The sequence below is a fragment of the Phaenicophaeus curvirostris genome, chromosome 28, assembly GCF_032191515.1.
Source record: "Phaenicophaeus curvirostris isolate KB17595 chromosome 28, BPBGC_Pcur_1.0, whole genome shotgun sequence".
Lineage (NCBI taxonomy): Eukaryota > Metazoa > Chordata > Aves > Cuculiformes > Cuculidae > Phaenicophaeus > Phaenicophaeus curvirostris.
This window is the reverse complement of record NC_091419.1, coordinates 5,266,971-5,540,612: the sequence shown is the minus strand read 5'-3', so window position 1 is coordinate 5,540,612 and position 273,642 is coordinate 5,266,971. Positions and strand designations below refer to the sequence as shown.

Below are 273,642 nucleotides of genomic sequence, written 5' to 3'. Positions count from 1 at the left end.
CAGCAAGTGTCACATCCAGCTCCAGGCACCAGATAAACCTTTCCAGGTGTGTTGGCTTCATTCTGGTGGGTCTCTTCCAACCTGGTTATTCTATGATTCTATCATGGCAACAACTGCATTTCCTGACTTAAAGTGCTTTGTTCTATTTAAGTATCTCTAGCCTTTTCTGTCTCTAGGATCCTGGATTGTTGTTGTTTGGGGAAAATGACTGGATTTAGTTCAAGCCAACAAATCCTGAAAGATTGGAAGTGAAGTTTGTAGGAGTTGCTGAACCGCTAAAGACCCAAATTAGGGCTATGTAGTCTCACTAGAACTCTCAGTTTAAATCTCAGCTGGATCTGTTTAGTCCTCAGTTACCAAGTGATGAAGGTAGTTGCCTTGTTTTCTTTTGTAGTTTTTGTAGGAGCCTCTCTGAAAATGTGGTCTCTCCAGGTAAAAATTGTCATGATCTCTCTCCTAGCAGAAATAGCTGATGTAACAGTGATTTCTGTTGTATATTGTTTTACTGAGAGTAGTTCAGGACCCAAGAAGATGCTGTGAGGGTCTGCGTATTGCTTTGTGGAAAAAAAAAAATGTGGGTTTTGGCATTATACACACTTAGATTTCTGTTATCAGCAGATGCATCAGGTTGGGTTCGGACTCTGTGTCCCAATAAGGGCATTTTTTCTTGTCATTGCATTTCATGGTAGTTTAATGGCTAATTAATCTTTTACAAGTTTCCTGAGGTATGGAAAGGGGATTATACCCTGCTAATCTGAACACATTGTTCTTATTATAACCTGATTAGAACTAATTCTTCTGTGGGAAAGCTAGGAGCTGGATGACCAGCTGATGTGGGAACTGTTTCCCTGCTTTGCCAGCTCTTACTGGGTGTTCCAATTAGCTACAATTCATTTTTTTAATGAATTGTTTCATCATTTGCACTGGGGAATTCTTAATACTTCAAATATTTAATGTCACGAGGCATTTCTTGGACTCTCTGGCATTCTCGCTGTGTTTAACCATTAGCAGCTCCTTGTGTTCAAGTCCTTGCCACATTGGTTTGTGTCATACATACGTTCTGGTGAGGTAACCCTGTTAGTGCTGGAGAAAGGGAGTTTCCACAATATTTCATTTCATCGTATTCGGTCTGATGGCTCGGAAGCCAATTGCAGGCCTCGGATGAGCTTACCCAGAAAAAAGCAGCTCCCTCCTCGTTTGTTTGTATGTTTGACAACTCCTTGAGTGCCAGACTTGCAAATGAATATCAAGACTTGTGTAATTTGAAATCATTTCCCCTCAGATCTGTTCCCAGTAATTGCATGCCACAGTGGTTACGTTTGAATTAGTTTTGGCCACATGAAAATAATCGCCATGTAGAATCTCAAACTCAAAGATGATCAGACACCCATCTCTTTCTTTTTTGGGCTGGGCTGATGAAGGGGTGTCTAAAATACGACCAATTCTGGCAGCTGCTCTGTGCCAAAAGGCTTAACTTTCAGAATTCCAGAGATTCCTTTATTGTTTTCATTAATGCATCCAAACCCCCAGCCCGTTCTCCTCTTGGACACGCAGGGAGTGAAGAGCTGAGCACAGACCCTTTTTAATGTGTGAAAAGTCCATGAGAACAGTGCACATGTAATGTACTTTTTGGTGCCTGTGTTTCTTAGGAGTCCCCTCTCTTGTGGACTGAAACCCAGGTAGATTCGTATGCTCTGCAAATAACGAGCCTGTTTGTACCAGACCATGACCACATCTTCTGCATTTCTGTCTCTGGGTGCAGGTAGGAGAGGAGGCTTGGATTGCAGTTAAGTCCACGTGTCCTTGCAACTTCACTCTACATTATGAAGTGGCATCGCGAGGCAACATTGTCCTTTCAGGACTGCAGCCCAGGAACATCACCCAGCAGAGGAGCAAAAGAGCTGCCTTTCCCTTTGAGAAGAACGTTGATATCACACGCTTCCCCGGGACAGGTAGGAGCATCAGAAATACTAACTTGCCCCTATTTTCAGGGAAAACCACCTTTCTGCAAACCTAAATATCCTCTTTTTTTGAATTTGATGCTACTTAAAGGGCACAGAATAATTTTGTGCAAGAAAAACGGTGATAGCCATTGCACACAATCATACAGAAAAAAAGCCTGATTTTTCCAAGAGGGGTAGCACTTGGAGTTCTCTTAACAGAGGGAGACTAGTGAAAAATCCATTCTGTCTCAACGTGCTTGGCTTGGTATTGACTGAGTAGTAGGGAAGCATATGATGAGTCTGGAGAAGTTTAAGCTGGTTGAGCTTAAATGAGGAAGAGGATGTTAGATGGGCTGATAGCCTGGGTCAGGCTCAGGGAGAAGATCATGCAGTTAGCATCGGGAAGGGAAACGAAGTGTGGAATCCTGGTTTGTGCAAGGAATAACCAGAAGATGCCAGTCTGGTGGATAGGTACCTGCTTGTTTATTGTAAATGGCTTCGTAACTTAATTGTCTGTTTCCTTGATTTTATGTCAGGAAGAGCTCTGGCCAGTCACACTCTATCCACCCTCTCCCTACTGCTCATTACACTATGGGTGCTAATTGCCTATCAGCTTATACAGGGAAAAGTAAAAAGAAGGGAAATACCTTGAGTTCAAGAAGGATGCGTTGAACAGGAGCAATGGAAGGATGCAAGTCCTGGGCGGAGAATTCTGTGCCTCACAGCATTTAGATGGGTCAGGAAGAAAGTGCTTTTGATAACTAATGCTGCCCTTCTCACAATTTGTTTTAGCACCTACCGGTGTCCCTGCAGCAGAGGCTGAAGTGTGCATGACGTTCCTCCGGTTCTCGGTTGTTCACAGCATGGCTCCCTTGGGCCGTCTCCTTGTGTATTACGTGCGGGAGAACGGAGAAGGCGTTACTGACAGCCTGCAGTTCACCGTCAAGTCCTCCTTTGAAAATCAGGTATGGCAATGCAGCGAGTGCAGAAGAAAGGTGGTATCTTGTTACTCTGTAGTTTTGTCTGCTGATTCTCAGTCAAGATGATGGGGTTTACTGGTCAATTCCTAGGTTGCAGTGACGCTCTCGGCAAATGAGACCAGACCTGGTGATGTTGTGAACATCAAGGTCAGAGCTGCAAAGTCAAGCTGTGTCTGCGTTGCCACTGTGGATAAGAGTGTCTACTTGCTGAGGACAGGTTTCCAGCTGACAGCCAGTCAGGTAAAAATAAGCTGAAGGCACTGATGTCTCTTTATTAATACCGCTCTCTGCGCTTGACCTTTCGTAAGCAGCCTTTATTCCTAAGAACAGCAGCCTCTTCCCTTTCCTGGCAGGTTTTTAAAGAGCTTTCAGAGTATGATGTATCTGATGCTTTTGGAGCTCCGAAGGAAGAAGGGCACTTCTGGTGGCCAGGCATGTCCTCACGTAGACGCCGTAGATCTTCTGTCTTTCCGTGGCACTGGGACATCACCAAGGATGCTCGCTTCGCGTTTACAGTAGGAAGAATCAGCCTCACTTCTCTGTGGAGCGTTTTTTACTTTCTTGTTTGCAGGATCATTTTCGGCTCTGTAGGCTGTTGGTTTTTTTCACATCAGAGCTGTTTCTCCAGGGGGGTAGGCTGAAGAGTAACTTGTGAGAACAGAGTATGTTGTTCCAGCAAAGATAATGGAGAAACAAGCTTTAGTTTTGGCTTGTCTCCTTGCCTCCCTCACCGGTGCAGCATGCAATCTCTGTTCCCTGATTGCCTGAAGCTGTAAGGACATTCCATGGGAAAGGCCACGCTCTACATGTTGTTTCTTATATTCCTTACATAGGTTTCTCCTCCTTGTTGCCCTTTAAGATAGACTGGCCTGGTCTGGTGCATATGACTGGTACATATGCAGTGATGTGTACCTGACTGGTAATAACTGGATGTGTGTGCAAAGAGAACAAAGCTTGCACTCCCTTCGGCGTTTGGGAGCTTCTCTCTCTTATGCATAAGGATATTTAGGGGACAGGGCTGGCAGATGGCTTTCTTCTGAGTTCTGTATTTTCCCTGTAAAGCTCTGTGGACCGTTTCCATTTTGCTTGGCATTCCTGGTAGCGCTGGGCGGTGATGTCTGATGTCAGAGCTGCCTGCTAACTGCAGCAGAACACATTGGAAACTTCTAGGAAGGGTAAAAAGCTGTAATGTAACATTCTAGGGGAAAAATATGTGTAATAATTTTTCACCTGTAGGTGCCTGGCAGTCACACACACCCAGTAATGTCAGATACTGGTTGAAAGGCATTTTCCGAGCAAACGAGCTTTCTCGTAAAGCCTCTGCCTGTGAAGTGCCTGCATATTTTCACATGAACATTATTTTTATATAAAGCTTTAAAAAATCCTCAAGTTTTAATTGAAAATTACCCTATTAGGCGTTGGGTGGGGGTTGAGACATTCTATTCTGGAAAGTTTTTATTGGTACATGTTTAATTCTTGCTTTTATTTTTCTCTTGCTGGTTTTTGTTTTGTGGTCTTCGTTTTTATTGTCCAGGAAACGGGCCTGGTTGTAATGACCGATATCGTCAGCTTGAACCACAGGCAGAATGGAGGGATGTACACAGACGAGGCTGTCCCAGCTTTTCAGCCGCACACTGGGACGCTGGTGGCTACGATGCATTCTAAAATAGCACCGAGGTACCGTTTCTGTTGTAATGTGTGATTGGTTATGGTGCTCCGAGCTATATTTTTCTATGTTCTCGTCTGTTTTCTGCTTCCACGCCCCCAGGGAATTGCTTGGTTTAGACAAGGTGGTGTTGAGGAAACTCTTCCATTATCTTGATAAGCCTGACAAAAATTATAACTGGCACTACTTTGTGTTTAATTCTAGAGAAATGCAAAGTAATGATCTTCAATGATCATGTGAAACTCTGCATATCTCGATTTTCTGTGAATTAGTTGCTGCTTCTCACTATTCGCCGAAGAAGGGCTGGCCTGCAGAACTGCTCCGTGCAATTTCAAAAGAAGGAATGGAGGGGAATATCAAGTAGTGACTGTAGTAACTGCTATTAGTGAGGCCATACCCTGATATCGTGGGAAGTCTCATGCCCTGTGTGCTCCCTTTGATTTTGGTCAGCAAAAGAATTTTGGATCATAAAACGTTTGTTTTTTTAGATTATATAATTTGTGCTAATTTTTTAAACGCTGATTTATCAATTACTGTTAAAACTGTCTTATTAAAGAGTCAATTACCAAGGAATTGTTTCTTGTTCTAGCAGAGCAGAGAAGAGAAAAAGAACCTTCTTTCCTGAAACCTGGATTTGGCACTGCCTCAATGTCAGGTATTGACAGGGAATTCCCTTGGGCTGTAGTCTCAACTGCAGAAAACAGAGCTCTGTAATGGAGTTCCATTAGCATTCTCTGATATGTGTTGTTGCTTTCCTTCATTACCGCTTTAATTCTCTTTATTGTAACATTTCATCTGGTCCTGAAGCACGTTCACAGCTTCAGGTCGAACTTGTCAGTTGTGGTTGCTTTGCAACCTATGTATAATTCGCTTTGGTGTCACAGTTAGAGGAACATCTTCAGGGAAGCAAAGGATTAATGGCTTTGTTCAGTACGTTTCTGGTTTTTATTCGCTTATGGGAAGGGTGTAGCAACAAGTTACTGAAGAGTGAGTGAAGATAACAGGTTTGCAGTGACTGGCTGGTGCGAGGAGCTGCCTGTTGTGTAATCTTGCCTCACATTAAATGTAAGTCAGATCGCTGTTGCAGTAAAAAAAGGACTGTAAGGTATAAGTTGATGATGCGCTTCTAGCTCTCTGTTAAAATCCTCCTGTGAGCTGGAGTTCTGTGTAGAGATGGAGGCAGAGCAGCTGCTTCTCTAAGTGCTGGTACATTTATTGATATCCTGTATATTGTTTGCTTTTTAAAGTGCACAGAGCCCTTCTTTCTCTTTCCTGTGATGCAAGAACATCTCCCCCAAACCTTAATTTACTGCCCAAAAAGTGGTTTCAGGCTGGCACAACTGGAACTGAAAAAGAAAGAATAAACAGATGAGTAAGCTCCCAGAACAGCCCATCTAGGAGAATGTGAAGCAATTATTAAAAGGCTTCTCCAGGTTTACAAGTAAATTTCATTCTCCCTAAATGATTATAAATTAAATTTGACAGGAACTTGCAGCAAGTGTATTCAAATCTGTTCAATTGAGCATGAAATATGCTTTGTAGAAATACACAAAGAGCTCCAGAAGTGCCCGTTTGGGCCTCTGCAAGCTGGGGCAGTTAATTATAAGTGGGAGAGTGTGGAATAAAAAGTTGCAGATTGTATTTTCTCCCCTTCATTTCATTAGAGACCACTGAAGCAAGCGTTCCTTGATTTCCACTCTCTTGAACAGGAAGTTTTTTTCTTCTTCTACCGTTTGTAATTACAATATCCAATCCTCAAAAAAAGAAACAAAAGCCTAATGTCAACTTCCCAAACCAATTCTAAACATTCCGAGAGCCTGGCTGGAGGGTCTAATGGCTGGAAATGTGTGTGTACTTTGGCCCCCCGCCCAGAAGAGTAAGGGCCCTCATGTGTGAAAATAATGTTAATGCTGGTTATGGGCTGAAATCCCAGTGGAAAGAACTTCAGCTGCAACAAATTGTCCGGTTAAGCAGGCTGGAATACTGCCAGTTCTGGAGCTACGACATCCTCCCGCGTACTCTTCGGGGCTGAAGTTTACTGCAGGTACCAGCTCCCTAATTCCAGTTGGGATGAAGACTTAAATATGAAGAAACTAATGTGCTTAAAAGAAGTTAAAATAACCTGGTGCTGTTGAGGGAAGTGCATTCTCCAGGTCCTGCACTCTGTAGTTTGAGCTAGGGAGCCACATTTGTTGGCCAGGGTGCCTGGAGACTGAGTGGACCCAGTGTACTGCTTCAAAGGTGTAGTCAGCTCTAGGATTTTATCAAGCTCTTTGTTTTAATCCTTTCCTACTGTACCGTGAACACCAAGACTGGTACATAACACGCTGCCCGGCTCATCCCAGTACCACAGCTTAAGCTCATTGGAGGCTGCAGACAGTTGATTTAAACAATGCAAGTAAAGATGCTTCTTTGGTGCCCAAAACGTAACTGATGGTTGGTGGAGAAGCTGCGAAAGAGCAGTTCTCCACTTTGTCCTGGATGTGAACTGGGAGGTGCCACAGCGTTAGGAGGGAGCTATGCTGCAGACTTGCAGAGCTGCAAGATCTGAAGATCTTGTTTTCTCGTTTTCCACGCCAGCTAAGATGCACGTTGCTCTCAGAAGATTACAGAGCTGGCAGCATGGGTATAGAGCTTGGGGAATAAATAAGAGCTTCAGAGAAAACAACCTTAGGGTGTACTCATAACTGCACCAATCATCCTGCCAGCTGAGCCATGAAATAGCTTTTGTTCTGGCTTTAGAGGAGATGTTTTCTGTTCCAGGCAAGGCCAAAGCTTCTTTGCAGGAGGGAAATAGCGAAGGCTGCCGAGCAAAGTTGAATTTCTATTACTCTGAAGCATGGAAGAGGATATCAGGTTTGTGATACCCTGCTGCGGTACACACAGTGAAGTGAAACACTCAGAATAGAAATTGGGTTTGTAATAATTTGTTTCAATCCTCATTGGAAGAAAGTTGATGTTTTTGGAAATTTTTTGATCAGGCATTCCAAAGTCAACTAACTACAGTGTTTCTGAACCAAGATGTGCTCTCCTGGACAAGCACTCACGAAGCTCGGTGTCTGGCAAACTTATTGTTTGCACTTCTGCAATGTGGTGATGTATGGATGGGCACAGGGGTCCCACCCAAATGACTTCTGTTTCACTAGCTCTGAAATAAATTATTAGAATCATAGAATAACCAGGTTGGAAGAGACCCACCGGATCATCGAGTCCAACCATTCCTATTAACCTTATCCTATTATATCCTATATAGTCCAACCATATCGTATTGCTGGACTATTCTTACCCAGGACGTCAGCCCAGGGTTCTTATTCTTTCCTCTAAGAAAAGTCACTCTGTAACGAGGCTGCAAATGCCTGTAAAGCTTTTAATCTAGTAAGGGTTTGTCTGTCAGGCTGTTTTGCAGGAGCAGCTTCTCACTGTTCTGCTCCTTATGAGTGTGCATGGGTCTCAAAAGACTTGATGGAGAGCATGCAGCCTTTTATAAGCTATTGTTCAAAGCAGACCCTGTTGTAGTGTTTTAAGTTTGGATCTGAAGGGAATTCCCCGAAGTGTTTGACTCTGTGCTTTAGCTTCACTCCAAAGCATCTCATAAATCTGATCAGCTGATGTTGTTCCTTGTTCTTCTTGGCAGCAATGTATCAGGGGAAGCACAGCTGCACGTGGAAGTGCCCGACTCCATCACTACGTGGATAACGGAAGCTGTGGCCCTGTCTGAGGAGAAGGGCTTGGGCATCGCCAATCAAACAGAGCTGAAGACATTTAAACCTTTCTTCATTGACTTCACTCTGCCCTACCACGTCATCCGGGGAGAGCAGACCAAAATCCCACTGACTGTCTACAATTACCTTGCTGTCTGCGTAGAGGTAACTGCCCTCATTCCTCTTGCTAAATCACTGAATTCTGTTTTCTCATCGTTTCCTGTGATCTACAAGCTACGGTAGATCAGGTGTAGGGATAATGTAGTGATGAGCTCAGCATAAATGCTTTGAACGAGATAAAAAGATTGCTTTGTCTTGGCCAATTGCCCAGAGCAGGGGTGGCTGCCCTAGCCCTGGAGATGTTCAAGGCCAGGTTGGATGGAGCTTGGAGCCCCTGATCCAGTGGGAGGGTGGTGGAACTGGAAGGGCTGTGAGGTCCCTTCCAACCCAAACCATTCTGTGATTCTATGTAGGGAAACTTATACTGAACCACTGAGAAGGATTTCCCTCATAATAAGAAAGCTGCTATAATTAGGTTATTTTGAAAGAGTTTTTTTTAGTAGAAATCCTCTTTGTCTCGATGTTTTCCCAAACCCATTGCCTGTCCAACTCCAGCAGTATCATCCTGAGCTTCTTGTAGGATTGCTGAGCTGAAAGCTATGTTGACAGTCAAATACAGTCCTAGAAGGTTTGAAGAATGAATGATCTGTGCATGCTCTAATTATATTAAGCGTTTTGTAGCTTTCAGATTTTTTACAGGTCTGTTGGGTTTGCAGCTGAAACAATGCAATAAATGGCATTCAAACGTTTTCACAGGTCTATGTGAAGATTTCTGTTCCCAAAGGCATAAAGTTTGTTGGGCATCCTGGGAAACACCATCTGACAAGGAAGAAGTGCGTTGCCCCTGGGGAAGCGAAACCCACCTCTATCGTTTTGTCCTTCAGTGAGCTGGGACTGAGCAACATCACTGGTAGTACAGACCTAAGAACAGCTTGTGCTTGAGGGAGTTTTACAAGTGTTTCTTTTTGTTCCTTTTTCAGAAGAAAATCCTTATTTCCTAGTACCCCGAGGTGGGATCATTCTTTCAACTTTCTGCCCATGTAGCTTTTCAACCTCATTTTTTTCTTAGAAGTGTCTTCTGTGGCTGTAACTCGCTGAGGAATCTGTGTGAACCGACTTGGAGGTTCACCAGGCATCAGCTTTCCTGTTGTGCTGTGGGCACGTCAGGTGTGGACCTGTTGCATTTCCCTGAGATCAGTGGCAGTTTTAAAGGAAGTGAATAACAACAAGTTCTGTACATCTTTCAAGCAAATAATCACAGGAAAAACATGCAACACTGGGAACTAGGAGAAGGTTTCTTTGTTGCGCTGTCACTGTCCAAGTATTGTCCCGTTGTCGATGTGACTGTTCAAATTAAGATAATGTGAGCGCTGTAATTACAAAACGCTTGATGTATTGTTTATCAACTGTAACAAATTAGTTTAGATCTTTACTTGAACTCCTGAGGATCTTCCTATCACAAAATCTGTTTCTTTTCCCTTCTTTTTCGTAGCAAAAGCTTTTGCTTATAGTGGAACCAATTGCTGTCAGGATGGGATGCCGACCTTAAAGAACGGCAGGCACTCAGAGGACAGTTATGTGGACAAAAAGACCCTGGTGGGAGTGGATTATGTGCGCAGTAGTGTTGTTATTGAGGTAAGAAAATATGACTTTGTAATCATTCACGAAAAATATAAATGCTTGGGCAAATCATGACTGATATTAGATGGTTAATGAAAGAAGTAGCTTTATAAGGATCTTGAAGTTCATTCATTGTATGTTTACATAACTGGAAACAATCCATTTTTGTGGTGTGTGTACAGAAAGGGCCCCGTTTGTTCTGAGTTTGTGCTGGTGAATCTTCAGTTCTGTTCAGAAGAAAAAGCAATAGGAATATTTTTATTGCCTAAAATATGTTGTGCTGTGGGAGTCACTGGTAATGGTTGTGTATCTCTAGCTCCCAGCATCCAGTGTCATAACTTGTGTACTAGGGATATAAAACTGCACAGCAGCAGACTATTATTTCTGTGTTTTGTAAGTAAAGCTGAAGAGCTGTTCCTGCTGACCCAAGCACTGTGTAACATGTGTGGATTTCTGTCTTTGTGCAGCCAGAGGGACTGTCCAGAGAATACACCTATAGTGTGTTCTTCTGCCCAAACGGTAAGCTCACGATTCAAGTGAGATGCTCAGCTTGTTTGATTTAGTTATAAATAGAAACATGGGGCTTCAGCTTATGGAAAAAAAAATTAAAATATCTTTGTTTCCCTTCCTCTGTGATTGATGAGCTCTGGTGAGCAGGAGGAACTGTGGAATAAAGAGCCTTTTTTACCTGGCTGGCTAATTATGAATTTGCTCTAACTGCCCAAGTGATTTCTGGAAATGGCAATTGAATTCCTTTACTTTCAGAACAGTTCAGGTACTCAGCCCTGTGGGCAGTAGCTGGGACAGTGCTGTGGTGTCAGTTATGTTTTAAAATTCAGTTGTGGAATCAGAATGTCCTTCCTGCCCGAGAACTGGATTGCTCAGAGCTCCAGGAGCTAAACAGAGATGCTTTTGACCACTAGACTGAAACTGAAAAACCATATGCAGGCTTTGTAAGAAATCCACCTGAGCAGTTTGAGTTGAGGGATCTTCTGTATTGGAAAGGGGTATAAACAGAAGATGGGAAGATGGATCCATGTATGCATCCACAGTTTGTGTAAGAGAAGCTGGAGTAAAGAATATGTGCTTGGGCAAGGTCTGTTTGTTTGAAGATAGCTGTTAGCAATGGGTTATTATTGAAGCACATGAGCTCCAATTCTTACAACGCTCCATTATTTTTCTGACCAGAGAAAATACAGATTTCTACACCTAATAAATATGAGTACCAATACGTCCAGAAGCCTGCCCAGATGACACACTTTGACATTGCTGTGAAAGCACACAACGATGCTCACCTGGCCCTGTCCTCTGCTCCCCATGACATGGCAGAGATGACAGAGATTGTCATTGGTGGACATCAAAACACAAAAACATGGATTTCTGTAAGCAAAATGGGTGAGCCAGTGGTCAGCAGGGACACAGCTGGTATCCTTTCCTGGGACGAATTCCGCAGCTTCTGGATCAGCTGGAAAAATGGAATTATCCAGGTAGTGAATTTGTATGTAATGGTCTGAAAGTCTCTTGCTTTCTTAATATCATTTAGGTGCACGTAAGGCAGATTTTCCTTAGTCCTGTTAAAGGAGAAAGCTTTGTTCCTGTTGCTTTGTCTATATCAAATCTTGATTGGGCTGCTTTAGTCAGAACAAATCTGCCTGCCACGTTGTGTCCAGGACCTCAGTTTTTGATGTTTTTAGTGCTGAGTGTACCAAAAGCCTTGAAGGCCAAGCCTATGGAATTCTTATTAAACTTGCTTGGGTTATTTTTGGGGTGGGAAGGAGAAAGGTACCAGTCTGTCTGCAGTTTGATGCACACGGCGGTTACTGGGTTCAAGGACACGTGGCAGACTGCGTATGCGTGGGTTCTTGGAACTGCATGGTGTTCTGTTCCTTTCAGGTTGGCCATGGTACTCGGGTGCTAAACGAATCTATAATTGTGGAGTGGACAGTCCCCAAACAGCTTGAGGTGAAGTACATTGGCTTTTCCACAGGCTGGGGGTCAATGGGAGAGTTTAAAATTTGGAGAAAAGAAGAGACTGATGAAAATCACAATGAAGCATTTACTCTTGGAGTTCCCCACAACATAATTCCAGGATCAGAAAGAGCTACGGCTTCAATAATAGGTATCGATTATGAGGAGGTATCACTAGGTACCAGTTATCAAATATGAAGAGATGCTCCAGCTGTTACTTGCTTCTGACCAGGGTTTGAGTACAGAGCAGCTAGGACAGCCCCAGGCGGTTCCAGAGGTGTCTGCTGCTTAAGTCTGGGACAAGGCATTAATTTTTTGTCACTTGTTTTGAACCCTGTTTGAGCTCACAGTGACTGAAACGATTCTGTGATTCTATGAAAGCTGGAACCATGTGAGGGCTCTGCAGAGACGCTGTCTGTTAGTTTGTCATGTTCACTTTGTAGCCATCATAGTCACAGCTTTTGCTAACTGTGTTCTAAACTAGTAGCTTAATTGGGAACTCATGGATAATCAGACACTGAAATGTGAAATTTTTTCATTCCAACAAGAGCTTGAAGGGCTAAGACTTAACATTTGAAGGAATTCCGACTCATGATATAGTTTATTTGAACTGATTCTGTGTAGCCAGTAGGAATTAATGCAGTCGGGGGGAGGGAAGGGGGATAATCATAAGACATCAAAAGGAAGCAAAGCGCAATTCCTCGATGCTAAATTTATCTCTTTCTTTTCAAACAGGAGATGTGATGGGTCCCACATTGAACAACTTGGACAATCTCCTGCGATTGCCATTTGGATGTGGGGAGCAGAACATGATCCATTTCGCTCCTAATGTCTTTGTCCTGAAATATCTGCAGAAAACCAAACAACTTGGCCATGAGGTGGAGAGTGAAGCTACTGATTACCTGGTTCAAGGTAACTTGTTACACTTGCAATTTATTGAAGGAGAAAAGACATGTAAGTGAGAAGAGTTTTACTGGTGTCACGTTGTCCTTTCTAACCGAGATTATCTCAGGCGATGAGGATTTGCTATTCCTTGTAGGACAATCACACACATTGAAAATACCACTTATAGAAGGTAGTCAGCAGAAACCCAGTGCTGCTCCATTTGCCTGGCTGCAGTTGTTTCACTTGTAATTGCTGATAGCAGTAAGAGAAAGGGAATTTCTTAGTAGTCTGTGACGGTTTTTCCTTTGCAATATCATTTGCTTTTATTTCTTTTTACGAATCTGCAAGCCTTCCAGGTTTTTGGCTCCAACCTCTGCCTGCTAATTAACCCTTACAGAAGGAATCCTCAAGAGCTTTCAACTTTTCTGTGTTTGTTGGAGCCCCGCCAAGTACAAGGTTTAGATGAGGAAGTCTGTTTGCTCCCTCCTGAAGGTTTTTGTGAATCACTAAGCCAGGAAACTTGTTCATCACTGAGTCATCCATCACAGAAAGTGCTGATACCAAGCAATTCCTCTGTATTCCCTCATCTCTGGAAGTGGCCTGAACTAAACTAGGCAGTGATTTTTAGTGCTATAGAATCAGGTGAACAGGTGAAGTCTAGAAAGTTTTCAGTGAGCACCTGGTATTATCTCTGCTCCCTGTGAGCATCAGAAAGCTCTGAGCAAGAGGAAAGGTGTAGGAGTCATGGGCAGCCCTTTCTTGGGGATTGTGGAGCTGCCAGTGTCTGGAGGGGTCAACAAAGAAACTTCACCTCTGAAAATGAAAAAGTAATCCGTTCCTATTAAAATGTCACTCAGTGTGGAATAAAACATCTACTTGTGTACTGGAGTGCTAAGCCAGCACTAAATGTCTTTGACGTGATTGTCCTGATGGTTTGACCTGTCTCTGTATCAGAAATTCTCATTCTGAGGGGTCTGATCCCAGTGGGCGTTGCAGAGCTTTATCCAAGTGTGTGTCTGTGTTCCTCAGTAGAGAGGCTGAGGAGCTTTATTAGGACAGGTGATTCACGGTTATAAGACAAACAGGCTTGAGTTTTTCCAAATAGGAAGAGCATTTTGATTATCTTTATTTTCAATCTCAAAAGACGTTCCAGCAGGCAGTTCTTACCTTCAGCGTTCAACTTGTTAATCACTGTTGTCTAAACCAAGTCTCACAAGACAGCACAAACAGCTCGGAAGTGTTCCTGTGTGTTAAAATCACAGCTGGTGTTGCCATGTTACAGTAACTTGTCCCAAGCAACAGCTTTGGAGACAAGTCTGCACCCTGTTGTATCGTTAAAGGAAAGGAAAATTCATCTCCATGCTGCTTTCAGAAAAAGGGAAGGAGAATTGGCTGTATGCTGAAGTATAAATCTTTCTTTTAATGCTGCATCTTTTCAAGGAGGTGTCAAATTCTTAACATTTCTGCTGGCTGAACTGCAGGAGCTGTAGCCTCACAGACCTTGGCTTGAGTGGATTTCTGAATAAGCTACAGCATACACGGAACTGGTTGGAACACTCACAGCAAACTAAAAGGTTGCCTCGGGCAGTAGAATCCCTTACACTAGCGCCAGATGGTCTGAGTCTTCATTCACTTTATGTACTTGTTTTTCTCTGTGTGAGGATTTTGGACTCCCTCAATTCTTTTGTGACTTCCAGGCTACCAGCGCCAGCTGACCTACAAGAGACAAGATGGTTCATACAGTGCTTTTGGCGAGAGGGATTCCTCAGGGAGTATGTGGTGAGTTGCTCTTTAAAACAGAGTTAGAAAATTCAGTGTTTGCTAAACGGGAGAAGTACACAATTGGCAAGGAAGGAGTGATTTTTCCAGTATCCATCACGATATTGCACACAGTGGAGAATAGAAGTAATACTCAGTGACTACAGACTTACTGTTTCGTAGAATTGTTTAGGTTGGAAAAGACCTTTAAGATCATCGAGTCCAACCCTTAACCCAGCACTTCTAACTCCATCACTGAGCCGTGTCCCTAAGCGCCACATCCACGCCGCTTTTAAATCCCTCCAGGGATGGTGACTCAGCCCCTTCCCTGAGCCTGTTCTGGTGCTTAGCAAAATGCTGCTGAGGGTTCTTACGACACCGCTAGGTTGTTACAGTTGTTTCAAGCCTCATGGTCAGTTAGGATGGTCACATCTGCTGATATGTCCAGGCTTCAGGTGTAGAAGCTGTAAGGATCGGACTTGGTCTCCTGGAATTGGAGTAGCAACGGGCTACTGATTTCTGATTAAGCACCTGATTTCTCTGGGGAGTGGAGCTTCTTCTGGAGCACATACAGAGAAACTTTCTGTCTCTAGAAGTGGCAGAGGCTGTACCAGGATCAGGAAAAAAAAAGCCCTACCAAAAATAACCCTCAAAAAACCCCAAAGAAGTCTTTCTCGCAAGTGCTTTTCTTCCCCTCATGGATGAAGTGAAATGGAATGGGGTGGATTTATGCCCTGGAAAGTGAAGTGCAGGACCTTTCAGTCAAACAATGAGAGCCAGAAACTATGAAACTGAGCAATCAGCTCATCTCTCCAGTGTCCCCATTAGGAAGCCCTTTACGTTACGTCCCATGTGTCTTGGTTGACCATAGTGTCTCAGATGTAGAAGATTCTTGTCCTCATTCATTTGCTTCTCCATCTGCTCTGTATTTTGCTTTAAACTGGTTTTCTTTATGCAGTTATCTAGGGGAAGGACCACTTGTGAGATGCTGCTGCCTCGCTGTTTCTGAGATAGTAAACTTTTATCTCAGATCCGGCATCTCCCAGTCCCTAGCTGTAAAATACAGTGACACAGAATTACTTCACACTTGAACGATCCCCAGGCCACACACTCTCTACCCTCCCATTCCTCTGGGGCTTGTAAATGGGATGATTCAACCTCCCAGAGCTGGCCAGAGTTCACACTTGTTGCATGTCAGAGGTTTAGAATTCCAAAATCACTTCTGTTGCTTTCTTAAGTCCTGAGTCTGTATAGTCTCACACAGCCACAGACTTTAGCAATGGGCTTTTTGGGGGTTGGTTTTTTTGGTTTGTTTTTTTTTTTTTTTTTGCAAAGACAGTAATAAAATTGAAAAATTTACCCCACTCTTTTCTTTACAAATAATTCCATTTTATAAAGATGATTCTTTATTTAAAAGTTTTAGTAATGCGTGGAGCAGATGAGCACCTATAAAAGGGAGCTGAATTTCATAGTGTGCCATAACCAAGATAAATATACCTTCCAGCTCTACTTATCAGTTGAATTTGTTGACCCCTAATCCTGCTCTTTTCTAGGAATTTGGACAGTGTTCAGGTGCTCTTATGCATCATAATTTTTTTTAACACTATTTAGTTTTTCCCCAACAAGATTTTTAAGATTTGTGCTTACTAAGAATGTCCTTTTCCCCTTACTGATATGTTATTCTGAGTTCTTTTCTCAGTAAAGATGATAAATTTGTATTTACAGGCTAACAGCTTTTGTCCTCAAGTCCTTTGCACAGTCACGTGGGTTTATTTTCATTGACCCGAAGGAACTAACGGCTGCCAAAGACTGGATCATCCAGCACCAGAAAGAAGATGGCTCTTTTCCTGCTATGGGCAGGATATTAAATAAGGACATTCAGGTAAAAGCTGTACAGACTCAAAATTGTGCAATAGGTGCATTTTTTAAGTTATTATCATAGCACAAAGTGCTGCAGATTCCTGGAGTTGTGTCTGGAAGTGTGAAGTTCTAGGCACTGAGTGTGTTTTCAGGCGATTGCTGGGAAAGGGAGCTACAATGGTGGGTTGGGTTCCTGAATTTCATGCTCCTTATGTGCAAAGGAAAAGAAGTTCTGTGGTGCCACAGCTTATCTTATAGTTAGAACATCATTGTCTTGCTTCAAGAGTCGGGTTATCCAGTGTCCTTTTCTCTAGTTTCCATCCAGCGGTTTGTGTTTGCTGTCCTCCAGGGTGGAATCCATGGGAAGATCTCCCTGACGGCTTATGTGGTTGCGGCTCTTCTGGAAACAGGCGTAACTTCAGAGGTAACGAAAACTGAGATGGAATAGCTCTTGCCTTCTACATATTTTAAAAACTCTGTTTTTACTTTTTCAAACGTGATTTTACTGCTGCTCACTTTCAGAGGTTCTGTGCTCCCTAGAATGAGAGCATTCAGGCACCAAAGGCTGTTGGAAAGCCTTGAGGCAATTCTAAAGTTCAGGAATCTGCTCTGAAGTTATTCAAACCAAACTCCGGTCCTTCAACCATCGGCTGGAGGCTCCTTCAACAAGAGCAGAACTCTTCCCTGCAGCCCCATCCCCCGACCTCTCCCAGAAATGTCTGCAAAAGCTGTTTTCTGCCTTGGAATTTTGAGTGTGATTGCAGCCTGTGCAGATACTGGTACCTTCCCTATATATATACTCAAACCCCCTTTAATTAGCTTTGTGCTCACAGCAGTTTAACTGGGGCTGCGTAGGCTTCAGGGATCCAGAGAGCGTGTACAGTCTGCCCTTTATTGCAGTGGCCAAACTGCTTTAGGTTGCAGGGTCTTTGGAGAGCTGCACTCCTGTAACAGGCTGAACTGAGGGCTCTGGAGAAAGCTTTTTCTCTTATTTGTAGTGAGACAGAACAGGAACCCTACAGGAAAAAAGAGGAGCTTCATGGGAACGTGCAACTCTGCTGCATGGTTTCGAAGTCAAAAACCAAAGTCACTTACAGTACAACTGGTATTTTGGAGGCTGTTTATTAAAAGCCATGGTATAAAATCAGCGCTCTTCTCCTCTGCTGGATTTTTTGTCTGCATGCAATTTCACTGGAGGTGAAATGACTGGAGATGCTCAGATAACATCTCAGTTAAACGTTCCCACTAATCATGAGTGGGGAAGTATCCACTTGCAGATGGACTGAGCGAGTCGTGAATACAAAGAACCAAGGGGAAGCAGAGCAGTGGGCAAACAGGCCTGTGCAGGTGGAACTGTGAGATCAAATCAGAGTACAGTGGCTGTTGCAGCATGTCTTGGTGATCTGTGCTTGGACAGAAGGATTGTTCTTTCAGGCAAACCCCAGCAAGTTTATGGAGACTTTGAAACAGCCCTGCAAACAGCAGCATCTCTTCAGAAAATCTGTGCTAATCTCGGCACTTCTGACCACATCCCTGCAGAGCCCGAGGAGTGACACTGTGCTGCTGCTGCAAGCGCATCCCCCCTGCCCCCCAGTCCTCGTTGAAGTGGAGGCCTTTGACCTTATGCAAAATAAAAAGAAAATACATTAGGAAACTTTCCAGTGCTCGCAGTAACTTTCTCCCAGTGTTCCCCTCTGAGAAGCGATAGAATTCTCTCTCGGGGCTGCTGTGTGTCAGGACAGCCCCAGTGGTTTATTTGCTGGAAGTGCAGTTTTTGTGGATCTAATGGTTTTCCTAGAGGAGATTTGTGAGTGTTGCTAATGATCTTAGCTAGGAAATGAGGAAGGGGAAGGTCAGTGCCACAGGGAAATGAAAGGAAACCAAATTACATCAAGTCCAATTAAATTGTTTCTATAAATTATCAGAGCCACGTTCCTATGCGGTGAGGTCATTGAGGGAGTTAATAAAACATGTTTGTTGGCTGCAGGGACCCCTGGGAACCTTGGCCTTTATTATCCTCTAGCGTCTGCTAGACGCTCCGGAGTGTCAGGAACACAATCAAACATCCAGGAGAGAGCTCTCTTCTGCTCTGTTCTTCTGCTGCCTCGCAGGGGCATGAAATCTCTTCAGCTTTAAGGGGAATAAATGTGTCTCAGTGTTAGTGCTGGTCATTCTTGCTGTGTGATTTGCTCCCTTGTTTGAAACTGTGATGCATGGCTTGTTTTAGGGAGAGGAAGGCGTTGGTGTCATTCTTCAGAGTGCAAATCACATCTTTCCTGTGGTGTTGGTTTTTAGTGGACACAAAGTCATGAGAAATAAAGCGATTCTAACTTCTGAGATGTAGAGACCGGTAATAAGTCTGGGCTCTTTCCCCTAAATATAGGAAGAAAGAACAGCTGTTGAGAAAGCCAAGCACTTCTTAGAGTCCAACTTGTATTCAGCAGAAGACCCCTACACTACTGCCTTGACTGCGTATGCGCTGACACTGCTGCACAGCCCCTCTGCTGCTGCGGCGCTGCGGAAGATGAACAGCATGGCTATCACACAAGGTACCGCGCTCCTGGCTCTCACCTGGGTAGTCCTGGAGCTGGCAGCCCTCTTATGGGAACACACAAATTGCCCTTGCAGCTCTAGCGAGGTATCTGAGTTACCCCAGAGGAGGCAGCCTGGGAGGTGAGGTCTTCTTCATGGCACAGTTTGACTTTGTAAGGCAAGAACTTTCCTGGATCTCTGGGGCTTGAGCCCCTTAGTTCCACTGATGGAGCTGATGCTGTAGGAAGGCAGGGGCACCAGGGGCTTGCAGTGACAATATAACAGTTTGTCTTGTAACATCCCATTCCCTGATGCTGTATTTGAATCCAAAATCTGAGAATTGCCCGATCTGTCGCGTTGAGCTGTCTCTGTAATTGCAAAGGAGCCTCTTGCCTGTGGGATGCTTGTCAAAATGGAGGGACAGTACAGTTCACAGCATCAATCTATTCTTTGCATCAATACAAGAGTGGACTCAACTCTTCCAGTGTACAGAGGCTCAGCTGCAGGCCTGCTCCAATATCACACGTATTCCCCTGTCCTGTTTTCCTAGACGGCTTTACGCACTGGAGCCTGACGGGAACTCTCGTTACTGATGAAGATACCTTCATGGGATTTAATGATGGTCTCTCTCAATCAGGTATCTGTACTGAAAGACAAGGATAAGGGGTTGGGCTGCAGCAGGAGGAGTGGAGACAGCATGTAATCATGTCAATTGTTTATATAATGCACTGAAAAATTCCCCTCGCTGTGTCTTTTTTTGCCTTTTCTTTCTGTTCTTTCCCTGCTCCATGCTGTCAGGGTTCCTGGGGGGCCGTGAAGTTTTGCTCCCCAAAGCAAACTTCTTCAGCCAAGGTATTATGAAAATGGGAAAAAAAAAATCCATTTAAAATGTTTTATCTTCTCTTTCTTTTTCAGTTGTTTCTGCAGAAGTGGAAATGACATCTTATGCCCTTTTGACATACACACTCCTAGGAGATGTGGCTTCTGCTCTCCCAGTAGTTAAATGGCTCTCCCAGCAGAGGAATGCACTTGGGGGGTTCTCATCCACACAGGTGAGCTGCCTCCAAAAAAGGTGGTTTCGTTGCATACGGTCAGTTGTAGAAATTGGTTGATTCAGGAATGGTCAGTGCAGAGTTTCTCTCTGGAGTCAAGACAGAAACTCTCTGTGTCCTGGTAAGAAGAACTTTCCAATGCTCCTTACGGCTTCCTTCTCAGGCTAATAATTTGAAGGTAGCCCAGACTGTGTCCTTACAGGTGCTTTTGACATTATAAAAACAATCAAAACCTGATAATTCTTTTGCTATCTAAGTTAATAAGGAAGATTCTGCTACCAGAAGCTGGTGACTTTCAGTTCAGTGCTTATTTCTAATTCTGCTGTGCTCCTGTATCTTCCCTGTTCCTATCTCTCCCTCTTCCAATCCCTAGGACACGTGTGTAGCCCTGCAGGCTCTGGCTGAATACGCTATCCTGTCCTACGTTGGAGGAGTCAACCTTACCATTTCCTTGGCTTCAACTAATCTTGACTACCAGGAGACGTTTGAGCTGAACAAGATGAATAAAAAGGTCCTCCAAACTGCAGTGGTAGGTGGTTTTGTGCTAACGTAGCCACGTTTTTTAAGCGATCCAACTGAGCTAGGTTCTGAATGACAACTTAGGTAAGCTCAGTAGTGGTAAAACCACAAGTCAAACACTGAGATCATGGGGCTTTCTGGGGTTTTGTGGCTGGGTTCTGATGTGAAGGAGGCAGCACTCAAAGGCATTTTTCACCATAACTAAATGCCTGCTTCTTATTTAGTGTGCTGCTTGTTCCTATCATTAAATACAGGTGCCTGGAAAGAGTATATGATGCTCACTTCACTTCTGCAGTCTCCTTTATAGCCAGAAAGATATTTTGTACAGAACAAAGTTAGAATTGATATTTATTTCTATTCTGAGTGTCGTGTCTTGTCTATGTCTTAACTGTGCAATCTCCCCAGATCCCCAGCATCCCAACGGGGCTGTTTGTGAGCGCCAAGGGCGAAGGCTGCTGTCTGATGCAGGTAAAGTTGCCATGGGGCTGGAGAAAGCATGTGAGCAGAGGGTCTCTAAACTTGGTCTATTTGCCACTTTTTTAACCCCGATTTGCTCTGAGAGAGCAGTTTTACTTTGCATTTTTCTCAAAGTAATTATACAACAATTGCTTTTATACAGTAGTTGCTTTAATTCATAGAAGGAAAAGTGATTGTACTGGGGTGAATCTGATTTGGTGTAGCTTTACCTATTTATAACTGTGATGCAAAACCTCTGTCACCTCTGAAAAGATCTGGTGTTTATGTGGGTCTTCAGGGAATGTTTGTAGACGCTATGAAATGTTGGGGTCTAGTAAACTCCCCCGATTTGTTTTTTCTCATTCTTCCCCCCTCTTTCTGCTGTAGATTGACGTCACTTACAACGTACCTGATCCCATTGCCAAACCAGCTTTCCAGCTCCTGGTTAACCTGAAGGAGCCCAAGTCAGAGCAGCATCTCCAAGCTCCAAATCTCCTGCGATCTGTCTCTCCAGATGAGAATCGCTCTGAAGCCTTGCACAGAGAGAGGGCACTGGTGGATGATGACGATCCAGCTTCAGATCAAGACCATCGGGAATACAAAGTCATCCTGGAGACGTGCACCAGGTAGAGGAAGTGCCAAACAGCTCAGATGTCATTTGTGGAAGGGAAGAACTCTTACTCCCCTGTCAGCTTCTTCCATATTCCTTCCTGTAGAGGCAAAGCCATAGTGACTACAGTCCTGAATGCAGTTGCCATGGCTCCAGGCAAAAATGAGATGTTATCTCTGTCCGTGTGCTTGCCCTGCCTCTCCTGGCTGTGCTGCTGGCAGATGTGTTGCCTCTGAATGCCACAAGCCTGTGAAATCCTGGACCCAGCATTTTTTGGCCTGGTTGAATTCTTCCTCCCTCTAGTAACAGCCAGGGATGGGTGACTCAAACCCAGCATCCAAAAGTGTGCTTGGGCTGTGTATAACACAGAATCACTTTCTCAACATCCTCTCCTCCTGCCTAAGCACTGCGGCTTGTACTGGGGAGGGAGGCTTGTAAAGTCTTGACAGTCCCTTGAAGATGTCTGTAACTAGGGAGGCTGCCCTGCGTCAACACAACCTTTCTGTTATTTCTGAAACTCCTGCCCTGGGAATTACTGGAGCAAAGACAGAAATTTGAGGGGAAGCTCAGTCTGAGAAGATTGATTGCCTGGAAAGAAAACAAAAGCAAATGAAATCTTCCCTTTCCTCCCCTTCTTGCTGTGATGATGCTCATTTAACTCCTTCATCATCTCATTTAGGCACTGCAAAGAGGGGAGCGCAGCTAAAGATGACAACTGAAATATTTTGAGTTGAAGGTTTTCTTCAGAATGCGATTGTTTTAAGTGTTGTGCTCAGTGAAGTTCTTGGGGTACCTCTGAGGAGCTGGGGAGAAAAGAGTGTGAGAAATGGAGGGCTGTGATGTGTAATGGAGACTGGGAAAAATGCAGGTAAGGGGATCCTGTGGGATTTTTAGGGAGTATGGTGCATGGAGTTAGATCAGAATTAACAAGGTTTAGTGTCTTGGGGGACTGTCAGCCCTGAATTGCCATACACAGAGCCAGCGGGGTCTGCCCACAGCCCAGCTCCTGCTTCTGGGGGCGTACGAGCATGTCTGGGGCGTTACAGCCAGGCTGGCTCCGTGCGGTGCCTTGGCAAACTTGCCCGAGCTGGAGGGCTCCAAGGAGAAGCCTCCAAAGAGCCCTGCAGGAGCCAGTTTGGATCTGGCATGTTCAGCCCTGGACGCTGCCTGCTGTATTTTCAGTGCTGGGCAGGAGCTCAGGAGCCTTCTTGGGTCCAAGCTTCTTATATTTGCAACTAAAGAGCGAACAGGTAAGCTGCCAAGGACTGGTTAGAGCTGAGTGTGAATGCAGAGCAAAGAGAGCATTGTTCTGGGATTAGCCAGGGCTTCTCTCTTACAGTGTCAGCTCTTCTGCCCTGCTGCAAGGCATCAAAATCTTTTGCCCAAATAAACTTTCTCTCCACCCCTTCATGAGTTTTTTTTCTTATGTACACGTCAGCAGTACCAGCTCTCAATTTCAGTGGGTTTTGGGGTCTCCATTGATGTTATAGAGGATGATGTCGTTATGATTCTTTAACTCCAGTGACTAGAGAGTGAGGTTGAAAACTCGTTAGCAAAGATGGATTTCTCAGCATCAGTGAGATGCTGGAGGGAACTGGCTGCAGTACTCTAGGGCTGAATGACTGCCTGTGATTGGGAGGTCGCATTCCTCCTGCACCACAATCCACTTACAGCCCTCCACTTAGGAAAGAACAGAAGTTTTTTCTATTCCAGGGGTTTATTCCCTTTTACCAAGTGCATTTTCTCAGTGATTAATTGAAAAAGTTGGCAAGCAGCACCACATGAGATGACAGCCTTCCCTCAGCTTTTCTGCCTCCATGTGCCTGGACATCTCCTGCATCTCTGCCCGCTGTGAATAGCATTTTATTTTTGTTGAACAGAGGCAGAAAAGAGGGTTTTGTAAAGCCTACTTGAATGCGGCTTTCAACAAGTCCTTCAAAGAGTAGATAGTTTTTCTTCTTCTCCTCTGAGGTTGATTTCAGTTGCTCTCCACCCTGAGTTGTCCACGTACCATTTGTTATCTTGGATCCTGAGTTTGTTTTCCTTCTTTCTTGTTGTTCTCCTGGGCAGATGGCTGCACTCTGGATCTTCTAACATGGCTGTCTTGGAGGTGCCATTGTTCTCAGGGTTTCGTGCTGACATTGAGAGCCTGGAGCAGGTAAGCTGGTCTAATAGGTGCGTGAGGTATCATCTTGGGCCAGGACCTGGCCCAGTCCCCTTGGCAGGGGTAGGAAGCAAACGCCAATGCATGTTAGAGCACTGTCCACAAAGACACGATTGAAACTGGAGGGCAGAAGGCAGGAGGTTCCACTTGTCAAAAAATATTTCTCCGAAACAAGTAAACAGATGTTCTGGGCAAGATTAACAAATCTACTGACTCTGGCCAAATGAAGGTTTATTGCTGAGCACACTGCTCCGTAATTACACGAGACCCGTTTGGAAATGCTGAAGTGCAAATGTGCTCTAACGGGAGCTGTTTATGGCTTCTTAGCAGGCTGTGTTATCTCCAACATCTGGATCCCATTGCTTTGGAGGCTCTGTGTCTTGGAATTTTTTTGCCTTTTTTTCCCCCCTTCTGGGAGAACATTGTGTTTATTGCAAGGCAAACTGAGGTGGATGGAACGTGCCTCTCACCCAGCCACCCTCTAGGGGAGATGGACCATCCTCATCAGCTTTGCTTTGTTTTGTGGAAGTGTTGCAGTGCGTTCACCGGTGGGGTTTGTGCTGCAAATAGATTTTAAGGACTATTGACTAAAGAGGTGTCAAATCCTTGAGAACTGGTAAAGAGCTAAAATATTTTATTTCCTAAACATCTTTTCCATTAATAACTTTATCTTCATTACACTGGGAGGGATTTGGGGAAAGAATTTTCAAATAGAATCTTAATGAGGAGCAGGTGCAACACTGCGTATGGCTGTTCAGATAAGGCAGGACCAGCAGCCACATGTTTCCAATGTCCCTGCAGTGAGGGAAATGAGGAAGGATAGGAAGGGAGCCTGTAGTGGTTTGGTTACCATCTCGTCTCCTCCTGCTCAGGGTCAAATCCACAGTAATTTACTTAAGAAATGGCAGGAAAACTATGGATGGGAACCAGGCTTAGGAGCAGAGAACTCAAAATGGGACTGGAGGAGGACAACAGGATATCTTCATGGCATTAAACCCATGGAATATTTGATCAGCGGAGGAAAAGGAGGAGTAAAGGGAGGGAAAGAGTTGAAACAAAGAGTGCAAAGAGGGTTTCATTAGGGAAGAACAGAAGAATTATTAGGTGAAGTAACGAATCCCTGTACTCCTTTTTTCCTGAGATGGTCTAAGAAGATACAACTCCTATAGTTTATTCTTGGCTATCTCGTTGTACCCAAATCACGCTAACAATGGAATTCTTCCACTGAAGCCCAGTACTTGTTTCGCCATGTGTTTTGGCTCAGCAGAGCCCTCTTCTTCCTACCACTGCATTTTGTTGTTGCCTCAGCCGTTGCCCTCTGCTCCTGGTGACGAGGAGCAGGGCTGTATATCACGTTTCCTTGTTCCTTGTTTGTTCTCACAAGGGAGCAGTGTGCGCCGCGCGGTCCCACCTGCAGCGCCGGGGCAGCGATGGTTAATGAATGCTCTGGTGAGGGCAGCCCCCCTGGCTGTGCAGCCACAAATCCTTCTAATAATGCTGGGTGTCGACAAGGTCAGGAGGTTGCCACAGGCTGGTGTGTATCAGCTGCACCAGAAAAATGCAACTTTAGCTGAGCCGAGCGTTTCCCGGTGGCGCCAGCCTCTCGGAGCCCTCATAAAAGGCCTGTCTGCAGCCATCCACTGCTGAGTAATAACAGCCGCCACCAGGCCCCTAAAATTATAAGGACAAATTAAATTGGCCCTTTCCATATCGTGTGGGACTTAAACACATGTTCTTTTGCTTGTTACAGTAATAGCAGGAAGCCCTGCGCAGGGTTTTACAGCTCGGAGCACCGGGCTAAGAAATTCACGGTGAAGCCCTTGGCAGCAAGGTTGGGCAAACTTGAGCAGGAATGCTTGTCCGTTCATGCCATCATTTCTAATGCATAACAAGAATGATGCTTTGTTCTCCTTTCTACAGTTTTCCTTCTAAGATCTCAAAATAACTTAGGAATATGGAAAAAGAAAAGCCAAGGGGTTGCCTGGCCAAGAGGCCACTTTGGAGAGCAGAATGAAAGTCTCTGCTCCAGCCCAGACTTTGCTCCCCAAACTGGGATTAAACCACAAGAGTCCTATTCCACAGCCCATCATCCTCCCCAGCTTCTGGATTAATCTATGCCCCATCCCTGGAGGTGTTCCCAGGTTGGATGAGGCCTTGGGCAGCCTGATCTAGTGGGACGTGTCCCAGCCCATGGCAAAGGGGTTGGAACTGGATGATCTTTGAGGTCCCTTCCAACCCAGACTATTCTACGATTCTGTGGTTGGACTTGATTATCTTAGAGGTCTTTTCCAACCTTAATGATTCTGTGATTAAATGTTTTTGACGTGGTAGATGTGTTCTGAATACAATTTATCAAACCGGTGAGGATTGATCAACGGATGGTGTACAGCTCTTTCATTGGGAGTTTTAAAATAAGACCTTGTAGGATTAGACCAGATGGCAGCATTTCCGTTTTGGTGGTAATCCATGAGCTTTCTGTGTCAGGGCAACGGTCGCTGGACTCTGAAGTGGTGCAGTAACTCTGAAACCAAGGGCTCTGGTGCTTTCCTCCGCAGACAGTGATCACGGGTACAGACAAGACTGGCTGTCGGCACAAGGGGAGATGGGCTGGAGCATTTGTACAAGTAGCTGGGGTGCCCCAGCTGTGGGAAGCACTCTTAGATTGTGTCCTGATACTCCTCAGACTGTCCCAATAAATACAAAGCTTAAGGGGAGAGGTCGGCTGTGGGTCAGACTGATGCGACACAAATCGCAGCTCCCTGGTCCTCAGAGGGAGAGGAGATGGGAGCAGAGGCCTGGCCTCACCCCGTTCATCGAACCGAGGATGCCTGGGGCTCTCTCAAATGGCTGCTCTTTTCAAATGTGAGGATTAATTTTCCTGGCAGAAGAATGTTTTGGATGTTTCAGCTGGTGGGAGAAGGGAACCTTTAACACTGGGTGTGATCCAGCAGGGTCTCTTAGGTCTTGCCTGGGCTTTGGTAGTGAAAACAATCAGAGAGCTTTTCTGTTGGATTAAGGATGATATGTCAGGCATCAGGGAGAATACTCAGCACTGTGCACCTTGCAAGTGTTCCTCATCAGGGCACGGAAGGAACAGGGGTGTTTTTTTCTTCAGCTGTATGGCAACAACTGCAGTCCTCTCTGCATTCCCCTCACCTGCTGAAACATCCTTTTCCAGCAGAAGAAACCCCTGGGTTTTAGTGGCTGGTCAGTTTGTCTGAAGTATTTCTTCTTCTCTAATTCCAAACTGCTTTCTATAAAATGAGGTGAAACTAAACTTATTGATTCATTCCCCAGTTATTGATGAACAAGCAGATTGGATTGAAAAGATATGAAGTGGATGGAAGAAAAGTCCTTTTTTATTTTGATGAGGTAATGACTTTGTTTCTTATAATTGTGTTGCATTTCAATGAAAGGCAAATGCCCCATGGATCAGGCACAGGCATGGGGTGGTGGTGATCCCTTACGGGCGAGGGTTTTCTTGCAGCTTTAACTGACTTGTGCTTGAGCCCCTTTTGAGACTGGTGGGTGTTGTGGGCTAGGTTGGAAACTGAAGCGCAATCGAAGCAGGTGGTGAGATTCAGCCCATATAGAATTTCTGGGAAGATAACATTAGGCTTTGCCTCAAAATAATCTCACCTGCAGGTACAGTTACCATTGCTGAGAATGGAGTGAAAATGCAGTTGATTCCGATCTCGAGCACACACCTGAGTGTGGAAGAGCAGCTCTCCTGGCTTGGCCCTTGGCCCTGGATTGTTGCCCAACTGCATTAGCGAGCTGATCGATGACAGTGGGGGTGTGGGGTCAGCCAGGGAACACGGCCTGAGCTTCACGTTTGCCATTGTTGTATGGCAAGTTTGCACTATAAAGGCTGCCAAAGTATCATGCCATAATTAATCTTGTTTGGCTTTTGTTTGTTAACTTTGTCTCTGTACCTGCTCTTGGAGGTTTCTTCGTTCTCTCTGGTGTATAGAACAGCGTGTTATATTAGGCCAAATGCAAGGTCCAATACTTGGGTTGGGGCAATCCCTGGTTTCAATAGAGAATGGGGGATGATGTGATGGAGAGCAGCCCTGAGGAGAAGGACTTGGGGAGCTGGTTGATGAGAAGCTTGACATGAGCCGGCAATGTGTGCTCACAGCCCAGAAGGCCAAGCGTGTCCTGGGCTGCGTCAAAAGCAGCGTGGCCAGCAGGAGAGGGAGGGGACTCTGCCCCTCTCTTCCTCTAGATGATTAGTTCCAACCCAATCTATTCTATGATTAGCAGTACAAACTATATATATTTGTCTCTCTTCACCTAAAGTGCAGCTTTTGTTAAAACAATGTTTTTATATAACTTCATACAGATTCCCAGCCAGTGTATGACTTGTGTGAAGTTTCAAGCTTTCCGAGAGCACATTGTTGGGAAAACAGCTCCTGTTCCTATCAAAGTGTATGATTACTACGAGCCAGGTAGGTGGTGTTTTTCCTGTTTTTTTTTGCTAGCAGTAGAGCTCTGGACATAAGGCTCAGTTGTGATTTCTCATTCTTGCTGGCCTGCAGCTTTTGAGGCAACTCGTTTCTACAACGTGAGTGAAAACAGTCCCTTGGCACGGGAGCTCTGCGATGGACCAACGTGCAATGAGGTGGAAAGCTCTGCCAGCCAGTGGGTTGGTAAGTGGCACCAAAGTCAAACTTTTTGGAAAACAGAGCCCACAGGCAGACTTGCTAGGAGTTCAGAACTCAAAATTATGCTTAGGAAAAAGCTCTATTTCGCTATCTGTGTTAGTAGGAGTTTCTTGAAGGTTTGTGGGGTAGCAGCATTAAACTTCTGACAGCTCAACAGACCCATGTAGTTGGTTCTTCAGACCCAAAGGGACTGTTATTTGCTACAGAGGCAAGACACAATGTATAAATAGAGCAGAACCTGCTCAAGGTGAGGTCTGTTAATAAACATAAAGGCAATTTGGTTTTCTTTCTCTGAAGTATCTTGCTGTGGTATTCCACAGCGGAGTGTTGGAGGATTGGACTGTCATGCATCAGTGGAGGGAATAATTTTCCCCAGAAACTGTATGTTCCTTTCTCTCCTCTGTTGTACCCAATAATTTTGTTGTCCTACATCCGGAATCTGCTGCCTTGTGGTTCTTTCAGGAAGACAGCTTGATTCTCAGAATGTTTTATTCTACTGTGTTTATAAATCCCTAAGGGAAGTCTTAGGGAATTCAACATGAAAACTGACATCAGAGAAATAGGAGAAGGTTGCCACCCCTTCTTCCCTTCCCTACGTTATGCAGAAATAGTGCTCTGGATGTTTTTGTTTGCTTTCCAGGCTTTGTTCACTCTGGACCGTGCAATAATGTTTTTGGCTGCTTGGAGGATGAGTATTTTGAGCAGTGCATGTGTTCGCGGGACTGCGGCTATGACGGGGAGCCTGTCTGTGGGTCGGACGGACAGATTTACCCGAACCATTGCCAGATGGAAGTAGCATCGTGTAGGAATAATACAAGGATAGAACAGATGCCCATGGCCCAGTGTTCTGTCTGTAGGTTTCATTCAATTCACTTTTCCTGTTTCAATCTGTGTGCAGAACGCTACAAATCCTCATCTGAATGAGTGATAATTGCATGTGTGTGGTAGGGAGGGGAGGAGAATTCAAATGCCCCTGTGTATTGTGTTGCTACTCACACTACAGGGGGTTAAATTATATGAGCAGCTGCCCTCCTGCTTAGCTCAGAATAACCGGCTTTCTGTTTTCATGAGTATCTTTCACAATCAGAGTGAACTTTAGAGAAAATTTGTGCTACTCTCTTATCTGAAGTGAATAATCCTGGATAAAAATGACATTCATGAGATACAGCATTCTTTGGAGACTCTGCATGGGCTTTTGGGGTGTGCAGTGTAGGAGCTCTGTGATCGCAGGGTGTGCCACCTCTGGAGTTGCAAACGTTTTCTAGAGATTCATTAGTGATTCCTGAAAGGAGTTAGGAGCAAGGTGGGTCCTGGTCCCTCCTCCCAAGTATCGAGCGATAGGACAACAGGAAATGGCCTCAAGTTGCTCCAGGGGGAGATTTAGACTGGATATTAGGAAAAATTTCTTCACTGAAAAGGTTGTCGTGCACTGGCAGAGGCTGCCCAGGGAAGGGGCTGAGTCACCATCCCTGGAGAGATGTAAAAGCTGTGTGGATGTGGTGCTGAGGGACGGGATTTAGTGGTGGGTTTGGCAGTGCTGGCTTAAGGGTTGGAACTGTTGATCTTAAAGGTCTTTTCCAACCTAAGCAATTCTATGATTAACAAGTTTTATAAACAAAGGATTTACTTTTCTTTTTATTTACAGCCAAAAGTTTGCCAGAAGAAAGGGAGACGCACTCCCACACAGCTGAGCAGCCCAGCATTCAACAGACGCCAGCAGGTAGTGTCACACCTCTGCATTTATCCAGGGCTTTTCCTTTAGCAAGGGTAAAGTTATCTTGTCGCTGTATGTAAGTATGTCTGGCTCAAGCACACGTAAGTAAAGATGCTGAATTACAGGAAATCGTGTACGATACGTGCTGTGGTCAGAGCACGTGCAGGATTTAGCTAATTGTCCATAGGACTGAGCGAGTGACCCTCCTATTTTCTCAGCCTTGGTATGTTTGAATAACACACTGTGAGCTTTCCTTCAATATTAAGCTGGAAAGATCCCACTTTAAACCAGGCTGATGTAATGGGTTCCAACGAACAACTAAACAATAGACCAAAGTACTGCGAGAACTCGAATCCAGGTGGATTAACTTTGTCTCTAGCAGTTCTGTGCAAGAATCGAGCTGGCAGTCTTGATTCTCTCAGCGCTGCTGTTTGGAACAAAGGGCCTTAGTGAGCAAAAATGTTAAGGTCAGTAGATGGAGTAGCCAGGAATTTGGCTGCTCATTTTATTTGATGCTTACATTCATACACTTTTTTTCCAAGACTCATGTCAAACTTGCTCCTGGCTCACAATAAATCTCACCAAGAAGCAGTGGAGGGTCAATAGAATAGTTTGTTTCATGCTGTTTCTAGTAAATAAACTGGACTAGATTTTTCCTGGCTGCTTTCCACTTGTTAATTTTCTTTTCCCCTGTTCTCTAACTCGCCTAACAAATTGGTAAAACCAGTTAATTCTTCAGGAGAAGGTGCTGTGCCTTCTCATGTCTTTCTGGTGCACCAGAGACACTATCCTGCTCTTTGCCCTTCCTCTGCTCTGCAGAACCCATCAGTGGTTTTCTGGTTAAGGTGCAAAAGCCTTCCATTCTTACTATTTCTACAAGTCATTCCATCTTAAGGTGTTCAATGTCTGTCCTGTTTGCCCTCCCTTTGTTTCTGCACTTGCTGTGAATGAAAAGATTGATGCCATTAGAATAACTGCAAGGAAGAACGCTTGCTGCCTTTTATTCTGTTCAGCATGGAAACTCTGCAGTCTGAACCTATTAAAGCAGTGTTCCCAAACTGGGGCACTGCTGGTACGAAAGGCCACCTGAAGTGTTGTGTTGCTGGCTTGCAAAATGGACTTGCAATTACATTCTTTTCAAATAAAAATTCGTTAGTGAAAATATGGTTACCTGGGAAAAACCTTGTGGAACCTGATGGTGGTCCAGAATCCAGAACTCTTCCAAACTCTATGTGAAATAATCTCCTTTGAAGTATCTGTCTGAGAAAAATAACCCTCTGGCTTCTGTTGTGAGTAGACAAGAGCAGTGTTGGCTCTCTAGGCTGTCAGTAAGAGCAAAAGTGGAAATTCTGATGTGTGTGTGTGACATTTTATAGACATGTCAGATTAACAAACCTGCGTGGCATAAGGATGTGTTTGTCAGAGCACAAGCGTTTAGAGCTGGCTTTGTTCTAGGATCTGAGGGTTCACGTTGAGGCTCTCCTGGAAGGCAGACTCCTCTGAGCCGAGCAGCCGTGGCATTCCAAAGTAAAACGGACTAAATCCTGCATCAGGAAAAGCACCCAGCATGTGATTTTCATTAATCCTCTGGGCTCCTCTCAGGTCAACCACACGCTACATGAATCAGTTTAACAAATGAATGAATCCTTGCTCGTACGTGGGTCGCGTTTGGACTCGCTGGTCTGGTGGCATTGAAGCATGTGATTGGTTTAAGTTGGCTCAGGTGCTCTGCGCTTCCAGTGAAAGATCCAATGAGCCATGTCTAAACCTGCCATTTCCTAAAGGATGCAAAACTCCAGGAGCCAAATCAAGCTTAGGGCAAGTTGGTGGAAGCGGCTCAGTGTGTTAATCTTCAGGAAATACCATTTTCTTGGAGAACCTCGTGGTGTTTACATTGTCTGAAATCCTCCCGTGTCTGCTGTGTGACCTGGGCTGGCTGCGCTTAGTTCGATCGATGCTCTCGTTGTGAGCTCCTGTGTTACCCCAGCAATGGGAACAATGAGCACCAGCTTCCTTCCAGCAGACAGTGGGGAACTTCATAACGTATTCAGGCTCAGTGTGGCACACGCAGGCTCGCGGTGTGATCCATGCACAGCCCTGAGTTTGCTGGGGTAGAGCCAGCTGTTGAGTGATGCTATTCAAGGTAAGCAGCTGTGTATAGATAGTTCTGAAAAATCAGGATGCAGTGCTTCTTACGTTACGCAGCTGTGGTCAAAGCGTTCTACAATGCCTCTCAGGAGTCTGCAGCAGACCTTGCAGCAAGGGAGGCTGAGATTTCATCTTAAAACTGTAGCTTTTTTTTTTGTACAAATGGGCAGAGCCTCTTTGCATCTTTAGAAAGGTTCTCGTGATCGAGAGGGAGGTGTGCAGCGTGACAGGACTTGGTTGAAACAACTCATTTTTGAGGCTCCTTAGCTGCTGTTTCTCACAGTTGAATTCCTGAGACTCAGGGACGGAACAGGTTTTGGATAAGTAGCATAGACTCACCTCTGTCCCAGCACTGAAGCTCTGCTGTTATATTCTCACAGCCTCTTCCAGTCATATTTGTTTGGACTGAAGGCTCCGGGAGCAGGATTTTGGTTGCTGGCTGGAGTACAGGGATCTCAAGCGACTCTCTGCCTGTAGCGTTCCTAACGTTAATTGTCAGACTAGGCTACGAAATTAGGGATGGATTTCAGAGCCTCAGGGATCCTCAGTAGCTCTGATACCATTTTGCTGGTGAATCATAGATTAGTTTGGCTTGGAAGAGACCTTAAAGCCCATCCAGTTCCAACCCCTCTGCCACGGGCAGGGACACCTCCCACTGGATCAGGGGCTCCAAGCCCCATCCAACCTGGCCTTGAACCCCTCCAGGGATGGGGCAGCCACAGCTTCCCTGGCCAACCTGTTCCAGGGTCTCACCACTCTCACAGGGAAGAAATTCCTCCTTACGTCTAGTCTAAATCTGCCCCTCTCCAGTTTATCCCCATTGCCCTTCATCCTGTCAGTATAAGCCTTTGTAAACAGTCCCTCCCCAGCTTTCTTGTAGCCCCTTCAGGTACTGGAAGGTCGCTCTAAGGTCTCCTCAGAGCCTTCTCTTCTCCAGGCTGAACAACCCCATGAAATGATGCGTTGATTGCTTCCATAGGTCATTAATGCTCTTCTGAAATGCCAAAATTACTGAGTCTGTGGCTGCTGCCGCTGGAAGACAGCATGTTGCTATTGCGATGATGTTGCAGTTCTACAAGTATTGATGGAAATGCAGTTCCAGCGTGCGAAGCAGCACTTCTCAGCGAGCCCGATGTGCTCAGTGCTGCTCTGTGCAGCTTTGAGCTGCCTGACCCCAGCCTTCTCCCTGCAGCTGGGCTGTGTTGCACAGCTCTGCTCTCGCCTTAGAAGGGCCGGTAGCTGGAAGAACATTCTGGGTGGGATTATCATACTTTGATTTAGTAGGAGTGGTGCTGTTTTTTAAGAAATTAAATGCCATCACCAGCTCTGAGCAGGAACATCTGAGCGAGCTCTGCTCCCAGGTGGAGTCATCTCGCAGCGCTCCCTGGCAGGCGCATTATTCGCGGCCCTGCTGTTCCTCTAGGATGGGTTGAACTGGCGAGGGGCCATTTTTCCCTTCACCCCGTCGGTGTTCAGCAAACATTGGCTTGGGCACAAACATTTGGAGCTGGGGGAGTGGTTTGCATGCAACAGGAAATGTCAGCCTTTCATCTTTGCTTTGACTCCAGTGCTGCATTCCTGGGAACAGTGAGGTCTGTGATGTTAATTCAGTCCCTGGTGGACAGCAATCATCCATTCATAGAGCAAGCTCATGATCTGGCAGGTTCGCGCATGGAGAAGGCCAAGAAGAAGCGAACACGGAGACTGACTCTGCTCTCAGGCGAGCGTTGCTCTGCCTGGGGCCGAGCGCGTTGCTAGGAGGATGTGGGAGGCAACAGGGAAGAGCCTTCAGATATTTTATTTCTGGAGAACAAAGAATTTCAAAGACCTTGATGAGCGTTCTCAGTAAATAAAGCCAACTTTGCAGGGGGGAGGGGGAGACTTTTCCTCTTTGCAACAAGTACATCGCAGTGATTGCTTTGGTTTGGGTTAGAACAGCAGATATAGAATGCAAATAGGAAAGGTGGACTGAGCTGCCTCAAGGAATGGTTTAGAAAACAGGGAGCTCGTGGTAGTTGTAGAGGTTTAATCTTGCAGTCTTACTCCCTGGACAGGGAGCAGTCACCCACCACAGGGAGATGCAGCCTGCTTTGGGCAGGGACCTCAGACAGCCTGATCTAGTGGGAGGTGCCCCTGCCCATGGCAGAGGGTTGGGTCTGGATGGGCTTCAGGGTCCCTTCCAACCCGAACTATTCCATGATTCTATGATTCTCTGTACTGTGTGAGGGACCTGCCAGTGTCCTGGAGGGAAAACAAGGAGAAGAGAAGTACCTGTCTCTGCCTGCAATGTGTCTGCTCCTGTCTTAAATGCTGGAGGTTCCTCAGTGGGCTGTGACCGTGCTGAAGCCGATGGCTCTTGGCTACTTCTAGCTAGGGCTGAGGGAGAAGAGAACGGCTTTGATGTTGGCTCCTGGCCTGCTGTGCCAAAATCTGCATTCCTGTTGCGTTGAAAAGAAATCTAGCTGCTTACACTGATCTGTGTCGTGACATGCACGGAGGAAACCGCTCTGATACAGGCTGCCCTCTAGCTTTAACTTGCATTTGTAGAACGGCGCTCAAAGAGTGCGTGCGTTGCGCATCCTCATGAGGATTAGCAGCCCCTCCGCCGAGGCACCTGGCTGGGACTCAGGGAAAGAGAGAGGGGTGTTCTCAGGATGCAGAGAGACTGAGACACCTGGTGTTCCTATTACTATATACTGGCCTCGGGGTGAACAGGTTCTTAATTATGCATCTCATTAATTAAATATTTTAAATGAGACTTTGAGGTTTGGTTGGTTTTTCTTTCAAATTACGTAGCCCTTTTTTTTTTTTTTCTCTGATTCCTCCCATTTTCCCCACTGCCCAGGTCTCAGACTGGGAAATAGAAAAATCAGGTTTATAGCAGCCAGCGGAGCTTTAGGCTGGACATTAGGAAAAAATTTTTCACAGAAAGGGTCATTGGGCACTGGCAGAGGCTGCCCAGGGAGGGGGTTGAGTCCCCTTCCCTGGAGGGGTTTAAGGGACGGGTGGACGAGGTGCTGAGGGACATGGGTTAGTGATTGATGGGAATGGTTGGACTCGATGATCCAGTGAGTCTCTTCTAACCTGGTTATTCTATGATTCTATGATTCTCCTTGCGTGTAGGTCTAAGCTTGCATGTGTGTTGACCTGTGCAGCCTCCTTTACACCTGTCAGGCACTTGTTTGGCCCCTGGTTTGCCTCTGAAATAACATTCCTTTCCTTCAATATCATCCCCTGCTCTATGATGCAATCTGTGATGCAGTTTCTTAGGCTAAAGCCCAACCTGAGATGCTGTGGTTTCCTTTCCAGCAGAGGAAGGCCCTCCGCTGCAGACAGATCTCTCCTACTACTCGTATGAATATGACCCAGACCCCTACGCGTCAGAGGCTGACGTCTTTGAGGTTGTGACAGAACTGACAACAGCCAGCACGTTAAAAGAAGGGGACAAGTTTCCAGAAGCGGTGACCACAGTATAATGGTGAGCGGGGTTTGAGAGACCTGGTTTGAGAGTCAACATGGAATGTCCTGCTGTAATACGTAATGGGGAAGTGGCTTTTCTCTATCATGTTCTCTCCTCCACAGAAATACATAATTTAAATCAAGAGAAGAGGCCCAGAGTCACCTCCTGTATGAGTTTGTTCCTACAGACGACCTGCTGCAGAACAGAAACCGAATGATGACTACTTCCCGATGCACTCAGAACTGTAGGCTTTGCTACCCCCGGGGGGCTGGAGCGCTGACGGGGACACTCAGCCTTATTTTTCTGTTATTTTTCCTGCCTTTTGTACATCCCCTTTGGAGCGTTTCCAGGGATGGGAGACCAATGTGCTGTGCCCTATAGGTGAGAAAAACAGGGGCTGGAATTCAAACGTATAGACCATTTCCAAGTGTTTTCTCTGCTATCAGGATACTGCAAATGCCGTTTCCTAGCTACGTTTAGAAGCCAAGTCCAGGCCTTGTGCTTAGCAGAACTGCTGTTTGAGGAAAGATGGCTGAGAAATTTTCTCTCAAGTTATAATAATAAATGTCAGTGTGTTTTGCTAATTACGACAGAGCAAGAGGCTAATCATCTTCCCGGCCCCTAAGCGTGTGCACCCACAACCCTGTCCCACAAGAGGAAAACTTCTCTGGAGGCTCCGTGTTTGGGACAGTTTTTGGGAGGTTCGTTTTACAAGAGAAAACTGTGATTCCCTGCAAGGGCTGAAAAGCTGGGCTGTTGCCCACGCAGCTGTGGGCTCTAGGTGGGGAGGAGGGTGCCACTGCGACAGGGATGGGGTGGGAGAGCCCTCTTTGTGTTGCACTGTGCTTGCAGCCCCAGCAGCCCCTTTCCTCTTGTAACCTTGGCATGAGAATAAAGCTGGCCCGAGGCGCATTCCTGTTAAATGCTGGCTTCACCAAACACCTTTATTTGCTCCCGCTGGGCTCCCCACACCAGGGCTGTTCTGGATGTACCAATCTGTGCAAGGCCCTGGTCTGCTGGCCGGTACAATCGCTGCTCTCACAGCCTGGACTCCCTCAGACCGACCTGCCCCAGGCAGCGCGGTAAAACACAAACCAAGAGCTTTGTGTTTCCAGAAGTGCCAGAGCCAAGATGTTTTGGTTTCCCTTCCTGCCTGGAGCAGCATTGTTCTCCTCTGAGGAGTTGCATGTTAATTGCTTGTTGTGAAATAGTGTTAATATTTTATCTCTCCACTTCTATTGTTACCAAGACCCCAAGTGGAGTGGGAATCCTTTTGAGGGTGTTTAATGGTGAATGGAAAGAGGAAAAAGTCCATTCATTTTGAGAGGACACATGACAAGAACATATCCAGCATAGACATTCCATACCAGAATAAAGGCAGTTTTATTCCAGAAGAATGTTCGCATGGGGGCAAACCAGGAGGTATCCCAGGATTTGGGCATGTGTGGTTTCCAGTCCTTTTTTGTCAGGGGTCAGATATTTGCAGAATGTTGTTGCCATGATGAAGGTCTGAGTCTTAAGTTCCCAGAAATTTTGGAACTGCTTTGCTGGCACGTTCCCAGCCCTTCTTCCTCACAGGATTTAGCTGTGGCTGCTGCCCGTACGTACCCGCTGCTGCGCAGCAGAGGGGTTTGCCACGTCTCTGCCGTGTGCGTGAAGAGACCGTGTCCTCGCTGAGTCCGCACGGCACAGCGGCAGCGCTGGCAATTCTGTTCCTGTCTGGCAGGTAAATAAATGTCCTTAAACTCAATTCCATCTCCTGTAAGGAGCTGGACGCTGGCTATTGTGTACACACACAGGACTGAGTCAATATTTATCCCCTGGGTAAATAACAGACCTGGTGTGAGCGGCAACAAGAGTGTTTTGGTTTTTTTCTTTTCTAAATAGCAAAGCTGCACAAAACAAACCCTGCTGTTCCCTGGTTCCAGCCTCAGCTGCTGAGGGCTTTGAGTCTGGGACAACAAGACGTTCAGTCACCCTGATAATGGCTGCGTGACCAGCTTCCCAAAAGAAGATGGGACCTGAGTTCTGTACCCCTCATCCTCCTGTCCTCTGTCCCTTTCTGACTTCAGATTTCTCGTCTCCTCTGTTGTATGCTTTTGGATGGATTTTTGAAGTCATTTTATATTGCTTAGTTCTCTCCTAGATCCTTGGGCAGTCAGAGCATCACCAGTGGCAACAAGGAGATGCGGGTAGGGAGTTTCAACCAAGCGTTAAACCTGACTGACTTCATTTTCCTCAGGCTCTGTCCATGCTGTGCACTAATTCAAGCTGCAGACACCTCCCCATTGCTGCCAGCTAAACGATTCCTCCAGGTTCTGAGGGGTCTGTGTGCCAGTGCACTTCCCCTGTTTGGGGCAGAGGGGCTTTGCTTCTGTTCTACAATAAGAACAAAAGCCCGAGGGACTGGGACCCTCCCCAGGCAAAGGCAGAGCCACCTTCACGTCCTCTCGCAGAGGCAGGACAGTGCACGTGAGGGGTTGTGGGGGCGGTTCTGGATCCCAGAACCTGCCCTCGCCCTGAGTGCAGCTCTGCTCCTTGCAGGGGAACCACCGCTCGCTCTGCTCGTGGCAGCTTCCACCTCGCCCCAGCCTCGTCACACTGAACTCGAGCCTTTCTGGAGTTCAAAAGAAGTACTAGAAGTACCCTTAAAGTATTTCTGTTCCTGACAAAGTGGCCGTAGCCCTGGCTGTGTCAGCTCTCCTCTGCCCTGTACCCGGGGCAGAGAGGCTCTGCTTTCTTACCGTATTTCACCCCTGCACCGACCTGTACCAGCAAAAGCTCTAGGACCATTTCTGTTTTGTTCACAGAAATCTTAGCAACTCTGACTCCAGAAAAGGATTTGGTTTAGATTCTGATAAATATTTTATTAAAAACTGATTTTCAGACCATCTTGCCTGCCTCTTATTCGCACTGTAGGCTGTTTGTTTGATCATAGCTTATGGTGAGGACAGAAGTCATGTCTGTCCCAGCAAAACTAAAGAATACAGGAGCTCTAAAGAGTTTTATTTTCTACCTTGCTGCTTTCTGGGATCTGCCCTGGTGCTGATGGAGAGATGAGCCAGCTGCAGTCTGTCCAATTTGCAACAGGTTCCAGTAACCAGCAAGCTCGCTTGCCTGCTTCCTAAGAGACAGCTCTTGGTTGTGTGGGACACGACACAAAGGAAGAATGGACTTTCTCAAATCCTTCTTTAATATTTCCCTTCAAAAGACACAAGTTTTTAAAAAATCCATTAATACAACCTTTGCCCGGAGCACTGATGGATGTCCAGGGTCGCTGGCAAAAGCAGGGCTGAATGAATGGGATTTTCACACGTGGCACCAGCGAGGGGCTGACATTACACTGGTGTTGCTGCCTTACCCAGCCTGGGATGTATCGCCTAGAAAAGCCAGGGCTCTGTATTCTCCTGACAGAATATTTTAGCTTGGGAGAGCACCTTTCCCATAGGCACCTCTAGAACTTTTGAAATGTTTAGAAATTCAGTTTTGCGAGTGCCTGTTCTTTTTCAGTTGTAGGTGGAGGGAATACGTGTTCAAGGACAGCAAGCAAGGCTGTAGCAGAGAAAGACAGAACACACGGAGAGCAATCAGGCTGCAAGGAGCGTTAGGAAGCCAGATGTAGGTGTGCTGGGAAGAGCATCCGTAGCAGTAAGTGACCGGCTGAGAAGTAGAGTCCCAGTAACAGATCGATATGTGTTCAGCACTCCACGTCTTGTCTGGACTCCACACCTCGCCAGGAATCTCGTGGCCCAGGTCTGTTCAGTTTTAGCTATGCAGACAGGAGAAAGGACTTATTTTCTGGGAAATGCAGCTCCCTGCTCTGGATAAAACTTGTAAGACCCAGTGCTGTCTTTCATCCCCACTGTGTGCTGCGAGTGCCCTGGGAGCAGGGAGTGGGAATGGAGGCTTACACCAGCGACTCCTTGGAGCTTTTTGGAGGGAGGGTTTCCTTGGAGGTTTTTAGGGATGTGGCAGTTTGTTTTCTGTGGTTGAAGAATCTCCTCCTCACCTTATCCCGGAAATCTTCTGAAACGTAGTAGTAGATGAAGGGATCGGCGCAGCTGTTGAAGGTGCTGATGGCCAAGCTCAGCATGTAGCTGACGTAGAGGCTGCCGGACAGCTTGGAGTTGTAGCTGGAGTAATGGACAAGGAGGAGAACGTTGCTGGGTGTGTAGAAGGCCACAAGCGTGAACAGCACGAGAGCTGTCAGCTTCACAGAGTAGGAATACCGCTTCCCGCTGTCCAGGAGGGTGTGCAACACCGAGCAGTAGCTGAAGAGCATCGCCGCGAGAGGAACGAGGAAAGCACAGGCGATCAGGCAGATGAAGTAGTAGAAGTAATACCCGTCATCCTCGTGCCTGGGGAGAACGTCGTGGCAGAGAGTGACGTTTGCTCTGTACAGGGGATACGACTGCTGCTGCAGGGTCAGGGGCAGGGTGAGGACGGCAGCGCAGAGCCAGATGGCACTGCAGGTGCAGGCAGCGAAGCCAGGAGTGCGGAACGAGCGGGAAAAGAAAGGGTGCACCACAGCCAGGTAGCGGTCGACGCTGATGCACGTGAGCAGCAGCACCGAGCAGTACATGTTCCCGTAGAAAAAAGCCGTGGTGAGCCGGCACAGGCCTTCCCCGAAGAGCCAGTTGTTCCCCAAGAAGTAGTAGAAAATCTTGAAGGGCAGCACCAGGGTGAGCAGCAGGTCTGCTGCGGCCAGGTTCATCAGGAAGACCGTGGAGGTCAGCTTCTCAGCCCTGGTGGCCAGGACCCACAGGGCCAGCCCGTTGGAAGGGAGCCCCACCAGGAAGACAAGGGTGTAGAGGCAGGGGATGAGCCGCACGGTGACCACGCTGCCCAGCTGAGAGCGAGTGGCCTTGTGTATCAGCAGGTACGTGACGTTGTTTATGGTCACCTTTTCCCCAGGGATGGCTCGGGGACACGGTGTGATCTCTGGGGTTGTCGCCTGCTCGTAGGTGCCGTTCTGGGAGTAATCTGTGGGTGCAAGAGCAGCCTGTCACTCGCCATCCGTGCAGTGACCCTCGTGCACCGCACAGCAGGGGACACGGGTACCACCCCCACCGCCGAGGGGGGCTTTTTATGCTGGGGTCCCTAGAAGTGAGAGCATTCAGTAAAATGCTGCTGTGCGATGGGTGGGAAAAGCTGGCTGACAGGATTAGGGACGCAGCGGTGACCATCGGTGGTCGTACTGAAAATGTACACAATTCCTGCCCTGTGGTTTCCCGTGGGTGACAGATATTTGCTCAGTTGTACAGGGATCGGTGGGCCTGGGGACCGAGTGAGTGGTTCCTCTGCCCGACTTTCAAAGAATCCTGAGATCTGGCCTCTTCTGCCAAGTGACAGGGGACAGGACGAGAGGGAATGGCCTCAATCTCTGCCAGGGGAGGTTTAGGCTGAACATTAGGAAAAAATTTTTCACGGAAAGGGTGATTGGTCCCTGTCCGAGGCTGCCCAGGGAGGGGGTTGAGTCCCCTTCCCTGGAGGGGTTTAAGGGACGGGTGGACGAGGCGCTGAGGGACATGGGTTAGTGTTTGATGGGAATGGTTGGACTCGATGATCCGATGGGTCTCTTCCAACCTGGTGATTCTATGATTCTATGATTCTGGGGCCACTGCAGGGTAAAACCATGGCTGTGGCCACTTTCAGCTAAAGGTTCTGGTTTCAAGTGCCCACTGTTTTACCTCTCCTCTATTTCTTTCTTTCTCTTTCTAGTTCTTTCCACCTCTGCTTCTCTCTCTTGTGTCACCTTCTGTCACTTCAACCAGAGTAGATGTGCATCTCAATTACAGCGTGCTCCCCTGTGATAGCTTTAAAAAATGAGTTTTCAGCCATCTTAACAAAGTACCCGGCACTTCAAGAAGCAGCAGTTTTTCACCCAAGGGTAGACACTTACCATCGTAGTCTGGAGAGCCCAGGCAGAGTCCCCAGAAGGCACAGCCCAGCACAAGCCTGCACGGCAGCCGCTGCATCCCGAGGGTCCCCATCGCGGTGCAGGATCTGGCGCTGCTCTGCTCTGCTGGGAGCTGTGTGAGAAAGGCACTGTTAGTGTCCAAGCCTACGCATTTCCTTCTGCTAGCCCTTAACTCTCGGAAGCACTCATCCCGTGGAGGATGAGGCGTTCGAGGGGCTGTCACGACACGCACGAGAATGCGTTGCCCAAGCAGAGCCTCGGCTCCGGCTCCAGCACCAGCCACAGGACTGGGAGGGACGTGTGGATCCTGATCTACAATAAATATGGGCCATACTTCGTCATCAGAGCTAGACCGTGGCTCGAGTGACTCATTTCGGTCTCCTTCCTGCTCCAGAATATTCCTGGAAATAACAAATATGGTCGGATTTGATGCAGTTCGAATTCGGTTCAGAACGTAAACTGAACTCCTGACCTCCCGTGTCAGACATCCTTCCACTCAAGAGACCCAAATGGCTCTGCGTGAGATCCAAGGTCTTTTCCCACCGCCTGGTTCCAGGTACTTTCTGGCAGCGCAGGGTGAGATGATATCGTCCCCTTGCAGAAACAGGAATGAGGGGCAGGAGACCTGCAGATCCAGTGAAACCTCCCCGCTCCCAGGGACTACGCAGGGCTCTTGCAGCCTTGTCTGCTGGCAGTTTATGGGTTTTAGCATCTGCCTGGCAGCCCCCAGGTTAGGCTGGGCATTTCAGAGTTCCCTCATGTCTTTATTTCTGTTCTCTCACTAAAGAAGGGACAAAGCTCCCACACTTCCCTGCAGCAGTTGATCGAAACTCCTGTGGGTCAGAGCTGATCACATTTGAAAGCACCAGCACCAGCCTGTAGAGCCACAGCGTGCAACGATAAGCGGCACGGCTGACAGAGACACTCTGCTTCCGCTGATAAATCCCCAGGAACAGGGGCAGCCGCTCCGTGCAGCAGGAAAGGGGCCTGGCGAGGGCGCACAGGAAGGCTCTGCGGGTGGGTAGATAGTGGTGGATTCCAGCTGCTCTTCACTAGCAGAGCTGGTTTTCCAGAGATGTGCAGTCTCCACTTGGTAAAGCCCTAGGAGGGTTGAGTGCTGTGTTAGCTTCCACGTTGGAGCATTAACAGGCTGCCCAGGGAGGGGGTTGAGTCCCCTTCCCTGGAGGGGTTGAAGGGACGGGTGGACGAGGTGCTGAGGGACATGGGTTAGTGATTGATGGGAATGGTTGGACTCCATGATCCGGTGGGTCTCTTCCAACCTGGTGATTCTATGATTCTATGATCTGTGTTCCTCACATGGAGGAAACTACTTATAATGGTGTAAGAGGGATTGGCAGGCATTGCCTGATCCTTTAGGATCCTTTGCTGCTTGCTCTCCCTGCTTCTCTCACTCCTTGAGTGTGTGAGTCCCTTCCATGCTCTGCCTTGCACAGCACTGTCCTCCCTCCAGTATGAGAACAAGCTGAGAAAGCTGAGGTTGTTCAGCCTGGAGAAGAGAAGTCTGCAGGGAGACTTTAGAGCAGCTTCCAGTATGGAAAAGGGCTCCAGGAAAGCTGCAGAGTGGTTCTTCATCAGGGAGTGCAGGAGGAGGATGAGGGGAACAGTTTTCAGATGAAAATGGGGAGACTGAGATGAGATCTTAGGCAGAAATGTTTTGCTGTGAGGGTGGGGAGGCCCTGGCCCAGGTTGCCCAGAGCAGGGGTGGCTGCCCCATCCCTGGAGGGGTTCAAGGCCAGGTTGGATGGGGCTTGGAGCCCCTGATCCAGCGGGAGGTGTCCCTGCCCATGGCAGGGGTGGGACTGGGTGGGCTTTGAGGTCCCATCCAACCCAAACCGTTCTGTGTTTCTGTGATTGGTGGGGAAATCCCGAATCCTCTCCCATTGCCTGTGCGAGAGCCCCAGCTCTTGCCCAGTGGTCATCAAGCCCATGGCCTGGGAGGCTGCAGGGCTTTAGGACTTTGCTCTCCGGTTCCTGCCTGGCTCCGCAAGGGAGTAAAGCCAGAAGCTGAGTCCGGGCAGTAGGAGCTGTGAATTTGGTTTGGCAACCCCAGAAGCCGTTCAGTTCTTTCTCCTCAGCTTATGAATGGCCTCTTCTGTGAAGGCTGCAAATCCGAGCCTGGCTGCTGTTTGATGGGATTCTTCTATTCCAAGGAGAAAATGATCCTATTTCCTTTGCTTTCCCCATATTCCCACATCTTTGTGCCAAGCGTGTCGAGAGGTGGGGTTCCGCTGGCAGGGACAGGGAAGATGAAATGCTGGATGTTTTGCTTTTGTGATTCTCCCAGGATTTATGAACCATTACAGAATGACTCATGCAGCCGCATATTTTCCGCGCCTCAACCAGGATCCTTTCCATGCTCTGTATGCAAAAAATTAGACCTAATCAGGTTCAGATAGTGTGCAAATCGCAGTCCTGCTTCCTACGGCCAGGTCTCTGGAGTGCAGCAGAGCGAGGTTACTCATTGCCGTGTTCCTCAAATCTCCTATGCTCTGTGATCTTTAGTGACTGCTTCACACGCAGAACAGCTTGCCTGAAAAATCCCAACGCCAAAGGTTTGTCACGGCTTGTTAACATCTTTTCAAGTCGTGTGATCCCTGCTCTGTGGGGTAACAGTGTGGGTTTAAAGTAACTCCTTGTGCAACAAGAGCATCTCCAGCGAGAAGGTGCTTCTTTATTCCATGGCTCTGAACCCAGAAGATGTAATGCTGGAACACAGGCTGGGGATTTTAGGGCTCAACGGGAGGGTGCAAACACCACCTGGCCTGTCCCAGCACCTTGAAGGCTTGGAAGAGCAAATGTTGGTAGGTGATGAATGGGGATGGCTGTTTCTGCTCTGTTCCAGCATCTCTGGAGTTCTTCAGCTGCAGATTCACAGGTGTGAAGATCGAAATCTTAGTGCAGCCAATCCCCACCCCAGGCTGAGCTCGTGTTCGTGGCACAGACATGAGGGGCAGCGGCTCTGCCACAGCACCAGCAGAACCTCATATTTTCTGTGAATTCAACGCTCGCCCTGCCTTGCCCAGCATCCAAACCTCCTCAGAACCATGGGGACAGAAAACCTCCACCACTGAAACAGAAGCGATGTCCTTGATCCAGGATCCCCCACCCCAGCGTGGTCTCTGTGGGCTCTGGAACCTGCCGGAGGGCTCCATGCCTCGGGCACTCTCCCTGGCTTCGCCTTTGTACCAGCTCCCCTTTCTCTGGCAGGTCTGGGACCATTGCCTGACTCTCCACAGCTCCAGGGACTCCCCAGGCCTCTTTTCCTTTCTGCTTGTTCCCCACCGGTCCCGCTCCGCTGGGATCCCACCCAGTCCTTTCCCTTGGTTCTGCCGCCCATAGTGCTCGGATCCTGCTCACCGCTTGCCTTCCTCACGCTGCTCTAACATTCTGGGGGAGCTGTTTCTTTTTCAGAACTCCTCTGCTCACCTACAGTTTTTTCCTGTCAGTGTAGGAAACCCCCATGAAGCCAACTTTCATGAACATTGGAAGTGGTTTAGCATGGCTACAGCTCACAAGATGTTCTGGAATAGCTTCTTTCAGTCCTTTCTCAGCCAGGTAACGATGCTGGGGCAGCGGCTCCCTTAACGAAGAGACAGTGCTGGCTCTTGGATGGTTCTGTCTGTTTGGATCCCTCCCTCGGCACAGGTATGAATTACAGTTGCTAGAGTTTGAGTTGCTAATTTTGATGAGTGGAAGGCAGAACGTACCTCTGGTTTCCCTCAGGTTCTGTTACTTAATTCTGATCCAGAGGAAGGACTGAAGCACAAACTGAAAGTCAACTTGCTCCCGGTCTGCAGCCCCGACTCTGGGCATCTCAGCGACACAGACACAGGGTAAAAAATAACCCTGAAAGATTAAATTCGAAATTCAGGTTCTCCCTTTAGTGATTCTTCATTTCGTTTAGAAAACCGTGACTTCTTATTCCATCCCACAAACCTGAAGGATATTTTTAAGCTGTCTTTGCCGTTGCCAAAGCTGTCAGCTCCCCGCGATCCCCAGCTGCTCTCGGGTGATGTCAGAGCTGGCTCTGCCTCCACAGCACATGGAACGTCCTCTTTGAGAGGCATCCAAGGTGTCCACGAGAAGACTTGTGTGAAGCAGGCCGTGTCCTCGGGGACACCACTACTAGCATTGTAATCAAATTATTCCATGCAATTTATGCATCAGAGGATTATTAGAAAAACGTTTCGCTTCCCTGCGAGCAAGCGCTGGGCTGCCCAGAAGGCGGAGTTGCCTTTTGTTATGGCAACGGGAGTGTTGGGAGTGATGTAAAGGAAACTCCTGTGGGGTGTGGGTCCCATCATCGCAGCTTCATTTGCAAGATCTACACATTTTTTGCTGGGCAGAGCTCAGGGGGAGTGCAGCAAAACGTTTTATTACCCAGGAATGCGGGGAGGCTGCGGGGAAGGCGGGCGGAGGGCCAGTTCTGTGGCTGCACTTAGAATCATAGAATCACCAGGTTGGCAGAGACCCACTGGATCATCGAGTCCAGCCGTTCCCATCAATCACTAACCCATGTCCCTCAACACCTCGTCCACCCGTCCCTTAAACCCCTCCAGGGAAGGGGACTCAACCCCCTCCCTGGGCAGCCTCGGACAGGGACCAATCACCCTTTCCATGAAAAATTTTTTCCTAATGTTCAGCCTAAACCTCCCCTGGTGGAGCTTGAGGCCATTCCCTCTCGTCCTGTCCCCTGTCCCCTGGGAGAAGAGCCCAGCTCCCTCCTCTCCACAACCTCCTTTCAGGGAGTTGGAGAGAGCAATGAGGTCTCCCCTCAGCCTCCTCTTCTCCAGGCTAAACACCCCCAGCTCTCTCAGCCGTTCCTCACAAGGCCTGTTCTCCAGCCCCTTCACCACCTTTGTTGCTCTTCTCGGGGTTGTCCTAACCTGGAGCAGATGTGCTTGGAGGTTTGGGAACTGGGAGCAGTCCCTTTCCTGAATGTCCATTTTATTTAGCATGTGAGTGCTCGGGGGCTGGACCTGGGACGAGTTTCTGTACCACACCTCTCAGCCCAGAGGTGCTGCTAGAAATAAACCAAGCTGGGATCCCACACGCTGCGCTGGCACCGCAGGCCTGAGCTCCCAGTGCCGCGTGGAGCCACCAGCCCAGCCCTCCTGCGTGAAATCCTGTGCACGCTGCTTGCGGGAACGCGTTTCCCTGTTCCACTGGAGGGTCCAAGGCTTCTGCCTGCCAGAAGAGAGCTGCCACGCGTCTAAATCACAGATCCCGCAGCCTCTCCTTCATCCGACTTCTCAATTGCGTTTTTCTGCCATTTAAAAGTTAGTTTCAGGCACAAACCAATCAGTTTGTAGGCTGTCAGGAGGTTTAAATGAATTCCAAAGCAATTTAAAACACTGAGAGCTGCAGACTTTTAAAATCAATATTTTATTTTACTTGAATGTGCAAATAAATATAAAAAAAACCTACATTCAAAGAGCTGGCAAAGCAATTACAAGCCCCAAAGCAAAGATCCTTCAAAAACATGGAAGAACAAACCCTCGATCAAGATCGTGCAAGCAGACAAGACGGCAGTCAAGCCCGAACTCTCAGCCCTCCGCAAACCCCTCTCAACCTGCTCTGCCTGCTGATTCTGTTCACGTCGTTTGCTGCCATCGCTCTGGAGACAACAGCGCTGCAAAGGGCAAAGTCCTTCTGAATGGGTGCAGGTTATAAATTAAGGTTTACAAAATAAGGATGCTTAAAAATACCTGAAGTACACTTAAAAATGGGGAGATGGAAGGGGACGGTGCCTGGGGCCGCTGCCCTCCGACACCTCGGACACTTGGAATCAAATGCGTTTTAAGCCACAAGTTGCAACCTATTTTCTAGTAAACATTTGTATCATAAAACCGTAAAATTTGGCACGTTTGTTGCCCCCACTGAAGACAGCAGAGAGGAACAGGACTGAGGCGTCCCCGACCTCATCAGCTGCTGTTACCACTGACTGAGACCAGAGCAGAGGCAGAACCTTCAGCTCATTTCAGCAAACAAAACTTAAGGAGCCCCAGGAACACAAACAGGAGCTCGCGATGAAGTCTCTGCCGGCAGCGGCTGTGCCAGCAGCCCCAAGCACCAGACCGGCTCCCTTTTTCCCTCCTACAGATGATTTTGTGAAGAAGGCAAAGAGACAGCACAGTTTGCCCTCAAACGTACCCCAAAGGCTGTTTTTTCTGCTGTCGAGTGAGACAATCGCAAACCCAAATGCTGTACAGTGGCAAGAGCCCAGGAAAGATCCGAGAGGCCACTACGTGGGTCTGGCAGAGATCAGAACAAAAAATCAAAGCCACATCAATATCTGGGAGGGGTGCTCCCCCAAAAGCCAGGGAAAAGTTGGAAGCAGAGCTGGAAGGAGGCTGGCCCTGCCTCGAGACACGATCTTCACGACACACTCCATGGACAGCGCACGCGTCCTTGGCCCCGGGAAAACGAGAGCGAAGTCGCGAGGCTGCAGGACAGACACAACTTGATCTTGTAGATTGTTCAATAGATGAAGTCAGACAATCGGTGTAGGGTTCTGCACGGTTTGGAGCGGGGTCTTGTTAGGTTTCATTTGGAAAAAGCTTATGTAGAAGTACAGAGGGTTCAGTGGAAAAGCTCGTCTGCGCTGGCTGCGGCTGGATCTGCCCGTGACAGATCTCGTGTGTCACTGCAAAGACCCTGTGGGAACGGCGAAGCATCCAGTGCACACACCACGCTCCACGAGCTCCATCTACCGCTGTCAGTGAAGTGGCACAACCCAGCAGAGCCACGGAGTCCGGGCACGCTGAAGGGAAGCGAAGCGCCTGGGAATGCCGACTCCAGAGGCTGCCAATCAACATGTGAAATACAATTCAAAAAACCCCAACAGGCCAGACCTCACAATGGACTTTCCTCCCCATGGATATTCCTCCCCATGCACATGCTCCAACGGCTCCAGATCCAAGAAGGCTGAGTGTGCAGCACGTCCCAAGTTCACGGAGCAACAACACGGGATCCTGTGCCCATCAAGCAGGGGAAGGCCCCGGGCCCAGACTGCCTCGAGCCTCTTCCCTTAGTTCACGCTTCACAACACTTGGTTGATGAGCGAGAGCTGGAGTGTTGCGTACGCTGCTCACCCTTCTCTCGGTTTTGGCATTTTCCTCACCAGAGCACCAGTAAACACTGCGTTCATCGCCTTATTAGTGCACGCGGATAACGAAGAGCCCGCAGCAGGGCCAGCGATCTGTGCCGGGTGCTCTCAGCACCTCCCGGCACACGGAGGTTACACTGAAGAGTTCCACAGGCTCCAAGACGGCATAAATTCAGGAAGATAGGGAACATTAAACCCTTCGGAGTGGAACCAGCTGCCTGCATCTGCTCAGACACCAGCCCAGCCCTCCAGCACTGGAGCGAGGGAATGTCTGAACGGTGAGCGGCAGCGCCCAGAGCCCTGTTCCCATAAAGCTTTTAGAAGTCTCTTCATGATGGCTGGGGGATCACACTGCAAGGAGACAAGTCTATGCCATATGGAAAATACATCGTAATCCAACGTAAAATGCTGTTTGGATAAATATGATTAATACATACATTGCATTCCCACCACTATTCTCAGAGTAAATGTGTTTCATCAGCGATGCTCCTAATTGTCTCGGTCCCAGAACAAGTCTCTGCTCAGGGAGAAGCTGGACGGCGACTGTACTGAACTCTGTATCTGTTCACAGGGACCCCGTGGACGTTCACTGTCTCACAGGTGGTTTTACAGGGCACCATCTCCTCGTCTTCATCTCCCATTAACCAGTCTTGAACTACATCAATGGCCTCCATGGTCACGTTCTCTTCAAGCCACCTGTTGTGCCACTCCTCAAACTGCTGGTGGTGCTTCAGCAGCACCATTGGCTGCACCTGAAACAGGACAGGAAAGATCACTGAGTGGTTTCTGGGGAGAAGCCAAACCTTCAACTCTTTGTACGTCCAGGATGCACGTGCTTTACAATCCAACACAACCAGCAAACACGGAACTGCATACCTGCATTTAAAGATCCCTATTTCTTAAAGTTTGCCACTCCCCCTTAAAATTGGCCTGGCAAAGAAAAGGCTGCTAAACTAAACCAAAGTACAGAGCATTTACCAGCTCTCCTCCATGTTTCATCCAACACAGAGAAGTAACTTCTGGGTGCAGAGTGCAGGAATTCAGCCACAAGACTTCTTATGGGTACCTGTCTTTTGGCTCACATCCTCAACCTCTGCCACCGCCCGAGCTGCAGAGAGAGCAATAGGAGATGCACCTGCTTGGCTCGGCAGAGCGCTCCCCGCCGGTACATGTAATCCTCTGAGTTCATGATGAACATCATCTTGTGGGTGTTGAGCTTGAACCGGCAGTCCACGTTGCAGGCACTTTCCACCCCGATGAGCCTCTTCCAGGAGCTCTTCACTTCGCTGCGCAGAGCCCTCACTTGCTTACACTGCCACTTGCGAAACTTTTTTAGGTTTCTAGAACAAAAGAAGGATTAGGAAGCACTTGTCATGCTTGGTTGTCCATTCCCTTAAGCTAGCAGCACTGGTGGGACTGCTCCTCGAATACTGTGTTCAGTTCTGGGCCCCTCACCACAAGAAGGATGTTGAGGCTCTGGAGCGAGTCCAGAGAAGAGCAATGGTGATGGGGCTGGAGAACAAGAGGAGTGGCTGAGAGAGCTGGGGGTGTTTAGCCTGGAGAAGAGGAGGCTGAGGGGAGACCTCATTGCTCTCTGCAACTCCCTGAGAGGAGGTTGTGGAGAGGAGGGAGCTGGGCTCTTCTCCCAAGGGACAGGGGACAGGACGAGAGGGAATGGCCTCAAGCTCCACCAGGGGAGGGTCAGGCTGAACATAAGGAAAAAATTTTTCACAGAAAGGGTGATTGGTCCCTGTCCGAGGCTGCCCAGGGAGGGGGTTGAGTCCCCTTCCCTGGAGGGGTTTAAGGGACGGGTGGACGAGGTGCTGAGGGACATGGGTTAGTGATTGATGGGAATGGTTGGACTTGATGATCCAGTGGGTCTCTTCCAACCTGGTTTTTCTATGATTCTATGAGCAGAGCCGACAGCACGTGTATTACATTTGTATTTCCAAGTTTAGTTTTCAGACTCTCCAGGATCATCCTCCACACAGTGACAAATATGTAGTGAAAAAGGAACAAATCAGATCTCGAATTCCTCCCAGACGGGCCTGCTCAGACACTCTCGCTCCACCCTAAACACAGTTTCATCAACAAACATGCGCAGCACACTTGGGATCCCGAGCTGAGCGCGCTTCCCTAGAGCTGCTGGTATGGCACATCACCCCAAACCACTGCCCCGCGCGGAGAGAGGAAGCGGTGCCTGTGGCTGCAGCTGTGACTCACGAGAGGGAGCGCTCACCTCTGCAGAAAGACCGGTTTCAGTAAGAAGCCATCATTCTGGTTGTTTGGAGCTCCCTCTACCCCAACATACTGCTCCATGTAGTTCGCCAGGTGCTATGCGACAAGAGAACGATTTCAAGTCAGGTTTTGCCCTCACCAAGACAAACACGGCTGCACAGAACTACTTTATTTCCAAGCTGCTGGGGTCTCACTTGGCCCCACGCTGATTTACGTTGAAGCTCTTTTGCCAACACACCCATTTCTGCCCATGACCACAGCCCCACAGGTAATATTCCCACACTGCAGGTAAACTTGTCCTCCTGGCCAAGTCTCATATTTGGGAACCAGGAAAGCATTCTTAGACACCTGCTTTGCCTGTGGGACAGCAGCCTCCATAATCACTGCAGTACTACCTGGACCTCCACAGGATCTTCTGTCTGGGTTTCTTCCGTGTCCAGAAGCTCAATGGTCATGATCACCTGCCCCTTCCGCTGGAGAAACATCACCTGTAACAAAGGCACAGGCTCAAGATATTGGACACAGAGGTTCACCATAAAATGCTCTATATTTACAGGTCATTTGGATGACAAATAGGAGCTAGGAGAGAAGCAAGCAGCAGGGCTTTTAGTGAGCAAGTACTCCCCTTTCCTGCTTGTGCTCCGGTTTTGGTGCCTTCTCCCCATACTGCGCCCTCTCACCATTGTGGCCTCGGAGCTTCCAAGCCCCTTTCTCCCAGGTTAAGCATCCCAGTCACTTTATGAAGGTGCCTGGCAGCGAGTTCTCACCTTGAAACAGTTCTCATCCGCCATGCACCGCTCAGCCTTCCACTGATAGCTGGTCTCCTTTGCTGCCCGGACACACCTTGAGGACAAGTTACCTCCAGCAGCACCTCGCTTCCTCTCGTTCAAGTAGAGCTCGACAACCTTCAAGCAGATGTCATCGCTCACAAGATGGTGAAGCTGCCATCAAAAAAGGGGGAATTCAGCCAGCGAGGCTGGGCCAAGAGTTAACTCTGGTGCATTGTGAGAGGAGACAGCTCCCACAGCACCGCACCTCAGAGCAGCACTGGAGGTTTGACTCCAGACTCTGCACCCTGCGCTCTCTCTTTCATTACTTTGCAATAAAAGAACAGAGAAGAGTGCAGGGCTGATGGGCATTAACTGCAACAAGATGATAATGAGAAGATAGGTTTCAGTAGAAACAATTGGACTTTTTTTTGAGGGGGAAGAGCAGAATTCTAAAAAGACTGTAACTTAAAACATGTTGGAAAAAGCCAGGAAGGGTAAATCCCCTATGGCAGTCCCTGTTCTGAAGCTGAACTATCTCACCAACCTCTGTTAGGTACACAACTTTCTTATGAATTTGCTTTAACTTTAGCAAGTCCTCCCATTGCAGAGCTCAGGGAGAAACCTGTCTGCCTAGGGAAGGGAGACGCGCAGCCACCCAGATGCAGCAGAGACGTCACATCAGTTACCTGGCGGACAATATTCTGCACCAGCTTGTCCATCGTAAAGCCGATGTAGGCGTGGATGGTGAACATCTCCCTCAGCGTGTCCTCGTACTGCGTCGGGTCGATATTCCCGTCCAGCAGGCTCCTCACCATATCCAGGAACGCGGGGTAGTATTCCTCCAGTTCCACCTCACCTGGGTGGAGGAAAAAGTACGGTCACTTAATGCACGTGAGAGGCAGAGCGAAGGCAAGAGGTACAAGGGACAGCACTGCCCAAGGACTGCAACACTCAGTACTGAGAACACCTTACATACAGACTACGGCTACTGCGAGGTGCTGATTAACTGTAACCACTTTCTCTCGTGCCTCTCCACCACTGCTTTGTGTAGGCAACTACTTCATCATGGAGCCATTTGCATTTCCAATCAAAGCTAAAAGATCCCTACCACGAAACACTGGAAAAGATCTGAAAGCAGTGGGCTTGTGTGACATCCCTCTGAACTCCGCGTGAGAGCCCTCTGAGATAAATCACAAACCGGCTATCCCATTACATCATCCACAAACAACAAACACAGTGGAGGTTTGCACCTCTGCGTTCCTGCTGGTCTCAGATACAAACGATTGAGCCCCAGCAACCCAGGTGTGAAGAACAGATTACATCCTGGCTTATTCTTACTTGGTTGCTTCAGTCTCAGTTCCATGGCTGGATCGTTGGTTCTTTCTTTTCTTCCCTCACAAAGCAGTTTCTCTCTCTCTTTTTCAGTCCGATATTCTAGAAGTTGCTTCTGAGCTTGGCGATAAATCTTTAGAAGCCTCGAGCACAGAGTCTGGTGCAGGCGGAGGAAGAAATACCAGTTATTATTGACAAAGAACAGACTGTAAACGTCATCCAGAGTGTTGTGGGGCTCAGCAGCTGTAACGTCGCAGAAGGTTGCTTTGGTCTCCAAAGGACTGCTCGGAGGCCCAGGCACGTGTTTTTTCCGTAGTTCAGGAGTATCGAGGTTCTGCCCCTGGTGGTTTTCTCTGTCCTCATCTGTCGATTCTTCAGAAATGCTGTGCTCGGGGGGCTGAGAGAAAAACAGCTCAGGGATGAAGTGATGCACGATCTGCCGAATGGTGGCTTGATCCTCCTTTTGGATTGTAGGCTGCCTTTTCACATAATAGCTGATAAGAGACGCCGCATCTTCCAAAATCTGCTTATCTTCATAGATAAAGATAAGATGAGGCTCGTTTGTGGACGAACTTCTCCCCTCTGAATGCTGCTCCTGATGCTGTAATCAAGAGACAAATAGATAAAGATCCTTCCAATCCATGCTCAAGAGCCATTCCTGCCAGAAGAAATAAGCCAGTATTAATGCTGTGATTGGGACAGTCATTTTCCACCGAGAGCTCTCCAGAGCACCACCATTTCAACAGGGTCCCAGGGGCTACGTAAACACCTCGATAATACCAGAAGGGAAGGACACGCAGGAAGGATTGTTTACGAGCATACGCACCTCATCGTAGACGCTCTCGATCTCGTTCAGCAGGCTCTTGGAGCGCAAAGCTTTGGTGTCGTTTTGTTTGAAGTTGACGGCCTGGTGGTCAAGGGACTTCAGGTAGGCTTTCTCGTACTGCTCCCGCCAGATCTTGTTGAAGCCCTGCTGGGCCTCCCGCCACTCCTCCTCTTTTGCTTTCAATCTGCATGAACGGATGATCCACTTCAGTTCAGAAAGCAACCACAGAAATACACACAGAGCATTTTAACTTTCAGAATTCCTGGAAGGAATAACTAAAGAAAGCACCACCACCAACGGCAAGTTACCCTTTGAAACAACATCTATAGAAAACAGTTTAAAAATGCTTTAAACGTTCTCTATCAGTTTTTTAAGACGCCAAGTGAAGACATGAGAATGGGAATTACCTCTTCAGAACAACAGGAACTGCAGTAACAGGGTTTTTCTTAAGACTCTCGATGATCTCAGGTGCTTTATCACCGTAGATGCGATAGATGGCCCTGCGCTGGATCACTTCTGACGTTCCTCCCAAGCAATCATCCAGCCGAAATTTCTCCTGATCCTCCTGTGTCAGTCGTGAGAGTTTTTTCTGCACGCTCTCCAGCACACGGATTGTGGCTAAATTGGTCTCCAAGACAACATCCAGCTGTGAAAACGTTCATAGAAGAGACAGTGTGAGGACAGGCACAGCACGAGACCAGCAGCGCTCAGGGTATGGCTCACATTCCAGCACCATGGGGCAGAGCCAAGAAGCACCAGCAAGGTTTCTTACTGAGAAACACACCTCCAAAGACCCCATGCCCCAAGGACAACATGCTTTTTAGATCTGGACTCAGGCCTAGGCATAAGGAACAGACTCCAAACAAGTGGAGAAAACAAACTAGCTCAAACCAATGAAGAGTAAGAGAACTTCCAGGATTTGGCTACCAATTAATTGAGTCAAAATCCTCAAAGACTGAAGTTTTGCTTCCCGAGGAGGTAGGCAGGCAGAAAAGCAGCTCAGCAGCAGAGGTACCTCAAACCGCTCATCTTCACAGCGGTGCAACTGCTCCTCGTAAGGAGTCTTCTTGGAGCTGACAAAAGTGGAGTCTTCAGACCAGGATGGAAATGAAACCCACGTATCATTTAACACCTGCAACAGCGCAAAGACACGTCCTTGAGCAAAGCCTAATGAGCCCAGAGCTGTTCCCATGGGGTCTGACACTTCTTTGGTTTATTTTTGCAAAGTCCTTCCACGAGTTCCCATTGGAAGGTCCAGACCTAGTTCATAGAATCATAGAATCACCAGGCTGGAAAAGACCCATTGGATCATTGAGTCCAACCATTCCCATCAATCACTAACCCACGTCCCTCAGCACCTCGTCCACCCGTCCCTTAAACCCCTCCAGGGAAGGGGACTCAACCCCCTCCCTGGGCAGCCTCTGCCAGGGACCAATGACCCTTTCTGTGAAAAATTTTTTCCTAATGTTCAGCCTAAACCTTCCCTGGTGGAGCTTGAGGCCATTCCCTCTCGTCCCGTCACTTGGGAGAAGAGCCCAGCTCCCTCCTCTCCACAACCTCCTTTCAGGGAGTTGGAGAGAGTAATGAGGTCTCCCCTCAGCCTCCTCTTCTCCAGGCTAAACACCCCCAGCTCTCTCAGCCGCTCCTCTTGTTCTCCAGCCCCTTCCCCAGCTTCGTTGCTTTTCTCTGGACTCGCTCCAGAGCCTCAACATCCTTCTTGTGGTGAGGGGCCCTCAAAAGTCACTGCCACGACAGCTCCTCAGAGAGGAGAGCTCTGTGTGGACTGTGCCAGGCCCCGCTCAGAACACTCGACAGCACCGTCACCAGCACCTCAGAGCTCACTCTGCCCACGTCAGCAACTTAAGGACAGGGGACTGAGTGGCCAACAGCAGAGAACAGGCTGATCCCCCAGTACCTCCTTGCAAATGGCTGTTCTTCCACTGCACTTGGGTTGCTGATAGGTTTTGGGGAGAGCCCGGTAACTCGACCCTATGCGTTTGCAGGAAGCATAATCAATCTCCCGACTCATTCCATCCCCAGATCGGTCGCTCAGTGGAGAAGCAAACGAAAGCTCCTTCACGCCAAGAAAGGACTTGAACTGTGCAAAGAGTTCTGGGAATTTCCTTCAAGACACAAGAAAGCGTAGTTCATTACTTCACTCGGACAGTTTAACGTGTGTCATAAAAGTGAGGGAGAAAATCTAAACACACTTAGCATTGCAATGAGAGTTCTGTCACGAGCAATTTACCTCTGTTACCATTCTCTCTGAATTGCTTTATGTGCTTTCTGACTTCAACAATCTCCCTTCACAACTTCACAAATGCTCTGCTTAGCCAACTGAGGAGTCCCTGGTCCTGGCCTTGTGACTCTCGCTCCTCTGTTGGAAGCCAAACTGCCTGAGAAGCTCACATCAGAGAGTTACAACTGTTTATCCTTCTCTCAGCTCCAACCTAAGATTGAATGTTTATATTTGAGAGATTTGGACAGGCAGCGCGAACAGATCACCCTCCAGAATTCACGGGATTCTCTGCCCTCAGTGACTTTGAATAACACCAGGCAGTCTGCTGCTCAGGAAGGTGTCAATGGGATACACAGAGAGGGGGAAATATCCTCCTCAAAACGCTCTTTAAGAGCTGTGTACATCAGTTAAAAGGCTCAGATTTCATTACTCCTCCTTATGGATTAGGCTTCAGTTCCTTGTATGCTACCTAGGAGATACTTCTGAAGTTACATCCAAAACTTCAGGAATAAAGTTCACAGTGTCTACCAAAAACTAAAAGAGCAAGACCTATAAAAGTCCCCCAGAGCAGAGCACACAGTCAGTAACTTACCCTAAAAACGGTGTAACGAGCTGGAGCAATTCAGAACCAGAAACCAGCTCCTGGTTGAAGAGAGCAATGCAACGCAGAAAATTTTCATAGACTTCCTGGCTCTTCAGCACCCGCCGCACCTGCAGCACAGTTTGGAGAGACACAGTCAGAGCCCCTGAACACCATTTCTATTTAGTTCATGTTCTAAGCAGCCCGAACCTTGGGTGCAGCGACAAACCTCTGTCTGCACTGCAACATAAAAAGAGAACATGGATGGAAATGCCCAGTTCAAACAACAACTTTGTGTCTACAGATGGTACCGGGAGGAAACACTGCTGAAAATGGAGAAAGACACGGCTGTATGAGACAAGCCTTCAGGAAAAGGTTCATTATCAGCTTCTATTCATCTTCCAACCCCACCTATTTTCTCTTCATCCATCTTTCTCTACTACTTCAAATGTCAATCGATCGCTAAATACTGACACACAGATCGTTTAGAAACCCAGTCATTTAATAACCACCTTAATGGCTGAAACTAAGCCCACTAACTGTGAGAACAAGCCAATCACTGACCTTGTCGAAGAAGGAAAACTCTTGTAGTGTTCCATATTTTCCCACTGTCGCTACGGACAGATCTTTGGTTCCTCGCAGTTTCATTTTCTTCTGTTAGAAGAATGAAACAGTTATCCTTAAAATGTTGTGACTTAAATGCTACCAAATTCCGCTACACTGACACATAACGGCTCCGAGAAGGCTGAAACTCAGCACGTCCCAACCAGCGCCCCAGCACCGCTGTGTCCAGTCCTCCACTGCAGCCTCTATCGAACGACAATTTCTTTGTACAAGCAATAAGTTGTCCCTTGCCAGGACAATACTTTGTACAGAAGATCTTGATATTCAGTATTCAACGTTACCTCACGTTACCTCATACTTCAACAGTTCCTGTTGTCTATAGTCAAACTTTGACATTTTCTTTCTCATACCAAGACCTACATACTTTGAAGACGCTGCTTGTTACGACTTTATCGAAGCCATTACCTAAACACAACGAGTAATATCAGGTTATTCTAAGTTTTTATTTCCTAAAAGATACCTTTGCCGGGCCAGAAACGGGGCGCAGCAGCAGTGGTCTGGATCGCTTTTTGCTGTGTTCCAGATTCTTCTCGTGCTCGGTCTTTTGGACGCTGTTCACTTCACATGGTCCATTTCCTGTGAACTGAAGTAAATAAACAGTGACATCAACGTTCTCTTCCCGACTGGTGCAAATAAAGAATCTGACACAACAGAAAAGGACAGAGAGTGTGCAGTTAAGTCACTTGTTCTGCATAATTCCAAACAGCAAAGAGGAGCAAAGTTCACCTACTGGCTGAACGTTTCTCCATGATGTTTGGCATTCCTAAAGCATCTTTATGTATTCCACAAACAGAGAGAATTCAATATTCTGCCCTGTTCTAAGCACACACGTACCAAAGACCTCTTAGCCTCTGGGAGGAACTGTCCAAACTCGGAAAGCAGATCCTCCTGTCCCCGGAACAGATTTGCCACTTCAGTGAACACCTCCTCCTCTGACATGCCTCGGAAGGGCCGGCCTTTCGTGTTCAGCTGCTCCTTCTATAAAGACACGCAGAGATGTTAAACAGAGTCCAAGCCAAACCTCGCTCTGCAAGAAAACTCCTCAACCCCATAAGAGGCAACATCCCTACGCTATACGAACTTTAAATAACTATCAGATAGGCCAGGGTTCTCACAGAGCATCCTTTCACACAAAATACCACTATCTCAACCCAAGGTTAACAAAGACAGATCTAGGTGTGACCCCTTGACCCGAGGAAGTTCTACAGTTTTCATCCTTCTGTCATTTCATGTGAGCAGCTGTGAGACGTGTAGGGGACAAAGGCTTGTGCTGGGTTGCTGCAGGAGGCTGGTCAACAGGCAGACGTTTCACCTGATGAACAACTCAAGCAGCCACAGTGCAAATCCCGCAGGTAGGCGGCTTTTTACCTGGTAAGTATGAAGGATTTCTAAAAAGGATCTGTAGATTTCTGGATGGTCAAGAAAACGTGTTTTGATCTTGTTGACGTAACTGATAGCATTGTTGAACTCTACAGAATCAGACTCCAAAGGAATTTGGGATTTATCTTCTTTGTAGGGAAGCTGCTGCCTAAACTCCTCGGAGCAGTCGCTGTGATTGTGTGAATTCTCCTGGGAGTAGTGGACCAGGAGCCCGCTGCCAGGGAGCGCGCTGGGAACCGGCTCCGAGGGCACCTGGGGACAGAGACAGGAGAAGTGACTGGCACAGAAACACAGCAGCAACTTCAACATCGACCTCACACTGGGACTCTCAAGCTGCTTAGCTAAAAAAGATCACCACGTAACAAAGAAAGAAAAAAATATCTCATTAGCTAATATGTTTCCCTTCCTAGTTTATTAACACTATCAGTTAAAACCAGCCCACAAGTTGTATCTGGCTTATGACCCGTCTGGCTCAGAATCGCTTTGCCTGCCACTGTGCTTCAGAGCGTGAACAAAACACACGCTGCGGTCTCTGTCACCACTGTCTCAGTCCAGAGGAACTGTCAGTTTTAGAAAACATTAAAACGTCAGGCTCTAAGAGATGCTACATTTCTAAGCAGCAGAGAGATCCAAGGGAACTGAGATGTAAAAGCTATTTACTGCTGCTAATTAGAGCCAAACCACAAGTTGATCAGGAGAATTCAGCAACAGCCGTTTCAGGCTCCACAACCACACAGCAACAAAGCAGAGGCAGCCAGTGGGTGTTCTAGCTGGTGTGTCATCGCAGGATGTCAGCAATCGCACGGGCCACACCTGACCTGCATTTTTTCCTATTGCCTCAACCCATCTCCCCATTCCTCAGTGAGGTCTGGAAACACCACTCTTCCAGGAACTCTTTTTTTCAGTCTGTCACTCCGTGCACCACGTACCTAGGATCTACATAAACGTGTCAAGCCAGTTGCAATTTCAATTTTCAGAAGCGCTGAAGTATGTGGAGCTGCAGTGGCGCTTCGTGCAGCAATATCACTCTTGTCAGCTAAACTAACAACTGGTTGGGGAATAAAGATTTAAATTTATACCGTACCCATTATTATAGACTTTGAAAGCCATGTGAAAACTTCAGCAACGTGGAATACGTGTGAACCTACGTGTCCTGAACCGTGCACGAGATGTGCATAGCGACAGATGTAGCAGGATTTATTGCGAGAACGTGAGCTCCTTAACCCACCTGACTATTCAAAGGTGACTGTATACTCAGCTTCCCGTTCTTTGGAATTTCTATCCTGTAGCCCAGAGGGAGGAAGGCATTGAATCCTACGATGAGGTCGGGATGCTCGTGGAAAAGCTGGGAAACACGTCGGATTACTCCTGGTGTGTCAATGCTGAAATTGAGAAGGGTTTGTTACTTGAGTCCAAACCAGAAACACAAACAAAGTGTAGCAGATTACAGAGATTTGCGAAGCTTCTGGCTTCCTAGAGAGGCAAGTTTGGGGATGTCAGACTCAGAAATCAGCCCAAGGCTGCCCGCAAAGGCAGAGGGGGTCCCTAGAGCCACCCCGGGACTTTCACCTCTGGCTCTTGAACTCCTTCATGATCTCCAGGAAACCGTTGTAGGTGGCAGGATCGCTGCCGAAGCGAATCTTCACCTGGTCCAGGTAGGAAAGTGCATCCTCCACCTGTGGGGCGAGAACTCAGGTGAGGTCCAGAAAGAGGGGATCAGGCACCCCATGACCCCAGAACGGGAACAGGGGCACCCCATGACACCGAGGAAGGTGGGAACAGACCCCAGGGACAGTTCTAGGATCCCAGAACTGGAACAGGGACACCCCACGGCATCGAGGGAGGAGGGCACAGACGCCGGGGGGAGCCCCAGGATCCCAGAACGGGGACAGGGACACCCCACGGCATCGAGGGAGGAGGGCACAGACCCCGAGGGGGGCCCCAGGATCCCAGAATGGGAACAGGGACACCCCACGGCATCGAGGGAGGAGGGCACAGACCCCGGGGGGAGCCCCAGGATCCCAGAACGGGGACAGGGGCACCCCACGGCACCGAGGGAGGAGGGCACAGACCCCGGGGGGGGCCCCAGGGCACAGAGGAGGAGGGGGCGCAGCCCTGGCGGAGGCATGCCGTGCTGGATGAAGAGGCCCCGAGGCCAGGGCAGGCCCGGGGCGGGGGGATCAGGGCTGTGGGCAGCGTGAGGCTCCTGGGGCGAGAGGAGAACGGTGGGCAGGGACCCCCGGGATGGGGACGGCGGCACCGGAGGGGAGCAGGAGAGGGGGACAGGGCCAGCAGGCCCGGGGGTGGGGGGTCACGGTACAGGGTGGGGAGAACGGGGGCGCCCCACGGGTGGCCGGGGGGAGGCCCTGGGACCGCCGGGTACCGGTACCGGGGGGAGTTGGGGGGGGGGGGGGGGTCGGGCAGGGCCGGGCCGGGCCGGGCCTAGGGGGAGGGGGCGCGGGGGGCGGCCCTTTTAGGGGCCGCGGGGAGTGAGGGCGGCCCCGTGCGGGGCAGCGACCGCACTCACATGCACCGGCAGCTTCTCCTGCGCCGCAGCCCGTCCGCCCCAGCGCGGGGCGCTGCCCCCCCGGCCGCCGCCCCCCGCCGCCATGTTGGGAGCCGCGCGCCCCCCCCACCCCCCGGCCGCGCGCGCGGGGCGGGGCGGGGCGGCAGGACCCTGCGCGGCCACCGTCGGCCGGCGCGCGCGCGCGCGTGCGGGGCGGGGCGGAGCGGGCCCTACGTAGCTCGTCGGCCGCGCGCGGAGCGGCGAGATCTGACCCTCCGCGGCCACCGTCGGGCGCCGCCCGGGGCGCCGCTGACTTCCGGTGTTTCGAGTGCGATGGCGGGAGCGGCGCCGCACGCAGGCCGAGAGCGGCCCGGCCCGGGGTCCCCTCATCCCCTCCGCTCCCTTAGGCCGCAGGGTGAGCGCCCTCGGGCCGGGGCACTGCGGGGGGCGCAGGCTGGGGTGGCCGGGGCTCAGCCCGTCACGGGTTAGCGGCGGGTTCCGCTCTGTGTAGGGGGATAAAATGCGGGCTAGGGTTGGCTTTGGAGTTGTTCTTTTCCTTATTTCTCTTCCCGATGTGGTTATCGCGGCGGTAGCGGCAGCAGCAGGGTGCCGAGGCATCGCTCCAGTACGGAAAGGGGCTCCGGGAAAGCTAGGGAGGGGCTCTTGATCAGGGAGGGCAGGGATAGGACGAGGGGGAATGATTTTCAGCTGAAAGAGGGGAGATTGAGGTGAGATCTTAGGGAGAAATGTTTTGCTGTGAGGGTGGGGAGGCCCTGGCCCAGGTTGCCCAGAGCAGGGGTGGCTGCCCCATCCCTGGAGGGGTTCAAGGCCAGGTTGGATGGGGCTTGGAGCCCCTGATCCAGTGGGAGGTGTCCCTGCCCGTGGCAGGGGTGGGACTGGATGGGCTTTGAGGTCCCTTCCAACCCAAACCATTCTGTGATCCTATGATCAGTAGTCTCTGAATGTCTACAGCGTGTGTGTGCCAGTTTTCCAGACCCCCCAAGCCTATTTCCCCCTTTCCCAGCTCCATGTCACTCTCCACAGTTTAATATTGGAATTCTGAGATGCTAAGTCAAATGGATAGAAAGAGAAACCCGCAAGCTCAGTTCTGGGTGTTTATGCTATGTTATCCTGTTTGTCTTTCATTTTTACACAGTGGAACTGATTTGAGAGAGTTGTCTGGTACGAATCAGGCTTGCAGAAGGATTTCTTTGGTCATACTTGCATGAATTTTCCCCATCTTCCTTTCTGCACTTTACTGCCCACATTGCCTTGATGTTCTGGAGTGGCTTGTGCCAACGAGGGGTGGTCTTAGGGCAGCAAAATTCCTCACCAATTGTGTGAGCAGCCTGTATTATTGCAACAAATCCACCTGTGGCTGGGGCAGCTTGGTCAGCAGCTGGGTCTGTGTACAGCCAGCAAGGCACCAAGTGGGAGATAAAGGCGTTACTGGGTAATAGCATTGAGCTTAAAATATGCCACTTTCTCTAAACGGTCCCTTGTCACCAGAGAATCTGAACTCAGTAAAACTGGGTCAGAGGAAAGGCAAGGAGGAGAGGGGGTAAAATAAGCCTTGCTGCTTGTTTCTCCTTGGAGGGTGATAGCTGCATCACTTAACAGAAACTTAGAGGCCTTTCTTGCCTTGCCCTTAAACTTGCTGCTCATATTGGAATCCAGAATATTTGTCTCTTATTACGTGCTGGACTATTCTGGCTGCTGTCTTGCAATTGCAGCTTCCAGTCACGACGCTTACACGCTGCCTCTGGATTCAGCAGTCTGGCCTCCTTTCTGATGCCTGCCCAAGCTGTTCCTGCGTGGCTTGTTTCCCTTCCACAACACAAAGGGTGCTACCAGCCTGTTCAGTGCAGGAGGGGCGTAGACCTTCATGTATTTGCTAGCATGTCCCAATTACTCGCCATTTGCAGCGTCCCAGGCTGGCGTGGACTGATGCAGTGTACGAGCGCTGATCATCCTTTGAGAAGTGAGCGCAGCAAATGCCTTTCAGGAGAGATGTGGGTGGAAAATGGATGGCAGGACAAGAGGGAATGGCCTCAAGCTCTGCCAGGGGAGCTGGTTTGGGCTGAACATTAGGAAAAAATTTTTCACGGAAAGGGTGATTGGTCCCTGGCAGAGGCTGCCCAGGGAGGGGGTTGAGTCACCTTCCCTGGAGGGGTTTAAGGGACGGGTGGACGAGGTGCTGAGGGACATGGTTTAGTGATTGATGGGAATGGTTGGACTCGATGATCCGGTGGGTCTTTTCCAACCTGGTGATTCTATGATAGTAAACCCCTTGTTCCTCTCATAGGTCAAGTCAAAAAGCTGCTCTTTTGCTCCAGAGATCAGAGCAAGTTATCTCCCAAGTTATTCTATGATTCTATGATTGTTATGCTGATAGATATAGGACATGAAACGTCTCAGAGTATTCAGCGGTTATTCAGTGCCTGAATCCTGCTGTGAGACACAAAGAGGAGAGGTATTTCTGACACCACAGCCAGACAGGGATGCTTAGAGATGGTTCACGTGCTGTGTTTCCCCAGCTGGAAGCCCCTGCACTGTCTGACCCCCGTGGTTGTGCCAAGAGCAAGCTTAGGTTCCCTCTGGTATCTAGGTCAGTGTGTGCTTTTGTTGTCCTGGCGACAAAATGACCCACTTTATCCTCATTTGTTGAGGCAATTGCAAATGGGACCAGCGCACGAGTGAGCACGAAAGGAAACGGACCTTCATCCTGCCTGGGTGTAAGCTCACAGGCAAAACTGTATTGCTACAGAAAGAGATGTTGTCTCCTTCCTGCTCTGTTTATTATATTTCTTGTCTCTGATTAGTTCTGTTCTTGGGCTGTGTCTGCTCCCAGGACTAAATCTACCTTTGAGGAATCTGGTGAGTGTTGTGTAGGGGCCCATCGAGTGACTGAAATCTGCACAGTGAAATGAGAACAGGGGAGGAGCAGACACTGCGCCAGCTCGGATGCTGCTGGCACAGCTTCCCAACTGTCTCTGGGCAAGAAGGCACGAAGAAAAGAAGCCTGGCCTGTTACACTCACTCCTAAGAGGGTAGAGACAAAAAAGCATTTTAAAACGTGACTGTAGCCGGCTTGTGATAGCTGCTGTAGTGTATTTGCATGATGTACAGTGTGTATTTGCATGATGTACAGTGAACTGAGTGGCCTTATCTGGCTCTCGAATGATACAGGGAAGGGTGTTACATGAGTAAATGTAATGGTGTGGCAGGGTTTCTCCCCTCAGGGAGGAGCAGCACTGTGTCCCCTCTCCTTAAGCTGTGAGGGAGTCCAGGTTGCCGACAGGTCCTTGCCATGGGGCAGTAGGCGCTGTGATCGTAGTAAACTGCTCTGATCAAACAAACTGCTGGCTGGCAAAGAAGAAACCTTAGCTTCCTCTAGAGGCCCCTCCAGAATGAGGCATTTATGAATCTTTCGATGGATCCCAGGTACTGGCTTCTCACACTGCGGTTTTATTTGCTAATAGGAAAACTCTGGGTCTGGAAATGTTGGATCGCTTGGTTATAGAATACAACACAGCAGCCCTGATCCAGAGAAATATCTTTCTTGCATTTTTCTGTGGCAAATCCCCCATCCTGTTTTCAGACCCCTCGGTCACGCTGTGGTAAACAGCCACAAGAAAGACAATTCTACCCACCAGGGACCTTCTCATGCACAGTCAAGGCTGTGACATTTTGAGGCCGCTTCCCCTGCTGTGCTTTTTAGAGGAGAGTTTACCACTTTAAGCGACGTATTCATTGAATTCAATCAACGAACTAGGAAATTTTAAGATAAATTGAGAAGACGCAGCAAGTAGGAGAAAAGCTAAGCACGTACATGGACACAAAGCTTGAGTGCCCCCTCCCCTGTCCATGGATACTTTTCACAACTGCAAAATTAAAAGACATGGGGAAATAGAGGACATTTTTCTCCTTCCGTCTGTTTTATCACCCGAGATTATAATTTCTGCAGAACTGGAATATTCTCTCCCCCAGATTAAGTAAACTTCTGTGGCGGTGCGTACTCAGGTGACGGAGCAGTGCAAGAGGGAGCGCTAAAATTAGGACAGGGAATGGCTGTCTCTGCAGCTTTCCTTGGGGCTGTTCTAAGTGAAAAGTGATCTCTAATGAAGTCTGTGCCAGCCTCAGATGAGAAAGGAGCTCCCTGGCGTTAGGAATTCTGTCTGTGCCGCTGCCCAACAGGGAACGAGCCCTCAGCACAACAGCCCTGGAATAATTCATTAGCTCTCCCCGAGGGTGCAGTAGGTACGGGAAATCCTGGCATTTATTTTGTGCTCCAGCCCACAGGAATGCCAAACTTTACAGTGAGAGAGTGGGTTTAGCTAATAACTTGTCTCTTGGTGAAAATCCAGTCATATATTTTATCCCCAAACTGTTCCCAAAAATACATCGGGTCTGCCACAACTCGGAGAGGCATTGCAGGTAAAACCTTCATGCTCGCTGTGTCCTTGTGTGCCCGCTCAGCTCATGCTGCCAGCACTTCTCCTGCATTCCTTCCAGAAACAGCAGCTGCGACTGTTCCTGGAAACGCTGAGCTCTGCTGGGAACGCCTCCCTGTCCAAACAGCCTCTTCATCGCAGTGCATCCTGCCGGAGGAGACGCTGCAGTAGTTTCTTTCCTTGCAAAACACTTTTTGTGGCATTGAGACCATATCTGAGCTTGTGTTTCCTTGTGTAAAAATGGAGAGAGAGTGATTTTTCGGAAGAAGGGGATTCTGAGCTTTGCAGTTCCTGAAAACCTGAGTCATTGCCACCCCCTGCCAGTTCCCACTTCAGGAGCTCAGCGTGGCAACCGTGCCCCAGTAGGCAGAGGAAGTGGGAAGTATTTGGATATTGTCCAAGAAGAGAAGTTCTTCACAAATATTCCTTGCTGTTGCACTGGTGGAATCGAAGGTTGCAGTGGCCAGTCAGGTCCTTTAAAGAACAGCACATGAACCGTAGAGCAGGCAGTTAGAATCATAGAATCACCAGGTTGGAAGAGACCCACCGGGTCATCGAGTCCAACCATTCCTATCAAACACCAAACACTACTAAGGGCCCAAATAAAGATGTGCAAGTGCATGAAGGTGCCATTTCGATGCCTCTGCGTGTCCCGTGTGCTCTTGGACTGATGCTGTCAGCGCTGACCTGGTGCTTTGCACCTTTAAAGCACCACCCAGCACTGAAAAGGGCTGCAGGAGGAAGAAGCAGGCATTTGGCAGCAAATCACCTGGCACGTATTGAAAGGAACTGCTTCGCTGTTGCTCTGGAGATGGCCGAGGTAACATCCAACTTTACCTTCTGGGTCTTTCCGCTTTGCTAGGTCATGTAATTGGTTATTCTTTGGACAAAACATGGAAGAATGTGCACGCTGCCATTAATTACAGGGTAAAGGGGAACCCTGGCTGCTGTAGCGTGGGCTCTGTTGGGTTGGCTTTGCCCTTCCTCACATCAGCTCTTCAGTGTAGGAATTCTTAAAGGCCTCCCTTTATTTCAGTTCATTTACTGTGAGGAATTTAACATTTTCTATAAAGTTACCCTATGTTGTTTTTTTTCTTGCACCCACAGTAAGGGCTGTGGAGCTCCCCTAGCCGTGAAGCTGGTCTGCAGCGATGAAGAAGCCGTCGACATTTGGCTTGGCTCGCTCTGAGCAACGGGAAAGGGAAACCTGTCGCTCAGCAAGAAGTGCTGAGGGCTGCATCTGCAACACTTTGCTTTTTCCATCAGGCAACCAGGGCCCCTTTGAGGATTAAACCTAGGGCTAAATTTAGCTCCGTCTCACTGGAGTCAGTATCAGGAGTTAGCAGATCAGAACATCTTTGGAGGCAATGACGTCTGTTCCAGGGAAGTTTAAGCCCTGGCATGCTCCTCTCCTCCGTGGTTCTGCTGCAGAGTCTGGAGCCGGGAACATTCCAGACAGCCGGGGACCCTGGAGACATCACAGGGTCTTGGAGCGCTCGGAACCCCTGCTCTCCTCAACCTCTCTTGCTTCTTGTCCCACCCAGGTCCCAAGCAAAATGTGGTGAGGTGCAGTGAAGTGAAGTGTATAGAACCTTACAGAACCTTGTGTTTGATAGGAATGGTTGGACTTGATGATCCAGTGGGTCTCTTCCAACCTGGTTATTCTATGATTTAACATCCTGTGGAATGTTTCTCCTGGATCCTGCTTGGCAGCTGTGTCTTTGCTCTCCAGTCAGAATCATTTGGCATTGGGTCAGTGAGATTTTAAGTTGATCTGGGAGTTTTGTGGCTTCTGGGACCGGCGCAAGCAAAAGAAACACGGGATTTCCTCAGGTGCTAGGGAACGAGTGGAGTCACTTCACCATTTTTATTTGTTGACAGCTTTTATGGAACAAAATCCTCTCAAATAAAAAATTTCGAGTCTTGTGTGTGCCAGGGGTACATGGGGGTTCAGTGGAGCAGCATCTCTAGAACCTGACAAATGAGATGTCAGGCAGAATTCCCATTTCCTACTGTAGGGGAGGGAAACTCAAAAGATTAAGGCACTATCAAAACCCAAGCCCCCAAATCATTCAGCCTTTTGTACTGGAGCTCATCAGGTTCTACACAACAATATTTATTTTTTTTATTTGACCATCGACTTCCATTTTTAAGACACACAAGCCCCCTGTCCCCCACTTCTTTTAACTCCTCCTGTCCCCAGGTGCAGGGTAACAACATAAATACTGCTGGGGGTGGGAACACGCTGCTTCTGTGGAAGCCTTGTGCTTCATCCCCACATGTGCACCGCAGTGATCCCAGCCCTCAGGTGATGATGCTTTTAAGAACACAATCAGTTATAAGAACAGCTTAAAACTCCTCTAAAAGCCAGCAGTCACTGAGCAGCACAAAAACAGACAGACTCCTTCCCCAAGCCATGCAAGGGATTTTGGATTCTCCACTCACTGGGTACAAGCAGCTTTTGCAGCCCTCTAGTTTGGCCAAAAGGGACCTGCCAAAGACAATTGGTATCTCCAGCTGGTGGGCTTTTACCAGTCCTTTAAGGTCATTTTAAGTGGCTGGTGTGAAATCCACTTCCTCAGCCTCTGTGTGTGAATTTAAGAATATAGGAAATGTTCCTACATCCAAGGAGAGCACTCGAGCTGTCGGTGCTCCAGAATCACTGTTTCTGGCACCATGTAGCTGTGGGCACAGAAGCATCCCCTTCTCTGTACAAAGATGCCATTGTTTTAAAAAGCCAGTTTCGGGTCCATGAATTAGGGTGCCCTGGCAATTATAAATAAATAGTAATAAATATGTATTTGCACTCACACACCCTGCTTGTATCCCACGGGATTACACACACCAGAACCATGCTGCTTCCCTAATTAAATACATTCAGGTTTGAGGTGGGACACGCTATTATTAACGACGTTTAGAATAACCCCAGTGCCAGTACCCAGCACTGGGAACATTTGCAGCTGCAGAATTCTGGCTTCACCTCCTCTGGAGTCAGAGAAGAACTGGAGGGTAACAGAGGTCACAGGTGGCTTTGAGACTCTGCTCTGGAAGAACTTCCTTGGCCTCTTTACTGGGTGGTTGCTTTTTTATTCTGCTTTTTTGGCTTTCCTTTTCCTTGTGCCTTCATTTAGCTCCTCTTTTGACTTTGCAGGAGGTGGCGGCAGATGGGAAGCCTCCGGGGAGGCCCCGTGCTGATCATGGTGGTGACTCGTGTGTCCGCTAGAGACTGAGCCAAAGAACACTGGGCAGAGGCAGCTTTCCAGCGGTGCAAAAGGTGAGGCGTGCGAGTGAGTTGCCGTCATGAAAACCTGTCACCAGCAGGGAATGCGTAAAGTTACAGGTCACAAACACTTGTGTGGAGCCCCTCTACGCGGCTCAAGGCTGAACCACAAGGATCTGCTCCCATACTGCCCGTGTGCTGGGGAATTCAACCTGTAACTTCCCGAGCAGATTCCCTGCTACAGCCCAACCCTCAGGAAGGGGAACACCCCCAGCTTCAGTCCCTGCCCTTGCTCTGGGTTTGTTTGCAGTAAACCTGTGACAAACTTACCTTGCAAACGATCATGAACATGGTGAAAAAGAAGATGAGGTTGGCTTCAGAGACAGGGAGCCAGTGGGTCTGCTGCAGGGTGAAGAGGACCGTGCCGTACAGACTGGCCTTGGTAGGGCTAGAAGATAAACAAAGACATTTTCTAGGTTTGCATCCAGCCCTGAGTGGCTCTTTAAATGTCATTCCTGGTCCGACAGAGAACTTAGAAGCTACTTACAAGGACATATGAAGAATTTCATTTGTTTCTGGCTTCCAGACCCCACGCAGCAGTTGCTCAAAGTTGGACAGCAGGGCGACCCCGGAACCTGTGAAACAAAGGGGTCAGCTAGAGCTGCCACCCCAGGGAGAGCTCTGCCATCCTCTCTAGGCCCCGTGGGATAAGGATCTCCTCAGGGGAAGAAAAGCCTTGGGGCTTTCTTCCTAAGTGCACAAGAAGTTAAACACCAGAGCAGGGCAAATGCTTCCTAGGCTTTCTCCAAAGTGTTTCCCGATGCAGGGAAAGAGCGTTTGTTTCCCTCTGTTCCATTTACTGAGGCTCAAACGCTTGCTGCAAACACGGAGCATCAAGCCATGCAGTCACCTGGAGCTTTGCTCAGGCTCTCTCGTCCCTCCCCACGGGGCCGGGGGCTGCTGCGTTAGGAGTACCCCACGTCTCACCTTTGACCCATCCCGTAGCCATCATAATGAACCACCCGTGGTGGTAAAGGTGATGAGCATGGTGGACCCCCGCTGCGATCTTGCGAACTCTGACCACCTCCTTCATCGCCACGAAGACGAGCTTCAGGGGCAGGAAGCTGACACACTTGTAGAAGAGGTTCATGGGACAGAAGAATATCAAATACCTGGAACAAAACCACAAGTTCAAGGTTCCATTTCCATGTCCTGATCTGGAATGTATGGAGAGCATTGATGTGGAGAACTGTGCTGTCAGCCTGAGGTGTGTTCAGAACCAGGTGCAAAAGCACACACCTGACAGCCACCGAGGACATTAAAGTTGAAATAATTGGTTAATTTATGCACATTCCACTAATATGATGAATAAAATGCCCCCAAACCTTCCGTGTGTGCCACTCCTCTGCTATATGTGGTATCAGCGCAGCGCGTGCTGCTCTTGCGGTTTGGCAGCTATGAATAGAAACACCCGGTGGCTGGACCAGACCCAACCCCTACAGCCCAGGCACTGGGCAACTGCTCAGAGAAACTGGAAACTAGACCTAGGAGTACAAAAGATTCAGAGCCTACCTTGCCCCACCTCTGTCCCCAGTTAATCCAAGCAGGATAATGCACGAGTCACCCAAACAGAACAGCTCCCTTCACACCGGATGGGTTTACATCCAGCCAGCGGCGTCTTGTGCTTAATAAATGAGACTCACCAGACTGCTGTGGCCAGGATGACACTGGAGTTGTTACTGAAGTAGTGGATCGGTGACTCTCCGAGTAACAGGTCAGCGAGGATGTAACTGCCAAAGCAGTGGAGCATGGCACAAAGCCAGGAGGCAAAGGGGCTCTTGCGAGACATCTCCACAGCTCCTGCCAGGCAAATTCGACACGAGAAGACAGATTCAGTGCATAAGCAGGAACTTCCAGACTCTCTAAGAAAGAGGCTTGCATTGCACGTTCCCCAGCAGAGTCAAAGAGAAGCGCGGGTAAAACAGCTACAGAAATGTGTTCTGTAAGGCCCGAACGAGTACCAGATAGTGTCAAGAAATAATATCCGCGATCATAGCTCCCAGGCCCCCCGAAAAGTTTCAAACAAACCTAGTCATGAGAAGTTTATGAACTAGTTAAGAATCTAGCTCCTCTATTTGCTGCCCCTGACTGCAATCAGAGGGAACAACTTTTCCCCCTGAAATCAGTATCTTTTTACAGTCCAAAATTAAAACCTACTAGTACTAGTCTCTCTGTTGCTTCAACCTAGGTGTCTTCTACAATTCACGAACATTCTCTTTCATTCATAAGATAACCTGTAAAAATAGAACAGTGATTCTTAACCTTTATTTGAAAGAGAGGATAGGGGGATTCTCCTGTGCTCCTGCACGAGTTTGGAAATACTCTTTGAAAATATAACCAGATATTAAGGCAGTGTTACTATTTGGTATTGTATTATAAGTTCTTCCCACACCTTCTGTTGCCTTTTTCTCACTCCTCTAGCCGTTCTCATCCACCTCTGTACTGCTCCAAAGAACTCTCTTGAGAACATCTGTTTGTACAATTGTTTCATCACTTTAAGCTGCTCCAGAGTCCTTGGTGCAGTGTTTCAAACACCAGACAGCTCAGTGAGACAGTGACAGGCAGTCAAAAGAGAGAATGCAGGAATGTTACGCCAGTGTTCCTAGCATTAACCCACCTTAAACAGCAGTAAGTGAATCAGCATGCGCTAAAACTGCGCTCTGCTCATGCTCTTCCATCCTTAAAGGCATTTGAACCAGCTGAAAACACAGTGGAAGCGAGACAGCTGCACTGGCCATTATGTGAAGCTGGTTCTATAGGAACTTCAAGTTTAGCTCAAGGGTTAAATTTAGTAACACTTGTTTTTCTTTGGCTTCAGGAGGCGACTCTGGACGTTACTGTCCCAACCCTGATCTCCAGCACAGGAGCCATGGGATGCAGCAGGGTAGGAATCCAGTGAAAAGCACACCCAGCCGAACCCACTCCAAGGGGATTACGGGGCTCACATAGCTTTAACAGCTGTTTTCACCAGGGCTGCCTGTTAACTGCTCCACTTGGGACTTAATGCTGGAAGACAGCTGTATGGGATCAGGCCCCCCAAAGTCCAGCACTTCTGTTTACCCGGAGTTTAAACAGCATGGGAGGTAGATTGTGAGGGTTTAAAAATCACACCAAGGTGGAGGGGGTTTTGCCTCCTCAGTCTTCGGGCAGTTGCACTGAAGCTGTTCAAAACAGAGCACAGAGAGTGCGCTCACTGTCACCAACAGAGAGATGGCATTTGGAAAGGAGCAACAGACAGCCAGATTGTGAGGGTGCAGAAGGGGAAAGTGGAGATGCCGATCTGTGGATCTTCACAGGATAAACTCAAGGGACCGAACCCAGCAAGTTGAGCCGGGTGCCCCAGTACAGCGCATGGCACTGCGGAAACTTGGGAGGAACCAAGGTTTTACTTCAGCCTTTTCATGTACGAACAGGGGAAGGATTGCCCCAGAAACAGAAAAAACAAGTGGCTGGACAGAAACCTAACATCGAGTCCCAGGGAGTAGCATAGCAATGACCGGGCTTAAATACTTCACTATGCTGGAACCCAACCTTAAATTAAGCACAAAGTTATTTTTCCAAACCAAAATCACCGGTGCTCAATCTTTCAGCCTCATACATGGCCAGAGCTCTGCACCCCAAACTCTGCAGCCAGGATTGGGCAGCGGGGACTCGCCGGGGATGGACTGACACCCCAATGTGATCATTCCCGTTATCCCTACTGCGATCGCTCCCGTTGCTCTCCCTGATGTGATTGTTCCCGTTCTCCACGTGATCCTTCTCGCTCTCCCTGATGCGATTACTCTTGGCCTCTCCAATGCGACCATTCCCACCCTCCCCTTTGCGTTTGTTCTCCCTCTCCCTGCTGCATTTGTTCTCACTCTCTCCGATGCGATCGCTCCCGTTATCCCCTTTGTTTACATTCTTGCTTTCCCTGTTGTGATCATAGAATCACAGAATCACCACCAGGTTGGAAAACACCCACCGGATCATCGAGTCCAACCATTCCCATCGTTCTCGTTCTCTCTGGTGCAATCGCTCCCATTATCCCCAATGCGATCGTTCTCATTCTCTCTGATGCGATCGCTCCCTCACGTTATCCTCGATACGTTTGTTCTTGCTTTCTCCGTTGCAATCGCTCCTGTTATCCCCTATGCGATCACTCCCTCCCGTTTTCCTTGAAGCAATTGCTCCCGCTATCCCCTGTGCGATCGCTCCCTCCCGTTTTCCTTTCCCGTTTCCCGTTATCCCCATTGCGATCGTTCTTGCTCTCACTGGTGCGATTGCTGCCATTATCCCCTTTGCGTTCGTTCTTGCTTTCCCATTGCGATCATTCTCATTCTCCCTGATGCGATCGTTCCCTCCCATTCTCCCTGATGCGATCACTCCCATTATTCCTGATGCGATCGCTCCCGTTCTCTTCTATGGGATCGTTCCTGTTCTCCTATGCGATCACTCCTGTTCTCCCCAATGCGATCGCTCCCATTCTCTCCTATGGGATCGTTCCCGTTCTCTCTGATGCGATCGCTTCCATTCTCCCTGGTGTGATCGCTCCCTCCCATTCTCTCCTATGGGATCGTTCCCGTTCTCTCCTATGGGACCATTGCCATTCTCCCCGGTGCGATCACTCCCATTCTCTCCTATGGGATCGTTCCCTCCCGTTATCCCCAATGTGATCGCTCCCATTCTCTCCTATGGGACCCTTCCCATTCTCCCCGATGAGATCGTTCCCATTCTTCCCAATGCGATCGTTCCTGTTATCCCCGGTGCGATTGCTCCTGTTCTGTCCTATGGGACTGTTCCCATTCTCCCCGGTGCGATCGCTTCCATTCTCTACTATGGGATAGTTCCCGTTCTCTCCTATGCGATCGCTCCCTCCCATTCTCTCCTATGGGATCATTCCCGTTCTCTCCGATGAGATCGCTCCCGTTATCTCCTATGGGATCGCTCCCTCCTGTTCTCTCCTATGGGATCGCTCCCTCCCATTATCCCCGGTGCGATCGCTCCCGTTACTCCCTATGCGATCGTTCCCGTTCTCTCCTACGGGATCGCTCCCGCTCTCCCCGGTCCGTCCCTCCCTCCCGCTCCCCCCGCCGCGCTCACCTGGCTCGTACTTGAGGTAGAGGACGGAGACGATGAAGTAGGCGGCGTCGAAGAGCGGGAACACGGGCAGCGCGGCGAAGGCGGCCGCCAGCTCGGCCACCGGCAGGGCCCCCGCCAGCTCCATGGCGGCGCCGCCGCAGCGCCCGGGCCTGGGCCCTGCCTCCCCGCTGCCTCCCCGCTGCCTCCTCCTCCTCCCCCTCCGCCTCCTCCTCGTCCTCGTCGCCGCCGCCCCGGGGCGGGGCCGGACGCGCCTTCCCCGCCTCTTCCGCCTGTGGGGCCTCGGCGCCGCCATGCTGGGGGACCTGCTGCTGTGCGGGTGCGGGGCCGGGCCGGGGGGCCAGGGGGGCGGGGGGGCCCGGCCCGAGCCCCCACCCCCTGCCTCTCTGTCTCTCCCCTAGGACGCTGCTGGTCAACGCGGGCGCCGTCCTCAACTTCAGGCTGTGAGCGGGGCGGGGGGACGGAGGGGAGGGACACGGCTGCCCCAGATCCCGAGATGATCCCCCCCAGTCTGATAGGGACCCCCCCCAGGTCTGATATGAGCCCCCCCCCCAGTCTGATAGGGACCCCCCCCAGGTCTGATACGAAGCCCTTCAGTTTGACAGGGTTCACCCCAGTCTGACAAGGACCCCCCCAAGTCTGATAAGGACCTCCCAGTCTGACTAAGACCCCCCCTCAGTCTGATAGGAAACCCCCCCAGTCTGATATGAAACTCCCCAGTCTGACAGGGACCCCCCTAATCTGACAAGACCCCCCCCGCAATCTGACAAGAACCTTCCCCAATCTAACAAGAATCCCCCCAAAATCTGACAGGGACCCCCCAATCTGACAAGAACCCCCTCCCCAATCTGACAGGGACCCCCCCACTCTGACAACCCCCCGCTCCCCTCCAGTCTGATAGGGACCTTCCCAGCTTCACAGAGACTCCCCCCAGTCTGATAGGGACCCTACCAGTTGACAGGGACCCCCCCAGTCTGACCTGCCCCCCCCTGCCATGCCCCTCTCCCACAGGAGGAAGAGAGACACGGAGGGGTTCGGCGAGGAGCCCAGGGAGCCCACGACCGGTAACGGGGCAGCGGGGCCTCACCACGGGGCCTCGCCCCGGGCTGCCGCTCCCCTGGGGGCTGGGGTGGGCCTTCTCCCTAGGGAACTCGAGAGAAGTTTCTGCAGCCTGGAGGAGGCTGTGGGGAGACTTTAGAGCAGCCTCCAGCACTGAAAGGGGCTCCAGGAAAGCTGAGGAGAGGCTCTGGATCAGGGAGTGCAGGGACAGGATTAGGGGGGGTGGTTTTCAGCTGCAAGAGGGGAGATTGAGATGAGATCTTGGGGAAAAATGTTTTGCTGTGAGGGTGGGAAGGCCCTGGCCCAGGTTGCCCAGAGCAGCCGTGGCTGCCCCATCCCTGGAGGGGTTCAAGGCCAGGCTGGGAGGTGGGAGGTGTCCCTGCCCATGGCAGGAGTTGGAATTGGATGGGGTTTGAATGTCCCTTCCAACCGAAACCATTCTGTGATTCTATGAAACCCATGGTTAAAGCATTTCCAAGGCACCAATGGCCAAGCTTAACCCCATTCTGTTGGGACATAAATTCCTCTCTGGCTGGAATTACTAAATCGCAAACTCACCTTCCCCTCTGTGGTGTTTACACGCAGACATGGCAGTCCAAACCCTTGATCCCAAATAGGTGATTTGAGCAGAAACAGTTTCAGGTTGTCTGACCTGTTTGGAGTGGGTTTTTTTCCATCAAGAGTTGCTCATGTTCTGGAGATGCTGTTGAAAACGTGACATGTTGGCGTATTCGGTATTTTCAGATCAAGGGCTTCTCTTTTAGGTGACAATATCAGAGAGTTCTTGCTGAGTCTCAGGTACTTTCGCATCTTCATCGCCCTGTGGAATATCTTCATGATGTTCTGCATGATTGTGTAAGTAACACGCTGCAGCACCTTGCCGTGTGTTTATCTGAATTCAGATACACTATTTTTTTTCTTGCAGAGATATTCCTCTTCCGATCGCTTTCTCTGTCTCTACTGTTCCCTGTTCTTTTCCATTTCACTTCTTTGTTCAGTTTTCAAAGAGGTGTTGGTTGACCTCACAGTTTTTGCTACTGCGGGTGCCTGTAGTGCATGCAACCTCAGCAAGCGTGTGGGTTGTTCGGCCTCAGAGATGGTGTTGGGTTGTGAAAACGTCCTTGGGGCCAGCATTCCCCTTTGATTTTGGGGATGCTTTAGGTTTCAAGGGGGAGAACCCCTACCAAGTAGTAGAATGGAGTCGGCCTTGAGGACAGTGTCTGGAGTAAGGGGGTTAAGTTTGGACAGGCAGGCTGCTTCCCTTTCCCATGGGGGCCATGTGAGGAGCAGAACCGCTGGCCAGATGTGTGCTGCTGGGGTGGCTTGGAAGGGCATTGGCTTTCACAGCCATACCTGATTCTCATCTTGTTTCTTTCTGTTGCGCCACTAGGTTATTTGGATCTTGAAAGTCATCCACAAACACTCCTGTTACCTTGGAAGAGACTTTTGGCTGGAAACACAACTTTTCTATAAAGCAAAAGGTTACGATGCTTTCCAAAGGCAGCCCCGGGACCGTGGCCTGTTCTCTGGTGCGAGTTCCTAACGTGCTTGAGGGACAGGACACGTTCAGCTGCTCCCGGCAGTCCTGTCTGAACACGGTGCACGTGGGTTTACTCGCTGCCAGTGGGATCGAGCCCTTAGGCCCCTGAACCAAATTCTTCACAGTGAAATCACTTCAACTTCCCTGAAATAAAGAGAAGTTTGAGTTGTTTTGCTGGGCTTGTGCCTGGGTGCAGGGAACACCTGCAGTGTGAGAGCGTGACCTCGAAACTCCGCATCGCGAATCCCACCCAGCTGCCAGGGCGCTGGGGAGGCGCATGGTGTGATTCTTGTGGTTATGAAGCTGAGCCAGTTATTGGCGTCACTTCTCACAATTCCATTTAGTTTTGTTAGAGGAAAGGAAGATTAAGAAAAATTAGCTTCTCAGCTTCTCGCTGTTTTTCCAACAAAATGGGTTTTAATTTAAAATTTCCCAGAGGTGATTTTTTTTCCCTAAGCAATATGGAAGGGCTTTGGAATCAGAAAAATAATTCTATAAGCCAATCCTAAGAAATAGTTTTGGAATAATCTTGGATTTGGTTGAATAAAATTGTTCTATTTAAGGGTAAAGTACTTATCTGATGCCGTGTTCATTCTGTTATGGGAGAAATGGACTCTCTATCAGTGTGTGGTGAGAAATGCTAACTTCTCTGGTACCTGTGTCTGGCTCCCTGTGTTATTTATGTTACACACTCTCCAACCAGCGACTTCCCCAGCACCGCCAAGGCCATTTGAGGGAGTGCAGTGCTGGCTGGCTCGTAACTCACACTGAACTACGAGCAGAGCTTTCTCAGCTGCTGTTCTCAGAGCTTCTGACTGTCAGGAAGGAGAGAGAACCTCATGGAAATTATTCTGAGGCTCAGGGTTTGGTGAACACCTTGGATTTCCCCTGGACGCTGGGCGCTCACAGTATTGAGTCGCCCTCTTCTGCGTCACCTGAAATTTCCCTGGTAATGAAGCATGAAAGGGGAGGGATCGTTGGAGGGAAGATGCCTTGCTTAATGAACACAGGAAAACGCGTGGAGGAGAGGATCCTTCACACACAGTTTGAACTGGGCAGAAAGCCTTACAATCCTTGGTTACATTTAGATTCATTCGTTGTCTTTAATTTCATTATATTTTAATCTAATTCTTTTGAATGAGACACAAGGAGCGTGAGCATCCCTGTCCTGGCATCCAAACAAAATCCAGGGCTTTATATAGTTCTTGGAAAACATTTTCTCTCTGATCTTCCTTAAAGTCTTCTCCTGGAACGCACCGGGGAGGGGTGGAAGCGGCCGCTGTCCCTGTGTAACCCACTGCGGTGCCCTGCGCTTGGCACCACTCCTCGGATCCTATGCAGAGCTGACATGCTGCTTTCTGAGCTTTGCGCACTGTGACTACAGGGAATCAAGGGTGATTAAACTCTGCTAGTCATGGAATATTGATGATTTTATCACCCTAAATAGCTGTGTGGCCTCACGGTGTGCTGTCACCTGAGCATTTCAGGGGTTCAAAAGAAACAAAGCTCTCATTCGGCTCCCAAGCAGCTGCTTTGGAAGCAACTTTGAGCGGCCCTGCAGTGCTTTGGGTGGTTCCGGTGTCGCGGGGGATGCTCCCGCCGCCTGTTTCTGCTGCGTGGCTGCTGTTGGACCGAGTCATGGTTGCATTGCAGCTACTGAAACTGGACTGCGCTGCCCCTCAGCACCCACTGCAGACAGGCCACAGCTGCCCTCTCAGCCCCGACTGCCCCTCATGCCCCACTCCAGACGGGGACAGGCTGCCTTTTCAGCCCCTACCTCCTCTGAGCCCCCTCAGCCCCCGACAGTGCCTGCTCCAGACAGGGCAAAGTCACCCCCTTAGCCCCCAATTCAGACAGGGCCAGGCCGCCCCCCTGGCCCCTCAGAACCTGCTCCAGACAGGGGGAAGCCCCCTCCTCAGCCCCCACTGCCCTCAGCACCGGCTCCAGACAGGGCTGGGACGACACCACAGCCCCCAACCCTGCCTCTCAGCACCTGCTCCAGGAGAGACGAGGCCAGGCTACCCCCTGAGCCCTCTCAATCCCCAGTCCAGACAGGGCCGGGCAGCCCTCCCTGCCCCGTGGCACCTGTTCCACACAGGGCAAAGCCCTCCTCGAGCCCCCAGCGCTCCCTCAGCCCCCACTGCTCCTCAGCCCCCGCTCCAGCAGGGCCAAGGCCAGGGCCGGGCCGCCTCCCCCGCCCCTCAGCGCCTGCTCCACACGAGACGAGGACAGGCCACCCCCGATCCCCCTCAGTCCCCACTCCAGACGGGGCCCGGCCGACCCCTCAGCCTCCCAGCACCCGCTGACCCCCCCTCCATGCCCACCCCCCGGCTCTCCGCCCCCCCCATCCCCCGACCTTCCCCCGTGCGCATGCGCGGTGCGCGCGGCGCCGCGTGCGTCGCTGCGTCAGGGGCGCGCGCCGTGCGTGCGTGCGTGCGTGCGTGCGTCGGGCGGGTCCCAGCGTGCCCTGCGCGGGGCTGCGCTCCTGCCCGCAGTTGAGTTCGGCCCCGAGCGGAGCAGGCGGGCCCGGCCCCTCAGCGCCCCCCGCCGCCCCCCCCGCCTCCGCCGCCGCTCCGGCCCCCTCCCGCGCCGCGCACCCCGCCCGGCGGGGAGCGAACATGCGACTCCGGCTCCCCGAGGAGGCCGGCGAGTGAGGAGCCGCCGCCCCGGCCCGGCCCGGCCCCCGCCGCCCGCCCGCCCCGGCCGCAGCCGCCCCGCTTCGCCCAGGCAATGACAGCGGCTCCGGCGCCCTCCCCGCAGCAGATCAGGGACCGGCTGCTGCAGGCCATCGACCCGCAGAGCAACGTGAGTACGGGCCGCGACCCCGCCGGGGCTCCCCTCGCCGCCTGAGGCTCCCCCCGGGGGTCCTTCCCGGGGCTTCTCCCTTCCCCTCGGCTCTCTCCGCTCTGGGGCTCCCCCTCCGCCGCCCCCCGGATCTCCCACCCCTCGAGGGCTCCCCCGGCACCGCTGCCCCTGGAGCCTCCCCCTTCCCTGGGCTCCCCTCGCCGCCTGGGGCTCCGCCTGGGGGTCCCTCCCGGGGCTCCCCGCCGGGCTCTCCTCGCCGCCTGAGGCTCCGCCTGGGGGTCCCTCTCGAGGCTCCCTCCGGGGCTCCCCTCGCCCCCCGGGTCTTTCGCCCCTCCGGGGCTCCCCCTCCAGCACCCCCCGGGTCTTTTCCCCCTCTGGGGCTCCCCCTCCGCCCCCTCGAGGCTCTCCCCTCCCTCAAGGGCTCCCCCGGCACCGCTGCCCCTCGAGGCTCCCTTTCCCGGGGCTCCCCCCTCGCCGCCCCCCGGGATCCCCCCGCGGGGCTCTGCCCCCTGGCCTCGCCTCTCTCTTTCCCCACCGGTTCTCCCCGTCGCTCCCCCCGCGCCGCAGCTCGAGGCTCCCCTCTCGCCGCTTCCCCCCGGGGCTCCCACCCGGCCGGGACCGCGGCTCGGGGCTGCGGGCGCTCCCGGGGCCCGCGGCCGCCGCCCGGCCATGCGGCCCCGCCGCCTCCCCACGCCAGGCCGCGGCTCGGGCTCGGCCTGCAGGGGGCTCTGGGCCCGGCGCTGCCCCGGGGGCTGCCCCGGCCGGGGGCTCCGCGGCGGCCCCAGCGCCGCCTCCTGCCCCGTTCGCCTTCCCCGCTCCCCCTGCGGCGGGGAGCACGCGCGGGAGCCGGCGGAGACCTCGCCTGGAAGCCTCTCAGTCATCCAAACTGCCTTTTACTCCTTCGGAGGGGCGTTTTGCCATGTGCCAGGGTGTGCATTGCCGCGATGCCGTAGGTTTTTGAGCCGTGGATCAGCAGCACCGGAGCAGGAGGAGGTGTTGGGTTTGGCCCCAGTGTGCGGGGCAGCTGCGTGGGGCTGAACACACGCGTGTGCGAGCTGCTCCGGGAGCCTGGCTCTGCGGAAATGGTGCCCTGGATCCATCGCACCTCCCTCTGCCCAGCTGAGGGGATTCGTGTACCAGGCCCACGCTGAAGACCTGAAGCAGGGAATGAAATTATCGCCCTTCAAAAGTGTCTGGAGGGGCCTGCGTGTGATGGGAGAGCTGCACAAAAACCACCTTGACTTTGCGGGTTCTTCAATAACCCCTGCAACGTGCGTTTATTGTGAGACGTGGTGCTCGCAGTGCTGCACCTTTGAGTGGCGAATTTCAGTGGGAATGGTGGGCTTCTAACCATTGGAATCATTTGAGTCTGCGGTGCTTTGTCGTGGGTCTTGCTGAAACACAAATCATAGAATCACCAGGTTAGAAGAGACCCACTGGATCGTCGAGTCCAACCATTCCTATCAAACACTAACCCATGTCCCTCAGCACCTCGTCCACCCGTCCCTTAAACCCCTCCAGGGAAGGTGAATCAACCACCTCACTTCGAGTTCTGTTCACTCCAGGGTCGCTTGTTGTGGCTGCAAATGTTTTGCTTTACGTTCAATTGACTGTCAACTGAAGTTTAATAAAATTCTAAGAGATCTCTGATTTCCTTTAGCACCCAGACTGCCAGCAGCACTGGTTGCCCTGCTATTACGGTCTAAAATGCTGTGGCTGTGTGGGACTAAGCAACTGGGAAGTGTATTTTGTGATGGGCACTTTTCCCTGTCTCCATACGTTAACGTTCCATCGTGCTGCAGAGGTGCACGCGGTCCGGTTGTGACAAGGGGGAGCAGAAAAAAACAGGCAGCTGCCTGCAAGGGGAGGCTGAGCATCAGCTCTGCCATAAGCCGAGGAGCAACGTATGTAAAATTATAATTCTACATACTTGATACTTATCCAGGGCAGTAATCGGTGGTGGAAAAATCAGCCCATTGTTCAGAAGTGCCTGTAGGCAGGGGCTGTCGTCCACTTTAACCTCTTCCTCGGAGGAGAGCAGAGGTGATGCTGTTGAGATTCATTGTGCAGGTTCAGAGCTTGGACTTTTTCTCCAAAGCATGTGGAACACGTGGTGACCGCTCGATGAAAACACCTGCCAGGCCGCTTCACGAAAGGAAGGAAAGAAGGATATTTTGAACATGTGTAGAAGCAGATTCAAGATTTCATCACGCTTGAACGCCAGCATGAAGGTACAAGAACTGTGGTGCTGTGTTCCCACATGGGCAAGTTTGACTGCTTCCTTCTGGCCTTTAAGATCTTCTAAAATAAGTGGTTGCATTCGGACTTCCAGCGTTCATTGTTGTGATACACCTCCTTGTTTTCCAAGAAAGTCAAGCTTTGAGGCCTGAAATTTGCTCGGGCTTTTCAATGTGACTGTAGGGGGGTGTGTGCGCCTGTTTCCGGAGAGGAGAGAGGGTGAGAACTGCCCTGGTACTGTTGGATATGCAAAAACCAGTCTGGTTCTGTGGGGTGAGGGGGATTCTGAGTCGTACTTTCTTGTGGGGAAGCTGGACTTCACGGGCACACTATAATACAGGCTTTCTCCCATGTGGATGTTCATTGCAGTGGAGCTGCAAAGGTCTCTGTGGCATGTACAGGTCCTGGGTAGCTCTGAAGTCCTGCCTTAAATGTAGAAGAAAACAAAACCAGATAAGTTTCCCGACCTGTGCTGAGTTGAACTGCTCAAAATGATCTTGTGCCACGCTTTCAGAAGCTGCTTGCTTTGTGAAATCATCTTCTGTACCCACTCTTCGCTCTTAACCACTTTATGAAGCCACGCTGGCTCCGGAGCAGCACTTCAGTTGTACACACGCATTTAGCACCGAGACCTCTCCTAGTCAGGGCTGCGGGAGCTGAGTTTTACACGCTTGGTTCAGGATTTACAGGGGTAACCTCTATTTCAAAGGAGACCTATAAGAAATAAGCTATTTTTAAAGAATTACATCATCTCGGCAGCCACCCGGGATGTCTGGTTATTGTGTCTTCATTTATTCAGCCTTTTCTCCTCGAAAAACCATATAGGCGAGCTGCTACTGCTGCGTGACTTCAGCACCGAGGATCGACATCGCTTCCCTTCCAAAGCTCTGCGCTAGTGAGGACGCAGCAAGGGGAAGGCCTGAGTGTAGTGGTATTGCCTGCAATGATGGGTGGCAGGATTTTATTGCAGGAAAAACCTTTTCCTGGAAGAACGGTGTGGAAGGAGTGACTGGGGAAGATTGTCCAAGCCTTCCTGCAGCGACTGGGTGCAGCCTTACTGGGGAGATTCTCTTGGTTCTGGAAGAAGCAGCACTTTTCACGCTGGGCTCAGTGTGTAGAGGAGCCACCTCTTCCAGCAAGAAGAGCACCTTCGCCTTGTTAAATTGTGCTCAGCGCTCCTTGGGGAATTTATTACCTGATGTCAGGAATAATGAGAACTAGTAGTGTTCACTCTGTGGGAAAGGCTGTCTTTTCCACCTAGAATTATGCTTGCAATTAAGCGGTTCCTCTTCCTGAATACGTAGCAATCTTTGACTGATTTTCACTATTAGCCAGTAATTTAATTATTTGCTGTTAACACCTCTCTGTGATGCAAACCCTGCTTTGGTTTGAGGAACAGTCCCTTCTGTGTGCACCGTGCGGTAAATCGAGGTGCCCTGCCTGCAGTATCTCTGTTGGCTTTGCTGCTCAGACCTGCAGGAGGGGCTGTGATCTGAATTATTAATGATAAATTGGTCCGTGTTGCGATATGTTCAAGAGCGTGTTGCTCCGGGCTGATCCGCCAGTTGAGCATGGGTTGATGGTTAGAGATGGTTCCATGGCTGGTTGCTGTAGTGATGGCTTGATCCAAGTCCCAGACACAAAATCCTAAATACGCTTTCTAGAACCAAGTTTAAAAAGAGGGGGAGAAGGTGCCATAAGGATACAAATGTTGGGAGTGGAGGGGGCCTTCAGGAGGGTCTCGGTGATTTCTCTGGGCACAGGGAAGTGTTACGTGTGGGCGAGTGCAGGCTGTGCGTGGCTTTTGCTTTAGCTTGATCCCTTTCTGCGGGGCCCTAATAAGCTTATGAGTTCTGAGGAGGCTGCAGCGTGCAGAGGCTGGAACCTGCTGCACCTCCTGCTCATTTTGTTTCTTCCCTTATTGCAGCTGCTCTCGTTGCAAGCAGCATTGCGGTTTGTGCTTGAGGCAGGGCTTGTGTTTCAGGAGGGGGTGACGTGTGCAGGCGGTTGGGGCGATCCCCGATGGGTCTGCGGTGTCATTCCCATCTCGGTCCTGGGTTCTGGAGAACCTAGCCAGCTGGATACACTGGAATTTACCAGTTTGCGAGTGGTGGTGTGGTCACTTTGTGGGCCTCGCTTGCAGCTTTCCTCTCAACCTCCTGCCAAAAGAGCTTTTTCTGCTTGGTGGAAGGGTATTCCAGCAGCGCCTGTGATGCTGCGTGGATACAGAGTGCAACTGGTCCAGGTTAGCACTGGTTGGGTTGGTTGCCCAGCTGGTTTGGGTTGGTGGCGATACAGCCTGTTCCGTTCTGAGAGGGTTTTTGAGGAGGTTAAAGAGTTCTCCCTTGGGCTGTGTCCCTTGCGGCGGCGAGACTGCTGTAAAGGCCGAGGCTGCCAAGATGGAATCTGAGTGAAATAGAAACAGCCGTGAGTTTGGGTTGAGGGGTGAAGGCAGGGGGAATGCCACATCGCCTCTCTATTGTCAGTACCGTGAAGCTTGGCCTGGTCACAAAGGTGATGGCCGTAGCATTGCTCATAAGCTGTAATTTGAGTGTTTGTTCCAGCATCAGGGACAATTTAAATAACACCTTCCTCTTGCTTTTGCTACCCACACCCATTTTCTGTGTGCCAGGGCAGCTATTGGCAGACTCAGTGGTGGACTGAGCTGGGGAATCAATCAGGGCTTATAAAAGCGAATGTAGGTCTTTTTTCCCAGGTAGTTTTTGATGTAGCTTAGCTAGCTGGTAAAACTTGGGGTGCGTTACTAACCATCCTGGCACAGAACTGGGTATCGAGGGTTTAAATAAGTATGGAACTGAGTATGGATTGCTGTTTGCTTCCTTGTGCTTCCCTGCTGCCGTAGCGCAGCCCGTAGGAGTGTGGTCTGGGATCTTGTGAAAGGTGATCGCACTTGTCCACGTTTTGAGATGAGAGTGAGTACCCTGTGGTCCCCTTTCCCTGGCAGAGGTTTTATTCTCACTGTCGCTGCATGTGGTTCACGGAGGTCCGGAGTCATCCCTAGCGTTCGTTGTGATGGAAGAGCTCGGCACGTGTTCCAGGGATAAATGCTGGAATTTTTCTTTCAGGATGCTCCTGAGTAGTACCTGACGAGTGAGCTCTGCAGCTCGAAAGGAAACCACCCAGTCCTCAAAGCTGTGTAGCTGATATTCCCAATAGTCATGAATTGAATGGACTTGGTTTAAACTGCTGTGCTCCCGATGGAGCCGCACCGTGTGGGAGAGCTGCTCTGATCCCCATCCATTCCGCGCCTCCGGCTGCACGTTCCTGTTCCCTCCATTGCGCTGACCCTGCTCACCTGGCCTGGTGCATCCTGCGGGGGCCTCAGCGGAGCCAGACCCCCTCGGTTTGTCCGGCTGTTCCCAGAGGGGCCCAGGCTTCCCAAACCCAGAGGGCAGAGCTCTGCAGCGAGTGGCTGTGTCTGCACCTGCTGTAGCGTGGGCCTTGGTGGGAGATGAGCGCTTGGATCGCTCAGAGGCTGGAGGGAGAGGAATAACTCGTCTAACGCATTTTTCTTGCTGTGACCGTGAAGCGGTTGACTGAATGGAAGAATCGACTGCTTGTAGGTAGGATGAACAGCAGGAGCAATCTCTGCAGTCGCCACGAACTGCGGTGTGGAAGAGACGGCTGGTGGGAGACGCGCGTCCTTCCCAGAGAGATTTGCTAAAGCGCGCTTCGCAGAGAGCAGAGAACTGGAGGCTGTGGTTTCCCCAGCTGCTCTGAGCTGGGGCAGCGGCGTTGCTGCTAGCACACTGGGAGCCAGCGTGAAGCCGTGTCGGCACACGCTGGTGTGGAGTTAACCGAAGAGTGCAGGGAGCTGAGCCCGGGGTGCTGGGCTGGGGGGTGCAGCTGGAGGGGTGCTTGCTGCCGAGGCGCTGCAGCCTGATGCTGGCACGGGCAGGAGGAAAAATATTGGCTGTGGAAAGCTCCCGAGTGGCGAGAGACACAATCTGTGTCGGAAAGCACGGAGACCTGCAGCTTAGCCTGGGGTTCAGAAACCTGGACCTAGGGTAGAGACTCCAGTTAGGGGGTCGCCCAGTGAGTCGAGGTGAGCCCAGCTCAGGAGCGTGCAAGGTGCGGGCTCTGGTTTGGTCGTGTGACACAGCAGCGCTCTCCTCCTGGCAGCTCTGGCTCCCGATCAAAGCCGTTCCGAGCAGCAGAAGCTTTTTCTCCCAGTATCCTGTGAGGGCAGAGCCTTTCCAGTTTCTCTGAGGAGCTGCTGCAGTTGACAAGTAGAGTTTTATTTTTTCAGGAACCACAAAAGTTGCAGGATGGGGAAAGAAGGAATTGATTCTGCCTGCTGGGGAGACCTGCTGTTAATTGGGAAGTGCTTCCTTTCAAGTGTTGTTACTCCAGTGTGGCAGATTTGGAGTTTAAACTAATGGCCGTAGAGTTTTTATAAATAAAAATAAATGTGTCTGTTTTGGCTGATAAGTCGTTGCTGCTATCTCGTCCCACACGCTGCTGACTCCAGATGAACTCTCTCCGGGCCGTACGGTGCGAGCTGGCCTGGCGCCACTCACACTTGGCCTTTAAAGCAATATTTAATGTAAAGGGAAGTACATCACATTCACTTTAATGTAATTGCGGGTTTGTTTATTCAGTATTCTAACAGCTAAATTGTTCTTTCTGCAGGTAATTCATGCTTTCAGTGTTTGGAACAATATTTAAGTGCCAGCAAATTGCTTTAATTTGAGGTGCAATCTGCTAAACTCAACAGCGTGTTGGTGTTTTCTGGGGCATGGCTTTCGCGGGGCAGCGGTGCGTGTTTAAGTGTGATTGTTAATATCAAACTACACAATTTTCAGCATGTCCAAACAGTTGGTGGTAGGAATTTCTATTGAGGAATCACTGGAAGTAAAAGGTAATTAGTTCTGTTTTACTGAGCAAAGTGGTTTCCTGAGCCAGTGGTGGGGAGGAGAGGCATCCTACCTGCGGCTCTGTCTGTGGGACTCGGCAGCGCGCTCAGCTGGGTGTATTTTGAAACTTTGTGTGTGCTGGGGGTGGAAACCTTGTCTGGGAGTGACAGCCCGTGTGCTGGGGGGCTGCCTTCTCCCATACTGCTTTCTCCAGCCTGCAGAGCCCCAGGGCTGCGCTGCCAGTCTAAACCGGTGATCGCTTTAAGGAGCGAGAAGTGTGGGTTCTCCTAAGGTGATGATGCATCTCCAGAACTTCTCTTCAGTGAACAAACTTCCAGCACATCTACGAGCAGCAGAGGTTTCTGTAACCTGAGCAGGGCTGGGTACCGTGGGCAGTTTGTAACGCCTCATGTGTGATGTGAATCGCTTCCATGGAAGGGAGCGTGGGATTTTTATGTCTGTATGTACGTGGTCATCCTGAAAGTCCCAGCAAAATGTCTACCTCAGTGTTATAGTTTATCCTTGGAGAAACTAGTTGATTTGAATAGAGGTGGATGTAGTGAGGCGGAAGAGAAGATGCAGGAGGTGATGTTGGGTGTCACTGTGCTGGAGTGTCTGTAGCCAGGGCTGTGCCTGCAGTGGGTCGTGCCGTGCTATTTTCTCCTCTTTGGTTGTGCAGCTCAACACTGGGCAAGTCTCCTTCTGATGAGATGCTCTACGCTGTTCTGCTGAGTGTGAAACACGCTTGTCACTGGCCCTGTGATCAGTGGTCTTTGTACCATAAGGTCGTGATGGCCAGGGCTGAGCCAAACCCAACAGTTTCCGTGCTTGCTCTTGTTTCGTGGTGCTTCGTTTTGGCAGGACCGTGCTGTTTGAGAAACGTGTGTAAGCCCTTATAATAAAAACATCTTTGTATAACTACCTGTCCGTATCTTGGAGAGGAAGGGATTCAGAATGACTGTTTGGATTCAGCTCTCTGTTTGGGCTGGGAGAAGCGAGATGGGGCGTCTCGGCCTTTCTGGTGGGTGCTGTGCAGTGTCCGTGCCCCCCAGTGCGAGTCAGGGCTGGGTGGCTGGAGGATCTCGTGAGGCTGCGTGGTCCATCGCTGCGCTGAAGCAGCATCACCTCTGTAAGCCAGCTCCGTCCAGGCTTGGCTCAGCTGTTCTTAGCCCTCTCTAGTGGCTATGGAAACTGTTTGAGAGCTTATTCGAGCGTCGTAGCTTGCTGGTTATTCCTAATACATAATCAGCATTTGTCTTGTTGCAAATTAGGCCAGCGAGCATGAAAACAGTTGATCACCATTTTCTTCGTTATGAGTAATAATGCACGGGAAGGCTCATTTCCAGCTTTGTGCGTCTCCTCCCTATTTTTTTCAGTACTGTGTGAACCGAGTACTCAAACTTTCTCTTATTAACCATGTTTTCAAACCCTCTTATCACGACTCTCCTCTGAACTCTTCTTTGTACGAGTGCTTCCTGAATTGTGGTGCCTTGAGGTGAACGTGTAGCTCCAGCTGAATTTGATTCCTCTGCCATTCCTTATCAGAATGGTGCCGAGTGAAAAACAAGACTAAAATTATCTCGCTTGCTGCGCACCGTGGTAGATACCACGAGGACTGCCCTGCTGTGACAGTGACCGCCTGGCTCCGTGGCCTGCGGTGCCCACGCCTCCTTACTCTGTTCCCTTATCTGGAACTTGTGCCCCGCGTGTCTTTCCAGTTTGATAATATTCCGCGTAACCAACCTTTGCTTCGGCTGTGTTGAAGTGCAGTGGATGTTGAAGGTGACAGACAATTGTTCCTGTGTCGAGAACGTCTTTGGGTTATTGGCTGATAAATAGGAGAGGAGAGCGGTGTTGCCAGCTGGTTTCTGTTGGCTTTAAAGCCCTCTTCCTGTAGAGGAGGCAGATTCCCTCGCTGTGCCACTGCTCTTTGTGAACTGGCCGTGTTCCACGGGCGCGTCCCCTCCCCATAACCTGTGTTTTACTGCCTCTTCTATCTCTCCTGCTGAACGACTCCACTGATGAATGCTCCGTTCACTGGTTCTTCCCCGCTGTGCCAAAGCGCAGAGCATTTTCCTGCTGCACCAAGGGCCTCTGCCAGGGCTGGATGTCTCCTTCAGAGTGAACCATGTGGGGAGGAGCTGGAGTGCACTGACCAGCTGCTCTGGGGTTGTGCTTCACGCTCTTGTCGCTGCCGGGGCAAACTGTGTCCTACTGGCCAATTCCCCCTCATCCCTTGGCTGTTCCCGTCTCTCTGCGCCTTCCTCGTGTGCGCGCGACCTGCCAAAAGGTGACAGGGCTGAACCGTTGTCTCGCCCAGGGGAAAGATTTCAGGTTGTCTGATTTCTTCGCAGTGCGGTATTTTTTTGGAATTGGACCTTACTTCTGGCTTTGGGGAGTGCACATGAGAAGGCCTCTGGGTGATGTTACTTTACCGTTGAATAAAGCCTAAGTACAAATAAAATAGAAGCAAACTGGTTTGACTCTTTACATTAGACCTGGAAGGTTGAAATCCAGCATTAAGGATAAGAGCTTGTTGTGCCTCACTGCTTTCTGACTGCTCTTGGCAGTCAAAGAGTGTCCTTCTACCTGTTATTTTGCTGCAAATTCCTGACCAGCCTGGACTCTGAAGGGATTTCTCTTACTTAGAAGAGGCTCCCAGTGGGCAGCTTTCAACCCAAACCACCAGTGCCTTCATCTTTAAAGACTGGCTTTACCAAATACGCTTAGAAATCTCACCTCTGCCTCTAAGAATCTCTCGTGTGCACTGGTGAATATTCGAACTCCGCTTGGCAAACTGACTGGACAAAGCAGCGTGGGGTCATCTCCTGGCATGTCATTTCTGTGAGCAGCACCTCGTGCCCCTTGTCTTTAGACAACATCCTGTAATGCTGCAGGCGGGGGACACCGTTAACAGATCGGCTGCGAGGGAACCGAACTAAATACCTGAATTCTGACCGCGCGTTTGGTCGCTGTCTCCCAGAAAATGGCATTCGAGTTGACTGTGATCATTATCGTTAGTGCCTGATGTCTAACGTGGCCTATGTGAGGTGCTAAATAAACACCATCCTACTGTATTTCCACATGAATAAAGCCGCCTATGAAGTGAGCAAAACTTTTCTTCTGTGTTTCAGGTTATTGTGCAGAGTGTGGCTTTTGTCCAAACACAGCACCGGGGCAGGGGCTGATCCTGACCAGAGCCCCCGGCCTAGGGTAGGGCTGGTGCGGAGGTGCAGGTGATCGCTCTGCTGCTGCTGAACCTCCCGGTGAATCAGCTCTGCCTTCCTGGCAACTTCAGCGTTATCGACCTTGAACCCAGGGCTTTCTTAAACATTATCCTGCCGTCCCTACGGATACGCGTGGCCCAGAGATACCTGACAGTTTTTATAACTGCCCGGTTGAGCGCTGCTGTCCCCGGGAGTGGCGAGAGGACAAGAAATGGTACAAATGCTCCCGTGAGCTTCTGTACAGACAGACCACGCTGCTTTTCTTATCTTAATTGCCAACAGGAGGCACCAGCCTGGCACCGGAGCTCGGAAGCTGTGGCGGTAGGAAGGACAGAGAGGTCTGTGCCATCTCCCACGGGGCAGCCACTTCTCTGCTTTTGTGAAATGGCTTTGATGTTACAGGTGGGAAAACGTTACAGAAGTTCTTTCTTTGAAACTAGAGCAGAACACTGAGTATTGATCGCGTATTCTGAGGGACGAAGGTGAAGTACGGTGACAAACCTGTCCTTGCAAAGCCAGCGCCTCCTGGCTGTGCAGTGTGTCTGAGGAGGCCTGTCCTGGAGTCAGGTTATTGATGGTTACAGCCATTTCAGGGAAATTGTAGCATTTTGAGAAAGTTTCTGTCATCGGGGACTCTGGGCTAAGTGTGAACACCCGTTAGGAGCAGCGGAAGGTGCTGCTGTGGCCCTTGTGGATGGTGCTGTGTCAGAAGATGTTGTTAGTGCTGTTGGGTGGACTTTGTGCAAGAGATTAAAAAGCCTTTCTGGACAGAACCTGGCGGTTCCACTGCAAGGGTTTATGCCTGTGCTGAGCTCTCTGGTTTTCTTGTGACAGGGACACACCTCCTCCTCCTCCCACTCGCGGCTTGTGGAACCGAGTGTCTCAGCAGCATCACGCGCGCTCCCTCGGATCTGGTTTGTCATCTGTCGTGGTCTGAGTGTGCACGCATGGATCTTTAGGAACGTCCCTGTGAAACGTTTAAAAACTCCAAACTGCTTTATCTGAAGGACTGAAGGGAGCGTTTCTGTGATGTTGGTTTCTCTGGCAGCAGAGGGGTGAGACGTGGGTTGTCCTGTGAGTCGAGGCAGCCGAGGAGGACGGGAAGGCTGGAGGTGGCCGGGAGTGGCTGAACCTGAACACGCTTTTTATCCTTTTCAATTGCTCTGTAACGCACCCTGATGTTAGTTACTGAATTGCTCTTGCTGTGTAAAAGCTAAAATAGGATTAAGATGGCAGTTTAAAAAAGGCAATTAAGCTCCTTGATCGTTTCCAGAGAACGTGGAATCCCTCACTTTTGTCTGAGGCCACAGTAAAAACATTTAGTGCTTAACTTAGGGAAAAATCTTGGGTATAGGCAGTGAGCTCCAGAGCCCGAATGACTCGGAGACGGGCCTGGAATCAGTCAGGTTTGTTTGGTGTGGCTGGCGTTCCCGTTGGCAGGAAGGGGTTATATAGGGGATTCAAAGCAGATGCTCTCCAGTGAACTTTGGAGTGACTCCATCCGTGTGTCCGTCTGTCTCACAGTACGGGAGGAGCGTGGGGTGGTTGGAAAGGCTGTAGAGAAATCTTCCTCAGCCGTTCTCTGGGGGCTCCTGGATGGGAGATCCTGGGGTTGCTCCATGGGAGTTCTCGGTTTGGGGTGATAGTAACGAGCTGCAGTGTAAGGAGACAAAGAAGAAATAGAAACTAAACAGAAATAGGAACGAAAACAATGTGTAAGTTCCTGAGATGCTGACTTATGCAATAGTGCTTTTAACCAGTGTCGGTAGAGAGTGAGGCTGCCCTGCTCCCCCATCCCACTCTGCTTTCTGTCCCTCAGCCTATCCGCAGGGTTTGTGTTAATAAATCATCATTTCTGGTGCTGCTCAGAGTAGGGTGGTGTCCTGGGGGCTTTGTCACTTCTAAGTCAGTCACAGTCTTGGGTCAGTTACGTATATATATTATATATATATATTAATTTTATTAAACCAGTACCAGGTGAAGGTAAAGATCCTGGTGTGTGGTACTGGCTGTGCTGCTGTCGAAATAGGTGCCTTCACATGGAGCAGATGACGCACGAGGCGTTTTGGGGAGTTCATCTCATTTTCATCATTGCATTTAACTCTACTGCAACAAATTTCATAGTCTATGTTATTTTTAAATAGGGGAATATTATTTTTATCGGCACGAACTCAGTAGTATGAGGGCACTTTTGCTGTCATCTCTGGCACCGTCTGAGGGAACGGAGGAGCTGTCTGTGGGTCCTGGTGCAGAGCTGAGCTCTGGCTGGTGTTTCAGCGTTCAGGGCATCCACAGATTCACGTTGGGTTTATTGAAACAGAGGCACAGCCGGCACTGGAAATTCCCTGGCCAGTCTCATCCCTCCTAGGTGTGTGTACGTGAGCGATCGCTTTCCCCACCCTGACCTTTTGATAGAGCGGTGATCCTGTTTTGCCTTCGGTTTCCCCTTTAGATCCTGAATATTTGGGGATTACCAGTAACTGCCAAAACAGTTGAGCTGGTTACTGGCGTGTGCAGCCTTTCTGCGCTCGGGTAATTCACTAAAATACGGGTTGGAAAGGAGAGTATCGTGTTTTGCAAGTCTAAAAACGTTTGTCTGGAAACACCCCAAATTGAGCATTAGTTGGTCCTGAAACTGAACTAAAATGATGTTAAATGTTACTTAAACTGTGGTGCGAAACAATGCTGATGGGGCAGGGCGGGCAGCGCAGGGTTCGGCACGTGGAGGAGAGTCGGAGCGCTGGAGGGGAGCGATGAGAACCGAGTGTGTCAAATGCTGCTGCCGCTTCCAAGCTTCAGCGGGATTCTGGCTGTCGGAGGAGACGACCCTGACAATCGGGCTCATCTTTAGGCTAAGGGAGGCTTTACAACCTGTAACTGTTATCGTTGCTCAAAGCCTACGAGGACTTTAAAGATACATTTGCCTGAATTTTAGATTTACTTTTACCAGCGTTCCGTTGCCGACTGCTTTATCCAGGTATCCCTGACACCAACCGGTCCCGCTGCGGCGGAAAAAACATTGTCTGTGCACCAGATTTCCTGCAAGGAAGAGACTTCAGCTCCTTATCCTCCTGTGGTATCTCAGTAGTGGGGCAGAACTTGGCAAAGCCAATTCTTACAGAAGTGCAGCCTCTTTAAAAGGCGGAATCTTGCAGCGGCGCGTGGCAGGGAGGGCAGGGCTGCCTGCTGATGCTCTGGGCAGCGTGGGATCCAGCTGCTCTTGCTAAGAGGTTTCTCTCTCGCATGCAGTTCACATCAGTTGAGTCACAAATGAAACGAGGCAATGAATGAGACTGGGATTCCCGTTTTCCTTTGCTTATGTTGTACATCTGTCTACAAAGGTGGATTATAAACTCCAGGGTTTGGTGCTGTTAGCATCAGGTAATGGAAATACGGATCTCTGTGTCTTGGGTTTCTTATAAAACTTACTAAAATGACACTTGTGCCGGTAGCAAAGTGGTTTTTGCGTGGAGCTTCCTCACACACGGAGGTGTCGCGGTGCAGCCTATCGAGAAATCGGATCCACGCTGCGTTAGTGGCACGTGGATCCCCACGGTTACTCCTTCCTATCTCCTGTATCGGGGAGGACACGCCTGGGGTGACGTGGAGGTTTTGGGGAGGCTGCGTCCTATGCCCGTGCGGGTGATGGGCTGGGGACGCCTGCTGGGCACCGCACCGGCTCCTGGGAGCTGTGTTGGTACCCGGGTCCTCCCTGTGTGCAGGGAGCAGCAGCGGGTTGGATGATATTAGAAAACGGTGACTCGTGGAAGCGCAAAGCAGAGCTAAAGGAGTAAATGCAGGATTTCTGATATGCTGCCTTTCCCCCTTTGGCTCTGGGGTTCCCAGCCAGGCCGTCGACGATAACTGCTGCCTGGGCTGGCGCCTCGCGCTGTGCTCGTCGCTCACAGGGGTTTATTGCTGTCTCCTTGCGTTCCGCATGCGAGCGTGTGTGTTACAGCCCTGCAGCGCCCAGCAAGGGCAGCAAAGTGTCCTTGTCCCGGTTCTTTGAGCAGTCGGCTCCCGAAGCCAGACAGTCTGATACCAATTTTGTGATTAATGCTTCCAGCAATTAGAAAGTGGAAGGTCTTAAACTATATTTGATAACGAAAACCTGTACGTGAAACATGAAGTGACTTTGTCTTCCTTGTTGCAGATCCATAACATGGTGGCAGTGCTGGAAGTGATCTCCAGCCTGGAGAAATACCCCATTACCAAAGAGGCACTTGAGGTATGTCACCCTCCGAACGTCGCTCCGGGTCTGTCTGTATAGAAGGACTTTCTCTGCCTGTCTGATTTCCATAACAGCTTTTCTCGAAACAATAGATGGATTGCAAAGGATTCACAATTAAGATATTATTTTGTCCCTCTCGTGTTGCTTCTCCCATCGCGATGCAGACACAGGGATTCTGTCAGGGCTCAGATCAGTATTCTGTGCAGCACAGTCCCGTTTGTGCAGGGCACTAATCGCCACTTGCTGCTGATTAATTCTGTTGTGTTCAGCAGCAGTCGCTCTGCCTCCTGCAGTCCTGCTCACCTTTTTGGTGGCCAAGGAACAGAATCTGAAACAGGAATGTGGCTACTGTGGGTCTGTTGAGGGGAGCGGGTTCTAGCTCCCGGTGTGGTTGGTGAGGTGAGGGGTGGGAGAGCCCAGTCTCGCTGACCGCTCACAGAGAAGCCCTAGTGGCTAAATTATAGGGTTTTTTTCCAAATTTCATTTTGAAATTATTGATGTTACTTGCATTTAACTATTGCTTGACTATAATTCCAGCTGTATTTCAACATCTGTATCACAACCCGTTGCCTGTTTCTCTCGGTCTGGTCTGTTCTCCTTGGAAGGGCCGTCCTTACGTAGCCTGACTTGTGGAATGGTTCTTTGTTTTTAACTGTGCTTTGGGAACAATCGAACACTTCCCTTCCTTCCACTTGTGAAACCGCTGGGGGACACCCTAGGAATGCTCCTTTAAATCGGGCTCTCCTACCCTCTCAAGGTCCTGGGGAGTGGAGGGAGAGGAGAGCTGGAGGAAGAAGGCTGGATGTAAGTCGTGCCCTGGCGGGGCAGGTTTGTGACACGGAGGATTTTGGTGTCCGCGCATTCCTGTAGCAGGCGGAGAGGCTGGAATTCTGCCTTTTTCTGCAGGTCTTGCACTTCCATTGTGTCAAACACGCACCCTCTCTGCCCTGGGTGCTGTTTCCCCTCGAATCTGACCTCGCACCGTTATTCCCCAGGCTCTTGCTGGGTAAAGAAACCATTTCTGATGCTTTTCCACGCTAACGGCTCTGTGCTTTGGCCGGAGAATGGAGATGCCGGGGCGTTCGTGGTAGGTGGCAGAGCACAGGTCCAGCTGCACTAATCCTTTCTGAAAAGGTTAACTCAGTGCTAAAATCCTTAGTGGTTTTAAGCCAGGTGTTTTGTAGGGTAAGTGCTTCAAAGCAGAGGTGCTGCTTAAGGATTCTGTTTGGGATTATACCTGTTCGTAAAACAACTTCTCTTTCTTTCTAGGAAACGAGGCTCGGGAGGCTTATCAATGAGGTGAGGAAGAAGACGTCCAACGAGGAGCTTGCCAAACGTGCCAAGAAATTGTTGCGGAATTGGCAAAAGCTGATCGAACCCGTAACCCAGAATGAGCCGGTGCCGAGGGGGCTGCCCAACCCAGCGGGGTCAGCGAACGGGGGTGCTCACAACTGCAAACCAGACGCGCAACTTCCTGCTGTGGCTGGGTCGAAGCCCATCAGCGAATTGAAAAGTAGGAACGATATCCAGAAACTGAATTCCCCAAAACCAGAGAAATTGGGAAATCGGAAAAGGAAAGGGGAACACAGGGATGGGCATCAGGGCCCTCCTCCCCCAAAAGTCTCCAAAGCTAGTCATGAAGTATTACAAAACTCTTCGCCCCCTCCGACAAATGGAATTGGGGGGAGTCCTGAGAATTTTCCTAGTCCTGTAGATGTAAATCTACACGGGGGGCCTGAAAGCAGCAGGACAGAGCTCAGCGAGAACGACAAACACAGTAAGATCCCGGTCAATGCTGTAAAACCTCACACCAGTTCTCCAGGACTTGTAAAACCCTCAAGCACTTCCTCGTTACTAAAGACTGCGGTGCTTCAGCAGCATGATAAATCGGAAGAAACCACAGGGCCGCACCAACCTAAGAGTCCTCGCTGCGCCTCGTTCAGCCCCAGGAACGTCAGGCACGAGGCCTTTGCTCGGCAGCACACCACGTACTCACCAAAGGATTCGATGCCGAGCCCCTCTCAAAGGTCTCAGTTCCTGGATGCTGCGCAGGTGCCGTCGCCTCCGCCGTCCCTGATGCAACCCTCCACGCCTCCCATGCCAGCGAAAAGACTGGAATTCTCTCAGCAGGCGGCAGCTGAGCTATCGCAGCACTGGCCGGAGCAGCCGGGGCCTCCCGAGAGCCAGCACAGGCACCCAGTGGGGCCGCTCCAGCAGCACCCGGCTCCCGGCTGCAAAGCCAGCGCCCCCCACCCCGGGGAGTCTCTTGCGCCGCACGTGGGCTTCTCACAGGACGCTTCCAAAATGGACAGTGACGACGCTGCTTCAGGTTCCGATAGTAAAAAGAAGAAAAGGTACCGGCCCAGAGACTATGCGGTCAACTTGGATGGGCACATGATAGAAGGGGGTGTGAAACCCGTGAGGTTAAAAGAGAGAAAGCTCACTTTTGATCCCATGACAGGACAGATAAAACCTTTAACACAGAAAGATCCTTTGCAGGTAGAAATCCCTGCGCTTGCTGAACAGCACAGGACAGAAACGGAAAAGCAGGAGCAAAAACCCAACCTGCAAAGCCCTTTTGAACAAACGAACTGGAAAGAATTGTCCAGAAATGAAATCATTCAGTCCTATTTAAACAGGCAGAGTAGCTTGCTGTCCTCGTCAGGAGTACAGACTCCAGGAGCTCACTACTTCATGTCTGAGTATTTAAAGCAGGAGGAAAGCACTAGAAAAGAGGCTAGAAAGACTCACGTTCTAGCTCCTAACAGCAAACCTACAGACTTGCCTGGGGTGACGAGGGAGGTCACGGGCGATGACCTCGCCAGGATACGGGAGCACCACTGGCCGGGCGTGAACGGTTGTTACGACACACAGGGTAACTGGTATGATTGGACACAGTGCATATCGTTAGATCCACACGGGGATGACGGTAGATTGAACATCCTGCCTTACGTCTGCTTAGACTGAGCCCAGGGTTGCTAAAAATGCTTTTTTACATCTGCAGTTAGCGAGGAAGGCAGACGCGCTGGAGAGAGCCTCCCGTCCTGGACAAAGGGGCCCCACGAGCTGAGGCGGGGAGGGAGCTGGGGACGGCCGGCTCTTCCCCTAAATTCTCCTTTTGTGAAATGCTGCTACCAGTTTACTAACAATTGCAAAGGAAGGCATACGAAGGTTGAGAAATTGAGTTCAAAACTCTATAGCGAGCGAGCTATAAAAAAGTGTTAGTCCCCAGGAAGCGAAGAGGATTTCCAGCACTTTCTGAATGCCGGAATCTTACCCACAGGCAGGTACAGAGCAAAACGTGGAAGTTACCTTAACAAAATATGCATCTATTTATTTGACTTGATTTGGGTTTTTATTTGGCAGTGAGGTATTCGAGAGACGATGTGCAAAAACTGTAGTTTTTATTTGTATCACATCTCTGAACATGATGGCGTTGTTTCATGTGGTACGGAGATTGGGTTTTAAAGGGCAGGTGTTGCACTGCAGGCTGGGCCGCCAGCTTCAGCTCAACATTCCATAGGCATCCACATACTTTAGTCTGGTTTCAGTTTAAATCCAGTCTCTGAGAAATGCTGCAAAAACTAGATGTTTAATGATATTTTTGATCCCACCACCACCAGCCAAATATTTTCCCTCCTTTTCCCTTCCTGCAAACTTCTAGGAAAAAGTAAAAAAAAAAAAAAAATTAAAAAAAAAAAAGATAAAAAGAAATCACCTTTTCTAGAGTCTAAATGTAATGAGGGTGCTACAAGTTTGTAACTGTACTGTGAGAGGGAAAAAGGAAGCCTGTTTGTATGCTGGAAATATACTTGTTACCATTCCTTTAGATATTGTTTGCCTTATGGATATCCATCATAAACGCAATTTGCAAAAACAAAGAGCCTTAGTGAATGTACAGAACCGAGACTTCTGCGTTCCTGGGATGCAGAAGGGAGCAACTTTGCTATTTTGGTCCTTTCAGCGGACACATTGTGATATAAATGTGGAAATAAAAAAAATTTGCACAAACCAGTTTGTGAATTGTCTCTACTGACCTCGTTCTATCAGAGTTTGCTCCGCTCAGCTCAGCGGAGCGATCGTCGGCCCCGAAAATCCAAGCGGAGCAGCGGCTCCCGCCCGGCGCTGTCGGAAGCGGCCGGCAGGGGTGTCTGAGGTGTCTTCCAGGTGTGTTGGGGGTGTTCAGGCGCACAGGTTGGAGTTTCTTTGGACCCGGGGTCTGCAGACTGAGAACCCCGGTGCTGTTCACGTACCTCGGAGCCTAAAGTGATCCCAGCTCCTCTTCCTTCTCAGCGATGCTGGGATATATAATTCCTGATGGTTACAACGCTTTCCAAAGCAGCCTGGCTCAGCGTAGACAGCTGGGAGTTTGCTGACTCTCGTTGCTTTAATGGTTGGGCTGAGTTGTTTTCTGCGATGCCGTGTGCTGGGGAGAAGGGGAGAGGACATGATACCAAAATCATTTCTAGGTTTAGTGACGTTAACGCTGTTATCCCGTTTGTGCTGGATCTCGCTTCCCTGGAGAAGAGCCCTGCCAGGAGCTGTCCCGCCTCCGAGCAGAGCTGAGCCCTGCCGTGGTTTTAGAAGGACGTTCCTCACCAGGCTGCTTTGTTCCAGGGGATACAGCCCATAAGACTCGATTCATTTTTGACTTGTTCTTGTTCAGACTGACTGTTTTTGTGACCTGACCGGTACTGAAACGTGTGGGTGTCTCAGAAACGGTAACCGATGTCTGCTTGCGCTTCCATTTCTGAAATCTGAGGTCTGAGAGAGAAACCACAAGCGCTTACCAAGAACTGTTCCCAAGTGTCTTTTCAGTTACTTCCATCTTGTCCTTCCGCAGTCAGAGCAGTCACGGAGCGTTCTGGAGCTGCTGCCTCGCAGTTTGGGAGGGTCCGTTTGGTGGTGAAGGGCTGCAGAGCTGGTGCTTTGGGAAATGCTTGGAGTTCTGTGTAAAAAAACACCGTGCATCTCATCCCCCTCCCTTCTCCCCCTTTCCCTGAGCTCTCTTGTTTGGGAACAGGGTCCGAGCTCTTTGGAGGCTACGGGATGCAGGGCAAAATTCAGGACATGGATGTCACCCGGGGCGGGAGGAGGCGCTGACCATCTCCCCGCGTGCCCGTATTCCCAGTTCTGCGAGCGCCGCAGACGTGACGAGGTTTACACAGTGATATTATTTTTATCGATTTTGTAAAAGAGTTCAATGAAGTTTCCCTGTGCGTACCTGCTGTCTGCTCTCCTCTGTGCCCGAGGTCGCTTTCTCTGCCTCCAGTTTCTCCTGCCTGTCCTGCCAAATTGATTCTTCTGATCCTAAAATTATAACGCGCTGCCGTCTCCTCCCAAATGGCTCCTCTGGGAATCACCTTGAGTGCCCGTGGTTTGGCTCCGGGACAGCGCAGGGACCCGCGGGGCCTGGAGCCGCTTCCAAAGGTCGGGAGCGATCGGCCCGCTGCGACCTTCGCTCCCTGCAGCCTGGGAACAGCCTGTTCCCCGCACCGGGGCGAGGGGACCGGGCAGTGCCGGGAGGGACGGGGGGTGTGAACGGGACTGGGGAGTGCGGGGCAGGAGAGAGCCGGGAGGGGAGGGGATGGGAGGGGAGGGGATGGGATGGGATGGGATGGGATGGGGTGGGACCAGATAGATGCTGTGCAGGGAATGGGATGGGGATGGGATGCATGCTGTTCAGGGGACAGGATGGAATGGATGCTGTGCTGAGGGTGGGATGGGGATGGGATGGATGCCGTGTGAGGGATGGGATGGGACGGGATGGGATGGGATGGGGTGGATGCTGTGCAAGGGATGGGACGGGATGGTATGGGTGGATGCTGTTCAGGGGATGGGATGGGATGGGATGGATGCTGTGTGAGGGATGGGATGGGGTGGGATGGGGATGGGGATGGCATGGGATGGGGATGGGATGGGGATGGGATGGGATGGGGATGGGGATGGGATGGGATGGATGCTGTGTGAGGGATGGGATGGGATGGATGTTGTGTGAGGGATGGGATGGGATGGGATGGGATGGGATGGGATGGGATGGGATGGGTGCTATGCGAGGGATGGGATGGGATGGGATTGGATGGGATGGGATGGATGTTGTGTGAGGGATGGGATGGGATGGGATGGGATGGGATGGATGTTGTGTGAGGGATGGGATGGGATGGGATGGGATGGGATGGGATGGGTGCTATGCGAGGGATGGGATGGGATTGGATGGGATGGGATGGATGTTGTGTGAGGGATGGGATGGGGTGGGATGGGATGGGTGGATGCTGTTCAGGGGATGGGATGGGGTGGATGCTCTATGAGGGATGGGATGGGATGGGATGGGATGGGATGCGATGCGATGCGATGGATGCCGTGTGAGGGGCGGGACGGGTGAGCGCGGGGAGCCCGGCGGGGGCCCGGGGAGCGCGGAGGCGGAGGCGGAGGGGCCGGGCTCGGCGGGGGCTCGCGGGGCGGGGCGGTCCCTGCCGGCCCCCGTAGCGCCGGGGCGGTGCCGTGGCTCGGGGGGCGGGGCCGGGGGCGGTGCGGGGGCCGCTCGCGGGGCGGGGCCGGGGCTCGGGGCTCCCGCAGCCATGTCGGCGGCGCCGGCGGGGCCCGCGGGCGGCTCGGGGCCGGGGTCGGGGCGGGGGCCGGCGCTGCGGGAGGGGGCGCGGGTGTCGGCGCTTTGCCTGGCGTGGTACGGGCTGAGCGCGGGGGGGAACGTGGTGAACAAGCTGCTGCTGGGCGCCTTCCCGCGGCCCGTCACCGTGTCGCTGTTCCACATCCTGGGGCTGGTCGCGCTGCTGCCGCCGCTGCTGCGGGCCTGGCGGGTGCCGCCCGCGGGGCCGGCCCAGCTGCCGCCCCGGGCCTTCCCCCGCTACATCCTGCCCCTCGCCTTCGGCAAGTACTTCGCCTCCGTCTCCGCACACGTCTCGCTCTGGAGGGTCCCCGTGTCGTACGCGCACACGGGTGAGCGCGGGGGGGGGGGGGCGCAGGGACGTGGGCCCCGGCCTGGGGGAGGGAAAGGGGGGGGGGGCCCTGCGCCTGGGAGGTGGCCTCGTACCTGGGGGAGGCCGGGGGGGGGCCCTGTGCCCGAAACGGGGGCCGGTCCCTGTCTCCAGAGGGTCCCTGTGCCTGGGGGAGGTGAGGTGAGGGTCCCTGTGCCTGAAACAGGGGCTCTCCCTGTCCCCAGGAGGTCCCTGTACCTGGGGGAGGCCGAGTAGGGGTACCTGTATCTGTAGGAGGTGAGCTGGGGGTCCCTGTGCCCAAAGCGGGGGGCTGTCCCTGTCTCCAGAGGGTCCCTGTAGGTAGGGGAGGTCAGGTGGGGGTCCGTGTATCTGTAGGAGGTGGGGTGGGGGTCCCTGTGCCCGAAGCAGGGGGCTGTCCCTGTCCCCAGAGGATCCTTGTACCTGGGGGAGGTGGGGTGAGGGTCCTTGTGCCCGAAGCGGGGGGCTCTCCCTGTCTCCAGAGGGTCCCTATACCTGGGGGAGGTCAGGTGGGGGTACCTGTATCTGTAGGAGGCAGGGTGGGGGTCCCTGTGTCCAGATCCCTCAGTACCTGGGGGAGGTGGGGTGAGGGTCCATGTGCCTGAAACAGGGGCTCTCCCTGTCCTCAGGTTGTCCCTGTACTTGGGGGAGGTGAGCTGGGGGTCCCTGTGCCCGAAGCAGGGGGCTGTCCCTGTCCCCAGAGGGTCCCTGCACCTGGAAGGTGGCCTTGTACCTGGGAGAGGTCAAGTGGGGGTCCCTGTGTCCTGATGTCTCAGTACCTGGGGGAGATGGGGGGTCCTTGTGCCCAGAGGGAGGTCCCTGCACCTGGGAGATGTCCTCGTACCTGGGGGAGGTGAGGTGGGGGTCCCTATGCTTGAAACAGGGGGCTGTCCCTGTCCCCAGGTGTTCCCTGTACCTGGGAGGTGTCCTTTTACCTGGAAGAGGTGAGGTGGAGATCCCTGTGCCTGAAACAGGGGGCTGTCTCTGTATCCAGGAGTTCCCTATACCTGGGACGGGGGCCCCTGTGCCAGGGGGGATCCCTGTACCTGGGAGAGGTGGGGTGAGGTTCTCTGTGCCCAGGGGGAGTCCCTGTACCCAAAATGGGGGGCTCCCCCTGTGCCCAGGGTGTCGTCCCCTGGCTCAGGGTATCCCTGTGCCCAGTGAGGGGTCTGTGTGCTGGAGAGAGGGGGTGGCCTGGATCCCAGGGAGGGGAGAGCCCAGCGTGCCCCTCTTTGGGTGCCCGATGTGTCACCGTGCCCCGCTGGGTGCCCAGCGCGATGTCCCAGATGCATTAAGCCCCACTCTGTGTTTGTACGTGTCCCCAGCGTGGGGACAAGGAGAGCTGAGCCCGTGTGGGCCGAGGTTCTGGCACTGATGGGATTGACCCTGTGTCCCCCCCGCATCCGCAGCGCTCACCTGCTGCTGGTGTGGGGAGGGGGCTTGGCCCAAGCTGCTCATTCCCACCAACATTTTCTTTCTGCTTTCAGTAAAAGCGACGATGCCGATATGGGTGGTGCTGCTTTCGCGGATCATAATGAAGGAAAAGCAGACGACGAAGGTGCGGGCAGGTTTGCTGAGGTTTCATCTCCGGGTGGTGTCCGTGGTGGCTCTGCCAGCTGGGGTCAGGAGAGCCCAGGCTTTGGGGAGCCGTGTGAATGCTGTGGCTGAAATTAGATTATCCAGATTTTACAAGTTCCTTTTGTTGTGAATGTAAAGAAAACGCGTGTAAACGTTGTGCAAGGTGATGCTTTCTGATACGCTGGAGTAGTCGCAGTCTGTATTGCAGTCACTTCACTTCCTCAAACTACAATAATGTAAAAGTTGGTCCCTGGTTCTGTTGCTTCATTCTTCTCCTTTCCTCCCCAAATCAGCCGTGTGTTGAAATGAAAGTTCTCAGAAGTGAGCTGCTCTTCTCTGCTCCTCCTCCAGGTTTACCTGTCTCTGATCCCCATAATAACGGGCGTCCTGTTGGCCACCGTCACGGAACTTTCCTTTGACATGTGGGGGCTCATCAGTGCGCTCGCTGCTACTCTGTGCTTTTCACTCCAGAACATCTTCTCAAAGAAGGTAACGGTTCCGCTGTTCTAACACGGGTGAGCACATCGTCCTGCAGCAGAGATTTTCCAGTACATGCATAGATGTGTATTTTCTTTTTAAGTTAACTTCGTATCAGAGGGCCCAAAGTAGCGGTTGGTGTTCATAATGCTGTTCTCTGCAGCTCCTCCTGCCCCTCAAAACTGCTGCACTGAAACTAGGCAGAACTTAGTTTATCCCAAGCCTTTTCTTTACCCCTCAGGATGGATTTTTTTTATTTCCTCAGTTGTGTAGTGCTTAAATTGAACAGCTCGTTTGATGTTGCTTTTAGTGTACTCTGCTGTATGAAATCCTTTCCCTGTAGGGAATGAGTCAGTGTCAACGCTGGGTGATCCTTGAAATCTTAGGAAAAAAGTTGTATATCTTGAATTTATGTAGTTATAAAATGATTTGGTTTGTAGACCGTTTTAGATGTGAAACTGTCTTATTAGTACTGAGAGTCACTGCTTATGAAACTACTGTTTTCAAATGGACATTGGTTTTCTTTGCTCACCCTTACAGGAAATTCATCCTGTAACAGTATTTACTTATTGCTATAATTTATGTTGTCTAAAGCAGTTCGGTTAGAGGCTCCTGAGTCCCTGCTGATAACCTGGGCAGAGGCTGAAGAGAGGCTGTTGTTTAATGATGTGTTTTGTCAGGTGTTAAGAGATTCCCGGATACACCACCTTCGCTTGCTGAACATACTCGGGTGCCACGCTGTGTTCTTCATGATCCCAACGTGGGTTCTGGTCGATCTTTCTTCCTTCTTAGTAGAGAATGACTTGGTAAGTGTTGTGTTTGGGAAACTGTTTGCTGTTTAGAAAGCAAAGAGAAGAAAAACACAGCAACAAACACCACCACCTGTACCACAAAGAGTGCTGCAGTGTCTCAGTGTAGTTCCTTCTCAGCGTGGAAGGAACTGCTGGGAAATACCTGCAAGTTATTGCACAAAACAGTATAAAAAAAGAGAAGCACAGTGTTTATTGTGAGGATCGTGTCCAGGTCTCTCACCTGTAACCTGAGATCATTTCTGTTTTCTCGTCATGTTTATCTTCCCGACAGAGCTCGATGTCTCATTGGTCCTGGACTCTGATGCTCCTGATAATCAGTGGATTCTGTAACTTTGCCCAGAACGTCATTGCCTTCAGCATTCTGAACCTGATCAGCCCGCTGAGTTACTCTGTTGCGAATGCCACAAAAAGAATTATGGTCATCACGGTCTCCCTTATAATGCTTCGCAACCCGGTGACGAGCACCAACGTCCTTGGAATGATGACGGCCATCTTAGGGGTCTTCCTGTATAACAAGGTAAGGGGTTTGTTCCGTTGGTTTGTTTATTCAGAAAACACTCCAGTTTTGAGTGAGTTTTTGTACAACAAGCTAACAGCAAGCAGAACGTAGATGTGGAATGTGTGGCATAAAGCTTCGTTGCTGAGGAGGGACGTGTGTGCTCTGAGTGCATCCTCGGGTGCTCGAGCCCAGCAGCTGTTGGGCCTTGAACAACTTAAATGTTGGTCTTAATATTTTCTTGAAAAATGAAGACTGGGAGATAACTCGCTCTGATCTCTGGAGCAAAAGAGCAGCTTTTTGACTTGACCTGTGAGAGGAACAAGATTTTTATTATCATAGAATCGTAGAATCACCAGGTTGGAAGAGACCCACTGGATCGTCGAGTCCAACCATCCCCATCAATCACTAACCCATGTCCCTCAGCACCTTGTCCACCCATCCCTTAAACCCCTCCAGGGAAGGTGACTCAACCCCCTCCCTGGGCAGCCTCTGCCAGGGACCAATGACCCTTTCCCTGAAAAATTTTTTCCTAATGTTCAGCCTAAACCTCCCCTGGTGGAGCTTGAGGCCGTTCCCTCTCATCTTGTCCCGTTAGAAGCCGCTAATGTTTTCAGACTCTGCCAGGCGTAGATAGCAGTGTAACTGTTAAACTGTGTGCTTTTTTTCTAGCTATACAAATATCTTGGGTGATAGCTAAGAAGAACTTTCTTTCCTTTTTTCTCTCCTAGACAAAATACGATGCAAACCAAGAAGCAAAGAAGCAGCAGCTGCTTCCAGTTACAACTGCAGACCTTGTGAGTTTAGACCGGCATCGAAACACTCCTGAGAAGTCTCCGAACGGACTCACGGCATTTGCCCAGCATGGAGACTATCAGTACGGTCGAACCAATATCCTAACGGACCATTTCCAGTATAACCGGCAAAACTATCCAGCCACCTACAACCTGAATCGGTTTGATATATAGAGTCCGGGAATCAGGTACAGACGGTGATATCGAGGCGTCCCCAGCATTATCAGAAACTTTTAGTACATGCGTGAATGTAAAGCCATTTTATCGTACAGGTGTGCAGAGGGAAGATGCATGTGTGGTGCGAGCGGTACCGACCCCAGCTCCAATAAGATGGGAATTGATGGGATCTGACGCTGGAACTAAATTGTCCGGAGAGCCTGGCGAAATGCATGTACAAAACTTGAGAGTGAAACATCTGCTGTTGCTGCTCCTTGGCAGACTGTCAACTCATTGTCCTTTTGGCAGCTAAAGTCTGGCCAGTATTTTGTTTCCGTGCTGGTAACGTCACCTTTAATTTGTCTCTAATATGTTTTACGGATACTTCCCTTTAATGAAACTTTCAGAAAGAAGTGAAGCTGTCGGGATTTGTCTGTTGGAGGAGGATTGGCTTTTAGGTAGAGCAGTTGCAGATAGGCAGACCAGGATTCATTTCAGGCAACTGAAGAACTGTGGCTCTTGACTGCCTTGTGCCTACGCCTTCAGTTGTTGATGACAAACCAGCAGTGTGTTTCTGAAAGCGCAGGCAGCAGGGTCTCAAGAAGCGTGCTTCAGGCGTAGAGAAACCGAGTTCTCCAAAATCTCTCCTGTGCCAGTCACTGTAGATAAAAGTTGGAGCTTCAGATCCTAATTGTTTTTTGAATAATGTAGTCCTTCAGGCGTTGCTTCTCCTTGGCCACCCAGAAAACACCCCCATAAATAAAGGGTTTGGAATAACACAATATTTCTTTTTATTTCACTTGCTTCACACCTGTTCTTACAAAACTCTTCTGCTGCTTTAGAAATCGAAAGGTTTAAGGTGTTTTCTTCTCAGTTTTACGCGTAAATTATGGTCGCTTATATGATTCATCATGAATGCATCAATTTGAATAATCATCATTCTTAATTGTTTCTTAAGCCCATCTTTTTAGATCCTACTTGGTTTTAAGTTTCTCAGTTGCTGGTGCTGGAGTTGCCATGCACATTTAGCCCGACTTCTACTCGAGTCTGTTGAAAGAAGTTACATTTCGTGCCGTGCTCTGTTCCTGCAGCTCCCTCAGCTCAAGGAGTAAATTACTAAGAAAAAATTATTGGAATTGGCAGTAAATAGCTAATTTATGGCGAAGAGCAGCTGATTCGGTATAAATGAACGTACTTAATTTAAGATGACTGTTGGGCATCAGATGGAAGAATGAAACCAGTTGAACTTGGGGTTCACTGAATCAGATTGTTATTATTTTAGCAAAAGAAGATTTTAGGGTCCTTCTTTCCTTAATAGCAAAGCTGTTGTACAATGAGATTTTTGATAGCGTAGGTATTACATTTTTACTAGAAAGGTATTAGATGCCAGTGACTAAATTCGGGTGTGGTAGAGAACACTCCCTCCCTTATTTATCGCTTTAAAATGGCCATTTCCGTGGCACGAGGTGATGATTTGGCTCCTTTCTGGATAATAAAGAATTGGTTTTGAAGTGCAAAGTCAACCTGCTCCGATTCCTTTGGCTGACTATGGAGGGAGTTACATGGACAGCCTTCCACCATGCAGCCCCAAAGAGGAAATGGTTCTGGAATGTTGAAGATGGGTTAAGTGCTGCTAAAGGTTGCGAGCAGAACTTCCTGACTCGACTGGAGTTGAATCTGTTCACACTCGCTTAGAACTTGGGCTTCTAGTTTAGAAAATCTAAATGTATTCTTTCATTAACTTTGGTTAACAAGAGCAAGATAATGAGGAAAGCTTTCTTTCAGATGAAATTGCCTGTTCCAATGTTAATTCGCGTGTAATTATTTCTTTTTAATCTGGGAGGGTGCAAAATGTGTATTTTAAGGCTTGCTTCCCGATATGTAAGTGCTTTTACACACATGTGAAAAGGATTGCGTGGACTCTGGGTTTGGATTATGTTCTGGCTCTGCCAAAGACACTTGTGAGGATGACGTGTAGGCTGGAATTCGTAAGGGGGGCAAAGGCCTCCGCGGCTTTCTGAGGGAAAAGCTGTAAATGGTTAGACTCCTCCAAACACTCAGTTGTGTCCTTTGTGCCTGGGTTTCCCGTTTGGAAAACGGAGGTGATTCTTCCCTACTTTGCAGGGGGATGAAATATCCCAAAAAAGCAGATCCCTGGGGATGTGCACACCTACTGAGTTCACCCATACAGTTTCTGGTACGCCTGTCCCTCTAACATCCTCACTCAACTGGAACTGCTACTGGGATTACAGCTCCACACACTATTCACAGCTTGGAGGCGCAATCGGATGCATTTAGATCGTCTCCTTTTAAAGAACAGAACCAGATCTTTGTTGCAGCTTTTTTCAGAGAAGGCTGGCGCTGCACGCTTACTCTTCCAGCTCAGCTTTGTCCAGAGCATGGCAGCAGGAGAGGGCTTTCTCTTGAAAACACCTTGTCCCGGGTTGTGCTCTGGGCCCGCAGCCTCGCTGTCTCTGGAACAAAGCTACTGTACTTGGCAAAGCAAACAGGGACTGATCCAAAACAGAGATATCATCTGTACAGGGCCCAGAGAATGAATTTCTGAATGCCTGACAGGGTTCAGGCTCTTCTTGTTCAGGTCAACAGGGTTAATTTTGTATGGTAGAAGTTGTAATTAAAAGGGCTCAGTGACTCAGTTACAGGAGGCAGCTTTGCTGAGTACCCAGATCTGAGTCCGTAAGCAATATTGCCCACATTCCAGTAAAGGAAGTTTCCGATGCTGTTGTAAGATGCATTTTAATCTCAGACCGCAGCGGGATTTTGTTTGGCAAGGTGGAACGTTTGTTTTAACATGGTTTGTAACTTAATGACGTGTTTAACTGTGTACATAGGTCTGTAGAAAGTGTGGAAACACTGGAATAAAAAGGGCGTATCTAGACAATCGTGTATAGCGACCCTGCTGTTGGATCATGGTGATGGGGCTTTCCCTTTCCAGGAGGCTTTGGGAGTGCCCTGTGTTGGTAGCAGTGCCAGAAATCAGGTTAATGTTTTGCCGAGTGGGTGTGGTGCCTCACCCGATGAGACTGAAACCGGGATGGCTCGGATGCTGTAACTGGTGAGAGGACACTGGTGGCCAACATCCATAGAAATGCCTCGATTTCCATTGTGCATTTCTAATGTACGTGTAAATACATGCCAAAATGCGGGAATTCTTCCCCAAACAATCCTGGATAGTCCCAGAAATACGAGAGTGAAAGAAACTGACTTCTCCGCACAGCGTGTGGGTTTCCCTGTAGGGTGTCTGGGGCTCTTCCAAGCGATCTTCAAAATGCTCCCCTTTCAGGTTCAGTTTTAGTACCTGTAGCGATTAGAGCATCTAATCTGGTAAAACGCTTCTGTTTTTGAAATAACTAAATGCTAAATAAAACTGAGGCAATACTTGGGCTTTGTGGGTGTACAGTGATCTGTAAAAAATCATGTGGCAATTTGGGGTAGGCTCATGATCATAGAATCGTACCATGGTTTGGGTTAATGATGATTCCTGAAGCTCAAAACCTTTTCTTTCCAGTGTGTGTTCGAATCCACATTTTTCTGATGTAGCATTTTGCAGCAGAAGAAACTTCTGCCATGTAGCTTTGTGAAAAAAAAGGTGCAATATAAATAAAAGGACAGTTTGTTTTTCTGAGGCTTCCATTTCCTGAGCTGTCTTGTAGCTGTTAAGCATAACTCTGGGATATCCTGGTGGTGCTGGCCCAGGCAGACAGAGCAGCCGTGTTCCTCCTGAGATCACAGGGGTACAAGACCGTTGCGTTATGTCAGTGTGCAGGCAGCAGTCACCACCCATCGTCTTCTGTTGGTTTTTTATGTTGGTATCGATAAATTCATGTGAATAGGGGTGGTTTTATCTCTCACTATACAAAATCCGGCACTTCAGCAAATGAGGACTCTGCACTGCTGTCCTGTTCCTATTCCATGCCTGTTCTGTGACGTTCTGGATGTTATTCGCCTGGATTGCCCGCAACGCACCCCTGCGGCTGCCGAAGTTGGGATCTCTTGTGGGAAGACAGGAAGAAAACCCAGTGGTGAATTCCATGTACTGGGACATCTCCTGTGTAAGATAAATCAGGTATTTGAATGGGTTTGGCAGGTGCCTGATGGGTGACTGCAGTTTTTGGGGCTCTCCCTGGATAAATTGATGCTGTGTGCTGAGGAACAGTACCTGAAAGGGCCTCCAAGGAAGCTGGGGAGGGACTGTTCATAAAGGCTTGTAGTGACAGGACAAGGGACAATGGGAATAGACTGGAGAGGGGCAGATTTAGACTGGACTTAAGGAGGAATTTCTTCACTGTGAGAGTGGGGAGGCCCTGGAACAGGTTGCTCAGGGAAGTTGTGGCTGCCCCATCCCTGGAGGGGTTCAAGGCCAGGTTGGATGGGGCTTGGAGCCCCTGATCCAGTGGGAGGTGTCCCTGACCATGGCAGGGGGGTTAGAACTGGATGATCTTTAAGGTCCCTTCCAACCCAAATTATTCTAGGGGCCTATGTAACTAGACCTGTGTCAGGGCTGCACCACTCTCATAGGGAAGAAATCCTTCCTTGTGTCTAATCTAAATCTGCCCCTTTCCAGTTTATCCCCATTGCCTCTTGTCCTGTCACTCCAAGCTTTTGTGAACAGCCCCTCCCCAGCTTTCTTGTAGCCCCTTCAGGTACTGGAAGCTGCTCTAAGGTCTCCTCGGAGCCTTCTCTTCTCCAGGCTGAACAACCCCAACTCTCTCAGCCTGGCCTCACACAGGAGGTGCTCCAGCCCTCGGGTCATCCTTGTAGCCTCCTCTGGGCCCGTTCCAACAGCTCCATCTCCTTCTTATGCTGAGGATTCCAGAACTGGATACAATCCTCCAGAGGAGGTGTCACAGGAGAGGAACAGAGGGGACAATCCCCTCCCTCCCTGCTGGCTGCGCTGCTTTGGATGCAGCCCAGGACACGGTTGGTTTCCCAGCACCTCAAGTCCTTCTCCTCAGGGCTGCTCTCAACCACATCATCCCCCATCCCGTACTGAACCCGGGAATTGCCCCGACCCAGGGGTCGGACCCAGCTCCTCTGGAACTGCAGCGACGGGGCCTTCCCGCTCCCCGCTCTCTTCAGGCCGCCGCCGTCTCCATAGCGACGCGGCCGTAAAGCGCGGCTGCGCGGGCCGCCGGGCTTCGCGCGGGGCTTCCGGTTTCGCGCGGCGCTTCCGGCTTCTCGCGGCGCTTCCGGCCGGTGCGGCCTAGCGGCGGCGGCCCGTCCCGTGCCCCGCAGCCATGGAGATGCCGCTGCCGCCCGACGGTGAGGGGGAAGCCGCGAGGATCCGGGCGCCTGGGCGGGGAGCGCAGGGCGGTGCGGAGGAGGGGGCGGGGGGGAACGGGAGGACGCGGGGGCTCCAGAAGGAGCGAGGGGAACGGGGAGGGGGCGGGGGCTGCGGGACGGCACGTTTGGAGCGAGAGGGACGGGGAGCGGGACACACCGGGTCTGGAGCGGGACAGAGGGCCCAGAAGGTGCGAGGGGAACGGGGGGCGCAGGGAGGCCTGGGAGGCGCGGGGCGGCGCGTTTGGAGCGAGAGGAACGGGGGGGAGCGGGGCCCGGGGTTTTGTGAGGGGAACAGGGGGTGCGGGGGGAGCGAGGTGCCAGGTTTGGAGTGGGGGGATGTGGGGGGCACGGCTCAGGGAGAGCGAGGGCAATGGGGGGCGCAGCGGGGAGTGGGGGGTAGCGGCGGGGCTGATGGGGCTGCCTCCCCACAGACCAGGAGCTGCGGAATGTCATCGACAAGCTGGCGCAGTTCGTGGCGCGGAATGGGCCCGAGTTCGAGAAGATGACGATGGAGAAGCAGAAGGAGAACCCAAAATTCTCCTTCCTTTTTGGAGGAGACTTCTATGGCTACTACAAGTATAAGCTGGCCCTGGAGCAGCAGCAGTGTGAGTGGGGCCAACAGCTCGGGGCAGCACAGCCCCATGGTGGCTCAATCCCCACTGTGGAGCTGCTTCCCCCTCTCCCAGCCTCATCCTGCCCCACTGGGGCTGGGTCGCAGCCCCTTTCTGCCCCCTGAGCACCAGGCTGGTGGCTGAACCCCCAGGCTGCTGGGTGTGGAGGTTGGCTTCCCTGAGCTCCAGACCGTGCACCGCGGCTGGATGAGACCCAGCACTCTCAGGAATGAAGTGGTCCCAGCGCAGCAGCCCGTTTTTCAGAGCTGTTCCTCTGGAAGTGCGCGAGGAGCCGTTGACACTGTTCCCTTGCACCATCCTCCTTTGAGTGCACTGTTTCCTTTTGCGTTAAGTGTGAGGGACTGGTTTGGGACCAGCATGGGTGCTGTATGTGGGCTGGTGGTGGCAGTTGTCTCTGTGAGGCTTACTTTAAAAGTTTTCTTTGTCTGTTAGTGTTGTGCAAGCAAAGTCAAGATATTGAGGCTACCGCACAGATCCAGCCACTGCCACAGCCGTCTCTCCCGCCAGCTGCGCCCATCCCAGCTCCTCAGGGCACTCCTTCTGTGGAGGAGCTGATCCAGCAGAGTCAGTGGAACCTGCAGCAGCAGGAGCAGCACCTCCTTGCTATGAGACAGGTTGGTTTAAGATAAGAACTCGGTTTAACCCAGACTGCTGTGAAAATGAGGAGTGGAGAGCAAAGCTTCTTGGTTGTAAAAGATCTTGGTCTTCAAGATAGCAGTTTGCGGTTAAGAGGATGGGGATACAGCAGCTCAGTTCTTCCAAAGAGTATTTAATCTAACATGATTCTTTTGTTATTTTTCCTTCTTTACTTTAGGAACAAGTCACCTCTGCGGTCGCCCTTGCCATTGAGCAGCAAATGCAGAAAGTTTTGGAGGAAACCCAGTTAGATATGAACGAATTTGACAACTTGTTGCAGCCCATAATCGACACTTGTACAAAAGATGCAATCTCAGTAAGTGATCTAAAGCTGGGCAGCCGTTTAGTGGTGGTGTGGGTCAAGTACCGCTTGAATTTTGGGTTTGTCTGTACCATAAACAGCAGCTCTGTTTATGGTAAGTGAGATGATGGCTGTTAGTGGAAAGCTTCCCTTCTTGCAGCTATTTCAGGGTTCTAGGAAGTGAACACGTTAGATTAACTTGAAATACTTGAAATTTGCTTTTTAAAGGCTGGGAAGAACTGGATGTTTAGCAATGCGAAATCTCCTGCACACTGTGAGCTGATGGCTGGGCACCTGCGAAATCGTATAACGGCGGAAGGAGCCCACTTTGAGCTCCGGTTACATCTCATCTACTTAATCAATGACGTCCTGCATCACTGGTAAGAATTACTTGGGGGTTTCCAGTTTGATGTTTTGATGAATTTAGTGAACTCTCTCTCTGCTAGATGCACTGTTCGTGAGTGGTCACTTCTAGTGGATTCACTATTTTTAGTAGCTCTCTTACTATGCTCACTGCTGGTACAAAGAACAAGTGCTTTAATAACCAAATTCAGCTTTTACCTGCTTTGTGGGGTTTTTTTGCTCCATTTGAGACTTTACAGTGAAAACTTAAAGGAGGGGAGTGCTCTCTTTTTATGAATCTACTACTTTTAGTGAAGTGGAAGTTGGGGTGGATTGAATATTACAGTGCTCTGAGCTATCCTGAAAGGCAGTAACTCTTCCCATTCTTTTTCCGAAGCCAGCGGAAGCAAGCACGAGATCTTTTGGCTGCTTTGCAGAAGGTGGTGGTGCCTATTTATTGTACCAGTTTTCTAGCGGTGGAGGAGGATAAGCAACAGAAAATTGCCCGAGTGAGTATCTGGTTTCAGTTTAGCTGATGCTTGTTAGGTCAGTGCTAGGCAAGCTCACAAATGTGAGGATGAAGAGGAGCATTTAGATGTTTCTAGTGTAATTGTCTACATAAAGTCTAACAGAATGTGCTTTAATTTGTATTTAAACTGGAACTTAAAAATAAATGGGCCTTGTTTAAAAGTTATCGTAATGATGAGTGCATCTGGATATTCAGTGGCTCAAAGATGAGTGCCGAAATTCTAAGTCTTTTAACAAAGCTAGAGAAAAAAACCACTGTGCCTCAATTTTTATTGTTCATCAGTTCTAAGAACCTTTTGCTCTTGAATTTACGCAGCTTCTTCAACTATGGGAGAAGAATGGGTACTTTGATGAGTCAATCATCCAGCAGTTACAGAGCCCGGCTCTGGGACTTGGCCAGTACCAGGTTAGCCACTAGAGAAAAGTAATGATTTTCTTATTGATGTTAAGGTCTTAAAAACAAATATAGGAAATATTTTCTTTTTTTGAAAGTTAAGTATTAAGACCCACCCACCCCCTGGCCTTGAAGTTGTTCACAAGGGATTAAGAAAATGATGTAGAACACAACCTTGTTGTTTCAAACGTTCGATAATCCGATTGCTGATACAATCCCAGAAAGTTTGTTTGCATTTGTAACTGCACAGGCCTGTTCATATTAGACAATGTGTCTTCTCTTTGTGGAAGTTTGTTTGGTAAAAAGGAAACTAAAGACACTGTAGCTTTAAACTGTATACGCTAAGCCTCAAAATTATTGTGGCATGAGGAACTGTTCATTGTTAGCGTTAATAAAGAATGCTGTTGACTTTAGCTGTAGTTGAGAGCTAGGAATCAACCCAGGCAGCAAATTCCAGAGATCTTCAGAGCTCCGTGGTGTGCTGGGTTCCTCGGTCAGCAGGTTATCCTGCACTCCCGGGCATTTCTTGGAAGGGGATGGAGAGCAGTAGAGGAGATTCTGAATGAGCAGGTAGGATGACTGCTCCAATGAGGTGTGAACTTGTTCTTCTTCATTTATCTCATGTTATCAGGCAAATTTGATCATTGAATACGCGTCGGTAGTACAGCCTGTCCAAGTAGCCTTTCAACAGCAGATACAGAACCTGAAAACTCAACACGAAGAGTTTGTCAACAGCTTAACGCAGCAGCAGCAGCAGCAAATACAGATTCCACCACTGGAGAACGAGGTGAAATCAACTCCTCCGCCTCAGGCCCCCACGGCCCCACCAGCTGCAGCTCCACCATCGGCTCCGGTCACACAAGCAGGTACGAGTCTGTTCTGGGGGCTGCACGGAAACTGGTGGGTGGCAACACTGTGAGGGGGGAGGTTGCTGCTTTTTCAGTTGTGAGCTGCTGTGCTCTGCAGGCAGTGCCCGAAACTGTGGGGAGGCAGCTGGTCTGGTCTGGCGCTGCAGTATAAAAAGAACCAAGGATAGGAGCATTACACCGAGATCAGGTCCTGACCTGGGTGCGTATCATCGTCTCCAATGTGTTTCAGATGATGGTAAATCGCAGCTGCCTCTGGCTGGTTCCACAGAGTATGACACATCAGGGTCTGGAGTGCAAGATCCCGCCTCGGGGGGACCGCGTGGCCCTGGATCTCACGATCAGATCCCTCCCAATAAACCACCCTGGTTCGACCAGCCTCACCCTGTGGCGCCATGGGGTCAGCAGCAGGTAAGGAACATGGGTCTGAAACCGAGAGGTAGAGGGAGGAAAAGGTTCAGAACGAGCATCTGTGGTGTGGAGGTGGAGTGAAAAGCTGTGAGAGGTATAAATCCATATTAAAAAGCCAAGCTTTCTCATTCTGAGCACAGTTAAAGGCAGAGTATAAGCCATATTTCAATATAAACTGTATTTTTATCATGTCAGCCGTTGCCTTTTCTCTATGAACAAGCAGAACAAGAAGCAATCTTGTATACAGAGGTGTTTGGTTCAGTAAGAGCTTGGTCTTTTGTTGTCTTTTCTCTGAAGCTGCAGCTGTTCAGACCACGTATTTGGAAAGTTCTTTCACTTGTGTGTGTTGCCTGCAGGCTCTATTCACTGTAAAAGAAGATAGTTTTCATTGCATTCCCTTTTTTTCTTTTTTTTTTGTAGCCTAATGACCAGGCTTCTTACCCCCACCAGGGACCACCTCATTGTCCTCCGTGGAATAACAACCATGAAGGAATGTGGAACGAACAGAGAGACCAAGGCTGGAACAACCAGCGAGAGACACCTTGGAACAACCAGCCTGATCCTTCTTGGAACAACCAGTTTGAAGCGCCCTGGAACAACCAGCATGAACAACCTCCATGGGGTGGGGGGCAAAGGGAACCTCCATTTCGAATGCAGCGGCCACCTCACTTCAGAGGCCCATTTCCTCCACATCAGCAACATCCCCAATTCAACCAGCCCCCGCATCCGCATAATTTCAACCGCTTTCCACCTCGCTTCATGCAGGATGATTTTCCACCTCGCCATCCCTTTGAAAGGCCTCCTTATCCTCATCGGTTTGATTACCCCCAGGGGGAATTTCCACAAGGTAAAGTGTGTACCAGGCCAGGTTTCCTTATGTCGCGATGCTGACTGCCGTTACAAAATGATTTAGTGCTTTGGGGTGACAGCTTATTCCGGGTGGACTGCTGTGTTTTGCCTGAAAAGCGTTGAGTTTGGGGGTTTGGGAAGCTCAACTCGGTAGGAAATAACACACGGGGTTGGGTGCATCGTTGTTTTTTGAGCCTTTCCTAATGGATGCAGATAATCAGAAACTGTTATCCAAACTCAAGTCAGCATCTCTACAGGCACTTCTTTTGTGACTCTTGCACTTTAAAAGCAGTAAGCTTAAAGATGAGAAGCAGCATTTGCTGGTAAATTTGGTCTCCTGCACCTCAGGCTGTGGTCGAGGGCTCCTCAGCTGTGGCCTCCGTAGGTGGAGGAAGTTTGAGGAAGCCAAACTAAAAGCGTTTGTTCTTGTGCACACATTCATCTGTGCTCTCTTCTCTTTACTTGTACTGAAAATCTCTCTGATTATCTGCTTCCATGTTGTGTGGCTCGGTAGTGTCTGCTGGGTTGATCCGTACCTCCAGGTCTCCTTTCCCGTTTGGTTTGCTGTCTCGCTGAAGCACAGGGATGTCTGAGAGGGTGGTTGGGAGCTGCTTGCCTGGCCTTCACGGCACAGGTTTGGCTGCTGGCTCCCTCATGAGGTCTGGTACAATTCTGTCCCACTGTAGTTTCTGTTTCTCATGCAGAAGTCATGGTTACTCTGGAATGATCCTTATCGCTTTAAAGTCTAAAGATCGCTGTGGTTCTGCGTGACGAGCTGCTTCACAGAGCAATTAGGCTGCTGTGTAGGAGTTTCTATTTTAGGCTTAAAAGGTTCTCAATTCCCCAATTCCCAAAGCTACTGAAAATTAGTGAATTCCAGTTTATGTATTTAGGATTGTGATTGGTTTCTCCAGTAGAGTGTGTTCTCGTTTTGTTTTCTTTGGGTTTGCTGTTTGTTTGATTAAGAGTTGTGGCAGTGAGTAGGGAGAGCAACTTTTGTGGGGAGAATGGAGGTTTAAGCTCGGGAAAGATTCTCTGTTTTGGACTGCAGTGGGGATCCAAAACCTCTGTTCCTCATGTGCCGTTGTTGGAGGAGAGGATTTACTGAACCAGGTGGCTACAGTTAGGAAATGAATGAAGCAGTGAATGCAGGTGATGCTAAAACTCTAGTGCAGAGGAGTTTAGTTGTGCTGGCTGGAGCCTGGGCAGTGACTGTAGTGGTTCTTCCTGGGAAAAACTGCAGACCGTGTGGTTTTCCAGTATGGTATTTTTCTCTGTGAGGTGCAATGAGCTCAGCAGTGAGCTGTGAATTAATTCCTGCCATATTTATATCTTTATATATGGTGATCTGGCTTAGAGATAGAACTAATTACAGGTAATTAAATGCTAAGCCACGATCGTGCATTTAGGCTTCATATATAGATCCCACCAGGAGCTGCCCTGCTCTTTCTGAACCCTTTTGTTCTTGTGCGTCTCCTTCTTCCAGTACTTTTTGACCGCAGCATGTCCCAAAGTGAGCAGTGGCCTAGGGTTAAAATATCCTTTTGTCTTAACAGCTGTTGCTGCAGCCAGGGCAGGAGATGCGCGGTGAGATGTTCCTGCACGTGGACCAGACTTTTAGTTTGCCAGTTCTGTTGCTTTTTGGGATCTGCAAGGCTCTAGGTGCCAAGATTGTTTGTTAGGACAACACAGGGATTGCACGATGTCTCTCTGATTGACTTCCTTTCTCTGTAGCTAAATAAAATGTCCTAACCCTTCCCGCTCTGCAGAAATTGGACCTCCTCATCACCACCCCGGTCACCGATTGCCTCACCCTGGGATCAGCGAGCATCCTCCCTGGGGAGGGCCGCAGCACCCCGAGTTCGGGCCTCCCCCCCACGGGTTTAACGGGCAACCCCCTCACATGCGGCGACAAGGGCCCCCTCACATGAACCACGACGACCCGAGCCTGGTGCCAAACGTTCCCTACTTTGATCTTCCTGCTGGACTGATGGCTCCTCTCGTAAAAGTAAGTGCTTGCAGGGGGCCCTGACAAGTAGGGATAAAAGATCAAAATCCTCTGGTCAATATTAGGGACAGTTTAACGTGAGCATCAATGATTTCAAATCCTTCCGTCCAGCTCCCGTTAGCCGGGGCTGCCACAGGGTGTGCGAGGGCAGGAGGTGGGGAGAAGGTAGTGGGAATGGTAACATTTTCAAGTGTTGTCCCCGTGAAAGCCATTTGAGCTCATATACGTGAAAGCCTCATTTACTCTTTAAAATCTTACCCTGTTTTTAGAAAATAGAAATCCCTAGTGATTTTCAGGTGGCCAGAGGGACCTGGCAGTGCTGATGTGGCCTCTGTCCCAGCGTTTGGGATTCAGAGTTCTTCCTTAGAGATGCTTTGCAATACCAATATACAAAGAGTGATAGAGAACAGGGAAGATACCTGTACCAGCATCTCTGGGATAAGTACACGTATGCATTCTGTGTTTCAGATGGACAAATAGGTTTCTTCTATCTCTAACTCTGTTACTCTCAGCATACACCAGCGTTTGCCAAGCTTCTGTCTGGCCCCCGAGGGGGATCAAGGAGATCTACCTCTTATCCACCTGGCAACCCAGCTCATGCTGCAGCCTGTGTGGTGCTGGCTTTTCTTGTAGAGCTCAGAATGGTGATGATAGCATGAGAAAGCACTGGGTCACCTGCAGAATCCTTATTTGTGATGTGAGGTCCCAGCACAGTTAAATCTGTATTTATCTCTTCAGGTGGGCACCCTATGACACATGATATCAATGTGATTTGTTTTGTTTCTGGCAGCTTGAAGATCATGAGTATAAACCTTTAGATCCTAAAGACATACGTCTTCCACCCCCAATGCCCCCCAGCGAGAGACTCCTGGCTGCTGTTGAGGCATTTTATAGCCCACCATCTCATGACAGGCCTAGAAACAGGTAAGAGTAGGTGTAGCTCATGCTGTGGTGAGGAAAAGCTGTCTCAAACTGCGAAGTGTCTGTCTCTCCCTTCATTTGTGTCTTGGCTCTTGTTATGCTGAATTGCATCATAAACTGCACATGCTTTTTGATCATACACCAAGATTTGTGAGACCCTTTGGCCCAGGCCCTTTGTTCCCTATAAAATCCTGTGGAAACCCTGAACATCTCCATTGATCGCAGAAGAGTTTTACAGGGGTCTGTTCTGTGTGGTTGATTCCTTGCAGTGAAGGCTGGGAGCAGAATGGACTGTACGAGTTCTTCAGAGCTAAAATGAGAGCAAGGCGGAGGAAGGGCCAGGAGAAGAGAAATAGGTGAGCGATCCTGTCTGCTGCCTTCTGATGCACGCTGGTCCTTTGGAAGGTGCTAGGAGTCCCATGGGCTAAGGGCAGAGGGAGGGCCTGTTGAGCAACGTGCTGGGGGAGCAACTGAGTTTCAGCTTGCTGGAATTGCCCTCATCTGCAGAAAATGGTTCTTGCCACTCATTTTCATTGGATTGTCTGCAGACAATGTAGCGCTTGTGGGTAAGGGGAATGTTCAGAAGCGTATTTGTGTTTCTTGTGCTTCTCCCAGGCATTTCACTGCTGTTTCTCTGCTTTTGTCTGTGCAGTGGCCCCTCTCGGTCTCGCAGTCGCTCTAAGAGTCGAGGTCGCTCATCTTCTCGGTCCAATTCGCGATCTTCAAAATCATCTGGCTCCTATTCAAGGTCACGGTCTCGCTCCTGCTCTCGGTCACGATCCTACTCGCGCTCGCAGTCCAGGTGAGTGCGGGGGCTGAATCTCAGGAACTGGGAGGGGGGACAAAACCCAACCCTCTGGGCTGCAGGAAGAACCCCAGGGGTTGCTCTGGTAACTGATCTTTTGTGCTGTCCCTTCCCAGAAGCCGGAGCAGGTCCCGCTCTTCTCACAGCCGCTCGCGATCACGGTCACGATCCAGATCGAAATCGTACTCGCCAGGAAGGCGGCGCCGGTCTCGCTCTCGCAGCCCCACTCCTCCGTAAGCTTTGATTTCTCTTTGTACTGACAAGGGCACTTTCCTCATGAGCTGGGAACATTAAACATCTCAACAGAGTAGAAAAGAAGGTGGAAAGCTAATTTAGAAACTATTGATACGCTCTGTGTGCTTACAGAGACAATATTGCTTTGTTGTGGTGGCTTTTTGTTGTAACAAAGCCCTGTGCAACTCTGAAGGCCTCATACGCCTTCTGAGCAAGCAGGAGGAATCCTGCAAGTGCTCTCTTGGGGAGACTGTGGTGTTTGATTTCCCTTGTACAGAGCAGCAGGTTGAGTGTTTCTAGCACCTTTATAACTCCATCATCTAATAGCTTTATAAAAGAACAGCTATGGGGAACAGATGGGATTGCATTGGGGGTTAATGTTTTAACAGAACAAAACTAGCCTTGCATTGTGGCAGGATTGGGTTGCTGCTGCTTCATTTGTTCATTTTATTCCCTTAGTTCTTCTGCTGGTCTGGGCTCCAGTTCTGGGCCTCCTGTACCTGAATCAAGGCTTGGAGAAGAGAATAAAGGCCATCAAATGCTGGTGAAAATGGGTAAGATGCTGTTCTGGAATCTTACACGAGCCAGGGAACAAAATGAGGCACTCGACTCTTGGATACAGTTGATTAATGCATGTTCATAAGTTACTATCCCTTATTATTCCAAGAGATACAAGAACATGGAGCGGTGCCTTTCTGGGAAGAATGTGGAAGACAGGGATGTGGGTTTGGCATCAAACGGAGCTCACTGAGCTCTGGGCCGGCAGACAGACTGGGCTGGCGCTGGCTTTCCGCTTGCCCCCTTACCAAGTGTTAGGGATGGAGCTGAGGCTCAGCAGCTCCCAGAATCGTTGCCTATTGATGCTTTTGGAGTAAACACGGACCGTTCCTGTGTTGTTTCAGGCTGTAACCACCTGGTTGTACCAAGCAGCCACTTTCTGCAGCTGTTTCCAATGTGTCTATTGTTTGTCTGCAGGATTTTCCTAATAAAGAAACAGTTACAGAATTCCAGTGTTGTCTCCTTTCTGCAGGATGGAGCGGATCTGGTGGATTGGGAGCCAAGGAACAAGGAATTCAGGATCCAATTAAAGGAGGGGATATCCGAGACAAATGGGATCAATATAAAGGAGTGGGAGTTGCGTTAGATGACCCTTATGAAAACTACCGAAGAAATAAAAGTTACTCATTCATCGCACGCATGAAGGCCCGAGATGAATGTAAGTGCTCATTTTTCAGTGATTTAAAAGTGGTGTGGGCTTGATAGCGATTTTGTGCTGTTTGCTGCTTGCTGCAAAGCTAGATCTAAGGCTGGTAACTCTTATTTCCTTCACTTAATGGGTACGACAAACCACAGGTAAGTAGACTCATACTCCAATTACTCAGCATCTTTTCCTTTTTCAGTTGTGTCGCGTTCTAATTTCTGAAACAATAATTAACAAGTCCATTCTGGGTCAGCCACCTCGTGGCTGCAAGCCCAGCATCTATGAATGTTGCCCTTCCAAAAAAAAGGAGCAATTGCAGTGGGAGGGGAGGGAGTGGGGCCAGAGGAGGGATGGGAGCTGGGACAGGGAGGTGGTTGTTGTTGTGGTTGGAGTTAGGCCACGTTTTCTGCCTGACCCTGCTCAATTAGCACCATGTTCTGCTAACGCCAGAACGGGGAATGAATTCACTGCAGTGCAGGAAGAGTTCAGGAAACATGGAGGTGCTTCCCGTGAGATGGAGACATTGCCCAACAATCCATTTTCACAGAGTCTGTGTTAGGTAGAATGACCGCGTTGGCCCAGGACTGAAAGGAAAACATTCAGCATGCTCAGTGAGGAATCACTTCGGCCTGCGCTGCAGGAGCTCTGTGTAATCGCATGGGTTCAAGTAACTCCCAAAAGGAAAAATTCCTTATTCCTACATCCCTCATTCCATGAAACCTTTCCGACAGCTTAGGTGACTGCAGAATGAGTAAGAACTCTTTTCCCTATTGTTTCAGCGAAGCGTGAAACGCAAGACCCTCCAGCACCCGAATAACTCGCTGAAGAAAGATGTCTTGCACCTCCTACAAAACATTAAACTTGTATAATTCCGGATTAGAGGCTGGAGGAGGGGAGAAACGAGTTACTTTAAAAACTATGGTGACAAATGGAAAGCTAGGACATGCACTTCGACAAGTTAGTGCTTAAGGAAGGCCAGTCCTAACCCTGACATATCTGATGATTTTAGGAATTTCCATTTATCTTGGAAAATTTATTAATTAGTTTCCTGTTTTATACTAGAATTGTCCCCGGTGCAGGATCACAATTCAGTCATTCCTGGGCAGTAGACGTTACTGATGTGGTTGTACATTCTCTAGTTCCATAATGTATGTTTATTTCTCTCAAAGGTTAATTCTGTTTGAAGTGGAGGGGTGCTGCCTCGGGATCGAGTCAGACTGATGCTGAGCAGTGTATCCCAATGTCTAAAAGGGGAGTGACGCCTCTAGTTCCAGTACAGGTGACCCATGAGCACTGTGCGAGCTTGTTAGAGCCTGCCCTCCAACCTAACGCCCCACACACCAGCTGCTGCAGTCCCAACTCGGTCAGAGCACGAGGGTTCACTGAGGGATGCTCCATGCTTTGTAACGGAAGACGTTCTTTATGCTTTTTATATTTTTGTATATACCCTTTAATAAAGCTGATTAGTTGAGTAGAAGAGAATCGATTTTCTCTGCTCTGCAAGTTTCTAATGATAAAACGTTCTTGGAAACTTCCTTTAATCGACATGAGAAAAAAAAGCCCTTTTGTAACCGTTTCCAGACCACCAGCGAGCGCTGTTAGGCCCTCCCAGCGCTTCCAGTCCAGCCGCCGGCGTGGTGGTTCCCTCTTCCAGAGCCGTTTGTTTGTAGAGCAGAGACCCTTGTAAAACCGTTCCGTTAACATGGTGAGATATCCGTTTGTTGTAGATCTGCTGTAGTTGTGTACCTGTCTGTGAATCGGCATACGCACCTGTACGGTATCGACTTGTGAATTTTATTGTTTTGCCTTCCAATAAACACTTTTTTTTTTTTTAATAAAAATCCAATAGTGGTTCATCTTTCAGAGTGAGTGGATTGCAGCACGTTGGCTGTCAGCCTTCCTTGTCTTGAATCGATCTGAACTCTGTGTGCTTGGGTTTGTAGCAATCTGATGCAGCTGATTCCGTATAAAAACTGATTAGATGTGGCTGTGAAGTCAGGGTGGTGTTTCTCTGCTGTGAATCTGCTTCCTCGGGGGCTGCAGTGCAGACTTCGCTTCTACTGTGAGCACAGTGCACGCAATAAACACATGTACTGCACTGACTTAACCATGCTCCCTCCAGAAAGAAGGGTTTCTGGGTTTCCCTTTTGCTGAACGCTGATTTGGTGTCTTGCCTGTCCCTGTGCCCTCTACAGCAGTGAAAAATTAAGATATAGCAAAATAAATTATCTCTAATAAGACAGAGAGCAGTTGGTAGAAATCCTTCCAGTACCTGGTTTATAATTTATCTGTACAATCTGGGAGGGTTTTTTGTTCCAGCTTGAGATCTGGAAATGTAAATTTAAAGTTCAAAGACTCAAAGCTGTTTTTCCTCCTGGGCTTTCTGAATTTCTTCCCATGCTTGCTTAGTTGTTAGGGGTGGGGATCTGTGATTCTTGATGTACTGAAAAAAAAAAAGTTAATATATAAATGTCTTTATTATGTAGATAAATACTTTCTAGTACTTAAAATCTTCACATCAATACCTGCACTTTGCTATGCAAGCAAGGGAAACCAGCCCTTCTGTGGCAGCATTAGGGGGATCCTTGCTCGTCTGAGGACAGCCAAACTGCACAGCAAAAGCTGCTGCTTCCAAAGCAACAGCCCCAGGAAGACTCAAGTATTTTACTGTATTGGCTTCTGATGCGTTATTAATATGAGGATGAGCAGTATAGCATATTCTTCTATAAAGTAATTTATGCAACAATAATAGGAACTAATCTGACTCATGAGTAATCTGCAAAGGAAATCAGTTTGCTGCAGATGTGAGAAGCATTTGGGAAGGAATCTAGGCTTATGCGATCGAGGCTGCTGCCCTATCACCAATACCTCTTTGGCCTCTTCCAGGGTGTGGTAGTGGAAATTCTCCTTCTCTAAGGACTCCACAAGGGAGGCGTGAAGGTGGCGAATGTTCTTCACGAAGTGCTCCGTCAGCATCACGTGCTGTTTCAAGATGGTGTTTAAAACTAGCGCCGAGGGGCTGTGAGCTGTCAGGGCTGTGGGAAACGGAGGGTACGTACTTCAGTGACGCTGTAGTCAGATAGCGAGGGCTGAACGACCCACGAAGGGGTTAGGAGAATCAAAGAGAGTAAAATGGAATAGTAACAACATGGTTTTCAGTACCTTCTAGCGTGCCCGTGCCGACAATGTGACTGGCAACAGGTACTGGATCAACGTAGCTGTTTCCTGCAGTTGGGTCGAGCATCGCAGAGGTGTCTGCTGTGTAAGGAAAAGAGAATTCCTGGTTTTGGAGGGGGAAGGCTTAGCACTGGAACTCTGTCCATCCTTATGGTCTCTCGGGACACCAGTTGCTGCAGAGCAGCTGTAGAGCCTGACAGGGAATTCTGCCAGCCAAAATAAAATGTAACAGTGCGATGCTGGTGTTACCAATAGTAAAGATGTGCTAAAAACATTGGGTTCCATTTGAGAACAATGCTCAGGTTATCGCAAGCTCTGTTGCTAACATGAGCTCCTCCTTCCAGAACTCCTGTTGGGCATTTGTAGCAAAAATCAGTTCCAAGTTCTTATTCCCTTGTCCAGCTCCACTCTTTTCTCCAGAAAGCAGACTAAAATGTGGGGCTCTAGAAGGGTTTTAATGTCACATCAGCCAGGAGAAGCCAGTACTGAAACGCAGAGCTCTGCCAAGGCTGATGAGGTGAGCATATAGAAATATAAGTGGCCTGAACAGGGTGATCTCACATGCACTTACTTGCTGACCAGCAAGGGCCGAACAGAGAATCCACTGTTTGAACCGCAGCTTCTTTGACAGTCGCTCTCTGTACCCGGTCATGTCGCGCTCTGGTAAGTAAAGGTGATGATGCTGGAGATCGGTGTTTTCCAGAGCGTGTGCAGCTCTTGGAATGTTCCTCTGACATTTCTGATACAGATTCGCTGTCTGTTGTAGGCAGAGAATTTTCAAAATCTTCGGAATACTCCGAATTAACAGTTCTCGCCTCATCATGCAGACAATCCTTTTCGTGTCCAGGAAATTCTGCAGAACTGCCACTTAAATGCTCAGAGATTTCAGCCTCACTCGCAGTTTGTTCAATATCCCTTTCAGAGGAACCACTCCCACCACTTACTGCTCTGGTCTTTTTCAGAGCAGTTTGGTCTTTTTCCGCCAGGGATGTATCATTCTCTAAGTTGCTGTTTGATTCCTGAATAACTGGAACGCCTTCTCCCTGTCAAACCAAAGAGCGCACATTAGGAGAATTCAGAATTTAGAAGTATTTTACAATATCCACCTTCCATCAAGCGAAGGCAGAGTGGAAACAGAGGCTAGCAGGGAATTCCTACTTACTTTCTCCTTTGATTCTGCCACCTCACTGGTGATATCCGGTGCCAAGTCATCAAGACTCAGGATATTCAGCCTGAAGTCTGCAAATAAATGACATTATCATGAGAATTTGCATGAAAATTACTGGACAATTTCCCTTATGTTAGAAAAGTGGCTACAAATAAATCAGTACCATACTCCTAGTTTGAAGTGTGACACTAAAAAGTAATAACAGCGAATCACTCTAGCCCTAAGTTAAAACTTAGCAGCAGCTCTTTGCAATGCTTCCTCCTTTCCCCATTGGGGATCTACTAACCTGAACTCAACAGATTGCTATTTACCCTTGTTCTCCGTCAGACCCATCAGCACGTGGGTCCTACTGACAATCAACCAAAACCAGAAATATATTGCACTCAAAAAAAGAAACAGATCCCCATAATTCCTTAAATAAAGCCTCAGTTTATGTAAAATGACAGGACTGAATCCCTTCAAAGTGTGTATTTGCCCACGTTTATTAATAAACTTATCAGTAGATTATTAGTACAATTCACATCAAGTCTACAGAGACTACTTTGGAACTAACTTACCACATGAGTCACTGCTGGTTGAGTTTTCTGCACCAGTTGCTTCAGAAAATAAATCATCTAATGATTTTATTTCACTTCTGTCACTCTCAAGTGATATTTGGCTTTGCTTGGCGTTGCCTGCTTGAGGCAGAGTAATCTGTAAAGTATTGTCCTTCATGGAAGAAGACAGCGACTGAGAGCTCGTATTATGTCGTACAGACAAGTTTCTGCTGGCTGGTGATGGTGTTGGTGAGTTAACTCTACCCAAACAAAGCTGTTGGTTAACCATAACATTCTTTTTAGGGCTTTGGATGCTTTCTCCTTCCCTAGAGCTGGCATTGCCCAGGGTGGCATTTCCACTAGTGGCAGTATATTTCTTCAGGTATTTCTTGCCCCTTGCACTGTGTTCCTGACTGGAAGCAGACGAGAAGGACTCCTCGTCCAAAGGCTTCTGGCCCAAGTCAGTGTTTTGCGATTCCATCTGCTTTTTTCGATTCATGATTTTGCTTTCCAGCTGTGCCACCTTCCTCAGAGCTGAGCTTGACCGGGCAGCGCTTCCCAAAGCGCTCCTGGCCCCGTGTCTGCTCGCGGTGTGCACTGCGCTTCCCCACGTCTGGCACCACTGCCCACTGTGAACGTTGTCATTGCGTGTCTTTAGGAACCTGCTGTGGTGGAACGGAGCTTGTCCTGTGTTCTCCAGCTCAGCGTCAGCCACGGAGCCGTTGCTAAAAGAGTGTGGGAGGACACTGCGCCCGGCTGTGATAGTTCTTCGCGGAGCATCGCTGCGTCCCTGCAGAGAAGAGGACACAGAGGGCCTTCAGGGGCAGGTGGCCCTGGTCTGGGTGAGCCCTCCTGCTCCCTGCCCTGGTCCTGCCCTCCAGTGTGGGCTGAAACCCCTCGGTCCCTGGTCTGGGTGAGCCCTCCTGCTCCCTGCACTCACCCCACACTGCAGTGTGGGCTGAAACCCCTCAGTCCCTGCTCTGAGCGGCCCCCTAGGCCCTACCCTCGTCCTACCCTAGGCTGAAACCCCTCGGTCCCTGGTCTGGGTGAGCCCTCCTGCTCCCTGCACTCACCCCACACTGCAGTGTGGGCTGACACCCCTCAGTCCCTGCTCTGAGCGGCCCTCCAGGCCCTACCCTCGTCCTACCCTGGGCTGAAACTCCTCAGTCCCAGGTCTGAGCAAGCCCATTTGCTCCCTGCCCTCATCCCACGCTGCATAGTGCGCTAACACCCCTCAGTCTCGGCTCTGAGTGGCCCCCCAGGCCCTACCGTCGTCCTGCCTTGGGCTGAAACCCCTCAGTCCCGGTCTGAGCGAGGCCTTTCGCTCCCTGCCCTCATCCCACCCTGCAGTGCGGGCTGAACCCCCTTGATCCCCGCTCTGAGCTGCCCCCCAGGCCCTACCCTCGTCCTACCCTGGGCTGAAACCCCTCAGTCCCAGCTCTGAACGAGCCCTCTCGCCCCCTGCCCTCATCCCACCCTGCAGTGTGGGCTGACAGCCCTCAGTCCCCCCTCTGAGCGGCCCCCCCCGGCCCTGCCCTCCTCCCACCCTTCGGTACGGCCTAAGACCCCGTCCCGGGCCCGCGGGCCGCCTGGTCGCCTCACCCGCCCTCCGTCCGCGGCACTCTGAGCCCAGGTGACCGCAGCCATGCGGGACGGGGCGGCGGCGGCTCCCCAGACCGGGCCCGGAGCGCCGCTCCCCGGCCTCGCCCCCTCAGCGGCTCCACTCAGGCGCATGGGATCAATCGCCGGAAGGCGCCGGCCGCGAAGACTACAACTCCCAGCATGCATTTCGCCGCGGCGTGCCCCCGCCCGTCCGGGACACTAAGCCAATCGGAGCCCAGCACATAATGAGCGGGGAGGGCGCAGCCAATCAGAGCCCGTCTCATAGTGAATAGGGTCAGCGCAGCCAATCTCAGGAGGGCGTGGGCTGTGGAGACTACAACTCCCAGCATGCATTTCGCAGCAGCGTGCCCCGCCCCTGGAGTTTTAAGCCAATCAGAGGCCGCTCCATAATAAATAAGGAGGATGCAGCCAATCAGAGGCCGCTCCATAATAAATAGGGAGGGCGCAGCCAATCGGAGGCCGCCGCGGGAGGAGCGGGGCTAGAAGGCGTGAGGGAGGTGGGCTGCCCGGTTCCCCGGGCTCTTCCAGCCCAGTGTGGGATCCTGCCCTTAGGTCACAACAACCCCGTGCAGCTCCAGGCCTCGGGAAGCCCGGCGGGAAATGTGCCTGGCGGAGAAGGACTTGGCGGTGCTGGTCAGTGGCTCCATGTGAGCCGGTAGCCAAGAAGGCCAATGGTATCTTGGCTGGGAGCAGCCATGGGGTGGCCAGCAGGAGCAGGGATTGTCTCCCTGTGCTCGGCGCTGGTGAGGCTGCACTTTGACTCCTGGGTCTAGGGTCTCTTACTCCAAGGAGGACATTGAAGGGCTGGAGTGTGTCCAGAGAAGGGAACGGAGCTGGAGAAGGGGCTGCAGAACAAGGGCCATGGAGGCAGATGAGGGAGCTGGGGTTGTTTAGCTTGGAGAGAAGGAGGCTGAGCAGGGAGCCGGAGGAAGAAGGAGTGCAGCTGAGCCAGGAGCAGGGCGCCTGAAGGAGCAGGAGCAGAGCTGTGAGTGGAGCAGGGAACCAGGCCTGGAGCAGGAGCAGAGCTGTGAGTGGAGCAGGGAGCCTGAGAGAGCAGGAGCGGAGCTGTGAGTGGAGCAGGGAGCCTGGGAGAGCAGGAGCGGAGCTGTGAGTGGAGCAGGGAGCCTGAGAGAGCAGGAGCAGAGCTGTGAGTGGAGCAGGGAACCAGGCCTGGAGCAGGAGCGGAGCTGTGAGTGGAGCAGGGAACCAGGCCTGGAGCAGGAGCGGAGCTGTGAGTGGAGCAGGGAACCAGGCCTGGAGCAGGAGCGGAGCTGTGAGTGGAGCAGGGAGCCTGAGAGAGCAGGAGAAGAGCTATGAGTGGAGCAGGGAACCATGCCTGGAGCAGGAGCGGGGCTGTGAGTGGAGCAGGGAGCCTGAGAGAGCAGGAGCGGAGCTGTGAGTGGAGCAGGGAACCAGGCCTGGGGCAAGGAGCTGGAATAAGGAGCTTGAGGGAGCATCAGCCTCAGGGCGCCGCTGGCCCCGCCCCTCCCTGCTTGGCCCCGCCCCCATCATAAGCCCCGCCCCCACGCCTGGCCCCGCCCCCTCAGCCCCGGCCCCGCCCGGCGCGATCGCGGGGAAGATGGCGGCGCTGCTCCCGCTGGGGCCCCAGGTGAGCGAGGGGCCCGGGGCGGCTGCGCACCCGCGGCGGGGGCGGGGGGGCCGGGGCACGGGGCTCCCTGGAGCCGGGGGGCTCCTCGCTGGGACGGCGCGTCGTTCTTCCTGGGCTGGGCCCGAGGGGAGCGGGGCCCGGGCTGGGCCTCCCGGGCGGCGCCGGCGGGAGGGCCGGGAACCGGGGCGGAGAAGCGGACCGGGCGGGTCCCTGCACCGGGCACGGCTCGGGGCCCGGGGCACAGCACGGCGTGGGTGCCAGTCTTAGCCAAGGCACGGGTCACGGCGCGGCACCGGCTGCAGCACCGTCCCCGTCCCCTCCCAAGGCCCCGGTACCGGTTGCAGCACCGGTCACGGCACCGGCACCGGTCACGGCCCCGCTCACAGCACCGCTCACAGCACCGGTCCTGGTCTTAGCCAAGGCCCGGGTCACAGCACGGCACCAGTCACTGCTTACAGCACCGGCACCGTCTCCTGTCAAGGCCACAGCACCGGTGACAGCACCGTCCCCAGGCCCAGCGCTGGCCCCGGGCACAGCACCGGCACCGGTCGCAGCGTGGGTCCCCGTCTTAGCCATGGCCCGGGTGACAGCACCGTCCCCTGGCCTGGCACCAGTCATAGAATCATAGAATCACCAGGTTGGAAGAGACCCACCGGATCATCGAGCCCAACCATTCCCATCAATCACTAACCCTCAGCACCTCGTCCACCCGTCCCTTAAACCCCTCCAGGGAAGGGGACTCAACCCCGTCCCTGGGCAGCCTCTGCCTGTGCCCAGTGACCCTTTCTGTGAGAAATTTTTTCCTAATGTCCAGCCTGACCCTCCCCTGGATGAGCTTGAGGCCATTCCCTCTCATCCTGTCCCTTGGGAGAAGAGCCCAGCTCCCTCCTCTCCACAACCTGCTCTCAGGGAGTTGGAGAGAGCAATGAGGTCTCCCCTCAGCCTCCTCTTCTCCAGGCTAAACACCCCCAGCTCTCTCAGCCGCTCCTCTTGTTCTCCAGCTCCTTCTCCAGCTTCGTTGCTCTTCTCTGGACTCGCTCCAGAGCCTCCACATCCTTCTTGTGGTGAGGGGCCAGAACTGACCCCAGGATTCGAGGAGCGGTCTCCCCAGTGCCGAGTCCAGAGGGAGAAGAACCTCCCTGGCCCTGCTGGTCACACTGTTTCTGATCCAAGCCAAGATGCCATTAGCCTTCTTGGCCACCTGGCCCAGTTCTGGCTCCTGTTCAGTCAGCTGTCAACCAACACCCCCAGGTCTTTCTCCTCCAGGCAGCTTTCTAGACAGACTTCTAGTTTGTAGCACTCCGTCCTGGCCTTTAGGGCTGCAGGAGGAGCCCAGGCAGGGCCAAGGAGCAGGGATGACGAGAGGGTCCCTATCAGCAGCTCCTGCAGGCAGCGGGGGTCCCAGACTCCAGGAGCTGCCCAGCTCTGTCTCAGGCTCTGCTCCTGTATTTGGGGCGTATGGGTTGGTTTCTGCTGTTGTTGCAAGGTTTTGTTTAATTTCTCACCCAAATAATTCCATAGAATCATTGAGATTGGAAAGAACCACTGGAAGTGATCTGCTCCAGCTTCCTGAGTTGCCCATGACTGTGTCCAGGTGGCTTTTAAGTATCTCCAAGCAGGATGGAGACTCCACAGCCTTCCTGGGTGACCTATGTCGGTGCTCACAGTAAAAAAGTGTTTCCTCGTATTCAGACTTGTATTTCAGTTTGTGCCCACTGCTTCTTGACAATATGTATCCAAAGTACATTTAGAATCATGGAATCACAGAATCATTGAGATTAATTGCTTAAATCTGAGCAGTGGGATCACTGTTTATTCTTTTCTGTGTTCCTGTGAGGACAGTCGGTTTACTTATTTCCTTTAAAACAAAAGAAGAGCAACCCCACCCCCAGTGCCTTGAAATTAAAGCTGTGTTCTACGCTGCCCAGGCCCAGGAATTCAGAACAATGGCTATCGATAGTTCATATTATTCCATATATCCATTTCCTTTTAGTAATGGACTTGTATTTGTGATACTCTGAAGATTTATCTTTGGATGGAGCTGTGTGTTGCTCAGACAATATGTAATTTGCTGTGTGTCTTATTAAGAGAATGCAGTGCTTTTTAGTGCTGAAGAGCAGCAGGAGTCCTGTTAATAATCTGTTTAATTGGACGTATGTGTTCAGAAACATCTGAAAACTAATATGAACAAACAGTTACCAAAAGTTTTCAAGTGAAGTAATGGGGTGCAAAATGTAGCTATAGATACACTCTGGACCTGGAAGAGTTTGTGGAACTTCTATAGTACACTGACAAAAATATACCAAATATTTATTATACTGGAAATCCTGCTGCTGTGTTGTTTAAATTCTAATTGGTATTTGAGAGGCTAGCATCAATGGTATTTTGGGCCTCATTCTGGGAAGGTCTCACTTGCTTTGAAGTATTATTTTCCACCTTATTAGTGGTCTTTCTGCTGTGCCAGGTGTGTTCTCCCTGCAGCCTCTGGAGGTTGTGTAGAGTTCTGTTAGGGATATCAGGACAGCGCTGATCGTTTTGTAGCTTGGTCTTCTGCGACAGCTCAGCAAGTCCAGTAGGGATAAAGGTAATCTTTCTAGGGCAGCAGCAACCTTCTTGTGGCTCTCATCTCGGTGGGACACCTTGGCTTTTCCCCTTTCACAGGTCTTATTTTTCATCCATCATACGATATGACAAGAGTGGCTGAAAGAATTGTGAAACAGGAGGACATCAAGGAAAATAATTCATCTGATCCGGACTTCTTTGTGGCCCTGAGATGACCTCGGGAGAGAGGGCTGCTAGGAACTGTCTTCATTAATTGTCCTGGTGGCAGCAGCTTGCACCTGTCTCTTTCCCAGCGCTGTGTTAGGGGAGATGGAGTTGTCTGGGTGTGCTGTGAGAGTACACAGTCGAGACTTGGCCTTCAAATTTGTACAGAAAATCAACTTAAAGATCAGACAACAAGGCACCAGGGTTCTGCAGAGTTTCTTTGTGAGATGGTGTAAGGTGTTGGGTGTAGGTGACATTTTGGGGAACAAGGAGCAGGCACAGAAGCTGGAGGGCTGTTAAACTGCTGTGTGACAGGTTGTATATCCTCTGACCACTCGTCAACTGCAAACTCTGCACAATGTTTTTCTATCGTTGCCAAAACTCACGCTCTTGTGTAGGTTCTTCATCAGCAGATGCCATCAAATTACAGAATCAGCTTGAGTGGTAGCGATGAAGTCCCATGTAGTGATGGGTAGATAGGCAGCTCTGCTATTTTTATCATTCGAGCCCGTTTTGTCTGGTCTGCTTCATCACAGAGATGCAGTCACTTAGGTGAATCGATCAGAGCGGCTTAATCTTTGTAGAATTCTGCAAGTAGACAGTTGAGTGCTGAAGTGCTTTCCAGTGGCACTTGGATGAATCTATCGCTGTAGCAGAAACTTCACAACGTTTAGGCCCATCACCCTGGATTCCTGCCACCTCCGTCAGATCTGCCAGCCGAGTGTGAGGGCTGACAGCCTCAAATAAGGATAACGAGGAGGTAGTGATGCAGTGAGCTCATTCAGCGCTGCTGCTGGAGCCGTTTACTCTCTGTCTTGGTGTGAGTTCCAGTCTCTGCACGCTCTCGGACACTCGCCAAATTAGAGGAGCTTGTAGCTAGTCTTTGGCTTCTCTGAGCCCTCTGACAGACGGGAGCTGTGTGGTTGGGTGGTGGTGGGCTAAAACATTGGATTTTAGTCAGAACGGGACAGACTATTTCCTACTTCCACCTTATTTCTGGATGATGTTTCCTGCCTCGGTCTGGAACACAGTGCTTGTCAGATTGATGAGTTATGGTCGCAGTGCTTTTCATCAGTCTTTTCTTTCGTCATGTTTCTGTCTCCCATCTCCTCAGTTTAGGCAGAACATCCAGAAATCCACGTGGAGGGCAAGGAAGAAGGTAGTGTTTGGGAGGTGATGTACCCATGCTCGGAGTTAGTGCAGCATCATCATTTGTCAGGTGTCTGATACGTCCTGTTGATGGAGAGCGCGTGTCCCGAGCAGGCTGGGGGACGTTCCAACATCTCTGTTTCAGTCATTAAGCTGTGTTAATTGGGTCGGTACGATGCTTGTTTTTGAAGGCCTTTGACTGCTCGGAGGGGTGGCTTGTTTGAGACTGGTGTGTGAGGGGTTTGCTCTTGTTGTTGAGGCTGGGGAACAGAGTGGAGGCGTCTCCTGCTCAAGGCTGGAACTCGGGTGGCAGTTGCAGGAGGTGAGAGAAGCGATGGGTGTTGGGGCTTCTGCCTCTCCTGGCTTTGCCGTTCCCGTTGACTTGGAATGTCAGCGAGAGGAATCTGCTTGTTTAGTGTTCCGAAAAGGCAGAGCCCACCTTTGTGTGCGCTGCTTTTGTGCAATGCTGTGATAACAGCAAGTTGGAATCCTCAGGCAACGTTGTCAGGGAACTGTGAGACCTGTTAATTAACCATTCATTCAGGTTTTTTGTATTGTTTTCTTACTGTGTTTCAGTTTAAGATCCCAGTCCTAAAAATGCATAAAGCGGCGTGTTTTGATACCAGGGCTCGATCTATGCATATAATTGGCTGCTGCACACATTCCATAAGTACATAGACATTACAATGCAGGAGGCACTGGGGCAGCGTGAGATTGAAAACTCTGCTTTTGGTGTCGGTGATTCTCAAACTGATCTGCAACACCTTGGCAAAGAGTTCAAAGCTGTTCTACGAAGCCTTACTGCCGTATAGTGTGGTTAATTAAAAGTGTGAATAGAAATATGAATGCTGGTGGTGTCAGTAGTCTGTCAGCTGTGAGTTTTGGGGGATTGGTGTTACCCACACTTAGGTTTCAGGTACGCAGTTTGGAACGCAGCAAGTTAACACACCGCTCTGTATTTGTGATAAATGTAGCGCCCAAAGTATCATACACTCTTTTCCTATCGGTCCCTAAAGACAGGCTGGCTGTGGTTGCAGTTCCTTCTCTGTTTTCATCATCTCTCTCTTGTTTTTCAGTTTTCTACTGGGAATCCGTTGTACGAAACATATTACAAACAGGTAAGTTCTTAAAAAAAATTAAAATGAAGCGCAGTTTCCTCTTCCCCAAGATTTCTCTGTCTTTCCTTTTGCCCTGCAGTGCTAAACTTCTCTAGTTTCTCTAGAAACTAGTTTCTCAGTGCACGCTCGTGTAACTCCTAGAGACAAGAGACCTTTCCTTTCTTGTCTCTGTTTTTGTGACAAACGTGCTTCAACTGAGTGGGAATTTTTCTTTTTCAGGTAGATCCAACATATACAGGGAGAGTTGGGGCAAGTGAAGCTGCGTTGTTCCTTAAGAAATCTGGTCTCTCTGATATTATCCTTGGAAAAGTAAGTTGAAGGAATTAGGCAACACAGTGCTTATTTGTGGGCTTGCTTAAGTGCAGCTCACATTAGGCAGAAGGGATTTGCAAAAGGGGGTTTGATGAAACACGAAGCAGATCCTTTGAGCATTAGGTTACTCAAAGGCTGGCGATGGTGCCAAGGGGTTGTTCTGAGTTTCATAGGAATCCAGAAGGAAAAATTGTCTTTTGTGTAACACGTCTGAGAATTAAATCACGTTGTGTGTCGTAACTTGAAAGCTGCAACGAACAGTTCAAGGCAGACTACACCGTGGACTGTTGAGCTGAGTTAAGTTCTGTTTTGCAATTGCAGTGGCTTTTGTTTTCTGTCTCCCCAGATATGGGATTTGGCTGACCCAGAGGGCAAAGGATACTTGGATAAACAGGTAAATGAAACGTGCCTGTAGACCTCCTACATTATCTTGCACAGATTAGCCTTGTTGCAGGAAAACCCTGGTATCCACAGTAGTGATCCTCAGCTTTTTTTACCAGTTTTCATTTATAATGTGAGGGTTATTCCCTAGCACTGCTGCCATCCGAGTACGTTACTCGGTGACACTGCTTGAGAAGTTAAGATCTAATTTTCTGTCTCTCTGTTGTTTTGCGAATAATCAGAGTGTGATATATAGATAGGTAGTCACTGAGCGGGGGGCTGTCGCTGTGCAGTTAACTTGAGTGGGTCTGGATGTCTTGTTTCCATACTTCTCTCCGTTGCACGTATACGGTGTTAGCAAAGATCATAAATACGTTCTTGTGGACTGATTCAGACCGGTTGCTTTTTTAAATAGAAACCACTGTTGTTTGCAGGGTTTCTATCTTGCGTTGCGCCTTGTGGCTTGTGCACAGAACGGCCACGATGTGAACCTGAGCAGCCTGAACTTGACTGTGCCACCTCCTAAATTTGTAAGTAATGTTTACCTGAATGGATGTATGTATTGTATGTGTCAGTTGGAACGCTGGAATAATCTCCTGTTTCATAAAAATTGTGGTTCTGAGAATTCAAACCACTGTCAGACCATTCCTTAGACAACTGCAGTCCTGTCCTCCCGAGTCACACGTACCAGCCTTTCCTGGGCTGTGAAACCAGTGCAAGTTTAGCTGCAGTCAGCTTGTTCAGGGAGCTGGGGTGGCTGAACTGTACATTTCTGAAAACAGAAAAGAAAAATTAAGATTTATTTTGGGGGCTAGGTCAACAGGAGAGTGTGGCAAAGGGCATGAGTGCAGCTCTGCGTGCAGTAGGTGTTGCAGAACCTCCCTGAGCTTGTCTGAGTTCTGTGTACCTATTGTACGGTGTTCTTACTGAAATAGTATTAATCACTATGACTTGTTCTGTTATTAGGGTACACGTGCAGCCTCTTTTCTTTTTTTTTCAGTGTAGTTAAGCTTCATGTCTGTAACCATGTCCTAGAATGATTAGTAAGGATTTGAAACAGAAGTGTGCATATTTTTGTTTGTATATATATATACACACATATGAATTAAAATTTCTTTAATTATAGCATGACACCAGCAGTCCCTTGCTGATGACACCACCTTCGACAGAGACTCACTGGGCCGTTAGGGTAAGTGTGAAAGGCAACACATTCCATCCATTCTTTAAAAGTAAATATTTTTCTTGTCTGTAATTTTCCCAGTGGGAGGAATTTGTATCAAACGTATTTCCCATTTCAAAAGCCCTCCCCTCCTGATGACAGACTGTGCACAATGGAGAATATTGAGCTGTAGTCTTATATTTGAAATAGAATCAAATAAGCCTTTGACAACCCCTGCTGTGATGTTTTTAAGACACAATGAATTTTAATCTTCTGCCTGGATTTCTTCCAGAATCCTCATAGTAGGCACTTTCGTGTTTGTATAAAGGAGCCCCGCTGAGAGCAGCAAAGCCTTTCACCAAATCCATCCCGAAGTATTGATTTAAAGCTCGAGTTCATACATTCTAATTAGTATTCAGTGATACACCCAACATGTATCATTGGTAAAAAGTAACTTCTGATATATGGGAATATTTGTATGCAGTTACTTTTCAAATACTTTTTCCCAGAGGTAGAAATTTAATAAAATAACTTGTAATGTTGATTATGGTTTTTCTGTACTTGCATGTTGTACTTCAAAGTGGGAAGCGAGTTATTTGGGGAGAGGAGTTATGAATTCTACAGCGTTTGTCAGACTGTTTAAAATCTGGTCAGCAGTGTTTTAATCCGAATGCATTAAAACACATCTTGTTAAAATCTCTGAGCTATCGTAACCTTAGCTTTGAAACTAAACTCCTGAATCTGGCTCCGTGGGGTTTACACTTTGATACGGTGTGGTGGCACTTGCAAGAGAACTTGGAAATTTAGAATGAATTCATTACTGACCAGTCTTAATTTCTTGCAAGATCTCATTTTCCACACTCACACAGGCACACTTTTTTACTTATTCAGGCTATTTCTTACCAACTAGGTGGAAGAAAAAGCAAAGTTTGATGGTATTTTTGAAAGCCTTTTGCCAGTAAATGGTTTACTTTCAGGAGACAAAGTAAAACCAGTTCTGATGAATTCAAAGCTACCTCTTGATATCCTAGGAAGGGTAAGTATGCTGTTTAGATTGAGCTTTTCTCTATTTAGCTTCTCATAGTTGCAGTGTTAAATATTTAAATATAACTTCAACATAGACCAGGTTTTGGCTGGGATTTTACATCAAGTGTATGGTGTATAGCAGGGACAGTAAGTAGGCTTTGAAGTTTCCACTTAGAAATAAGAATAATAATAGTAATTTGGGCACTGGAGTAGATTGGCTTCATTATGTCTGTATTCATTTTAAGAGCTGGAAATTTTGATTGTTTAAAAGCGAGAAGAAGCTCTCCAAAACCGTAATAGCTTTTATAACATTATATTGCACTGTTTTGTCGTGGTTCCAAATCCAAGTTATTAAGTGTACCATTAAATCTGCCCACTGTTTGTACAAGGGAACACTTGAAAACGTCCTGGTTTATTGTAGCTGCCAAATTGTCAGTGTTTTCATGTATATTTATAAATGCTTCTGAGATCTGACCTCGGTGCATCCAGTGCATATCTGCAAGAGAAGCAAACCTCCTTATTTTTCTACTTCCATTTAAAATATGTGTTCTTTAATTTTTTGCACATCGATATGACTGAGAATAAATACATTCTGTGTAAGAGCAGTGTCTGTGTTAGATAATTCCATCTGTTCAGGAAGAACAGCCTCTTTCTCCGTCTTATCTACAAAATCTAAGGGTAACTGGTTTTAATTCTGTACTTTAACATGGTGAATTACTCAGTCTGGAAAGGCTTTAGATTTTCTCTTGTTATCACGATAGAAATGTAGGAAGCTTTTTTCTGTTCCAGAAGAGCTTGTGGGAAGGCAGGAGGCTGAGGGAATGGCAAAGGACTGATCAAGCAGTGTAAATTTGTACAGGGGCCCCATGATAAAGCTGGGAGTAGGATTCAGGTGACTGAGCCTCAGTCGTAGCGTTCTGTCCACTCCACTGTGCTGTCTCCTAGTCATAGAGGTGATTAAACAGCGTGAGCTGATGGCTGAGTGTTAGAGCACGTTTCATATCCTCCTAAATCTTCTGTGTGTTTCCTTGGCTGTACTTGACCTAAGAATGACCTGAAGCTGCGAGATGCTGAAATTCTCTCCTGCAGAAAATTCTGGGGTTTGGACGTATTTTCTTGACCAAAAAGGGAAATGAGAACTTTAGGAATAGCGTGCAAATTGGGAATGCGTTGACTTTTCTAAAATATTGTAACTTCCTTATAAGAGAAATTTGGGCAATCTGCTAGCCCACGCCCTCTGGACAGTTCTGAAAGCCACTGCTTGATGGTTTTAGTCAGCTTGATGGCTCCTTCGTTGCAGCATAGAAAGGTGAAAAACCTGCCTCTGTTGCATCCAGAGTTTATTAGAGCCAGTGTTGGTTCATACAGCCACTCTGATCCAGGTGGTTTCATCAGAGGGTGTTTAGCCAGGTCCCAGCATCTGTTAGAAGTCTTTAGAGAATGTGCTTAGCATGATGACGATTGAAATCAAAAGCACATAATATAACTTCTTCTCTAAATAATTGTTTTTTTCATAACTGCTGCAGGTCTGGGATCTCAGTGATATCGATAAAGATGGTCACCTGGACAAGGATGAATTTGCCGTGGTAGGTTGCTTTAAATTCCCAATTCAGTGTGTCTGCTAGAGCTCAGTTTGTTCCCAAGAGCTTTGCAGCTTTCCCTGCTGCAGTTGGCTGTAAATTGTCCACGTGGAGCTCTTAAGTGATCTTTCTCAGATCCATCTACTGGCTTTTGCCTGTGTCATCAAGATTAACTGTTGTGGAATTACATTCCAAATGATTTGCTCTGGTTTACATCTCTGATCTTGCTGTCTCTGTTTTACTGATATGTAAATGCCTGACATTGGAAAATCTTGTTGCTTTTTTTTTGTAATTCCTAATGTTATCTGACCTTTTTGCCTTTGCAGGCAATGCATTTGGTTTATAGAGCTCTTGAGAAAGAGCCGGTTCCTTCACTGTTACCCCCTTCTCTCATACCACCTTCTAAAAGAAAGAAGACGCCCGTCTTTCCCGGTGCTGTTCCTGTTCTCCCTGCGAGCCCTCCACCAAAAGACAGCCTCCGCTCCACCCCATCTCATGGGAGTGGCAACAGCCTCAACAGCATAGGGAGTTTGTCTCCTAAGCACAGCATCAAACAAGCACAGGTACAGATCTCATTCGTGGTTTTTTTCTCTTTTTTTCTCTCTCTGTTTTTTTTTTTTTTTTGTATTAGAATCATAGAATCACCAGGTTGGAAAAGACCCACCGGATCATCGAGTCCAACCATTCCCATCAATCAGTAAACCATGCCCCTCATTAGTAAACTCCAGGAAAAATTAAAGCTCCTTGATTTCTGCCTCAGGAGCACTTGTCTGAAAACATATTTGTTGTTGAGCGATTTGGATGGAGGGAATGAAGTGAGAAAGGTAAAACTTAGAAGAATGGAGAAAGAGCAGGTGGATTTTCGTAACATGAGGTAGTAAATCTTACAGGGAATTTTCACTTTTCGTAGAAAGTGAAACTATATGAAGGTTTTATTTATATTTTCTGCTTTAATACTAAAGAAATCATTAATCTACCTTCTATAGCTCCTCTACTAATAGCATGAGGGCTCAGTGTGCCTTTGGGTCCACATCTCCAAAGAATGAATGTTTTTCACCCGTTGTATAGTTTTTTCAGTATTTCTAATTCAGATAAAATGTGCAAAGCTAAAATTTTCATAGGGAAAAAGGGGAATTACCCGTCTGCCAGTCAGACAGGATTGTGCAAGATGTTCTGCACATCTGACTGAATAATTACACGTATACTCGGTGTGCTGATAAAGACTGTCCGTCTTCCTTCTAATCTCTATTTTACAGCCGTCTGTGAACTGGGTAGTACCAGTGTCGGAAAAAGCACGATACGATGAAATTTTCTTAAAAACAGACACAGACATGGATGGGTTTGTGAGTGGCCAAGAAGTAAAGGACATTTTTATGCATTCAGGTCTGTCTCAGAATCTCCTAGCGCATATATGGTAAGAATTCCCGAGTAGCTGTGTTTTTGTAACTTACTGATCTGGGAACTCAGATTGTCCAGCCAGAGCTGTGATCCTGACACTAAAGAGAAAACAAACAAAATCCAAGCCCTTTATCTTTTTCCGTTGCCGCACTACAGTAGGTGGGCTCTGTGGATAAATGAGGGAGAAATAGATACTCCCTTTGCTTTTCTGGGAGGTGGGTGTAGGTTAGTCTCTGAATTGTGGTTGTGTTTTGAAGTTCTAGTGCTCTGAATATTTTCTCAGTGATGCTCTTCTGTCCAGTTAAACGTGTCTGATAAAATACTGCTCTGTTTTTGGAAGTCGTTCATGAGAATAAGCCATTCTATGTGTACTTCAGGTTTTTTGGTAAGGGAGAAATAAACTTTTCTTATTTCTAAGCTTGATCTGTGTTTTATCAGGGCTCTGGCAGACACGAGGCAGATGGGAAAGCTCAGTAAGGATCAGTTTGCGCTGGCCATGTACCTCATTCAGCAGAAGGTCAGTAAAGGGATTGATCCTCCACAAGTGCTGTCCCCAGATATGATCCCTCCCACGGAGAGGAACACTCCCATACAGGTACGTCACTGATCAGTTGTGGATAAAACTGAGCTGATGTGCTTCGAAAGTAACGGGCTCTCAGTATTAATTTTGTAATTATTGTTTTAATATTATGGTAAAGAATTGTTGATTTTTTTTTCCCCTTCTCTTCTCTTACAATTTCCTTAATGTTTGAAATTATGCATGAATTTTTAACAACACAAGACAGTAAGTAAAGAACACAGCAGAGTATTCCATAAATATAGGAATAATAATGCTGATAAAAGCCTAGTATGAAAATTACTCATTTGTAATAGCGAAGGGGTTTGCTAACTTAGGGTTAAAAGCTAGTTTAGTAGCCTGACCCTGACTCTGATCAGCACCAAATTCCTCCTTGGAAATGTAATATGTTTTTAATGGCTAAATGAAGAGTGCTGACGTCCTGGTTTCCGGCAATTGGTGGTTAATTCATCCCTTGTAGCAGGACAGTCCTTAGTCCCATATTTATTACTGTTCATGCCGTTTTACTGGAGCATCTGATCTTTTTCTGAGCCCTGCTTTGTTCCTTTCCTCAATAGTGTATTGTATATTCCTGAAGCTGAGATGAATAAATCCTTCTGTCATATCAATATATTAATCTTTTCTATAAGTTGTATAGTATTTTCCTTTACGTTTTCTACTTTCCCTGACCAGAAAGCATTTGAGCCTCTAACTATGTTGTGATTGTTGCTGTTGCTGTGGTCCCGTTAAGGTTTTTCCTATATCCTTTCTCTGTAGACTCTGTCGGGGTACTTGACCCCTGTAGGAACTGAGATGTCAGCACTAACAGAAATGCGCCGTGTGAGTAATCCTAGCATCCCAAAGAATGCGAATGTGTTCCACCGCTTGTGATTTTTCAAAAGTGTTTTTTTCCATACCCTCTGCTGTCTCTGTTCTGGTGTTCCCTGACTCTCTCTCGGCATGGGGACAGTGTCCCAGTGGTGTGGAAGTTCCAGTGTTGGCTGTGACCTGGTGATGCTGCTTCCTTCAGCAGGTTGAGATACGCTGGTCTGTCAGGAAGTTCTGTGATGGGCAGCTCAGTGTTCACATGTTGGAGTTACTCGTGTGCCGGTTCTCTGAAGTTGTGGGCTTTTAATATACTTGGGTGCAAGAGCTTCAGGCTTCCCATTATTTTCATTTGATTGGATCTTTTTTCCATCAACTGTGGATTTAGCTGAGTGAAACAACAGCAATTTCCTTGTTTAAAAGGCAGGAGATGCCCTCTGCGTCTTCCCTGATCTCTGCCTGGCTGGAGAAGTGACCTGCCCTGCAGGAGATGGGGTATAACTGCAGAAATGGGCATTAAGTAGCTTCAGGGCTCCAGAAGGCTGAAATTACAACCTGATTTCATTAAGTTCACTGGCAGTTTTGCTATTGACCGTAGCAGGGCTGAGGTTTTGGGGTTTGATTTTTAGTTCTACCATTGCCTGCAATTTCTTCATTGGCATTGTGCGTGTCCTTTAACTGCTACGTGTTGTGACTCTCCTGTCTGTGAAATGAGTGTAGGACAAACCTGCCTGTCTGAGAGGCAGAGTTGGGTGGCATGCGCAGTGGCTGTTGCTAAGAATTTACTGTCTCCCATATAATTTTGCAAAGACAAAGAGGATTGTGTCCCACCGTTCTCCTCAGCCTTTGTAAAGGGAGATCTGTTATGACAGAGCATTTTAATAGACTTTCTTTCCTAACAGGATAGCTCAAGTTCCGTTGGGTCAGGAGAATTTACAGGGGTGAAGGAACTGGATGATATCAGCCAAGAAATTGCACAGCTGCAGAGGTAAGGGTTGTGGACTTTTAACAGAAAATGTTGAAATAGAAGCAATTTAGTGCTTAGGGCTAATGTGTCCGTTCCTTCCGGTTTCTTGTAGTGAGTTTATCATCTAGAGCTCCCCCAATACCCTACAGTCAGCAATTCTGTACAGCCAGCCCGGATCCTACCAGATGACCTCACAAGATCGATTATGGAGCAGATAGTACTTTCCAAGAATAGCTGATAGTTGAATAATTGACCTTTACTTCTTTAAAGAATATATCGGAACGTGGGCTGGCATTTTGGTCATGTGGCGTTTCCACAATAATATTTTACTGATTTTTGCATGTACACACACATGGTGTGTTATTTAGCTAATCATGAAAACTTGTGCTTGTTTGTCTTACAGAGAGAAATATTCTCTAGAGCAAGACATTAGGGAAAAGGAGGAATCAATCAGACAGAAAACGAATGAAGTTCAGGTAAAACCACACTTTTTATTGGTTTATCACTATTAGTTTTCATTTTAATCTAAAATAACATATGGGGAATTGAGCTTGCTTTCTTCTGTCTTTCCTTAAGTCACTTCTGGGCAAGTCTTTTGTCCTTTCATGTGATTTTCCTGTAGCTTATGGAAAGGTCTTAATTTTCCGGTGCTCCATCAGAAATGTTTTCTTCTGATGCAGGTTACTATAAATAGAAGATGATATGTGAACAGTTTAAAATGTCTTTCTTCTTAGTGCTTGACTAACACTGTATTCTAGGACATTGTTGTTCAAAGAGTTGGCTTTGCTGATTGGGATAGCTCAATTACCTGTGCTTGTTGTCACAGTCTCTTTCCATCTTGTAGGGGTGGAGTTGTTTCCTGATATCTCACACAAGTTCCTGCAGAAACAAACAGTACGCGTGCAGGCACTAGGCTATGCGACATAGAAAATCTTCTGGAGTTTGCTTGTCTGTGTGTCTGTGGTTGATTGCTCCTGTAAGGCAACAGCTAAATGTCCGTTAAAATCTCTGGGATTTTCTGCAGGAACTGCAAAACGATTTAGATCGGGAGACCAGTAACCTGCAAGAGCTCGAGGCTCAGAAACAAGACGCCCAAGACCGCCTGGATGAGATGGACCAGCAGAAAGCCAAGCTGAAAGATATGCTGAATGATGTAAGGCAGAAGTGCCAAGAAGAAACACAGGTGGTGAGTGGATGCTAATGCTGGACGTACGGAGAGCAGTGTCTCTTGTTGAAGGCTTGTAGGGATAGGACAAGTGGGAACAGGTATCAGCTAGAGAGGGGTAGATTTGGGCTAGACATAAGGAAGAATTTCTTCCCTATGAGATTGGTGAGGCCCTGGCACAGGTTGCCCAGTTCAGTTGTGGCTGCCCCATCCCTGGAGGGGTTCAAGGCCAGGTTGAATGGGGCTTGGAGCCCCTGATCCAGTGGAAGGTGTCGCTGCCCATGGCAGGGGGTTGGAACTAGATGATCTCAAAGGTCCCTTCCAACCCAAACCATTCTATGATTCTATGAAATTCTGTTTAATTCTGTTTAATTCTGTTTAAGGAATAAGCTGGCTGTGTTTATTTTATTTTGCCATACATAGCAATTCCCACACAAATACACAGGGGTTTGAGAAAGGATTTTGCTATCTTGGATACCTTTCATAATGGTCATAAATGGAGGATTGAACCAATTGATCTTCAGAGGTCCCTTTCCGTATAAAATATTATTCTGCGAACGTATAAACATTTGTTCAACTTAATAGGGTAGTTGAGAAGCGTTATCCCTAACAGCCCATGGGCAGTGGTGTGGATTGTAATCACTATGAACCTCCTGTCAGTATTCTGAGTTAAAAACAGGTTTCCAGGGCATACAGCTGTGAGTACAGCTAGGATGCTATCTTTGTGTAGAAACATAGCGTGTGAGGTCGTGAAAGGAAGTGTACAAGGTAGTAGTTGATAGGCTTTACAACTTTCTATAATTTATTATAAATTCATAGTTTATTAAGTTACATTTATTTCAGATTTCACTCTGATTTTTGTAATATTTTGTTTCAGATTTCATCTCTAAAAATACAGATTCAATCTCAGGAATCAGATCTAAAATCGCAGGAAGATGACCTTAATAGAGCAAAAGCAGAGCTGAATCGCCTCCAGCAAGAAGAGACCCAGCTAGAGCAGAGCATCCAGGCTGGAAAAGTGCAGCTTGAAACAATAATCAAATCTCTAAAATCAACACAGGAAGAAATAAACCAGGTATTCACTGTAGTTTATACAACTTTGTTTTTCGCTTCTTGAAAGGCGATGAGTTGAACATCAGCTAGAAATGTTGTTTTTCAGAAAAGGAAAAAATGCTGGTTGGTGCAATAAACTTGTTTGCTTGGTAGGTTCCTTCCCGGTTTGGATCAGGAGAGGTTTGGTGCTGGTGGGGTGAAAATAAAGCTATTTTGCAACCATGCTTAACGAGAATGCAAGAGTGACACGGTTATTGAATGCATAACCTACTAAAGCATTTTTCACTGCTTAGGCAAGAAGTAAACTTTCTCAGCTTCAAGAGAGCCACCAAGAAGTCAGTAAGAGCATAGAGGAATATAACGAAGCACTCAATGGGGTCCACAGTGGCAGTCTGACTAATTTAGCAGACATAAGTGAAGGCCTTGGGCAGCCGGAAAGGAGCAATTATGGAGCTATGGTAAGAAAAATGACTGCTGTTTATTGTATTTTATAGTTGTTCGGTTGGGAACTTGCACCTGAGCTGAAGTTAAGGTGTTTGTATAGTTGGCTTTTGGTGTGTTGGCAAACACCACGATCCCTGCAAGGCAGCAGTCCAGTGCAAGGCGGAGCAAAGAGTTTAATGCTCACAGAAAAGCTGATTTTTAAGGTTTGGGTTAGTTCTTGTGCTAGGACCTTGTGCCTGTGTAATTCTAGCAGTGTGGATATGTCAGCAAACTGTAAGGATGTACAAAACCAAGGAAAAGGTCACGTTAACCCTTGGTTTGTAACCTGGTGCATCTTTAGTCTCAGGAATTGGGTAAAAGACGTGTTCCTTCCCAAAATACATAGGCAGCTCTCTGCTGCTTAAACAGTTCCAGCATCATTGACCTCATTTATTATGTTTTCTTTTAATCAGTATTTTTCCAAAATCATAAGATCCTTTGTGTTCTTAAATATTTTCCCAGTCAGTTTCTTTTGGATACTTATTGCTCATTTGGCTATTTTATAAATAACTCCAAATCACAAGATTTTTCTTTTTTTTTTAAATGTATTTCTTCACTTGAAATGGAAAAGTTGCATACTTGCCTGGTTCTATTACACATCTACTCGGTGCTTTCTTCTTAGGGAAACATGTTTTCCAGAATCCTTGTAAGCACAAGATTATGAACAACAACACATTGAGACACGATCCTAGAACATGTTAGAGCCTAGTTTCTGGGCTTGCATGGCTTGCATAAACGTGATATTTCATTTCCAGTGGAGACTTCCACATGTTCCTCTTATTTGCAAGCCTAAGAATTGCTTACTGGAAGAAAACTCCATGTGTTCACAGTAAATGTTTTAAACCATTGTGTTCCTTTCCTGTTTCTTAATTCTTCCTTCCTCTTCCTCCTCTCCCCACCTCCCTCCTGGCTGTTCTGAGAAGTATTCATTAAGACTTTTTCATTTGCATCTTGTAAAGGGAGGAGAGAAATCCAGTGCTGGAAGCAGCGTAAGCGGTGGTTGTTGTTGGCTGTTCCTCATGTTGGAGTTGAGTGGCTTTGCTGTCGTTGGATCTTGAGTATGGGTGCTCAGCAGTAATTTCTTGTGTTTGTAGTCCTCAGAAAGATTTGTGTATCTTCCTCTTTTAACTGTCTTACCTGAAGCTGAGCGGTGAAATAGCTGGGAGAGAAGAATGCTTTGACAGCACGATGGTTTGCGTTTGTTATTCCAGTATTTGAAAACTGAGTATATGAGAATAAGAGAAACAGTTTAACTTTTTATTGTTCTAGGTATTGTTATTTTTTGATGCTCTGCTCTCTCGGGCTACGTTTTTCCTTCTGTTGTGTAATGACTTCTGCTTAAAAGCCATTTATTCAGAAAGTTCTTTAAGAAGTAATTTTTAGGATCATAAAACAGGAACTAAGATACCGTAGAATTTCTGCTAAATGAGTAACTGAGCATTTTAATTATGGCAAGTTGCTGTAATGTTTCTCCTCTTAATTTTTAGGATGATCCATTTAAGAATAAAGCCTTGATGTTTACCAATAATACACAGGAATTGCATTCAGACCCATTCCAGTCAGAAGATCCTTTTAAATCTGATCCGTTTAAGGGAGCCGACCCTTTCAAAGGCAGTAAGTGATCCATGCCTTACCTGAAACCTTGAAGAGCGATTGTTGACTAAGAGACATTGTCACAAGTTTTTATCTTCTTGCTTAATAGTGGATAAAAAAATGTTTTTTCTCTTCTACATAGGTGACCCATTCCAGCACGATCCTTTTTCAGAACAGCCGCCAGCTCCAGCAGGTAACAGCCCTTTCGATGATGGGATAGGTGTTTTTAGCCAAGCATAAAGATTTCCAAGGTTTCCCTCGCCACGGATTTTTGGTTTGCCTGTGGGAACTTAAAAACCTGACAGAGTGTGCATTCAGGATCCATATGTTAATAACGTGCCTGTAACACTTTAGTAAGTCCATAACTTTAATATAAACATCTATGTGGTCAAACATAGTTACTACCCTGTTTAGGAGAGGTATTGAGAAGTTTTATCCCATTTATACCAGGTCATGGTGTGTTTTAATCAATGAGTGTGAGGTGAAATGTGGAATTATGGACACATGCTAGGTGCTACATTCTATGTACCTTTAATGCTCCTTCTAGATCCATTTGGAGGTGATCCCTTTAAGGAAAGTGACCCATTTCGAAGTTCTGCCCCTGAGGATTTCTTCAAGAAACAAGTGAAGAGCGACCCATTTACCTCGGATCCGTTCACAAAACCCCCCGCTTTACCCTCAAAGGTCAGTAATTTTTAAATCTACTCATAATAGATTCTGTTACTATTGACAGGCTTTTTTCCTGACTGATGAAATACCATGAATTTTGTTCTTACAATTAAGCATAGATTAAGGCAATCAGCAGTTTGTTCTTTCCTGTGAAGTGACTGTAACTTTTCAGCTGACAACCCACTTGTATTAGGTTTTTTCCCAACCGACCTCAGCAGTTACTTAGCAAAGCATTTTCCACGGTAATGATGTGTTCACCATGCAACTACAGTTAGGTGGATATTTGGTTTTCTGTGTTGGAATTCCAGCCCACGAGTACCCACCCACTCACACTCCATCCACGTTTCTGTTTGTGTAGTCACGTAGTGAAGGAGATCAGGGTTACTGAGCCAACAGCACAGTGGAAGGACTGCACAGAAGATGTTTGGCAAACATAGAGTCACAATTCTTAAGCTGTCATACATGTGTGTGGTTGTTTTGGGGATGGATTTTCTGGTTTCGTTTTTCAATGAATCCTTTTCCTCGCCCTTGTGGCGTTCACTGACTGCGGCCACACAAGTGTTAGAGCAGTATTCTGGTATTCATCATTATTTGTTTAAGTCTTGCAACATAGGTTTGTACTCGGGTAACAGCAGACTTTTCAAACTGCAGAGCAACTGTAAACACCATCTATTTAAAAAGAAATGATATACAGCCTCACTGAATCCACCATAGGGGAAATCCCTGCTCTGAAATTCAGGCTCTTTTAAAGACTGAACAGTAATGGGTGTGATTTCTTATTTTGCCCTTGAAACTCACACCACTTGTATTGCTCTGTGATGCGATTGTCCCTTGAGTGTTTTTCACCTGTAGGTACTTGGTGTTTTGTTCGAGGCTATCAGTAGCCAAATGCGCTAACAATGCAAATTAGATACAATTGGTCGATTTGACCCTGCTGGGTGTCCACTGAACAGTGGTCTGAAACAGGAAATAATCTGTCTTAAAGCAAGAGGTTTTGATATGCACGGAAAGGCAAGTGCACAGCGCACCAGAGCAGTAATTATCTCTATCTGTTCTTGTTTAGCCTGACCCTTTTGAAAGCAGTGATCCTTTCACGCCTTCCAGTATCTCTTCAAAAGGTCCAGGTAAGGAGGAAAAAATTTCTTGTGAAGATGCTTAAGGAGGTGTTTCTCTGTGAAAGAAGAGTAAATTTCTCCTTCAGACAACTCTTAGCTATTGTTTTATAGAACTCTCTTTTCACATCTCATACCACGTCCAAATACGAATGTTTTTTAATCACCTTCATTGGCACCAAGTCATTCTTCATAATAGTTATTTTAAATAACTTTTTCTTTTCTGCTTCAGATCCGTTTGGAACACTGGATCCATTTGGAAGTGGTGCTTTCAGTAGTGGTGAGGGGTTTGCAGACTTCAGTCAGATGTCAAAGGTAAAGGTTACAAGGAAAGCAACTGTCCTATTAAAAACTGATGTACAGGTAATTGTTTCTAAGCCTGTGATATGACTAACTTTTCAGCTGACAACCCACTTCTGTTAGGTTGTTTTTTCCAACCAACCTCAGTAGTTACTTAGTGAAGCGTTTTCCATCCATCTCAGACACAGTGAGGTCTTACCGAGAGTGGGAGATTCACTTAACTTTTCACAGACATTTTCAAATACCGGAGGAGGAAAAGAAATAACTTATAATTTTGACTTGTAAGAAAAGATTTGTTTCAGATAGGAACATAATTCAGTGTCCAGCTTTCCTCTGAGTCGTGAAGTCTGCTTCTTGGATACTTCAACTCTCACAGTATCCTGACTTGTTCTTAAACTTCTCCATGAGTGCAGGGAACCAGAGGAAAGTGGAAAACATGGTGTGCTGACATTTCAGAGCTCTTAACAGAACCGCTGCTCCCTTGAGTTCTTAGTATAAACTGAGTACATAGGGTGTTCCAAATGGACCTCAGTCCTTACCTCTTCCTCTGGTTGAGTCATAGCCTGCTGTCAACTTTCTGAGATGGAATTTGCAGTTGGCATGAGTTGCCCAGCTCTTTATGCTGAGGTCCTCAATAGCACTTGGACATTGTAGATTAAATGCTAACTCGAAAACGGGTTTTCATATCACTGGCTGTAAATTCGTTGTGTTTTTTCTGACTGTTCCATAGTTTCCCTGGGGCCTGGCTCTCCGCTAGGTGGCACTGGCTTCTCAACTGGTCATGGCCTCGCTTGGGTTGGGAGGATTGGCCAAGGGCCAACTGTCAGCGTTGGCTTTGCCTACAACATTCCTCTTCCTGCATTTCAGAATGATAAATTTCCATGGATGGCATGTTTTTTTGTGCTTTTTTTATCAAGAGCCACCTGAATGGAGGAAATATTAAAATTGTGGGTTGGGAATTTTCAGCAGCATGTTTTCCAGGCTTTTAGCAAGTCACACACAGCGTCTTGTCTTTCTTGTAAAAGCTGCTGTGTGTGACTTGCTAAAAGCCTGGAAAACATGCTGCAATCCACCGTGTTCGTCTGGTTTCTGTAAGGGTGCTGTTCATCAGAGGGAAGGCCTGGCTCTAGTGGCTGGTCATTGCCAAACTGTAAAAAGTAGAGTTTTACTTCCTTTTATTTTTCTCACCAGCTTTTTGCTAGGACTAAAAGTTCTACAAGTACTTAAGGGATTAAGAGCATGAGTACTTCTAAGTGTTAATGATGTCCTAGCACCTCTGCCAGTGGGCGTTAGCTGCTCACACCACTGACACAATTCTGTAAGCCTGTCCTCGTTTTTTGAAGTTAATGCTTTTACTCGCAGCTTTCATGACAACCAGTGCTCTGTGCTGTGCTTACATTCTTTTTCTGTTCTTTTTTCTCATCTAGTCAGTACCTTCAGACCCCTTTGCCTCCTCTTTTGGAGGGGTGGGATTCTCAGATGACCCTTTCAAAAGCAAATCAGACACACCAGCATTACCACCGAAGAAAAATGTCCCTCCACGACCCAAGCCACCCAGTGGTAAGGAGATTTTCTTTTTTTAATAGCCAGTTGCCCCCCATTTTCTGTATACTATTGGTCATAGGAAGAAGTTGGCAGGCTTTTGTCTCATTATCTTTGAATTTCAACCACAGAGGAAGGTGTGAGGTGGTCAATAAATTGGTAGAAATTGTCAGTACACCAGACTGCAACTCTTCAGATTGGAAAGCAGATGATTAGGGAGTGGTACGATCTGTAAAATCACTTGGGGCAGGGAAAAACAATTCTGTGTTTTCCAAATATCCCACAAATTACGTTAATAAACGGCACCTTCAGATTAACAGAGAGGCTTCGCTATATACAATACTCTAAATTTAGGGTATTCTTTTTTTGCCAGAGAAAACAGTGAATGCAAAAAAATTTCAAATGGGTTTAAAAATGTACTAAGTAATTCTTAGAAGAGAAATCCAGAAGGCAGCAGGGTCTACAAAAGCCAAAATACTCTCTCTGGCTCCTGTGCTGCTGAGTGTCTGCAAGGGATTCTGAAGAACAGCTGTATCTTAACCTTGTTTTGATGCTTCCTGAGGCATCTGCCACTAGGTACTAACCAGAACAGGGTTATAGACTGGGTGGACCTGTTCTGATCTGTCCAGGTTTGATCACTCTTGCATTCACACGTTGCTGCATTAATGAAATAATCTGGATAACAGGCTTGTTCCTGCTTGAAGTCCATTCTGCATGGAAATTCTTTAAAGTGTAGGAATCTCCTGAATTGAAAGTAAGATCTTGTTTAATGAAGATTCAGCTTCTGCTTGTTCGCCTTCCCTAGAGTTGGTTTTCAAAAGATTCAGATAGTAGTGAAACTGTTTTAAGAACTGAAGCCATGCAGAGCTGTTGGTTTCAAGTCTTCTTTTAACAGCAGTGGCAGAGTTCAGTTAATGCTAGCAGCAAACTTCTAGTTGGCTCAAAAAAAAAATCCACCCCAGCCTGGATTCTGCTTATGAATATAACTCTCCATCTAACGTTGGGTCAACATCTCATGTTCTCATGTACCCACTGACAGTGTTGGGAAGTTTAATACATGGAAAACAGGTTTTTTTATTAATGTCTCCCTGTCTAAATATGTGGGTTGTCTGCCTTTCTGCTGTGGCATTTTGGAGCAGAGCTTTGTGTCAGTGTTTCTTACTACTGAGGTACTGGAGAGCCTTCAGTAATTAAACACCCCATAATATGTAACGTTGACAAATATCAACTGATCAAACACAAATTAATAAAATCAGAGATAGAAAAGCTGAAGGTCATTGTATTTGGAGGTTTGAATGATGGGTTTTATTCTCTGGTTTTCAAGGGAAGTGTATAGGTGGCCATCTTCTTAAGAAATGCCTACATGATATATTTTAGTGTTTAAAAGGCTTACATAAAGTCAGATGAGTCAAGCAAATACTAAATACACCCATATTATCTATTTCATGTGGCTTCTTTCAATTTCTTGCTCGAGACATGATTATTCCAAGCAAATACAGTATAGTAGAAGCAGCAAAGATGAGAAGAATATGCCATAGGATTGACTCCCCTCCATGGGGTTTTTTTGGATTCGTGTCTCTTCGTTCCCTTTCTTGTATATATTGAGGAGTTCGGGAGAACTTTTAGCTTTAGTTCCTTGTTTTGCAATTAGATGTGTGCACTCAGCCTTTAATCAGTCCTTTCAAAATTTGTTTAACTCTGCACCCTCCCCTCTTCTCGGGAGAGACAACATTTGTGAGGTTCCGCTGCTCTGCCAAAAGCAAATGTTGTTGTGATAAAATAGACTCAGGAGGAAACAAAGCAAGGTTTTTTTAAAGCAACCAAGCCTCATGTGCTTGTGCAGTTACACTCCTCCCTTCCTTCCACAACTAAGGCAATCTGCAGTGGTTAAAGCATGAGAAATTATATAGTAATAAACTGCGATTCTAGCAGAGATACAGGCGTACAAATGTGCGTTCGAAATGGGAACGCTGCTCAGAAAACAAACAACAGACAAGAAACTTCCGTTGTTTCTTACCTTGCTCATTGGTCTGTTTAATTAAAAAACAAGTAGGTGATAAAGATCTTGCTTCAGGATGAATAAATGCTAGTTATTACCAGACAAATCTGTAGTTTGCCTTTCTGTGCCCAGTTTGTCCTCCTTTTTTGTAAAACTACTGTTTTGGGGGGATTTTTTGTGTGGGAAAGCACTCGTGTGGTTTGCCTGCATTTTGTTAGGCAGGTGTGATGAAGATCAAATGTAAACCTTTTTATGTCCTCAGCACCCTCCAGTCAGGTAGAAAATACTAACAAATACTTCTGCAGAGCACTGAAAGCTCTGATGTTCAAGTCGTTGTTGATAGGGGACACTAGCAAAATCCACCAGGGATTGTTTCTGATTCAGTGCTTTTCTATGTGTAGTTTTTAGGAGTTCTGTGACTTGCAGGTATTGTCTGATCAACCATTGAGGTGTTGCAGAGTGTCCCGGCCCGTTGTGGCCAAAGTTTGCTGCAGTTCCCATTGTGCCCACGTCTCTCAGTTTGGTCCAGATGGATGAGGGCTTGTGCATCAGGTCTTGTTTCTTCACAAAGCCAAAGGCAGAGCAAAGCTTTGGGGCCAGAAAATCGCTGCAGGCATAATCTCTGCTCACCGGTGAGTGAAGGTCAGATCCAAAGACCTTCAGCTGTTCCTGCAAAAAACTGTAGAAGATGTAGTTGAGATCGGCCGCTCTAACATGAAGGCTCTGAGACAATTGACTTACTGTGCCTCAGGGAACTTCCCAGCTGTGTCAGTAGCAGTGGTGGTCATTGGCCGGCCCGATAAATCCTGACTTGTTTGCTTGCTGCTTGTATAGTGAAGATTGGTTGGCGAGTTTGGATTGTGGGTTGGTTTTAGTTGGTGTTTGGTTTTTTTCCAAAGCTTGGATATCAGGAAGCAGCTGTGAGGTGCTGGCTGGATGAGCAGGTACTTCAGCTCAGAGCTGTTGGGTTGTTATATCTGGCAAGGATAGGAAAGCACCATGCGGCATGGACCTCCAAACCCCTGCCTTTCTCTTCTCAAGAACTAAGGTTAAGAGAGGGGGTGACAACTGTGAGATTATTTCCTTGAAGTTGTCTCTGAGGCTGAATCTCAGGCTTACGCTTGCTCTGTTCTTCATAAACCATTTTTCTTATTTCTCACTTCTTTTTGAACCAAAGTCTGTCAAGATCTTTGAGGTTACAGAGCCTTAAACTGATCCTGGCTTGGTCCAAGAGAAGTTTCTTCTGCTTGTGTTTCTGATTAAATGCTCTTCTGTGTTTTTTCAATATAACTATTTAAAGATAAAGAGCAGAATCTTTAACAGAGAAGGCTAATAAAGCAGTGAGTAAAAATAGAGAATGACAAGGGGTTCCAGGAGCAGCAACCCTGGATCCATCATCCCATCAGAGCTCCAATGGATCTGCGAAGATTCTCTCTGTCCTCTGCCTGGTTTAAAAGTCTTTTTAGGGTGAGGAAGATCAGTTAAGAAAGAGCTCTTCAGCTCTTCTGTCTAGTGTGCTCTCAAAAAAACCTCGTGGGAGTGTGAGCATGTTCTTTCTGTTCAGGAATTGCCCTCACAGGCCATGAATCCCTAGATAACAGGTCTTGTACAGCTCACCGGGGACCTGGCTGAAGGTATCTGATGTTCCCCAGGTGGTACTGGGGTGCTTGGAGGTTTCTTCAGAGAAAGGCACAAGGTTTTCTGTATTAATTGATGCTGTATCTTCAATAATGCTTAAAAAGCACCACAAAAATTATCCAGATATAAACCTAACGGGCTGTGATAAATGGAAAAGAAGACATTATTAATTGCATGCATCAGGAGAGATGATAGTGGTGGTTATTGATAGACTTGGGAAAGGTGCCCTGTGACTGGAGTCTAAATCCCAGTGCAAGGAATTTTCTCCAGCTGCCCTAAATCATGGCTAAGGTTTGTAGGTGTGTAAGTGCGTGGTGTTTTCTGCTGTCGAGGGTTGCCTGCAGAGTTCAGCACTCTGAACTTCTGGTCACATTCTATTTCTTATGCTCGTTCTTGGGCTTTGTAGGACTTTGTGTGATTAGGAATAAAAAAACTCTGAAAGAGCCGATACACTGAAACCTGTCAGTTAAAATAGGTTTGTAGGTTCTCACAGATGAACAGTTCTGTTTTCTGCCATGAGCTGCACATTGAGATCAGCCCGAGTCACCGCTAACTAGTTTCTAGGTAAAAGTTGTTGATTACAGAAAGAGAGAAACAGATTTTTTTTTTTTTCTCTTTTTTCTTTTTCTTTTTTTTTTTTTTTAAAGCACAGGAAGTCGCTGTGTGGGTGTCAGTGATTGGGTTATAAGTAAAATTCAGTGCTCTAGTGCTTTGATCGTGGGACCTACTGCTTTTGCCCCACCCTTACCACTTCCTTTAAATGCAGCCCCATGCATTCCACATTGCGGTTATAACAGTACTGTTAACCAGTGATATTAGTGGAAGAACCTTCACCACTAACCAGTGTGTAACCTTCAACCTCTGCTAAATTTTTATTGCTTGCTTATAGTGGTTTTGACCTTTTTAACCTTGAAAGAATGTAAAAGTCTAAAAATGCAGGAAGAAAATACACTGACCCACTTTGGTGTGCGTTCTTCTTGCAAAGATTATATAATAAAAATAATTGGTTTTATCACTGTTATGATTTATATAATATATTGAGTATTAATGACTAGTAGAGATGCTGGGTGTTATATTGACAGTGGGCTAGTAGACTTCTAAAAATTCAGCTTTTCTTTGGGATACCAATACATAAATAGCAGAAAAATATAGATTGGAATTCAAAGGATTACATATTGAATTCATCCCATGTAAGAAAGGAATTGGTGGATTTATTAAGCTGCTATTGAAATATAGATATGAAAATAAATTATATTGGGAATCATTATTCCAGACTGGACACGGTGAGTTTGTCACAGAACTTTGGCTTTGGGTTTTGATGCTTTTATTCCTTGTAGCTCTGCTGGCAACTGAATTTATAAATTGCCAGTTCAGAGTTTAGTGGTTGACAGCTCTGCCTTTCAGTTAAGGTCTCTGATGCTGTTCTCGCATTGGTTTTGTGACTGATAGTGCTTTTGAAATGTCAGTATATTGGGGAAAGTCGTGAGAAGGCAGGTAAGGGGATGGACCAGCCTGCCTGAGGCAGGAGGGGGATTCTCACCCCTCAGGGATTCTTGGCTTGTGGGGGGCACCAGGAGACCTCAGTGCGAGCAGAGGTTTGCTCTGTGCTTAATATGGGTGACTACGAATTATTAAAAATAGTATTAATTATGTTGTCGAGAACAAATTTAACCAGCCAAGGTGTTAGAGTTTTGTGTTTTTACCCAGTCACATGTTGCAAAACTGCTGGATGTATTTTGCTGCCCCACCAACAAAGTCAGAAGAGGCTTTTACTGATATAAGCAACATCTGACTGATCAAGTCCTAGTTTTTTCATCTTGATGGCTGGCAGATGCAGAGAAGCAACACCTGAACCTGGTGGTAGCTTGGGAAAATGAAAAGGACTTTAAGATCTATTACAGATCTGTGAAGATCTTCAGGATCTTAACATTTTATTGAACTTAATCTGACCCCCCCTTCATCTGTGATGCAAGTTGTAATCCATCATCTGCAGAAATTATGATTTGAGGTGAGGATCCTTTGCCCTCTCTTCACAAGTGTGGTTGCAGGAGGAGATTCTTGTCAGCCCCAAAGGAGCAAGAAATGCAAGAAAAATTAACAGCCAGCTCACAGAGCAACTTTCTATTCTGTTTGTGTGGTGCATGGGCTCTGGAAGGTAAATTTAAGGCAGATTTGCTCACTCAGTGCTCCCGGTTAAGAATGTCTGCTGAAAGAAAATATCCTGAAGGGAATTTGCTGGCAGAGCTTTGCTGAGCGGCTGGTGTGCACCCACATTCCAGGCTCACCTGCACCAGGACTGTCTAACTAGATAGTTTTCAGCTAGGTTCACTCAGTCTTTTGCACCCCTGGAAGCATTTCAGCTGCCTCTGACTCCTGCTGCCCACAATCAGATGCTGAACGCTGTCGGGCAGGGTTCAGAGGGGCAGGGCAAGGCAGTGTTTGGTGCAGCCCTGTGCTGCTCTTCTTCCTTTGTGTTCGATGCTTCCTCCTCCTTTTTGGCAATGATAAATATAGGGGTATTTTTGGTATGTGTCACTTCTCTAAATTTAGGGCATTTTATGGTTTGAACTGTTTTTTACCATTTTAGGCTTATTTTTCACCTGTAAAACAGTACAGGAGCCCTGTCCGTTCCTCTTGACCCTGTACTGACAGCTGTCAGCCAGGGAAAAAGCACAGAGCTTTGCTCCTTTTTAAATTGAACATATAGATGTTTTTCAGTAGCATTTGTTTGTGTGCTTGTGCTGTGTTTTCAGTCTCAGTTAGATGAAAATTAAGACTTAAGAATTTGTTTACTATCCTGCTTAACAAACACTCAAAACCGAAGGACAAGTGCTTTGCTGCATGCAGTTACCGATTTTGTTTCTTGAAAGAAAATCATGTCTCACAAATAGCGAGTGTTTAAAGACATCGTGGTTTGTGGCTGTTCTTTTACACCTGCACCGTGTACAGTGGCCTCAGGACAGGAGTTCCCACAGATGTTTGCTCTGTGTATCTGGTGAGATCATTTTAAGAAGCCAGAAGCCCTGTTTGGTGTCACAGATGGAATCGGGAGTTGTGACCAAAAGGAAGAATTGTATTAAGAATCAGATTTTCAGGTTCTGGGGGTCAGTCGCCTGGCCTAGAGGAGAGCAGAGAGTTCTGCTCTTTACTCTGTGTGATGTTTATTCGAGTGGTACCACACACCTGCTTCCTTCGAGTTTCTCGAGTACCCGGGGTTGTTCACAATAGCACAGTGCCTGTTTACCTTTAGGTTTTGAACTCATCTGCAGCTGAGAGTGAAAAATTCAGCCTCAAAGCTTGTGACTGACAGGAAAACTTTTTTTGTTTTTCATGCCTTGTAGAAGCCCTGGCAGTTGCACTCGAGCAAAGCATCCCGTGCTAGGTCGGATAAATGACTCATGGGTGGAGCACCTGCCCAGCCACACTCTGAAAATTCCATTCACGCTCTGATTCTGTTTACGCTGATCGCTGCAGTAAAGATATTTCAGTACCGATTGTTGAAAGAGGCTGTTCAGAATCTGTTTCGGAACTGATCGTTAGGCTGAATGCATAACGATTTCTCTAACCTCATTTCTCAAGGAGCTCAGTTTTCAGAGTATTTTTCTTGAGCTAAGGTTTCCAGAGTTACAGGCTGGCTTGAGGTGCGAATTTTGCAAATATTAAGCAAAAGCAGTTCTGAGGGGGTTTTGCATAAGAAAAATCCTTCTTTCTCTTACTAAAAATACATATTGCGATTTTGCGCAAAGAGCGTTATCACCCGACAGCTGAGTTTGAAACACGGTGCAGAAATAGCCCCTGCTGAAGACACAGACCTCTGAGTATCTTTAATTTAATGAACCTTCCAGCATAGTTGAAAAACTAGTAATAATTTTTGTATCGGTTCCCACAGTTCACAGTTTATGAAAGCATTATTCTGCATCAGTGGAAGAGCTGGATAATGTAACGGGATGGTGTAAAACGTGCTGAGTAGGTTAAGAATGATACAAAAATCAGGTAAAGTGGCAGGAGAGGCACCTCCTGCTGCAGTCTCTGAGGTTTCTAGAGCTGGTGTATAAAAAACATGAAAGGTACAGTACCAACTGTATGTTCAAAGATAGTTGCAGGTATGGACATAGCTCACACTGTCACTGTGTGGCACGGCTCTGACTTCTTAAAGCATTTGTTTCACCTCAGAGAGTTCCCTGGAAAGGAGCGTTTGTTCAGCAAGAGTTTAAAGCCGTGTCATCTCAGCTCTGCCCCGTTTGACTGTCAGCATGCATGGTCCACTCTGCAAACACATGAGAACGTGTTGCTGCTCGTAATTCAGTACGATATTCTCAGCAGAAAGTCAGGACCATCCTCGAAACGTGGAATGCAGAGAAAGCTATAAACGTTTCACTTTATTGTTTCATTGCTGGTGTCTTGTAATTCAGTAAGAAATTCCATAAATTGCGTCCCACCAGTGAGATTATATTTGCCCTGAGCTATAGATCTCGACCCCAAAGTTTGCTGTGGGGTATGAAATTAGATAAACCCTGCGCAAGGGTGGAGTTTTTGCTGTGGTAAACCATTTTGCTCATGATGTCTTTTTGCTGAAGTGAGTCCTCGGTGTGGTTTGGGTGCACCACTTGGGTAACTGCTGAAACTGCTGTGGTTTCAAAGCAGGACCTGTTTTGCTTTTTTCTGAACTTTTTTCCCCTGAAACTATTAGCAGGAAAAAAAAATCAAAAAGCAAAGGGTTACAACTGTTTGCCTGCACTTTCGCATTGCCCTCCCTCAAAACCGATGAGCAGTGTCAGGTAGAAACGTGCCATTTTCCAGTGACCATGAGCTTAATGCAATCTCAGCTCTACTAAGAGAGTATTTTGCAATATTACACTTTTAGCAACGTCCTTCAGTTCAGTTGGTGATTTTTTGGGGGTATTTTTTCACATTCTTGACACACTAAACAGGGGAATGCAAAAAGCTTTGGGGACTGCAGCGCTCACTCGCTGCACGGGGAGAGTCGCACTTGGTGTGAGCCAGCGAGGATGTCGCAGAGATAATTTTGGTGTCGTTATTACTAATTTGTGGCCAACTGATGTTCAAATTTACTCATTTAACTGAACCAAACAAACTCCTGCCAGGCCTCAAAACCATGTTTGCTGAATGTGGCAGGATGAATTAAATGATAAGCAGTGTACAAAGAGGGCTCGCAGAGGGCTCTGCCCTTAAATTTCTCTGCGAAAAACAAACCTGACTTTAGAAGGGTTTCCCCCTTTCACCTTGTCTTCAAAATAACAAAATTAAAGCCCTCCTCTGTTCTCTAATATACACAGACTGAATAAAGCGGAGCTCAGAAATTGAAGTGAAGATTTTCAGTATTATTAGCAGTAACGTTTCCTCTACAACGAAGTTATTCGTTGTGATCGGTTGTGAAGATGAAGCATGAGAAACCTCGATGTTCTTTGTGGATGTTCTGAAACCGCTAGGGGCTTGGTGCAAGAACATTAAACGGGCCACCTAAAAACCAGGTTTGCTGAGCAAATGCATTGCAAACCCCACGTTCATATTAACAGTCACCAATTCCACACGGTGGTTTTGGCAGCAGAAGATTTAACCCAAGTAAAGGGCAGCTTAAAAATGGGTCATTTTTGCCTCCAGCAGTCAGAACCAGTTTGGGGCAATATCAGGTGAAGGATGCTGGGGGGAATTTGCTCACTAGTACCTGGCAGTGGAGGGAGGAGAAAAGATGCAGGGGGTTCTTGTTTTGCCTCGACCATAAATTAGAAAAGCAGATACCTCAGTTCTCTGTGTAATTTAAAATAAGTTGCTCTTTCATCTGGAGAATGAGGTGCAATGTGCTGAGTCCGTCTCTTCCCGGGTTTGCTTAGTTCCCTAACCCTGCAGAGCTGTGGCTGAAGGTGACATCCCCTAACGGTCGTTGCGATGAGCAGGATGTGAATGCAGCGTCCGTTTCAGAAAGCAAAGTCTGGCCTCTGTGGACAAGAAAGACGGTTTGAGACCGTGGTGCAGGAGGGTCCATGCTTGTGGGGAGGGCAGATGCTGCTGGCATTTCCTCTGTATTTTGTTGCTTCCTTCCATGAAGGACACATACCTGCTCTGATCCATCTGTCTTTAGAAGTCCCACACGTGTTTGCTCGTATGAGTATCCATCTATCCCTGCCTCATCTCTTAGCCAGGGTGGAGCATGGACTGAACCATGAAAAACCGTGCTGGAGTGGACATTAAGAGTTCTCACTTATCCTCCAGCTTCAAGGCAGCTAAACTAGTGTGAGTTCTAGGAACCATTTCTCAAACCTCGTGGAGGTGATGATGGAATGCAACAACTTTTCTGGGCAGTTTGGAGTATCCTTGTGTTTTCAAAACGTTACAGGTTGTCTAATGTAAATCTCTCTTGGTCAAATCAAAATCCCATCAGCCTTTTCCTTGATGGATTCTTACAGGACTGTGGGTGGGTTCCCCTTGAGTACTCTTTAGAGTGAACAGATCCAGTTCTATCTCCTGCTGCCTGTGTCTCATCTTCTGCATCTCTGTCTGCTTGTTTGTAATGCAGATAATGTCTCTGATTTAAGTTATTATGCAAGAAGTTGTAAATATTTGCTTGTTTTTTTAGATGTTTCTAGATTTTCCTTTCTCGTTTGTCATGTACACATTCTAATCACCATAGTTCATCCAAAGGGGATTTTCCCTGGAGGTTGGATTGTGTGCCTGCCAGGAGCAAGCGTTTTGTTTTAAGAGAAAACAAATTACTTTTATGTGTTTAGTTATTTGACCTAGCAAAATAGGACTTTTTGCAAGGGACACTAAAAATTAACAGTTGAGGTTCTCATTGCAACAAATGGAATATACAGCCGTTATTTATGAGCGTACGCAGTCGTTCCTGTGATTTCATGTGTTACTGAGGTGGAATACAAGAACAAGCAGACACCTGCAAATAGTGGGTTGCACAGACAGCACCCCAGAACAAGGTAATTTTTCAGTTGGTCTCTTTTCCGCTGTCCATGTGGTGGCAGAAGGATAAACCAGCTCCAGGAGTAAAATCAGCACGTGTGCATTCTATCAAGTCACAGATGAGTTACTGTTGAATTCTGTTTAATGCGATTAATTCTCTGTCTTTAGTGATATATATTTTTAAGTATTTTGTCTTTTATATAATCCCAAACTTGAAAGGCGAACTATCTCTAATCCTGGAAAATGAACTAAAGTCATACTTACCAAATTCTCCTGACCAGATGTCTTTATACTGGATTTTACCATTTAAAATTCTGAAGGTATGAATACTGCAGTATGTATAAGTAATATAGTAAATCTGTTTGAATACAACAACTGTTTGAGATTATTTGCATTGAGAAATGAGTACTATTGTATCTGGTTGAATGTTAAGCCACCCCAGGAAGCGTGGATGATGCTAAGGGGGTACCAGCACAGTTTCCTGTTGAAGGGTTTGCATTGTCCATGGTAAGTAGTAACTTCTCTTTTTCTCCTTTTGTTTTTGTTTTTTTTTTTTTTTTGTTTTCCTAAACTTTCCAGGTAAAAGCACTCCCGTAAGCCACCTTGGGTCTGCAGACTTTCCCAAGCCCCATGATCCATTCCAGCCGTTTGGGGCTGACAGCAGTGACCCCTTTCAAAGTAAAAAGGGGTTTGGGGACCCATTTAGTGGAAAAGATCCATTTGCTCCCTCCTCTTCAAGTAAAACTTCTAAAGACTCTTCCTTGGGGTTTGCAGACTTCAGCTCTGTAAGTTAAGTTCATTGTCTCTGAGCAAACCACTTTCCACTCTGCTTGCAGCAATCTGTTGGGTTTTGGTTTTACTGCAAACCTATTGTTCACTGGCTTCTGTCTCTCAGTACCTTCATGCTGTCCTCATTGTTTTTGTATTAATATTTCTGTACTGAAAAGGCATTATTTCAATAAAAAAGAAGTTTCATACTAAATTTTAAAGGGTTTACTTGCATTTAAATTATTTTAGTACAGTGTGCCTTTATCACAAACTCTTTGTAGCAGAATCTCTGTATTGTTTTTGTGCATGGAGGCTATTTTGTAAACTGATTTTGGGAGCCAATGATGTAAAGAGTCAAAAGCAATTGTTGAAAACATTTCTATAGTCATTTCACCATACCCTGAGAAGCGAATCCTTAAAGGGAGAGATTCCATAAAGTATTTGTAATGGTTTGCAAAAGGAGTTCTGACAATCCTGTCACAATGTTTGCTGTGTACAATGGAATGTGGTCATGAAGATAGATACCCGAGACAGGGACTGAAAATAGAGCTGTTGAGTTTTGTTCCAGTTACTGATATTGTAGAAAAGCCCTTGGTAGACAAAGAAAACAAAATTGTTCTATAGAGCCAATATAGAACCCTCCATGCTGCACTCCAGCAAAAGGTTTGAAAGCAAAGCCAAGCACCCGTTCCTTAACAAAAAGCAGGGTTTCCAAAGCCTGACTTTGTTTTTAGTGCTGGCAAGTTTGTTATTGAATTGGAAATGATTTTAAATGCAGAAGTAGTGTGTCTCTTACTGCTTCCCATGAGTAGATAGAAATCTGTTCCATCCACAGCCTCAGGCTTCTTCCTCCTTTCATGTGTTTGGTTCTGTCCTGTTGCCATGTGGTGCAATTGCCAGCTGAATCCGTTCTGAACTCGATGGGACAGCTCAGTGTTCAGCAAGAGGAGGGCTTTCAGCTGAATCTTCCAGGTTGCTCAGTTTTCATGTTTTTCCCCTAGTTATTAGTTAATGGTAAATGTGTATCACTTTGCTCTTGGATTGTTAGTTGAGGTCATCTGTGCATACTCTTAGCTGGCCTCAGTGCTTTAATTTATCTCTGGTGCTGAAGATGTCAAAGTTCGAGGTGTTCTGTATGCGCTGCCACAGTCAGTGCTGGCCTGTTGGTTTGCACAGTTCAATTCTGTCGTTGTGTACGAAATGGTGACATTCTTAATAAAAATAAGACACAAAACTTGCTTTATCTGAAATTTCTTGAGTAACATCTAATTTCTTCCTCCAATGAAAGAGAAATAATGGGATGGAATGACTGTTACCCAGCCAGTGTCGTCTTCCTTTGCTGACTGCATTTCTTAAAAGTGTGGCTCACACCGAGTGATTCTATCAAATGATTGACCAAAATCTCAGATCCCCATCCCAGTGGGTGCTCTAAGGTTCCATGTGCTGTGCTGTCAGGGTTTTAGATGAGATTAACTGTAGATGATAAGGGAAAAAAAGGAAATTGAGGTCTTGAGCAGGAGCCACTAGGATGTTGCTGTTAAGTGGTGCGTCATCAAATGAAGTTAACTTTTCAGTTGGTTCTGTGAATTGTTTTCTAATGCTGTAAAGGGAAAAAAAAAGAATTATTAACTGAATTTGGCTGACAAGAGAGAGACTTGGTCCCTGTCCTTTTCAGTTTGTTGGGGTTTTTTTGCTTGCTTGTAACACAGTGATGTTACCACACTTGGTAATTCCTAACCCTTCTGTATGAGGTCATAAGTGCACCAATTATCAGGAACATTGTGCTTCTCTTTGCCTGATATTTCGGAAATTTGGCTTATAATGGAAGTTAAAAGCTATTTTATGCCCAGAATGTTTTTGACACATGCTTTGAGTCCATTCTGAGAACAGAATCAAGAAGGTGTAGGTTTGAATAACCAAATAACCCCGTTTCCAGTTGGAATTCTTTCCTGTTGCAAATGAGCAGCGTGAGGACCTTCCCTGGATGGTAGTAGCACTCCAGAAAATCTGTTGCTTTTGTTTTGAGATGCTGGCAAATCCACAAACCCAGAGTTCCAGTAAATTGTTATTGCACCCTTACCTTCTCCACTGGCATTAAATGGGACTTTGGAATGAAACAAAGGCTTTGGTAGCTTATGTTTCAGGGATTTCTAGGTTTACAGAACAAGGAAAGCAATCTTTCCACCAACACAAAGCATTTAAATTGCCAAGAAACGGAGCCCTTAAAGCTAAACTAAAATAATTTCTTACTCTAAGCTGATAATTCTGTAAGCACAAGTCAGTGCAGGTTTGTATGTGGGGTCAGTTTGGCTGCAGTTGGCTCCTTTCCTCCTTGATGCCCTGGGTCTGGCTGCACTTCTGAAACAGAAAACAAAGAAGAGAGGGATTTAATGAAGTGGCAGAAATGTGAGAGGTATTTACAGACTGCTTGAAACTTGGGCACGTGCAGAGAAATTGTTATTGTATTGAACTGCCTGTAATTCAGTTACATCACCTTGTTGTAGGCAGCCTGTGCAGGAACCAGTGACACTAATGAACTGGTGTGTCTTTTCCTATCTAAGGGTCAGTTTAGCTCTTGAAAATGTCACTTTTGCCTTAAGGCACATCCAGATTGGCTTCCAATGCATTTCTTGCCTTGTTTGTTTTTTGTTTCTTTTATTTTTTTTTAACTCGGCACTTTTAACCACAAAAATATAACTTGTGTACCCTAAACAAGTTATAATTGGGACTTCCATCAGCTTTGGAAGTGTTCTTCTAAGATGAAAGCTATATAAGTAAAACTGTTTTCTCAACAATAAAAACAAACAAGGCACCCCAGAGGCTTTGACCAAAGCTCCTTGTGTTTCTGAGAACAGTAACTGTTGTTCTCCATCCCAGCTATACGATCTTTTGGAATTCTTGGAATAAGTGGAGCAGTCCTGCTTCCATTTGAGTCCGTCCTTACTGTACCATGAAAAAAATCATCTATTTGAAAACCCAGTGAGCTTTTAAATCTTGCCTGTCAGCTGGCGTTATTGAAATGAATAATGATAATGGGGCTTCTTCCTTTTAAAAGTTAAATATCATCAAATATGTGGCATTTTTATTGTATTTCAATAAAACTGAATGCAAAAGTCCTTGTTTTGATAGCAAAGAAAGCAGAGGTATGGTTTGAAGAAAAGTAAATTTAAGAGAGTTCCTCTTTTTTTTTACATCAAGTCATCTGAAAAATCACATTGAGAGGAATGAAATGAGGGATTGCGAGCGTCCAGAAGCACATTGATAAAGCATCATTTAACTAAATCCTGAGTAAATGAGAAGCGAAAGGGCTGAAAGAAATGGAAATAGATGCATTTCTTTAAAAAACATGAATTCTAGGTCCAGGGCAGAATGGAAAGGGCAAGGAGGGGCCAGCAGGGAGCACAGATGCCACTCGCTACGGGTCTGGCACTCAGAGTTGAGGTGAATACCCAGTTGGATGGTTTTGACTGGTCTGGGACGATGTCTCTGTAGCAGCGAGCGCAGCGGCTTTGTCTGCGTGTGCAGGGCCTGCGGTGAGGGCCACGGGGCACTTTGTGCTGTGTACATGCAGCTGAAATTAAAATGATGAATTCCATGTGGTTTTTCTCTTAAAAAAAAAAAAAAGCCCCAAATCATATGTTTTCCTGAACATTCAGAAAAAAAAAAAAGATAGCACAAGAAGCAAAAGAAAGCAAAGTTAGAAGTGGGATCGAATGCAAACATTTGTGTGCAGCTGTGCGCACGCTCCTGTGAGCACCGACCTCCTCAGTGACCGCTAAAGTGAAACCGTAACGGCTGATCTTGGAGTTAGAAGTTGTTATGATTGCCATAAAAGAGTTCAAGATTTCGCGCAAGAAGCTCAAGCAAGCGAACTTTTACGTTCGTCTGTGGCAAATGCTGGAGTATCACCCTGGAATATCATAGAATCATAGAGTTGTTTGGGTTGGAAGGGACCTTAAAGCCCATCCAGGTCCACCCCTGCCATGTGTAGGGACACCTCCCACTGGATCAGGCTCCCCAAGCCCCATCCAACCTGGCCTTGAGCCCCTCCAGGGATGGGGCAGCCACAACTTCCCTGGCCAACCTGTTCCAGGGCCTCCCCACTCTCATAGGGAAGAAATTCTTCCTTATATCTAGTCGAAATCTTCCCCTCTCCAGTTTATCCCCATTGCCCCTCGTCCTGTCACTCCAAACCTTTGTGAACAGTCCCTCCCCAGCTTTCTTGGAGCCCCTTCAGGTACTAGACGGTCGCTTGGAATAGCTTTGCTGCAGAGTGCTTGGAGGTGTTTGGGAAGCTCTGGCTTAGAAGCTGAGTCTTATAATGAGTGGTAGTCCCTTTGTGTTTTCTGCTGGAGTAAATTGGATCCTCTTACCTTATTCCACACTGGTAAAACTGCAGGTATTTCATGAGCAGGAGCAGGGGCGCTTTTTATAACAAATCAGCAGCCTCCAGAGTCTTTACTAAAACCCCTCACCCTTAGCAGGAAACACTACAATAAACTCGGTGATGGAGCTGCGCAAGAGTAAATAACTCTTGTTTTTTTTACCAGCAATTTACTATTCTTAAAACTGGCTGGAGGTTGCTGTGCTCCCAAACCACTAATGTGCTTTTTTTTGTGTGTGTGTGGAGTGTTTGGCTCCAGTCCTCTGGCCCTTCTCACCCACAGGTGAGGTGGGTGCAGAGCTCTGCAGCCCTGGTGGGTCAGTGACTGGTGGGAGGAGGAAGAAATTAAGGAAAGAAATTAAATTAAAGGATGAAATGAGGAAATCAGTGAGTCGATTTTTATTTTAACCTAGAATAACTATCCTAAGACAGGTTGCTATACTTGATTTGTACAATTAAGACATCTGATTCACTGTATTTTTCACAGAATTTCTTCTAGATTTTGGTACATTTATTAATTTGTTTTCCATTTTCATTTTTTAGTTTGGAAATGAAGAACAGCAGCTGGCATGGGCAAAGCGCGAGAGTGAAAAAGCAGAGCAAGAAAGACTCGCTCGGTTGCGGAGACAAGAACAAGAAGACCTCGAGTTGGCTATTGCACTCAGTAAGGCTGATATGCCAAACTCTTAAAGAGAGGTTCTCTGGCTCCCCCCTGTCCACGTGAATCCTTTAAACATGGCTTTTATAAAAATACTAAATTCTCGGTTTATGTTATGAAAATAATTTTAGTCACCTTCAGCTCTAAACAAGACTGGCTGGTTGCGTCAAACTGGGCTCCGTGTGGCTTCTCAAGTGCATAACATGCAGGAAACACCATATGAGCTATATTGTATGTTCTGGATCGAATTTACTGCTTGTAAGAAATTTAAGGTATGATCCTAAGATACTGGAAGCAAAGTTGCTTTACCTGGAAGACAATGTTGCAAATAGTAAACTGCAACTTGTAAATCTGGCTTTTCTTACCTGAATTCCATTGGGTTTTGGAGGCTACAGGCTGAATTTCAAAGAAAATGTCATAAAAAGATAATATTTATAGGATTAGCTTTCACTTGTTTGGTTTATTTAATGCTTCATGGTAGGCTAATCAGTATGTCGTCTGCATCATCGACATCAATGTCTCCAGCAGAAATTCATTATTAGATGGTCCCTTTGTATCCAGATGTGGCTTTTACAAAGAATCTGGCAATTTAGATATGATGAATAGAAACTTAGTGAACTGTGTAGAATACTTGAAGACTCTCTGAATGAGTAGTTCTAATTTAAACATTTGTTTGCATTCAGTTCTAATAACTGTATGTGATGTTGCACAAGAGGGAGTTAATTAAGTTGTAGTGAATTGGACAAATAATTTGGCAATTTAATCATTAGATAAAATCTCACTAAGCAGATACGATTGCAGGATTGTGATACAAGTTCGAGTGCTGTTTTCACATCAAACCAAGCAATGGGAAACCTGCCAAGCCTGAGCAGTGTTCATCCCTACAACTCGATTTACCCTCTCTTGCCCCAGCCCCAGAACACAGACTGTGTTTGTGTTACCCATTGCCTGGGAGAGAGTCTTTACCTCTCTTGAATTCCACCGATCTTATATTGTGGGGTTGCAGATTGAAGGTAATTAACTGAAATAAGGCCAAGTTGAAGCAGATTCAGTTTGCCAAATACATTAGTCCTGGTAGACAGGATTGGCTTTAGAATGTGGCTCGCAGCAGTTGGTCCAAGTAGGGCCAGATTTGATGTACTTTTACCTGTAAAACTCATACTTCCACTTGGTAGGGATAACACCGACTGGGTTTTACATGGCAGATGTAAAATAGAAGTCCTTATGATAAGTCTGTGAATTATTTACTTACTAAAAATGCCTTTTTTGCTTACAGGAATTCTAAAACTTCTATTTTCTTTGCCTTGGACCTTTATCTCTAAAAAGAGTAGAAATCTAGCACAAAACTTATCCAACGTCCTTCATAAGTATCTGCTCTCCTTGGTTCTGCAGGAATGCAAAGCTAACATGCTGTGTTTTCACTGGTGTGGCCCTTATCTGATAACAGTTTCTCTGTTTTTTCTGAAAATCTGGTATTCCTTCATCATCTTCAGCGCACTGAAGTTTTCTGTGCCCTTGCTTCCTTACTATTGTTTTTCAGAATGCGATGATAGTGCCTGTTCACTGAGCAAAAACTATCTTCCCCATCCCGTCGTCATTGCCTTACTCTGGAGATACGAATTGTGCAGAGATACGAATCTGGTTGGATCATTGTAGTCATCGTAGTCGTGTTCAGCTCTGAAAAGCAGCCAAGATGTGGCTTTTGTTGTCTCAAGCTTTTGCGAGTAGGTGTAGGGGTGAGTGTGTGTCTGTGTGCACACAAGGACGCGCACATCCACCCGCTGATGCCTGCAGCAAACCTGAAACTCCATCTCTCACAGTGCAGCTTTAGGAGTCCTGTTTGCTCTGTGTCTTCTGTGCTAATAACAGGAACCTTCAATTCTGCTCGGAAGGGGAGAAGATGCATTGTAGTATCAGCACGAACCGTAAAGTGTTCATTAATATTGTCTTTAATGACCCCTGGTGAATGCAGCAGGAGATACTTCTCATTTTACAGAACGTGATTTGAAAACCCTTCCTATTGTAGTAGTTTTTCTCTAAAATACATTAGATTAATGGTCAGACAGGTTCTTTTTTCTGTCCACAGGTTCTCTTTTCTGTTGATGTGCAGGAGCTGAGGACTCTGACAGCAAACTTGGTTCTGTCTGTAGCTCATGTGAGATAAAACTCTTGCTACCAAAGAGCAATTTTCCTGTCTGAATGGCTGCAGGATTGTCAGTGAAGTTAAATTGTGTCCACGTGTGAGATTCTCCTTTTCATTTTCATTTGGGCCTGAGTCTTTGTGGCGTCTCTCTTGCTGCAACAAAAGCCAGTTCACACTTAGTGCCGTTTTAGAAAGGAAAACCACTGTTGGGCTGCTGCTTGGGTGATGTCACTCCAGCGGGACGGGGCGGATGAGCTGAATAGCTTGAGTCATGTTCTGAGTTATGTACCATAACCAGACTTTCTGCTGCTTTGTCAGTGCTCTAAGATATTGCAGTTTATAATGCTTCCAAGGCAATGAGTCGGTGTTGTCAAGATGTTCAGCAGGAAGCCAGAAATGTGAATTATTCTAGCATTCCATATAGCGTTAGAACTAATTGCTCTTTTTCCTGTTTCCTTATTGACTCAGTCTTCATCTCTGCTTGGGCAGTAACAGAAGATCAAGTAAATGAACAAGGACAGAACCTGTTCTCTATGCACAGTGCATTAGATTTAGTAATTGTAGGTTTACTGAAACACTTGAGTCAAAGTTTTAGACACTGCGGTAGAAGAAACCTTCGCTGTGGTTTGTATTTAATACAGTTTTCCATATAAAGTTCTTCCCTTTCGCTTGCAACTCAGTGATTTGTACAGTACCTGCACTTGTTCTTCTATGACAAAACATTTCTCGCGAGACATTTCATCTTCTTCTTCCTCCAGAACAGTGAAATTTAAAGCACAAATAGGCCTGTTGCTATTTCAGCAGAGAAAATCTGTACAATGCAAGCTATATAAAAATGTGAGTATACACAATGCATATACAGTGTACATTGAGATCCATATTATTTGTGTCTGTGTATATATATATATAGTGGATTGTATAATGTAATAATAGTGTGTGTATATACTCTATATGTCCACATACTACGTCTAGGATATAGTTACTCGTGCTGTACATAGGATATGTATATACAATGAACATGTAGAATATGCACAGATATTCTATATAGGAAAGCTCGTGTGTATGTATGAATTCTCTAAACAGAGGTGGATGCAGGAATGGAATTCTTACAGAAATGCCGATTACATCATGGCTCGTAGAATTTCAAAGTTCTGGTGAAAGAAAAAAAAAAAAAAAGGAGAAATGACTCCTTCTAATACATTTGTTTCAAGATTACTGTCATTGGCATGAAAATCCTGTGTTCCGGAGCTGTGCCAAGGGTGAGAGTGGAACCTGGCAGAAAGTAGCTGTCACCTGCGCTGGACGCGATTTCACCTTCTTGTGAGCGTTTAAAGTGTCTTGTTGAAACGTGGGCTCAGGTTTTGATCTATCTGCCTGGGAAGGTCATCTTTTCTTTTTTCTCTAGGCCAAGGCAGTGATTTTTCTCCTACATTTGCTTCTAGTTGCACTTCTCTCTTGTTTTTTTTTTCCCTTTTTTAAAAACTATTGTTCAGGAGCTGTTCCCGTACACGCACACGTGTCAAACAGTCGTACGCTAAGGTGGAAAACATGTTTCTCTTGCTTCATTCCAGTTATATAGGTTGCACGTAATTGTCATCTGGATTTCAGCTCTGTGTTTCCTCCGTTCCCACCTCAGCCCTTACATCAGGAGGGTTGCCTATCCCTCGCATTCTTGGCTTGGAGGAAGGAACGGAGGCGATTCTGCTTTCTACTCGGCTGCATTATCGGGCTCCGTGGTACGTTGAGCAATCACAGAGTTTGTAGGTTTTTACAGTGGCACCTGTGTACTTGATAGCGATATCGTCAGTGCTGGAATGACTCATGGAAAGCCAGGAATTGCACACAGCGCCGAGGCAGAGCAGTTAAAACAGGAAAGACGAGCGATTATTCACGTTGAACCTACGCAGGCAAACTTTGCATATAGGACACAGGTATTGAATTACCCACATTATCCTTTACAGACCAGTGTTTGCGTTTGCCTCGAGTGGTTTCCCTAAGTTACGCTCACCTAGTCCTGTTGTAAAACATCCCAGTCAGCCTGCAATAAAAACAGATGCTGGTAAAAGCGGCGCTTCAACAATAACGCTGGATGAAATATTTTTATACTGGCAAATTTTCCCTTACGGAACCTCTGCCCTGTGCAGATCAGCAGCCCCGGCTGTATTTTGTTTCGTGTAACGTGTTCTCGAGGTGTAGGAAATTCCAGGCTGTGTCTGACTGCATAAGCTTCTCTTTTTTTAATTCCTGTCTGTTAAATCTGTTGTCAGAAATTACGTAGACATTATTTTGTCGTCTTATGCTCAAAGGTAATGCACTTTTCTTGGATTCTTCTTATAATCCTTTTGGGGTTACTATTTCTTCTTTAGTGTTTCTCCATGGAGAAGAGTATTTATTCTGTAGAACCGAGGAATTTTGGTCCAAGTAGAGTTGTTGCTTTCCCTCGTGTAAGAGTTTGGTTTCTCCCTTTTTCTGCATTTTATTCCTTCTTCTCAGGAATTTCATTTCTGTTTAATTCTCATTTAGAGTTGGAACTCTGTTAAGTGACTTGATCTGTGCTAACAATCTGGTTCAATATCTTCCTACACTGGTGAAACAGTGAAGTTTTTGGTGTGTGCCAACCATTGCCTCTCCCTCTAGACTTCCCTTAGAAAGGAATTTGCTTGGATTATGGTGGAATCATAGAAGATTTATTTTTAGAGTAAACATGTTCACTGTTCATCGACACCCCTGTTTTATCGGTTGATATACTGCTCTTTTTACTTGAAAGTTTTATAAATAAAAGCTAATTTGTTATAAAATGGAATTTTCGTTTTTCCGATTTCTGCCTTCCCCTTTCAATTTAACTTTAAAAGGAAAATTCCCGTTGGCTGTGGTTCCTTTTGCTGTTACAGTGACAGGGTGCTCTGCTGGTGTCCCTTTTCATATGACGTTCTGTAGTCTGACCTAAAAAAGGTGGAAACACAAAGTGGAAACGGTGATGTTGCCCTAAATTTGACTAATCTCTCCAAATATGTACATGATTGTAGTTATATTTATCTTTCCAATATCATAACAAATTGAAAGTTATTTTAATTTTAACCCATCTCATGTGTTTATTGTTTAATATAATAAGAGAAATGTCATTGTTTAATATAATAAATGAGAAGTTACTTTTTGGAGCTCTGAGACTTCAGGACTCTTTCTTTACTTTTTTTTTTGACCATGATTTTGACAACTGGTGAGACCGCTCCTCGAATCCTGGGGTCAGTTCTGGGCCCCTCACCACAAGAAGGATGTTGAGGCTCTGGAGCGAGTCCAGAGAAGAGCAACGAAGCTGGTGAGGGGGCTGGAGAAGAAGAGGAGCGGCTGAGAGAGCTGGGGGTGTTTAGCCTGGAGAAGAGGAGGCTGAGGGGAGACCTCATTGCTCTCTCCAACTCCCTGAGAGGAGGTTGTGGAGAGGAGGGAGCTGGGCTCTTCTCCCAAGGGACAGGGGACAGGACGAGAGGGAATGGCCTCAAGCCCCACCAGGGGAGGGTCAGGCTGGACATTAGGAAAAAATTTTTCACGGAAAGGGTGATTGGTCCCTGTCCGAGGCTGCCCAGGGAGGGGGTTGAGTCCCCTTCCCTGGAGGGGTTTAAGGGACGGGTGGATGAGTTGCTGAGGGACATGGTTTAGTGATTGATGGGAATGGTTGGACTCGATGATCCGGTGGGTCTTTTCCAACCTGGTGATTCTCTGATTCTAACTTTTCTGTCGGATTTGTGAATCTTGCTCTGAACGACTGCTTGATGTTCTGTGTTGTTCTCTTTTCTCTCAGCTGCTGCCCTCTGCGCTGCTCTCCCTTCTGTCTTTCCCCTTCTTCCTTGTCCCAGCCACATTTGGTCTGCGCAGACCAGTCAGAAAATCCAACGCCGCACCCTTTCCAAAACAATTTGTGTGCCGCAATGCTGAACATCCAGGCGATTTATGCTGGGAGGGGTTGGAGCCATCGCAAGAGACGAACCCTCTCCGCGTGCTGGAAAAACACACCTCGCTATCGGCTTGTCCGACATCACTCACTTTGAGTCATCGTTCTCCCCTCTGTTTTATTTACTCTTGGCATGGTTAAAAGCCGATTGCCAGGGCAGGTTTCTCCTGAAATTGCTCACCAGTGATATTTTTAGTGCACTGACATTTTGAAGCTGGGAGCTGGCTCGTACCCAAGTTCTCTCATCCCTTCATGCTCCTCTCATCCGTTTTCTTCCACTCAAGTTTTTGCTCACCGAATGCTTCCCAAATACCTGTCTGTGGCTAATCGGAAAAGCCTCCACATTCCAGGCCTCGTGTAGAGGCCAGGAGGCTCTTCATTGGGAAGCGAAGCGTCTGGTGCGAGAACAAACGCTTGCAAGTAGAAACTCAAACATAAGAAACTGGAAGCTCTGAAACCAGCTGTTAGACCTCAACAATACTGTGTTGCCATACCTAAACTCAGCCCTGGACCAGGTTGTGGTGTGACAGTCCCTGATTCTGCAGTGAGGCTGGACTGGATGACTTGTAAAGGTCCCTTCCAACCCAAAGCTTTCCATCACACTATGAAGTCTGCACTCTCGGAGCCCTTGGTGCCATCTCCACCACTGCGGTTGCCGTCGTATCTTTGGGGGAGGCTGCTGAGAGGAAATTGCTGAATGTCCTCTGCTGTACGTGAGTATTGATTTAGTCACTCTGAGCATCTTTCACCTCCAGCCTGGTTGGCATTTTTTTTTTAATGTGATGACCGCAATTAAAACTTTTTATTGGTGCTGAGATAGCATTTCTTGTAAAGGCTCAGCCTTCCCTGTTGATGAAGCCAAACAACTGCTTTGGTTGCAGCCCAGGACACGGTTGGTTTCTGGGCTGCGAGTGCACGTTGCCGGCTCATGTCGAGCTTCTCATCAACCAGCACCCCAAGTCCTTCTCCTCAGGGCTGCTCTCCATCACATCATCCCCCATTCTCTATTGAAACCAGGGATTGCCCCGACCCAGGTGTAGGACCTTGCACTTGAACCTCATGAGGTTCACACAACTCTAACTGAAGCAGGTAAACCAGCAGGTGATTGGTGCTGGTGTCCTTATAGAATGAATGAAAACGGTGCTACTTCTGCTCTCCTTGTGTTTGGAAAGGTCGTTTGGTTAGAGCTAACACGTCTTCCTTATATACGGTAGCGCATGTGACTCGTTTTTTGTGTCTGCAGAAAGTATTATAAGATCAAATAACTGTGGCTGAAAAGTCAGGCCTCAAAAGATTAAAGCAAACATCATATTTTCTTCCTAGCAAGTTCAGGATAAATCCCGTGCCTCCCCCTTGTTCCGAGGCAGAGGCTGTTCCTGATCTCAGCCTCGCCCCTCAGTGATGGGGAAGCGCTTGTTTGGGATCAAATAGAACAGAGCTTTAAAGAGTCTCTGGGAATCAATAAGCTGAGCCAGTTCCTTCCAGGGAATCGTGGATGGCTCCGTGCTTTCAGTTCCTGGTGTTTGGCTCGTAAACCTGTTCCTTCACCAAATCTATGGGAGGCACGTCTCCCATCGGAGAGAGCCTGAGCCTGGATCCTCGGGCAGAGGGGGGTTCAGGAGCCCAAACCGAGCTGCTCTTGTCGAGCAGGATGCGTCCCAGGCAGGTGGGAGCTGTTATAGACCCAGCCGAGGGCGGCTGCTTCAGGGACACGCAGGAATTGTAAGGTTTGTAGGTCCCACTGAGTGCGTTTCGAATGTCAGCAGTAGGGAGAGCTTTCTCCCTATTAAATTACACGGGGTTTGGATTGAATTTTCCTCTGTTTTCACCCCAACACTGCCAGTTACCATAGCGATGGCTACAGGGCTTTGTTGTAGTTGTTTTATTTAAATATAGCAAAAGAAATTGCTGGAGCTTGGGATTCTGGCTTCGAAAATTCAATTTAAGAAAAGCCTAACAGGCACTCTGTGTTAGAGGTGCACAAAATAGAAACCACAGCGCCTCTGCCGCAGAAAACCACCGAACCACACGATCCTGTAATTTGAAGAATGGACAAACTTTTTTTGGCACTTCTTGTGGACGGAGGACCAAAGCGTAGAGTGAGTCGATGTTTTCAGGCAGTTTGTGAGTAACCGAAGCCTCGCACGGGCTGAACCCCCAGCCCTGCGCAAGGGGAGCTGGGGCCAAAATTCAAGCTTGAGCTCCCCCAGCTGTGATGAGCTCCAAAACTGTCAATCTAGGAAAGCCAGGGGGGTTCTAGTCCAGTCTTTGACTTGAGGGATTAAAAATGGATGGATGGGGCCTTGGGTAGATGATCTAGTGGGAGGTGTCCCTGCCCATGGCACCAGGGCTGGAGCTGGATGATCTTTAAGGTCCCTTCCAACCCAAACTATTCTATGATAAAATGTGAGAAGAATGAGAGCAGCGACTCTCTCTGCTGCGAGATTATCTCGAGATTCAACAACCTGCAGTTTCCTGCGGAGACCACACAGAAATTATCACACACACCCTCCCTCACACAATTAAAATAAAGGGGGTCACGAGCTTTTATCAGTGATTCATGCCTCCATCTCTCCCCACTTTCAAACCCATGTTTATTTATTTGTATATGTTTTTTCTCTATTTATATGTGGGAGGATGGCTTCGTCCTATTTTCAGGTGAGTCACAACAAGTCTACAGGCTTGGAGGAGGCAACCTGCCCACCCTCGCATGGCGGAGCTCGGTCCTGCCGATCGCTCTTATTTAAGTTGTTTGGTAACACGATGTCGTGCAGATAGCAAGCGCCTTATCTAGAGACCTTCTGGTGAAGAGGAACAGCGGTGGCAGAGGTTGTGACCCTCACGGCTCGAGCGGAGCTCGGGGAAGCGTGGACCTTCCCATGGGGAGGCACTGAAGGAGCAGCACCAGTGCGGTGGGGGTTGAGGGTTGGTGGATGCGGTGACATTTATCGCTGCGTGCATCCACTGGGATCAGAAACGATGCAAAAGTAGCCAAACCAGAGGACCTCCCTGCCTCTAACAGAGGTCAAGGGGGATGGTTGGGGAGGAGCTGAGCCAGATAAACATGCCCTGATGTTTCCAAGCTCTCCCCGTTTGGAGAGGAAGAACTTGAGAGCCAGCTGTACTGCTGGACCCACGTCAGCGAGGTCCCAAACCTCTGCGTCTCCTAATGATGTTACAGACGAGAGAATGGTTTAGGATTGCAACTGCATCACTGAAACCTGGGAATGACTAACACCATTCCCAGTTCTTCAGGAAGAGCAGGGAAAGCAGGGGAATGTGGAAAGGTGAGGGCAAGAATTCATTTCAAAACTGTGGTTCTAAACCCCAAAGGACACACTGAAATGTGACAGTCCTCAGCTGTGGGGCAAGAGGAGGAAATACCTAGAACTATTGCAGCAACAAATGTGCTAAGTTTAGAGCATCTTTAAGTCATCCTCGCTTTCTGGAATTAGATTGTGCAATTTTTTCTTTTTCTAGCAAAGAAATGACTTTTGTTTTTAATGAAGAGATGTTACATCTCCCTTATATTTTACTTTGAAAGAGCCATAAAAGTGAAATGTGGAACTCATTCTTCCATGTCAGTGATTAGAAGCCCAAAATACATCTGTTCCACATGGCCAACTGCAGCCTCTGCTTTCACAGAAGAACGGCTATATTTGTAGTTATTTTAAATGTATTCCTGTTCATTTCAGTCTTGTGTTTTCTGACTTGTAAAGGCAGAAAAATGTAACAAACTTGATGAAAGTCAAGTTCCAGATATCTAGCTGCTAAGGAAAAAAGCTCTAATATTCAGCTGGATGTGCATATTTCATGATGAGCGATTTTTGACAAGAGTCAAGGCTTCACCACTAAACCAGGGCTGTAAAACCAGAGGATCCTCATTAGAGTTTCAGGGTAATCACAGATATTTGGTGAGCTCACTTACAACTCTGGAAGAGCTTTTGTGGGGCTTGTTTTGATTTGCTGCAGCCACCGACTGCCGGGACCAGAGGATCAAAGAATAGTTTGGATTGGAAGGGACCTTAAAGCCCACCTAGTTCCAACCCCCCTGCCATGGGCAGGGGCACCTCCCACTGGATCAGGGGCTCCAAGCCCCATCCAACCTGGCCTTGAACCCCTCCAGGGATGGGGCAGCCACAGCTTCCCTGGGCAACCTGGGCCAGGGCCTCATCACTCTTATAGGGAAGAAATTCCTCCTTATATCCAGTCTAAATCTGCCCCTCTCCAGTTTATCCCCATTGCCCCTCGTCCTGTCACTCCAAGCTTTTGTAAACAGTCCCTCCCCAGCTTTCTTGTAGCCCCTTCAGGTACTGGAAGCTGCTCTAAGGTCTCCTCAGAGCCTTCTCTTCTCCAGGCTGAACAGCCCCAACTCTCTCAGCCTGTCCTTGTACAGGAGGTGCTCCAGCCCTCGTATCACCCTCATAGCCTCCTCTGGACCCGTTCCAACAGCTCCATATCTCTCCTGTGTTGAGGATCCATCACAGGATCCAGTTTGTTTGGAGTTGGTTTTCATAATCTGGACTCCTGGCTAACTTCTTTTCCTCAAAAATAGTAAATATCTTCCTTAACTCCCAAAGTCAAGGTGGGATTCAGAATTATTAAGTGAATGTAAGTTTTTGGGAATGAGTTATGAAGGTATTTGAACTTGTGAATTAATGTTTGAATTCCACTACTGTTCTCTTGGAATTCCACGCTGAGCTCTGGAGAGCAAGGATAATTTATGTACAAGAATGCCTTAAAATAAGCCTCCGTAATTACAAAAATGCAGTGTTTAAATTTATAGTAAAAACCCACACACTGCTGGCAAAACTATAACTGCATCTGGAAAACATTAAGGATGCTATTAAAATAGTCTAGCATAAACTAGAAATGAGAGTGAAATTACAGCGTTGCTTACTTAACCATTTTTAGAAAGCGTATTTTGAATGTGATCTACTTTCCTATTTGATTTTTGATAAAGCACCGCAACTGAGTCTTGTTTCCTGCTGCCAATGAGGTATGTGCTCCAGCACCTTGTTTAGAAAAATCCATAGCTCAGATTTTTTTAAGCATCTTCCTTACAATTTAAAACCTGACCAGGTGGTTGTTGGTCCAGCCCTCGTGGTGGGGGAAAAAGTTACAGGGAGATCTCAAAGGAGAATAAAAAAATCACAGCACTTAAAAACTTATTTTATTAAAAAGATGAAATGTTTTCAAACATTGAAAAATTACGTTTTTATAAAAACAGAAATAGGCAAAATACCCATTTGTCTTCTATTTACATATACAATATTTCTCATTGTATAAAATTATTTACAATATATAAAAAAATTACAGTAAAATAGGTTCTTTTCTTACAAGACATCAAGCCCTGTACTTCTAGTGTAGATCATGGCAGACAAGAATATTATTGCACCTGTGAAACGAACAGTCTAACAATAGGAGTGTTCTCTTAGCCATGCCTTCAACCGAGAGCTAGAATAACATCGTTAGCTACAGAAACATTCATTAATCTCTTCTAGGGTCAACTTCAGGCAGTTTCCATACAAACATTGTCTTGTAAAGCTTAGGACCGGGCAGTTAGAATGAGAAAAACACATATTTACAGCTTCTTCTCTACAGTCTGTATGGAGCCTCGTGGAGTTTGCCCTTCCCAGAAGCTGCATAAATAACCCCCCCTGCCCCGGAGCGGGACGGGCGTTCGCTGAAAAGTCACATCGATTCTCTGCAGGAGATGACCGGCTAAGTCTCCTTGTGTCAAACCCTCCTCAGCATCCACCACCAGAGCCTCGGTGCCTCCCTACGTAGTACCAGCTACAAGTTTCTTAACGCTTCTGCACCTGAGCAGTTGGAGATCGTCCGCAGCGGGTGCCTCGCGGGCTACATGTGCCGCTTCATGTGCAAAGCCAGGTGGTCCGACCTGGAGAAGGCTCTGTCGCAGAGGTGGCACTGGAAGGGCCGGTGGCCGGTGTGCTTGCGATAGTGACGGGTGAGCTCGTCGGAGCGGGCAAACTTCCAGCCGCAGCCTTCCCAGTTGCAGTGATAGGGCTTCTCACCTGGTGGGGAAAGCAGAGAGGTGACTCAGGGCCGCACTCCCACCTCCACCGGGCAGCCTCCCCACTTTTATTTGCTACCAAGCCCTTTCAGACTAAGACCCAAGTGAGCCAAACGAGACCGTTCCAGCTGTTTCCTTCCTAACCCTATACCTGCAGTGGAAATCCTGAGGCTGGAAGCCCTCGCAAGAGCTTTTATGAATCATAGAATCACCAGGTTGGAAGAGACCCACTGGATCATCGAGTCCAACCATTCCATGAACATAAATATAGAAAACCACTTGGACATTATGGACCTGACCACCTGCCGTAGCTACACCATGAATCCCTCCAGAGTTTAAGAGGCTATCGGGTTAGAGCTCATGCTGCAAACTCTTTTATACAGGTGCCCGTCGCAACCAGCATGCAGCATTATCTCCAGGTGAAGGCCATATTTACCTGTGTGTGTCCTGAGGTGAGCCTTCAGGTGTGAACTCTTGGTGTAGGTCTTCCCGCAACCTGCGTAGGTGCACGTGTGAGTGGCCGTCCTCTTCCGTGGCCAAGACCGACGTCCTCTTTTTGGTTTGGAGTCCAGCAGCTCCAGAGGAGAGGAAGGAGGGGTGAGCATGCCTCTGGGAGCAGAGGGTTGTAGGGGTAGGCTGTCCTCGAAAAGACCAAACTGGGAGGTGTTCTGGTACTGGAGATGGGTCTGCGGGTGGTGGAAGTTGGAGGCTGGATGGTAGCTTTGCTGGAAGGACACGGACGAGGGGCACATCATCTGCGTGTGGCAGTCGTTCACCATGAGGTCATCGGGGCTCAGTGGGGGCGTCTCTGCCCCAGGGATCTGGGGGGAGCTGGCCACTCGGGGCTGCTCGTAGGCCATCATGCAAGTCGCGTTGCCCTCCTGCTTGATCTTCGGGCAAGCCTGGGGCACCAGACCCAGGACCGGTCCATAATTGTCCATGTCGGGCTCGGGCTTAATGTTCTCAACGAACTGCGGGCCCCCGAAGCTGGGTGTCACGAAGAATCGCCCGTGGATGTTGCTGGGTGGGCAGTAGCTAGAGTCCATCTCGGAGCGCATCATCTCCGGCACGATGCCGGCGCTGTAGGGCGGTGGGCTGCCCTGCTCCAGGCCGCTGTAGCATCCCGGGGACGGGTTAGTCTGGTAAAAGCCACCCGTGTCCCCTTGGGCAGGGGCATAGTCCCCACCGGTTGCGCCCTGCCCGTAGCCGTCGCTGCCCATGGAAAGGATAAAATCCAGCACGTTGTTGAGGTCTTCATCCTCCTTGCGTGGGGAGAGGCCACCCCAGGAGCCGGCGGGGGTCTTGGCCTCCTGCTCGCACTTCCACCTCTGGAAGGAGAAAGCAAAGGGAGACAAGGTTAGAGGTGGCATTTGGGGAGAAGGTTGGAGAGAAAGCAAAGGGACAGGGTTGGAGGTGGGATGTGGGGGTGCAGGACAGAGTTGGAGGTGGGTTTGGGGGTTCAGGACAAGGTTAGAGGTGGGATTTGGGGAGAGGGGGGTGCAGGACAATGTTAGAGGTGGGTTTTGGGGGTACAGGACGGGGTTAGAGGCGGGTTTGGGGGTGCAGGACGGGGTTAGAGGCAGGTTTGGGGGTGCAGGACGGGGTTAGAGGTGGGTTTGGGGGTGCAGGATGGGGTTCCAGGTGGGTTTGGAGGTGCAGGACGGGGTTAGAGGCAGGTTTGGGGGTGCAGGACGGGGTTAGAGGCAGGTTTGGGGGTGCAGGATGGGGTTCCAGGTGGGTTTGGAGGTGCAGGACAAGGTTCCAGGTGGGTTTGGAGGCGCAGGACCGGGTTAGAGGTGGGTTTGGGGGTGCAGGACAGGGTTAGAAGTGGTTTTGGGGGTGCAGGACGGGGTTAGAAGTGGGTTTGGGGGTACAGGACAAGGTTAGAGGTAGGATTTGGGGGCACAGGCCGGGGTTCCAGGTGGGTTTTGAGGGCACAGGACAAGGTTCCAGGTGGGTTTGGGGGCGCAGGCCGGGGCCGGGGGGGCGCGGGGCGAGGAGACTCACTTCGTGCAGGGTTTTCTCGCGGCAGGGGCTGGCGAAGGTGGCGAAGGAGGGCAGGATGGACTCGCTGAGGGCCATGGTGCGGGACGCGGCGCCGAGCCGCCTGCCCCACCTTATAACGCGGGCGCGGGGGAGCCCAGGCCAATTGCAGCGAGAGGAGGAAACGCGTCCCGGACGGGGCGGGCGGGAGGCAGCGGCTCGGGCCGAGCCTAAATTTAGCCCCGGTATAAAAGGAGCCAGCGGCGGCTCCAGCCCGAGCGGGGCGGAGCGGGACGGAGCGGGTCCCCCCGTGGGGGGGGCTGGGGGGGTCCCTGTCTCCCCTCAGGACCCTGGTGGCATAGGGGGTCTCTGTCTCCCCTCAGGACCCTGGTGGGATAGGGGGTCCCTGTCTCCCCTCAGGAGCCTAATGGGATAGGGGGTCCCTGTCTGCCCTCAGGACCCTGGTGGGATAAGGGGGCCCTGTCTCCTCTCAGGACCCTAATGGGATAGGGGGTCCCTGTCTCCCCTCAGGGCCCTGGTGGGATAGGGGGTCCCTGTCTCCCCTCAGGAGCCTAATGGGATAGGGGGTCCCTGTCTCCCCTCACGACCCTAATGGGATAGGGGGTCCCTGTCTCCCCTCAGGGCCCTGGTGGGATAGGGGGTCCCTGTCTCCCCTCAGGAGCCTAATGGGATAGGGGGTCCCTGTCTCCCCTCACGACCCTAATGGGATAGGGGGTCCCTGTCTCCCCTCAGGAGCCTGGTGGGATAGGGGGTCCCTGTCTCCCCTCAGGACCCTAGTGGCATAGGGGGTCCCTGTCTCCCACCATGGGTTGGGGGGGGTACCTGTAACCCCCATGGATTCGAGGTGGGAAGTTCCCTGCCTCCCCCCCAAGAACCACATGGGTTGCGGAGGTCCTTGCCTTCCCCCAGGGAACCCCATGGGTTGGTGGATCCCTGCCTCTCCCAGGGTTGCTGAGGGGTCCCTGCCTCCCCCCCCCCTCCATGGGCTATGGGGTACCTGCCTCCCCTCTAAGAATTTCCATGGGCTTCAGAGGGTCCCTGCCTCCCCCAGGGATGCTGGGGGGTCTCTGCCTCCCTCCTGCCTCCCTTCTAGTCTGGGGGTGTCCCTGCCTCCCCTGGGGACACTGTGGGGCCCCCGTGGGCTGGGGGGATGCTGAGGGGTTCCTGCCCACCCTGGGGATGAATAAGGGGCCATGGAGGGGGTCCCAGCCCTGGCAACACTGAAGGACCCTTGTGGGCTTAAAGGATGCTGAGGAGTCCCTGCCCCCCTCCTGGGGGACTGAGGGACACCCAGTGGGTTAGGGGGATGCTGAGGGGTCACAACCTCCCCTGGGGACACTGAGGGGTGAGGGGCCACAGAGAGTCCCAGCTCAGGGGACAGTGAGGGGATCCCAGCCCTGGGGATGCTGAGGAAGACACCATGAATGAGGGTCTTGATCCCCCTCAACCCTTCACAGCCTGGCAGCGTGGAGGGACCAGCTCTGAGCAGGAGGTGTGAGGAGCATGGCAAGGGCAGCAGATACCCTGTGTGGGTAAATGCACCGGTGAGCTGGCGATGGAGACCCTCGGTCACCCTAAAGGGCTCCCAGCCCCATCCCTGTACTGGCAGAAAGGTGTTTGATGCCACTCCTGCACGGTGTCCTTGCTAGGAAAGTGCTGGAGTCTTGCATTTATTGGAAGTCCAGGTCTCAAACAGAGTTTCCATTTGCTGCACAGAGATTGCCAAGATCAACGTTTCCCTGTGACATTATGAGAGAAATAATGCAAGTAGCTTCTGTGATCTCCTCTGCTCGTGGCCAATTTATGGTCCTGGGCTGTTTTTTAAAGAAGGGAAGGCTGTTCTCCTCCCTTACCTGGGCCTCTAGCTCCGATGCCCAGTCTGAAGGAGCTATTCTCCAATAATTTTTTGATAACATGCCCCAGAGTCCTGTTTTTGAGGATCACGGCTGCCTGGCAGTCAGCCAAGAGCACGAGGGCAAAAGTGATTCTGAAAAGAAGAAAAATGATGATCAATCACAGGACAGACCGATTCTTTGAGAGCCTGTTCTGAGAAAGAGCTATGCTTTCCCTGTACCTCCTCTGTATTTCTTTTGCAATCGCTTCTCAAAGGATCTCTAAGTGAGCTGGAAATCAGAAGGGTGTAGGAGAACAACTCTCACTTTTTATGTGCTGCGTGCCCCATGAGGGGAAGGAGCGATGGATTCTGCTTCTCAGAAGCATTTTGACCACGTTCGCTAGAGCCCATCGCAGGCTCGTGGCTGTAGCAGCCACCTCGGGAAATTACAGTTGCTAGGGTGAGAAAATGATCTTCTCAAGAGCCATGCGTGTTTTAAAATAATGGATATCTCTTGTTTAACTTTCTATACTTTTTATTCTAAAAGTTCACAGGATGGCCAGGAGGAGCAGCCAAACTTCTGTGACTGAAGCCGAATCAATACACTGAATGCATGGTAACCAAGTACACAAAGATGTATGACTCATAGCTCGGCAATGTCACACTTGTGTAATCTTTCAATGTAAACTCTTTTCCTCTAATAAAATGTTAGTAAGGGTACGATACGTATATATGGAGCTGTGAGTCAGCCAAGAAAATATACTCTGATGAATTCAGAATGAATGCGAACGTTCCCTAGATAACTCGCCCCGAATGGCTGTGTCAGTTTATGTGCTTGCAATTTCAGCAACAGCTATAACCAAATATTTTGTTTCTAGGATATACAACTGTACGTGTACATTGCGCCGAGGAGCTCCAGTCGGATGCTCTCTTCCAGTAGGCACCTCAAGAACATTTGTTTGTAGCGCTGTGAGGACCCAAATATGTTTTTTTCCTTATGTGGAGGAAATATTTAGTGGGTAACAAGGATGAAAACGGAGCGCACCAAATAATACGTTCACTGCTTTTAGTTTCTTTCTGGTTTCAAGTAGAGCGGTGAAGCTAAAACCCGATAGCTATACTAAACCTGGTGAGACAAATGTGAGATTTATTTACATTGTGAGTCACTTGTTCTCTACAACTTGGGTACAATTTACCGTGACCTTCCACTCGGTTCGCGATCGTCCTGCTGACATTTTCTGGCTTTTTTTTGCTCTACGTAAGGCTTATTTAAAATCTCCAAACCCAGGAGCCTGGCACTGATCTCACTGATGGCAGCCCAGCTCAGGAGTGATGCTTTTGGTGTATAAATGTGAAGAATGTGAGATTAGAAAGTATTTGTTAATATGCTGTGGATAGAGGAGAGCTAAATGATGTGTGATTTGTCTTCCAGCCAAAGCAAACACAGGCTGAACCATTTTTCTATGGCAAAGTTGATTTTTCTAGGTGTTGCTGCTGATCTCTGTTGTTGCTTTTACACCGAGAGAAACGTTTGAAGGGATTGCAAACAAGATTCTGCACGTTAATCGAAGGCTGAAGGCTGGGGGATGGACTGTGACACTCTGCAGCTGGATGGGCTGGTGAATGCTCAAGTCACCTGGCTGCTAGAGCTCTCTGAGTCATTACAGAACTCAAACAAACAAACAAAAAGCTCCTTTCTCATGGGGTTGTTCTCAGAAAGTCCTGGCTGCTTCTAGAGAAAACGTAATAGTACCAGGGTAAACGAACTGAGAATGAGAGCTCTTAGCACCACTGTTCCAAAGCACCAAACCAGTAAGGCTGGGAGCAATCCCTTCACATTCAAATGGGACCAGCAAGAGGGAGGAATCCCCTACCCAGCATCTCGAATTGACTGCACGGGGGTTTGTTGCTAATTTAAGCTGCAGATTCAGAGTGATGGGTACCTTTTAGAGTCTGCTCTCAAGGAAGTTGATCAAATGATGTAAACAACCACATAAAATGAAATACATAGGTGTGTTTTGGAGTGTCTTTATTTGAGGTGAGCGATTTTAATCCTGCAGCCTTTTGTCTGATTAAAGTAACATCGAGGTGCTGAGGGACATGGTTTAGTATTTGATAGGAATGGTTGGACTCGATGATCCAGTGGGTGTCTTCCAACCTGGTTATTCTATGATTCTATGATTCTATGAATTAATTTGATAAAGGAACCTTTTTGACCAGACCTTTTGTGACTGGAGTTGATTCCCGTTCAGAGGCCTAAAGACAAAGGTGAACCATCTCTTTGACACCTGAAGTTGAAGGGGCTCGTTAAGTTTTTAGTATGATATATTTCCCTTTAATATTTTTTGTGATTCTCCTCTGAACCATGTGCTTATTTCCAGAATCTTTCTGGAGGTCTGGGCACTGGAGATGTGGAGCAGCAGGCAAATACGAGTTGATCCTTTTTATCCGAGGACGGTGCTTGTCTGTTCTCAGTCACAGCGTCGAACTGGGATCTCACCCATGAGGATCCCTTAGGCAGAGCCCTCCTCTCCTCCTACTCTTCCACACCATCTCAGCTTCCAAATCATAGAATAGTCTGGATTGGAAGGGACCTTAAAGATTATACAGTTCCATGGCCACAGGCAGGGACATCTCCCACTGGATCAGGCTGCCCAAGGCCCCATCCAACCTGGCCTTGAACCCCTCCAGGGATGGGGCAGCCACAACTTCTCTAGGCAACCTGTTCCAGGGTCTCACCACTCTCATAAGGAAGAAATTTTTCCTTATGTCTAGTCTAAATCTGCCCCTCTCCAGTTTATCCCCATTGCCCCTCGTCCTGTCACTCCAAACCTTTGTGAACAGTCCCTCCCCAGCTTTCTCATAGCCCCTTCAGGTACTGGAAGCTGCTCTAAGGTCTCCTTGGAGCCTTCTCTTCTCCAGGCTGAACAACCCAAACCCTCTAAGCTTGTCAAGGGCTCCACCATCACGTGTGTGTGGTCTGAAATCAGTGCTGGCTCGAGGCTTTTTGACTTGGTTTGACTCATGACAATGGTGAAAGTGGAACACACAGGGTGCAGGGGGAAACTGGAAGGTTGCCCAGAGCCCTGGGGGCCCACGAGGGGAATGATGATGGGACAGGGCGCAGGGCTTGAAGTGTCATTAGATGCTGGGAACAACTAGTGGGAATCCAGCTTATTTAGGTCTGCACAGATGGAAGGCAGGGACTGCAAAAAGCCATTTGGAGAAGAGGCATCAGACAGTGGCCGTCGCCAGCAGAACAATTTTGCCACCTCAGGTTGGCTTAGGTAGGAGCCTTTTTTTGTCTTTACCACAATACAGAGCTGCTTACATTTTTCTTTCCTCAAAGCACAGCCTTAAGCTTTTCAGTGTGACCATGCATCGTGTTTATTTATGCCCGGATAGTGAAGCGGTTATAATAATTCTTAACAAAGGCATGTTCTTCAAATTATGTTGCACTTCCTTGATCTTTGTCCTCTAGGACTTTATCAGTAACGTTTTCTGTTTTCTTCCAGGTCATTGTTAACAACGTTGAATGGTAAGTCGAGATAAAAAAAGATCGAGAGCTAATAAACCCGCTTGATTAAAACTGAAATTGGATTTCAAGATGTATCAGCTTGTGTTTGGCTCGAGCTGCGTGTGCAAACCATATTGATTTGTCATGTTCTTGTTTCTTACCGTGAAAATCGTACTGCGAACCCTTACAGAGGTTTGCTTGTTACATCACCGCTGCCGCTTTATTTAGAACGCTGTTAAAAGCCATTGTCATTAACTAAACCATCGTTATTCATAATGCTTTTTATGTATCGAGCCCTTCCAGTTCCTTGCCCGGGTTTGTGTAACGCTGACAGGCGTTTCTGGGTCATTTTGTTTACCCTGTTAAAATATTGACATAATATTAACATTCTTCAAGTCACCTGGGGCTTCCCCACTGCTCTGCAATGGATTGATAATAAACATTAACCATCTGGATATGTCCTCAGCTAGGTCTTTTGAAACACTTACTTATAAGTTACCCAGACCTGGCAACTTAATATTGTTTGAGATGAGTAGCAGTTGTTTTAACATCCTCCTTAGTTACTGGAATGGAAAGTATTTCGACATCATTATTGTCTGATCTGAATGCAGCATCTGGCTCCTTCCCAAAGAGAGAACAGAAATGGGTTTTAGCACTTCTGCTTTTTCAGCACGAGTATTGACACTCCTATCATTTCCATTCATTGTGATGGCAATCTTAATTCGCGTTAGTGAAAGCTTATTAACTCAGTTCACAAAGATCAGTGGGTGTCAAGCGCTGGTACTTTGAACAACTGCACGCTTTGGCTGGGAAAATAACCTTCATTTCCATTCAAATAACTGAAATCACCTTCTACAAAGAAAATATTTCTTTATAATAAACACCGTTCCTGTCTTTAAGTACATTCATGGTTCAGTAAATCATGCAAAAAATCAGCTGTTTAGTGAATTTAATCGAGGTAATTATGTGTTGTTACTGAAATTTGCTGTGTGAAGAATGATAGTGTTCAGCTGTAAATGATTTTTTGTCATTTTTTATTTGAGGACTCTTCAAATCTAGATAATTCATGCCAATTTTTCAATCTCACTCTTTGATTAGGTATGTAGCTGTGCCTCTGCCAGCTTTTACTGCTGTGTGTGTTGGATGCACACATGCTGTATTGCAGATGTCCCTCTCAGCTGTCGATTAAAAACACATTTGACAGAGCAATTTTTTTTTCTACAGAACTGTGAAACGATACCACAGTTTCAAAAACTCTGCCAGTGTGTTTGATTGTCCTGGTGCAACTGCTTAAAACATCAGCCACTGATTGTGATGGGCAGATTTCAGTTGTTGCCAAATACTTTTTATTACAGAATCGAATCTCTAGTTAAGAAATTAGATGTAGGAGGGTGGAATAGCAGGAGGATAGGTTGGAAAACATGTGTGGGGTTTCATTCAGCAAAATGACTGGTACTACTAACAAACATGTGAGGAGCCTCCACCAGTCAGGAGCCCTGTAAGAGGAAACTCATGTAATTCTGGAGCAGAATGAGTGTTAATGCTGTGAGATTTCATTCTAGCCATGTCTTTGCTGGTCTGCATTTCAGGAGAGAACTCATATAATTGGTTGGAGATGACAGGAGCAAAAGTAAAGTGATGCCTCATCTCCAAGTCTGCTTGGGATCATAAAATAGTTTGAGTTGGAAGGGACCTTAAAGATCATCCAGTTCCAACCCCCCTGTCTTGGGGTGGGACTGGATGGTATTGAAGGTCCTTTCCAACTCAAACTATTCTATGATTCTATAGCTGGTTGGAGATGGCAGCAGCAGAAGTAAAGCGCTGCCTTATCTCTAAGTCCACTTGGGATGCCTGGAATGTTGTAAGATGTGCAAAGTGAACTGGTTTTAGAAGCGAGAACTGTGTTTGGGGTTTAATTAACGCAGGGAAAAAAAAATTCTGTTTGAGGGATCTTCAAAGAGCTAATCAGATGCACTTTTCTCTCTTTTTAATTTGTGAGATCTGTTGCAGTCTGAGTCAGCACGCCAGATGCAGCTGGGCTGCCTTGGCAAGAGTTTTTGTCACTTTGAAGTTCACAGGTTTGAACTGGGGGAGGGGGGAGAGAAGACTGGACAGAGCTTAAAACCAGCCACAAGTAGAAAATTGCTTAGAAGTGAGGAAGGCTTGGGGTTTGTTTCCCTCATTGACATATAGAACATATTTATAGGTGATGTTTTTATCTGATAAGTGGGAGTTTAGTCACCAAATAGACAAAATAGGAGTTCACATAGGCTGTAGGGTGGAAAGCCTTGTTTAACATGATGAACATGTAGGGTTTAGTTCTCGCTTATAAAATACCTTCTTTGTACTGCACCTGTATTATTTATTAGTCATATGTCCTGCAGTTGAGTAATGGGAAATACTGGAGCAAGCATTTCATTAACTGTGACACTGTTAATTGGTGTTGCTGGCTGCCTGGAATTACTTTCCCTGTTTGAATACATGGAAGTATGAATCAGAGCTGGTGAATTGGCCAGTGAGAGGAAGACAGGCATCTCTGCATGATCGGCTGCATGTATAGAGCCGCTGAGCTCATTTGTCTTCCTGGGCTGTGGAGTCCTTCGCAGGCTTAGATCACTTAGATCCAGAATGGTATAGATTTTTTTTCCATGATGACAATTCATTATATCATTATGATTAAGCTTTGAAATTGCAGTGGGGTATTTTTGGGACAGACTTTTTTTTTTTCCAGACAATTATGTCTGTGTTTTTTTTTTTAACTTGAGCTATTAATGCCTACCTTTTAGGATATTTATGTATTTAACTCCCTGAGAGCACCTCCTGTGCAAGGACAGGCTGAGAGAGTTGGAGTTGTTCAGCCTGGAGAGGAGAAGGCTCTGAGGAGACCTTAGAGCAGCTTCCAGTACACGAAGGGGCTACAAGAAAGCTGGGGAGGGACTGTTCACAAAGTCCTTGATGATCTTTAAGGTCCCTTCCAACCCGAACTATTCTGTGATTCTATGATCTGAGCTTAGGAACAGTGCTTTGTACCTTACAGAAAAGGCTTTCTATCCAGAAACAAAACCTCAGCTTGTTTTTTCATGCACCTGAACATTTATTCCAAATAGTTTGGCTAATGTGCCTTCCAGGAATGCCACACTTATTGCTGGCAATAACCTCTAGAGTGGAATTAAATGCCAGTTGTCAGCATTGATGCTGATCAAAATTATCAGTACTTGGTGCTATAGCAGATGTAGTATATACAGCAATTATAGTTTGAGAGAATAATGCTGTTGAAATCCCTTGAACGGTTACAGCTATTCTTGAGCAATAAAATGTTTTTCAAGGGACAGCCTAATACAATGCAACTTTGTAGAATGAGTTGTGAAATTTTCTTTTCATTTGCCACATAAAGTGCCAAATAAATGTTTGCAATAAAAATACAAGCCTGAGAAGAATGTGTTTTGCCAATTACAGCATGATGTGAGCTACAAAGAAGTGTTCAGAATGGAGCTCAGTGTGGATGTTAGTGTCAGGTTACAGCAAGGAAAAGGGTGCCTTGATTTGCCAAATAACCAGGATGGTTTTCATCCCACATTTGCAAGGAAAATCACCACCTTTGAGAGAAAAGAGGTGGGTGAAATTCTATGCAAAATTCAGCGAGGAGATGCAGGCAGGCTGGTGAGAAAGCAACACTTGGGGACTGCAGAACACTGATTGACGGTGGCCAACCCCTTCAGCTCGTGGTTGCCAAATTTAGTGGCCAAAACCGGGCGAGGGGGGGGCCGGGGTGGGATTAAAGCTCCTGTAGCAGAAGTGGTACAAGCCACATTGGGCCTCGTGGCAAGAAGTTAGGGGGCCCTTTCTCCTATTGCTCAAGATCTTGCGTGATTCGCCCTCTTCCCTTTTTTTTTTCAAGTTTCATATCACAGAAACCCCAGTTATTTTTCAACTTGACTTTTACTTCAGCCTAAAGTTAGATACCGAAACGCCGTGTCCATGGCTGCAGCTCGGCTCAGCCTGACAACGCTCCTGAAATAGATGAGTCCAGGTTGCCCGGGGAAGTTGTGGCTACCCCAGTTCTGGAGGTGTTCGAGGTCGGATGGGGCTTGGGCAGCTTGATCTAGTGGGAGGTGTCCCTGCCCGTGGCAAAGGGGGGTTGGAACTGGATGGACTTTAAGGTCCCTTCCAACCATTCTGTGATTCTATGAAATAAAACCTAGACTTCAGCTTGCTGCAAACACCCAGAGGGTTGGAACTGGATGGGCTTTAAGGTCCCTTCCAACCATTCTGTGATTCTATGAAATAAAACCTAGACTTCAGCTTGCTGCAGACACCCAGAGGGTTGGAACTGGATGGGCTTTAAGGTCGCTTCCAACCATTCTGTGATTCTATAAAATAAAACTTAGACTTCAGTTTGCTGCAAACACCCAGAATCTTGTGCTTGACTTCAGCCTGGGCTGTATTCTCTCCTCTTCTGCTTAGGAACCACCTGCTCCGCTGCGATGGCGAAGCGTCTCATTCACATGAAATCAGAGCGAAGCAGCCCGCCAAGAGGCAGCGGCGCGTATGAGCGAGAGGGGATCCTTCGCAGCCTTTATATACCAGAGTTATTTTTAACCACAGCCTCCATGCTTATTACAGTGTTTCCTCTCTCAGACGCTCAGGAAGCCCACTTGGCTCTGTTTCCTGCTAACATGCGGCCCTGGCTCACAAAATCTCTGAGAACAACAGGCTTGAGACTGCTCGGCTCCGTTAAAAAAGCTGGCAACTTTTCAAGCCCTGACAAGAAAACCTTTGAAAGCTCTGGATTTCCTCCAGCTAACGTATGAGGCTCCTGCATCGGTGACAAATTAGACTGAAACAGCACAAAACGCTCCTATGTAAATAGCCTTTTTCTGTGCTCGCCCTTTTAATAGTTCAGACGTTATTTATAGTTATTGCTCGGGATGGAAAAATATTTTTATATTTTTCCAAAGATGGGCTCGAGTGAAATGTTTTCCTTGTTTGTTTGGGGGGGTTTTGATTTTTTTTTTTTCTTTTTCCTTCGAGATTTTTGTGACGGTTTTCTTAGGCTCCAGGAGCAACCGTTCCTTCCTGGAAGCCAGGACAGAATGGCTGTTGTGAGCTCTTCAGTGGGTCTGTGTCCAGTGCTGAGCACAGGGCTCTGAGCACTGCCCTTCTTCAGCTATTAAATAATAGTTAGAGCAGGCACAACCGAGTTCTGATTTCCTGAGAGGTCACTTGCGCTTTACCGGTGCCTTTTCTTTCATGTTTTATGTGTAATGTTAGTCCTTCGTTTTATTTGTCCTTGCAGGCTTTTCACTGTGATCCAAAAAAGACTGCTGCTTCCAAAATTGCTTTCAAGTATCAGAATAGATGTGACCTTCGATGCTGTGAATGCGATTTTCTCCTGAATTGACATTTTATAAGATGCTAAGGAATCTTACCATGAAGCGGTAGGTTTAGTGTTTGATGGGAATGGTTGGACTTGATGATCCAGTGGGTCTTTTCCAACCTGGTTATTCTATGATTCTATGATTCTAAGTGACATCTTAGGTCTGTCACTGGATCATAGATGATAACTCCAGAACATGAGACTTAGGAGAATCTCTGATTTTCTAGGAGTCTTTCCAGTAGTCTCATCTTTGTCTGGGTCATCATCACCGTAAGGGTTATTTATTGCCTTGGGCATGAAAAGGAGCCGTTGATAACGTCTACCTGGCCTCTGCAGACCCAGTATTAAACTCTGACTCTGGAGGGGTGACCACAATCATTGTCAGGGCCAGGTTCATTGGAGCAGGAGGATTTCCTTGCCCTTTTCCTGGCTAGTTGGGCAGTAAAGTGTCTGTGTTCTCTCACCCACAGCTTGAGTATGCAGGTTAAGAAATTATAAAGCTTTCTTGTAGCCCCTTCAGGTACTGGATGGTTGCTCTGAGATCTCCCTGGAGCCTTCTTTTCTCCAGGCTGAACAACCCCAACTCTCTCAGCCTGTCCTCATACGGGAGGTTCTCCAGCCCTCGGATCATCCTTGTAGCCTCCCCTGGACCCGTTCCAACAGCTCCATCTCCTTCTTGTGTTGAGGATTCAAGAGCTGGACACAATCCTCCAGTTGAGGTCTCACAAGAGAGGAACAGAGGGGCAGAATCACCTCCCACAGATGTGGTTAACTTTTGCAGTTGGAAATTACTCTTGTGAGACAAGAAAAACATAGACAATTTCTAGATGTGAAGGAGAAGAATCCCACATTTTGTAGTTTTTAGTAAGTCTTTCTAGTGTTCAGTTTGTTGCTCATTCCGGGTTTTTATCTCGTATCCTACCCAATGACTGGACTTTGATTGAGCCCGGGCATACGAGTCTCTTAAATCGCTTTGGAAAATGATCTTTATTTTGCAAATATAAGTTTTGTACTCACAGTCACAGCTCGTAGCAATGAAATAAGTGGTACGCAATGGCAGATTCAAGTTTATTTTCAGGCAGGAAACCATAAGTGCAAAAAATGCACCATGAACTGAAGGGTCAGGGTGAAGGTTTTTTAAACCAGCCTCAAGGTGGTTGGGCTGCGTTTATCTTGCGCAGTCAAGCAATCTAAAATTGACTTGTTTTGATGCTATTTGGAGCGCGGCGTAATGAAACACTGACTTTGTGCAGATTGACTTTCTGCGTCACAGCCCATCCTGGGATAGTAATACCAAGAAGGACAATCGGTTTAACTGTTGTTCACAGTTGCTCCCTGTTTGTACTTGGTGGTTTCTGGTAGAAACTGGAGGACAACCTCCCATTCGCCCTCCTGCCCGTGGCCTCGGTAATTGCCCCCCAGTCGCTGAAGCACAACCTCACCAGGGGCTTTCAAAGCCAACTCACCCTCCTTCAAATATAACTGAAATTTATAGCTAGCAGCTTCTAAAATAACTCACATCACTACCACCTCCAAAAACAGCTCTGGGACCATGTGGCCTTGTGGTTATGGCTCTGGGGTTGTGGTGATGAAGTCAGAGATTCAAATCCAGTTGTAGGGAGATAAAAAGCTTCAAAGAAAGCGAAACTGTTTTTTCGCCTTGATTATGTGGAAATAATAACACCTCATTTTTACTGACACCTGAAAAACAAAATTCAAAGCTAAAAATACATTATGGTGCAAGAATACGGTGTCGGGTCAGGAGATGTGTGAGTGTGTGGCTGGTGCAATGAGAGCTCATCTGAACTGATGTGTCAGAGGAGTCTGCTTCTCTTGGGACACAACATCAAGGTGTCAAGTCAAGGTCTGAAGCTTCCACGGTCAGAGACTAAAGATACTCACTGTATTTTTCAATGGACCTTTAGGCAGACTGACTGCAGGCCGGGGCGTTGAGATAGAAAGGGCTTTTTTTCCTTGCTTGGAGGAGCCTAGAGGTTTCTCTAAGCTCTCAGAGGCCATTTAGACTACATGGAGGGAGTCACAGGTGCCAGGGATGCTGCACTGGAAATAGTTCTTATTGTACAATAATTAGTCAATGTAAATGGAATAATAGCTGTGTAATTGTACATTATACAAGCTATTATACAGAAAATCTTCTTCAAAAACTGGACCAGCTTTGCCTTCACCTTTAGGAGGGTCACTCAGCCACCCCCACCCCCAAAACCCCAATGCTCTCACTGCTCTGGACTTGAGAGGGTTTGTGTCTCTCACTGGTACTGGACTAAATTCCCACTGCTCAGCAGATGTAAATGTGAAGACGTATTTCACACATAAATGTCTGCAGCTTCTCCGCTCTGGGTCTTTTCTAGGAGAGTCCAGGCAGCTATTAATCCAGAGAATATCTATTATTGGATTATGATGACATCTAGGAGCCCCAAGTGAGCCCGTCACATTTTTCTGATTTATTTAGTAGCATTTTGATGGGAAAACACAGAGACGGTAACGAGCAGCTATGGTTCATGTTGTCTTTACAGCTCACGGGGAAAATCCAAACCTGATTCATCAGTGACAAGCTTGGCAGATTGTTTCTTGAACTGCAGCACGATTTAGTCTACAGTAGAGACAAGCGCCGAAGCATTTACGGCAAGAGAACTCTTGTTTCCATCGCTGGAATCCAGTAGATATCAAAGATGTCTTTGAATTTCTACAATTAGAAGGAGCCAAATAAAAACCAAATAATTTTCCAAGCAGATGGCCTTCGCCCTCAATACCAAAATTATCAAACTCCCTAAGTAGTGGTTTCAAGACAGATGTTAATGGATCTCTGAGCAAGAAGAATTAGTGATCTGGACTACAGCAACATTTTAATTAAAAAGTTGTACAATAACAGACTCAAAATGTAAACTTCAAAACATTTAAAGCCTAAATTACTGTGGGTTAAGAGCTGGCATCGAGTATGTAATTTTTAACATTCCAGACTGCCTTCATTATAGTTCAAGAAGCCACAGAAATACACCGTTACGAGCCAGGAATAGTTCTTCCTTTTATTTGGAAAGAGAATTACAGAGGGAGCTATTGGGAACTAAAGTTTAGCTCCTAAAGCAGGAGCAGGCTACAATATTTTTATACACAACTGCAACCACAGACTTGCACTCATTCAAACATGCCGGACTAAATGGTGCCGGCTGTATAAATACTCAATGCTAAGTTAAAACACAGGTTCTTTTTTATTTCAGCTTTGAAGGTTTATCATGCTATTTCTACTTTTGCAATATCATTTCAAGTCTAGAGGCCTTATATATATATAAATATATATATATAAAACCAAAAAGAGTGCTAGTAACTTAAAGCTACAAATTAAGACCACGGTTCTTGAGAGGTTTGGAGAAAGGCTGGTTACATTCTGTTCTGCTCATTCATAGAATCATAGAATAATAGAATAGTCTGCGTTGGAAGGGACCTTAAAGATCATCCAGTTCCAACCCCCTGCGATGGGCAGGACGCCTCCCACTAAATCAGGCTCAAGGCTCCATCCAACCTGGCCTTGAACCCCTCCAGGGATGGGGCAGCCGCAATTTCCCTGGGCAACCTCTTCCAGTGCCTCCCCTCTCACATCGGGAAGAAATCCTTCCTTATGTCTAGTCTGAGTCGATGGACACAACACTTGCTTTCATTTGTGAACACGAGCTTAAAATTACAAAGTAAATCCTACTGGGTTTGTTGTAATTTTTCCCCCCAGCCAGTTACTCCTCTGCTGCATCATAATGCTCGTATAGTCTTTTCTTTTTTTTTTTCAGAAATTGGACTCACATAACTCGTTGGTATGCAAAATATGTAAGGCCCCAGCCTGCTCTGAATTGCACCCAAGCAAACCGTTGAAACTTAAAAGTGAATTGAAAATATGCATGAGTAAGGAAAACAAATGGAGCCCTCAATCTGCAAAGTGCTCGGAGACCTCCAGAAGATCAGTTGTACTTTTTGTTACCTGTGCCCTGGGGATAGGGAGGAGAGAGGATCTGACAGCTTGGGATTGCTGACAACTGGGTTTTATCAGTGCTTTTGATAAATCCAAGGGGTTGTGGCAGCCATTGTCCCACACTGATGTCCTAAATTAGCCACAATTAACTAAAAACTCTAGTGGAAAAAAAAAATCCTCAAGCTGGTGGCTTGTCAGTGATCAACTGTTGTGTTGTTTTGCCAAGAGCAGTAACAAACCCGACGTGAACAGACACGAAAGGGCTTTCTAGAAGTGGTTGGCTGCGATAATTCCACTCAGGAAGCCGGCGAAGAGCGGCAGAGACCGGCCGCCCTCGCCTTGGCCGTCTCCGTTCCCCACGTTGTATAAAAGAGGGGGAATTGGTTTTGCTTTGTAGTGTTTGTTGACTTGGACACATGGAGTTGGGCTGCTGAAGTCCGAATCCTGGGAGAGAACGCGTTTTACATACTTTATAATCTGTTCTGACTATTTTCAGATTGACTATTGAACCACAGTGGAAGCGTATGGAGTCAAGATATTTCGGGTGATTGTGTAACTGGAAAAAACTGTCCTGATTTTAAAGTATTTTTGGCATACAAGTGAAAGTAAATAAGCAATTTTAGAGACTCACTGGAAAATAATTGCTCCTGCAGGACGCTGGCTGTGCCAGGAGCTCTGGCAGATGCTCTGAGCCCTCACTATTAAGCTTCGAATGAAAGCATATTTATTAATGCAAAAGATCAAACCCGAGGATGTATAATCTAAAATGTAAGGAATTTTGAAAGAACGGAAGCCGGCAAAGGGAAGTGTCTACACACATGAAGCGCATTAGGAGGGGGTACGATGGAAGAAAAGCCTGATAAGCTCCAGAGCCACCTTGGCACAAGCTTGAACTGCGGTTGTTGGTGACGTAGCCGAGATGTTGGCATCGAGAACCCAGAGCCAGGTCTGGGGACGGAGCTGCCTTCGTCCACGGCTCTGCTGGTGACGCACGAACCTCTGGGTTATCACAGGTGATCTTGGGCTGATCAGCCCTGCAAGTGCTCAGACCAGCTGAATGGATGATGATGACGACATAGAATCATAGAATCATAGAATAACCAGGTTGGAAGAGACCCACCGGATCATCGAGTCCAACATGAGAGGGCAAGAGCAAGAGCAGCGTCTTGTTTTGGGGCGGCAGGGACTTCAGCCTTTAGATAGGAACAGTCTGTCCTGCACTTCCATCCAGTGATTCATCGGTGACTAGGGAAGAGTCATAAAAGCACCACTGTCAGCTCGTGTGTCATTAAAGGAAGTGTTCTGCTTTTTTTTTTCCTAAACAAGAAGTTTACAAAGTATTATTTTTCACTGCCTCCGTGCTGCAAGCTGGCATTTCAAAGGCTGAAGCTATTGGCCTTTGTTGTTGCTTTACTTGCTCATCTCGACGCTGTAATTGAATCCACCAGGCTGGTTTGCAGCCTCTGCGCTGTCAGTTCTCCCCACAACTCCTCTATATAAAGCTCTGCTCTTGGCTCCAGCAGCTTCACAGTCGCTCAGCAAACCTCAAGGGGCTGTGGACAGCCGCATACTCTGCACTAAAGGACACAAGTGGCTTTGAAACTGAAGCCACCTGCAGAAAAACCTTTTGTTTTTCTTTTTCTTTTTTTTTTTTTTTTTTTTTGACCTGCCTTTTTCATGGGCTCCCAGCGTGGGGGCCACAGCAATGACCTCCCGAGACCATCAGGACATTTCAGTACAGGATGACGGATGAAATAAAGCATTTTTAATGTTTCAGGATGTATGGCTTTGTCTTTAGGATTTGTATCTGGGTTCAATCAAAGTGTGAAATCAACCAGATGAGCCTTTGCTCTCCTTCACTCTAACAGGATGGTTCATTCTCCAACAGGAGAGAGGAAAGCCTCCAGAGATGGAGGAGTTTCCCAGGTACGGTAAAATGCCATCCAGCCAGTGGCACTGAGGTATGTGCACTTCTCTGCTCCCGTTTCCCTGAAACTCAAGCCATGAAATGCAGCTCCAGCTCAGCCGGCCGCTCGCTGCACAGCTGCTCCCTTGCAGCTGCCAGATAAATGAAAGTTGTTTCCCTCCTCATGAGCAGAGAGTGAAAAAGCTGCCTCTGCCTGCCTCAGATTTGGGTTTTCCACTCGGTGCTCTCTGCACAAAATACTTCGTGGACAGCAAGTACGAAGCGCTGCAGCTGTTGATGTTAGCAAAGGTCCAGTTTCCTAAATGACAGAGATTTATAACAGCATAACTCATCTTTTATTGGTACTTCATTTTTAGAGCAAACCTAGTTAATGAATTGCATTCTGATATAATTATATACATTTATGTGTTTATAACATAGACAAAACTTCTCTACATCATCCCTTGGGCAGCCTGATCCAGGGGGAGGTGTCCCTGCCCATGGCAAAGGGGTTGGAACTGGATGGGTTTTAAGGTCCTTTCCAACCTAAACTATTCTATGATTCTATATAACCTACATATGCATTCACATGTAAATACACACACACATATAAAACCCCAATTATTTTATCTGAGAGGTGAATTGGAGGAAGGCTCTTGACTCTATAGACAGAGATATCAGTGCAAAAAGAAGCAGCTATTTAGCCGTAGAGCAGGTTTTTAGAATGAAATGTTTCAGCATACTTTTTTCCTTCCCTCCACACCCCTGTTGTAGGTATAAATATATATAATGTATGTAGAATCATAGAATCATAGAATAGTTCAAGTAGAACGTTGCCTGCACTGGGGTGGCCATGGGATGTCAGTGGCAGGAGGACAACAGCATCTCTCGAGGTCACGAGTCCTCGCAGGGACACGGCGCAGGCCGAGTGCTGCTTTGTGTTTTGGCTTTTCTCTTGGCTTGGGTTTTGCCAAGAGCACAGCTGAGTTTTTAACTCCTCCACAATTTCATAAGAACTAAACAAGGCATCAGAAAACCACCGAAACTCAACCCTCTATGAAAGCGATGGTCCCATGAGCTGCCGCGCGGCAACTGATGCAGGGGCTGAGCTGACACAGGTCAGAATCCCTCTTAGCAACGCTCCTTTTTCCCTTTAGAGCTGGTGTGGAAGCCAGGGAAGGTCCTCCAGGTGAAGGTCAAGACGGCGCCTGTCCCTGCAGCACCTGAGTCCAGGCAGTGAGACCCTGTTGTTGGTTTTCTGAGAGCTCAAATAGCGTTTTCTGCAGAAAAGGAATTCTTCAAACTTACCTTATTCTTTGAATCCGCGGTCTGAGCACACACAGAACTCGCTGCATCTCATCGGTGGCTCTCAGCCTTTGCTCTCGCTGCCTTTTGTGTGCAGCGTGGGTCTTGGACAGACCCATAAAAAAGAGCTTAAACCTCAGCTAGGTTTAAAAGTGAGGGGTAAGCAAGCTTTTGAAGGCAAGAGCTGCCTTTTCTCTTCAGGGCTTGCTTGCTTTGTGGATTGGGGGAGGCATTTCTGGGCTTGGGACTTCTTGATATCACAATGCAAGTCATTTCCAATAAAATAATAGGACTCAGATCAATCGATACCAGGTCTGTTTAGGCAGCGGGCGATGGAATCGTGCTGCACAGCCCCAAAACGCGCGGCGCTCCGAGCAGAGGTGCCGGGCTCCCTGCAGGAAACAACAGGGGATTCTCCGGCCCTTCTGGCTTGGGTCAGATGGGGAATCACAGCCTCTCCCTGGGCTTCAAAACTTCTCTCTCCCTCCAAATTACTCTTGGCTCCTCCACTCGTGCAGCTGGTAAGGACGTGCTATGAGGCAACCCCTACAGGGTTTTGAAATGTGCTGCTCAGCGAAGCCAGTTAGTCATTGTCACCCCCCAAAAAATCCAGGAATAGTATCTTTGAGCCAAAGCAAAAGCTGCCAAGGAACAAATGCCCTTGGGTGGAGATCACCGAGTTTGTATTTTTTCATATCAAGCCGGAGAGGTCAGGCCATTCTTTAAAATAACTCACAGTAAACAACCTGGGTAGTTGAGCCCTTCAAATCTCGCATTACTGATGTATTTTAACGTTAAGAGCCTCTATCGTTCGAATCTTGATCAAGGGAAAGATAACTGTGCTGTTTTTTAGCATTTCACTACGCACACAGTGTTTGTGCCAACTGACACAATGATTAAATACGATCCTCTCTTCTCAGAAATGAAGAGAACTGTAACCGCACCGAGCTCTCCGCCGCTGATAGGAGATAAAAAGAGGCAAATCGTGTGTGGTTTCTTTCAGACCAAACTTGTGGCGTAGTGCTTCGTGAATGATGCTGTCCAAAGTCAAAATAATCTGTTTTGCCCAAAGGTATTTTGTAGGCTACAAGAGTGTATTTTTCTACAGAAAAATGGAATCATAGAATAGTTTGGGTTGGAAGAGACCTTAAAGCCCATCCAGTTCCAACCCCCTGTCATGGGCAGGGACACCTCCCACTGGATCAGGGGCTCCAAGCCCCATCCAACCTCGCCTGAAACCCCTCCAGGGATGGGGCAGCCACAGCTTCCCTGGGCAACCTGGGCCAGGGCCTCCCCACTCTCATAGGGAAGAAATTCTTCCTTATGTCCAGTCTAAATCTGCCCCTCTCCAGTTTATCCCCATTGCCCCTCGTCCTGTCACTCCAAACCTTTGTGAACAGCCCCTCCCCAGTTTTCTTGTAGCCCCCTCAGGTACTGGAAGGTCGCTCTAAGGTCTCCTCAGAGCCTTCTCTTCTCCAGGCTGAACAACCCCAACTCTCTCAGCCTGGCCTCATACAGGAGGTTCTCCAGCCCTCGGATCATCCTTGTAGCCTCCTCTGGACCTGTTCCAACAGCTCCATCTCCTTCTTATGCTGAGGATTCCAGAACTGGACACAATATTCCAGCTGAGGTCTCACAAGAGAGGAACAGAGAGGCAGAAACACCTCCTTAAAATAGAAAAGGTTCTTTTATCCTTTGCACCGTGCTCCGTGTTGTCTCTTTCTAGTGCAAATAGAGCCGCAATGCCCCGTCATGGGAATCAGTATTAATAGGCTCCCAATTGCTTTCATTCTAATGATGACTACAAAAGCCAATACAGCTTTAAAGCAAGATTATTTTTTTTTTAAATAAAAATTAACATTCAGGACATTTTCCCATTGCTGTGCCCAGCCCTGCTCCCTGCTCCGGGTGGTTCTACCTCACTGCTACCTCTCCCCTGGAGACTCGGGCTCGCTCAGCCCCATCGCAGCCACGGAAAATGAGAGGCAGCTGTTTGTTTCTTTTCAGGAGTATCAGAAAGAGAAGAAGCTGGTCCCCTCCCCATGTGGGCCAAAGGCTCCTTCAGCCTTTTCACTTTCAGCCACGCTGACAGCAGCGGTTCTCTGCCTTTCTCTATGGAGCTTTTTCTAGTTTATTCTGTTGTTGCTCTGCAGGCCCGTGGGAATCGGCTGCAGCTGCCCTTCCCCTGTTGTCGAGCAAGATAAAAGCAACGACTGAGCCACCCAAAAAAAACCCCCAAAGAGCAAAGAGGTGAAGAATTGCAGCCCCAGACACCTCGCCACCCTGAGGGTGCTACAAACATCGTGCTTTGCAGCCTCTCAAAGCCCTGCAGAAGGGCTGGTTTGCTAAATCTAAAGAGGGTGTCTCATCCTTCTTGTGAACAAAGTGCAGCCGTGCTCGCATTTCCTTCGTAGAAAGCACCGACACCGCGCTGGCAACGCCAGTTAACAGCAACCACTTCTGCCAGGCTCCACCAGAACACAAACCTTAGAATCATAGAGTCATAGAATCACCAGGTTGGAAGAGACCCACCAGATCAGCAAGTCCAACCATTCCCATCAATCACTAACCCATGTCCCTCAGCACCTCGTCCACCCGTCCCTTAAACCCCTCCAGGGAAGGGGACTCAACCCTCTCCCTGGGCAGCCTCGGACAGGGACCAATCACCCTTTCCATGAAAAATTTTTTCCTAATGTCCAGCCTGACCCTCCCCTGGTGGAGCTTGAGGCCATTCCCTCTCGTCCTGTCCCCTGTCACTTGGGAGAAGAGCCCAGCTCCCTCCTCTCCACAACCTCCCTTCAGGGAGTTGGAGAGACCTTAGCTGTGCCCGGTTACCCAAGCTCCAGCGGCTTTAATCCCTGGTTTGTAGGACTCGAGCTCAGCGCAGACCCCGGCTGTGCCAACAACCTCTTCCACGGTGCCTGGGCGGTCGTGGAGAGCAGCGCTCACATCACCGGGAATGAGATCTTGAAGGAACCTGTCATGATCCACACCTACTGATTCCTCCTGTGCCCTGAGGTGGCCCCGTATCTACAAGACAGTCTTGAAACTTTCCTCTGCTTACAAAGCTTTTTAACGGCTCTGCACCAAACGCTGTGGCTGACGAGACCCAGCACGGGGCACAAATCAATGTTGAAAAAGGCCCACCGAGAGCCTCCCTTCCAAAACGAACCACAGACACAAGGAAAAGCAGCTCTAACGTTTATATTCTTTCTCTAGGGGCATGAGGAAAGGGGAGAAGCCAGGAGATGCGAGCCCAGCACGCCCCACGCAAGGAGGAAGCCAACAGCTTCTAACCCAAATGGCAAAGGGTACGGTAACCAACATCCTGGAGAGGGAAAGGGGAAAATACCTGGTACTCAGCCCAAAAGTGAGGCTGTATTTCCAGCAATGGGCTTTGTATGTGGATGGAGGGCAGGGAACGAAAGACTTTTGGTACCAGCTGTCCAAGAAAACGGGCTGGGAGATACCGTGCACCGTCACGTCTTCCCACGCTGCCGGCTTCCCCCGTGCCCCCGCGCCACTGCCACTCTCACCCAGGATTTGTGCAGGAAACGTGGGTGAGAAGTTCTCCGAGAGCAGACGTAATCCCGCCGCGGGCTGCCCACGGAGCACCCGGGCACCAACCTCCCTCCGTGTGGCGCGTTGACTCAGCGTGCGGTGCCCCACGCTCAGCCGGGGACGTCCCATGGCACCTGCAGGAAACTCAGACTGAGTGTGGAGGTGTGCGGCTTGCTGCGAGGGCAGGAGCTTTGGTGAGCTCAGCAAGAGGAAAATCAAAAACAAACCCTCTAGGAAGGATTTCTAGTTCTGGAATCCTGAGCATAAGAAGGAGATGGAGCTGTTGAATGTGTCCAGAGGAGGCTACAAGGATGATCTGAGGGCTGGAGAACCTCCCGTACGAGGCCAGACTGAGAGAGTTGGGGTTGTTCAGCCTGGAGAAGAGAAGGCTCTGAGGAGACCTTAGAGCAGCTTCCAGCACCTGAAGGGGCTGCAAGAAAGCTGGAGAGGGGCTGTTCACAAAGGCTTGGGGTGACAGGACGAGGGGCAATGGGGATAAACTGGAGAGGAACAGATTTAGACTAGATGCAAGGAAGAATTTCTTCCCTATGAGAGTGGTGAGACCCTGGAACAGGTTGCCCAGAGGAGGGGTGGCTGCCCCATCCCTGGAGGGGTTCAAAGCCAGGTTGGATGGGGCTTGGGCAGCCTGATCCAGTGGGACGTGGGGTTGGAACTGGGTAATATTGTAAGGTCCCTTCCAACCCAAACTATTCTACGATTACTCTGAAGTTTTGGAGGAAAAGGACCACGATGGTCCTTTACAGCATCGTACAGCACGGAGCCCACAGACCTGAGCCGCAGCTGCTCTGAGACTGCAGCTTCTGGAGGAGATAGTCCCATCTTCACTCAAGGAATTCTAAGCTCTCCCTCTTCCACCTCTTCCAGCAGCAAATACCTGCACACACACGCACACTCGCTCTGCTGGAAGCAACCACTTCTTTCCTAACTTGATGTTGCTCAGTTTTAACTCCCAGCCGTTGCAGCTGCAGTTTCTTTTCTCTGCTGAATTCATGTCCCTACCCCAGTAAAAACAAAACAACCCAAAAAATCTCGCGTTTGCTGCAAAAAACCAATTTGCTTCATTAATTCAAACCCCTCTGGCTCCACTGTCACAAAACACCGCTTGGAAAAAATCAAGCTGCTTCATCTGCTGCCTTGGAGAGCTCAGTTGCCCAAATGCTCAAGTCAGAAAGACCAAACTGTTCCCTCCTCTCCCGGCACCTCCACCGATGTGTTGCAAGAGGGAGGAAAAAAATAAAAAGCTCTTACAATGCCCCATCTATGAGCTGTGTCAGTCCCATGGAAATAACTCCTGTTGTCATCAGCCCCTGATATTTTTGGTATTTGACACAATACACGGAGAAGTTGGAGGACGGAAGGTTTGCTCAGCAGTCCCGAGTCAGCCCAGCACTGCGGCTCCTCGGTTCTTCCTTGGCCTGGAGGAGGTTCTGGGCGCCAGCTCTACCCATGAATTTTCTCTACAGCAAGACTCAATCTATAAAGGCAAGGGATGTTCAAGAAAAATTGTAATAAGAGTGGAAGCTGGAATCCCTGGCTCTGCGAACGCTCTGAAAGCAGCTGTGGGTTAGTGCAGCAAAGGCTGAACAGCCCTGTTTATGCTGAAGGATTAAACCAAACCCTCGTTATTAGAATTTCTCATTATGCACTTTTTAGGACAAAATTTGGCCTGTCATCATGCTGGGCGGTTGTTGTTGTTGTAATTTTTCCTTCTTGGTAGTTTGGATGAAAACAGTGACAGCAGCTGTGGAAAAAAACACTTCAGCTTTATCGGAAGGTCCAAGTGAGGTTTGCTATCATCAGCGAGTGGCGTAGTTCTGTACAGATTATTAATTGCAAGATTGGCCCCCAGCCAGCTCAGCTCTTCGCAGCCCCGTTTAAACGCTCTTCGCGCTGATCTAATCCTGGTTAGAGATGGCACCGGGCTTGGTTGCCACTAACTGCGTGAGGCAGAAGGGCTGCTCCTTTCAACACCCAGATCCTCCAGAGCCCAAATATAACATTTTATCGTCAAGCGAATCTGAGATTTGCTCGGATGGAGCTCAGTCCTGCCCCACAAGCCTGCGAGCGTTTAAGGGAAGTTAAACAAGGCTGCATTGATGTGATTTATGGAGTCATCATTTATTTGCTAAAGGCTTCTTTACAAGCCTTGTATCACTCTGTTAATTACTTTAAGTATGTCCATCTGCACTCAAATAATAAAAATATACGTAAGAGCTGTAATGAAAAACCATCCTGAGCCACGCAGGGCAAGAGAAATCATTCATGCTGCAACTATAGCAACTACTAAAATAGCAAAGCACACTGATTTCTGCCGTGAACCTGTTCCTAGTGTCCAAAAGACACTGTGTGCTGCGAGCTTTATATACCAGCTCCCAAAATATCCGAGTCCTGATAGGATGAGAAAATACTGTCATGTTCTAGCACCAGGCCAATTGCGGAGCTGCAGTTCCTGTGCTGGTAAAGATGTTTCCTGTTGATAACGCAAAAGGACAACGCGGCTCAGAGCTGCTAATGTTATCTGGGACCCTTGTGACCTCTCGGAAACTTGAACAATTGTAGAGTTCACAACACGTAGAAGCGTTCTGTCTTGTGCTTTTGTTTTTAATAAATAAGCAAGAAAGAAAATAAACACTCGTTCTGCAGCCATGTGCCCGTGGTGGGCAGGGAGGCGTTAGGGGTGGCTGGGATGAAGAGAGAAGCTCAGGACTGGTATGAAGGGTTCTCCCTCCAGCCTGGGGCAGTGACCGAGAAGCGCTTTCTTTCTAAATAAATACAGCAGAAAGGTGGAATTCTACACTGTAGAAATATAAGGCTGCAGCTGCCTTTGGGTATTTTATCACCTCTTGGCTCTCTGTTTTTAAAGCAGAGCTGAGATCTCCTGCCCAGCACCCAGCTGGCGTTGGCCAGTCCACTCGCAACGTCCTCCTAGCAAAACCTCCTAAAATATTGATGAGAAGCCAGTGCCTGCGCTCTCTCCTGGGCTTCATGGGATTCTCGACTCCCTCGTTTGGTGCTGATGCCGGAGCACGCTTACACTTAGCAGAATATGGGTAGGAGCAGCAGCTCTTCAACTAAGGTTTAAGTAGGAAAACCCAGAGTGAGGTTTGTCCTCTCTTTGATTTGGAGCACAGGCTCGACCCCTGGTTTCCCAACCATGCAATCCAGAGCTGGATAGAGTGGAGTCACCTTGCAGAGCCTTCCTTGTGATCCAACAGGTCCATCAACGACTGAAACCCAGAGGCCTGAAGGTTCAGAAATAAGAAATGTGTGGATTTAGCCTAGAACATCTCCCTAGATATTCTTCTGTCCTTCAAAATCCACGGTGCAACAACCACATTGTTTCTGATGGGGGAAGAAAGTCTCAAATGAGGTACAGCCTGAGGGATGGAAAAGAGATTTTCTTAACTTAATAGAAAAATATTTTTAAAGCCTTATAATTGAACAGCGGGCTCCAGCTCTGTGCTAAGGGCGAGTCCTTTCAATGCTGCTGCCCCACCTGCTCCGTGCTTCTACCTGCCTGACTGGAAGAGCAGAGATAAAGCCAGTCAGCATTTTTCCTTGCTCAATTGTTATTCCTGCTGGCAAGAGAGAGAACTTCTTGCAATGGTTTCCTTTGAGCGGTGCTTATTCACAGCAAGCCACAGTGGGAGAGGGTGGGAGGCAGAGTTCATTCATTTTTGTAGCATAACATCGAGCAGATTGTGTTTGGATTTCACGAGATATTTGTTGTTTTACGTTTCTTTGCTTTATATTGGAGAAGGGCCTGCAACAAAACTTTGATCCAAGGTACAAATCCACAGCCAAGATTCGAACTAAGCCTACAAAACTCTCTCCAGAACGGGCTGCAGCCCAGCACGCTGACTTGGGGAGCATCTTGTTCCTCACATTGCTGATCATTTGGTTCAGGCCTGTTTCTGCTTATTTATTTGACCATCAGCCTGCAAATGGACTTGATTCAGGTTCCTGTCTGTAATGGTTTGAGAATAAACCAGAGTTAATTCCACTTAGGGCACAACAACGAAGCGGCATCAGAGCCAGGGTGAACACGAAGAACGCTGGCAGCTTGAGGGGGAAAGAGAGCAAGGTCAGAAGGTTAAGTTGGGCATAATTTGTGATATTTAACTCAAACCCTCTGGTCCCACCAGCCTGCCAGCAGCCACAGAGCAGCGGAGCAGTGGGAAAAGCGGCTTTCATGCTCCTGTGTGGTGCCACAGCCTGTGCAGGGCTATTGATGATCTCAGTTTCAGATGGCTCTTTCACCAAGCTGCCGGGAACTTAGCCCAGAACATGTCCTAATAAAACAGGAATCCTTCATTTTCAGGAGAACGAAGACAGGACTGAGTTTTGCTACAACTCTTCTCTTGAAAACATACCACGTTTTTCTGTTTTGGCACTGGTGTGGGTGGATGGAGCCGGATGAGCTGCCACCCAGAGCGATGGTCACGACGGGAAGAACCGGCACCCAAAGCAGCCACGACCCACACAGACCCTGCGCTGCCAAAGCCGAGGAGAGCAGAGTCCCAGGGGGACCCAAAGCCTTTCGGTAACGCGCTAATAACAAAGTGAGGTAACTACAAAAGGGAACCTCCTGCATCTAACTGCAGCGAGAGACGTGACCAACTCTGCTTTCACAAACGCTGAGTCAAGACAACATGCCGTAACGACAAGAGAAACAATTTTATCTGTGCAGAGGGCAGGCATGACTTGTCCAACACACTGGATTGCACAAAATTCAGTGGAAAAAGGGGTTTACGATTATTTGTGATTTCACCACAACTTCTCTGGTAGCGTAGGTGAATAATTAATTACCATAACAATTAAGATTATTTATGTTGTCCCTTAACTTCACGCTCTCACGCTGCTTCCTGCAAGGCCATCAGCTGCTGTGGTACCAGGGCTGCTGAAGGCACAAACAGCAGTGGGTGTCAACCACAGAGGGGAAATAAAAAAAAACACTGAACGAATTGCAACATGTTTGGCACAAGATAAAGACAAAGGTGCCAGGGAGCCTGCTTCTTCTCACAGAATATGAAGTCAGAAATAAACAGGTGCAATCCCTGACCCGCTATGGATAACCTCTCACCATCTCTCCCCGTGTGAGGATGTTTTACGGACAGAACCAGCTCAGATCAGAGTCGAGGAGCAGATACAGGCAGTGCAAACAGCATCCAGGCAGAGAAGCCTGCAGCAGGGAAGGAAGAATAGAAACACGCAGAAGAAAACTAACAAAACAATCTGCCCAGCTGGAAGCAGAGGGGGATGAAGCTTTTCTAAGGCTCCTGTTTGACTCAATTGAGAGGTTGGTTCTAACGCCTTTCCCTGACACAAAGCCAGTTTTCTCGAGAGGCAATCCTGTGTGCGGGGAAAACACACTCTCTCGTAGGTTGTACTAAACAGGAGACTTCAGACTACCAGCCGAGTCTTAATTTGCGACCCAGCAACATCCAACATCACAGACACAAAACCTCTCGGAGCTGCTGCTGCAGCACTGCCGAGCAGCACGTCCCAACATGCCACCGATGCCCTCGCTCCGTTATCAGCCACGTGAGAGCAACAGAAATGAGAACGGGAGAGAAAACCATCAAACCAAGTCGAGAGGTTACTCAACTCCAAAAATCACTTATAAGCCAAACTGAAAATATTCATTCTAGTTTTGTACTTCTTCAATGAATGCCGAGGCACTGAAACAGCTGGGCTTCAAATCAGAAACATCTTGTAGGGGTGTCTGCGCTCTCTCAGCATCCCTGCGCAGCACGAAGCGTGCAGGGAATGCCATCTGCTGGTGGAACCGACCACGCAGGGGACACCAAAAAGGCAATGAGCTGTTGCAATCCCTCATTCTGAGAAAGCCCAGGGACCAGACACCAAAAGCCCAACTCCCTGTTTACGATGGGGCAGCGCTCGCTCACCAGTTCACAATTAAATAATGGGCAGGCGAGGTTCCAGTTTTGCACGCCCAGGGCAGGGAGAGGAGGAATCCTTCCTGCTGCTGAAAAAACCCGAGCCAGCAGTTGCATGAAGGACAGAGCAAAGCTTGTGGAGTAAAAATAACCAGCTTCCCAGCTTATCCAAAAAACAAGACTGTGGAGAACATTGAAGTATTGTTCCCAACACTAAGCCAGCAGAGATGTTTTCACAGCCACCTAAATTCACTTTTTAAAGTACCAAATTCCAGGTACCACCTCGGAAACCACATTGCGCTGAAAGCACAAAGAGACCTCACTGCTTATTTGAATAATGTAAATTGTCTTTCTGAAGTATGGTTATATCAGGCACTTACCTGTAGCACCGTGGCAGACCATCAAATTTACATTTTCCAGATCAGACAGAGCGCAGAAGCCACCAAGAAAAGAACGACTCAGCAGTTACTCGAGGACAAACCTTACTGCAAAAAGAAGTTACTCCTTAAACAAGAGCAAGTGCTAGGATCACACCATTCAGCCTCTGCCTCTGTGCCAACGCAAGCACACAGGGACCCTCCATTTCAACCATGAACAGATGAGGAGATAGGGTTTTTTTTTTGCTTTCAGAAACAGAGGGTGTTAGCAAGCACTAATTTTACGGTGCATGGGCAAATTTTGCAGAGAACAATAAAAAAAAACCCAAGATTTTGTCAGTATTTGGTAAACAAATCAAGAATCCGAATACTTTCGGCTTCTATGAAGTTCAGTTTCACTTATCCAGGCCTCAGAACAAGCAAGGGTTCGCTGAGATTAGCAGCTTACACCTTGCTGTAGATCAAATGGAACAAAGAGCAAGCAAAGTGCAACTGATTCAGCGGACTTTTTGCCTTTTATTACGCGCTGGACAAGCACGGCTGACGCCGCAGCATCAAACAAAGTGCAACAAAATGAGAGAAAAACACTGTTCCGGTCCGCAGGAGACAACCTTCAACAGGAAAATCAGAATGAAAAGTCACATTGTACAGGCAAATACTTGAAGAACAGTCGTCAGAAAGCGATTTGTCAACCAGTTACAGTTTTAATATAAAAATGTTTAGTCCAGTTGTAAGCTTCATTGTTCAAATGAAAACGAGCAGTGGAATAAAATCTTGAACAAGATGATTGAATATGTTTCAACATGGAGCTTGTTGGGGACAAACACAGTAACCTGACTCAGGATTACACGTCTGCACCTCCTGCTGTCTCACCAGCTGCCTGGTTATCACCTACAGCTCTCCGGGTACCTGTCCCCTCTTGAGGCAGCTCCTCCTGCTCCCCAGCAGCTGCACCCAGGGGGATTTAATCGAATTTTTCTAGCAGTATATACTGCCTACACAGATACTGATATCTGTTATATACAGGTGTAGTGGGCACAAGGACTGAAACATCTTCTCAAGCCTGTGGGAGAGTCGAGGACCGACAGCTCAGCAGTGCTGAGAACCTTGCACACAGTGTGTTACACCACGTTTGCAGACACATGGATATTTAGATTTTAGATGGTTTAAATTTAGCATGTCAGGAGGACTAAATTCAAACCAAAACATTCTAAAAATTGTTTAAAGAAAATACTGATAACCGTCAAAATTATTTCTGAAAAAAATCAAAATAAAAATATGTACAGCCACGCCAATCTTGGCTTCTCGGAAAAAAAATGAAACGGCATGTAAAAAAAAAATAACACCTTTCAGTAAAACCTTATGAACCGTTACCCATTCTGCCAGGATGTTCTAACAGCTGCTCACCAACAGGAAAGACCGAGGAGAAAAAGGATCCCCCTTAGGGCAGCAAAGTTAAACAATTCTAGCAAACTATAGCAAAAAAGGGAAATATTCACCGTACATTAACACAAAGGCAAGCTGGAAGAAGATGGCCACTGTATTTTTATCAGCCTCTCCATAAACCACGATCAACTTCTGGGAAGAGGTTGGAGTTTATTACAATTATGTGGAAAAATAATAATAAACCCTCAATCTTCCTGTCAAATTTCACCGCCTCCAAAATTGTTTTAATCCTTTCTTTTAAATAATTGATGAAAGGTCTTATGCCTAGCACATATTACAGTTTTGGACTTGTTTTATGAATAGAAGTTAAAAATGAAGCAATTATTTGTCAATTGGCATGGGCTTTCCATGCCCTGGGGCATCACAGGGCTGAAAGTCTCCAAGTCTACATCTCCACTAACTTGAAGGAGCAATCATCGTGCTTCCACAGAGATGTTCCCACGGACATTTACTTCTGCCATCTCTTGTTCTCAGTTAACTTTAACAAACCCAGATTTTTGTTTCCAAACTCTTCACCTGAAGTTGTTCCATCAGATTAATTGGTTTGAAACCATGCAAAAAGAACAAACAGCATTTTTGGACTCCAGATCGTTTTAACTCATATTCCGTAAATGTTTTTAAGTTAACAGAGCTTTGAATGAGATAAGGCACCCAGATGCCCAGAAACAAATAAATATCTTGGGCTACATACAACTAAGTGTTCAGCAGTCATTTAATTGCACAATCATCGTCCTAATTTCTAGCAAAATGCTGCCAATGTCTTTAGAGATCCTAAAATACCAATACCAGAAATTCTGTGAATGTAACGGACAAGGCATTGATGAGACATTGTTCATCCTGTATTCCTGGCTCCTCAAGGTCACTGCTGTTCCTAACGTAATTAGCATTTAGCAGCAAGATCAGCACGTTCTAAGAATGAAATAAATATTCACACAATCAATACTATGGTTCAAATGGTTCAAATGCTCAAACACATTATTGAAAACAGTAAATCTGCCATCTTTCTCCTGCCAATCCAAGACTGCAGAAACAAGACCCTTGGCAACAACATTCACAGCTCTCGGTACCACAGAAGCTTCTGCAAACAAATCCTAGGCCTGAAGTTTGGTCGCCTGTGGTGCCTGCGAGGTTTTACTGTGTTCGAAGCTGGTAGTCTGCAAAGGGGAGAAAAAGCCAAGAAATGGTTGTAGTCAGTTGTCTCACTAAAGGCAGCGAAGCAGCTCAGCAAACTGGGATGAAGCGATGTAAAATAAAACCAGGTCATGGTGTAGAGCAGCCAGGAACATGGGTGCTACAGCGATTAAGGGGATCGCAGGCACTTGCGCTTCCAAGCCAGGGAAAATAGTTAACAGCAAAACCAACAAAAAGCAAAGAAAAAACCCTAAACCCCACTGCTTTTACTAGCAAATGATCTTTTAGTAGGCAGTGTCTTATACACCTTAAAGCTGGCAGAATGATTCACGTGGGCGATTCCTTTTAAAATGTATATTCCAAAAATCTCCCCAAGTCCCAGCTTAATTACAAACCCCTCGAGCAGCCTCATATTAAGACACCAAAACCAGTGACTGGACAAAGCAGCATAGCTTCAGCTAACACAGACATAGCCCCTACAGCTTAATACTGAGGAATAGGAGCAAACTGGTTTGTGTATTTCCATTTGTAGGTGTGTGCTAAGAAACACAGTAGGCAAGTTGGGGATCAATCAAAGTTCTAGCGCTTTCTATTTACCTCCATTCTGGGTAATATAGCGAACCCACGGGAGAGCCTGGTAGCCACTCTTCTCAATGATCTTTAAGTAGCGAACCTGGACAGAAAGGCATGTTAGGAAATGAAGTCTGTTCCCTCAGCTGAGCAGCACTTAGCCAAAAAGGAAGTCTTTTTTTGCCAAAAATACATTTTATGGTTAACACTGAATGGGAATCACCGAGAAGATAAGGAAAACTTGTGTGTTAAAGAGTCCAGGACATTCACTCGCCAGTATTTCTGTTTTCAAGCACTAACCTGGATTCCTGAAGTGGTGAAATATGGAATCTCAAACTTTACACTAATGGGAGGTTTTCCCTCCTTATCTTCAGCTTCAACGCTTGGCAGTCCAAAGTGAGCTCTCATCAGGTATTCCTTCCCACCCTACCCAAGAGAGAGAGAGGTCATTTTTCTTCTTGAAACAGAAAAACCTCAAAGCTTGCAGTGATACAAGTGATTTTCTTCATGTCAAACTGCTGAACTCCACTGCTCATTTCAGCGGTTATCTGTAGCTTAGACGGGAGCACTTGGTTTTATTGTAAAGATACTTTTTTAAAGATACAAATCAAATCAGGATGAGCCTGAGGCACGATTCATTTTCTTCCAGCCTCAGACCCCAAAGGAATAAAAGCAAATGAGGTTTTTCTGCTGCCCATTCCAATTAAACACTGTCGGACAGCTGTACTGCTGCACCATCAGTGCCTGGAACAGCTTGTGGCACCACCCAAGCAGCACAGTCTGATAAATCAAACCAGCTGCTGCTAAACCTAGGCCAAGGGACTGCACCACCCACAGACACCACTCAAAAACCTGCGATCTAACCTAGTTCTGAAAAATTACCCCAATTAAACAAAAAATATAGAGTATCTGCAGCATCGATTGCAAGTTCCAAGCCTTCATCCAAGGGAAAAGAAGGAGCCAGTACTACTTGTCTGATATGCTTAGAATTTGCCCAAGGCAAATAAAATATTACCTGTAAGTAATTATTACACTATTAGGTGATAAGACTAAAAATAACACTTACTGGGAAAGATTTGATGGACCAGACAATTTCGCTGTTCTCTGGAACCCATTTGACACTTCCAACCGTGGTTTTAAACTTTGGCGAGTCTGCATCATTTGGAACTGGAATGTGAATCTCCACGTTGTTGGCAGTTGATCTACGCTTAAATTGACTTTTTGCCTAAAGAAGAGAAAAGAAAATGTGAAAAGCCTCTAAATGGTTCCATTCTGCAGGTGACTCCAGAGAGCTGTGACTCTCAGCATCCCTCCACCCCAACACAGATGCCGAGATACGGCACCGCAACACAGAGGCTGCGCCTTACCCAGGAAGCTGTCAAAGTCCCACAGAAATACTAAATACTCACACAAAAACACACGTGCTCCTGGTCCAGCTTTGAAAATAAAGTAAAGAAAAGATTAAAAGTAACCATTATGATTTTAGAACTGCTCACCTTGATCATGTACTCGATGCGGCTGTGGGAATGCTTTTCGATCACAGACTCAATCCAGATCAGTGGTTTTACCTAAAGTGGAAAAACAGAGCTACAGCTTTAACACAACCCCAAAAATCACTCCAGTTCAAATTCCTGCCTTTAAAATAGAAAACGAATGCTAAAGTTTCCATCTGTTGTCTCCTGCCAGTTGCACATCACCTTCTCCATATGGAATTTTTCCTTTCTGAATGGCCAGCACAGTCTGATAACATTACATGACAAACTCTGCTGCTTCAAGCGTGTTGAATTGCCACACTGACATTTCATCATGCAGTTTGCTTAAAAAGCAATCATTGCAGGAACGGTATTTCAGGGACAGTTCCACGAATGGCTGAAAAGACAGAGATAACTCCCTGCAAAGTTATTTCTAAACTCTCTTACTTCCTCCAGAAGGAGCAAGCACAAAGCTTTGCTGTTAACAGTTGATTTGAAAACTATCGTGCTGCTCGTACTTCAGGAAAGCAGCATTAAGGGAAATAACATTAAGGGAAAGCCATCACCAATTCTGTCTACAATCTGAAACCTTATCACATAAAAAAGCACGGATCTAGACTTACATGGGTATTGAGCCGATATGACATGAGTTCAAACTCTCCGTCAGGCGGAATGAAAGAAATTGTCCTGTCGTTTTCAAAGCGAGAGAGACGGACACACTGGTGAAACTTTACATCTTCCAGTTCTACCGATTTACTTTTGCCACCTGGGAGAAAACAGACATTTCAAGGTAAATCCCGGCCCAAGTGTCATTGCAGCCAGTACCCAGCAGAGCCGCTGCCTGCTGACGTTCCTCCCTTTGAGCCAGTTCCTTCTCTGCTCACTCCAGGTTTGTAGGACTAGAGAAGTCCCAGTGAAACAGAGATGAGGAAGCTGTGATGGTTACCATGCCTTATCACAGGACTCCACCTCCGCTTGATATCATCACCCAAGACCCAAAGTGGTTTGCTACGCTGTCAAAGGCAGGGTTTCCTTTCAAGCATCCCAGACCCTATGATTTCAGACAATGTCTTTCCCAATTACTGAGATAACCCCAAAATACTCACGGCCTGTATTATCAAAGAGAACTTTGTCGTTTAAACCAAGGCGCAGCTCTGGCATTCCCGAAAGGAAGACTCGCATTTTAATGGACCCAACTATCTCACTCCGTAACACGTTTCCATTGGCACTGACCTAAAAATGAAGCAAAGAGAAAGGTAAGTTTGCTTTGATGTGATGTGCCCTGACAAGCAATACTCCCACCCCATCTCCATGTTCCATATATTCTTGGACGCCTTTCTACCGAGCGTTGAGCTGAGTAGAATTAGGTCAGGGAGGTGATGGGCACAGGAGGAAAGGACATGCCAGAAATTCACAACGCATCCACATTAAGCATTATTTGTTTACTAGGGGTGTCCTTACAGGCACTCAGTCTTAATGATCGATGTCATTTGGAGCATCCCAGAACACTGGCCACAGTCGGTCTCACTTTTTGTTGTACCTGTGCAGGTATCAGCCCATAGTCCCTTTTCACCACTCCTTACTGCAACTCTCATTCACAGTTAGTGTACGAGGTACTCACCAAAAGGTTCACAGACTCTATAACATCCAGGAAAACTTCATTTTTTCTGTATTTTATCCCTTCTGACCTCCATGAAACAGCATTTGTAACAGTGGCAGGCGGACGTGGAGCTCCAGTTTCAAGTTTGTGACCTTCCTGAGTGATGTACCTTTACAGCATATAATGGGTGTGAAAAAAACCCCCAATTAACAGTTTTGATAGCTTGACCAAGCCACAACAGTTGTCTCTATATAGAAGAACACTCAAAACTTCCCAAGGCGTTTATCACCGTAAGCGACACAGACAGATACTTACTCTTGTAAAATTTTACTGTCAGTGGTTTGTGGATAACCAAAATCCATGAGCTCATCTAACAACTCATAAATAATAACAAAATTATCCCTAATGCTCTCTTCTTCCAGCTCCTTGAAATATTCAGAAAAAACCTGAAACACAGGAAGGAGGGGAAGGAGGAGGAGGGCATTAACTGAGGAAGCGCAGCGCATTCAGAATGTATCCTTGTATCTAAAATAATGAGTTTTATAAAGCCTCAAACCAAACCCCGTGATCCACAACCAGCGTTCCACCCGGAAGGTTCACCTCTGGAAATCCACCTCAATTAGAAGAGAGCTGGAGAGTCCCAGAAGCAGCTCTAACTACTATGAAAAATATTTATTCTGGATAAAGTCTTTTTTCGTGCCAGATACAGAAGAACCAAATGTGGAATTCCTATGAACACCACTACTCATGTATTGAATTCACCATTTTCCTCTGTGCTCTCAGCTTTTATGCAACTGCTTACAGCGCTGTCGCATCCTTTCCCTACTGAGCTACAAAACACCAATCCCATTGTTAGTGATTCTACAAAATAACCAATTTTCAAGTAAAAATGCTATTACCAGAGAGTTCTTTGGAAATGCTAAACTCCATGCGCTTCTACTCAGAGCAGATTTACATGGAACTGAGAAAGAGGAGGTTCCTTCTGGAACGTCGTACTCACCTGGACTACTTTATACAAAAAGGAAAACACCAGCGACACGCAAGCGTTTTTCTTAGATGTTGCCACAACTGATAAAGGATGTTCAGGAAGGTGCATTCAGAGTCAGCATTGCAAAGAATGTTTATTATGTGCATTTTTTAAAGTCTTTAGGCCACCAGAATTGGCTAAAAGGCCTAGGAGTTAATTAATTAACAGTGCCTCTAGTGTAACGAGACACAAAGGTTACATTCAGGGAATAATTTATTAGAGAAAAATTAATGCAAACGCTTTTCTGTGCCCTGTGCTGCTGGTGCACGCTACACAACATAAAGCATAAACTGACTTTATTTAATGAGTCCTCTATCCCCTGGGTTGCATCTGGAGACAAATGATGAAAACGCTACAGCAGCATGGGGCACGTCTGAGCTACGGGCAGAATAAAGGATACGATACAGGTTGTTATGCTTAATCCACATAAAACGAACTCCTCCATGTGCTAGAATAGGAGAGAGCGTCCCCTCCTCTTCCTTTTCCATAAGGATGGGCATAAAATGCTCCACCTCTGACATGTCCACATCTCCGCGGTAATTCCGACAGATGAGAACCTATATAGAAAGAAACAGAATCCTTTAGGTTTTGCCTCTTTTACGAGATAATGTCAGCACGTGAGACCAACACACGGGGTATTTGGAAGGCCTGTTCAGGTAACTTTAAGAGAAGCTCCCAGCTTGGCTCCAGCCTCTACACAGGCTATAAACACAAACCACAATGGCAAAACGCTTTGATGATGAGAATTCAAGCCCTTCTCTTTCACTGCAAAGCCACGCAATAAAGTTTTCCGGAGTTATTCTTCACGTACTGCTGCATGCGCCTTAATGATGCCTTTAAGCTGCAAAAACGCTCTTCTGGGACAACCCACCCCCAATTACGGCAGAGATTAATTACCCAGGGTGGGATGCGCTGGGCTCTTCAGGCACGGCTGCTCTCAGCGCCTGTAAGCGTGAAGGGGGTAAAGGCCAGAACCCCCCCCCCCCCCAAAGCTCAGCCCCGCATGCCCGAGAGACCGGGGCCGGCCCTGAGGCCCGCCCGAGCCCTCCCAGCGCGGGGCGGCCCCGCAGAGCCCGTGGGGGCCCCGCAGAGCCCGCGGCGGCCCGGGCCTCACCTTCCCCTTCAGGTCCAGCACGTAGACGGCGCTCGCCGACATCGCCGCCGCCCGCCCGGCCCCGCGCAGCCGCTTCCGCTTCCGGCCCCGGCACTTCCGGCGGGAGGGGCGGGACGAGATCCGGCGGCTGCGCGGAGGGATACGCGCAAGGAGCCTCCACCGCAGCGGAAGAACAACTGGACTCACCCACCCACCCTGTTAAATAGTCCCTGGATATTTCCCATCCCCCGCAGCACCGGCAGCGCGATGGGCGTCGGGACAAGGGGCTGCAGCCCACGGGGGAGGTTGGGGTGGGATGAGGCGGGAGCCCCTGCAGCTGCTGAGCACCCAGGGCCCACAGACAAGCAGCTGGGGACAACCTTGGGGTTAAGAACAATATTAAGAACAATATTAAAACCAATATCGGGGTTCAGAGGAACATTGGGATTTAAACTTTGAGACACACGGCATCTCGCGCTGGGAGTAAAAACTGTAACCGCAGGCAAAGCGCTTCAAAAACTACACACACAAGCTTTGTCAGTGCACCACCCCGATTTTATCGGCAAGTCAGCACCAAAAAAAGGATGAAAGCAGCGTTTTAATAAGAATTTAGAGACCAAAGGTACAAGTTATGGCTGCTCCCCCTCTGGAGACAACTCTAGAGAGAATGGTCAGCATTAAACATGAGTGTATTCCAGCCAGCTCTTAATTTTGGTCTCAATCCCTTGAAATAAATAGCCTTCTGCACCTCAGAGCTCATCAGCCAAGAAGGCTTTGCTGATTGTTTGGTTTTAAACATACAAAACCATAAGATGGCAGGAAGTCATAAACATTAAGAAAATACATTAAATATTCCGTATGGAGAATACACCGATTTAAAGGGCAACCCCGTTCAGTACAAACAAAACACAACTCCCAATCCAAAGCCTTGAAAAACAGTCCGTTCACTTTGTCCAGCTGACTTTGGGAATGTCATAATGCTCCGTCAGAGTATCCAAGTGCCGGTTGAAGTCCTAGAAGGGAGAAAGAGGAAGAAAACATTGAACATTGGTGCCGACATCACCATGGTTGAACCACAAGACCCTCCACCTCCTTACTTTGGTGCTTCACAAAAGCAGAACAGCTCCTTCAGCCCAAGGCGCAGATAAATACACACCAGCCTGAGAAAATGGGGATAATTCTGCTTACCTCCACCCTCTGCTTATGAGTTTTGGACGCCTTCTTCAGGATCCGCTCCATTTGCTGTGAGGACACACAAGAGGCCGGTCACTTCCCGCACTTGTAGCCCCTTAGCACTGAGGGGTGAATTTGGGCTAATTCCCTCCCCCGAACCCCCAGCCCTACCCGCTTCTCCTGCATCTTCTCGTAGGCCACCTGCGCCGGTGTCCGCTTGTCCAGGCCACGCTTCTTCTCCTCCTCCTGCTTCTTGCTGCTCACGATCTGCTCCAGCACCTTGGCCTTGTCCTTTGCCTTCTTCTTCTTCCTGCAGGCAAAGGCTAGTCAGTGCCCAGCTCCCGGTATCCCTGCTCCCCTCTCCTCCCCGCTTGCCACCCTGGCCGTCCTCCCTGGTGCCTCCAGTCCCCTCTCCTCCCCATCTGCCACTCTGTACACCCTCCCCGGTGTCCCCAGTCCCCTCTCCTCCTCATCTGCCACCCTGTACACCCTCCCCGGTGTCCCCAGTCCCCTCTCCTCCTCATCTGCCACCCTGTACACCCTCCCCGGTGTCCCCAGTCCCCTCTCCTCCCCGCTTGCCACCCTGTACACATTCCCTGGTGCCTCCAGTCCCCTTTCCTCCCCGCTTGCCACCCTGGCCGTCCTCCCTGGTGCCTCCAGTCCCCTCTCCTCCCCATCTGCCACCCTGTACATCCTCCCCAGTGTCCCCAGTCCCCTCTCCTCCCCGCCTGCCACACTGTACACCCTCCCCGGTGTCCCCAGTCCCCTTTCCTCCCTGCTTGCCACCCTGGCCACCCTCCCTGGTGCCTCCAGTCCCCTATCCTCTCCGCTTGCCACCCTGGCCACCCTCCCTGGTGCCTCCAGTCCCCTATCCTCTCCGCTTGCCACCCTGGCTGCCCTCTCCAGCTTCCCCTGCCCCCTCTCCTCCCCGCTTGCCACCCTGGCTGCCCTCCCCGATGCCCCTAGGTTCGCCCCCGGTCCCTATTCCTCACCGCCTGCCCCCCTGGTTCCCTACTCCCCCTACTTCCCGGCCCCGGCCACCCTCCCCGGTCCCCCCAGTGTCTTCGGCCCCCGTTCCTCAGCCCTTACCGGCCCCAGGCCTCCCCCCGTGCCCCCTCCTCCTGGCCCTGGTCCTCATTTCACAGAATCACCAGGTTGGAAGAGACCCACTGGATCATTGAGTCCAACCATTCCCATCAATCACTAACCCATGGCCCTCAGCACCTCGTCCACCCGGCCCTTAAACCCCTCCAGGGAAGGGGACTCAACCCCCTCCCTGGGCAGCCTCGGACACCGCCCAATCACCCTTTCCGTGAAAAATTTTTCCTGATGTCCAGCCTGACCCTCCCCTGGTGGAGCTTGAGGCCATTCCCTCTCGTCCTGTCCCCTGTTTCTCATCCTGTGCCGGCCCCAGGCCCTCCCCGGCCGCCCCTCCTCAGCCCTTACCGGCCCCAGGCCCTCCCCGGCCTCCCCTCCTCCCGGCCCCGGCCGCCCTCCCTGATGCCCCTCGGTTCCCCGTCCCCCCGGTGCCCTCTCCCCACCGTTTGCCGGCGCCCAGGCCCGCCCCGCCGCCTTTGAGCCGCAGCGGCCCCCGCTGCACCGCCTCGTAATCCGCCATGGCGGCCGCGGGCGGGGCCCGAGGAGCAGTGGGCGGGGCCAGCGACGCGAGGGGCGTGGCCAGGGAATCAAGGGGCGGGTCCCAACTCCCTCAGGTACTGGAAGGTCGCTCTGAGGTCTCCCCAGAGCCTTCTCTTCTCCAGGCTGAACAACCCCAACTCTCTCAGCCTGGCCTCGTACAGGAGGTGCTCCAGCCCTCGGATCATCCTTGTAGCCTCCTCTGGACCCGTTCCAACTGCTCCATCTCCTTCTGGGAGACCTCATTGCTCTCTCCAACTCCCTGAAAGGAGGTTGTGGAGAGGAGGGAGCTGGGCTCTTCTCCCAAGGGACAGGGGACAGGACGAGAGGGAATGGCCTCAAGCTCCACCAGGGGAGGGTCAGGCTGGACATTAGGAAAAAATTTTTCACGGAAAGGGTGATTGGACAGTGGCAGAGGCTGCCCAGGGAGGGGGTTGAGTCCCCTTCCCTGGAGGGGTTTAAGGGACGGGTGAGGGCCATGGGTTAGTGATTGATGGGAATGGTTGGACTCGATGATCCAGTGGGTCTTCTCCAACCTAGTGATTCTATGATTCTTATGTTGAGGATTCCAGAACTGGACGCAACACTCCAGCTGAGGTCTCACAAGAGATGAACAGAGGCGACAATCCCCTCCCTCCCTGCTGGCCGCGCTGCTTTGGATACAGCCCAGGACACGGTTGGTTTCTGGGCTGTGAGGGCACGTTGCCGGCTCATGTCGAGCTTCTCATCCCCCAGCACCCCAAGTCCTTCTCCTCAGGGCTGCTCTCCATCACATCATCCCCCATCCTGTACTGAAACCGAGGATTGCCCTGACCCAGCTGTAGGGCCTTGCCCTTGGCCTTGTGGAACCCATGAGGTTCTCCCAGCCCCACTGCTCCAGCCTGCCCAGGTCCCTCTGGATGACATCCCATCCTTCTGGTGTGACAACTGCCCCACTCAGCTTGATGTCACCAATAAAGGGAGTGAGGGGACTTTGTGATAACTGCCTCCCACACAAAGTACTGTTAGTTAGTGTGTTATAGAGAAAGGGGAGAGGAAAAGGATGAAGGGACTACCATCACCACTATAAACTTCTAGCATTTGGTGTTAATTCTTAAAGAGAAAAGATGTTACTAACACAGCTCAGGCAACTTGCCACATCTGGAGGAATGAAAAGTCCAACCCATGCAGTCTCCGTGGTCTCTCAGAGACTCAGGCAGCTGTCAGTTGTTTGGTTAAATACTGTAACGTGAGCCTGTTGTGCACGCAGGAGAGCGATGCTGGATATGAACCTCAAGTAGCCAGGCTGGAGATTTGATGAAAAGCTCCTGTTATGATACTTTGCAGCCTGTAGAACAGAGAAGCCTGTTACTTGATCCTCTGCTGCACCTCACTGTGACAGCTTTTAATAGCTGAATATCCACGCCTCCTATAAAAGCACCTCTGAGGAAAGAATGATGGGACAAAACCCAGCATTCGGAGCTAGAAATGGGAAATAAGCAAACCATTTTCACTCCAGAGCAACTGGATGCATATCAGGTACAAAACAAACTAAGTGTCTATTTGGACAGGTTGTTGAATAATAGCAAAGGTCTTTTAAAAACAATCTCCCTTAAAAATTATTAAGTAGGAGTGCTAAATTACAGTGAAGATTTCAGTAATGTAGTTTGATTCTTACATGAAGAAGAATGATTATAAAATAATGATTATATGCCAAGAAGAGCAAGCTTTGATGCTTGGCCACATATAGTAAAATATAATTTCATTTAAGTCACTGTACAGGAAAAGCTGGACCCAATGCGTGCTGAAAACTGTCGTTACATGTTATATCTTTTCTTATTTCATAGGACTGCACGTTCTTTACAAGGAAAGAAATTCTGAGGTGAGTCCTGTATGTGCATTTTGTGGGTAAAGGAGAGAGAGTGCTGTAAGACAGGTGATGTATGGGGTGAGAGCATTTTACAATGGACTTACACAAATTTAAAGGGACACCTTTGGACAGTCTGAACATTTTTGTTGCTTTTTAATGTACAAGCCTTATGTTATCTACCCTAAACTGGATGATCTTTAAGGGTGATCTTTAAGGTCCCTTCCAACCCAAACTATTCTATGACTCTAAACTGAGCCAGAATTCTAAATTTTATATTAAGTTACTAGTCTCTCTGTTAGAAAGAAAAGTAACAAGTTATATTTTCATGCATACTTTGCCAGTGACCTCCATGTTCCCCTTACCTTGTTTCATGACAAGTGCTTCAAAGGATACTGTTATTCCTTGGGATACTTTGCCTGTTTTATGAAAACCTTGATGATTGTGTCAAACTATTCACATTTTTTTTCATGTCATATCGTCATATAAATTATTAAACTAATCCTCCAAGGTAATAGTTTTCCCAAAGCCTTCATGCACCTCATTGAACTCTGTTTAATCTCTGGCTGAAGGATCTAGTAAAGCCAGCTCTGGGGTTCTGTTCAGGGGGACTACGCAGCTTCGTTGAACACCTCAACTTGTTCTTCTGTCATAAAACACCCCTTGTTCTGTTTCTGCAGCTCTCAAGTTATCTTTTTGCTAATGTGACAGTTTTTGCAGAGCCTGTCCCTCTTGAGAACCTTGATCTCTCTGCGTGAATTCTATACAGGATAAAATAGAAATGGTTCAGTAATAATTGAAACCTAAATCTGTCTGCTTTTCCACGTAGAACACAGAGGCCAGAACTATAACCATGTCATGAATAAGACATTTATTATTGATAAGGATCCCTTTTAAAATTCTGCCCTATTGTTTTGTTGATAACAGCTGTCAATGGGATCCTTAGCCTGGCAGAAGGATGGGAGCAAATAGGATGCTGAAAAAGTGGTGAATACAGTCACATTATTATGCATATTTTCTGTCTCTTGAACCCGAGTTCTATGGAAAAATGGGAAAATACTTCGGGTGGATAAAAACATGGCTGAGTTGGTCCCAGATCTCTCCCTTCCTGCCCATGGCTTTAGGCACTCAGGGTTTTATTCTGACATTGAAACCAAATCTTTCATGCTCCAGTTGAAGCCCGTTATTTTTTGCCACATTCATTGTGGACATGGAAAACAGATCCCTTTTATTATGTCCACAAGTTTTTTTTCCTGTGTCTGGAAACAGATGAGGTGAGCCTTCAGGTCTTGTGCCTCATTAGTAGTATAATACACAAATCCTAATTGCACTGGTGCTTGAACACAAAGTAAAATTGAAACTGTGTAAAAACAATCTCATTTCAGAGACAGGTATGGAGGGTTTGGCTGTCTGACCCCGCCATCCCCTAAGCACAAAGTTTTGTGTTTCCACCAGTTAAACCACATTGTTCTTTTTAATGCTGTGTCATAGAATCATAGAATAGTTTGGGTTGGAAGGGACCTTAAAGATCATCCAATTGAACCCCCTTGCCATGGGCAGGGACACCTCCCACTGGATCAGGCTGCTCAAGCCCCATCCAACCTGGCCTTGAACCCATCCAGGGATGGGGCAGCCACAACTTCCCTGGGCAACCTGTGCCAGGGTCTCACCACTCTCATAATGAAAAAATTCCTCCCTACGTCTAGTCTAAATCTGCCCCTCTCCAGTTTATCTCCGTTGCCCCTCATCCCGTCACTCCAAGCCTTTGCAAACAGTCCCTCCCCAGATTTCTTGTAGCCCCTTCAGGTACTGGAAGGTCGCTCTAAGGTCTTCTCGGAGCCTTCTCTTCTCCAGGCTGAACAACCCCAGCTCTCTCAGCCTTCCACCGATATCTACAGCGCATTCTCAATGTTGTTTATTGACAGAGGTCATCAGTCTGGTAAAGGGTGCAAAGTGTGAGGAATGATATGGAAAAGACAAATGCATTGTTCTCAGAGGTCTAAACAACTCATTCCCTGAACAAGCCTTTTTTCCTCTCGCAGGCTGTTTTACAGATACCGAGATCTCGCCCCACAGCTAGTTCCGCTCGACTACACGGATAAACCAGCCGTGACGCTTCCCTATGAACTCATTGGCAGCATGCCAGAGCTGAAGGTACAGAGCGAGGGACAAAACCAGAATCAAGTGACATGTTTGAGATTAATCTACTCTTTTTAAATAATTCATCCAGTACTAATTGCTGGGAGGCTGAAATACAAATACATTTTGGCTCTTGAAGTCAAAAGCCTTTCTGGATATTTCCAGTGACTCCCTGAAAACGCCCTGAAATCCACAAAGGTTAAAGGCAGCTGCAGCTGCCTCTAATACAGCATTAGACAAGGGTAGAATAGCAGAAAGAGGAGTTTTTGCCAAGAAGAGGTTACAACAAAAATAATCTCGCTCCAATTGCGTCTTATCTGCGCTGAAATGAATGCTACTGAGGATGACCTCCCCTTTCCTCTGTCTCCTGTTTCCCAGGACAATCCATTCCGCCAGCGGATCGCAGAGGTTTTCTCAGAGGATGGAGATGGCAATATGACTCTAGATGATTTTTTGGACATGTTTTCAGTGCTGAGTGAAATGGCTCCCAGAGACTTAAAAGCTTATTATGCTTTTAAAATCTACGGTGAGTGAGACATGCACAAAGAGGAAACTTTGGGGAGAGGTCCTGCAGCTTTATGTAGGGATGCAAAATATTCATTTTGCCCTCATAATGATTTCTAGTTAGGTATGTTTTAATGCAGCCTTTCTTTTAATTCAGGTTGAGTGCCTGTTCTCTCTCCTAGAAACCTCTGGTTGTCTTTTGTCTCTTAGTTATTTGGAATTAGGATTTACAACAAAATTTACGATCTGGAAGTATCTGTGGTTTTCAAGAGCCGATAAACATTGAAGAAATACTTCTGTCTGAGGGGCTGCTTGGAAAAGTGCAGCACACGGGATCTGGCTGCCCATAAATCTGCAGGGTGGTTTGGGCAGGGGGAGGTGGGAGCAGGGAACACAACTCCTCATGCTTTTCTCCCAGGATAAACGTAAAGTTGTTTGTTTTTTTTTTCTTATGGCACCATTTTCAGTTACTTTCTTTATAATCAGCCAAAGACAGACAATCTACCAAACACAATTGGGTCAAACAAAATTGGGTTTTGTGATTTAGAGGGTACATGATTCAGCAGAGATGTTACAGAAGTGAATGCTCACCAAAATGAGCCCCTGCTCTTCCTTTCGCGTCACCCCCTTTCTTGTATTTAGTTCAGTCATGCTGATTTGCTGCAATTATTTAATTATGGCTGGACTTTGTTTAGCCATTAAACTACTTAGAATTGTTACTGGTATGTATGAGAAGAAGAAAATATGCCAGTATCTTTATTTTGTTATTGAATTTTTATACAAGAAAATACAGAGAACTTCACTTTTGATTTAAAAGCTCTACTTATATAAATACATAATGGCCTGGGAACCAAACCCTTCCTGTTAGGTCTTTGCAGTCAACCATGTAAAATGCTGACTTTTGTCACTTGGAGTTAATTTTGTTTCCTTTGGCAGATTTCAACAATGATGATTACATATGCAAATCAGATCTAGAGAAAACTGTTAACAAATTAACCCGAAATGAACTTACCTCGGAAGAAGTGAGCCTTGTTTGTGAGAAGGTGATTTACGAAGCCGATGCGGACAACGATGGCAAGCTGTCTTTGGAAGACTTTCAGCATATGATAGTACGAGCTCCAGATTTCCTCAGGTAATACTTGCTTTTGATTTCTAACCTAAAGTTGCTCTTGGTGTTTTTGTCTGAGGTGTTTTACCTCTCCCCAGCCACTACAGATCACCACTCTCTTGTTTCTAGAGGTGACCACAGCAAGAACTGGGAAAAGAGATGCTTTAAAAGCATGGAGGCTTCTTGACTTGCTTTTTACTCATCCGCTGTACTTTCAACATGACAAAATGTCCTCATAACTTAAAAAGTTAATATTAGCACTCAGGCTCCATTGATAATATATGAGATTAGCTCACAAAATACATAACACAATCTTCACCTGGTTTCTGATGCAATTTACCCATTCTTTGCAAGTGCTCTGCAAAATGGTTTCCCATTTATCGTACAGTCCTAGGAATAATTGTAGCGAATCCCTTTGAATAATGATACTTAAGTGATCATTGCTTCCTTTTTTAATAGCACATTTCACATTCGAATCTGAACCAAGTGAAAGACAGACAGAAGCGCTTCTTGAACCTTCAACAACTGTTACTTCACCTAAGATTACTGTTCTTGAGAGAAAAACGAGGAGAGCAAAGAGGACAATTTCTGGTAACTGAACCAGCTGGAAAGCTTTTATCTCTACCTCTTTCAAAAGACCAATTAATCGTGATTTTCCTGTAATTTAACAAAATGTCTGTTCCACCTCCCAGCTCGAGCGAATCAGGCCACAACAGTGACACAGGAAACATTTTTTTTTTAAGTTCAGATACCACCAGGCAGAGAAGGAACTTGTATCAAATTAAGAGTCTAAAAGAATTCCTAAGAAAATGCCTCATCCAGTACCCCCTCCTTGAAAATAGTTTCAAATACATCAGGGTTAACCAAAACTGGGTAAGCAACCCCTTTGAACAGCTTTCATAGTCTAAACAGCAGCCCAGTGAATCTGTTTGTTGAAGTGTTCTCCCAGTGTGTCACAGAAACCCATGCCAGGTTTCAGGAGAATAAGGGGAGAGTGCTCTGCTTCAGAAATTATGATAGAAGTCAGCACACTCTACAGGGCAAAGGAACCCACCCTGGGCTCGTCCCTCATTGACAGAAATACCGTTTTCCACACAAGAATCTCTACGCCCAAATGATGAACAGGACTGACAAACTAAGTTTGTAAAATTCTCTTTTCATAAGAAGTTTATTTCTGCAGTGCTCAGGGTCCTGTACAACAGTAGAAACATACAGACTGTAATAAACCACAGTTTTGTTCTTAATACAAATACGAAAATCCACGAGAAGTGTCTAAGAAAGCAGCTGTCATGTGGGAAGGGTGGCAGCCAAAAGTGGTCGTTCTAAAAATACAATTTACAGTTGTTTTTAAAAATATTTGGATGCATTAAGTTCCCCTCCAAACGAAGCTGCAAGTCCCAGCTCACGCTCAGCATAGAGCATACGATTCCCGCAGCAGGGCTGGGGAGACCAGGAACAGAAGCAGAACTCCATGGTCAGAGAGAGATGGGCCTGAGTGAAGCAGCCTGAGATAACCAGACTGCACGTCACCATTAATGACCAAACAGATCTGTATTTAATTGATGAACGAAGACACAAGTTTGCCACCGTTCCTTCCCAATCCCTACGCACTTCTACTACGAATGGAGACCACTGGCCATGCAGCTGTTTTTCCATTCCTCTCCAGCACAACCTTAAGCTGTTTCAAGTCCAAGAGAACAACATATCCCAGTAGCTTTTGAGCATGGTCTTCAGCCAAAGTCATCATCGCTACCACAATAAAAACCTTAACAATTGTCAGCAAGATGATGAGCATCTCACATGAAAGCAGAAACCAAATAATTTCCAGCAGCAGTAGAGAGACTTGGAATAATCCATAGGATTTATAAATCTGAGGCTGAAAAGTCTGGTGCTAGCCTAAGGCTCTGCTGTGAAGGAACATTGGATGCGCCCATCAGCACCAACCAAAACAACTCAAGTGCTACAACAGCAGCTCCACAATTTATTGACAGATGAGCTGCTGCTGGGTCTGCACCCAAAAGGGTAAAAACCTGAAATATTGCAACCAGCCTCAGAAATAAGGGCAGCCATAGAGTTCTGTGAGACTCATTAAAGTAAGGGAATTTGAGAACATGCTCAAAAATGGGTTTGTGTCTCTACAAACCAAGTGTTAATTGATTACCTCACATTTTAGTGGCGCTAGACACTGAGGATGTGTAGTAAACACACTGTTAGTTTTTCATATCTACTTAAATTTCTCAGCTTTACAGATTTTTTTATCCAATTTCAGATTTTTTCCTCCTTCAAGAAAGCTTACATCCAGATACCCCCCTGTATTGATGTACACAGTACCTCTTTCATCGTTGTGTTTTCCATAACATTCATACTTAAAAACCAGAGTAATATAATTATGTGATGGAAACATCCATTATACATTATACGTGTCCAAGATTTGATGTCTGATTTAAGTAACAAAGCCAAGCATACATGGAACTGCAGTGTCCTTAACCTCCTCCTGCCTTACACGTGCATTTCAGGTTTCCTATTGCCAACACTGATGTTGTGTCAGTGTCTGCAGGCCCTACAAGTACAGTAAACTGCACAAAACTTCCTGAGAACAGGCAATAAGATAGCTGTTCACTGAGAATAAATAATCATTTTGTAAGAGGAAACCATGCTATAAATTGGGTACTAAACGTTTGCAACAACCAGCAGGAGTTTAAACAAGTGTTGAGGTATCAACAGTTGGCTCTGAATGCAAGAGAGTCACTTAAGATTTAGCAAATGTGGAGTGAAAAATGAAATTCCACCCTTCAAGTTTTATCCACTTGTAAATGAATCCAACACCAGATGAGCTACGGGTTTCGGTGCAGTGACGAGGCAATATGCAGGGGTGTGGTGGGCAGCCTGTGGTATCTAGTCAGACCAGCCACTTATTTTTCCAGTCACTTTGAAAAACAATTCTGGCTGCACAGTTGTGAGACAGTCACATTTACTACGGAGCCGTTAAACAGATCTTTGTGCAGGAAAACAACATTTAGACCATGCCTTCATCACCTCCCCGCTTCTGCCTCAGTAATTTCTTGATGCATAGAGGAAAGATTTTCAAATCCTCCTCATCTCAAGACAGAGGTATTGCACGTCTGACCCATCGCTCTGTGTGATCTATGCTCTGAAGCGGGTACTGAATAAAGAGCACGCTGACAAGAAAGCTCTTCTATAGCTTAACACAATTTTATCCTGCAAATCCATCTGCGTGTCATCCACTATGGTGCACACTCACCGAGTACTCACGCTAAAAAACCACAATAAAAAACCCCATCGTAAGGTTCTGGTTAGAGGAAAGCTTTATGTACGATTTTAATCAGAAACAGAGCTCACTGTAATCTGCTAGCTATTAAAAGAAAAGGTTGTTAACATATAAAATGCATTTTTTATAAACCAGTAACTTATACAGTAACATTTCCTTTCCCGTTTTAGAAAAGCAGGCAATGTTCCTGGTGAGCCCAAGTGCACACTGCACACCTGTAAAGTTTAATTCTGAATCTGATCCACCTTTAACTCTAGTAGCACTTGTGAGTCCTACTGTGAGGCCAGAACGTAACACCCCAAACCTGAAGAAAACAAAACTGGTAAGTCCATTAACTTGAAAATCAGCTTTAATTTTACCCTTGAGTGCAGTTGTCGGTGTAAACAAAGCATGGTAACAATTCCAGTGAGTTGCAGGACCCAGCTGATATGTTCACTTGAATTAAATACCCCCTAATTCCCATCACTTGACAGCAGATTGAAGGAGATGGCTCTTACTGGCTCTCTTTGTCAGTCTAACGAAGAGTCAGGCTCTCAAGCTCTGGACTGAGAGCCATCAGCTCCCCAGGACCTTTGCTTGGCGCATGTCAGAGACTGTTTATAGGAATAAATACACAGAGTATTTCCACTGAGGACTAAATATCAGTTGCATTGAAACACGCTCTCAGCAGGTTTGGTGCTGCTTGAAATCTGCAACCATTGATGCAGGGCAGCAGGACAAACCTCAGTTTAAAGAATCTGTTTCAGAAAGTGTTCAGATGTGCAACATTTATTTGCATATGTGAGCATGTGTGCGTGAGAACACACAACTGGAAGCAGTGCAATACATCTTCTAGTCACAATTTATCGCTCACTACTACACCATGACAGATCGGAGCCGTTCTTAACTGGAGATGGAAAAGCTGCCACCTGTGATGGTACAAACCCTAAGTGCCCCTGCCCAGCCCACGGCCTCTTTCTAAAAGCAGCCACCAGATCACTGGCATGGAACTCACTGTAGCCACCAACTCCCATCAAATGCGTCTGAACACCTGGAGTTCTTAGTTCAGCACGGTCAAGTCTAACAGGGATAAAGTAACTCCTAATGGTTACGATCCGTTCTATTTACAGCACACTTTGGTTTTTTTTTAAAAAATAGAGATTTCTTTGAGGAGGATTTGCTTTTTTAAACCTCAATTGTACTTGTGGATTGTCTACAATAACGCAACTGAATCAGTAACAGGCGGATCAAGGATTTTCTTTGTAGTAGCAAGAGGTGGAGATGCAGAAAGCTTCCTCCTACCTTCTGAGGAGGTACGGGCACGCGCTGCTTACCCTAAGTGCATTTGACGTGTTGTTGTGGTCGCTCTCTATGCATCTACACCTGTGGATGCGCACACGTATGAGGTACATGTGCCTGTACTTTATTAACATTGGCATCTCAGTTTCTCATTTTGATCATAACTTAATCTTTCTAATTTGGATACATTACAACTATGAAGAAAGAGATTGACGCCTGTTGGCGAAGGTGCTAACCCACAGTCACGTTTGATCTGTATCCCCTCGGCAAGGCAACACGCATGCCCAGTGGCAATCCGACAAAAATAAACTTGTTTCATCTCCAAAATTGAAGAGTCAGACAATTACCAAAATAAATTTCTATTCAGATGGTCACAGAGTGACACAGTGTGTGGAGAACGCTAAGTCCACAGGCAGAGAACTCTCACTCACAACAGGCACCGTCCAGTTCAGCTGAGTGGTTAAGGCTGTGTCCCTCACAGAAGAACACATCGGAAAAAGCTGCTTTTCTTTTGCTGGTCTGGTGTGATTTTGACTCCCTGGTTGCTGCCTTGTGGGCTATTGCCTTCCTGAAGACGCAAAGAACATTCCATTACTTATTTATCCCCAACAGCTCCTAGCATCCACACTCATTCTGGCGAGCCCCAACACAGGAGCCATTACTAAAATCAACAGGAGTCATCACTCATTTATCTCAGCCTTCCATCAGCCACCACAAGAAGCCAGAACACCGCATCTGCCACTTCTGGCATTGACTACCATGCACCCTGCCTGTTCTTCCTTCTATAAACCAGAGACAGACGAGGTTAAAACCAAATGTTCCTGCTGGAACACCTGGGAATCGTCGGCAAGGCCCGGAATATCCCAGCTCTACCAGCACATGTCGAGTCACGTGGAGGTGGATGAAAGAATCTTTGTTAGTTTTGTTTCGTAGGGAACAAATCGGCACTGATGCGTGTTCAGTTGTTCATAGGGAGAACCCAAATCATTTCTCAGGCTGCTTTTGCAAACGTTATCACAAAACTCGTTAGTTCTTTTCCTATTTTAAAACCTACAGGTTTGAAGACCACCCAGAGGCATGAAGGGGGCCTCCTTTTAGTTTAATTCACATGGTTCCACTTTCAGACTGCAAAAGCGAGGAATAGCACTAAACTGCTTTACCGCTGACTCAACCTCCAATAAAATGAATAGAAGAGAATTTGAGTTAGAACACTTCAACCACTGCAGCCAATTCCTGAAATGCTGAGACAATTGTTCATAAGCCAAGGTCAGAGCACAGCTTGACAAAACTGAACATAAATTTCTATAACCTCAGCACATCTCCCGCAAAAGTCACCACAAAACAGTATTTCCGTATGATGGCTATTTGGTTTTTTTTCCTGATTAAATACAGTGTGGACAAAGTAAAGGTCACTCACCAACTTCTTGTCCATTTTTGCTTTGATATCTCTTGCAAGAGTGAAAAATGCCTGTGAAGCAGAACAGTGGAGGGTCAGAATGTGGTTTATTAAGCACTTAGCATTTTTGTTTATCCATAAGCTGCCTTCCCAAGTTTCTACATCTACTGAACTCCTGAGAAATGCCAAGTTTTCAGGTTCTGCCCACCTCCAGGTTTTAAAGCACCTTTTCTAACTCCATCACCTCCTTCCTGAGCCTGACTCCCACAGGCACACACCACCCACAGCAGGCAGGCTGGAGTTTCTTTAATGAATGCAAAGACAGCGGAGCTTTTCAGCACGCTGATCTAACACAGTGCCCTGTAACCCCCTTGTGTTAAGGTCTAAAACCCGAGTTACATTTAAATAAATTAGCATAACATTTGCTAGACAACGGCTGTTGGAATGCCCGGCACTGCCTAACTAGCCCACCCCAAGCAGATGTGATAATGCAGTTCTATCTCCAGCCAGGATGGGCAAGTGTTCTCATAGCTTGTTTGTGCGAACAGGACAATAACTAACAGGGCAATAAACACACATGAAGGGCGAGGTACTTACATTATCTATGTTTATATTTGCTTTTGCACTGGTCTCCATAAATTTAATTCCAAAACTCGCAGCAAGCTGAACAAAAGCAGGGTTCACATTAGTTGGATCATTGTGGAAACAGCTCTAAACACAAGCAACTGAGCAGGATCTGCCTCTCCTGGGGCAGCTTGGGGATTCGCTCCAGCAGAACAAGCTTGGAAAAATGAGGAGCTAACTCTCGTTCCTGTGAGCTTCCATTTTTACTAGGCTCTGCTTTGTTCTGCCGTCTTACACTCTGCACACATACTAACCAGCTCCTTTGTCATTTCTTCCTTGCACAGGTACCTTGCCCTGTCCCACCCACCAGGCGCAGAAGTCCCCTCCTCTCCCCTGACTAAGCAGCATCCAATGCCAGCAAGGTCAATCCTGTCTACCCTGTCCCAGGGCTTCCTGAAGTCAAACTCCACCACACTTTTCCTTCCTAAGAACAACCCCAGCTGCTGCTCTGTGCCCCACACATCCCGACCAGGAACCCTGACAAGAACCATTAACAGACTCATCTCTTCATCAGTGGGAAATGGATCGCAGCTGCAGCTCAGGAAACACCAGGTAGTTCCACATGAGGAACCATGACAGCACACAGACAACAAGGACACAGTTGTTACACTCCAGGAAGTCCAAGTTGGAATACATCAAAGCCACAGCACTCACCTTCTCCCCCTGCTCTCTAGAAACTTGGCGTTTGTTGTCTGCATCACATTTGTTCCCGAGGATCATTTTTTCAACATCAGGAGAGGCGTGCTGAGACACAAACAGACCAGGGACAGACTTTGGCTTAGGAGTTTTCAGACAAATATTGACAGAATGCTGCGGCACATGGTGGGCGCTGGTGCTGGGCACCCCCCGCAGGCATATGGGCTCCCTGACACCCTCACTCTGCCCCTCTCCAATTTACACCCATTGCCCCTCATCCTGTCACCCCAAGCCTTTGTGAACAGTCCCTCCGCAGCTTTCTTGTAGTCCCTTCGTGTACTGGAAAGTCACTCTAAGGTCTCCTCAGAACCTTCTCTTCTCCAGGCTGAACAACCCCAACTCTCTCAGCCTGTCCTCAGATGGGAGGGGATCCAGCCCTCTGATCATCTCCTCTGGACCCGTTCCAACAGCTCCATCTCCTGATGCTGAGGATTCCAGAACTGGACACAATACTCCAGATTCAAAAGAGACCGAACCCTTTTGAAACAATTAACTGCTTCTGGGGAAAGAACCAGCATCTTCAGTATTTAGTAAGTAAATAACACAAATTACCTCCTCGATATTCCTGACCCAATTCCGAATGTTTTCAAATGATTTTTCATTCGTGATGTCATAGACCAACATGATGCCCTGAAGAAGAAGGAGAGGACATGGGGTACTTCAGCTGGCACTGGGTTTGGCAGAGTTAAAGACACAGCAAATGCAGTGACTCAACAAGGGCTGGCTCTAGAACGGTTCTTCATAGAATCCTAAGATCACCAGGTTGGAAAAGACCTCCAGGATCAAGTCCAACCATTCTTATCAACCAGTAAACTACGTCCCTGAGCATCTCGTCTACCCGTCTTTTAACTACTTTCAGAGATAGTGGCTCATCCACCTCCCTGGGCAGCCTCTGCCAGTGCCCGATGACCCTTTCTGTGAAAATCTTTTTTCTAACGTCCAATCTAACCCTCCCCTGGTGCAGCTTGAGGCCATTCCCTCTCTCCTGTCCCTTGGGAGAAGAGCCCAGCTCCCTCCTCTCCACAACCTCCTTTCAGGTAGTTGCAGAGAGCAATGAGGTCTCCCCTCAGCCTCCTCTTCTCCAGGCTGAACACCCCCAGCTCCCTCAGCCGCTCCTCGCAGGACTCGTTCACCAGCCACGTTGCTCTTCTCTGCACACACCCCAGAGCCTCAACATCCTTCTTGTGGCGAGGGGCCCAGAACCGAACCCAGGATTCGAGGTGCGGTCTCACCAGGGGGAGAACCGCCTCCCCGGCCCTGCTGGCCGCGCCGTTTGTGATCCAAGCCAAGACACCCTCGGCCTTCTTGGCCACCTGGGCCACGGCTGTCACTGACCCCCCCAGCTCCTTCTCCCGCGCCCCGCTGGCCCCGCGGCTCCTACCATGGCTCCCCGGTAGTAGGCGGTGGTGATGGTCCGGAACCGCTCCTGCCCGGCCGTGTCCCTGCAAGGCAGAACCGGGGCTCCCTCACTCACCGCCCCGCCGGCAGCCCCGCCCTCCCCGCGAGCGGCCCCCCAGCTCCCCTCACCAGATCTGCAGCTTAATTCTCTTCCCGTCCAGCTCGATCATCCGGATTTTGAAATCGATCCCTGCGAAACGACAGGCCCCGCGTTAACCCGGGAGGCCCCCCCCCCACCACGACCCCCCCCCCACTCCGAGCGGTTCCCCCCGCTTCCCTCTCCCCGCACCGATGGTGGAGATGAAGGTGGCGTTGAAGGCGTCCTCGGAGAAGCGGAACAGCGCGCAGGTCTTGCCCACGCCCGAGTCGCCGATGAGCAGCAGCTTGAACAGGTAGTCGTAGGTTTTCGCCATGATCGCCGCCCCCGGCCCCGCCCCCCTCTCCTCCCTCCCCCCCTCCCGCTTCCGGCCGCCGCTGACGTCACGGCGGGGCGCGTGACGTCACGCGAGCGACGCAAAAAGAGCCGGAGGAGCCCACGGGAAGGGAGAAAGTGGTTTAATAGGGAATGAAACGGTGGGGAGGGGCGCGGGGGGCGCTGAACCGTTGGGAAGGAGGAATTTCCTCATTATGAAGGTGGGAGGGAGGCCCTGGAGCAGGTTCCCTAGGGAGGTTGTGGCTGCCTCATCCCTGGGGGGTGTTCAAGGCCAGGCGGGATGGGCCTTGAGGGGCCTGAGCTAGTGGGAGGTGTCCCTGCCCACGGCAGGGGGTTGGAATGGATGATTGTTTAGGTCCCTTCCAACCCAAACGATTCTATAAAACAGAGGCACTAGGGGCTTGCGTGGTCCCGGCCTGGGCAGCACTGGGGGGCTGGGGTGCGTGGCTGCTGGCACACCCAGAGCCCCCCGCACCGCTCGTAGCATAACTGTTTGGTCCAAGGTACAGGGGGGAGCGTAGAGGAATGCGGACGAAGCACAGGTCCCGTGGCCGCCGAGCGCTCGCCGCGCCTCATATACAGTTCAGCTCGTTGAGCGTCTGGTCCAGTGTCTGGTGCAGCCCCAGGTTCTCCTCCTTTGCCTGAGCCAGTTTTTCTGGTGAGAAAGAACAAAACCCCAAGATGAAACCATGTGTGGCTTTACGGCTTCTTCTCCAAACACAACCCGCCATGACTTACCCTCATGTTCCAAACAGCGCTGGAATTGCATCTGCAAAACGGGGCTGATGCTTTGGCAACTGCACTCATGTAGCGAGGTTTTTGGATGCTTTTTGTGTGGGAGGTGAGATTTGTGTTTTGATTTAACAGATGATCTATAGGATGTGTCCCACCAAATCCTCATTGTCCTGGGGATTCCAACCCGGAGAGAGGGAGCCACAGGCACACAACAAATACCCTCAAAGTGTTCTGCTGCCACACGCGCCCTTGGGAACACTTGAATGCAGGCGCCCGCTGGATCCTGCCCCGGCACAAGGCACCGAGTGTGTTGGCAGCATCGTTACCAGCGTAGTTGCAGGTGAGTGACAAGGAAACAAGCCCCAGAAGCTGAAAGGCCGAGGTATCTGGTTTTATTGAGCTCAGTTCTGCCCGAGGAGCCTGGAGGATCGATTGTTTGTGGGAGGGACAGGAGTTACAGGCAAGAAAAGCTTAGAAATGCAGGGAGCGAGAGCAGCCCCCATGCCCGCAGTGCGGATCACAGGGAGGTCATGTCATTGAGAGCATGGTCCAGCTCCTCGCTGATTGCTTTGTACTTCAGCTTCTGAGCGTAGAGCTCGTCTGTGGGCCCAGGGCAGCGAGAAATGCAGAGACAGTCCAGAGAGGAGGCGTGCAGGAGGCGAGGACAGGCAGAAGGCAGCAGCAAAGCAGGCAGGCAGGAAAACAAAAAGAAAACAGATGGGTAACCCAGTATGGGTGTGAAAGCGGAAAATCTACAGCTGCCAGGGCAGAGGCTGCAGCTACGTTTCCTTTTTCAAACCCCTCAAAGTTATTTTTCACATTAAGCAGGGCCCTGGTGGTGTTACTTAGAGAAAGGGCCTCGAGTCCACGTATCTGTGAGCTGCCCTAATCTGGTTAATTGTTACCAGCTTGTCAAAGGAGCAGCTCTCTCAGGAAAACAACCTCAGGGACAGAGCTGTCCCATGGATCTGCCCCTGGCCAGTGCTGCCGGCCGTCCCAGAACACCCAGTGCCCAACCCAGAGTTCTGTTTTCTGATTTGAAACCAACCCCTCTGAAATGGAACTAGAGTTGTTCCGTACCTTCCAGGTCATCGATGGATTTTTCCAGTTTGGCAACGGTTCTCTCCGCAAATTCAGCACGAGTTTCAGCCTAGGAACAATTAAACAGAGTAACCGTATGCTGTTACATTAACGATGCCCAAATGCAGTGTGGGGATGGACACTCACTTCTTTCAGCTTGTCAGAGAGAATCTTGATCTCTTCCTCGTATTTATCTTCTTTTTCCGAGTACTGTGAAAACAATAAACACTCTTGAAGGGAAGCTGCTACAGCAATTAAAAAATGAATCTGTGACGCATCTATAACTGTTTTCCCTTTTACAGCAGCTGCAAACCCCCTTCCTGTACTTCTCTCCTTGCCCCAAGGCCTCTCAGACCCGGGTTCATCCACCGTTTGCAACCCGGGGATGCCCAGGTTCCATTATGCTTCACCACGCACCTTAGTGGCTCCTGGACACCTTGTGCAGCACAAACCCAGCTCTGTGCACATTCTCTGCCCATTTACACCAGCCAGGAGTGGGCATTTAACGAAATCAGGAGTTGCAGGTAATTCCCTGATTCCTGGTGGAGCCGATGCAGCATCACTCCCAGCCATTGTTGGGCAGCAGGCAGCAAAACCCTCTCACCTTCTTTGTATTCTGGATTATTTCTCCGAGTGTTATTTACACATTTTACCTCTGCCCCTGTTCCTTAGGGTTTACTGAAAGGACCAACCTTTTCTGATTGAGCTTCCAAAGACTTCAGGTTGTTGGTGACGTTCTTCAGCTCCTCTTCCAGGTCACTACACTTCCTACAGGGAAATAGCAGGAATTACTATTGTCTCTGCTCTGACTTCATGTAATTTTTAATGAGTCTTTTAGACTCATCCAAGGGATGGAGGAATGATCATTATTAAGTCCGGAAGAGGGAGAACTAGGTATAAGGGTACAAAAAGCTTCTACCCTCCAGGAGTGGATATGTCAGAGAAATACAGCTCTGACCGTTCTGTGTTGTGAACAACTGCTCTGTCTCTGATGTTACTCACACTTCAGACACCTCTGCACGCTCTTCAGCTCTTTCCAGTTCCCCCTCCAAGATAACCAGTTTACGGGCAACCTGCAAAGAGAAAACAGCTGGGTCAGGCTGGTCTGTGATGTCTGTGCTTTTCTCTAACGCACTGCGCTCCTGCTTTCCTTCTGCACAATGAAATTTGCTTAAAGTGCATGTGTATGGACGTGAGGGGCTTCTTCCCCAAATCACTCTGATTGTGCAGTCTTCTTAGGATTAAATATCTGATTAAATACGCTGATATCGCTACCGCAACCTCTTCATTAGGGGAACCTTCTAACATCAAACCATCGAGCAGGGTAAAGCGTACAAAGAATCACTAAACTGAAGAGTAACAAAGCTGTTCACAGTTCTCCCTGATGTTTACCCATTTCCCTGTCCCTCTCACCTCCTCGTATTTGCGGTCAGCTTCCTCTGCGATATGCTTCGCCTCCTTCAGCTGCATTTCTTGGATTTCCATCTTCTCTTCATCTTTCATCGCTCTGTTCTCAATAACCTTCATTCCTCTGCAGAAGGCAAAGTGCTTTCAATGTAGGGGCGTATTGGCACTTTTATCTCAAACTCCTGAACTAGAATTCAGTGTTTGTAACCAAAAAGCGTCCCCTTAGAACCACACCGTTGTGTTTGGTGCAGCCCTCACATGTTCTACCCTGGGGCTTTAATGGAGCTACCAACATTACTCGTACAAGTTTATAAAAAGGCACTTTTAGTTCCAAGTCTCCGGCCCGCAACGCACATGAGCACGTGCAGCCCAGCAATGCTTTATTCAGATCTATGCTGGTTTTTATTTAAAAAAAAGAAAGAAAAGAATGCGTACCTCTCGCTCTCATCTGCTGCCTTCTCAGCCTCCTCCAGTTTCTGCAAGGCGGTGGCCAGCCGCTCCTGGGCACGGTCCAGCTCCTCTTCCACGAGCTGGATACGCCTGTTCAGAGCCGCCACCTCGCCTTCGGCCTGTGAGAAACACAACCACCCAGAGCAGAGGTTATGTCCCAATTCATGTTGCAACCAACCAGTTCCCTTAAATCTGCAGAGGCCTCTTTTCTCTGTCTGCAGGGAGGCTCTGGGAACCTTTCTGCCTTTGCTCTTTGTTTGTTTAAACTATGGCATCTCAGGAATTTCAAGGTAGGGAGCGTGTGCTTCTCCTTTCTTTTTTAATGGTACTTCTCATTCCTGCCTGCAAGGAAGGATTCCACACCCGTTGCCAGGAGAACTGCTTCGCGATCCCTTCCCGGGGCTGGATCTACCACAAAACTGAAAAGTTAAACCCCAAACCGTTTCCATAATGGCTTCTTCCAAAAACTTCCTGGCCGACTTCCCTGTTCTTGGTTCCATCGCCGGCTGCAGCCAGAGCCACCGCGTTATCCCCGCGGGGCTCCCAGCCTGGAAGCGCTTAGTGGTCAGCCGGGCAGACGCAGTTGGCCCCAGCATGGGAAAGCATCTCCTTTAGTAACAAAACCAGGATAAAACTAGATACACCCTTAAAACAAGTCTGTTTTCCTCCTTCCTTGCCTCCTGTGGTAGTTGCAGAAAGCATTTCTTAATCATTAGGTCTGTTTATGTTACAGTGGTTGGAAACGCTGCGAATGTTTCAAACCAAAGCTGGATGCAGAGATTGTTGGGAGAAATCTCTCACGCAGGCAGAATGAACAAACTGGCGTCCAGAAATACATTATGATTATGGAACCATATAATAGTTTGGGTTGGAAGGGACCTCAAAGATCACCCAGTTCCACCCCCTGCGATGGGCAGCGACACCTCCCACTGGATCCCAAGGTCCATCCAACCTGGCCTCGATCCTAACAACAGGAGATGCTCGTCCCACTCCACCCTAAGTGTGATTTGGGTTATTACTCGATTGAAAAGTGCCACCATCTCTCTGTGGGGCTGCTTGTAAGCCCCAATATTTTGCTTCCTTGATAAAATTAGTACTAAAACGTTTGTGAGAAGTCATTTGGAGGTAAATAAACCCCTACTTCACCCTCCCCAAACCATCTGCCGGGTACGAGAGGAACTTTCTGTGCCCCCCAAGGACCCTTCTAGGGCTGCGGGTCCTGGGAAAAGCGGTTGCGTTAAAGCCTTTGGAAGGGATCCTGCTTCTCTGCAGCTTCTGGGGTTGGGTCGCCGCCCTCACCCCGAGCCCAGCGGCCCCGGGGTCGCTCTGCTCGATGCTCCGATGGGTCTTTTCCGACCTGGCGATTCTAAGATTCGTTTCTCACCCAGTTCAGCTCCCGCAGGGGGGAGAAGGGGGAGCGGCGGCCCGGGCAGCCCCAGCCCCGGGCAGGGCATTTCCGAGTTCCCTTTGAATTCAGCGAGATTCCCGAGCTCCGGGGCCGAGCCGGGCTCCACCTCTCCCCGCTGCAACGAACCCCGCTCCTTATACGGTCAAATCCCCGCTCGGCGGGCCAGAAACCAGCAGGAAGATGCCGGGAAGGCGGGTCCCGCGCGGCCCCGGGGGGGGAACCGGCCTCCCCCGCTCCTCCACCATCCCCCGGCGGGGCAGCGCTTCACCCCGAGCCCCGAACCGGAGCGATGGGAGCGCGGTGGGAGCGGGGAAAGGGGTGGGGGGGGGGGGGGGAAAGAGGGAGGGGACGGGGGAGCAGCGCCCGGCGGTCTCACTTTCTCTCGCAGGTCCCGTTCCAGGTCGAGCTCCCGCTGGAGCGCCTGGGCGCGATCCTCGGCCTCGTCCGCCTGTTGCTGCAGGCACTGGATCTTCCTCTTCACCGCCTCCAGCGAGCTCGGCGCGGCCATGGGCGCGGCGGGCAGGGCGCGGGCTGCACGTGGCGGCGCGCGCGCGCCTTTCAATGGCCGCGTGACGTCACCGAGGTGGAGGTGGAGGGAGGGTGACGTCACGCGGAGGGGCGGGGCCCGGGGTGGGGGGGGCGGGAGGGGAAGGGAGGGGAGTGTGTGAGAGCGAGTGTGGATGTCTGTGTGTGTCTGTGTGTCTGTGTGTCTGTGTGTGTCTGTGTGTCTGTGTGCGGCTGCATCTGCATCCTTAGAGCGCGGCGGCTGCTCCAGCTCCAGCAAACGTCATAGAACAGCTCGAGTTGGAAGGGACCTCCAAGCCCATCCAGTTCCAACCCCCCTGCCCTGGGCAGGGACACCTCCCACTGGATCAGGGGCTCCAAGCCCCATCCAACCTGGCCTTGAACCCCTCCAGGGATGGGGCAGCCACAGCTTCCCTGGCCAACCTGTTCCAGGGCCTCACCACACTCACAGTGAAGAAATTTTTCCTTCTGTCCAGTCTAAATCTGCCCCTCTCCAGTTTATCCCCATTGCCCCTCATCCTGTCACTCCAAGCCTTTGTGAACAGTCCCTCCCCAGCTTTCCTGGAGCCCCTTCAGGTTCTGGAAGCTGCTCTAAGGTCTCCCCAGAGCCTTCTCTTCTCCCTGCTGAACAACCCCAACTCTCTCAGCCTGTCCTCGTACAGGAGGTTCTCCAGCCCTCGGATCATCCTTGTAGCCTCCTCTGGACCCGTTCCAACAGCTCCATCTCCTTCGGGGAGACCTCATTGCTCTCTCCAACTCCCTGAAAGGAGGTTGCGGAGAGGAGGGAGCTGGGCTCTTCTCCCAAGGGACAGGGGACAGGACGAGAGGGAATGGCCTCAAGCTCCTCCAGGGGAGGGTCAGGCTGGACATTAGGAAAAAATTTTTCACGGAAAGGGTGATTGGACAGTGGCAGAGGCTGCCCAGGGAGGGGGTTGAGTCCCCTTCCCTGGAGGGGTTTAAAGGACGGGTGGACGAGGTGCTAAGAGACATGGTTTAGTGTTTGATAGGAATGGTTGGACTTGATGATCCAGTGGGTCTCTTCCAACCTGGTGATTCTGTGATTCTATGATTCTTATGTTGAGGATTCCAGAACTGGACACAACCCTCCAGCTGAGGTCTCCCACGAGAGGGACAGAGGGGCAGAATCCCCTCCCTCCCTGCTGGCCGCGCTGCTTTGGATGCAGCCCAGGACACGGTTGGTTTCTGGGCTGTGAGGGCACGTTGCCGGCTCATGTCAAGCTTCTCAACAAGAGCCTCTCAGCAGCTGCCGAGCTCTGGCTGCAGAGGGGCTGCAGACCCACCAGCCAGGACACAGGGTGGTGAAGCCCCCGAGCTGCTCCCAGGGAAGCAGTCACAGCTCTGAGCCAGACAATGTTCCAGCAGTGTTTTGCCTACGCCCTCAGAAACACAGAGTGAGGGTTGGGGTGTCCTGTGCACAGCCAGGAGTTGGACTCAATGATCTCTGTGGGTCCCTTCCAGCTCAGGCCATTGCATGGTTCTATAACCCCAACACACTGTCCCTGTGTCCCCAAAGGGCAGCGGCACAGGAACCCTCAGCCTCTCCTCCAATGGTACCGGAGCGAGCATGGCCACAACAAGTGGCAGCCATGGGTACATACGTCAGTGGCCTTCTTTTCAGCCTGTTCCAGTTTCTCCTGGGCATCTTTAAGAGCCTCCGAGTACTTGTCCAGCTCATCTTCTGTTCCTTTCAGCTTCTTCTGCAGAGCTACCAGCTCATCTTCTACCTTTCAAGAGAGTAAAAAACCCAAAGTGACCACTTGGGTGTGTTACCGGTTACAGTTTAACGTGGTTAAACCTTCTCTTTAATGTCAGCTTTAACCCAACTGAAAACACACGGAGCCACAAACGCCTAGACTGCAGGCTGAGGGGAGATTTTATTGCTCTCTCCAACTACCTGAAAGGAGGTTGAGGAGAGGAGGGAGCTGGGCTCTTCTCCCAAGGGACAGGGGACAGGACGAGAGGGAATGGCCTCAAGCTCCACCAGGGGAGGGTCAGGCTGGACATCAGGAAAAAGGTTTTTCATGGAAAGGGTCATTGGTCACTGGCAGAGGCTGCCCAGGGAGGGGGTTGAGTCACCTTCCCTGGAAGGGTTTAAAAGATGGGCGGATGAGGTGCTGAGGGACATGGGTTAGTGATTGATGGGAATGGTTGGACTCGATGATCCAGTGGGTCGGGTCTTTTCCAACCTGGTGATTCTGTGATTCTGCTGGGACAGGTGGTCCCAGAGTGCCTGGCAGCAGCTGCCAGGGAGAGATCAGTCAAACTGCAGTGCTCCCGGCCAGTGCCCACGGGATCTGGTTTAATAGGCAACACAGCCCTTCCCACCTCATTTCCGTCCTGGACTCCGCCACACCCTGCAGCGATTCGTTCTACAGCATAATTAAAAATGGCTTAAAAGTGATGTCCTTGAGTGTGTTCTACCACCATCACCTACCTGATGGCTGACCGGGAACCCATTCAGCTCCTGTAGAGCTGGAGGAAACGAGGGCTCATTCCCTAATCACCTCATGTGCTGTTCGAGACCCTGCAAACGAGTGCAGGAGGACAAAGCCTGGCCCACAACAGAGCCTGCTGCGCGCAGGAGGTGGGACTCTGACCTCTGGAGGTCTCGTCCCAGGAGGATAAGTGAGGTTGGAAAATCGTGGGTCAACAAGGTACGCTCCAACACTTCCAGCCTCACTCCTCTATACCATATAAATCCATATGGTATGCTGGAACGATGCTATTTATACCCTGCTGGGAGGCTGTTTAGTAACAAACTGTCTGCTCTCCCTAAAGAATTCCCGTTATCGGGCTCGCTGCTGATAAGGGTGGGTCCTGCAAACCCGTTGTCGTTTCATTTGCAACACAAACCAGTTCAGTCTGCAGAGAACCGGATTTAACCGTTTCGCTCCGCCTCCACATCAATTTTAGTCTATCAAAATAGTTCCCTCAAAATAGTTTGTGTTTTAGTGCGGCGACTTCCTTCGCTCTAGCTTCAACAGCGGCTGTAACCGTGTTTTTGGTAGCGTGGTTGTGGAACGTGGTTGTGTCGCTGTGTTTTCACTCAGAGTAACCAGATCCTGTAGATAAGGGGGTGCTGCTGCCTTTGCCTGACATTAAAATCAGTACTTGAGCACTGTGCCCACATAAAAAAAGCTGAAAATTTTGAGACAATTCAGAAAAGAGGAGGAAGATCAAAGATTATCTTGCTCATTTAGCTTTTTATTGTGAATTGCCCTCACAGAGGTACTTGAGAAGTCCTGCAAGCACGTTATTTATCATTCAGTAGGAATAACTATATGTAGGATAACTAAATGTAAAGGCAGGTGCAGCATCGTCACCATTAACCATCCTGAGTAACAACCTGCTGCGTGCAGGAGGATACGCTGGGGACCAGCATCTGATTGGCACCTCCAGTGCTGGGAAAGACACAGCGACCACGCACACGGGCGCTGCCTGCGGCTCCGTGAAATGACAGAGGAGCCCAGCAATTTCCTTACGTTGGGGGTGGAGAGGAAACAACAGCAGCCAGCCCTTCTGGAAACTTTGTTCCTGCTGCTTTAGCTAAAAGGACGATCAGTCACGGGTTCAGGCACATCATCCAGGATCTCCAACTGCACTTGAATATAAGAAATCTCCAGCCAAATGAATGTGACTAACGTCTTATAGCTATCTGGAAGATTTAGTAGGAGCAGCCATGTTTAGAGGATGGAAAAGGAAAGGAAATGGTAATTTTACAAGAAGTGCTACAAGAAACTGGAATGGAGTCAACTTACATTTCAAGATCGTCCTGAAAATGCTATAGCTCAAATATAAGAGAGAAACCCAGAATAAAGAACATTGAGAAGTTAAAGAATATGAAAACATTATTACTGTAATTTCAGTTCAAGGAAGAGCTTTCACATTAAAATATTTCTGATTATTCTTAACATAAAAAATAACACACTTATCTGCTGTTGAGTCAGAGCTGGTACCTTTAACTCTCTGTAAACCAGGGACTGCTCAGGTGAGCTTTATCCCTTGAGGAGAGGTTCAATTAATGCTTTGACCCAGCTGGCTCTTCCGGAGGTGTTAACACCAGTCCTAGGGGTGTTCCAGGTACACAGCTTTCATTTGGAGTATGAAGGCTTTTTCCATAGAATCTCAAGCATGAGAAAATTAAGGCAGTTATGTAAGATTCAAGAAAACTTAGACAAAGTCCTCTTAATAATCTGTGGATGGTGCGAATTCTGCAAAGACTCAGATGGCTTAAAAGAGAAGTTAACACTTAGCCCTGGCTGTATGAGTGCAACATTAAAAAAATGGCAAAAGCCTTCAAAAGAAGATAAACAGAAAACCTGACTTCAAATTATACTGCTTTCTGAATCAGAAAGTTGCCCCATAGCATTTTGTTACACTTACTTCCACACTGCAAACACACCACCAATGCGGTTATTTCTACTTACCTGTTTGCATTTGTCCTCAGCTGCCTTTTTATCTGTTTCAGCCTGCTCTGCTCTGTCAATGGCATTCTCCTTGTCTAACTTCAACATCTGCATCTTCTTCTTGATAGCTTCCATCTTTGCTAGAGGATAGGTTGTCTCTGTCACGCAAATGAAAGAATTCCCAGGAAGGAACTTTTAGATTTTTCACAGCTTGGGCAGAGAAAGAAGCTGTACCCAGCCAAGCCACAGGGAAAATGAGCTCGAGGGGTTGTAGAGGGCTTTAAAGCCGGAGAGCCCTGGACAAAACCCAGATCTATTGGCCTCTTGTCTGATCTTTCATGCACAGCCTTTCTAAGGAATGAGCTGGAACAGACTCGCTAGAGGAATCTTCACCACTCCATCATCTCCTTATTTGGGTCCTGTTTTCTTAAAGAGAAAACTGTTTCCATTTTTAAGCCCCTGACTGAAGCAAAAGTGTTGACATATGAACACATGCTTGAAAGGAAGCTTATTAGCACCCCTCAGTGTTTGCAGAGCACTTAAGCAGCCCGATGGATCTATGGGGATGGCCTGCATTCCTAGAAAAACGGCATAAGGTTAATGAAGGGAAGGGACGGAGTAATCTTTTTGGATTAGTCCAAGATAAATCCATGCCTAAAAATAATAACAAAACATCTACACTTAAGAGGTAGCTAAATTTATATTATAAAACCATGCAGAATATGTTATGAGCCAGCACTTTTTTTTTTTTCCCTGTGAAAATAAGCACTGGTGTTCAGGAATGAGCTATGAACTGTAACAGTGTAATACACAGCAGAGGTCTGATTTAGCTCCCAAGTTCAGGCTCGGAGGCGTTCAGTGAGTTTGAGTGCCTGTCTCTGAAATTTCCCTCTCTAACTGCTTAGGGAACTGAACAAATACACCTGAGGTCGCAGTCTGATAAGCACCATAAATTACTTCTGCTGTACCGAGGAGTCACCTTCTCTGTCAGGCAAGGCAAAAGGAGGCTCTGGGAAGATCGGGAGCAGCTCCTCTGAGGACGCCAACAAGAGCATCCAGCGGCCCCGGGATGAGCCCGAGTTCCTTCTGCAGTCCTGTTAAACACACCCTGTACCCCAGCTGCCCTCTGCCCCATCCCCTCACGTGCTCTCGCTTAGCTCTGCAGCATCTCAAATCCTGTGTTCAGTTCTGGGCCCCTCCCCACAAGAAGGATGTTGAGGCTCTGGAGCGAGTCCAGAGAAGAGCAACGAAGCTGGTGAGGGGGCTGGAGAACAAGAGGAACAGCTGAGAGAGCTGGGGGTGTTTAGCCTGGAGAAGAGGAGGCTGAGGGGAGACCTCATTGCTCTCTCCAACTCCCTGAGAGGAGGTTGTGGAGAGGAGGGAGCTGGGCTCTTCTCCCAAGGGACAGGGGACAGGACGAGAGGGAATGGCCTCAAGCTCCACCAGGGGAGGTTTAAGCTGAACATTAGGAAAAATTTTTCACGGAAAGGGTGATTGGGCCCTGTCCGAGGCTGCCCAGGGAGGGGGTTGAGTCACCTTCCCTGGAGGGGTTTAAGGGATGTGTGGATTGAGGTGCTGAGGGACATAGTTTAGTGATTGATGGGAATGGTTGGACTCAATGATCCAGTGGGTCTTTTCCAACCTGGTGATTCTATGATCTGCCCCCTGCTTTGCCCTGACTGCAGCCAGGGCTGGGTTACCCCACCTCCCAGCACAGACTGAAAACACGATGACTTTCCTGCCCAGGGACATGCATGCCCTCTTTTCCCCCCAACTTGTTTCCCAAATTCCGGTCCTCTTAATGACCCCAGGACCCTTCCCCCTTGTTTCCATCCTCTGCTCTCCACCGCCTTGTGCTCCCCAGTGCTGCACACCCTCACCAGCCCTGCCAGGGCTCCCTCAGCAGCGCTCACGGCATCCCCAGCCATGAGCAGTACCAGAATCATAGAATAGATTGGATTGGAAGGGACCTTAAAGATCATCCAGTTCCAACCCCCCAGCCATGGGCAGGGTCATCTCCCACTAGCTCAGGCTGCCCAGCCCCATCCAACCTGGCCTTGAACACCTCCAGGGATGGGGCAGCCACAAACTCCCTGGCAACTGCCCGTGTTTTATGGCTCCTTCAGGGTTTCCCCCTCTCTGGACTGTGCCTGTTCACAGGGTGGATGCGCCACAGACCCTGTTTGTAGCTTGTTTTCAGAAGGAGCAGGTTTTGGGGCGCAGCTCGAGAGACACATCAAGCCAGGGAGGAAACGGAGCTGGGAAGGATGGCGTCAACCTCATCTGACCTGACCTGGCACACGTGGGAACTCGTAGGAGGAAGGCGGATGCAAGACCGTGCACGCCTCTCCCTGGGACTACAGCTTGGGTGCACATTTCAAGCTGTTTCTATGGCTACTCTGGCGTCCTCTTCATAATTTCTGATTACTGAGGGGAATGAGGTGGCTTTCCAGCCCGCTCACTAGCCCCTCTCCTGCCGCAGGCTTGGGCAGGGTCAGAATTGGGGCTGGAGCAGTGAACACTGAACAAGATACTTTTGCCTTTGTGTTTCTACTGCAGGAAAATAATTTTTCTGATCAACCCCGTAGCGTGATTCAGAGCCGCATTTAGAAAGGAACATCATGGAACATGTCACCCTGTGCAGCCCTTCAGCCAGGTACATTCCCTTCTCTCCCTCTCTGCTTCACAACTGGAGAGAAGTACCTGAAAAATTCACTCTGGTCTCTCAGCAATAACAGTCCTGCACTCCCACAGCCCCTGCTTTCCATTAGCGTGGGAAACAGCGAGCGAGCAAGAGGGGAAGAAGAGCCCTTCAAACCGTTTCGTTTTTTCCAAGCAGGCAGGCAGCTGCCATAAGGAGTTGCTTTGTTTTAACTCCTCTCTCAGAGGGATTGTTTGGAGCTAGCAGGGCTTGGCAAGTTTGGGTGTGTAAATATGAGAGGATACCAGACGGAAATGAAGTTGGATTGTTTGAGAGTGTGCTCATTTCTTTGGCGACGCGCTGCACGGGAAGCGTGTTGCGGCAGGCATTTTAACAGCCAGGGAGGGTCAGATCTGAGGTCTGGCAGGTCTCAAACTCTTCTGTGCTCTCAATCCCTACACCTTTTTCATTGCCCACAAGTTAGGTGGGACCCACACTATGTCCCATTTTACTCTCTGGGAAATGCAGATATTTTACAACCTCATTTTCTCCCCCAGCTCCTGCTCTGTTCTGAACTCCTGCTCACAGAAGGTCACCTCCCTCTTTTGTACACTGAGCGAGCTCCAACTCCTCCTCATGTACAAAACTGCACTTGTCAAGGCTAGAAACGTTTCAAAGCAGAAGAAAGAAGCCGAAACGTTTACCTGCTTGGGAAAGCTGTCTCACCGCCACTATCTGGTACACTAGAAGAAAGCAAATCCCATCCTATATGCACGTTAACATTCCTGACTAATGCAGAAAGGAGTGGATACCAGAATCAGAGAATCACCAGGTTGGAAAAGCCCCACCGGATCATCGAGTCCAACCATTCCCATCAATCGCTAACCCATGTCCCTCAGCGCCTTGTCCACCCGGCCCTTAAACCCCTCCAGGGAAGGGGACTCAACCCCCTCCCTGGGCAGCCTCGGACAGGGACCAATCACCTTTTCTGTGAAAAACCTTTTCCTAATGTCCAGCCTGAACCTCCCCGGTGGAGCTTGAGGCCATTCCCTCTCGTCCTGTCCCCTGTCCCTTGGGAGAAGAGCCCAGCTCCCTCCTCTCCACAACCTCCTCTCAGGGAGTTGGAGAGAGCAATGAGGTCTCCCCTCAGCCTCCTCTTCTCCAGGCTAAACACCCCCAGCTCTCTCAGCCGCTCCTCTTCTTCTCCAGCCCCCTCACCAGCTTCGTTGCTCTTCTCTGGACTCGCTCCAGAGCCTCAACATCCTTCTTGTGGTGAACTGAACACAGAAGAGGAGGGATCAGCAGTCTCTATCCCAAGACTTTGTCTCCCCTTCCCTTCTCTGGGCTGGCTGCGTTGCCTTCACTGGTGAGCTCCATTCTACCGCAGAGAAGGCCTCCCCTCTGACCACAGGACCAGAAAGCCTTTTGGACCATCCCCTCTTTGTTCCTTTGCTATCACAGCCCCATTCCTGGGCTGCACTGAAAGCTTCCAGCTCTTCTTTGCCATTAGATGGCAATGTAGATCCACAAATCCTCTTTCTTCCTTGAGTCCCTGGAAAACCATCTTGCTGGTGGAATGGCTGGTAGAGCCTCAAATCTTCTATTTCCGTCTACTTCACCTTTTAAGACTGAGGCACCGTGGATTTGTTTTGCTTGCTAAGGGATGGCAGGGCTGCTTGGGATGCCAGCTCCTCTGGAGTCCTCACAAGGACTCACTCTCAATCCATTGCGAGCCCTCCTTTGTGCACAAAGGTTTATTATTTTCTTTTTTCTCTTCCAGCAATTAACACATTTGTCTCATTTTGCTGTTTCCACAAGGCATTTGCTGTCTTGCTTGTTTCTCACTTATTTCCAAGCCTGGTAGGCGAGTGAGTCACGGGCCGCCGCGGGCCAGACCCTGGAGGATTCTGGCTTCTTCCTGGGGTCATGAATCTCCCATCTGGGAAGTTATAAAGAACCGCAGTACGAATTAACTACTGCTGCAAAATGCTTTCCCCTCTATCCATTTTTTTTCAGCTGTTCCATTATCTGCACTTGACTGGTTCATTTAACACGTGCGTTACCGGGTTTTGATCCTTCACGTTTCCACCAGAAAATGTCACCGATTCACATCCAACTTTTGCTCTGGAAACTTGCAGCTTCATTCGTGTTCCAACATCAGGCAAGTTTGCTCCTTCAAAGCTGAGCAGACATAGTTTCAATCTGGAGCCTGCGTGAAGTTCAGTCCCACGCCAAACAGTCCACCAGCTCCAGAAACACAAAATTGATGTTAGGCAGCTGGCCAGGGAAGCCGTAGGGTCTTTAGGAGTCTGATTCGGATCCTGCTGCAGTAACTTCAGCAGCGCTGAGGGCAGAAATCCTTATCCGTACTAAAAAGAACGAAACTAGGATCAACCCCTCCTTTTTGTGACATCGTTTTTTAAAAAAAACTGTTATGCTGCTGGAGCAGATGGAGAGATCCTGACTGTTGTCTGGAACAGGGCAGGATGACAGGGACGTTTTCCCTGTGCCAGAAAAGGATGGGAGATTGCGGCTGGGGATTCAGTGCAGCAGAGAGACCATTTGGTCTGGGAGTGCAGGACCCCAGAGCCTGACAGGACGGGGCAGTGCAGAGACAGTCATTTTCCCTCATCACCCACACCTCTTGTGTATGTTAACATAGGCATCCACCAGCTTTTCTGGATTTTAAATGGTCTAAACAATGAGATTTTGCCCTAGTTCCTACGAGAGGTGCTTCTCCATCGCAGAGAGGCTCTCTGTGCCTGGTGCACAAGAAGTTAATACAATTCCTAAGCATTCTTGGGGATATGAGTTCTGTCAGGAAAAGTGTTACTGCTTGGCCTTGCATATTTTGTGCTTCTCCATTGGACCCCAAAAAGCTGTTGCATTTAATTACCTATTACCCCCAATTAATCACGGGGTAGGGAATGTGCCTGCCAGCACTGCTTTGGCACCTGGGGTCGTGCAGCTCCAGGTACAACATGGTCATTCTGACACGGACAGTCAAGCTCCAAGTCTCTCTGCTCCCAAACACAAACTTACCCTAAACAAACGTTAGAAGAAAATCCTTAGTGTTCAGCATTACTGACCACAAGTCCTGGGATCAATGAGCATCAGGAAACAGTGAAGTCTCTTCCTTACCTGAACGACCAGCACTGTGAGAGCGGCTTCCCCAAGGACTTGGAGGCTCTGCCAGAGGATTCAAGGTCAGTTTTTGCCCAGATGTTGCAATTTCTCTGTGATTTTTACCAGGAAGTAAAGAAACCTGCATTTCCTTACAGAGCAACATCCCACTTCTCCTCTCTTGTCTTCTGCGAGGAGGAGGACAGCACAGCAAGCAGCAGAACACAGCCACTGCCAAGAAAAAAAACCAACTCAAAACCTGCCTAAGCAATGAGTGCCTCTATTCTGGCATTATAAGAAGACTTTATAAGGCTCAGGATCACCTCAACCAGCTTGAGGCATCATCATGGAGCTCCTAATTTAGGCAGGTGTTCCTCTTTTTCCTTAGTCAAGGGAGTAAAGGAGCTTTGGGAGCAGGAGGAGACAACATTTTTTAAATGCTGTTGCTTTGTTTCCCTCCCCATCTGGGCTTTAAATTGCTTTTTAGGCTTTCCTAATGATTGTTTCTCTGAGTGTTTGCATGTCTTCTGTTTGCCCTCAATATGGGAAAAGCTTAAGTCAATAAGTTTTTATTTGATTTGTAAATAGTGCCAGTGACACATTATCACAGATCCTCAGAAACCCGGCTCCGCATCTCGTCCTCTGGATCTCTGGATACGACATCCCACAGACGTCACCCACGCAGGCTGTGAGGCGCAGGGTAGGGGATGGAGGTTAAAATAACTTTGAGGAACGACTATCTAGAACTTTTATCCTGCACCTCTGTTTAGCTCACAAACCGTCAGGAGCTGCTGAAATAATTGCTTTGGACAGATAATAAAACATCCTCCAGCAAAACCAAGGTACTTAATATACTGCCCAAGTCAATTCCCCTTATTTCTGCTGTCCTCTTGCTTTTAATAATGGTTTAATGAAAAATTCAGAATTAATTGGAGCTGGCATTAAGACATTCACGTGTTCCAGTGAGGGTTTCACTGCTTCAATATTTCATAAGCTGGTTTCACTGCTCTGCTTCTCCTTATCATGGCTACAATATCACCTCTCTTCATAAAAGGAAGGGTCCCACCATGGGTGGATGGAGGTTCAGGGGAAGAGTTAGCAACCACGTAATAGGCAAAGAAATAAAAACAATAGCTGTGTGTTTTCTTTCCGCCACCATCCCCCTGTTCCGTGTACTGATACTTGTCTGAGCTGAGACTGGAAAGAGCTGTCCTAAAAATAACCAGGAGCTGTCTGAAAGGTGTCGGAGGGAGGGATTTGGCAGCTGTCAGGCTGTCACTTATGCTAAAGACGGAGCTGATGGACTCGCTGACACCAGACGGGCTCTGCTGAGACGAGAACGCCTTATGCTTCCCTTGGCACTCACTGGGCACATTCTGTTGGCCGGAGCCAACGGACCTCGGTGTTCCTGGGGCCTGATCCAGCTCTGGCTGCCGTCAATGAGACGCTGCCCTTGGATGGCAGCGGCAAGTGGATCAGGTCTGTGTTTCACCCAAGACTCTGCTTTTACACCAGGGATCATAGAATCATAGAATAACCAGGTTGGAAGAGACCCACCGGATCATCGAGTCCAACCATTCCTATGGCTGAACTTGGGTTCCCCAGTGAATGCTGCCCCAATGGAGAAGGATACACCAAGCTCCAGGTCTCTGAATACAAGACTGGAGATGCCTGGATATGGGGACCAGAGCCCAGCCTTTGGTATCTTTAGTTATAACAGCTTCACACCACTCTGTGCTTCAGTTTCTCCTTCTCTAATAGGGCTTCCAAGAAGATTATTGACAGATCTGTAGATCCAAGCATTTTTAAATGCTTCCAGACCATGACTGTGCTAAAAGCTGTTCCTGTTTCACACAAGGCACTTAATGGGCACGTGTTACACCACGCCACAAGCATGAGATGGACAAACAGAAACACAAAGGCATCATGTGACTCACCTCAAGCCTTCGCAGCACCTCAGTGGCAGAGCGAGACCCAGTCCCCACCAAAACAATCATACCTTTACCATGACTGACTGTGGAAAGAGAATCCTGCTCGCAGAAGCTTCAGCTCCTCTCAAATTCCCAGGGAAATCTCCATTGCCTGTGGTGCAACTAAGATCCTCGCTGTGTTTTTGGTAGAGCCGTGATGTGCTGGGGAGGGAAAAAGAAGGGAGGTGTGAAGACAGGGTGAAACCCTCCTGGTTTCTCAATGGGAGAGTGGACAGCTCTCAGTGGGAGCTGAGCGCTACGGTATCTGAGAATCTGACTGGTTTGCTATCTAATGGGTGAGAGCAGCCCCTTTTTAGAGAAGAGCAGTCTTGCAGTAGTTTGGTCTATGTCGAGATGAATGGACAAGGGAATTAATTCCCGTAATATGGGCTGCAGGAAATCACCTACAAGATAAGAGGGTGGCTTGATCTTTTGGAGAAGGAAAAAAAAAAAGACTTCCTTATCTTGATGATGTTTGCTCTGAAGCAAATATCTTGTGACTGCCTGAGTCTGCCTCGCAGGATCATTCAATTACAAGCAGCTCCCGTGGCTGGCATCGCCTCTGTCCTTTCAGAGGTATCGCTGTATTTACCCAAGTATTGCTTGTTCCTCCTGGTATTTTGAGGCATCTGTTGTTGCCTCTTTGCGTGGTGTCCCTGCGGCCCCGTGATGCTGTCCTCGCTCACGTGCAAAAGCAGGATACGACCAGCCCTTCAATGAGTCAGGGATCTGAAAGGAATTGAAAATCAAGACGATGAACCAGTGAGGAGCACTTGTGAGTCAACACTTGATATCGGATGGGATGATAAGTGATGGCTGAGTCCTACCCCTGCTGGAGGGTCTCAACCTGTGCCTGCAGTATCTGTAGGGCTCTGCTAGGGAGAAACTACTCTGGACTCGGAGCAGCCAGGCACTGACTCCTCAGGGTGCTCTGGCTCTGCCCCATGAGGAATTTTTCACTATGCAGAATACTCCTTCTCTTCTTCATTAAAATGGCCATGCTAAATAGCCGTGAGGTTCCTCAACGCCTACGTTGAGCTGATCCACCCCAGCTGGCAGCTTTGTAGAGCAAGAGACACGAGGTTACTGAACTGTCATTCTCACATGGACCCACGTTTCTAATGGCTATGGAGATTCAGCTTTAAAGTCCTCTGAGAGCCATTGGAATGAAGAGCACTTTGTGAAGACGTTGTAATTATTATAGGATTTAGGGCTGTGTGGAAATGATTCATGGAGATGTTTCCCAGCCAGCAGGCTCTTGGAGCCAGGTGAGATCTTCCCTGGAATGTGAAGCATGCAGCACGGCAACTGGGAGGAACAGGTTTGGCAGGACATTTTAAGTTGTTCACAGCAGACGGGCTCTTCAGAGCCACATCCCTGCTTTAACCAACCTCCCAGCTGGATGTTCCTCTCTGCCACTCTGGCCCTGGTGAGCCCAAAAGGATGGACACGCTGCGAAGGAGCCTTTCTCGCTGGAAGAAGTACCACATCAAGGTGCACCTGGCTGACGAGGACCTGATGATGCCCCTGACAGTGAAGCCCAGGGACACGGTGATGGATCTTCGGGCTCACTTGGTACGGGAGGGCGTCACTTCCTGGAAGAAGACATTTTATTACAACTCCAGGCAGCTTGAGGAGCACGAGACTCTCAAAGAAGCCAACATCCAGAATGGTTCTGTCCTGCTTCTTGTCAGCAACAAAAGGTAGGCAAGGAGCCTGTCCGCAGCGGGGAGGGGTGTGAAGGAAGGGGAATGCTCCATGTATCTCGGCCCTTTGGGACCCTTTGCTGGAGGGGTTTGCAGAAAGGAACTCAAACCCTGCCATTTCCAGTGGGCAGGTTGAGATTCCAGGCTCTTCAGCTCCAGCCACACTTCGGTGTGAAACGGGAGTAAGAGGAGGAGGAGATCTCGTGGATGCTGCCCGTCCATCTCTGATCAGGTCTCATGTTCCCGGCTACATGGCCAAGCACAGAGAGAGAGAGAGGAAGGCAGGGGAGATTGTGCGATGTGGGGGCACCCTCGCTTGTCCTCATTCTTCCTTGTCCCGTCTTGCTCTCGCCAGTTCTTTTCAGTATTGTAGATACTTTCTGCAAGTACTTTGGGGAGGAGCAGGGGGTGGCATGGAGGAGCTGTGAGCCCCCATCCCACAGCAAAGCTCCGTGAGTGCAGGGCAGACAGAGCAAAAGGCTGTGGCAGAAAGTGCAGTGAGAGTGGAGACTTCCAGGAGAGCCAGCGAAGACCAGTCCAGGCAAGTCTTCTGTTCCAGTAGGAATGGAAGCTGAGATAATGGACTTGAGACTTCCCAGCCCAGAGGACACTTCAGATTCAGGGGTGAATTTATGTCCACCTGCGCTGTCTTGCCTAATCTCTTGTTGTTGCTGCCAGCACGATTAATTCTGTGAAGTATTTTAGGGACACTGGGTAGGAGAGGTGCACAGCAGAGCTCGGGCACGCTGTCTCTAACTGTGCTTTCTAAATCCTGAGCCCTGAGTTATGTGTTGATGCCGATCACAGTTCCCTCTGCAGAGAAACCCGCTCTAAACACTTCAGCTTCTGATTATATCCCATGTACTGGAATGGGCCTATTTTCCAGTCCAGAGGCAGCTTGAAATCTCACACAAGGAAGATTTAATAAAGCATTTCCTTTCAGAGCTCAGCCAGACACAAGAGATTTCACATCGCTCAGCTAACTGCAACCCCCAAGTCACCACGGCCCCTTTCTCCAACATCTCATTTCAGCGCTCTGATTAACTTGGCTCAGCTCCTCCTTTTCACCTTGTTTTCAGTGACAGGAGAATTTCTATATGTTGTTCCTCCCAGTGTTTATTTTCCTAAATTGTACAGCCTGAGTTTTTGAGAGTGAAAAAGGATTCAGAAGGGCTCAGCTGATGGAGTGCATGTGTGGATGCTCTTTTAACAGAAGCCCTGTCTCTGCAGCACGCTGTGCCCCTTCCCACCCGCTGTAAGACCCGGGGTAGCTGCAGCCCCCAGGAGAGCCTGGACCCATGGGCTGAGTTCACTAGCTGCTTTTGAAAATGCAGAGGCTGTTGTTCCAAGTCCCAGCTCAATTTCTGTGACTACATGGAAAAGGGAGTGAGATTTCTAACGTTCTCCTCCTTGCGTTTCATCAAAACCTTCCTGGCTCCTAAACCAGCACCTTTGTCCAATCCCTTATTCCTTTTCCTTGCGTTGGGTGCTTTGTTGGGGGTGGACGGTCTCTCCCTGAAGTCACGTCTCTCCTTGAGTTCTTGGAGATGAAGGATTAATGGGTTGTGACAACCTCAGCCACCCCCAAAGTATTTTGTATGGCACGAGGGACGAAGGCCCAGGGTGGGGGGGTGACTGAGCTGGGGCTGTAGCACAGTCCCCCTGGACATTCTGAGCCATGTTTGTGTGGCTTGGCAGTCATCGTGCTGCTCGGTGCCCAGTCCTGGGCTGAGCTCAGCTTCTGGGACTCCACATCTTCTCAGATCCTCCGCGTGCAGAGGAATGGGTTTTGGAGGGCTCTCTCTGTCACTTGAACAGGGAGTTAGGAAATGCAGAGCGGGAGAAGGCAGGCGCTGCATTGCAGTTGAGATGACAGCACCGTTTTGAGCCTGTAAGATTATTCAGGCAGATCTTTAGGCATTATAAATCCACGTTGCTCCAATCGTGGCTGTGGAGCTGTGCTGGTCTGCAGCCCTGGGGAATGCGGGGAGAGTCGCCTGTGCCATGCTGGGGCTGTCTCGGAGCCACAGGAGGAGAGAGGAAGGGAGAACGTGGTGCTGGGTTTGGCCAGCAGCCCTGAGGATTGAAGAGTTGGTTTTAGTACTTCACTGACTCAGTGAAGGATGGACCCTCTCCATCAAAGGTCAGCATCTGCTTAAGTTCTCCCTGAAAATCTCAGTGTCTCCTACTTACTCTTTTGTACTGAGATGCCAGCCAAGCAGAGCTGTATTAATTCTAGAAGTGGAGTTGCTGTGATTGCCGAGGTCTGCAGCTCAGTGTCGTGCCTATAAATATTAATGGTCACTCTGTATGCTGTGTGTTCCCACCAAGGGCTCACGGGACAGTTTACTTTGAACCAGAGAAAACATGAAAATGACCCTATTTTTCATTCCCCCCCTTCCCTTAATGTCTTTGTAGATAATTGGCATTTAGCAAAGGCTAAGTCAGCATTTCCACTTCTTGCTCGTGTTTTCTGGGGTTTATAACTTAGCCATAAAAATTCACTTAAGGCTGCAGCTTGGCAGGAAAGGGATCAGCAAACCAGCTAATGCTGAAGATTTATTTGGACCTTAGTGTTCAAAAGTTCGAGCAAGCCGTTTTGGAGTTCAGTCAACATGACCTCCCGCCCTGGAAAAACACACAGGCAGGCCAGAACTGGGAATATCACATCCACAGAGGATGCAATTCCCCCTCGTGCAGAGCTCGTTAATCACATTACTGCTGCACTGATTGAGATTGCAATCCTGTTGCAACAGAAGCTGAGAAAAGAACAGGCTGGAAAACAGTTTCTGCCCTAGAGAGCTACATATTGCAAGAACACGGTCTGCAAGTGGGTAAAACAAACAAAGTGAGACTTCAACTGGGGATGAGCAAGCAGAACCTCAGCAGCGCAGTGGCCTCGGGCCAGCCTGTGGGGTTCAAACCATCGGTGGAGACCACCAGCGGGTCTCTAAGTGAAAAGAGCAGCCACCCAGCACAGATGTAACAGCATCCACAGGGCAGGCAGAGGGTGCTGTCCCAAATGCCCAGGGCGTGATCAGTCCTGGCGCTGCGGACCACACCAGGGCAGAACCTGTTTGGCTCGCTGCGGAGGCAGCGCAGGGCCCCAGAGCTGCTCGGCTGGTCTGGTGGCGATGTGGGAGTTCCTGAAACTGGCAGGACTCTGCCTGAACATTGCCTGCCACAGCGAGCTGCCCGGCTGTTCTCTGCCAGCTGCACGCCGCGGGACACCAGGCAGAGAGACCTCCCCCAGCGCTATCAGCAGCAGCGCTGGATGGTGGGTGCTTGGCATCAGCTGCTCCGTGTCATAGAATCATAGAATCACCAGGTTGGAAGAGACCCACCGGATCATCGAGTCCAACCATTCCCATCAATCACTAAACCATGTCCCTCAGCACCTCGTCCACCCGTCCCTTAAACCCCTCCAGGGAAGGTGACCCAACCCCATTCCTGGGCAGCCTCTGCCAGGGACCAATGACCCTTTCTGTGAAAGATTTTTTCCTAATGTTCAGCCTGACCCTCCCCTGATGGAGCTTGAGGCCATTCCCTCTCGTCCTGTCCCCTGTCCCTTGGGAGAAGAGCCCAGCTCCCTCCTCTCCACAATAAGCTGTCGATAAGCTGTTGGCTGTGTTTTGATGTTCCACATTGGGTGGAGAGATAAGGTCTTGAACTGGTGAATGCACCCCTTAACCCATGAGCTGTTCCAAACAGAGGATATAAATGGGTCACCTTCCCTGGAGGTGTTTAAGGCACGGGTGGACGAGGTGCTAAGGGGCATGGTTTAGTGTTTGATAGGAATGGTTGGACTCGATGATCCGGTGGGTCTCTTCCAACCTGGTTGTTCTATGAGTCTATGATCCAGAGCGATCCTAGACATGTTGTGCGCCTCCCACTGACTGCTCCTGGTGATTTGCGGCTCCTGCTGGATCTGGTCGGAGCACAAGCCCACTGATAGCGCCCTTGCCTGTGGCTCCAGGCTCCTCTCTTGTGCAGTCACCTCTAGAAGTCAGCCAGCCAAAGGCTGTACTCCCAAATCCACCAGTGCCCGGGCTGCTCCCTGTTACAGTGCCAGAGTGTCACGTTGTGGGTTTGGCCCAGTCCAGATGCATTTCAGGAGCTGGGATGGGCCAGGGACTGTTCCTTACGGGCTGCCTGGATGCAACCACGCAGACTGGGAGGGTAAGAATTTAACACGAAAACACTGGCCACCCTGTGCCAGCTGTCCTCACAATGCAGAAAAAGTCTTCTGCATCATTTAATTTACTGGCATAGACTCAGCCACATCACCTGGGATCCCCTCAGTCTTTTGGAAGATGAGGGTTGTTGAGGCCAAGCAGCTATTGCCATCATATATGGCTTGCCCGGAGAATGGAGTTCACGAAGTCATTGGTGAATAGGTTAAATAAAGTAGATGCTGGCATTAGGTTTAGCAGAAGTCTATTATCTGGAATCTGTGTGTGTTGATTTTCTGGCCTGGAGCCACTTGAAAACATCTATCTCAGGGCATTAGCTCAGTTACCATAACAACTCATCTCGGAACAGCTCCTGAAAGCTCAAAGAGCAGACCGAGGTCCCACGTGGTACACACGCCACACAGGTCAAGATAAACATGTCAGGATTCTCCCTCTTCTGCAATCCAGCCTCAGTACCCCTGGTGAGTGCCAGTGCTTACACAGCTTTAATACACTTAGGACCCCGTTTTATCCTTCCGAGGCTGTTCAGCCTGGTTTTCCTAAGGTCCTTCTACTCAAGAGCTGCCTCCTGGCAGAATAATGAAACCATCCCTCTTTGGGGAACCCAGCCAAGCCCTTACTGGCGTTCAGTTTACAGTCTCTCATTTTTGGCCTCATAAATGAAAACTACAACTGAGCCACTTAGCTGAAGTCCAGTTCAGGTGATGCTAAGAAGCGACTGCCTACACTGACTCCCATGATGACATCGGGATTGATGTTTGACATTGACACTCAGCAGTGGCTCATTCCAGGCTTACTTTACTCCATTATCCTGTCACCCCCTCTTAGTCCCACTGGAACTGCGTGGGGAGCAGCCACCAGGCACAGCAGATGCTGCTGGATCTTTAGAAAGAGAAACTAGAAAAGTAACGATCGACACGGTTTGACCCCACGTAGAAAGCCGACGCTGCAGCTCAGACATGAATGAGGTCCCTTCTGCTGGGTTTCGGTGTGATTTTGTGATGCCTGCTCCTCGCGCTGACCTCCCAGCTCCCAGCGCTGCTCAGCAATCGCTTCTCAGCAGGGAGGGGGGGACTTTGCTCCCGTCCAACCACTATAGACTCACCCTGTTAAGCTTAGGCCTAGCAGCAGGCTCCGAGGCATCTCACAGTAGGATAACGACCCTTTAAATGGCACTGGGAGTCTCTCTTCTCAGGGAGAACTAATTAAGTTCTTCAGCACATGCTTAGACATATGTTGACCTGGTACGGCCTTCGCAGGCCGGCTTCCATCTCCTGGATAAATAACGTTGGCATAAAACACATCCTCCTCGAGATGCGTTACTGAGGCAACAGGCAGGTGGGGGATGATGCCTCCTGCTCCGTGGCTGAAGGCAGCATTTCTGTGTATCGCTTCTGGGCCAAAATCTCTGCTGGTGCACGTGTCTTGAAATCAGTTAAGGGATTTTTAAGCTCCGAAAGCACCGGTGCAGTTAACTCTGCTGACCTCGTGCAGCGTACAGGCCAGAAAACGACACCTGTGTTTGGATCATTCGCTCGCTTTTCAACCCAAGCAGCTCCTTTAACCAAAGAGGGTTGCATCAGCAGAGAACATGGTCCACGGGATCCGAATTCCTCTCCTGTGCAGTTGCAGGGGATTGCAGCAGATGAAACCGAGCTGATGTGTCCACAGGGGCTCAGTCTTGGCTCTAAGCAAAGAATAAATGAATAGATAGCACATTTTTCCAAAGCCAGGTTCCCTTCCTGTGTGCTACGGCACAGCTTCCCAGACTTCTCTGCAGTTGTGCTGGTTTATATGAGGTGAGGATTTTGTGCAGTTGGGATGAATATCCCGCCCTGTGTCCTGGTGTTTCTGGGCAGATGTGCTGCAGGGTGGGCTCACAGCAATTCCTTGGCTGCCACAGTCCCTTGAAGTCCCAGTGAGGAAGCAACTGGTGGAATATGAACCCTGATCTGGGCTCTGCAGAGACCCCAACCAGCAACCGACATTGGCCTAAGCGGGCTTGCAGCGTCCTTTGCTAGAAGCCAGCAAAAATCCCCACCCCATAAACTCTGAACTCCTCAAGTCCTGACAAAACGTTTGCAGCGCAGGCTCAGTTTCTGGTCTGCATGATTGCAAAGTGCAATTCTGAGGAGTCAAAAGCCTCGGCTCTGCACTTTCTGGCTCGGCTGGGTGGGGTGGCTTCCTGAAGAGCTGCTGCCTACAGGCCGTGAGGATCTTGGTCCCTGTCCAAGCCATAATCATGAGCTCACTCGGCAAGTGGTAGCCCTGAATAGGAACCTATAAACCTGCAAGACCTCCAGCCTCTGTCCTGGAGACCCACCCCGGGCAGCCCTAGAGGATTTCTAGGTGTTAGGAAGAACGACTAAGAAAGTAACCCTCCTTTTGCTAAGCTGAAACCTTCTATGCAAGGTCTGTACCCATCAGAAAATGTTCATGGAACAAGAACCCCAGAACTCCACCGTTTAGTGGCAGTGCAGGGGGGTGAGCGTGCCTAGAGCAACTCAAGCTCTGTTGTACTGCAAACATCCTCACAGTGCACGCTGCAGGCTGCCCTTGTTCTATGATGAAAAATGGATTTCCAGCACTAGAAAGGGAGAGCCTTGTGTATGGGGAAAAAGGCTTCCAGCCAGTTGCAGGTTATTTGAAGGAGGGTGAAAGCATCTTTTGCGGAAGGATAAACGGGTCTGAAACCCTTCAAGGGGCTGATCCTCAGCTGTGTAGCGTGACTGAAACAATAAACAGGCAGAGGCTCAGGTTTGTATTCTCCCCATGCCAGGGTCAGTGCCTCCTCGGTCAAATGCCATTGCCGATTGCGTGTCTGCAGCGCTCCAAGTATTTGCCTCTTTCTTCTTCAGATAATGCCAAAGAGCACAGCCAAAGCCATGAGCGACGGGGAGCGCGATGAGGGCTGAAGGGAAGCAGATGGAAGAGGGCTTGGCAGTGGAAAGGTAGCCCGGCCATCAGCGTTTGGTAAGTCCCTCCCCGCACGCCAGCTCAAGGACTGTCCAGAAAGCAGCTCCGAGTGTTTCCAGCGCAGCAGCCATGAGTAATGAACCCAAACAAAACAACAAACGACGTTTCCTCATCGGTGCACCTTGCGGTCTCCACTGCCAGGGTAGAGTGTAGGTAAGACCGGCTGAGCTCCCAAGTTTAGTGAATCAGAGTGAAACGCCTGTGAAAGGGCGACTTTTGCCTGGGCGACGAAGTAAGAAGGAGGCGAGGTGGACTTTGTCAGCACCCTAGATGGGGACACTGGACACCTGAGACTCCTGCCGGCTCTCTCAAAGGATCCCTCAGTAAGTTGCTGATCTCGGCCTCTATTTTCCTATGTGTAAGTCTAAGATAACTTATCCTTCCCTTTCTCCTACTTTTTGTCCATCCAACTGTGCCTCAGGTTAGGGGCTGCCTGGGCTCCCGAGCTGTTCCCGTGTGGCAGGGCCCTGATTTCAATCCAGGCTGAAGGCTCCGTACAGCAAATGAGCTGTAAGCCCAGCATCGACAGCCCTAGACCTTCATGGCCTTTATACATCCAAAGGGCAGAGACCAGTCGGTCACTGCGACAGCAACTACCTCGCCTGACATTAGGGATGCCCCGTTACGCCAAAGCTGCTGTATTTTTGAGCCAGAGTTTGTAAGGCACTGAGCCTCCTTGTGTCATTCCTCCATGTGCCAGTCCCCCCACTCCAACAACTCCTGAACCAGCTAACCCGATTCAGCCCAGTTTGATGGAAAGAGAGCGGTCACACAGACCTAAGATTCCTGCAGCTGTCATGAAAACAGCAGCTGGATGGGAGAGAGACATTGAAGCTAATGTCCTGCTGAAGGCAAGGTAATTAAACCTCTTGCTCCCTATTACTGGGAGATGCAGCAGCCAGGTGACCAGCTGGCATCTCCATCCTGCTGGTCAGTCAGTGCCTGCCCAGCTCCAAAGCAGCCGCTGCCCTTGCTGCCCCTCGCTGGCAAAGCAAGAGGCTGTGAGGAGGGCAAGGACTTTGCTGGAGAGGTCTGGAAGGGATCAGGATGCCCTGGGGATATCGCAGGGAGCTGGGAGCACCAAGAGAGGAAGAAATCAAAAGCAGTTGTAATACACAAATCAGGAGAACAGGTTTCACCAGTTCCTCTGCTCAGAGAACAATTCAATTTTTAGGCTCCAACGTATTTTCAGGATGAGACGTTTCTTTAACCAGAGCTTTCCCCCCAAAATGCTGATGACTGGCAACTGTCAACCCCCCCCAACCTGTATTTGCTGTTTTACAACTGAAAACCTTGCCTTTCTGGACTTTTTTGGCAATGAGAAAACATTTGACTCTTTCCACCAGAAGCATTTGAAGAAATGCTATGGAAAACAGAGTTGATTTCCCAGGTTTATTTTCTTCCTAGGAACAAAAATATTTCCCCAAGTACTTCAGAAAGAGACTTTGAGACAGAGACATGAACACAGTCACAGCTTTCGGTCCAAGCAACTGAGATGGACAAAGAGTGGGATGGTACCAAGTGTGGGAAGAAGGAATGTGACTTTCCAAGGTCAACCAGCAAGCAAGGCGCGCAGCGGAGAATGTGCCGGCGCTGTTGGGTCAGCGTTTCTGCCACTTGACCATGCGGCGCCTCTGCACGTCCGTCTGTCCTGAAATAATGAGTTTCTTGGAGCAGAGCCAGCACTTTCCCGAGTGCTTGGAAAGTGCCTTGTGCGGCCCCTGGGTGCAGTGCTAAATAATAATTTAAATGATAATAATAATAATAATAATAAAGAGGAGGCGAGCCACTGATGATGGGACACACTCAGCAGCAGAGCCCTCTGTGTCCCTCTCCCAGTGAAAGGAGAAGTTTGCTCACAAAGCCCAGGAGACCAGAATTTACTTCTCTGGACCCGACAATCATAGGCTTGTGCTCCACAGGAGGCAAACTGACCTTATCTGGATTAGGTTCAGTATCTGCTCTAACACCTCAAGCCTGTAGCTGGCAGCTCTGGCCAGTGCTGGAAGGCTTTGGCAGCCCAGGGGGATATGGGATGAGTGAATTACCTGGGCTGGGGTGAGGAGCTGCCTGCACTAATGTTGGTTTTTTTTTCAGAGATAGGCTCTGATTGACACTTCAAATCTGCCTGACAATCTCTTATTCTAAGCGCAGTTGCTGCCTCTCTCCAGAGCAGGAGGAGCTGGTTTGGTTGCTGTCCTTCAAATGACGGATCTTATCACATGGGAAAAAGACAGGGGAAAAGCAAACCACCTGCAAACAGCCACAGGTCCTTCAGAAAAAGAGGTAAAACTAACTGGGTCTATTTGTGGTATTTCTGGTTTTGCCCTTTATGCCATGAACCGACGCAAGATGTACGGGAAAAGGGGCTGCGCTCTGCAGAAAGAGACCCAGCTGCCTTCTTGGTTTGCCTGGTCATTACGGTGTTGTTTTCCCTCAAGAGATTTTCAGTGCTTTGCAGACAGGACTGCGCAACCTCCAGGAAGGGGACAGGCAGGTCAGCAGGACAACCTCTTTCACTCACTTGTTCTACTCTGCCTCTTCTACTGCCTGTCCTCCCCACGCTGCCTCTCGCTCCTTAACTTCCAGGCACCCTTAACACTTGCTGAGTGCTGCCTGCTGGGGTCACATCGTTCAGCCGCTCACAGAAGGGGCGGCAGCTGCTCTCTACAAGGTAATTTAGACTTTTGGGGCTTACCTGAGTCTGGCTGAGAAGGTCAAGTCTCCCAACAGGCAGAGGCATACTTCAAATCCTCTTCTGAACTCACACTTAGGTAGTAAAATAGGTCTCGTTTGAGATGCCCTGCCTCTCCTCGGTTGCCAAGATCCATCAAACGCAGCTGGCTCTTCACAGGGCTGCTGTTGTATTTCCAAACACCAGGAAAGACAGTGATAGCAAGAACTGCTCTGAAACAGGCATTTCTCTTGTTCCCTGTGAACACAGGTGTGGACAAGAGCAAGGACCAAAGCTGAACAGCGTGGAGCTCCTGTCTACGTACCAGCCTGGGTGCATTGCAAGATGGAAATGTTTGCAACCATGGATGGGATTTCTTCTCGTTGGGAGTACTTATCTTTGGGATCCTGCTCCTGATGAGGCACCATAGACGGGATTACCAAACACTGCTGTTCGCTGCAGCGTTCACCTCCACCTTAGAGCTGCAGCCAGGCCTTCCTAGCCAGCTCCTTTTCCTGAACTCCACGAGCAGAAGACAAGCCCAAGCAGGTCCCCTCTGCCCGCTGCTGGGCAGGCTCTGGCCGAGGCGTGTTTCAGCAGCTCTGCCGTGCTTCTCCTGTGCCCGAGTCACGGACGCATCGAGTGCTCCGGTTTCCTGGGCCACCAGCTTGCCTTGGCACTAAATTTACTTTTTAAAGTTACATCAGTGTTGTACCCAGAGGGAACGGAGGAGCAGTCGCACCCTGCGAAGTCTGGCTTTAATTCACCTGCCTCATTTAATTTCCTGCCCTGCCTTCTCACCAATGAGTCCACAATGATGATCCTGGGAATACCAAGGCTTTTCAAATACAGGGGGATTCAATGCAGTGGCTGAGCCCATGGAGTCTCAAGCAGGCTGAGTCCCTCTCCTTTGAGGCTGCCTCCTTATGGATTTCCTCTCCCAGAAGCACTTGCACACACTCCGATCCACAGCAGCTGCTCCACATCTCCCTGTAAAGCCCCTCGGTGCAGGGCAGCTGTGCTGTGTTAGCCTCTCGGTTGGGTCAGCTCTGCAGTGTTCCCTCCTGGAAGTGTTCAGGTGCTCCTGGTTTTCAGCCACACGGCTTTCTTTTCAGGGCCAAGCTCTACTTTTTGCGGTGGCCCTGCCATGCTACCTCAGCCGTGCTGCTGAGGCTAAACACACCTCATTACCTCCTGGGGCTCCCAGCCGCGTGGCAGGACCCACGGTTCTGCGCAGGGACCCACTCCTCAAGGTGGCTGCCCTGCTGCTCCCTCGCAGGACCTTCAAGCTGGGTTGTGGCACCGTTCTTGCCCCGTGGCGTGTCACTTCCCCAGGACAGCAGCATCATGTCCCTGCGAAGGTGCTTTCAGGGCTATATTGCCTCCGACACTCAGGTCTGTCAGGAAGCCCTGCTGAAAGGGTTCCTGGCACTTCTGCTTCGGTTAAGCAGAGACTCTGACTGTCCTGTTTTTTTCAGCTCATGTTAATTCCTGGCAGCGCTGCCCAGTTGCTCAGTCGTTGGTGCCCAAGCCCTGGCAGACAGGAGAGCTGCCTTTGCCTGGAAGCACCTATTTTAGAGTCATAGAATGACCAGGTTGGAAGAGACCCACCGGATCATCGAGTCCAACCATTCCCATCAATCACTAACCCATGTCCCTCAGCACCTCATCCACCCGTCCCTTAAACCCCTCCAGGGAAGGTGACTCAACCCCCTCCCTGGGCAGCCTGTTCCACTGCCCAATCACCCTTTCCGTGAAAAATTTTTTCCTAATGTCCAGCCTAAACATCCCCTGGCGGAGCTTGAGGCCACTGTGACGTTGCTGCGTTACCTCCTGTATTATAATCTGTATCAGATTGCTATTCGCCTCCTAAACCAGACAATTAGGATCCAGTTGTCATGCATATTGCACAGTGGAATAAATCCCATAGGGAACAAAATCACAAATCAGTGTTTCTGTCAGCCTTTGTTCCTGTGGGATAGGGCCTGCTCAGCGCCTGCTCGCTGTGAAGCATCAGACACAAGAGAACCTCGTATGCCTTTGTGTTTTATAGGCATGGGCTGCCGAGCTGCGCCGTGCAAGGCTGCCTCTAGGCACTTGCGGGCTCGATAATGTGTGTGTGTGCAAACCTAGCAGACGGATTGCCGCCTACTCTGGAAATTTGATGATTGCCTTGTTTTTTCAAGGCTCTGTTTTACACGCAGCAGGCCAAACCCATGGGTAATTTCCAGTCTCTCTGCACAGGGTTGGGATGACGTGGTGAGAGAAGCGCGGAGACGCTGAAATTCCAATCTGCCACATAATGTGCTGCTAATACCGACAGGCTCGTAAGTGCGGGGCTGCCAGTGGTGTCATTGCTGTTGTGCTTGTAATTGTTATCTTCCCGTGTTTGGTGCTAAATGTTGTAAATTAAGAGAAATATTTGAATTTGTGAAGGAATCTCAATTCTCTGTGGGATTAAACATGCAGGAGGCCTGCAAACGGAACTGAAAGAGGGATGTGTTCATTTACAATGGCAAATGCTGTGCTGCTGCTGCTGTGGCTGCTCTTACTTTGCATTTCCCCAGGCCCGAGGTTTGCACAGCCAACCTCAGCGCTGGAAGCTGAGCTGGGACATCCACGCTTAGGGAGCGTTCTGGCAGCGAGGAGGCAGTGGTTTAAGGGTCAGTTGAGCTCGTACCATGAGATCCAGAGCGGCAGCAACACGTGTTCATGTCTTGTTGAAACTGTGGCTTCTAGAGGATAGCAAGGAACATGAGGGAGAGGTGGTGAAGCCAGATGGATGAGCTGAGTTCAAAGTCCTCCTAGAAGATATGACAACATAGCTTGTATATCTACTCAGAAAATCCTTTGCAGCTGCCATATATGACCATAAATGGCCTTATTTTCCCGCTAGCAGTGAAATAAGCATCTTCAAAGGGGAGGAGTAAATCCATTTGATTGCACATGTTGCTGGGAATAACCCTGTTATTAGCAATAAAGCAATCTATCTTTAGCAGCGTGGCCACCAAGCAGAGACAGCCCCATCTGCCAGCGCATCTCTGGGTTGCTGCCAATATTTCCCAACTGAACAAGGGCAGTGGGAAAGGCCTCAAGGGACCGAGACCTGTAGGAAGCAAAAGGCAACACAAGGGAGCTTTGGCTACAAATAACTGGGTGACAAACAAAACCTACCAGGGCCAACGTAAGTTTGGAGCAGCCAGGCAAGGCTGAGCTCTCTCTGCTCCTGCTTTTCTTCAAGCAGATGCGTGGTGTCGTGTGTTTGGTCGTGATCCGGTGGCAGCACTGGTGTGTTGGCTCATCTTCTGAGGCAAGAGGGGCTTCTATACCTGCGTTGTGCGAAGCTGTCAAGCTCAGGGCCCTGCTCCAGGACTTAGATGAAAATTCTCCAATGAAATCGGTGGTAAAGCACCTGTACACTTCACTACAGGAGGGACATTCTCACTTGGATAAGATTCCACTCTCATTTGTACGATTATAAATCCAGTGTAGCTCCATTTGAAAAAACTGTTTTCATCCAATGCAAATGAGATCAAGATCTGGCCCAGGCTGTTTTTTGTACACAATGGAAATGGACTGAATTATGGAAAACAGGAAACAAATCTGATGTAAATCTAAATGGAAATATGCTCTCTGTTACATCAGAATAAATTGGAAGCGAGTCTGTTGATGCTAATGGGATTCATCTGGATTTACACCAGACTGTGGCTCAGCATTTGTCAGTTGGCTGCGCACCGGCATCAAAACGCAAACCACGCTGCCTCATCTGAGCAGTTTTGAACAATTTCTTTCTTTTCCTTTACATTTAAGCAATCGCCTGTGCATCCCAAGAGCTGATTAGGCTCTTCAAACAAAGAAACCCCTGCAAACAGATCCACAAATGAGCCCAGCTCTCACTAGCATTTTCAAGAGCTAACTGATGAGTCTGAAGCACTGAGCTTGGTTCTGGAGTCACTTAAACGCGCTCCTGTCCCTCAGTGCTCGCGATGCGGAGCAGCAGGGCTGAGCTCGTGGGAGCACAGGCCTGAGCAGCAGCTGTTCTGGTTTCCCAGAGCACGTCAAAGTCCCTGCCTTCCCATGAGCAGTGGTCAGGGCCAGTCATTTCTTGGGATGCACAGGACTAGATAAGCAAAGCAGCGTCCTACTCCCCGTCCTGCTGCGCTTGGTCAGATGAGCAAAGCGGAGCTGTAACCCATCCTCACGGATCCAATGGAAATCACGTCGTGTGGTTCCTGCAGGCAAGTCACTGCCCTTCCCTGAGCCTGTCACCTGTGGGGCAACTCTTCATGAGGACAGGGAGAGGGTTAACGAATATCTGAGCTGCATATCTGGCTCCCTGGGTGACAGCCACTGGAAAAGCCAATGTTTGAGCAAGCAAACAGCCACGTCAGCCCCTTCCGCTGAATCTCAGTTACCCTGGCTTCTTACACAGCTCAGTTTTAAATCTGTGATCGCGTATTCTGTGTATAATTAGTAAAATGCATCTTAATTAAAACAAGAGGAGGAGAAGCCACACAAAGAAACGAAAGCCGTAAGTCAATGGGATTCAGTAGTAACCGGGTCCCAGCCCTGTGCAAGAAGGCACCACGCGCAGTCATGGGCAGCGCTGGACCGTAAAGTTTGTGTAATGCAAGAGAACCAGAGAAAGTCAATTTGCCAGGCTCCTCGCAGAGTCTGAGCAGCATCGTGGCTTTTTCCTCACTGCCTGTAAACGATCCGAGTGCACATGAGAATAAACCCTGCGTTAAGGTGGGTGTAATAGGAGCACCAATGCAGAGTCAAGAGAGAATCACAACTGCAAAGACATTTTCTGCTCCAGTAGTACAGGAAGATGGGAGGGCAGTTATTTGCTTTTATAGGACTAAAACTCTTTAGGCAAGGACCTTAGAAGTGGGAATAATTGTAATTTACTGTTCACACTGTGCAGTGGGGAATCAGCCCCAAGCTTGTATATGTGACCTTTAGCTATAAACGTGAGCTGGCTGCGCTGTGCAGAGCTCTGAGTGACTGGTCACACTGATTTCAGAGCAGCTCTCTTTATGCAAAGAGGGATGGGAGAGCCCATGCTTGGTTCTGATCTCCTATTCTGAAAAACTGAGTGGTTTTTGGTGAGTTTATGCCTGACTTACTTGAATACACGTGGAACCTGGCTTCAAGAGCTGACACAACCTTGACAAGATTCTTATTAAGTTAATTATTCTAATTAAACCCCATCCATGCTGGGCAGAATCCTCTCTACGGCAGCACGGAGGCCGCTGTGATCACAGAGCTGGGTCATGTGGCACAAATCAGGTTTGGCCATGATGGAACAGGCCAGGTTTGCCTCCGAGCCCAAAGCAAATTTGCAAACTCCATCTGTTTAAAAAGAAACGCGTTAACAAATTCCACCACTGATCTCCTGAAATGCCATTTGAATGGTTTTGACTCTGCATTTGTTTTTTTCCTGGGAAATTTCAGAGCACAAAAAGACTTTTATTTTCCTTCTTAATTTGCCAAGAATCTCTTTGAAACCTGTTTGCCACAGACTGAGCCTTGGGCAGATCTTCAGCTCCAAACAGACACGTCAGTGCTGACCTCTAAAGAGATGCTGAGAGACACAAGCTGAGGGTCAGCAACATGGAAAGGAAAGGAAGAAACTGAGCTATGAAGCTTTGTCCAGGGAAGCAGTTACTCCAGGAAATGTGTTACTTCCTAAAGAACTGATTCTTCCAAGATGCAATCGCACCTATATGAGATTCGAATGTCCAGAACACATCTCACTGACCTGGTGCTCCCTTCCAGCAATCTCTCTTCACGCTGATGGTCTGAGGACTTCCCCGCTGTCAGCTCTGTGTCCGAGTGCCGGGTGGGTTGAATGAAAACAGCTCATCGTGAAAAAAGGCACAGTAAGTTTTTTAACGTACAGGGATCGCTGTGTACAGACGTTTGGGTGAAGAAGGAGAGATAGGGACACGAGGTCGATGTGGGACAGAGCTCCGAGTTGAGAGTCACCTATAGACTCAAGGAACACCGACATTAGAAATAAAAGGAGACATAAGGAAGAATGAGGAGCCTTGATGCAGCCCTGAGCACTGAAGTCCATGCTTATATAGGCCAACCTTTCAGACTCCTGCAGTGTGGCAGAGAGGCCTGGATGTCTCAGAACCAAGTGCTCAGAGAAGTGTTCAGACTGGAATCTGGACAGGAGGTTGTGAGGCAAGAGTGGATGACAATGAAGAGGGTAAAAAACCCCCAATCTGGGTCTAAGCCAGGGCTAGATTAAACTTTGGGTACATCAGGCTGGACCTGCCCATTCCTGGATTCTTATTGCTTTCTCTGAAGCTTTTTGTACAGCAAAAGGATGCTGGAAGAGAAGAGTCTCCTGCTGCTAAGCCTTCACCGTCACTGGGGAGGTGACTTTTTGTAGTTTAATAGTAAGTTGTCAGTTTTCAAGCCTGTCAGTGCGGCGCCGTTCTCCCACAGTGAGCAGCTCGTTTCAGCAAGGAGTTATTCCTGGTACCTGTGAAAGAAAAAAGAGCTTCCTTTCTTCTTTAAAGGAGAGAAGAAATAAGTCTTCCTGGCAGAATCCCTGTGATAGCATTGGGCTGTTGGAGAATTTCCTAAAACCATTAATTACGGTAACGCCAAAAGCTGAGAGACGACATAAGAAAGGAGCCCATGGTGAGAGGCAGGGCTGGTCCTTTGGGAGTGCGTGCCAGCGACCAACCACAGGCTCCTGAGGAAGGAACACAGACCCAGGGATGCTTCCAAGTGTTTGTTCTCTCCTATTCCAGCTTCTGGAGACTCATGCTCTGCCCGGCATTTCTTCTCCTTCCTGTCGATGTTGACAATTTTCTATTTTCTTTCCCTTTGAACACGGGGAAAGGAGGGGAAGCAGATCTACAAAGAATTCCCAAGCGTGCTTCCCTCTCTGCCTCTCCACGCAAACAGTTGTTTTTCTCAGGGATAAAGGCAGGAGATAATTCTTCTAAGTGGCATTTAAGCTCCAGGTGGCTGCGGGAAGCCGCAGCTTTCTCCAGCTCCTGCAGAGACAAAGCCTGAGCCACAGGTTCCCCTGCTTCCCTAAACCAGGAGTTTATGGAGCATGTTTAGTGCCTGGCAGTGATTACAGCCCCACTCCTCCAGGGCAGCCCAAGAGGCTTGAGCAGCAGGGAATGACAAACAGAGGACACTCCATGAGCTGGCTGCACCCTTTCTGAAGTGTACTTGGTTCCACAGAGCAGGGGAGAGTTTCCTCTCAATCCCGAGCCAAACTCCTTGTGTTTCACCTCTGTTTTCCAAGCACTGAGCCCAGTTCAATCTCCTTTTACCCCTGCTGTGCTGGCAAGTGTTGGAAAGAGACTTTTGATCACGTTGGAGAGAACACTGTGGGTGACGGAGCAATACTTGCACTCCAAGACTCAAAGTGAGTCTCATCAGCAGACGTGTGCGATCAGTTTGGCTCATTAGTTAATGAGGTTAATGAGGACACCTGTAGGAGCCATCTGATACAGAAGAGGACTTGTCTAGCAATAGCGATTGCTCAAGATGACGCAGCAAATGGCTGGCAACGCTGGGAGCAAGCACAGTGGGGCAGGGCAGGGCTTTATTACCAGGTCTCCTCCAGGTCTGCAGACATCCCAGCCACCCTTTGGAGCAAGTGGATGGATATGGCTGTGAGCTTGAGGAGATAGCTCAAATTGAGTCTGGTCTTGGGCTTGTGGAATGGGAGATGCAAGGTGTCCATGCAGTCTGGGTTGGAAATGTTCTCCTTCACCAGAGAAGCTTGCGAACCTTAAGAGAGCTTCAAAGCCTACCCACACATCCCTTTGCAAAGAAACACGAGCCACTACCTCCTCCCTTTCCCAGGCAGCCTTATTGTCAACAGCATCAATAGTGGGATTTTACCATTGTTACCTGGTTTAATGATTGATCACCCCAGAATTAGACACCAGTGGTGACAGAAATAGTCTCTAATTTGGACAGGTGGGTGGAATCACCTCTCTGTTTGGTATGCTAAAAGAATCAGAAGGAATATTTTGTCTTGCCTGGCTTACGCTAGCTAGATGGTAGCTATTGTTTCACCTGCTCTGTTTCTCTTCCCCCTCCCTGCCACAACTGAAATGATTTGATTTTGAGCTGTACTTGAAGCAGGACTCACCTCAAATCAGATTTCAAAAGCCTTGACCGGAGTCCGATCTCAATGCTATCAATCTCCACCAAGTCCGAGCACAGTCAGTCATGTAATAGGATGGATCAAGCAGGGAGAACGCATTTTGTGGGTCGCTGCAGCCACCTGCACACAGACAAACGCATGCAAATTTGAGTTTGTGTGCACGCAAGCCAGTACGGGGCAGAGTAAGTGAGGAACTGCTTGGGTCAGCCAGCAGGGCACAAGCTCCTGAGCCGTGAGCCACGGCCTTAGGGCAGTGCAATCCCTCACAGAGATTGTGGTTCTGTTCCTGCAAGTGTGAGCACACATGCAGAGGAGCGTTCCTGTGCAGCCCTGCCACGCGGCTCCAAGTCTGTCTGTGCAGACCTTGCGTGCTGGGAGGCAAGAGGATGAAAGCAAGGAGGACACTGCTTACAATGTGCTTTTCCTCTGTCCCTTTTCTCTTTCCACTTTGCTCCCGCTAGTGCTGCATTCCAGCCACCACCACTGGTCTCTGCTTCCCGCTGTGGGTCCCTGTGCACTGTTAAGATTCCATACAGACTGCATTATTTGCCTTCATTTTTCCCTTTCCCCTCCCTGCTCGTGGTTGGCTGTTTTATTTCCATGCGTGGCACCAAAATCCCATCTGAACAGCACCTCTCTGATCCAGGGACAGGGGCTGTTGCTTTTGGAAGACTCAGCATAGGCTCAAACAGGACTGACATGGAATTAGGAAGCAGCTGGAGAGTTTTCTCACTTCTTTTCTTTCTCTTTACTTTTTCTTGCTTTTGTTTTCTCCCTCTCTGTTTTCCTACCCCTAATTAAAAAGTGCTGGGTGCAAAACTGTAATGAAGGCTTGGACTCATTATTTTTGTTTATGGCGAAGCCCAAGTGGAACAGAACTCTAAATGGGCTCTGGTCGAGCTCCATCTCCCTCCATAAAGAGGGCAATAAATATCAGCCACATTGATTTCCCTTCCCCGTGAACCTTTGCTGTTTGTTCTGGTCTGAGCACACCGTGCTCTCCTCTGAGGTTTCTTTTGCTCTAACTCTTCTATTATCTGTTGCTGTTGTTAATCTGTTTTGAGTGTGTAATTGAGATCCTCGGAGGGAGGTTAGGAGAAAGCCCCTTGGGAAGGCATCTGACCTACATGAGGAAAGAGAAAAATAAAATAAATAACCCCAGCCACTGAGGCCACCGGCTCCGTTTTCCTGGTGGGGCCACTTCTTTCATCAAGGGCTCTCACCCACCCCAGGCTTCGGTCTCTCTCTGTAATTAGTTCTGTGGATGTGTTCTTAACCTTTACTTGATTTTTGCATTGATTTCTTGGCCCTGGGGGAACATTCTCCCGTCCATTCCCTAGGCCTGATTTTCCCATTACCTGCAGTTTTCTGCTGCACAGGTGTCACCATCGGGGACGCCGCGATCAGAGGGAGGATGTGGCCCCTCTTCCCTTCCCATTTGCACGCTGTGATTTAACCTGGCCCCAGCGGTACGGAACGCGCTGGGAGGTGATGTAGAAGACATCTCAAAGCACAGAGAGCAGCTCCTCAATTCCCCTTGGGTTTCCCAGGGAACGAGGCGTGGGCACGGCTGAAAGTCTCCTGAGAGGCCATTTGGGAACGGTGCGTTCAGCCAACCTTGGCCCCTGCTCGCTGGCTTCCTACCCTCCGCCAGCCTGTCTGTCCTGAGCACTCAAACTTCCCATCACTTTTCTTCGGCTGCCGCCGCCGGGATGTATCGCAAATACAAGGAATCCATTATTGCCTGCTCACTGCACCAGTTCCCGAATCTCAGCAGATAAAGAGTTCTTAGTGTTTTCTTAATGTCTCTTTGTAGTTCACTGGAGGCCTAGGAGGCACGCGGGGAAATGAGAATGTGACTCAGAAAGCCCCGTTCGGAGCCACGCGCTTCCTTTGCGACCTCGTTTGTAACCAGACTATTAAAAGTAAATTATCTGAGCCGAGTGGCAA

The 273,642-nt window shown here is 48.3% G+C and overlaps 16 protein-coding genes and 5 long non-coding RNA genes across 35 annotated transcripts in view; 9 read left to right on the top strand and 12 right to left on the bottom strand.

Annotated features, from left to right (window-relative positions):
• The window catches only part of CPAMD8 (C3 and PZP like alpha-2-macroglobulin domain containing 8), a 46,584-nt gene extending 8,900 nt beyond the window's left edge, over positions 1-37,684 (top strand). Inside the window, exons 14-45 of the mRNA XM_069878243.1 lie at positions 1-46; positions 1,763-1,952; positions 2,736-2,908; positions 3,014-3,163; positions 3,277-3,438; positions 4,458-4,600; positions 5,179-5,244; positions 8,224-8,455; positions 9,107-9,260; positions 9,843-9,985; positions 10,438-10,489; positions 11,159-11,457; positions 11,864-12,089; positions 12,674-12,850; positions 14,521-14,602; positions 16,307-16,463; positions 16,791-16,865; positions 18,825-18,990; positions 19,524-19,610; positions 19,889-20,025; positions 20,399-20,554; positions 20,950-21,012; positions 21,388-21,626; positions 23,681-23,768; positions 27,072-27,146; positions 28,120-28,225; positions 28,316-28,426; positions 29,082-29,294; positions 30,087-30,161; positions 35,613-35,781; positions 35,886-37,489; positions 37,651-37,684. The exon at positions 1-46 is cut by the window's left edge and continues 83 nt beyond it. Coding sequence (XP_069734344.1) covers positions 1-46; positions 1,763-1,952; positions 2,736-2,908; positions 3,014-3,163; positions 3,277-3,438; positions 4,458-4,600; positions 5,179-5,244; positions 8,224-8,455; positions 9,107-9,260; positions 9,843-9,985; positions 10,438-10,489; positions 11,159-11,457; positions 11,864-12,089; positions 12,674-12,850; positions 14,521-14,602; positions 16,307-16,463; positions 16,791-16,865; positions 18,825-18,990; positions 19,524-19,610; positions 19,889-20,025; positions 20,399-20,554; positions 20,950-21,012; positions 21,388-21,626; positions 23,681-23,768; positions 27,072-27,146; positions 28,120-28,225; positions 28,316-28,426; positions 29,082-29,294; positions 30,087-30,161; positions 35,613-35,779 — 4,210 coding nt within the window. The 3' untranslated portion in view covers positions 35,780-35,781; positions 35,886-37,489; positions 37,651-37,684. The remainder of the gene's footprint in view (positions 47-1,762; positions 1,953-2,735; positions 2,909-3,013; positions 3,164-3,276; positions 3,439-4,457; positions 4,601-5,178; positions 5,245-8,223; positions 8,456-9,106; positions 9,261-9,842; positions 9,986-10,437; positions 10,490-11,158; positions 11,458-11,863; positions 12,090-12,673; positions 12,851-14,520; positions 14,603-16,306; positions 16,464-16,790; positions 16,866-18,824; positions 18,991-19,523; positions 19,611-19,888; positions 20,026-20,398; positions 20,555-20,949; positions 21,013-21,387; positions 21,627-23,680; positions 23,769-27,071; positions 27,147-28,119; positions 28,226-28,315; positions 28,427-29,081; positions 29,295-30,086; positions 30,162-35,612; positions 35,782-35,885; positions 37,490-37,650) is intronic.
• A 930-nt stretch (positions 37,685-38,614) lies between these two features.
• On the bottom strand, positions 38,615-41,950 carry F2RL3 (F2R like thrombin or trypsin receptor 3). The gene is made up of 2 exons (XM_069878249.1): positions 41,666-41,950; positions 38,615-40,746 (listed from the first exon to the last, which is right to left on the bottom strand). The coding sequence occupies exons 1-2, from the start codon at positions 41,754-41,756 to the stop codon at positions 39,671-39,673; spliced, it is 1,167 nt and encodes a 388-aa protein (XP_069734350.1). The 5' UTR covers positions 41,757-41,950; the 3' UTR covers positions 38,615-39,670.
• A 5,120-nt stretch (positions 41,951-47,070) lies between these two features.
• On the bottom strand, positions 47,071-61,556 carry SIN3B (SIN3 transcription regulator family member B). Its single transcript, XM_069878244.1, has 20 exons — positions 61,552-61,556; positions 61,329-61,433; positions 60,371-60,477; positions 60,030-60,183; positions 58,790-59,053; positions 58,256-58,399; positions 57,882-58,004; positions 57,362-57,451; positions 56,810-56,928; positions 55,894-56,101; positions 54,994-55,110; positions 54,386-54,624; positions 53,979-54,162; positions 53,159-53,753; positions 52,507-52,676; positions 51,818-51,991; positions 51,446-51,538; positions 51,052-51,146; positions 49,948-50,152; positions 47,071-49,564 (listed from the first exon to the last, which is right to left on the bottom strand). The coding sequence occupies exons 2-20, from the start codon at positions 61,410-61,412 to the stop codon at positions 49,334-49,336; spliced, it is 3,396 nt and encodes a 1,131-aa protein (XP_069734345.1). The 5' UTR covers positions 61,413-61,433; positions 61,552-61,556; the 3' UTR covers positions 47,071-49,333.
• Positions 61,557-67,595: 6,039 nt separating this feature from the next.
• TMEM38A (transmembrane protein 38A) lies at positions 67,596-74,272 on the bottom strand. The gene is made up of 6 exons (XM_069877869.1): positions 74,124-74,272; positions 70,685-70,841; positions 69,969-70,153; positions 69,529-69,616; positions 69,312-69,429; positions 67,596-69,069 (listed from the first exon to the last, which is right to left on the bottom strand). Exons 1-6 carry the CDS (start codon positions 74,245-74,247, stop codon positions 68,848-68,850), a joined length of 894 nt encoding a protein of 297 aa, XP_069733970.1. The 5' UTR covers positions 74,248-74,272; the 3' UTR covers positions 67,596-68,847.
• Positions 74,273-74,362: 90 nt separating this feature from the next.
• Positions 74,363-77,288, top strand: SMIM7 (small integral membrane protein 7). Its single transcript, XM_069878250.1, has 5 exons — positions 74,363-74,439; positions 74,522-74,563; positions 75,132-75,184; positions 75,944-76,034; positions 76,570-77,288. The coding sequence occupies exons 1-5, from the start codon at positions 74,414-74,416 to the stop codon at positions 76,583-76,585; spliced, it is 228 nt and encodes a 75-aa protein (XP_069734351.1). The 5' UTR covers positions 74,363-74,413; the 3' UTR covers positions 76,586-77,288.
• A 2,029-nt stretch (positions 77,289-79,317) lies between these two features.
• On the top strand, positions 79,318-97,707 carry MED26 (mediator complex subunit 26). 3 transcript variants are annotated; one of them, XM_069878245.1, is made up of 3 exons: positions 79,318-79,524; positions 94,020-94,094; positions 95,367-97,707. In XM_069878245.1, exons 1-3 carry the CDS (start codon positions 79,450-79,452, stop codon positions 97,062-97,064), a joined length of 1,848 nt encoding a protein of 615 aa, XP_069734346.1. In that variant the 5' UTR covers positions 79,318-79,449; the 3' UTR covers positions 97,065-97,707. The 3 variants fall into 3 exon arrangements, with proteins under 3 accessions (XP_069734346.1, XP_069734347.1, XP_069734348.1); XM_069878246.1 differs by lacking the exon at positions 79,318-79,524 and adding an exon at positions 86,626-86,644; XM_069878247.1 differs by lacking the exon at positions 79,318-79,524 and adding an exon at positions 93,229-93,247.
• A 2,949-nt stretch (positions 97,708-100,656) lies between these two features.
• On the top strand, positions 100,657-109,022 carry SLC35E1 (solute carrier family 35 member E1). Of its 2 annotated transcripts, XM_069877830.1 has the most exons (7): positions 100,657-101,051; positions 102,556-102,626; positions 102,998-103,135; positions 103,804-103,929; positions 104,207-104,452; positions 105,163-105,413; positions 105,498-109,022. In XM_069877830.1, the coding sequence occupies exons 1-6, from the start codon at positions 100,676-100,678 to the stop codon at positions 105,397-105,399; spliced, it is 1,194 nt and encodes a 397-aa protein (XP_069733931.1). In that variant the 5' UTR covers positions 100,657-100,675; the 3' UTR covers positions 105,400-105,413; positions 105,498-109,022. The 2 variants fall into 2 exon arrangements, with proteins under 2 accessions (XP_069733931.1, XP_069733930.1); XM_069877829.1 differs by having other exon boundaries at positions 105,163-109,022.
• A 1,521-nt stretch (positions 109,023-110,543) lies between these two features.
• Positions 110,544-122,644, top strand: CHERP (calcium homeostasis endoplasmic reticulum protein). 3 transcript variants are annotated; one of them, XM_069878348.1, is made up of 18 exons: positions 110,544-110,664; positions 111,117-111,290; positions 111,750-111,931; positions 112,132-112,269; positions 112,483-112,634; positions 112,994-113,105; positions 113,441-113,530; positions 114,150-114,384; positions 114,617-114,795; positions 115,246-115,642; positions 117,414-117,652; positions 118,443-118,576; positions 118,843-118,929; positions 119,226-119,375; positions 119,495-119,611; positions 120,072-120,166; positions 120,643-120,828; positions 121,983-122,644. In XM_069878348.1, exons 1-18 carry the CDS (start codon positions 110,640-110,642, stop codon positions 121,985-121,987), a joined length of 2,697 nt encoding a protein of 898 aa, XP_069734449.1. In that variant the 5' UTR covers positions 110,544-110,639; the 3' UTR covers positions 121,988-122,644. The 3 variants fall into 3 exon arrangements, with proteins under 3 accessions (XP_069734449.1, XP_069734448.1, XP_069734447.1); XM_069878347.1 differs by lacking the exon at positions 121,983-122,644 and adding an exon at positions 121,593-121,930 and having other exon boundaries at positions 119,498-119,611; XM_069878346.1 differs by lacking the exon at positions 121,983-122,644 and adding an exon at positions 121,593-121,928.
• Positions 122,645-122,647: 3 nt separating this feature from the next.
• C28H19orf44 (chromosome 28 C19orf44 homolog) lies at positions 122,648-127,400 on the bottom strand. Its single transcript, XM_069878350.1, has 7 exons — positions 127,297-127,400; positions 125,716-126,484; positions 125,153-125,229; positions 124,562-125,033; positions 123,976-124,071; positions 123,682-123,848; positions 122,648-123,256 (listed from the first exon to the last, which is right to left on the bottom strand). The coding sequence occupies exons 1-7, from the start codon at positions 127,339-127,341 to the stop codon at positions 123,170-123,172; spliced, it is 1,713 nt and encodes a 570-aa protein (XP_069734451.1). The 5' UTR covers positions 127,342-127,400; the 3' UTR covers positions 122,648-123,169.
• A 1,464-nt stretch (positions 127,401-128,864) lies between these two features.
• Positions 128,865-171,761, top strand: EPS15L1 (epidermal growth factor receptor pathway substrate 15 like 1). Of its 6 annotated transcripts, XM_069878273.1 has the most exons (25): positions 128,865-128,926; positions 133,918-133,959; positions 134,179-134,268; positions 134,618-134,665; positions 135,087-135,182; positions 135,779-135,841; positions 136,722-136,847; positions 138,364-138,423; positions 138,744-138,980; positions 139,674-139,831; positions 140,254-140,410; positions 141,149-141,211; positions 142,099-142,184; positions 142,567-142,639; positions 143,188-143,349; positions 144,206-144,403; positions 144,675-144,839; positions 146,352-146,478; positions 146,600-146,650; positions 147,005-147,141; positions 148,190-148,250; positions 148,471-148,553; positions 149,966-150,098; positions 161,230-161,435; positions 166,346-171,761. In XM_069878273.1, exons 1-25 carry the CDS (start codon positions 128,897-128,899, stop codon positions 166,490-166,492), a joined length of 2,799 nt encoding a protein of 932 aa, XP_069734374.1. In that variant the 5' UTR covers positions 128,865-128,896; the 3' UTR covers positions 166,493-171,761. The 6 variants fall into 6 exon arrangements, with proteins under 6 accessions (XP_069734374.1, XP_069734375.1, XP_069734377.1 ...); XM_069878274.1 differs by lacking the exon at positions 141,149-141,211; XM_069878276.1 differs by lacking the exon at positions 161,230-161,435 and having other exon boundaries at positions 166,346-166,484.
• A 5,939-nt stretch (positions 171,762-177,700) lies between these two features.
• KLF2 (KLF transcription factor 2) lies at positions 177,701-180,749 on the bottom strand. Its single transcript, XM_069877886.1, has 3 exons — positions 180,594-180,749; positions 179,023-179,914; positions 177,701-178,587 (listed from the first exon to the last, which is right to left on the bottom strand). Exons 1-3 carry the CDS (start codon positions 180,666-180,668, stop codon positions 178,412-178,414), a joined length of 1,143 nt encoding a protein of 380 aa, XP_069733987.1. The 5' UTR covers positions 180,669-180,749; the 3' UTR covers positions 177,701-178,411.
• A 1,043-nt stretch (positions 180,750-181,792) lies between these two features.
• LOC138731756 (uncharacterized) lies at positions 181,793-184,434 on the top strand. Its single transcript, XR_011339193.1, has 2 exons — positions 181,793-182,134; positions 182,972-184,434. It is a non-coding gene; the product is annotated as an uncharacterized lncRNA (long non-coding RNA).
• Positions 184,435-190,372: 5,938 nt separating this feature from the next.
• LOC138731929 (uncharacterized) lies at positions 190,373-197,068 on the top strand. 2 transcript variants are annotated; one of them, XR_011339228.1, is made up of 3 exons: positions 190,373-190,803; positions 191,238-191,379; positions 195,116-197,068. It is a non-coding gene; the product is annotated as an uncharacterized lncRNA (long non-coding RNA). The 2 variants fall into 2 exon arrangements; XR_011339227.1 differs by having other exon boundaries at positions 193,853-197,068.
• LOC138731934 (uncharacterized) lies at positions 196,920-199,542 on the bottom strand. The gene is made up of 2 exons (XR_011339233.1): positions 198,509-199,542; positions 196,920-197,519 (listed from the first exon to the last, which is right to left on the bottom strand). It is a non-coding gene; the product is annotated as an uncharacterized lncRNA (long non-coding RNA).
• Positions 199,543-201,694: 2,152 nt separating this feature from the next.
• On the bottom strand, positions 201,695-203,302 carry LOC138731760 (uncharacterized). Its single transcript, XR_011339194.1, has 2 exons — positions 202,857-203,302; positions 201,695-202,440 (listed from the first exon to the last, which is right to left on the bottom strand). It is a non-coding gene; the product is annotated as an uncharacterized lncRNA (long non-coding RNA).
• A 5,558-nt stretch (positions 203,303-208,860) lies between these two features.
• Positions 208,861-216,819, bottom strand: AP1M1 (adaptor related protein complex 1 subunit mu 1). The gene is made up of 12 exons (XM_069877828.1): positions 216,725-216,819; positions 216,011-216,167; positions 215,584-215,651; positions 214,899-215,029; positions 214,605-214,752; positions 214,090-214,216; positions 213,607-213,749; positions 213,008-213,079; positions 212,578-212,736; positions 211,812-211,937; positions 211,539-211,614; positions 208,861-210,964 (listed from the first exon to the last, which is right to left on the bottom strand). The coding sequence occupies exons 1-12, from the start codon at positions 216,764-216,766 to the stop codon at positions 210,942-210,944; spliced, it is 1,272 nt and encodes a 423-aa protein (XP_069733929.1). The 5' UTR covers positions 216,767-216,819; the 3' UTR covers positions 208,861-210,941.
• A 464-nt stretch (positions 216,820-217,283) lies between these two features.
• Positions 217,284-219,526, bottom strand: FAM32A (family with sequence similarity 32 member A). The gene is made up of 4 exons (XM_069877838.1): positions 219,418-219,526; positions 218,048-218,186; positions 217,892-217,945; positions 217,284-217,716 (listed from the first exon to the last, which is right to left on the bottom strand). The coding sequence occupies exons 1-4, from the start codon at positions 219,492-219,494 to the stop codon at positions 217,648-217,650; spliced, it is 339 nt and encodes a 112-aa protein (XP_069733939.1). The 5' UTR covers positions 219,495-219,526; the 3' UTR covers positions 217,284-217,647.
• CIB3 (calcium and integrin binding family member 3) lies at positions 219,493-225,797 on the top strand. Its single transcript, XM_069877760.1, has 6 exons — positions 219,493-219,588; positions 221,338-221,372; positions 223,400-223,511; positions 223,875-224,022; positions 224,937-225,132; positions 225,568-225,797. The coding sequence occupies exons 1-6, from the start codon at positions 219,493-219,495 to the stop codon at positions 225,587-225,589; spliced, it is 609 nt and encodes a 202-aa protein (XP_069733861.1). The 3' UTR covers positions 225,590-225,797.
• A 460-nt stretch (positions 225,798-226,257) lies between these two features.
• On the bottom strand, positions 226,258-234,219 carry RAB8A (RAB8A, member RAS oncogene family). The gene is made up of 8 exons (XM_069878205.1): positions 234,079-234,219; positions 233,919-233,979; positions 233,773-233,833; positions 232,944-233,021; positions 232,350-232,439; positions 231,669-231,734; positions 231,093-231,143; positions 226,258-230,243 (listed from the first exon to the last, which is right to left on the bottom strand). Exons 1-8 carry the CDS (start codon positions 234,200-234,202, stop codon positions 230,151-230,153), a joined length of 624 nt encoding a protein of 207 aa, XP_069734306.1. The 5' UTR covers positions 234,203-234,219; the 3' UTR covers positions 226,258-230,150.
• A 108-nt stretch (positions 234,220-234,327) lies between these two features.
• TPM4 (tropomyosin 4) lies at positions 234,328-244,614 on the bottom strand. Of its 4 annotated transcripts, XR_011339220.1 has the most exons (10): positions 244,276-244,614; positions 241,447-241,572; positions 237,880-238,013; positions 237,451-237,568; positions 237,040-237,110; positions 236,730-236,805; positions 236,185-236,247; positions 236,038-236,107; positions 234,961-235,557; positions 234,328-234,877 (listed from the first exon to the last, which is right to left on the bottom strand). XR_011339220.1 is itself a non-coding variant. In XM_069878177.1 (9 exons), exons 1-9 carry the CDS (start codon positions 244,387-244,389, stop codon positions 234,795-234,797), a joined length of 855 nt encoding a protein of 284 aa, XP_069734278.1. In that variant the 5' UTR covers positions 244,390-244,614; the 3' UTR covers positions 234,328-234,794. The 4 variants fall into 4 exon arrangements, 2 of the variants coding, with proteins under 2 accessions (XP_069734278.1, XP_069734279.1); XR_011339221.1 differs by lacking the exons at positions 241,447-241,572; positions 244,276-244,614 and adding an exon at positions 239,679-239,871; XM_069878177.1 differs by lacking the exon at positions 234,961-235,557.
• An 8,848-nt stretch (positions 244,615-253,462) lies between these two features.
• On the bottom strand, positions 253,463-263,697 carry LOC138731778 (uncharacterized). Its single transcript, XR_011339197.1, has 3 exons — positions 263,562-263,697; positions 258,569-259,574; positions 253,463-253,579 (listed from the first exon to the last, which is right to left on the bottom strand). It is a non-coding gene; the product is annotated as an uncharacterized lncRNA (long non-coding RNA).
• Positions 263,698-273,642: the final 9,945 nt, after the last annotated feature.

Coding starts and splice junctions, on each gene's coding strand:
- F2RL3 (XM_069878249.1), bottom strand. CDS start 41,756: ATGGGGACCCTCGGGATGCAGCGGCTGCCGTGCAGGCTTGTGCTGGGC. Junction 40,747..41,665: donor GGGCTCTCCAGACTACGATG/GTAAGTGTCTAC, acceptor TTGCACCCACAG/ATTACTCCCAGAACGGCACC.
- SIN3B (XM_069878244.1), bottom strand. CDS start 61,412: ATGGCGGCGGGGGGCGGCGGCCGGGGGGGCAGCGCCCCGCGCTGGGGC. Junction 60,184..60,370: donor AAGGAGTTCAAGAGCCAGAG/GTGAAAGTCCCG, acceptor TCTCAATTTCAG/CATTGACACACCAGGAGTAA. Junction 49,565..49,947: donor CGCTCTGCCGAGCCAAGCAG/GTGCATCTCCTA, acceptor GTCCTGTTTCAG/GTGCAGCCAATGGTGCTGCT.
- TMEM38A (XM_069877869.1), bottom strand. CDS start 74,247: ATGGAGCTGGCGGGGGCCCTGCCGGTGGCCGAGCTGGCGGCCGCCTTC. Junction 70,842..74,123: donor CTACCTCAAGTACGAGCCAG/GTGAGCGCGGCG, acceptor TTTGCCTGGCAG/GAGCTGTGGAGATGTCTCGC. Junction 69,430..69,528: donor GAAATTCTTCATATGTCCTT/GTAAGTAGCTTC, acceptor TTTATCTTCTAG/CCCTACCAAGGCCAGTCTGT.
- SMIM7 (XM_069878250.1), top strand. CDS start 74,414: ATGCTGGGGGACCTGCTGCTGTGCGG. Junction 74,440..74,521: donor GGGGACCTGCTGCTGTGCGG/GTGCGGGGCCGG, acceptor TCTCTCCCCTAG/GACGCTGCTGGTCAACGCGG. Junction 75,185..75,943: donor GCCCAGGGAGCCCACGACCG/GTAACGGGGCAG, acceptor CTTCTCTTTTAG/GTGACAATATCAGAGAGTTC.
- MED26 (XM_069878245.1), top strand. CDS start 79,450: ATGACAGCGGCTCCGGCGCCCTCCCCGCAGCAGATCAGGGACCGGCTG. Junction 79,525..94,019: donor CCATCGACCCGCAGAGCAAC/GTGAGTACGGGC, acceptor TCCTTGTTGCAG/ATCCATAACATGGTGGCAGT. Junction 94,095..95,366: donor TTACCAAAGAGGCACTTGAG/GTATGTCACCCT, acceptor CTTTCTTTCTAG/GAAACGAGGCTCGGGAGGCT.
- SLC35E1 (XM_069877830.1), top strand. CDS start 100,676: ATGTCGGCGGCGCCGGCGGGGCCCGCGGGCGGCTCGGGGCCGGGGTCG. Junction 102,627..102,997: donor AGGAAAAGCAGACGACGAAG/GTGCGGGCAGGT, acceptor CTCCTCCTCCAG/GTTTACCTGTCTCTGATCCC. Junction 103,136..103,803: donor AGAACATCTTCTCAAAGAAG/GTAACGGTTCCG, acceptor GTGTTTTGTCAG/GTGTTAAGAGATTCCCGGAT.
- CHERP (XM_069878346.1), top strand. CDS start 110,640: ATGGAGATGCCGCTGCCGCCCGACG. Junction 118,930..119,225: donor GGCCAGGAGAAGAGAAATAG/GTGAGCGATCCT, acceptor TTGTCTGTGCAG/TGGCCCCTCTCGGTCTCGCA. Junction 120,829..121,592: donor CATGAAGGCCCGAGATGAAT/GTAAGTGCTCAT, acceptor CTATTGTTTCAG/CGAAGCGTGAAACGCAAGAC.
- C28H19orf44 (XM_069878350.1), bottom strand. CDS start 127,341: ATGGCTGCGGTCACCTGGGCTCAGAGTGCCGCGGACGGAGGGCGG. Junction 126,485..127,296: donor GTGCCGCGGACGGAGGGCGG/GTGAGGCGACCA, acceptor TCTTCTCTGCAG/GGACGCAGCGATGCTCCGCG. Junction 123,849..123,975: donor CGGCACGGGCACGCTAGAAG/GTACTGAAAACC, acceptor CGTTTCCCACAG/CCCTGACAGCTCACAGCCCC.
- EPS15L1 (XM_069878273.1), top strand. CDS start 128,897: ATGGCGGCGCTGCTCCCGCTGGGGCCCCAG. Junction 142,185..142,566: donor GAAATTGCACAGCTGCAGAG/GTAAGGGTTGTG, acceptor TTTGTCTTACAG/AGAGAAATATTCTCTAGAGC. Junction 148,554..149,965: donor ACTTCAGTCAGATGTCAAAG/GTAAAGGTTACA, acceptor TTTCTCATCTAG/TCAGTACCTTCAGACCCCTT.
- KLF2 (XM_069877886.1), bottom strand. CDS start 180,668: ATGGCCCTCAGCGAGTCCATCCTGCCCTCCTTCGCCACCTTCGCCAGC. Junction 179,915..180,593: donor GCGAGAAAACCCTGCACGAA/GTGAGTCTCCTC, acceptor TTCTCCTTCCAG/AGGTGGAAGTGCGAGCAGGA. Junction 178,588..179,022: donor TCACCTCAGGACACACACAG/GTAAATATGGCC, acceptor TTTCCCCACCAG/GTGAGAAGCCCTATCACTGC.
- AP1M1 (XM_069877828.1), bottom strand. CDS start 216,766: ATGTCGGCGAGCGCCGTCTACGTGCTGGACCTGAAGGGGAAG. Junction 215,030..215,583: donor TTTTGTATAAAGTAGTCCAG/GTGAGTACGACG, acceptor CCTGTGTTTCAG/GTTTTTTCTGAATATTTCAA. Junction 211,938..212,577: donor GGTCCATCAAATCTTTCCCA/GTAAGTGTTATT, acceptor TCTCTTGGGTAG/GGTGGGAAGGAATACCTGAT.
- CIB3 (XM_069877760.1), top strand. CDS start 219,493: ATGGCGGCCGCGGGCGGGGCCCGAGGAGCAGTGGGCGGGGCCAGCGAC. Junction 219,589..221,337: donor GCGGGTCCCAACTCCCTCAG/GTACTGGAAGGT, acceptor CTTATTTCATAG/GACTGCACGTTCTTTACAAG. Junction 225,133..225,567: donor CGAGCTCCAGATTTCCTCAG/GTAATACTTGCT, acceptor CTTTTTTAATAG/CACATTTCACATTCGAATCT.
- FAM32A (XM_069877838.1), bottom strand. CDS start 219,494: ATGGCGGATTACGAGGCGGTGCAGCGGGGGCCGCTGCGGCTCAAAGGC. Junction 217,946..218,047: donor AGAAGATGCAGGAGAAGCGG/GTAGGGCTGGGG, acceptor GTGTCCTCACAG/CAAATGGAGCGGATCCTGAA. Junction 217,717..217,891: donor CTCATAAGCAGAGGGTGGAG/GTAAGCAGAATT, acceptor TCTCCCTTCTAG/GACTTCAACCGGCACTTGGA.
- RAB8A (XM_069878205.1), bottom strand. CDS start 234,202: ATGGCGAAAACCTACGACTACCTGTTCAAGCTGCTGCTCATCGGCGAC. Junction 231,735..232,349: donor CTAGAGAGCAGGGGGAGAAG/GTGAGTGCTGTG, acceptor GCTTTTGTTCAG/CTTGCTGCGAGTTTTGGAAT. Junction 230,244..231,092: donor CAAAAATGGACAAGAAGTTG/GTGAGTGACCTT, acceptor TTGCGTCTTCAG/GAAGGCAATAGCCCACAAGG.
- TPM4 (XM_069878177.1), bottom strand. CDS start 244,389: ATGGAAGCTATCAAGAAGAAGATGCAGATGTTGAAGTTAGACAAGGAG. Junction 241,573..244,275: donor CTGAGGACAAATGCAAACAG/GTAAGTAGAAAT, acceptor CTCTCTTGAAAG/GTAGAAGATGAGCTGGTAGC. Junction 237,111..237,450: donor CTGACCGCAAATACGAGGAG/GTGAGAGGGACA, acceptor TTCTCTTTGCAG/GTTGCCCGTAAACTGGTTAT.